This window comes from Mirounga angustirostris, unplaced genomic scaffold (genome assembly GCF_029215605.1).
Source record: "Mirounga angustirostris isolate CCGP_5_RB_7025 unplaced genomic scaffold, mMirAng1.0.hap1 SCAF_9, whole genome shotgun sequence".
NCBI classification, from domain to species: Eukaryota; Metazoa; Chordata; class Mammalia; order Carnivora; family Phocidae; genus Mirounga; species Mirounga angustirostris.
This window is the reverse complement of record NW_026991717.1, coordinates 292,436-534,050: the sequence shown is the minus strand read 5'-3', so window position 1 is coordinate 534,050 and position 241,615 is coordinate 292,436. Positions and strand designations below refer to the sequence as shown.

Here is a 241,615-nt window from a genome sequence, read left to right as displayed (position 1 = left end):
GAAAGCGCCAACGGCTCTGTTAACAGCCCTGTTTCTCAGTGCCAAAGCCACGGGGCCCTGACCTATCAGAGCAGGGCTGGATTATGGGTCAGAGTAGAAGAAAGCCTAACACTGGGCTATACATACTGCCCAGGACCCCAAGTGACCTCTGCTGGTCCCCAGAACTTCTCAAAGCCCTTCATGAAAACACCCCCAGTGCCACTAGTCACTGGGTATGGACACTGGGACATTCCTTCCGTTTTGTTCTTTGCTAGGAACTGCCAAGTGCGTGCACAGTACCCTACCCCGCAGCTTCATATGGCAGAGAGCAAGGGCTAGATGCCCCCCTGGAGGAGGGGGGTTGCATGGGCCTGTAAGTTTGGGGAGCACCTGGATTGGTATGCAGTGGAGAGGGGGCAATGTGGAGGCCCGGCCTGCACGCAAGTATGCCAGACCTGATGCAAGAGAAGGGACCAGGCTGGCCACGAAAGAGAAGGTGTGACAGGCAGGTCGTGGTACAGGGACACGGGCTGGCGTGCCTGGACTCCACCCATGGGTGCTGGGTGCTCCTCACTGCGGATGGACTGAGCGGGCCCAGCCATCTTGGCGGACACGCTGCCTGGCTCCCGCGGCTGCCCAGTCTCCTCCAGAGCCCCCACACTGGGCAGGGGCAGGCTCCCGGTGGAAGCGAGGATGCGAGAGGACCTTCCACTTGCCCGACTCCGGGAATTCAGCCACCTCCACCATGTTCGCTACCACGCGTCACATGGGGGCACATGTGTTGCCTTTTGGGTTTTTTCCGGGGGGAGGGGCAGGGGGAGAAGCTCCAGCCGACTCCGAGCTGAGCGCAGAGCCCGGGGCGGGGCTCGATCTCCCCACCTGGAGCATCAATCAGGGTCGGAGGCTTACTGAGGCACCCGGGCGCCCCTCCTTCCGACCAGCCTTTTTTGGAGACGTCCAACTCTCGCCCTCACATCAGGCCCAGGCCAGCGCGGGGAGGTTTGGATGACGAGGTGTGCCCACCGCAGGACCGGCGTTCGCTCAGCACATCGGCTGTGGCCTGTTTCTCTGAAGTCAAGGCCCCGTGTTTCCCACTTGTCCTGAACACCGTGCAGGGACAGGAGCGCTCCGTGGAACCCAGTCTGGGGACGGCGGCTGCGATCCGCGTTACACACATTGCGTGGCGCGTGTAACTGACACACGCATGTAGGCGGTCACGGGCACCGGAATCGTCTTGCCGGGGCACCCTCGGCAGTCCTCGCGGTGAAGCGCGCGGAGGTCGCACTCCGCCCGGCATTCAAGGCCTCCCCGCCGGGCCTCGCGCTGCCCCGGGGGCCAACCTCCAAGACGAAGACGCCGCAGGTCGCAGGTCGGCCCGCCGGGAAGCCCGCCCCCCCGCCTGTCGGGCCGTTTCGCCTTCCCGCCGGGCGGTGCCGCTCACGTGCCCGCCCGGACCGGTGCCCCCGGGGGCGCGCGCCAGCGTGCGTCACGCGGCCCCGCAGGGCGGCCGAGCCTGTTGGCGGAGCCGGGAAGGCGGCGGCCAGGGGTCTCCCCCGGGCGGCCAGACCTTGGGCAGGTTCCCGCCTGGCTGGGCTGAGGGTTCGGTGCGCAGGGGCTCAGCGACGCCAGTGAGTCCGGCGCCCCGCCGCCTGGCCCGAGCCCGCGCCCCGCGCCCGGGCCTCGGATGGTTCTGCCCGCTCGGGCCCGCCTCCCTCCGGGCCGGACCCGCGCGCCCGGGCTCCCGCGGCCGGCGGGCGTCGTCGCTCGACGTGGCCCAGCCGCCGTCGTTGCCCGCCACCCCGCCCGCGTGGCCCCTGAGGCCGGGACGTCTCTGCGCCCCCGGGGCGCACGGCGAGTGGCTGGCGCGCTCCGTGACACGTGCTGCCCGTCTGACCGCGGGACGGCCGGCTGAGCCCCCCGCACCGGTCCTGCAGGCCCGTGGACGCGGGAGCGCGCCCCCACGCCCCCGGCGCCCCCGGCCCCTCGGGCACGGAGCGTGCGCGCGGTACTTCGTCGGTCTCGGGGCAGGTGGCCGGACCTTCCCAGCCCGCTCCTCGGCCGCCTCCCACCCCAGAGGCCCCAGACGGCAGTGCTGCGCGTAGCTAGAGCCGCCGGTGCCGCTGCGTCTGGCAGGGAGACTTAAGGGAACGTCGGCTAAGGGGCTCCTGGGAAACACGTTCTGTTCCGGATGAGAGAGGAGAGCCCGAGAAGCTAACTTGCGCTTCCTGTCTCAGAGTGTGGCGTGAGGTCGCAATGCCTGGAGCTGGGGCAGCCATGTTATACCCCTGAGGAAAGGGCCGAGGGAATCTGGGAGATGCCAGCCTGAGGCCACTGAGGTAATACAGTCCCCACCCCTCTTTGGGGGTGTTGCTGTGTGGTTAAAGAAAAAGCCCTGCTTTGTTTAAGCCAGTTATGCAGTGGCTTCCATACTTGCAAGTAAAAGCATTCCTAACTAATACACCAAGGCAACAGATTGCAGATTTCTAGGAAGTCTTGGCTTCATGATGACTACGAGCACAATGAAACTAGACAATGTGCCATCTTGCTCGAAGGAAAAAGTAATGTTGAAATATTTTATGCAAGACCTGGGTTCATATTGTAACATCCTTCTCAGTCCCCTTACTTCAACCCCCTCTCGTCACCATGGCAGCCGGCATGTAGGAGTAAACAGCAAGGATGTGATCAGAGACAACGTGGGGCAACAAGCTTGCAAAGGCAGCCTGCAAACCACCAACCTGACCCCACCCGCGCCTTTCAGAGACAGCCCACGAGGAGGGCACTCCAGGGATCTTCCCTTCCTGGCACTTTTACGGCAACAGCCCTTTAGTGCCGGCAGAGTCCTCAGTCCTGTCGAGAACGTCCCTCGTACCTAAAGTCTAAGAACACTGTGCCCTAAGATGAAAGAAATGCAGTATGTCATTGGGTGAAAAGTAGTCTTCATGAAGTCTCCAAAGAGTTCATTACATGCAGTCCAGAGTGCATCTGAAATCCCCTCTGACGGCACACTCTTAAACTGGACAGACCGCTGTGCTTATCCCAACCCATCAGAGCCCCTCCGCCTTTTTTTTTTTTAAGATTTTATTTATTTATTTGTCAGAGAGAGAGAGAGAGCACGCACAAGCAGGAGGAGGGGAAGGCAGAGGGAGAAGCAGGCTCCCCGCTGAGCAAGGAGCCCGATGTGGGACTCAATCCCAGGACCCGGGGATCATGACCTGAGCCAAAGGCAGACGCTTAACCAACTGAGCCACCCAGGCATCCCGAGCCCCTCCGCTTTTAAGCATCCCAGGTGTGGAGAGCTAGCACCCAGGGAATGAGTCCTTCAGGGTCATCGTTTCAGGTGCTTGTCGAGATCCGGGGTTCCTTCTCTACAGTGCCCCCCTTTTTAAACTCTTACAGAAAATTTCAAGCATACACCACGGTAGAGAGAATAGTATAATCATTCCTCATGCACCCACCACCCCACGTCAACAGCCTTTGACGCCAACCTTGTTTCATGTACTCTCTCCTCTCTTAGATTTCTATGAGGCAAATCCTAGACATTTTATGATTCCACCTATAAATATTTCAGTGTATGTCTCTAAAAGTTGACAATTGGGGCACCTGGGTGGCTCAGTCGTTAAGCGTCTGCCTTCGGCTCGGGTCATGGTCCCGGAGTCCTGGGATCGAGCCCCGCATCGGGCTCTCTGCTCCGTGGGAAGCCTGCTTCTCTCTCTCCCCCTCCCCCTGCTTGTGTTCCCTCTCTCGCTGTGTCTCTGTCTGTCAAACAAATAAATAAAATCTTTAAAAAAAATAAAAATAAAACAAATGAAAGTTGACAATTACCTTAAAAATAACTACAATTATCATACCTTAAAGATTAAAAGTAATTCCTAATATCATTAAATATCCTGTCAATATTCAAATTTTCCTGATTGTCTCATAACTTCCTTTGCCAATCAGGTTTGAAAATGACCATACGTCGTGATTGGTTGATCTTTCTTTTAAGTCTCTTTGGATCTGTAAATTCCCTTCTACCTCATTTTATTTTTTAGGTATATTTGTTGGAGAGACTGGTTGTTTGTCCTGTAAAGTTTCTCACTGTCTGGATTTTGGTGATTACATTTCCACAGTGTTGTTTGCTGTATTTCTTGTAAATTGGTAGTTACATCTAGAAGTTCGGTCAGATTCAGGTTTGATTTTTCTGGCAAGAACACAGCAGAGGTGGTGTACTGCATTTCCCTAGAGGACGCGTAACGTCCGCTTCCTCTCTTTCTATGACGCTATCAGCCACTGGTGATCACTGCCTAGATCCATGGTTTCACTAGAGGTTAAAACATGGGGATATTCTAATTCCCTCATTTCTTCATTTCTGGGCTGGAATTCTTCCAAAAGAAGTTACTCCCCCTCAGCTACTATGCGGTAATCCTGAGGTGCAGTTTATTTTTTTATTTTATTTTATTTTTTAAAGATTTTTAATTTATTTATCTCAGAGAGAATGGGAGACAGAGAGCATGAGAGGGAGGAGGGTCAGAGGGAGAAGCAGACTCCCTGCTGAGCAGGGAGCCGGATGCGGGATTCGATCCCAGGACTCCAGGATCATGACCTGAGCTGAAGGCAGTCGCTTAACCAACTGAGCCACCCAGGCGCCCCTGAGGTGCAGTTTAAATAGGAAAAGCAGAATATATGTTTGATTTTTTCCTGTACTTACTAGTTTTCAAAGTAATAAGTTGGTTCTCCTGGCATTCTTCAAAGGTAACCAATGCATTTTGGGTTTTTTTTTTTTTTAACCTTTATCTTTTTAGAGTGTCACTATGAGTTTGTCGATTGAAATATATTTTCATTTCACTTCATTGCTGCTGTCCTTACAGGAGCTAGAGGTCGTCCATCTTTGGCCAGTGGGGGCCTCTTGGAATTCACTCTGAAGCCTTTTAGTAGGACCCTAGTTGTTTTTGAGAACTTCCTTGCCATTTGTGTGACAAGATGCCCCAAGTTCGGTTGGTACATTTCCTGCTTCGGCCCTGGAACCAGCCATTTGTCCAAGGAGCCCTGCTTTCAGGAGGCACAATCCAGGGGCCGGGAGAGGGGTCTACTTTTGATTCGAGGATAGAAGCCAGAGTTTTAGGACCCAAGAGGCAGGTCACACAGAAAAGAGCTACTCTGGGGATGCCTGGGTGGCTCGGGTCATGATCCCGGAGTCCTGGGATCGAGCCCTGCATCGGGCTCCCTGCTCAGCGGGGAGCCTGCTTCTCCCTCAGCCTGATGCTCCCCCTGCTCGTTGTCTCTCTCACTGTCTCTGTTGCTATCTCTGTCTGTCTCAAATAAATACATAAAATCTTTAAAAAACGCACACACACAAAAGAGCTACTCTGTCCTTTGTTCCCTTTGTCTTTTGCCCAAGACAACGCTAACAACATTCAGATGTTACGAACACTGTGGGCGGCTGGTTCTCTTCCTTTTTACTCAGAAATCTGAGAGTTTCCGACCAGCCCCTCGGTGACAGGGGACGGGGTGGAGGCAGCAGACTTGGAAACCCTTGCGGGCAGCTCAGCACCAAGCTCTGAGGGCAACCGCTTCAAAAAGGATGTGACTGGATGGACAGGGGTCACTTCCAACCAAGCTCCCTTTCCTCATGGGAGGCAGGCTTAATGGTCCATTGCTTGGTAGGAATAGTGAGCACAATTTCTGGGCAAAGAGCAAACTCTCACAAGGATTCTGCAAACATGACGTGTCCTGTGTCTGACAGCTGGGTAATTTATCTTTCTGGGAAAGCTACCTACAGGACTTGGGGAAATTTACTTAGTAAAAAAAATAGATGACAGCCACAAGTTTATAATTCCACTGGTTCCACAAGAGAGGGAGGCTCATCAATTATGGTGAATGAAAGGGAGGGGCTTGGGGTGCTCCTAAAGGGGGATTTGACCACGTCCTCCGAGCAGTTGTACTCCGGGGAAGTAGGATTTTGGGATGCCAGCATAAAACAACATTCGCTTCAGAAACAATGTATAGGAAATATTTATGGAGTCATGAACTCTTGCAAAGAATATAATGAAAAGTGAAAACTCTGAGAAAGTTTGAGAAAAAATCCAATTCTCAGAAACGTGTGGAATAGTTAACATTGGGTTTTCTTCTCTCCTGTCAGGAAGAGGTTCAGAAGAATATTAAGTTCCCTTTGACCATGTTTTTAAAAAAATAAACGTGTAGCATGTTTCGATGCCAAGAGCACATTGGGGAACAGAGTTGTAGACCCTGGCTCTGCCCCTAACCTGCCCTGAGATCCTGACCTGTCTGCGCCCCTCCCACTGCCCCTCTGCACAAAGCAGGGGACAGAGACTGGACTGGGAGCATGGGCCTCGCCGAGGAGAGCCCACGGCGTCCACCCACGGCGGGGCGGTCCCGTTGAGCACGATAATCTTAGAATTCTCTTTAGCCGTGTAACAGAACGAGGTGGTCATACGTGTACTAGTGTGGAAAGATGCTCAAGCGATGTGAAGTTTAACAAAAAATGAGTGATGATGATCTTGTTTTGTGGGAAAAAATAAACACTATATGGTCCGCTCTTTCCAGGAAAAGCACAAAACCCCAGATGACACACAGCAAACTGTTAACGGCAGTTACCTCTGAGGATTGGCTGTGTTGACTCATTGTTTCTATATTGCTGGAAGTCATTTAGAATGGACGTGTATTACTTTCAAAATTTAAAACACATTTTCTTTTTTATTTTTTTTTTAAAGATTTTATTTATTTATTTGACAGAGAGAGAGACAGCGAGAGCAGGAACACAAGCAGGGGGAGCGGGAGAGGGAGAAGCAGGCTTCCTGCCGAGCAGGGAGCCCGACGCGGGGCTCGATCCCAGGACCCCGAGATCATGACCTGAGCCGAAGGCAGACGCTTAACGACTGAGCCACCCAGGCGCCCCTAAAACACATTTTCATTTAAAGAATGAGAGAGTCTGATCCTCTACGTTTGGGTTGGAGCCCATGAATCTGAATTTTGGTGAATTTTTTTGTTCCCCACGTGATTTCAGACCGACCACCTGAGCCAACAGTACGAAATTGTGCGTGAGGTTCAGAGCGGTTAAGTCCTTGGAGCGAGTCACCCGGCTGGTGAACGACAGAGCCAGGATTACAGGCCCAGGCGTCTCAGCCCTGAGCCAGTGCATTTTCCGCTGCATCAGCCGTCAAGGACATGAAGTCGTTTCCTCACTAGGATCATCAAGGACTGCGTTTGTGGTTTAACGTTATCAAGGAGCTTCTCATGGAAAAGGAGGCCGGGAGAAGGCATACTAGTAAGTTAACGGGCTCACTGCGCTCCAGGTCCCATGCGAAGCTCTGTTCACAGCATTACTTTTGATCCTACAGGAAGCCAGCCAGGAAGGTACTGTTTTCACCCCCATTCTACAGATGTTCAAACTGAGGCTCAGAGAGATGAAATAATGTTGCCCCAAATGAATCAAAGTTGGTGGTGGGATGGAACTCAGGTCTTCCTTCTGAAGAGAATCAGACAAAGAGCAGGGAAGTGGGGAGAAAGGGACAGAGAAGTGGGTGTGTTCCCTGAGTCTCCGTGGGGCTCCTGTTTCTCAGGGCTGTCATCAACCCGCTTCGCAGGTCCTGGGGCCCTTCCCGCCCAGCCCAGCACTGCTGGGCCGCCAGCCAGCCTCCCTCCCTCCCATAGTGCATTTCCTTAGCCTACATTGATAGGTATCCAGTTTCACCAAAGGCCCCCAGCTCCTGGGTCTGGTTTTAATCAGGAGCTCCAGCTGAGCCCTGGAGCAATTGCCTGGCAGTCCTCCGCGAGGCCCAGTTGGAGCCCAGCCGCTTTCTCTCCCCAGAGGTCTCCTGGAGAAGGGCGCTTGCTTTCTAGCACTCTGGCCTTGGGTGGTGGCCCTCTGGACGCACCATTCAAGGCCCCTTCCTTTGGTCAGTGTCTCCAGAGGCTGGGCGAGGCGAGACAGAAGATACTCAGGATCAGGCCAACCGCCTCTCTTTACCAAAGTGGAGGGCTCACATTCCTCTGTGACTGTCTCACCTGCTTCTCCTCCTCCCTGCCCCTGGAAGGGCAGCGTGGCCACACCTGCTGTTCTCGTGGAGCCTGTCTTAGGCCAGACAAGAGAGACAAGGAATCACAACTGGAAAACTCTGTGACCATATCTGAGGCAGAAGCTATAATTCTGTGGGCGCATGAGGAATTTATGATTTATCCCAGCCAGTTCTTGGAGGAGTAGGCATTTGAACTAGGATATGAAGGGTGAGGAGGGGTTCTCCAGGCAGGACTGAAGCACTGGGGGAAGAAAAGTGTGGTAGACTTTGCAAAGGCCACCACTACTCCACATAGCCACCTCTGTGTGAATTAGATAAAGGGACCCCTTCAGGGCAGACACAGAAGGTATCCCATCCTGTTTGTGCAGTGCACAAACTGGGCAACTGTGCTAGTGGCCCTGGGAACATGGCAGCTAGATTTTGTCTGCCTTTCACCTTTTCCTTTCCCCTTCTGGTTATGGAATCCCTCCCACCCTTTTTTAAATGAACGGATTCTATGTGGTTACAGCGAGGCTAACTCCTAACCCCAACCTGGGGTCAGCATTTGATTCAGTCATAGCCAGTCAGAATACCCCATCTTCATGGCCATGGAGATTGGTTCTGGGAAGGGCATGTGATCCACGCTGGGCCAATCAGACCCCTCTTTGGGACTACAGTCCCTGTCTTCAGGGATGAGATGCCCTCTTTTGGCTGCATTTTCTGGGTCTGAGTGTTAGTTACGCCCAGAGCTTTCGAGCCATGGGTGTTACTTTTGGGGAGATGCAGCCTGAAATTGAAGCCAACATGGAGAATACACAGCTGAGAAATCAAGAGAGAGAATTCTGGTATTGTTTGATATTCTTCAAACTCACTCCTAGAGCATTCCAGTTACAAGAAGCCGTAATTTCCCTTTTTGTTTAATCTAGTTTGAGTTTTTATGCCTACAATCAAAAGAACTAACCATTATGGAAAGAATTGCTGGGATTCAAGCCAGTGGACACAGAGCCTTCCGTGCTTTGAAAAACCAAACCGAGAGAGATCTGGGTGGGGCCTCGACGGTTTCTAAATCAAGAGCCGGGGGTGAGAACACGGGCGTGGGGACCAGATGGACTCCACGCAAAGCCTTTCCCAGGGGGCGTCTCCCCGTGGGCTCAGTGCCGCCCCGGCAGCCACGTGGGGCCAGGCAGCTGGGGCGTGGGCTTGCTCTCCACCCACACTGGGGCCGAGCCTCCGCGGAGGGCTGGTGTCTGAGCTCGGGGCGGCAGCCGGGCCCCGGCAGTCAGGGGAGGACCCGCCGGGCACAGCTGCCAAGTGAGTTGGCAGGGAGAATGCCTTCGGTGAGCTCCTGGGAGATCTGACGGGGCTCATTTCATGTAATGCAATCCACTCTCACGCCCCCGGGCCTTTGTGTGTGCTGATCCCTCAGCCTGGGGCACCCTCCCGGCTTTGTCCATCCGGCAAACTCCTCGTCTTGCCTTTGAAATTCGGCTCAAGGGCTACCCCTTTGGTCAACCTTCTGGGGCGGCAGACTTCCTGCCTCTCCTCCCGGCGGAAGGCGTGTCGATGCCCCCACGCCGTGAATCTGGTTGGCCTTAGGACTCTGACTCTGACCAGTGTGTCTTCTGAGGCTCAGTCATAAAAGGCCATGCGGCATCCATCTCGGTCACTTGGGGCACTCATTCTCGAGTCCCTGTGACCGTCACGCCGGAGAGCCGCATGCAGGCCCTCGGGTCGGCAGCTGAGCCCAGTCCTCGGCACGGAGGGCCAGCGCGTCCCCAGGCGTCACCGAGCAGGGGCCTGCAGCCCCGCAGTGCCCAGTCCAGGCGGCCGACCCCCAGCATCTGCGAGCACACACTGCTTGTTCTGGAGCGAGAGGTAACTGGAACTCCCTCCTTGACTCTGCTGGCTGACGTCCCTACGTCTTCCTCTGGTCTTCTGTTTTCCCCAGAGCTCCTCACCCGTGGCTGCGGCAGAGCCTCGGCCACGTGGGCTGGAATTGTCTTATGGGCGACACGAGGAGGTCCTGGGGAGAGAGGGGTCCCGGGGAGAGGGAGACGTGTCTCCATCTCCATACGTCATGCCCAGGAACGGCCCATACGAGGCATTAGCAGAGGGGGAGGGAGAGGCATTGGCCGGGGGAAGCCCTCTGCAGGCCCAGCTGTGATGGTAACCAGGTGAGCAGGGGACGTTGATCGGTCACCATGAGGTCCACGGCAAGGATGATGGGAAAGGAAGCCACGGAGGTAAACGCCAGCCTCTGGCTCCTTCCGTCTGCATCAGCCATGGGCAGCATCAGCCCCCGGGGCTGGAGAGGGGCTGAGCCCCAGCGTGGGCAGAGCGGCCTCTGCGCTAGGGTGAGGAGAGACCTGGGCCAGGAGCCCTGCCTGCGACATTTCCTGGGAGACGCCCCTTAGAAACGGAGGCATGAGGAGCGCCATTCAGCCGTGGATCTGGTCCCCGAGATCCTGGGGGCAGTTCCTGGGGTGACGGAGCAGAGCCCCGGCTCGGGGGAGCCTGTCGGCTTCTTCTCTCGGGAAACCCACTTGGAATTCAGCTGGGAAGGCAGTCCCTGCGTGTGAATAGCCGGGACAATTGTCCCAATTGTACGGCCTGCCCTGCATTAGACAGGGCACATCTGCCCCTTGGATCTTAGGACGAGGGGCCACCCAGGCTTTCCCGGAGAGGTGGGTGCTCTTGCTTGAGCCTCAAGCAGCCTGTGGGGTTTCAGGACAGGAACACTTGAAGACAAGGAAGAGGGGGTCACACTGGAGGCCCGCCCCCACCAGAAGCTTTACGACTGTGGACGCTTACACTGATCAGGTAGCTACGCACACCCCGCCTCGTAGTCCAGGAAGCCCCGGTGTAGACGGTTTCAGCAAACGATGTGGCAGTCCGATGTGGGGTCCCCTAAGGGGCAGCAGGGCAGTGAGGATGGGCAGACGCCCTGGACCGAGGCCCCTGTGGCCCTCGGTGGCCCCACGGCTCCCGTGCACACAGCCAGAGACCTGGCTGAACCCCGCTTCTGCCGCTCACCAGCCGCGGGCCCTGGACGCTCCCGCCCCCTGAGCCTGCGCTTTCCCTGGAACGAACGTCCTGGCATCCCACAAGCAACAAGGTTCGTTTTCAGGGACAAGGTGGCCCCTCGACCTCCACCGCCCACTGTGTGCAGCGTTGAGGACAGAGCGCATCTGCGGGGCTGTGGGCACCTAGGGCTCTGGCCCTGTGCTCCCCTCCTGCAGGGCAGCGGGCGGCGGGCGCTCCGGCGGATGCTGTGGGGTGAGCTGAGCCCTCCCCCCCGCAGTCTCCTAAGTGGCTGCAGATGTGGTGCGAGATCATCCAGCAGGCCAGCCGCTGATGGCAGGAAATGTCCCCCCTCCAGCCCGTGCTCCACCCCTCCGCCCCTCCGCAGGACAGGCAGGGGAAGGGGCGGTTTGAAGAGGACACTCGTGAAAAATGCCTACAGAAGAAATGCTGTGCTGTCCCTCGGGGGCATCACAGCAGAACTGGGGGGAGATTTTGCCGGCAGGATGTTTTCCAGTGGAAAAATAGAACAGCCGTGCCCTTTCCAACGTACCGAGTGTGAATGCCAGGCAAGCATCTTGCTTCAAAGAGGTGGTGTGTGCTCATGGTGCAAACTAGAAAAACCCCAAGGGGCACCTAACATTAACCCGGTCTCCCTCTGAGTCCCCAGCTCCTAGAGGCAAATGTTGTAGCACGTCCCCTGTGGTCCCCAGGGATTCTCGGCACTCAGCGAAGACACACCATGCACAGCATTATCATGCTGGCCCTCAGAGCCGCTCCTTGCCCCCCCGCTCTTCTTTGCACCCCAAGAGGCCGACCCCTCCAGGCTCCGGGTTCCCCAGGTCCTGGGTCAGCGGCTTTGGGCTTTGGGCTGGGTTCAGCGGAGGGGAGGTCCGGGAGCTTCCTGGGGTCGCTGGCCCCCGGCTGCCTCACCCTCCCTGCGTCTGGCTGCTCGACTCTGCTATCACTTTGTCCAACCCGTGTCCCGAATTAAATTCTCTCGATCCAAAAACCTTGAATGGAATCTGCTTTTTTTTTTTTTTTTAAGATTTTATTTATTTATTCACGAGAGAGACAGAGAGGCAGAGCGAGAAGCAGGCTCCCAAGGAGCAGGGAGCCTGATGTGGGACCCGATCCCAGGACCCTGAGATCATGACCTGAGCCGAAGGCAGACGCTTAACCATCTGAGCCACCCAGGCGCCCGAAATCTGCTTTTCTAATCAGACTGATTCCCTCTTTCTTAAAGCTCCCGGGAAGCTGAAAACTTTCATGGATTTGCACAAGTATTTCTGTTTTATTCACCCAAATTATGACATGTTGAACACGGTTCTTCATCTCCCTCCTTTGTTCACTGATATGCTCTGTAGGGTTGTTGTTATTTTTTTATGTCAGCGTATATAGATCCCCCTCTTTATAAATAGCTTTTTTTGGACCAGTGTCCATCAACAAACATGGAGGCTTTTTCTAGGTTTCTTCTGTCAAAGATAACTTCTGGGTGGATACCCTTGCACACACCGTCATCCGTGTGGAGGTCCGTCCGCAGGGTGAACATCTAGAAGTGGAGGTGCTGAAACCACAGACTGCATCCAGTAACGGGTCCACACGGGGTGATTGATTACATCCAGTAACTGGTCCACACGAGGGTATAAAGGCCTGGCCCCCGACCCCAGCTCAGGACAACTGGGAAGGGTCATCCAGGTTCAGGACGGCCATGGGGTCAGTGGGGGCCTCTGCTGAGCTGCATCTTCTCCCTCTGCCCAATCCTGCAGGTATTGGTCCCAAAGGCACTTCCCTCTGAACCCCATCTCAGAGCTGGCTTCCCAGAGAGCCAGCCGGCGACAGGGCCCCGGTCTGTATTTCAGCCGCCCCCCCGGTGACGTGACTGTAGCTTCTGCCCGCGGGGAAGGCTACTTTGGATGCATGCCATCTTCATGTTTTTTATTTTCTTAGAGCCATGGACCCTTCTCAGAATACTGTTCGTAAATATGCACAATAAAATACATAGGATGATAAAAGAAATCAATTTTACTGAAATATGGTTATCAACATATTTTTCAAATTGTAATGTTTCTTTATTAGCCCATCAGTGGAGATCCCACAGCGCATCTCACAATGACCATAATTCTGAAGCAGCGAGGAGCATAAACCACATCGCAAGACGCCTGCACGGCTGCGCTATGATGGGGAGACCCTAGTGATTTCTGGTGGGACAGGATCCCACTGGGGTTCGGTGCTTGCATCCATAGCGGAAGGAAATGCTCATCTAGAGGTTCGGGGAAATAAATACGTCCTTGTTTGTTGTGATCCAAGGGCACACACCCCCTGAATTCTGTCTGCAAATCCCTGCTCCAGAGGGTGACCTGCCTTAGTAATCTAGTGGGTCCCCTGTCCTCGTGGGTCCCCTGGCCTCATGGGTCCCCTGTCCTCACAGGTCCCCTGTCCTCGAGGGTCCCCTGGCCTCGTGGGTCTCCTATCCTCGAGGGTCCCCTGGCCTCATGGGTGTTCTTGCTGTGAATTTCCAGGTGGGCTCTCCTGCCAGCTGAGGGCAGATTTTATTATTTTTTTTTATTTTTAAAGATTTTATTTATTTATTCGACAGAGCGAGAGAGCACAAGCAGGGGGAGTGGGAGAGGGAGAAGCAGGCTTCCCGAGGAGCAGGGAGCCCGACACGGGGCTCGATTCCAGGACCCTGGGATCATGACCTGAGCCGAAGGCAGATGCCCAACCACCCGAGCCCCCCAGGCACTCCTGAGGGCAGATTTTTAAACCAAGAGTAGGGGGGCCATCCAGCGGCCTCTCTGATCTCTGCACTTGGGTGGGAGCGGGCAGAGTGGGCAGAGTCTCGGGCAACGCTGAGCAGCACAACAGACCCCACGCTTCCCACCTTGAGCAGGTTTCCAGTTACACCAAAGCAAGGCACCAGATTGTTTTCCAGATCGTTCGATGGGACTGCCTATTCCTCCTGCCTCCTCTGTTTTTGGCTCTGAGGCTTCCTGAATGGCCGCCGTTTCCCGCCCTGGTGGGACGTCCTCAGTCTGGGCCCACAGCTAAGCGGCTTGTTCAGTAAAGGAGAATCCATCCGGGGCATGTGACCTCCTCACTCCTCGGAGCGAGTGGTGGTGGCTCATCTGCCCCGAGCCTGTAGCTGGGAAGCGGGTGTAATCTTGCGGGGAGGAGGGGTATGTGCTGAGTGCCTCAGATGTGGGACAAGAAGAGGCAGAACCCTGATGGCAGGGAGAGGTGGGGAGAGGGGTGTGGGCCCCTGGCTCCAGGTGACAATGGAAACGTCCTCCCTGAAATGCATGCCCCTTCTGCCCAGGGTCACCTTGTGCCGAGCATGGTCATGAACAGGACACTCCTCCCTCCAGCCCTGTCACCTACCAGCCGGCAACACCAGCCAATCGTTCGTGTCTTCCAGCTTCCGTCGTCTCGCTTCTAAAACAGGACGATAATACCAACGTGGTCGGTCTCACTGGGTTCTTGTGAGGACTGAATGAGACCGGAACACACTGAGCTCTGGGGAAATGAATTCGCTGATGGCGGGGAGAAGACGCGGGAGAGCAGGGCTGCTCTGTACAGATGTCCATGTTGCTCACTGTTCAAAGGAGTCCGGCCCCCCGTCCTGCTGGCCCGGCATCCAGCATCTACTCTACTTGCCGAGCCAGTCGACCTGGCACAGGACTGGGGAAGACGTGCCTATTTATAGCACACACCGTGTCCCTGTGCGCCCTGGCAAACAGGCCACATTCAGCTGGAGGGAGGGAAACGGCCTCCCGCCTGCTCTCTAATGGGCTTTCGTGGAGCTCTGAGACCACAATTATTTAATGGAGACAACTGCAGCCATCTTAACTTGTTCCTGTTGTTATCTGTAGAGACAATTTTTTAAAAACAGTCGATGGGTTTTTTTCCTTTTTAACAGCTTCCTCCTCAGTAAATGCAGCCGCGGCCCTGGGGGCAGAGTGTGGGCCACTGGACAGCCGTGGCCATGGCCTGGCTGTGGGATGCCCACAAGCCTTAAGTCTTTCTTCTGAGTCCTTGAGTCGCAAATATAGTGCTGTTTTCAGTATGGACCCTGGTGTTGGAGGTTGGCAGAAGTAGCGTGGGCTTTCTCTGACCCCGGACACGGAGAACAGTCAGTCCTCCGTGGTTGTGGGGAGCCCCGAGCTCTCAGCTAGGGGTGATGCCTTGGAGTCTATGCTTTCTGCACCCAGATGGAGCCCCTTCAGACTCGGACCCCTGGAAATGGACCCCAGTTTTGAGAGGAGCGGACGCAGGGGTGGACAAGGGCCTGCAGTACAGTGCGGCCAGGCCTTCTCCCAGCTCACTGCTCAGCCAACCCCTGCCTCGGGTCCTCCTTTCCAAGTGGTCCTGGTGCAGGGCATGGCATGTGAGGGTACCAGTCTCAGGGCCAAGATAGGCCAGGGTTCGCTGTCTTCCACGTCACGTCGGCAGCCCGCGTCCCAACCGCTCAGCTGGAAAACGGGGTACCAGCTCTGCCCCCGTCCCACGGGGGGTGTGGGACTGCTCGGGTTGATGCATGAAAACACACAGCCCCAAGCTGGGACGCAGCACGTGCTCAGGCCTGGGGCAGGCGCGAGTAATAAGCTTCACCTGCTCCTGCGTTTGGAGACCTCAGAAGGACACCTGGTCACCTCTCTTTGTCGGGGAAGAGGCCCCTGTTTCTCCGCGGGCAAGTGCCTGTCCCGTGGGGGACTCGGCCTCCTCCTCTGTGAGATGCTGGGGCCTGTGTGGGCGGCGTGGGTTGGGCTAAGCTATCCCTGAGCCTCTCCCACCACTGGGTTCGTTTTGTTCGAGGCTGCACATCTCTGTCCCCTCGGTGAGTGTCTGTTGACCCCCCACTACAGCCGGGCCCTGTGCTGGGCCAGGGGACGCAGCAGAGAGGGAGGAGGATATGGTCTGTGCCCACAAGGACCCACCGTCCTTTTTTTCTCATAGCCACTGGGCAGGCCTCGCTGTGGACAAGTAGTAATTTCACTCCGTGCCAGGCCCAGACCCGGGGGCCAAGGCTGCCCGCACCCCCCGGAGAGGGCACATCGCCGGGGTGGGGTGGTGGACGCCAGGATAAGGGCCCCCGGAGGACGGAATCACACCCCACCGGATGGGGGAGGACACCACAGAGCTGATCCCTGACGGCGGGGGTTTTCCCGTGGAGGCCGTTGCAGGCGGAAGACCAGCAAGCACGCGGGGCTGCAGGCCGTCCCTGCGGGAGGGTGGGGGGCGGCGGACGGAGGCAGGTAGAGAGCCTGCGAGGCCTGCGCCGAGGAGCTGGGACGTCGTCCTGCAGACTGGGAGGAGCAGAGAGACTGAAGACAGGGTGTCCGGTGACCATGCCTACACTCCGGACGGTCACGCTGCTGACCTGTGGAGGAGGGGTCTGCGGAGGCGGACCCAGGGGAAGGGCTGGGGCGGCGGGGGCGCAGACCAGGGGCGGCAGGCGGGCAGGAGGAGCAGGAGGGCGCAGGGAGTCCGGCAGGCCGGCTGGACCGCGGGAGGGGCCGCGGGGCAGATGACGCGTGTGTCTGGGGCAGGGATCTCGGGCAGCGCCCCCCCCCCCGGCCTGGCGGGCAGCAGGGGCGCCAGCTGCGTAGTGCCAACAGCGGACAGGCAGGCGGGCTCCCTCAGGTGTGGGCAGATGGTTTGCGCGACGGGGACAGAGGACTGAGGCATCACAAAATTTCAAGAATACAGCTCAGTAACTTTCCGGTAAATTTGTTGAGTTATGTCACCGTCACCATATGCCCGTTTCAGAACACTTTCCCGACCCCAGGAAGACGGCCCAGGTAGAGCCGATCCCCCTTCCCACCTGCTGCCCTTGGCACCTCCATTGCTGGGCTTCGCTGGCACCGGCTGCGCAGCCAGATTCGATTGTTGCTCTTGCCGTCCGTCTGGGCTACGCCGCGCGTCCTTCAGCCGCCTGACGCCAACCCCGAAGCCCACGTGTGATCACCTCCAAACCCAGTGCCCACGTCCGAGCGAGCACTCCGAATACACAGCCCAGCCCGCTGCCCCGTCACCCATGGCTCTTCCAGGAACACGCCAGGGCTTCGCCGCCAGGGGCTCCTCCTCGTGCCAGTCCTTCCCGCTCTGTCCCACTCCGGCGTCTCCGTGACACCCGACGGCCACTCGCCACCACAAGCCCCCGCGGGGTCCCCAGAGCAGGGCTCCAGCGTGCTCTCTGCCGGAGGACGGTCCAGGCCGGCCTCCAAATGCAGGGGGGCCGACTGAGGGAGAAGCAACCTCCTTTCTCCCAGAGCCACCCTCTCCCCCCAACAATCACGCTTTGGTTTTTTGTTTTTTTTTTTTGTTTTTTTTTTTTTAAAGATTTTATTTATTTATTCATGAGAGACAGAGAGAGAGACAGAGGCAGAGGGAGAAGCAGGCTCCCTGCAGAGCAGGAAGCCTGATGCGGGACTCCATCCCAGGACCCTGGGATCATGACCTGAGCCGAAGGCAGACGCTTAACCGACTGAGCCACTCAGGCGTCCCAATCACGCTTTGGTTTTGTGAGTCCAGACGTCAAGCAGGCACTCGATACCTCCAAACAAACGTCTCCCTGCTGCCCTAGAATATCTGCCTCGCAGGTCCCTGGACGGCCAGGTCATACATTCCTTCTCCCCGACTCCCCAAATCCCTGACACCTTCTCCCACACACAGCTGCCAAAATGGTGACCTTGTCGTCCCACCACACATCCCGCCATCCCGTGTGTTCACATGCACAGCCCCACCCTCCCACCTGCTCCCTGACGTGAGCCACCGGTCCTCGCTCCAGCCCAAGGCCAGGCCACCTTCCCATCCCCTCCCTCCAGCGACAGTCCCCCTCATCCCGCGACCGTCCCCCTCATCCCGGGACCGTTCTCCTCATCCTGCGACCGTCCCCCCTCATCCCGCGACCGTCCCCCCACATCCCGTGACCGTCCCCCTCATCCAGCGACCGTCCCCCTCATCCCGGGACTGTCCTCCTCATCCCGCGACCGTCCCCCCTCATCCCGCGACCATCCCCCTCATCCAGAGACCGTCCCCCTCATCCCGGGACCGTCCTCCTCATCCCGTGACCGTCCCCCCACATCCCACGACCATCCCCCTCATCCAGAGACCGTCCCCCTCATCCCGGGACCGTCCCCTCTCATCCCGTATTACCCATTTCCCATCTCTGCTGGGCCGCTCTCACCGATGGGTCAGCACCCTCCTCTGACCCCTCATCAACCCGTTTCTCTCGTCCCTCTCCCAGCAAAACACCCCTACAGCTTGTCTACACTGATGTCCCGCTCTTCCCTGGATCCCACGGCAGCATGTTGAACAGGTGCTGTAACAAGGACCAGCACCTGGAAGTTTCGGTGAGAAGGGCTGTCACACCCTGGCCCTGCCCCAGCCAAGCTGCTTCCCTCCCCAGAGGCAACTGAAAGTGCCCCAGTCCCTCCCGCCGCCGCCAGCCGTGCTGTAATCCCTGCCCGGACTCAGAAGGGCCCTATAACCGGCCTGAGGCAAAGAGCACACGTCCGCTGTGTGGCCATCTCGCCAGCGCCTGGGGCCGGCTCGTCCTCCTGCCCGCTCGCCCATCCGCCCCACGCCAGGGCTGTTTTCAGTCTTGTCTCTGCCGTTCCAGCGTGTTCTGTATGCTGACCACCACGGTTTCTGAACTCCAGCCAGCGTTGCTCCCCGTGGATACGGAAGCGGCATCTCGAACTCGCAGAAATACCAATCACGGAAATCCCGCTAAATATTCCCTCCAGCCTTCGCAGCGGCAGGGGACAATACCACGAGCCACGCGTTGGCTCGGACGGCGGAGCTCCACATCTGCGTGAGCATCTGACCGTGGAGAGGCTTGTCCGCTGCCCGGGGGCCGCATCAGGCCCTGACCTCTTGCGTACCTCCACACGCACCCCCGGGCCATCCTCTGTCACCTGGGAGCCCACAGCCTGTCGCCACAGCGGCAGTCCTCCCTCCATATGGCAGCCAATGTGCTTCGGAAACACCGCTCGTCTGCACGAGCCCGAGTCTTCCAGGGGTTTCCTGCTTTGCTCAGAACAAAGTCCCACCACCTCACCACGCCCCTGCCCCTGCTTCTCCTTGGAATTCCCCTCCCTCGGGTCTTCAGGACCTGCCTCCCGTAGGGGCTCAGCTCACTTCCTCCAGGAAGCCCTCTGGGACCGCCACAGCTCTCTGCTTGCTTCCAAAACCCCTCGTGTGCATGTTTATGCCCCACTGGGACGCAGCTCCTTGAGGACAAGCCCCCCGAGTTCACGTCATACTTTTTAAACCCCCTGCACCTGGAACAGTGCCTGGCACACAGAGGGAGCTCAACCGATGTTCGCGGATCGACCCCTGAAAAGAACGAGCTAGTGTATCTGTGAAGGATAGGGTTTGCAAGGGCCGGGAACCCTTCCCAGCATGGTCAGGACCGGCTGTGGTCTCTAAGCTACAAGAAAGTTCTCGAATGCAGCCCTCCCCATCAATCGGCCTCCTGACAGGCGATCTGACCGGTCAGCGAGCTGGTCCTTTATAAGTCCCTTGCCTGCTGTCCTGCCCCAGGCGATCAATACTCCTCCCCCCCCGCCCCGTGCCCCCCTCTGTCCCTGTATGTCCCCCGTGATGTCAGGGGGACAAGCTACATCACATCAGACCCAGCGAGGGTGGGAAGGGCTTGCGTGCTAACTTATCTCCCTTCAGGGAGACGTAAAATTCGCCCATAAATAAAACATTTTATTGTTTAGCTTGAACGTTAAATTTCATCGGTCGGCAGCATGTTTCATTATACCAGACGCCGATGTGTACTTAACAATGAAATTCTGGAGCACGGCCCTGGCTTGCGGAGTCCTAGAGTCTCTGGTGCGGCCCTGGAGGGATGCTCTGGCTCTCACCTCCAAGATGGGGCCAGCAACCGCAGTTTTCCTTCACGGGGCACTTTGTGCTGATGGGACAGGTGGCGTCAGAGGCTCTGATCTGCCTCTAATCTGCCTCAGCGGCTTCCAACCCACCACAGGCCAGAAAACCAAGTCCTGCAGAGTTAAGTACCACCACGCCCGGGTGCGCGGGAGAGCCCTGCGTGAGGTCCGCAGACAGGGAGAGCGGCGCTCTGCCCACAAGCAGCGGGCCTGCTCTTTTCCTCCCTCCCTGGCTCCTGACTCTACTCCAGAGCAACGCTCCTCAAAGGTAAAAATCTGCATAGGAATCACCTGGGACCTTGTTAAAAAGCAAGTCTAATTCAGTAAGTCTGGGGTGGGGCTTTGTTCTTTTTCTTCAAAAGATTTTACTTATTATTTTCACAGAAAGAGGGAGAGGGCATGAGCAGAGGGAGAGGGACAAGCAGACTCGATCCCAGGACCCTGAGATCATGACCTGAGCTGAAGGCAGACTGAGCCCCCCACGCACCCCCGGGGGACTTTGTTCTGATAAAATCTCAGGGGATGTTGAGTTGCTGGTCCTGGGCTCACGCTTTGCATTGCTCTAGAACTGCACCATCCAGCAGGAGAGCCACCAGCATCTTGTGGCTATTTAAACGAAAATTAATTAAAATGAAGTGAAAAATTCAGCTCCTCAGTCACACCAGCCACGTTTCCAGAGCTCCACAGCCACGTGTGGCCAGGGTCTAGCGCCCCCCGGGAACGGACACAGAACATCTCCGCCAGACGCTGAAGGTATTGGAAATCCAAGCCCCAACGTGCGATGTTACGCCCCCCGCTCCCCGCAGGGGCCAAGGGCAGCAATGCAGAATTGCGCTGTGTGTTCTGGTGGGACGGAGCCCTTCCGGGAGGACTGGCGCCCTGCTGGGGGTACGTCTCCCTCAGTTAGGACAGTGGGAAACGTGGGAGACCAGGGGTGGTGATGCAGGGTCGGGGGTGATCTGGCCCCAGGCCCTTCTTCTCACCCTTCTCTTTGGCTAGGGAGGGGGTCTGGAGAGTGGAGGGGAGCTGACAGGCCCTTTGTCGGCTGCTTCCTGTTCTCTCTTGATTCCCCAAGGAGGAGGCGGGGAGAAGGGAAGTTTCCAGAGAACAGAGTTGATTCCGCACACATTGGAGCAATAAAGCGGCGAGACCCGGCTCCCTCCCCTCCGAGGTTCCTGGGCAGCACAAAGTGCTCCAGCAGGGGAAGGAGGGACGGTGGAGAGATTTTCCAAGAATGCCTTTCATGTGGACCCAGAGCTGTCATTTCCCCGGCAATTCTGTAAACCAGGCCCCAGGAGCAATTTCCCAAAGTGCAGCTGGGGGACAAGTGACCAGCTGTCCCCGTCACGGGGAGAGGCCCAGAACCCAGGGCCCAGGATGTGCCTACTTCACCCCCTCAGAGCTCAGGGCCCCACAGGCTGGAAGGTGCTGGAGAGCCAGGGCCCCTCACAGTCTGGCAGGGGCACCGATGCCCCCAGCCGAGCTGTGAGGGGCTGACTGGACCTCCTTCCTTGGACGAGGACTCTGCTGATGCTGGAACAACAGCCCAACGCCTGTAAATTCACAGGCAAGGTCCAAACAGGAGGGCCAGCCCTTCCGCTGACCAGAAGGTATGCGGCTGGCGACTCGGGCGGAGAGGGTGCTGGCCAGAAGAGCCAGATTCAGAGCCTGCTTCTGGGCCTCAGTCAACTCCTCGGTCAAAGGAGGACGATACCTGACTTTCAGGGTTGCTCAGCTGCTGGTGCCCAGGGAACGCCAGTCCAGACCCGTAGGGCGTTGACAGTGTGAGAGGGAGACAGACGCTGGTCAGAGATGCGTGACGATGTCTGACACGACCACGGTGACAGAACAAGGTGTGCTTTGGAGCACGAGAGTTGTACTCCGGGCCGACTTCCCCGAGGACGTGCGGACCGAGCTGAGGGGCTGACCAGGCAAACTCAGGAGGAGGGAAGACCAGCGAGGCTGCGGGAACGGCGTGTGCAAGGGCCCTGTGGCAGGAGAGTACGTGTGTCCGCAGGCACGGGGGCGGGGCTGGCGGGGCCGAATGGCAGAGTCAGGGGCACAGGGAAGGAGGCGAGGTGCCGCAGGCCACACCGACCGGAAACGCCTCGCATCCACGGAGACCGGATGGTGGCTGCCGAGGTTCCCCTCCCATACTCTTGGTCACATGTGTTGTCCCCTCCGGGGCCGTGCCCTTTAAGAAATGAAGATGGCGTCTGACTCATCCAGTTGGAATTTCTAAAGCCACCGACCCCACACACGCAGAGCCCGTTTGTGGGGGACGGGGGATGGATCAGACCCAGCTCCCGGGGAGGTCCGGGGATGGTGATGGGGGAATGGGTCCAGCCTGACCGGAAATGCCCCTTCTCTGCAAGTGTCCATTAACATCCCGCCCATTTTCCTCCACAAACGGTTCGCATCAGGTGACCATGGTGCCTTGCTGCCTTCACTCCTTCCAGAAGCGGGTGGCCTGCAGGCAGGACTGGGCGGGTGAGGGGGTATCGATGACCCCGCCGCTCTGAGGGTGCCCCGACCTCACCCATGTGGAATGGCTCAGCCCAGGAAGGGAACCCCTTGACCATGTTCCCAGCTGCAGGTCTTCGTCCGCCCCCCGGGTGTGGTGACTGGCTCCCCCGGCGTAGCCCGGGGCAGGGCCTGGCTGGCCGTGGTGCCCATGGAAGTGCAGGAGGACGTAAGCCCGCAGTCCTGGGTGCCTGTTGTAACAGGAATGGCCCTTAGCATACAGACTCCTCATTCGTCCATAGCTGAACCACGTTTCGCTGAGGAGCCCCTGACAGCAGGTGAGAGAAGCATGATCTCGGTCAATGTGGGATTTCCCCTGCATGTTTCTTCTGTGCCTAAGCTCTGTGGAAGCGGAGGGAGAGTCAGGAGTCGGGGTGCGAGCGCCCTCTGGCCCTCCGTGTGCTCAAGGGTCCGCGTGGGCCTCACCCACCTTGGCGGCTGGGTCTAGCCACATCGTGGAGAGCAGGTGCTGAAGCCAGGCTGCCAGGGTTCCAACCCTGGTCGTCCTGTTCCTGGCCCTGGGACCTCGAGAGACGTCACTTCGCCTCTCACAGCCCCAGATGCCTGGGGGATAATAGCCCTGCTTGCCTCACTGGGCTGTCGAGAGGACTCGATGAGTTAATGCCCGTGAGGTGCTTTATGTGACACACATTCACTCCTCTGTGTAAGGGCTGAACAGTGTGCCCCCACCCCCTAGACACCCGGTCCTGTGCAGGTCATCGGCAAGCAGGACTTCAACTCGGTGGACCCAGAGAGCGTGGGAAGGCCGTCTCAGACCCCGCTCAGCCTGGACACACCCCACAGTGACTCCTTTGGCACCCATGCTGCCCTGACGTGGGAGGGGCAGAGCTCAGACCCCTTTCAATGGGCCCCCAGTTTCCAGAGTCTTTATTCCCCTCTGCCTCCCCACCCGCCCCCAGCCATCATCTATTTCTCCTTTGGGAAGCTGAGCGCATCCCCAGGGACTTGGCAGTTGTGACTCAAAAGCAAAAAAAAAAAAAAAAAAACCCTTTGTTCTCAGGGCTCTGCTGTGTCATCTCTCCCATCAAGTGGCCAGGACAGATCCCTTCCCTGGTGGAATGGAGGGAGGGTCAAGGGGCAGAAGGAAATGTCCAGGGTGGGCAAACAGTTGAGACGTCAAATGTTTTCTCCGCACACTGAGTTGTCAGCTTGGGGAGGATCCAGCCCAGGGCTGGTGCCTGCTCCTGGGAAGAGCGGTATTAGGGCTGCACCCCGCCCGCCCCGAAGAGAGCGGCAGAGCCCACTGGGTCAAAGGTGGGAGCGCCCAAGAACCCCCGCAGTCCATGTGTCCGCAAGTGTGTTCTTGATTTCGCCAGTGGGTCCAGCCAACCGCTGCCCCCAGGTGCACCTGGCAGCCCGGGCACTCTGCCAGATGCTGACGCTGACGTTGAACGTGCTTCCTGCCAACCAGCCCAATCAAGCTGCTTCTGATCACACAATGGACTTGCCCCTGGCAGAAAGACCAGCTTCACACGTCCTTCTGGAGCCAGTTTCCATGGAGACCTCCTGCTCCCCTTTGCATTCCAGCCATGCTGTTCTCCTTACTGGGCCTTGGACAGGCCATGCCTGCAACCACCCCAGGGCCTTTGCACTCACTATTCCTTCTGTTCAGACAGCCCTTCCCCCGGATATCCTATCCGCAGGGCTGGCCCCTCCACCTCCTGCAGGTCTTCGATCATCTTTGTCATCCTAACAGTGAGACCTTACCTGATCCTGCAGTTTTGAACTGCTATCCCAGCCCTCCTCATTCTCCTCGCCCTTCCCTGGCTCATTTTTCTCCAAGACACTTAGCATCGCATGTCCTATTTCTTCTCTTTCCCACTCCACATGAGCAAGGACTTTCTTGGTCACTGCTTTAAAAGGAAGGATAGGATGAAAAGGCCCTCACAGGTGTCCCTGCCTTCTGCGCATTGTATACCCAAAGCAATAAAGCCCAGAGAATGTAAGTGACTTGCCCAAGACCACACAGCTATGAAGAGAAGGGGAATCTGTCCTGGTTAATTTGTAGTGAACCTGGTCCCTGGGCACGTCCTGCTGTTCCCACCTTCCCACCGCCTTCCTCACCTGCTGTCTGTATCTATACTCCCCTCCTTTCTAGCTCGGGTTGCAGAATGCTCCATCCTTCCAGCCACAGCCCTGGACTTTCTCCAGGAGGACCCCCGTCCCAGGCACCCTCACTGGGCGTGATGACCCCCCACCCCCCGCCGGCCTGGCTGTCTCTGCTCATGGGGGCACGTGGCAAAGTCAGCCTAGCACTGTGGCCCTTGTGTGTGAGGCCCCGTGCACCCCAGGGCGGGGGCAGCACCTCCCATGAGTGCTCCAGCCCTTGGGAAGGGAGTGGAAGTGTGACCGCTTTCAGGCCTCCCGTGCGCCCCCCGAATACCCATTTCTATCTGAGAGCTCGAGGGAAGGAGGAGGGGCTTGCTGGCCGAGAGCTGGCCCAGGACACAAAGGACTAAAGGACGGGTTGGAGGCATGACAAGCGCCCAGCTCTCAGAATTATCTTTCTTTAGGGGCAGGATTCGCAGGTGGTAAATCTTTGCAGCCCCCCACAGACCTGCCTCTGCGTCTGCAAGAGGTATTCACACCTCTCTAGGGATGGAATAACGTCTACACCCATTTCAAGTTCATTTCTGTTTTGTGAACAAGCTGTGAACTCGTCCTTCCTGGAGGGACCCCCCCTTTGGCCCCTCAGCCCCCCAGTGGGGGGTCAGGCCCAAGTCGAATGCTGCACCCAGAGCCAGGAGGCTGGCAGGTGCCGCAGAAGGCAGACCCCAGCGGGCTCAGCCCTCCCATCCCAGAACAATCCGAGCCAAGCCAAGCGCCTGCTGGGGGTGCAGACAGGAGAGGAGAACCCGCTGGGCCTTCCAGCTTGGATTTCACATAATGAGCCTTTGGAATCCGGGAAGTGATTACAAGCCCACTAGGGAGGGACTACCTGCAGGTTCTGGAAGCTTTCGCAGCTCTGACTGTGGGCTCACCGGCTCACTGGGAAGCTGCACTTAGAGGAGAAAACAGCCCAGTTCCCAAGTGTAGGGCTTGGGAATCTTGTGATGAAGGGCGGGGGGCGCTGAAGGCAGCCCTGGGGTGAGGGGGTCAGGGACTGAGGAGCCCCAGAATGGCCCTAGCGCCCCCACACCCTCTGCCAGCCCCAAGGTGTGTACTGAGCTGATTCGGGGGAAATCAGAGAGCTGCGGAGATGGAGTTTCACAGTCAAGCTGCCTCTCGTGGGCAAGACCACCGAGGCAGAGGGAGGGGGATGGGCGGCCCGGAGAGTTCAGCCAGGCCCCAGTCTCAGGCCCTGTTCTGCTGCTGTCTTTTAGCCCGCCCAGATTAGAGCTGAGAGGGAACTGAGCCAGCCTAGAATCCCACCCACTCTTTCCTTGTCTGCAGAGCCATTGGAAGCCCCGCCCCTTGATGGGTGCTGGGGGGTCGGGTTGGGGAGACCAGCAAGAGCCTGGGGACTTTACCGCATCTTCTCACTCCCTGGACTACCCCTGGGAGGAGGTAGGACCTGCGTTCACTGTTTTTCAGGTGGGACAACTCGTCTCAGAGAGGTTAAGTCACATGCCCAAGGTAACACAGCTAGAAAGCTGTGGAGCTGTGATTTGTACGGAGGCCAATTTGGCTCCAAGCCTTCGCTCTTCCAGCGTGCTGGGCTCAGATGAAGCCGCAGCTGTCGTAGAAGCTTAGGAACAACTCTGGGAACTGTAGCAAGGAAGAGAGAAGAGTGCGTCTTTGAGGCCAAAGGTTCTTTGTCACAGACATATGGCTACGTGGCCCTGAGGCGGTCACCCACTCTCGCTGGGCAGCACCTGAAAAGCCTGCTCATTTCTGCTCAGACTATAAGCACAAGATTCCCTGGGCAGGAAGGCCCAGCTTATAAAACAGAAAGCTGTTCTGAGATGGGGCTCCAGGGAGCGTCCCCCGGTTTGTCAGGGGGGCAAAGCAGTTCGGGGCAGCTGGTAATGAGATGCCAGCCCCGGGCATGTAGCGTGAGGCTCAAGGGAGCGGGCAGGGATGGGGCCGGAAGCCTGCCAGGGTCCAGCTGAGCCCTGGGCCAGGGCCAGAAGCCGGGCCTGCTAAAGAAAGCACAACCAGCTCATTAACTGCATCAGTCGAGAGGGTTGGACTAACTCATTCCAGCTCTGCGTAGCTCTGGTTGCAGGGGGTGGGAGAGGGCAGGCCCTGAGTTCTGGGACCCTGTGTCCATGTTGGTTTAATTAGCTCCATGGTTCCTGCCCCGCTCTGGGACAGCCTTGCATGCCAGGCCCCCGGCAGATGCTCGGTGCCCTTAGCAGAACCAGGAAAAGAGGAGGGCACCCAGGGCAGGGGGCCAGGGTGCAGGACGGTGTGGACCGCTTGCCCAGGGCCGCCAGGGCCGGAAGTCCAGGGTGGGGCGGCGAGCAGGGACACGGATACAAAGACCGACACTGGAGGTTCCGTGGTAGGCTCGGGTCAAAGCCCCGGGAGTGTCTGTCCGGGTGCGGAGTGTGAGGCGCGTCAAGGAACCCGTTCAACACAGAGCGTAGAGTGCGAGGGTCAGCCGAGCGGGGGGCAGACTGGAGGCGCCCGCGGGGCTGGGTTGTGGCAAGCGTCGGACTGGAGGCCTCCAGGAGGAGTCACGGAGCTCTGAGAACCGCAGTCCCGGCCACGAGAGAACACTGGTCAGCAGCATGAGTACCCGCAGAGAACTTCTTAGAAATGCAGATTACCAGGCCCCGCCCTGGGCCGACAGAAGGAGAAACTCTGGGGGTGGGAGCCAGCAGTCGGTGGCTGTGATTCGTGATAGGGTCTGAGAGCCGCCGGGCTATCCAAGTGTGGTCCGGAAACCAGCGTCCTCAGAGCACCTTGCTGGAAATGCAGGGTCCCATGCTCCAGCTTAACGAGACCTCGGGGGGCCGCCGGTGCCTTAGTGTTTGACAAGGGCCACACCTGAGCTCCAGCCCTGCAATTCTTCGGTCTGGGTGTGAACGGGTCTGAGGGACAGAGAGAGACGGATGGCGATGGGGACGTGGCCCGTATAGTTCCCCACACAGGCCAGAGCTGTCCTCCGGTCTTCATGAACCCAGTCTACTCCCAGAAAATGTCACCAAAAAAAAAAAAGGAATAATGGCTTCTGAGCCTGCAAAGATGCACATCGCTGACATTGTGCAGAAGGCAGGTTGCAGAGGCAACAAGACAAACGGCCCGACGGGCACCATTCATATTCTGCGGGAGACAGCTGGGGCCCCGGCGGTGCAGGCAGGCTCCAGGCCTCCGCGAGGCGGGCATGATTTAAGTGAAGCCGCCGAGGGCCGCTGCAAGCAAGCGCACAACCCGCAGAGAGGGTCCCGAGGACAAAGCTGCAGAGGCGGGAGGCTGCACCCGTGACCTGTGGTCGCTGCTGCCCAGGGTGACCCGGGCTCTCGTTCCCTACGGGGAAACGAGCAGAGCCTCGCTGATGAGTTACAGGGGAGGAGTGGCCTCGGACGGCTCTGGATGGTTCCTGCCATGAGACCAGAGGGAATCCCTCCCTTCCCCGTCTCCCTGCTGGCTTCTCCGTGCTCGGGATTCGGGATTCGACCAGACGGGCCTCTCCACTCCCTTTAAGAAGAGCTGCTCATTAATATGTACAAGCGAGGGTTGGTATGTGCTGGGCTCGGGGCTCCGCACTGTGGATGCACCTTCTCATTTGATTCTCTCAACAATCCCAGTAGGTAGATCGCACTACGTTACATCTCTGCCAATATTCCCGTATTTACTGAATACGAATAGATATTTACTATTCTACAGAAGGAGAAACCAAGACTAGAAGTTAGGTGGCTTTCCAAGAGTAGAGGTGGTGGGAAGAAGAGCCGGGCGTCCCAGCCCCCGGTTCTCCAGCCCAGCTCTCTGCCCTTGGGCCTCGGCGTGCAGTCCTCGGGGACCAGCAGCTTCAGCAGCACTGACAGCACCCCAATGTACCAACTCAGACTCTGCAAGTGAGCAAGACCCCCAGGATTGGCTGAAAGTCCCCCTCGCACGAGCGATGCCACCGACCTCAGTCCAGGACCCTTCAACGGGCAGGAGGACCAGGTCCTCTCCGGGGAGCCCCCAGCTTCTGGAGGGACACGAGGGCGGGGTGTGCCTTTGTGACTGCCATCGGCGCAACCAGGCGGGCCCGGAACGCAGCCTTCCCTGGGCGAAGCCCTGTCTGTGTTTTCTCTGCAGACTCTGGAGAACGGGGGTCCCGCGGATGCCCAAGGACAGCAGCAACAAGAGGGTACTTCTGCGTTTCTTTCTCCCTGGGCCTCAGCAGCCCCTCCTGGTGAGGGTGATCACGGTGCCCACCTCCCTCATAGGTGTGCTCTTGGGACCTTCGGTGGGAAACGGTCTGCAGGCTCAGAGCAGGACACGAGCCTTACGTTCGGTAGCCAGGCGCCTGATCCCGCTGCCCCGCCTTGAGAGGCCCGGTCCGAGTCCCGCCCTGTGCCCCCCCCCCCGTGCTCTCTGCTCCTCACACTCGCTGGGGGCACCGTAGGCCCACTGTCCCGCCTGCTGATATTGCTGCTATCCCCCCGGATGGTTCTGCTTTTTCTAATGGGCTCTCCCCCCGGATGGTTCTGCTCTTTCTAACAGGACGTGGCATCCCCAGGCCTCTGATGACCGTGGCTACGTCACTCATCACTGAACCACGGCCTGGGACCCGAGGGTCATCAGGGCTTAGGCCGGGCTCCACGCTTTGTGAGCCACGAGGTCCTGGGTGAGTCTTAGTCCCTCTGTGACTCAGTTTCCCCATTTGCAGAGTGGGAATAATAGCCGTCCCTAACTTACAGAATCACTGCGATTATTAAATACAATACTCAGTGCCGCATCTGGCCAACACCCGACATACGTTAGCTGTTATCAAAACATGTCTCAAAGACTCTAAGATGTTTCCATTGTGAGACAAAGCCCCGATTTCAGGGATGTTACAGCGGTATTACTCATTCAACAGAAAAAGGGTTCCAAAGCCAAAGATGTTTGGGAAACACCAGCGCCTTCCCCGCGAGACGGCTCACAACCTTTGAATGCCACCTTCCGAAGCAGCCTCCAGGCTGGTTACGGCACTCAGCGTTTCCCGGGCTCGGGCCATGGAGCGCCCTGATGGTGCAGCATATGGACGCAGTCTGGCGAATGCCAGAGTCCAGCTCCTTCGTGCACAGGCGGGGAAACCGAGGCCCAGAGAGAGGAGGAGACTTCCTGGAGTTACCTGCTAGTTAAGGGGCGGAGCCTCCCCCATGAGACCACACCTGTGGTGCCTGATGCGCTGCCCAACACCAGCTTCAGGAGGAACCCCAGGAACGCGTCGCCCCCCCAGTTGCAGTCAGCCCCCGGCCAGATCCTGGGCCAGGAGGTGAGCGAGGAAGGTCTAAAAGGCCCAGTGCAGGAGGCCGTCCGGAAACAGGCGGATGTCACCTCCTGAGGCAGCCGTGCAGGGCCGACCCTGGCTTCTCCCCGGTGGGCTGGGGTGCAGACCATCCCCCACCTGCCCCTGCAGCTGGCCAAGCAGTGGGGGTGGGGTGTGGGGGGAGGCCAGAGCTGCCGTTCAGGGCCCCCGTGTCCCACCTGCCCTCAGGCAGAGCCTCGTGGAGTGAAGGAGCACGGACCTAGGTTCACGGTTACTCCGACGCCAAGGCACCCCACGGGGACCCGCGGGCCAGACTTCAGACCACATTGATGGCGTCCGCGAGGAAGTTCTGTCATCGCTGCAGTTAATGTGATGACCGCCTTGCTCTAAGAGCTGTTTGTGTTTCACAGGCTAAGGTGAATTACTATGGGGGGTCGTTAAGCAATTCATCAAATTTTAAACCTCAGTGTGACCTTTGCGGTCACACATGGCTGCTCTCAGGGACCCAGGGACTCTCAGCCTTTCCCCCGTGAAACACGCATGGTGCACGATGCTTGTCCACGTGCTGGGTCCACCCCCAGTGGGAACAGACTCCCTTGGGTCGGCAAACACCGTGAAGACTGGAGGCATCGAGTGTTGGTGCAGATGGGGAAGACGTTCCCGTGGACACAGTGCTAGTGAGGGGTGAGTGGATACGGACCGGGCGGAGAACAACCTGGCAGCGTCCGGTGAACGGGGACATGTCAGTGCATTGCTTGCCTGTAGGTGTGCAATTCCATCTTTCAAAATATGCCCAAGAGGCGTTCGGCTTGCACGCAGGAAACCCCTCCGGGGATGGTCACCCCCGGATGTCGGTCATCATGCACAGCTGGAAACAAGCCAAGCTAAGAAGGGTAAAGCCAGGGCGCCTGGGTGGCTCAGTCGTTAAGCGTCTGCCTTCGGCTCAGGTCATGATCCTGGAGTCCCTGGATCGAGTCCCGCATTGGGCTCCCTGCTCGGCAGGGAGTCTGCTCCTCCCTCTGACCCTCCTCCCTCTCATGCTCTCTCTCTCTCATTCTCTCTCTCAAATAAGTAGATAAAATCTTAAAAAAAAAAAAAAAAGAAGGGTAAAGCCATATAATGGGATGTGTCGTAGCACTTAAAAGGGATGAATGAAAGCTGCGTGTGTCATGGGCATAGACCTCAAAATTGCTGGAGGACACAAGATTAAAATCCTGTTTCCGTAAACTTTCAAATAGAGAAGCCAGTAGTATATACTTACCACAGATGTCTATAAATGTAAGAGTGTAAAAGGCAGATGGGCAGGATTACAGTTGTCCCTGGGAAGGCGGACTAGGGGTGCGGATGGGTCTACAAGGACAAAGGACAAAAGGAACTCGCTTTCTCTGGAGGGCTTCGGTGTTAGCTGCATCTCTCTCTTTTTTTTTTTTTTAAGATTTTTTATTTATTTATCTGAGAGAGAGAATGGGAGACAGAGAGCATGAGAGGGGGAGGATCAGAGGGAGAAGCAGACTCCCCGCCGAGCAGGGAGCCCGATGCGGGACTCGATCCCGGGACTCCAGGATCATGACCTGAGCCGAAGGCAGTTGCTTAACCAACTGAGCCACCCAAGCGCCCAGAAAAAAATTATTTTTTATCCTTTGGTTTTTTATTTCTTTATCTTATTTTTTAAGATTTTATTTGAGAGCGAGAACGAGCGGTGGGGTGGGGGGAGCAGACTCCCCGCCGAGCAGGGAGCCCGATGCAGGACTCGATCCCGGGACTCCAGGATCATGACCTGAGCCGAAGGCAGTCGCTCAACCGAGCCACCCAGGCACCCAGTATATTTTATTTTATTTTATTCTTCTGAGAGAGAGAGAGAGGAAGGAGTGGGGAAGGGCAGAAGGAGAGGGAGAAGCAGACTCCCTGCCGAGCAGGGAGCCAGATGCGGGACTCGATCCAGGGACTCCGGGATCATGACCTGAGCCGAAGGCAGGCAGTCGCTCAACCAACTGAGCCAGCCAGGCGCCCCCAGCTGCATCTCTCTTGACCTCGGCTTCTCCTGAGCCCTGGCCACCTGCTCTGCCTTGGGCACCTGCCGCGGCCACTGACCTCTGCAGGCCGACGTGGTTCCACCTGAGACTGACCAGACACATGCCCAGAATCTTGTGGGTCCTCCCATTCTTTCCGGACTCAAGGGAAACACTCTATTGCAGGGCCTGGGGCCTGGCACCAGGCTTCCTCGGCGGCCAGGTGTCATGCAGGGGTTCTCCCAACGGGGGTGATTTTGCAACGTCTAAGACATTGTTGGTTGTACACCTGCTGTATGTGGGGTGCCACTGGCGTCGAGAGGCTAGAGACCGGGGGTCCTGCTCAGCAGCCTGCGGTGCACGGGGCAGTCCCCCTACAATAAAGATTCGTCTGGCCCAATGTCAATAGGGTCCAAGTGGAGAAAACCTGGTGTAGCTGTGTGACCTCAGGCAAACTCCTTTCCTCTCTGTGCTTCAGGTTCCTCATCTGTGAAATGAGCGTAGTAATCGTATCGACTTCATTTGGTTATGAGGATTAAACGTGTTGGTGATTTAGGCCAGTGAATGGCTCGTAGAGAATGTTACGTGTCACGGTAAGAACAGTATCTCTGAAGAAGAGGAACATCAAACACCCCAGTGTTTAGGGAAGCCATTCACAGACTCCAAAACTCTAATCATTGCTAGTTACAAATGCCTCACAATGCACTTCACAATTGATTGTGACACTGGAATTCTAAAATGCACACTTTTCCCACACTTCGACACCTCTGGGGATGGGCGGCTTGGCAGGGAATCCTGGATGCTGTAGAGAAGGCCCCTCTTAAGGAGGGGCATGTCGGGCACCCGGCGGGCTCATTCAGTGGAGCCTGCGACTCTTGATCTGGGGATTGTGAGTGCGAGCCCCACGTTGGGGGTAGAGGTTACTTAAAAGTCAACTCGTAAGGCTGTCGGTTGAGCATCCGACTCGGTTTCAGCTCTGTTCGTGATCTCAGGGTCGTGGGATCAAGCCCGGTGTTGGTTCCGGGCTGGGTGCTCGGTGCAGAGTCCGCTTGGGTTTCTCTCTCCCTCTGCCCCCTGCGCAATCATGCCGAATGAAAAAGTGACTCGGCCGAGCTGTGCCCTGCTGAAGTGAATCCATTACGCTTACATTCTCTTTTTCATGTGTGTATAGAATAATACATCCTCCGACACTGATGTCTACCTAACCCTGACAGCTTTCACAAGAACGCGATGAACACTCTACGTGACAGGAAAGCCCCGTGCCGTGCTTAAGTCGCAGCGCTTCTTCCTCTCGCAATGGTCGCGTCACAGATGTGGTGAACGTGTGCAGGACTCACTGTGACTTGCTGAGTCCGTGACCTGCTGGTAGACACCACGCTGTCTCATGTAATCTCAGTGGCTCTGTAAGGCGTGCCTCTTACGGTCCTTGCTTTGCTGATGCACAAACCAACCGAGACGCAGAAGTGAAGTGATTTGCGCACGGACGACAGCTGATAAGCGGAGCTGGAACCTAACCCCAGCTTGCTCTACGTGGACTCGAAAGCCGTGGGACTCAGCCTCTGTGTCCTGGTTCGGCCGAAGCCTGTATCCTCGTCCCCAGGTCAGCAACGGCACAACGTGGCTGAGCCAGGGCGTGGCAGTGGCACGCGGGCCGGTCTTCCCCACCGCCACTCCCCGCGCCGCTGGATGCTCCCGGCCCCGCTCGCCGGCCCGCGGCGGCGTGAGCTTGGCCAGATCTGCGAGCAGCAGGGAGCACCACAGCGGAGAGCCTCTTCCTGAGGAGGCAGAGGGCATGACTGTCACAGCCGAGAGGGGCTCGGAAGGTTGGAGAGGTCTGCAAGCTTTGGGTAAAAATCACGTGTTCCTGAGCTGACCATTTATCCCCTTTATAGCAAAGCTCTGTGTCTGCAGATTCCAGCAAACTGCGGAGCGAAACAGTCATCTTAGCCGAGCATCCAGAGGTCATGTTCGCAACGGCATCTTCAATGTGCAAGTAATAAAAGCCCAGAGGAAGCCTGGCGGAGGCGTTAGCAAGACTCAAGTCCAACGGTCTCCTCTCGGGCGGTTGGGGTGTTCCCAAGTGTCCCTGCCCTGTGGGCTGCTGGGAAATCGGGCTGGCTGGCTGCAGAGGCCTGGGGGGACAGGGAGCCGTGACACAGAATGGACAGACCTGTGTTCACGTCGTAAAGCTGTGTGACCTTGACCTAGACTGTCGAGGCCTCCTTCTCCCAGCTGCACGCCTCCCCCACTTGGCCACAGCAGCCCACAGCCCTGCGCAGTCTGGTTTTCATTCTCGTCCTCTTGCAGGGCCTCTGAGCGAGTTCCTGTGCCCTGTTTCTCTCAGCAAGGATAACCACTTCCACCTGCTTGTGTGACTTGTTGCTGGGATGAGGAAAGCCTCCTGACAGGGCTGGGCTGCCTTGCATGTGTTGGATGAATGTTTGAAATATGGGCCTCCTCCCCTCCCCCAGCCTCCCGGGGGCTCAGAGCCGCCGGGGGTGGGGAGGGTCGGGTGGAGCTGCTGCCCTGCCCTGCAGGGGTCGGGGGTGGGGGTCTTGCTTTGCCCATGCGTTGCTTCTCATTCACTCTGATGGGCGGTGAAAAGACTGGGGCCTGGGCCGGCTCAGTTGTTTCCTGCCCCATCCTCCCACCCAGGCCGAGGAAGGCAGGACTCCAACTGCCCAGCGCACAGAGGCCCAGAGCGGCTGAGGGATTTTCCCAAAGTCTCGTAGCGACGGAGGGCAGCTGGGGTGCGAATCGCGGTGGCCTGGCTCCAAGTCTGCAAAGCTGGGGCGGGAGTCAGGAGATGAGGGGCCACGGATGGGCCCCAACGACCAGGATTTAAACCCAGCATGCCCCCGGCTCGCTGTGTCTTCTGCTTCCTTACGCACGGAACGGGGGTCATTACAACCACCGCAGGGGCTGTGGGCGCCGAACAGGATGACGTGCGTGAAGCTCGTGCAGTCTCGGGCTTAAAACCAATACAGACCCGAGTGACAAGAGCTGGGGCCCCCCACAAACGCAGACTCCGACTCCTTCTCTCTGAGGGACCTTAAGGCCATCCCGCCACTTCAACGTCTTAAGTAGAGGCCCACTGGTTAAAGGGGAAAGTGCGGATCAAACCACCCTGAGTATCCTGTGTAAATCATACCTCAAAAAAGCTGGTTTTCTAAAAACTACCCTGAGATTGGTAAAGCTCAAAACTCCTGATAACAGATGGGAATCCCCCGTGCGGGGAAGCAGAGCGCGCAGCATGCTCTGCAGAGGGCAGTCTGGGCAAGATGCACCACAGTTGGTAACGCGACCGCCCCGGGGCCCGGCCGTCGCCGCAGGGGCGCTGAGCAGCTGTGGACTGCGGCCTCCAGTGTGGCGGCCACCCTGGGCCCGGTCAGCCGGCCAGGAGGGGGTACTGTGCAGCAAAACGTGCCATGTCCACCCGAGGGTGGGTGTGGGGGAGGTGACCTGATGAGCATCTTCTGTACACTGAGGCCTAACTCCTCTAGGCTTGCGGGGGGCGGGGCCTGGCGGCCAAGGGTGCTCCAGGCTCGGGCTCCGGGGCCAGCAGACCCGCACATCCGTCCCAGCTCTGCCACCGACTAGCTGCGGGGACACAAGTCGTGTCGCTTCTTTGAGCTTCCTTCCTCCGGAATTCGCTGAGGAGGACGTCACCTGCCGCGAAGCGTTGGCGTGAAGGTGAAGTGAGACCCACAGGAGGCTCCCGGCTCAGCGACTAGTGCTCAGCCAGCAAGCTCGGCCAGCGAGCCGCAAAGGTTTCCTCTTCTCCCATTTCTCTGTGTATCACTCTTCCTGTCTTTGTCCCTTCAGCTCTCCCCTGGCTTGTCTTAGCTGATGCCCGCACACCCGACGTCACGCCCTAGCAGCTGCAAAGAGCAAACTTCAGCGCGGGGGGGACCAGGAGGCCGTGCTCACGTCTTCCCCTGAGGCTCCCACCTGCTCTGCCCCCAGCCCTGTCTCCTCCCTCCCTGCCTCCGAACGCCCGCTAGTCTGCACCTTGGGTCCTGGATTTCCCCCACTTTCCCACACGGCCCCCAGCCAGCCCCCCAGCGTGGTTTGGGTTTAACTCCCACCCCTGGTGTTGGGTCCTTCTTTCCCCGGGCTGTGGAAGCGCCCCCGTCACGCACATCCGGAGAGGAGATGGGAAGTCAGACACTGCCTCCTCTGGTAATATCAATGACAATGAGCTTTTAAAAAACAGAAACAACAAAAACCTTTGCTTTAAAAGAATTACAGATGCACAGAAGGTCGGGGAAATAATACAGGAGGCGCTGTGTCTACGTCACCCAGCTTCCTCCTAGGGGGACGCTTGGCGCCAGAGCGGGATGCTTTTTCAGAGTGTGGCCCTCAGGGCGAGGACCTGGTAGGAAAGGAACGACACTTTTCGTTGCAAATCTGCTCCGTCCCCCGCGAAAGGCCTGGTCTTCCCTTCCTCCAGGACCTTGCTCAGTCGTGGTCCGTAAAGTGCTCCTCATCAGCCACGACTCAGGCAAGCTTCAGCCAAGATGGACTTTACCCGGAAGATTCTGAGCTGCGCTAGAGTGTGAGGGAAGGCTGGAGAGAAGAGCCGGGACGAGGACCAGGGCGCCCAGAACTCCCGGCCAGCTCCTCGGCAGCCTCCCATGGTAAGGAATGGATGCTCACCGCTTTATTTTCCTGTCCTTTGCCTTGTCTTGCAAGCGTTTGCCCAGCGCCCCCGCTGGGGCGGCTCCCTCGCCCTCTGGCCAGCACACACGGCCCTGCCCAGCTGGGCGGTTTGTTTCTTGGGGTCAGGCTCTCAGTGTCTCCATAGTTCATAATATTTACTCAACGTAGGACACCAAGAAGAATTATGAATAAATAAATTCTGGTGCCAAAGGCAGTTAATTTATTTCACCGAGCCCTCTGACGGTCACACAAAACCAAAATGAGGGGGACCTGCCTCTTCCTTTCTTGTCTGGCTCCTCTTCTTTTTTTTTTTTTTAAAGATTTTATTTATTTATTTGAGAGAGAGACTGAGATAGAGAGAGCATGAGAGGGGGGAGGGTCAGAGGGAGAAGCAGACTCCCTGCCGAGCAGGGAGCCCGACGCGGGACTCGATCCCGGGACTCCAGGATCATGACCTGAGCCGAAGGCAGTCGCTTAACCAACTGAGCCACCCAGGCGCCCAACACGTTTCTTTTCTTTTTTTAAAGATTTTATTTATTTATTTGAGAGAGAGAGCACATGAGAGGGGGAGGGTCAGAGGGAGAAGCAGACTCCCCGCCGAGCAGGGAGCCCGATGCGGGACTCGATCCCGGGACTCCAGGATCACGACCTGAGCTGAAGGCAGTCGCTCAACCAACTGAGCCCCCCAGGCGCCCTCTTCTTAATGGTAGTATCAAAGCAGTCAGGGAGGGAATTGGGCTTTTAAAATCACCGACATCGCTGTGAAGGAGCCCATGAACTTGCGAATAACAGCTACAGAAGGTTTTAACTAGCGTGATGTGAAAAAAAGTCACTTGACCCCTGGGTGCCCTTCTTTGAAAGGTCGGGTAATGAGCCGGCCACCTGCTAGCTCACGGAGGCACCTCCTTAATGAGGCGGTGGTGGGTGGTGGCCAGGGCCTGGAGAAAGGGAGGAAAAAGCTCCCCAAAGGCAGCGGGCGGGCCGTGCTGACAGTTCTCGCCGAGACCCGCTGGCCTCGAGACGCCCTCTGGCGACCAGATTCCTGTACTGTGTATGGTACATTCCGAAGGGCTTGCGCCTTTGCTAACATAGTGTGACTACACTCTCGTCCCGTGGGAGGTGATGGGTGGCCCCCGTCGCCCCTCAGCCCCGGCTTCTGTGGCTGGACTTTGGGGCCTGGCGTCCTCGGTGGCTTCCGCCTGAAAGCCGAGCCCAGCTCTGGGGACGTCAGTCGCCATCGTAAGATCTCTGAAGGGCACATACGTGGACACAGGCGCTGGCTCGTTCTGTTTGTTTGTAGAAAGCAGGAGTGGCAAGAGCCAGACGAGCACAAGTGTCAGCTCAACGACAAGCGAACGTGCCCGTGGTCGGACGGCCACGTGCAGGACAGGTGTCTTCTGAAGGCAGAGGGCCTACCACCAGAGACAGAAGGTGTCGGTCGGGGTTCTTGGCTTGCAGACCCTTCAGTCTGTCCCAGCGAGTCTTCACTGGCGGACGGTGCGTAACCTCGGTCCCCCTCCTTCCTCGCCTGACGAGCCAGCCTAGCGGGGCTCAGACGGGCTTGCGCCCGAGGCAGAGGTGAGGCGGAGCCACGGCTGTGTTGCATCTGCCGATCTTCTTGCAGACATGCCGGGGTCCAACCACTAGCTTCCTGTGTGGCAGGAAGCGGAGCACGTGGTGTTCGCTGGCATGGACGGCAGCAGGCCCAGCATGGCTCTGGACATGGTTGTGGCTGCACCTTCTGACTGCTGTGGCCTCCTGACGGTGAGACTTGGATCATCACAGAAGCTTCCGGAAAGAAGCAGCCTTGGTGTGGTACTGGAGCCGTGGCAGCTCGCTGGGCCTTGGGGAGTTGCTCCTGCTTCAGCGTCCCCTGCGGCCCCTCCCTGGCTGGCCCAGAGCGGCGCGGAGAACCTCACGAATCACTGGGGCTCAGGGGACAGCTCACAGAACTAGGCCACTGGGGGAGCTGAAGGTACGTGACCACCAGGAGGCTGTCCTCGCCGGCTTAGCCCTCTGCCCCGTTCTGTCCCAGCAGAACACATGCCCGTTGCTCCACATAGTTCAGTTCTGAGTCAGGGCTTCAGAATACAAATCACAGCCAGATTCCGACCTGCCAGGGCGTCTTGCAAATGTGGTCAGCGTGGCGCAGCCTGTGTGGTTCAGGAAGGTACCACGGGAGCCAGGCCACGGGGTTGACTACAGAGTCACTGACTTTCAGGCCGGGGGAGATTTGAGAGCGTAGACTAGTTCAGCCTTCAAAGACGGATGAACTTGGTTTGTTCAAGTCAGAGCCCAGATCACAGCTGGTTAAGAGGCAAAACCCACACGTCTTGCTGGTGCCCCGTGTGCCCGACAGACCCCACGGAAGGAATTCCTACATTTGCCGGGAGCTCAGACCACACAGGCCTGATGTCCAAGGGTCCAAGGGTCCCCGCAAGGAAGGTGTCTTGGGATTTGGAAAACCTCCTTCCTTTGAGTTAGGCTAACCAGGGTTCAAGTCCTAACTCTGCCTCCCACCATCTGTGAAGCCTGGCAGGTCATTCACCCTCTCTGAGCTGCCATTTCCTCGAGCAAATTGATTAATCGTAATGCCTGTCAAATGGGTTTTCATAAAGAATGAAGAGTCAGAAGCATCTAGCACAGAGTAAGCGCTCAACAGATGTTAGTCCTCTTTTCCCTGACGCTTTGGCTATATTTCTGTGCCACATAAAGGTAGTGTTTCCTAAATGAGTAAGAGAACGTAAGGCTCGTCCACGTCCGCTCGGGAACGTCACCCGTGAGCTGCCGCAGAAGCCTGCAAACACCTTCAGGCCCATTCTCACCAGGGAAAGTTTTCAGGCAGATGCCCCCGGATCAGCCAAGTCTGAGGTGAGTCCCTCCCAGCACGTGGTGCGTATTCGTTAAGAAGCAGAAGGGAGGCCCATTAGGAACGGTTGCAGGAGCACATGTGGGCTGAAACCGTCCCTAAGGTGTGCGATCTGGGGCTGACCTGAAGCAGCCCTTTGGTCTGATGCTTCCCGGGAAACAGGAGCTCTGTGTTCCCCCTCACTCTCTCAAGGGTGACAGGTGGGGCTCCGAGGAAAGAGTTCTGCCCCAGGAGTCCCTGGGAAGATGGGGCTCACCTACGCTCTTCCCTCTCTCTGGGCCTCAGTTGCTTTATCCAACAGGAAGGATAGAAGACTGCCAGCCCGCCCCCCCCCCCTCCGCCCAGGGCTCAGATCTGTGATCCTGAGGCTTAGGGTGGGCTCACCCTCTACTGGGGAAGACATCCTGTTCTCAGGAGGTAGTCTGCAAAGTTCTCTCAGCAGCCGCTCTTGTCCAAACGAGTCCTAATCCCTGGAGATCTCAGGAACCACATGCAGCAAAGTCTCTGCCCACACGGGGCTGGTTCTAAAGTCAGCACTTCAAGTAAAAACCCTGGTTGGTCAAATACCCTTGGACATCTCCAAGACTGCTCATCCATTGCAGGACGACATCATCTTTCCATAAGATCAGTTCTTCCTGCAGCTTGGGACAGGGAAGCACCAGATACAGCAGGGGCCTGTGTCTGGGGGCTACGGGGTAGAAGGTGTTCAACGTATGGACGCAGCGGGTGCTGGGAGAGAGGTCAGCTCCACGGGGGGATGAAGGGCTGGGCAGGCAAAGCCAGAGCCAGAGGAAGGACAGACAGGGTCCTGGACACCAGGAGCGGGGGATGGGGGGGCGTAGGCTGGGGCTCTGAAAGGTCAAAGGCCAGCAGGGTGGGTGGGCGGAGCAGTGTGCTGAAGGGGTCCCCAGCAGCCCTGCTGAACCCTCCCAGCCCCCTGCCCTTCCGCTCAGCACAGCCTTGTCTTAAAGGCCCTTCCTGGGTCTGCAGGGGATGGTCAGGAACGGCTCAGATAATGGTGTCGTACACAATGAGAGAGAAGCGTTCACACCAAGGCATGGAAGATGGGGAGGCCTTCAGGGAGAGCGAGCGAGGGTGCTGGGCCCTGGGGGGTTGTGGAAGAGGGTGTGGCACTCTGGCATTGGAGACCCGGGGGAGGCCGGGAAGCTCAGTCCCTGTCAGGTGACAGGACAGCTCGAGGAAGGTGAGGCGCTGACAAGGAGGGAAACAGACGACAAAGAGCTGGGACTTTGGTCTTTGTGCAGGGACTGGGGGTTTGAGCAGGGAAACGACTGTAATCCTCGCGGATGCCTCCAGAAGCCCAGCCAGGCAGTGGGGGCGGGGCTGGGGGGCGAGTGAGGAGTCCAGGCTAGAGGTAATTCAGGTCCGATGAGAGCACGGGAGTGGGGTGGGGGGGACGCAGGAGGATGGGGACCAGGGCGCGTCCCTTCTATGGACGCTGCGTCGTCCCAGGGAGTGCTTTCTGAATGGCAGGACCGAGTCACCACATTCTCAGACACAACACACAAAGATGTGCAGGGTCCTAAGACAGAGAGACTGGGATTTTGTGACCTGTGGCCTTCCCTAGGGCTGCGGGGAGCCTCTCCACCCTCACTGCTGCCAACATGGTAGGCCCAACCGCAGCCAGGAATGACCTTTCCAATTTGAAATTCTAAATGCTCCACTCCCTAAAGTCACAGGCGTAGATCGGGCCCGAGATCCGCAGAGGTCCTGCCTCCGATGTTCTCCACTCCAGGTGCAGAGACACTTGGAGCCTGTCTGTGGGGTGAGGTGATTCGCACGTCCACTCGACACACATTTATTGAACACATGCCGTGGGCCACTTCTGGGCACTGGGGATTCAGCAGGGAACACACCCGTGCGTCCCTGTCCTCGCGGAGCCCAGGTTCCAGCAGGAGACGGACAACAGGCCATGGGTGGACAGTACAGCGTGTGAGATCATGGGAAGTCCTGCGAGGAGGAATAAAGCAGAAAGATGCGTGTGAGCGGGGCTGGCCTCTGTCTATGTTGGGGGTCAGGGAACGCCTCACCCAGCAGGTCACATTGGAGCAGAGATCCCGAGAAAGTGAAGGAGCCAGCCGTGTGGACGTGTGGGAAGGGTGTTTCAGGCAGAGGAACCTGCAAAGGCCAGAGAATGGCTGATGCTTAGTGTTCGAGGAGCATCAAAGAGGCCGGTGAGGCTCATGCAGAGTAGCAGGGGTGGGGGGGCGGGGCTGGGAGGCCGAGGTCAGGACTCAGGGGTCTGAGGGGAGGACGGCCGGAGCCAGAGCTGGCCTCCACTGTAACAGAGGCCCTCTGGTCAGGAGGCCGCTGCAGTAACTCAGTGGTCATTGGGATCAGGGCGAGGTATCACATCTGTGGGGGGAGAGCAGAAGTTTGTGGGAGCGAGGCCCCCAGGGGCTACACACCCTATCGCACCCGAGATGTACCTCCAAACCGCAGCGGGGATTTCTGGGCACAAACTGCGGGTGGGCCGGCAGAGCCGCCAGCAGGAGCCCGCAGGGACCTGAGGACGAGGGCTGGTCGGTCTGCACGGACCCCGCGGCCGGCCTGTGCTCGCAGAAGCGGCGTGGACCAGGCCAGCGCTCTGCCTCGGGCTGGAAACGTGCCACGGAACTTGACCCAGCCTGCAGAGAAAGCCCTGAAATGGGCCAGCTTCTCATGCCTCTGACTCTTGAGAGCCTATGAACTCCCCCAACCAACGGAGTATGGTTTCTGCAGACCCCCTTCTGGCAGCCTCCCCTGTGGGGCCCGCCTGTCCTGACACCCCAGTTTTCCCACCTTTGTTTCTTCCTTCGCTGGTGGAAACCTCTCTAGTCCTACCAGCGCACGAGGGGCCATAGTTCCCACATTCCTGGACCTCTGTTTTTTAACCTATAAAACAGCTAATGTTACTTATCTTCAATTATTTATCTGCGATTCAATTTGAATAGAATGAAGATTGCAGATGGGTGCTGCGAAGTGCCTGGCAGTGTCTGGGGTATTGGGTCAACGTCAGACATTAACGTGGACTCAGCTTAGGCAACATTTTCCTCAAGAGACTCTCTTTGCCCCACCAGGTGGGGTTGAATGTTCCTCGGTGCTTCAGAATCTATGTCATTGAGCACAGGATGTATGTCCGCACCAGGAGAGACCCCTGTGATGCAGAATAATCCCGGCCGACTTCCCTGCAAAGATGTCCACGTCCTAATACCTGGACCCCGTGCATACCTTATGGCAAGGGGGGATTAAGGCTGCAGATGGAATGAAGGTTGCTAGTCATCCAGCCTGGGGAAGGGGAGATTATCCCGGATTATCCCGCTGGCCCCGGATAATCACAAATCTCCTGTAAGTGAAAGAGGGAGGCGGGAGAAGCAGATGCCAGAAGCAGAGGTCCCAGGATGCCGCCGTAGGCGTTGAGGATGCTTGGGGCCGAGCCAAGGAGTAAGAGTGGCCTCTGCAGGCTGGAAAAGTCCAGGAAATGATTCTCCCCTTGAGCCCCCAGAAAGGAACGCAGCCCTGCAGCGCCTGGATTCTCGCCGCTGTGAGCCTCATGTCAGAATTCTGGCCGCCCAGCGACGAGATAATACAGTTGTGTTGTCTTACTAAGTTTGTCGCAGCCACAATCGAAAACCAGTACAAGCCTCATGTACACTCGACAGGCACAATTATCTGTCATTGTCGTCATTGTTACTGTCCCAGCTGTACGACCGAGGAAACCGCAGGTCAGAGGAGTTAGGTAATTCGCCCTGAATTGCACAGCTAGCAAGTGCTATCAGATCTTTTTTTTTATTTTTTATTTATTTATTATTATTTTTATTTATTTTTTTTAAAGATTTTTTATTTATTTATTTGAGAGAGAGAGAAAGCATGAGTTGGGAGGGGGTCAGAGGGAGAAGCAGACTCGCTGCCGAGCAGGGAGCCCGATGCGGGACTTGATCCCGGGACTCCAGGATCATGACCTGAGCCGAAGGCAGTCGCTCAACTGACTGAGCCACCCAGGCGCCCGACATCATACTATTTTTTTTCCTTTTTTTAAAGATTTTATTTATTTATTTATTTGACAGAGAGAGAGAGAACACAAGCAGGGGGAGCGGCAGGTAGAGGGAGAAGCAGGCTCCCCGCCGAGCAGGTAGCCCGATGCGGGACTCGATCCCGGGACTCCAGGATCATGACCTGAGCCGAATGCAGTCGCGGAACCGACTGAGCCACCCAGACGCCCCTCACCCAGGCATTTTATTTTATTTTATTTTATTTATTTTTTTAAAGATTTTATTTATTTATGTGACAGAGAGAGACACAGCGAGAGAGGGAACACAAGCAGGGGGAGCGGGAGAGGGAGAAGCAGGCTTCCCGCCAAGCAGGGAGCCTGATGCGGGGCTCGATCCCAGGACCCTGGGATCATAACCTGAGCCGAAGGCAGTCGCTTAACGATTGAGCCACCCAGGCACCCCTATCAGATCTTCTGATACAAGTTACCAAAAACGAACAAAAGCACAAATTGGCTTAAGCTACAAAGGGGTTTATTGACTCACATAACTGAAAAATATTTTTAGAAGTTCTTGCGGAGAACAGAAAAGGCTTGACACGCAAGCTAAAAGGATGACGCCAAGGACCCAGTTTTCCTCTGTCTCTTCTCTCTGTTTGCCACACTCTTGGTTCTCTTCTCAGTTTCCCCACAGCGGCCCCCACAGCTCCAGGCCCACCACGGTGGTGGTGGAAAGGCTACGGTAGCCCCAGACGTCACCGCCTCACTCCCCACAACTTCTGGAGGAGAAAGGGAAGCTTCCTTTTCTCAGCAAGAGTGTTGTTGTGACTTGTTGCTTCTAATGATGTTCATTTCCAATTCCTGAGCCGAATTCTGAGTCCAGTGGTGGACCTGTGCATGGGGAGTGGGGAAGGGTCGAATTACCCAAAGGAAAATCTTAGTCGTTTGGGCAGAAGAAAAGAAAATGGATATCAAATGTCCGCAGCGCTGGCTGAGAAAGATCCTGACCACAAAGTTTCTGAGTTCAAACGCTACTGCCTCCCGGTAACATTGTTTTCTGGCTCTTTGGATCAGAGCGCCTGTGTCCTGCCTGGACTGAGAGATAAGCCTGGAGCGGTCCGGCAAGCCCAAACTAAAGCGCATGCTGCAAACAATAGGCCGGTATTCTTCAAGAATGTCAGTGCCGTAAAGGAAAATGAAAAGCAGAGGAATAGTTCCAGATTATGGGAGACAAAAGAGGGGTGATATCTAAATGCAATGCTTGATCCTGGATTGGATTCTGGATTATTGAAAGAAGTTTCTAGAAAGGACAATATTGGAGTGCAACCTAGAAGGAAAGCGGGTCTGATTATAAAAGGGCAACAAGAGGGATCCTTGGGAATGGTTTGTATCTTCACTGTGGCCATGGTCACATGAGCGATAAAATCACATAGAATTACACACACACACGCCTGGCAAAGGAGCGGAAATCTGAATGAGGTCAAAGGACTGTATCAGTGTCTATATCCTTATTTTGCTATTGTGCTATGTTACATTGGGGAAGACTGGGTGAAGAGTATGCAGCATTTCTATTACTTCTTACAACTGCATTTAAATCTACAATGATCACAAAATAAAAAGGTTTTAAAATGGGTGAGTTAGATCTCAATGAACTTGTTTATTTAGTTTTTTAAAGATGTACTTATTTATTTGTCAGAGAGAGAGAGCACAAGCGGGGGAGTGGCAGGCAGAGGGAGAAGCAGGCTTCTGGCTGAGCAGGGAGCCCGATGCGGGGCTCCATCCCAGGACCCTGGGATCATGACCTGAGCTGAAGGCAGATGCTTCACCGGCTGAGCCACCCAGCCATCCCCAAAATTGGAGTTTTTATTAGCAAGGAAGAAGAGGATTATCGGTGGGGTGTCTGCCACATGTCACTAGACTATACCCTCTGGGAGGGCCCATGCTGTCCCCAGAATCTACAACAGTGCCTGCCACAGAGTAAGTACCAAATAAATGTCTGCTTAATGAATGAGATGACCTGTTCAAGGTCATACAGCTGGTAACACCAGATTAAAAAGAAAGGCTAATCATTTGGTTCTCCTTTCAACATTCAGAAAATATGTATTTCATTTTTATTTAGAAGAGAGATGAAGAAGTTCACAGGGGAAGAGCAGAGGAGGACCTTCCCGAAGAGGCCACACCCTGACAGTGACCGTCTGTTGGCCCTGCAGGTTGCCCTTGGGAACCTCACCTCTCTACCTAAGTCCCAGCCTTTTTTTCCAATCGCATCAGCATTCTTCAAAGAGAAGTTTTAATAATACATTTTTTTCAAGTTACCTTTCCGCTATGATTTTTAGCACTCTGGTGATAGCTTAGTGGCTCTTAGATCAGCGTCCTTCCTGTGCAGGTCCATCTCTTTTCCTTTAATTAAACTTTTTATTTTGGAAAAAAAGTTCAAGGATACAGAAATTGTGAGAAGATTATGATGAACTTTCTCACACACGTCACACACGTTATTTAGTGTTAACATTTTGCCACATTTGCTTTATCTCTCTCTCTATACTTATATATTGCATAAGATCCTCAATATTTGCCGGCATTTATTTACTTGTTTATATTCCAGCTTGAGATGTAATTGACATATAACACTGTAGAAGTTTAAGGTGTACAATGTGATGATTTGAGAAACATAAATATTTGGGAATGGTAACTACAATGAAGTTCGTTAATACGTCCATCACTTCACATAGTTATGTTTTTGTGTGAGAACTTTTAAAATCTACTCACTTAGCAATTTTCAAGTAACAATATAATATTGCTAAGTGTAGTCACCCATCTTCGTTATTTCTTAGTCTAGTTCTTCCTGAACCATTTGAGAGTAAATTACAGAGATCACACCACCTCAACCCCAAATACTACACCACGTATCTCCTGAGAACAAGGAAAGTCTCATACACAACCACAGTGACGTGATCAAGTTCAGGAAAGTTAACATTGCTACAATACTATTATCTAATTTATAATGTATATTCAAATTTTGCAAATAGCACAATAGCAAAATAAGGATATAGACACTAATACAGTCCTTTGACCTCATTCAGATTTCCGCTCCTTTGCCAGGCGTGTGTGTGTGTAATTCTATGTGATTTTATCGCTCATGTGACCATGGCCACAGTGAAGATACAAACCATTCCCAAGGATCCCTCTTGTTGCCCTTTTATAATCAGACCCGCTTTCCTTCTAGGTTGCACTCCGTCATCCCCGAGCCCCTGGCCAAACACTAACCTGTTCTCCGTTTCTATAATTCCCACATTTTCAAGAATGTTATGCTAATAGAACCTTACTGTGTAGAACCTTTTCGGATTTTTCTGGGCTTTAGGCTTTTTCATTCAACCTCGTTCCCTAGAGGTCCACCAGGTTGTGGTATCATTACTTTCTTCCTTTTTATTGCTGAGTAGTACTCCTTCCCGTGGATGTACTACAATTTGCTTAACCATATGCTTGTACCATATTTGCCGCTTACCCGACTGAGCCACCCAGGCGCCTAAACTTGTTTGTTTTTAAAGGCAATAATGAGTCCAGCCACAGGACACACGGTGATTGATCTAAGTTAGTGCTTCTCATTGGAATCAAGACATTCAGAAAATGGGAGGGTGTTTTTGGTTGTTACCGTGGTGGGGGAGCACTTTTGGCAGTTAATGAATGTTAGGCTGCCTACACTCCACAAGACACAGCTGCACAAGAAAGAATCAGACAACCGCCCCCACCGAACACGCTGCCAAATGCTTCGGTGGGTGACATACCCACACAAACAGAAAAACAGTAACAACAGATTTGTTTACAATTATCTGAGCCTAAAACTTAACGCCATTTACAAATAAAAGTAATTTGTCTATGGTTTTAATGTACACTGAATTTTCCAGGTATGCAAATGTTGTGTAAAAAGAGAAGAGGGTGTAATTTACTTTGTTTGGCACTTTGCCAAGAATTGTTCACTATTTCAGAAAATCGACAGCGACAATGCTTCCAATATTTGAGTCACTGATATATTTTTATTAGTCTCCACCCGCGGCATATATATTACGTATGTGCATTTATCATTTATGCCTTCATGATATATGTTTATGCACAATATATTCAGTCCTTATTTTGAAATGTCAAATGCAAATTTAAAAAGTTTAATATTATATTCTGTAAAACCATCATAAGTAGATGCAAGCTTCTGAAGACATCATTATGTCATGTAGTATAGACGTGCCTGCCTCCCATATATTGTAATAATATTTTCTAATAAGTTACTTCCTTTATATTACAGTTAGGGCATCATGTAGTTTATTTTATTGTTTTGCGTAAGTCATATTACCCGTGAATTTCATGCCAGGATAGTAAAGGAGGCGTTACCAAATCATATGCCTTGAAAGGGAGTGTTGGGTTTGATGGGGTGGAGAAGAACTGATCTAATTTCTGGTCAAAGAGAGGTCTGCAGAGGATCTTCAGGAAGATATGTTCTTTGGTAAAAAGAGAGAGATGCTCTGGGGCGCCTGGCTGGCTCAGTCAGGAGAGCATGTGACTCTTCATCTTGAGGTTGTGAGTTCAAGCCCCATGTTGGGCGTGGAGACTACATTAAAAAATAGTGATAAAAAGAGAGAGATGATCTGCACCAGTTCCCGTTCTGCTCCGGGAAGTTGTAGGACACCATGTTTCTGTATGATGTGGTCATCTTATAACCATGAGGTGATGGGCTCTCTGATGATGATTTGCTGCAGCGGCCCAGGAACAGTCTACTGTGGATTTTGCCGTGGGAGATAATTACAGGTCTGTATTGTTTAAGCCACTGTCCGTTGGGTATTCTTGCACGCAGCTAAAAGCACCTAACTGGAATGTGGGGAATACAGTAAATCAGCAATTAAAATCAAGTGTAATAAAGTGCATTATCTACAATATAGGACAGGGAAGCATTTCTTTTTTTTAAGATTTTATTTATTTATTTGAGAGAGAGCATGAGCGGGGTAAGAGACAGAGGGAGGAGCTGGGGACTTTGTGGAACTCAATCCCAGGGCCCTGGGATCATGACCTGAGCAGAAGTCAGATGCTTAAGCGACCGAGCCATCCAGGAGCCCCGAAAGGGAAGCGTTTCATCAGGCTCCCAAACCAGACTCAGGGTTAGGGAAGGTCAGCAAGTATTTCCTGTAGGAAACAATACCTGGACTAAGCACTGAGGACGAGCAGGGGCTGGCCAGACAGGTCATGACGTTGTCACGGCTAGAGAGCTGACTCTGCCTCAAGAGGTTCCCTGGAAAAGGCGAGGAAGCACAGGTGTGAGGTACCAGACCGTGCAGGACTACGTCGAACCGTGAGCTTGCTCATCCATCAAGTCTGAGCCGCTTGGCGGCCGTGCACCGCCGGGTAAGCTCTGCACTGAGTTTGTCCATCACCGTGAAGGTGACGGTCACAGTAGCACGCACGTCCCGGGCTCCTTCTGAGAAGGCTGTCGCTCAGACGGGAGGGTTCAGATCCAGAGCGGGGTGGCACCCGGCGGCCCGGCCGAGAGGCGAACAAAGGGGAAGCCGACCGGGTGTGCACGGACAGGTCTCGGGCCCACGGTCCGAGGCACACGAGTCAGGGCCTGGAAGCCGCCGGGGCAGCCGCGGCGAAAGGACTCGTGGGTCTGGGGGCCGGACGCCGAGGCTGGGGTGTCTGTCCTGGAGGACACACGTGTCCGGGCTCGGGAGCTGGAGCCGGGAGGCCGCCGGAGGGCCAGGCGGGGCGTGCCGGGCTCGGGGAGCAGGGGCGCAGGGCAGCGCCCGGGGTCCGCGACACCCCGACGCCAGCGCAGCCTGCGGGACAGGAAGGCCCGGGCCACGTCGGGGCGCGGAAGCCGGTGGCGGCGGAGGCCTGAGCCCCCGCTCGGCCCGCGCAGCCACGCGCCCGGGCCCCGGGCGGCTCGGCGCCGGCGGCCGGGGGGCCGGGCGCTGCGGGCAGCGACGCGCGGAGCCCCCGCCGCGCGGCCGGCCGAGCCGAGCGACCGGGAGCCGCCGCGCGCCCGCCCGCCTCGCCCCGCCAGCCGCGCCGCGCGCCCACGGGCACCGCCCCCGGCAGCGCCGCCCCGCCCCGCGCCTCTCTTTGTCTCCACGTCCGCAGATCTCGCGACAGTCGGGCGGCAAGTCCCGCGAGCGCAGACGGCCCGGCGCCGCGGCTCTCGCGGTGTTTGCGCGAGACTGCCCCCGGCCTGCGCCCCCGCCGCCCGCCCGCCTTCCGCCTTTCTCCCCGCCCGGCCTCCCCCGCCTTCCCCCGCGGGCCCCGCCGCGCGGGGGTACTATGGTCTCCGGCGATGGACGCCCCCGGTGCAGGTCAGTGCCCGCCCCGCGCCGCGCCGCGCCGCTCGCTCCCCTCGCCGGGGGCAGCTCGGCCGGGGCCCGCGGGCTCGGGCCGCGGTCCCTGGGGCCCCCCGCCGCCCTCGCCCCGGCCCGGGCCCGCGCGGGGCCCGGCGCTGCCCGCGGCCGCTGCTCGGCAGCCTGGGCCGGGGTCGGGCAGGGTCTCCTTGCTGGGCCCCGCCGCCCGGCCCCGGCCCCTCCCTCCGCTGCGGGCCCCGGGCCGGGGTCGGGGGCGGAGGCGGTCAAGGCCGGGCTCGAGCCAGCCCGCTCCGGGCGGTGCGCCGCGGCGCTGGCTCCCCCGCCCCCGCCCCCGGCCCCCTGCCCCTCCTGCCCCTCCTGCCCCCCTGCCCCCCTGCCCCCTGCCTCTTCTGCTCTCCTGCTCCCCTGCTCCCCTGCTCCCCTGCTCCCCGTCCCCTGCCCTTCCTCTGCCCCCCCTGCCCCCCTGCCCCCTGCCCCTCCTGGCCCCCTGCCCCCCTGCCCCCTGCCTCTTCTGCTCCCCGTCCCCTGCCCTTCCTCTGCCCCCCTGTCCCCTGCCCCTCCTGCTCCCCTGCCCCCCGCCCCTTCTGCTCCCCGTCCCCTGCCCTTTCTCTGCCCCCCTGCCCCCTGCCCCTCCTGCTCTCCTGCTCCCCTGCTCCCCTGCTCCCCGTCCCCTGCCCTTTCTCTGCCCCCCTGCCCCCTGCCCCTCCTGCCCCCCTGCCCCCCTGCCCCTTCTGCTCCCCTGCCCCCCGCCCCCTGCCCCTCCTGCTCTCCTGCTCCCCTGCTCCCCGTCCCCTGCCCTTTCTCTGCCCCCCTGCCCCCTGCCTCTCCTGCTCTCCTGCTCGCCGTCCCCTGCCCTTCCTCTGCCCCCCTGCCCCCTGCCCCTCCTGCTCTCCTGCTCCCCTGCTCCCCTGCTCCCCGTCCCCTGCCCTTTCTCTGCCCCCCTGCCCCCTGCCTCTCCTGCTCTCCTGCTCGCCGTCCCCTGCCCTTCCTCTGCCCCCCTGCCCCCTGCCCCTCCTGCTCTCCTGCTCCCCTGCTCCCCTGCTCCCCGTCCCCTGCCCTTTCTCTGCCCCCCTGCCCCCTGCCTCTTCTGCTCTCCTGCTCCCCTTCCTCTGCCCCCCTGCCCCCCTGCCCCCTGCCTCTCCTGCTCCCCGTCCCCTGCCCTTCCTCTGTCCCCCTGCCCCCTGCCCCTCCTGCTCTCCTGCTCCCCGTCCCCTGCCCTTCCTCTGCCCCCTTGCCCCCTGCCCCTCCTGCTCTCTTGCTCCCCTGCCCCCTGCCTCTTCTGCTCCCCGTCCCCTGCCCTTCCTCTGCCCCCCTGCCCCTCCTGCTCTCCTGCTCCCCTGCCCCCTGCCTCTTCTGCTCCCCGTCCCCTGCCCTTCCTCTGCCCCCCTGCCCCCTGCCCCTCCTGCTCTCCTGCCCCCTGCCTCTTCTGCTCCCCGTCCCCTGCCCTTCCTCTGCCCCCCTGCCCCCTGCCCCTCCTGCTCTCTTGCTCCCCTGCCCCCTGCCTCTTCTGCTCCCCGTCCCCTGCCCTTCCTCTGGCCCCTGCCCTTCCTGCTCTCCTGCTCCCCTGCTCCCCGTCCCCTGCCCTTTCTCTGCCCCCTCTGCCCCCCTGCCCCCTGCCTCTCCTGCTCCCCGTCCCCTGCCCTTCCTCTGTCCCCCTGCCCCCTGCCCCTCCTGCTCTCTTGCTCCCCTGCCCCCTGCCTCTTCTGCTCCCCGTCCCCTGCCCTTCCTCTGCCCCCTTGCCCCCTGCCCCTCCTGCTCTCTTGCTCCCCTGCCCCCTGCCTCTTCTGCTCCCCGTCCCCTGCCCTTCCTCTGCCCCCCTGCCCCCTGCCCCTCCTGCTCTCCTGCTCCCCTGCCCCCTGCCTCTTCTGCTCCCCGTCCCCTGCCCTTCCTCTGCCCCCCTGCCCCCTGCCCCTCCTGCTCTCCTGCTCCCCTGCCCCCTGCCTCTTCTGCTCCCCGTCCCCTGCCCTTCCTCTGCCCCCCTGCCCCCTGCCCCTCCTGCTCTCCTGCTCCCCTGCCCCCTGCCTCTTCTGCTCCCCGTCCCCTGCCCTTCCTCTGCCCCCCTGCCCCCTGCCCCTCCTGCTCTCCTGCTCCCCTGCTCCCCGCCCCCTGCCCTTCCTCTGCCCCCCTGCCCCCTGCCCCTCCTGCACTCCTGCTCCCCTGCTCCCCGTCCCCTGCCCTTCCTCTGCCCCCCTGCCCCCTGCCCCTCCTGCTCTCCTGCCCCCTGCCTCTTCTGCTCCCCGTCCCCTGCCCTTCCTCTGCCCCCCTGCCCCCCTGCCCCCTGCCCTTCCTCTGCTCCCTCTGCCCCCCTGCCCCCTGCCCCTCCTGCTCTCCTGCTCCCCTGCTCCCCGTCCCCTGCCCTTTCTCTGCCCCCTCTGCCCCCTGCCTCTTCTGCTCCCCGCCCCCTGCCCTTCCTCTGCCCCCCTGCCCCCCTGCCCCCTGCCTCTCCTGCTCCCCGTCCCCTGCCCTTCCTCTGCCCCCCTGCCCCCCTGCCCCCTGCCCCTCTTGCTCTCCTGCTCCCCTGCTCCCTTGCTCCCCGTCCCCTGCCCTTCCTCTGGCCCCTGCCCCCTGCCCCTCCTGCTCTCCTGCTCCCCTGCTCCCCGTCCCCTGCCCTTTCTCTGCCCCCTCTGCCCCCCTGCCCCCTGCCTCTCCTGCTCCCCGTCCCCTGCCCTTCCTCTGTCCCCCTGCCCCCTGCCCCTCCTGCTCTCCTGCTCCCCGTCCCCTGCCCTTCCTCTGCCCCCTTGCCCCCTGCCCCTCCTGCTCTCTTGCTCCCCTGCCCCCTGCCTCTTCTGCTCCCCGTCCCCTGCCCTTCCTCTGCCCCCCTGCCCCCTGCCCCTCCTGCTCTCCTGCTCCCCTGCCCCCTGCCTCTTCTGCTCCCCGTCCCCTGCCCTTCCTCTGCCCCCCTGCCCCCTGCCCCTCCTGCTCTCCTGCTCCCCTGCCCCCTGCCTCTTCTGCTCCCCGTCCCCTGCCCTTCCTCTGCCCCCCTGCCCCCTGCCCCTCCTGCTCTCCTGCTCCCCTGCTCCCCGCCCCCTGCCCTTCCTCTGCCCCCCTGCCCCCTGCCCCTCCTGCACTCCTGCTCCCCTGCTCCCCTGCTCCCCGTCCCCTGCCCTTCCTCTGCCCCCCTGCCCCCTGCCCCTCCTGCTCTCCTGCCCCCTGCCTCTTCTGCTCCCCGTCCCCTGCCCTTCCTCTGCCCCCCTGCCCCCCTGCCCCCTGCCTCTCCTGCTCCCCGTCCCCTGCCCTTCCTCTGCTCCCTCTGCCCCCCTGCCCCCTGCCCCTCCTGCTCTCCTGCTCCCCTGCTCCCCGTCCCCTGCCCTTTCTCTGCCCCCTCTGCCCCCTGCCTCTTCTGCTCCCCGCCCCCTGCCCTTCCTCTGCCCCCCTGCCCCCCTGCCCCCTGCCTCTCCTGCTCCCCGTCCCCTGCCCTTCCTCTGCCCCCCTGCCCCCCTGCCCCCTGCCCCTCTTGCTCTCCTGCTCCCCTGCTCCCTTGCTCGCCGTCCCCTGCCCTTCCTCTGCCCCCCTGTCCCCCTGCCCCCTGCCTCTCCTGCTCCCCGTCCCCTGCCCTTCCTCTGCCCCCCTGCCCCCTGCCCCTCCTGCTCTCCTGCTCCCCGTCCCCTGCCCTTCCTCTGCCCCCTTGCCCCCTGCCCCTCCTGCTCTCTTGCTCCCCTGCCCCCTGCCTCTTCTGCTCCCCGTCCCCTGCCCTTCCTCTGCCCCCCTGCCCCCTGCCCCTCCTGCTCTCCTGCTCCCCGTCCCCTGCCCTTCCTCTGCCCCCTCTGCCCCCCTGCCCCCTGCCTCTCCTGCCCCTGCTGCCCTCCCCCTTGCCCTTCCCGCTCCCTGCCCCCTGCCTCTCCTGCTCTCCTCCTCGCCGTCCCCTGCCCTTCCTCTGCCCCCCTGCCCCCTGCCTCTCCTGCTCCCCATCCCCTGCCCTTCCTCTGCCCCCCTGCCCCCTGCCTCTCCTGCTCTCCTGCTCCCCGTCCCCTGCCCTTCCTCTGCCCCCCTGCCCCCCTGCCCCCTGCCTCTCCTGCTCCCCGTCCCCTGCCCTTCCTCTGCCCCCTCTGCCCCCCTGCCTCTCCTGCTCTCCTGCTCCCCGTCCCCTGCCCTTTCTCTGCCCCCTCTGCCCCCCTGCCCCCTGCCTCTCCTGCCCCTGCTGCCCTCCCCCTTGCCCTTCCCGCCCCCTGCCCCCCTGCCCCCTGCCTCTCCTGCTCCCCGTCCCCTGCCCTTTCTCTGGCCCCCTGCCTCTCCTGCCCCTGCTGCCCTCCCCCATGCCCTTCCCACCCCCTGCCCCCCTGCCCCCTGCCTCTCCTGCTCTCCTGCTCCCCGTCCCCTGCCCTTCCTCTGCCCCCCTGCCCCTCCTGCCCTCCCCCATGCCCTTCCCGCCCCTTGCTCCTCTGTCCCCCTGTCCCCCCACCCCCAACACGAGAAGGAACACTCGTGCTCTCTGAGGCGGCTGTGCTCCTTCCTTCTCCCCTGGGCTCAGGGGGCTCCCCTCACGGAGGGTCCTGCCCACCCACAGCGATGAGTCTGCACAAAAGACCTGACCTGGAGGCTCTTCCCCCTCCCCCCCACCCCGGACATTGGGAGCTGGGGAGCGCTCCAGTGAGACCCCCAGGTTCATGTCGTGCAAGACCAGAAAGACGTGTTCCCTTGGCAAGAATCTGCTGATTTACCCAGATAATTTTGTTCATTTCTACCTTCAGTCTAAGACCTAGTAGTCTTCTCTGCTAAGTTTTGTGTTTTGGTGTGGTTTTGCTTTTGTCCATGTTGTTGAATGCTCTGTAAAAATCTGTCTTTGGATTATTTTTTAAAAAATCAATCCTTCTGACAGTTGTCAGGTTCTCAGATAGTTCTGTCTGTACTTAGCATTTTTCAGTACTTCAGTACTTCCCAAAAGGCCTGTACATCGTTTAAATCATTCTTTGTTACCACATTTCAGGGGTTAGTTATCTTACCTGTTTTTATTTGACAAGAGTCATGGTTTGAGCTGTGTTGTCCAGTACAGTGGACCTTGGCCATATGTGATTATTTAAATCTAAATTAATAAAAATTAAATTTTAAAATTCAGTTCCTCCAAGGCTGTAGCCACATTTCAAGTGCTCAGTAGCCACATGTGGCCAGTGGCTGTCTTACTGGACAGCGCAAATAGAGAACATTTGCACCATCGCAGAAAATTCTCTTGGACAAAGTGGATTTCCAGTTATTTTCGTTTTATTAAATTAAGGTACTTTGTAGCTGTGTTTAATGAAAGTATAATTTTTTTTTTCAGGATATGCCTTTGAGTACCTTATTGAAACATTGAATGACAGTTCGCATAAGAAGTTCTTCAATGTACCTAGACTTGGAGGCACCAAGTATGGTAATGTTGCTTAAATTGGGGGGGGGTTGTTTAGTTTGTAATAATAAGAATGCATTTATTAATTTGAGCTGAAGAAATCATTTACTCCCACCATGTTGTAACAGGCAAACCTACACATAATTTCTAACATTTTAAAAACTCCTCTTGGGACAGCTTTTGTTTGAGGAGGATGCAAGTCCATACCTTAACTTCTCATTTACAAATGTGAGTTAATTTAAGAATAATTTTTTTCCTGTGGAGAAACTACTGCAATTTAAAAACAACAAAAAAGCCTGACTGGTGATATTCTACACCTATTATATGCATGCTTTAATTTTTCGAGTGAACAGCGCCCACGATTCTTTACCTGTCATACCTGAATAGGAATCGTCAGCGGGCCCCCTGATTTGAGTGGTGCTCCAGGACTGGGCATGGTTTAGCCGGGCCTGTGTGCCAACACTTTCAGCAGACCTTTGCAGGTGCCTGATTGGGGCCAGACCTTTCACTGAGATCTCAGAAGCGAGAACTTGGCTCAACCCTAGGGAACTGATGGAAGTTTTGACTTTGACAGTGGAGCACCTGAACCAGCCAATGAAGGAAAGACCTGTTTGGAAGAGTGGTTTTTGTTTGTGTGGATTTTCTGGGAAGACTAGTGGGAAAGATAAATGCCAAAGCTCTTGCAGTGCATTTTAGAGAGAGCTTTTAATCTTTTCTTGTACTGTTTAATTTAATTAAGAAGATTGCTTTTGTTATTTTTCTGCAGATTTTGATGTATTTAAATATTGTAGGCTGCCACTAGCAGTTTTTCTTATATATCGTGAGAAAATTTCAGTGTTTTGGAGAAGAAACCTGTCTTAGAATTAGGTTGTCTTTAAAAATAAGAGGTTCACCAAAACGAGAGCAGTTTTCTTTACCTTCCATGTTTAGGTGCCATTATTTGTATTGAGAGAGGCTGGTGGTTTTCTTAAGTGCCATGTGTCTTTATTCACATTTATTTTATCCTTTCACCAATGATGAGTTCGCATTAGTTTTGAAAAGGGAACATCTAAATTGCTTATACATAAAGATTTTTTATTTCACTTTACTTCTAATATCTAGTGATTCTGGCCTGGAAGATTCTTAACCCATATTTTATAGCTTAATAAATAATAACACATGTGAGGATATTTTAAAAATTGAGCCTAAGTTCTTTCCGTGATGATTTGTGGAAATATGCCCACTTGAAGATGGCCTATATTTCCGAAATGGGGAAAATTAGTAGAAGACTTTCAAAAATAATTAAAATGCATTGAAAGAGAATGGTTCATGATGTAAAAGCTAAATTTTCTCTGGAAAATAAGTTTTCATGGGCATCTAGAGGTAACTGAGTTCCAGAGTATCCAGGTTTTTATAACCATGATAAATACAGTAATAACATACCTGTAAATATAAATGCTTTCAAAACAAATTTGGTTTTTATTTCCATGGGATTAAAGCCCTGTTTTATTCATGGAGTGGTTATTATGAAAGGCTTATTAATAATTACTAGAGCAATTTCTTAGTAATTACTTGAGGGAATAAAATTTGAAGGAAGAAATGACTTAGGAGTAACTTGAGTAGCAGGTTGTTTTGCTTGTTTATCATCAGAACAGAACGTGTGTGTGCCCTTTTGCAGAGCCCAGACTGAGTGGCCCTGTGGATCTGTGCTCAGGGGCGTTGCTTAGGCAGTCGCTGGGGTTCGGGCCAGTGCCGGCCGGCCTGAGAGCCAGCTGTGGTGAGCTCCCTGCTAGTGGAGGGGAGTGTGCTCCGTCCTCTCCTGTCCTGGGGAGGAAAGGCGGGGTGGACTCCCGTCAGCCCCCTGCTCGCCTGTCAGGAATGCCTGCAGCGCGGGGACCTGAAACCCTTCTGTACAAGGACTTCAACGAACGGAGGTTCATCTTTCTCACGAGCAGGAATCCAGACTTGGCAGCCTGGGGCTGTAGCGCACCAGCGTCGGCAAGGACCCCGGAGCCAGGCTTCTCGTTTTCAGTTTTGCTTTCATTCTTTTGGTGGCAAGTGCTGCTTCACCTCCAGGCACTGCCCGTGTTCTAGGCCGGCTGGAAGGGCGACGGGGAGAAGAGCCGCCGCATGGGCCTGCATCTCCTTGGCCAGAATGTCCCTGGCCGCTCTCCCCCTCCAGGAGGCCGGAGGACAGAGGGAGTAGCCTTCCGGCGTTTATGGGGGACAGCGCAGGGAGAGCCAGCCTGGATTCCTCCTTCCCTGCATACCTCCCCTTCCTCAGTCTGTGTTTCCATGGGGCACAGCACAAATCATTTGATTTCTGCTCTTTTACTGCCATTTTATCTTTTTGCTTCCCAGGCTTACACTCACAGGAAATTTATAGAAGTGGACACATTGTGCACATCGATTCCATTTTGGTCTTGTATAACTTCACTTACAGCAAATCGCCTTTTTAGGGATCCGGAGCTGCCCGTGTGGCCCTCGAGCACACTGACGGCGATGATGGAGATAGATGTCGAGTAACTGTTACCGTGAAAATAGACCCGTTTCCGAGGGGGAGAAATCACTGCTCCCAGAGAGTCAGAGGCTGCTTTCTGAAGGAGCAAGGACTTGAGCTGCTGGTGAGCAGAGGGCTCACAGAGGACAGTCCGTGCTCAGGGAGTTAGGGGCAGGGCAGGCCTCGTACGGGCGGAAGGGAAGGTGTGGAGGGCAGGACGTGGGAGGGCTGGCTGTCATGAAGCCTGTTGTGGGGACTAGCTGTCCCTGAGCAGCGGGGCCGCTGCTGTCCTTCAGCTCAGCCCAGCCATCCGTCTTCCTCCCTGACCTGCAGTGAAGCCAAGGCTGGGTTTTCCAAATCCTAACTTGCAGCCTCTGAAAAAGTCTGTTTTTAGGAGTGTTTTTATCGTTCATAAGAAGTCAGATTGGGGTTGAGAATCACGCAGTGCAGAAACAGTCTCATTGTTGATGTGTAGGTACAACTCTAAGTAAATGTGCTACTTTGAACAGAAACGCGGTGCGTGTTGATTTATAACCTTTACTTGCTTGCTTGCTATCTCGCGAACATCTTTCCGGGTCCTGGAAGACTCGTATCCGTGCTATCTGATTCTGCTTGGTTTCTGAGTCAGGGAGCGTGAGTTCAGGTAGCAGGGGATGCTCGACTTCTCGGCTGACGGCTGCGCGGTATGGCCCGCGTGGGTGCTTAGTGAGCAGCTCTGTGAGTGTGGAGGTTGTCACCAGCTCGTCCCTGTTGACACACAGCTGCTCTGATTGTGTCACATTTCAATTTTGATGCGAGCTTGTCGTTCTATAGCATTCCCTCCACCCTTGTCAACGTTCTTCTTTTCTACTTTTACTGTATACCGTGTGCTCAGTCTTCACCCTTGACATAAGGAACAGAAACTCAAGGAAAGATGTGGCAGTTTGCAGACATCCGAAGATGCAGGCAGAAAGCACAGTGCTCATGGGGACCAGGATTTCTAAGCCAGGGGCTGTTTCTTTTGTCACTTGAAGGCTGCCTGGTCTCTTCATCCCTGTTTCCGTTTGACATCTACCCTCCACTCAGCTGTCCCTGCAGCCCCCTCGTTTGTGGAACGCCCAGGGTGGCCACTGCTGGCCATGAGGTTGTGATTGTCTTACCAGCCAGTTAAGACTGGTTGTCCTCATAGCCGACTTTTTTGCCTCTTGCTTTAGCCTAGTTTGGCTGGGCTTGTCACGTGTCTGTTGCTGGGGCAGTTACCTTGCTAGAAGGAACCCAAGTCCCTGTTTTCAAATCGTGTCTCTGCGTTGGACTCCGGAATGGACTGTGTCGGGTTAGCAATGAAGTAGTTCGCTTGCAGAGTCGACACACAGTGCACACCTTTCCAAGGATTACTTTTACGTCATACGATTCTACTGTTCCAGGTACAACCATGGACTCACCAACCCTCCACACTTGTCCAAGGTTCTGTTGATTTTATCTCTCTTTTGTTGACGTTTTCTGTTCTAGATTTGGCCCTTTGGGTGGCCAACAAGAGACACCTGCTACCTAAAGTGAAGAAAGGTTTATTGTCATGATACCGAGCTCCCAGGCCAATGAAATGTGGCTGTATCTCCAAAAAATGGGCCAGAGTTGAGGAAGCTCTGTATTTTCTCTCTCAAGGCTTCAGATTTTCTGTGCCCCCTACTGCACTGCAGCCCAGCCTCCTGCCTGCCGACTTCACGTGGGGCCCCAATGGCAGCCTCAGCCCCACGCTTAGCTCTGAACACCTTTCTGGTTCAGTCTATGTCCTGACTGCAAATTCCTGGGAGAGGAATGTAATTGTCCTTGTGTATTTTCCCTCGTGAGGCTGTTGGCCACTGACCCCTGCCCAGGATTGGCTCTGGCTTCCGTGTGGTAGCCGGGGAGGTAACGGGACACAGAGGACTGCCTGTTCCATGGGTGGCTGTTTGCACAGGCCCCACAGGGTGCATCTGCTGGGTTAGCAGCCGCTGCTGGATTACATGCTCACCAGGAGTGAATGGGAAGAGTGGGTGTTTCTGCACTTTCATCAGTGATAGGTACGATTTTTCTTATTTTCTCCATGTTTGTCAGTGAGTGGGGGAAAAAATCTGAAAGAAGTTTTCTCTTTTTCTGCCTTCTTAGACTCTACTCATGGCAGTATGTATATATGTATATTAAAAAAAAACAAAATAGGTCAGTTCTTTATTGGAAATCTATCCTATCCGGCTTGGTACTAGTTAGAGACAGAAATGAAACCTGGCCTCTGATCAGACGTGGGTGAGAGTTAATCCTGTTGCCAGATCTGAGGGGGTTATGAGACCTTCTGGAACAGTTTCTTAATCTTTTCTCCAGGCCCCTGGCCTCGACCAGGGTTTCTGGGTTCACTCTGTAGCTACTCCAGCGGGTTCTTGCCCACTGCCCTGGCCCTGTCTCTCAGTCTGGACTCCAGAGCTACCCTCCTTGGGGCTTTAGGCAAGCCCAGAGTGTTTGTGACTGTCTCCCCTTTCCTTCCCCTGGTGTATTTTTCCATCCTACTTAGTTTCTCTGGGCCCGCTTGTTAACCAGTTCATATTGCTATGTCCTGTGGCTGATTTCTGCACCTGTCTAAACCTGGAATTTTCACGTGTGAGAAATGAACAAAACCCTTTTACGTGGTCTGTACGTCTTCACTACATCACTTTGTGGTGGGCAGAAAAGATCATTTTATCTGCACTTTATTCACGTGGGAAAAATGAGGCTGAAAATCTAAGTAATTTGCCTGACGTCACATTATCTTGTAAATGAGGAGATTTGGTCTTAGACTCCTGTCTTCTGATTTCAGACCAGTGCTTTTCCTCACTTCATACCATTCTCTTACCCGTCTTAATAACGGTAGTAATAAAGGTGCTAGTGTGGAGTATTTCCCACATCCGTTCTGTAACAAGTTCTGTTGTTGTCCACTTGAACAAGGTCCACCATCTTTGTGGTGGGGGAGAATCTTGAACGTAACGCTGTGATTCTGAAGCTGGTGCTTGTGACTGTTGGTGGAGGTTGTGTGCTCGTGCTTACAGAGACCACAGACGGCGGCCACCTCAACAAGCGGGCCATCCTGGTGGGGATGGTGGCCAGTATGCAGGCGCAGGTGCTCCTCGTTTACAGCGGAAATGGGAGGCTGGTACTGTAAAATTTTCTCATACTTCAAGAAGCCAAAAATTTGGATTTTCATATGAAAAAATTGTGGTTTTTCCATGTTGGCGATTAAATTTAGAATGTTACAGCTCTTCAGAACAAGCACAGTCTGTCTGTAGGCTGGCAGTCTGACCCCCACACTAGGAGATCCGCTGGACCGCTAATCAGAGTAGCAGCCGCTGAGCCTTGAATGGGAGGCTCTCTGGTCCTGGAGGCCTGGGTGTGCCGTGTCACCTAGTAGACCTCAGCATCCTTTTTCAGAGCCTGAGCCACCTGTGGGATCTTCCACTGAGTAATTGATCAAAAGGGTATCAGTTGTTAATCAGTTCATTTCAGAAGTGTGATAACACAAATTATCATACTTCCCCAGTTAAGTTAGCCGTTTGTCCTGGTTCCCACTTGTCTTTTTGATTACCTGTCCTTAGAGAATTAGCTTTCTGGATTCATGGAATTCTAGAAACTTTTGGTTAGAGGAAGCAGAATTACCCAGTTTACTTCTGTGCTTGGTGCACAGATCTCTCAACAACACTGTTTAATTCGTTCAGCTAACATTTTTTGGGTACTCACATGTTTCTGGCAAATGCGGGATGGCTGGGATAGCATCTTTGTGCTCAAGAAAGCACATGGTTTAGTAATGAGCATGCAAGTGGAAACTGTGTTAAGTACAGTGCTTTGTTATGTTACAGCAGTCTCAGTCCAATCAGGAGACAGAATGGGGGAGTTTAATACAAATCATTATTAACTGAGATAAAATAGTAGTTGTAAGATAGAAGGAAACCATATGGTACTGTAGGGCTGATGGAGAGAGAACACGGTGTTCCAAGGAGGGACCAGCTTGAAAGGGGTGCAGACCGCATTGGAGAAGGTGTGGTTCACCCCACTAGATAGCAAGAGGTTTGCTGTGTGGCTGTGCTGGAGCTGGCCTGGGGTTGCTGGGCAGGCGGGAGGTACCCCCTGGAGTTGAGGAAGCTGGTGTGGCCCCAACTGAGAGAACAGGTGCCTTGAGATTGAGGTGCCGGGCAGTTGCCCTTCCGAGTGCCCGGGCCGTGCGGGGGTTTGCAGAGGAAGTCCAGAAGGTGGCAGGACAGAGGGCCTTCTGCGCAGGAGTGTCTTGGTCCACGTTCCAGCACCGGCGGAAGTCCGTCTGAGTGTGCAGCTAGCTACGTGCAGGGTGGTTCCCATGTTGGGTGGGCTGTCGTGGTAGTTTTTATGTGTCGTGTCATGAAGGGTGTCCACATTGGAAGATCTGAATAACTTCATGAACCTTTATTTCTCAAAGGCCTTCAGCGAATGTAGCGAGCAGACGATAATGGGACTAGGTCATGAACAGACGGGCTTACTTCGTTTTTGAGCAAACATCTGCCAAATACCTACGTTTGAGCAACTGTAGTCTGTCAGTTCTTTCCAGTGGAAATGGTGTTCTCTGGAAGAAGTGGCTAATTGAGCTTGCAGTTCAAACCACCACCCAAGTGTTTTCCCCAAGCAATCATACTTGTTTTGAGCAGAAATGCTGTATACGTACTGTCCATGTTGTCACATGGAATATTAAGATTTGATCTCAGCAGTTGAGATGGAATAAAACGAACGATTTTTCTGCTTCATCAAGGACATTCTCAAGTGAAGCTGGTATCGGTTGTGAAGATGAACAGTGCGATGAGAACGAGGACCGTTCGGTACCGCTGCCTTGAGCTCTGCTGCGACACCAGTGGGTCGCCCACCATTGTGTCCCAGTGGTGACAAAACAGATCATGTCTGAGTGGACCTTGCAGGTTCCTGAAAGAATTTTAGGGGCCTCCGGAGTCCAGGGACCACTGGAGGTGGAAGGCAAGCCAGAAGATCTGCGTGAGAAAGGACTTGGTTTGGGCGAGATCTGGGGGTGGCGACAGAAGTAGACAAGTTCAGAAGATGTGTGCGAGGTGTCAAGGATGCTGCCTCGTTGTGAGGGTGTACACCTCTGGGTGGGCGCCGGTGCTGTTTACTGAGCTGGGGGACACCGGGGGACGCAGTGACCTGGAGTGGGCGAGGGGATGTCGCAGGGATCGGCTTAGGTACTGGCGAGTTTGGAAACACCAGTTTTCAGGTGGAGGTGTTCATGAGGTGATCAGGCCCATGTTCTGGAGCTCAGAAGAAGACCCAGACTGCAGAGGAGGGTTTTGAGATCCTTGGTGTTGAGGCCACAGGAATGATGAAGACTTCTGAGGGGGCACAGCATGGTGAGAAGAGAAGTGAGCTGGATGTGAACTCTCAGGAACTCTGACGTTTAAGGATCAGGCAGAGTACTGTGGGGAGGAGGCCTGGCTGGCTCAGTCGGTAGAGCGTGTGACTCTTGATCTCAGGGTTGTGAGTTCAAGCCCCACATTGGACATAGAGCTTACTTAAAAAACAATAAAAAATAAAGATTAGGCGAAGGAGTAGAGGCTGGCCAGGAAACCAAAACAGGGCTGCCAGAAAGTATTAAGGACTGTAAAGGATCTAGAATTTTCCTCTCCTTGCAAGTTAACAAGTTAGTCTGACATAGTTTCATAGATACGGGCAGAAGACACGAGACTCTTAAATCAGAGACAGTGGATGGTTTATTATCCACAGCAAAGCAGTACGAGCATTTCTTTCTTTTTTTTTTTTAAAGATTTTATTTATTTATGTATTTGAGAGAGAGAATGAGATAGAGAGAGAGAGCATGAGAGGGGGGAAGGTCAGAGGGAGAAGCAGACTCCCTGCCGAGCAGGGAGCCCGATGCGGGACTCGATCCCGGGACTCCAGGATCATGACCTGAGCCGAAGGCAGTCGCTTAACCAACTGAGCCACGGCGCCCCTGTCTTCTCACTTTTTTTTTTTTTTAAGATTTTATTTATTTATTTGAGAGAGAGACAGAGAGAGAGAGAGCACGAGAGGGGGGAAGGTCAGAGGGAGAAGCAGACTCCCTGCCGAGCAGGGAGCCCGATGCAGGACTCGATCCCGGGACTCCAGGATCCATGACCTGAGCCAAAGGCAGTCGCTTAACCAACTGAGCCACCCAGGCACCCCATGATTTTATTTATTTGAGAGAGAGAGAATGAGAGAGAGCACATGAGAGGGGGGAGGGTCAGAGGGAGAAGCAGACTCCCTGCCGAGCAGGGAGCCCGACGCGGGACTCGATCCCGGGACTCCAGGATCATGACCTGAGCCGAAGGCAGCTGCTCAACCGACTGAGCCACCCAGGCGCCCCAAAGATTTTATTTATTTAAGAGAGAGAGAGCATGAGAAGGGGGAGGGTCAGAGGACTAAGCAGACTCACTGCCGAGCAGGGAGCCCGATGCGGGACTCGATCCAGGGACTCCGGGATCATGACCTGAGCGGAAGGCAGTCGCCCAACCGACTGAGCCACCCAGGCGCCCAGTACGAGCATTTCTATTGGTTTCCCAGGCCCCCGTTCCTGCCGGTGATTTTGAAGAGGGCCAGGTAACACGTGTAGCACGCACAGTGGTTGTGTTACAGGAAAGGAGCTCGGACTTAGGGGACCCAGATCTTTCCTAATGGACAGTAGGCATGCCTGCCTCTTGCTCCAGAAGGAGACGCTGTCTGTATCTTCAAGGCCATTCACTGTATTAACTTCGTTTGAAGAATGCCCTGGAACAAAGGCAGTTACTGCCCGTGCTTGCAAGTCATGCTGAACTGGGAGGGGGGAGATGGGGACACGGTCTTCCTGCAGCCCGTTAGAAGTGGGGGGGTGAGCTGGGAGGAAAGAGTTTGGCGAGGGACGGAATGATCAGCTGTCCTGAATATTGCTGAGGGGCGTTGTTTCTTTGGTGTTCGAGGATAGAAGTCAGATTAGTGTGGAAACAGTGAATGGAAGTATAGAAAAACGGACGTCGGGAATATAGTGATTCTCAAAAAACCTTGTTGAGAGTTTGAAGAAAGAAGCCCGCGGCGGCCGCGTGCGCTACCCTGGGGCTAGAGGCTGTTGAATGGGAAGAGTCCGGTGCGGGCTGCATTGCAGACGTGGGAGAGGGGATGATGGATGACTCAGGGTTCTGCAGTGTGCCAGCAGGAGTGGGATGCAGAGCCCCTCCCGAGAGGCGGGCACTTAGTAGGTCCACGGCTGCCTTCTCAGATGGGGAAGGAGTAGCTCCAGGGTGTCTGGGCGCGTGGGTGCAGCCGGAGGAGGTGGAGGGAGGAGGTAGGGCTGGGTCTCGCAGGAGGAAAGCGGACATGGGGTGTGAAGGAGAGCAGGTGCAGGTATGGTGAGGCTCCAGGGGACGCCGCGGTCATGGGTTCGTACTGGCCCCAGGGTCTCTGGTTGTTGTGGGTTTCTTTTTCTTCCTCCTCCACACGTCACCACCATTAAAACCCCAGTGAACTCTTTCACACCCACGAGAATGGGTAGTACATAGAAAATAGACTAAGAACCTTCATTCTTTGCTGAGGGGGATGTAGAATTGTGCAGCCACTTTGGAAAACTGGCAGTTTATTAAAACTTTAAATACAAATTTACCATATGACCCAGCAATTCCATTCTGAGAAATCTACCCAAGAGAAATAAAAACACTTATCCACACAAAGATCTGCAGATGAGTGATCTGAACAGCATTACTCCTTCAGTGGGTGAGTGGATGGGCAGAATATGGTAGGTCTGCACCGTGGAATATTCTTCAGCAGGAGCGGGGCTTGAGTCCGGATACAGACCGCAGCATGAAAGCAGCCAGACGCAGTGAGGGAGGGACCTTACTGTGTGACTGCATTTGCACAAAATAAGCCAGAGGCGACAGTGCTGTCGAGACCCGGTAGCCGAGTGGTTTCCCGGGTGGGAGAGGGCAGGGAGGGGCTGATTGCAGGTGAGCGGGAGGGACCCGGCGGATTCGTGGTGTGGATAGTACAGCCTGGGGAGGGAGACTTTCATGAGGAGCAAAATACACGTGATAGCGTTATTTTTAAAACAAAGTTTTTAAGCAGGAAAGTGACGGGTTCACCGCCTGACGCAGGTGGGTGTTCTGATGGACTGAGAATGAAAGAACGGGGGGAGTGCAGGCTTGGGGAACCTAAATGGTGGAAGTGAGGGAGCAGGCGGACGGGCGGTGCTGGGGGAGAGGAGAAGGTGGCGTCCGGGGCTGTGGGGGTCAGACAGGTGTGCGGACTTGTATGGTGGTTTGGTTGGAGCAGGAGAGTGTGCGTGGAGGTGGGGTAGCCAAACAGGGAAGAAGGAGCAAGGAGGGCTCATTCTGTGCTGGGGATAGGGAACACTAGAGCGTCTGCTAGCCTGCCCTCTCTGCTTATGGCTCTGGGATGTCTGCCTCTGGAGTCACCTCAGGGGTTAAATACCGTTGTAGGGGGAGCACCTTGACATGACTCGCCAGCAGGTCCTAAATAAGTAACTGCAGGTGTTATCATTAGAATAGTTGAGGAAGACGGGCGCCTTGGCTCCGAGGTTGTGATCCCAGCGTCCTGGGATCGAGCCCCGCAGGGAGAGAGAGCGGGCGAGTGCGTGCTCACAAGCAGGGGGGAGAGGCAGAGGGAGAGGCAGCCCCCCCCCCCCCCCCCACTGAGCAGGGAGCCCCACGCTCCGTTGGCACACAGGCCCTGGTGGTGTCCCACCTGAGTGTCCCCGTGACGTGCTGTTGGCTTGCCCCAGAGTGAGTGGTCCAAGAGAGGGAGGCTGGTGCTGGGAGACTTCACACCATGGCCTTTGAGGCCCTGTGCTGTCGCCTCTGCCATGTGCTCTGTTGGCCACACAACAACCGTGTGGAAGGTGGCGTGATGAATGCCAGGAGGGGAAGGTGATAGTGATGTCTGGAGGCCAGCGAGCACAGAACGTTTGAGGGACGGCTGGTGTGCGTCTGCATCGCTCCCTGTAGCGGGCCGCTGGGAGTTACGCTGGGAGTGCCTAGGCACATTTGCAAGTTAGTGCTTCTTTTTTTTTTTTTAAAGATTTTATTTATTTATTTGAGAGAGAGAGAGAATGAGAGAAAGCACATGAGAGGGGAGAGGGGGGAGGGTCAGAGGGAGAAGCAGACCCCCTGCCGAGCAGGGAGCCCGATGCGGGACTCGATCCCGGGACTCCAGGATCATGACCTGAGCCGAAGGCAGTCGCCCAACCGACTGAGCCACCCAGGCGCCCAACAAGTTAGTGCTTCTTAACGACAAACTGTCCAGTTAACAGTGACATTTTGTTCTTAGAGCGTGCTTATTTGATAGTTGCTTTTAAATTTAATACTGAATTTTCAAGTCTTAGAATTAAAAACCCAGTAAGACCACTAAGGTAATAACCAAAACAGTAGCCCCTTGCCCTACCCTGATTTCTACTCTGCAGAGAATACCATTTCTAATACTCTTGGCTGTTCCTTACGGTACTTTCCTCTGTGTTACTAAATAGCCTTGCTTATACACCTGTTTTTTGATTTTCAGTTATAGACTTCTAACTTTCTACTCTAGAAAATAAGAGGTTGGCAATTTTCTGCATATATCCCAGGTACCTCTTCTTAGTTATCAAGCCAGCATTCCGTGTTCATATTTTGATGGCTGTAAATGTTCCCAGCCAGTCCGTGTAGTAAATGATTGCATCTTGTTTCTCTTACAGCTTTGTGTTTTTTCCTGGAAGTAATGATTGTTTTTTTCTGTTTGCTAAGTTTGCTGTGTCTTTATCAGTAATTCCTCTCCAAATTCTCTAGAAGAATTAACTCCTCCCGGTAGAATCAGGTAGTCTGGCAGTTCATTTTTCCCTCTTCTGTTGGCAGCGTCCCACCTGGACTTCCTCCCCTGCCACACGGGGCACCCCACTGGGTCCCAGCCTGCATGCTGTTCTGCTCTCCACTTCCCTCCCGTAGCGTCCGTCCCGGGAAGTGCAGTGTTGGAGGCCTTGCATGATTGACGCGCGGCTGCCCGTGGACAGAGCTCTCAGGGCTGGAAATGATTTTCCCTTGGAGTTTCGAAGCCCTTGTTCCGTGGCCTCTTAGCCCCTCACCCAGCCCTCGAGAAGCCCAGGCTGTCCTGCGTCCCAGTCGTCGCCTTTGGTTGCCTCTCTTCCGTGTGGGCACGGTCATCCATGCACTGTTGGCCAGAATCTTTTGAGTTGTGCTTCTCTTTGTTCCTGTGGGTTTATGACTTTATTTCTTTACTATCCTCTTAGTGGGTCTCAAAAGCGAATGGGCATAATTGCTGGAGTTTGCCATATTTTTTTAGAAATCTGAGTAAATGCTTTCTGTGAAGATCTTTAAACAAAAAGTATTCCTGACATTGTTTTTCCAGGACAGTTAACCACATAGAAAACTGGTCTGTGTATTTGCTTCTGTGATGTTTTCCTCCTCAATATTTCCAAGTGTTCCATCAGAAAATCTCTCTCCTGCAGTTCCCCTTGCTTTGGAGGACTTCGTTGTGTTTCTCATTGAGGTAGGATGAAAACTCATACGTGTTTGTGGGTTTTATGAGTATTGGCTACTCACTCCCGTTAGGTGGCTGGTGCACCTGTTTTAGGCAAGAACAAGAATCAGCTTGAGTCCATCTCTCAAGGTCAGACCTGTAGTAAATGGCAAATACAGGCCTTCAGTCCAGCGTTTCTGGTTATGTAGTCCTTTGTCTCCACACTTACGACTTCATTCATCTTTAACTTGGGTGAGTTAAAATTTCAATCCTAAAAGTAGGGACAAAATCATCACCCACTTTGTATTTGTCAGCCAGTTATCAACATTTGCTGACCTTTTGTTTAAAATACTTCACCATTGCCAGGGGTACTGTCCGTGGGCGTCTGCCTTCAGCTCAGGTCATGGTCCCAGGGACCTGGGATCGAGTCCCGCATCGGGCTCCCTGCTCCGCGGGAAGCCTGCTTCTCCCTCTCTCGCTGCCTCCGCCTGCCCATCTGCCTGCTTGTGATCTCTTTCTCTCTCTGTCAGATAAATAAATAAAATCTTTAAAATAAAATAAAATATTTCACCATCTCTGTAACCTATAAATACACTTTCGCATACATCACTGACGTGTGAAAGGACTTTCCAAAATAACACTCTCAGTGCCTTTATTATACCTAATGAAATTACAGTAATTCCTTCCTACGGTCTAGAACCCGGTCCATATTCAGATTTCCCGTGTCTCAAGCAGGTTCGCACAGAGAGCACTTGGTTGCTGCACCTTGTAAGTCACTGGCGGTCTGTCAGGCTCGCCCTGTCTCCATGTTCCGTGCCATTTGGGTGTGGGGGCAGCCATGTGTGTTGGTCCGTGCTCCTTCGCGGGGTCCCCTTCCTCCCACGCTGCCCCTGTTTGCTGTCGGTGGGAGGTGGGGTTGGCTGTCTGGATGTGCGGACGTTTGCGAGAACCCTGGTGGTGGGGCTTGGATCTTTCTTTCCTCAGAGCAGACAGCGTCTCTCCTGTCTCGCATTTGGAGATGCTGATGGTTGTCATTGGTGCCCGCGGGCTCCATCCGTTCTGAGTTCTGTGACCACGTCTCACCGAATATTCCAGCGCTGTCCAGGGGCTGCACGTGGGAGATGCTGCGAATGACACCCTCCCTTTCTGTGTTACTAGCTTCCACTCCTCTGTGAGGAGCTTGCTCTTGGCTATTTGGTTTCTTGAATGAGGAAGGACGAGATCGATGATTGATCGTTTCCCCCCGGTGTGAGTTTTCAGGGTCATGAGTTGCTCTAGGAACTTGCATGGCTGTCGATGAAGGGTTTTTTAAAGAGTCCTTATGAACTAAAGGCTGTTTCTGTGTTTGATGCATGTCAGTGAATTGGATGCTCACACTGACCCACCAGCGTTCCCTGCAGCTTCTGACACAGGATGTTCTGGGCCTATTTCCACCCTTTCCCAGACGTGGGAGGAACTCTGGGGGGAACGCGGGTGCTCACCTCCTAGTGGGAAAATAGTAGTTAGCTAAGAGTGGGCCGAGAGGCCAGGGGGCCTTACTGGTGGGTTGTCATTGGGGCATTTTCACTCAACAGAGCTGGAAACACTTACTGTTTAGAAAGAGAGAAATAAACTATGAGTTTGTACTTACGATTCCAATTGAAATGGAAGTTTTTGTTTTTGTTTTTTAAGTTAGCTACTCTGATTTTATACTTCTGTTTCATTACTCTTAAAAATCCTGGTTTCCAGCCACAGTAACACAAGTGCTTTTGGCCTCCTCTCGTCACATAGGGGACAACTTCACGCTGCGCTCTCTGTACCAAAACCTGAACGTACTTTGTTTTCTTTGTGGATCTTCTTGTCCTTTATACACATCCTGCCAGGGAGATACAGCCAAAATGTGTGGTAATAGATACTAACTCTTCAGTTTGTCCTTTCATTGTTCTTTCTTGGGGTGGGGGGAAGTATATGTTATTTTTATTTAATATATTTTTATATTTTAAAAATATTTAGTAATATTTTAAAGTACATATTTAATCTATACTTTAAAATTTTATATTTGTTATGCAGTAATTTGTATTCTTACACCCTTTTTAATGTCTTTTCTTACTGAAATGGTAGGGTGCTGTAAGCATTGTTTTGCACTGCGTTTTCTTGGAATGGTATGTTCTGGAGATCACTCCTTATCGACATGCAGACGTCTTCATCCCTTTAGACAGCTGCATAGTGGTCCGCTGTGTGGGCTGCCGGGAGTCACACTGACTCAGTCTTAAATCTGGTGTGAGACTTGAGTATGATTGAAAATTTTACGGTGTTGGAGTCTGTGTCTCTGTGATACACTTAAACGAGGACTCTAGGGTGAGTGACAAGTTAGCATGAAGTGAATTTGACTCATGTAAGCACCCTGTTTTAAAGATTTTTTTTTTTTTTTTTTTTTTTTTTTTTTTTTTTTTTTATTTATTCATGAGAGACAGAGAGAGAGAGGCAGAGGGAGAAGCAGGCTCCCAAGGAGCAGAGAGCCCGATGCGGGACTCGATCCCAGGACCCTGGGATCATGACCTGAGCCGAAGGCAGACGCCCAACCATCTGAGCCACCCAGGCGCCCAAGCACCCTGTTTTAAACTAACCACTTTTGATGGAAATCTTTAAAATTTATTACAGACTTCTGTACAGTTTAGGGATGTTTTCATTATTATATTTTATTCTCATTTTCTGTGTCTTCCCTGAATGTTAAGTATTGGTCAGTCTCGTGCCCATTTCAGAAATGTGCAGCTCTTTCAAGAGTGTTTAATCTCTGCTTTTTCAGCACCTTGGCTGACATATGGGAAAGTCAGATTTATAGTAAGCCTGATATTAACGTAAACGGTGTTTCCTCCATGTTTACGGAGACTGAGAAAACAGTGCATCCTTGTCTTTATCTAACTTTTTGCTCTTGTGATTTCTATAGTATGTAGTTAAGACTGTGGCCTTATTAATAGTAATATTGTCTCTGACTCAGATGTTCTGCCTTACTCAATACGGGTCCTGTTGGAAGCTGCTGTGCGGAACTGTGATGGCTTTTTAATGAAAAAGGAAGATGTCATGAACATTTTAGACTGGAAAACCAAACAAAGCAATGTTGAAGTGCCCTTTTTCCCTGCCCGTGTTCTTCTTCAAGATTTTACGTGAGTGATCGAGCATTTCCTTCTTAACATTCAGACTCCCTGATGGTTGGCTCTGTTTTTAATTCTGAAGATTAGTTTATAAATTTAAAGAATTGTCCTTTCTAAAGTAAAGCAGTTCATTAAAAATGAGGTGCTTGTTTCTTGCACTGTTTATTGAAAACCTGCTTTTGCGGAACTCTGCCTGCTTGTCGTCCCCAGTTGGTGAGTGGGCTTCTCAGACTTAGACATGCAAAGCCTTATTGCCCAGCTGCCATACCTGTCCCTCTCCATGTCTCCCCGTCATAGGAAATGCCCGACTCCTCTCTTTCCCTCCTGCCTAATCCAGTCTGCCAGCAAGTTCTGTGGACTCTACCTTTGAGACGTGTCCTGAGCCCACGTACCTCTTAACCGTCTCCACCCCCATCCTGGTCCTGCCCTCGGCGCTCTCACCAGGACTACAGCTGTTAGTGTCTCTAGCCAGGACCCCTGCTTGCACACTTACAGTCTGTGCTGTCTTTTCACAGTGGATCATGTGACTTGATTAAAAGGGTTAACCAGGTCCTGTCATTCCCCTGTACACCTGTGAGCGTTCATCACACTTGGAATAAAATCCAGAGTCTGATCTGAGTCCCCAGGAATTGCTTATTGGAAGAGTTTGGAAGGAGCTGTAGGAGTTAGCTAGATAAATAATAGTGCCCCCTCACTCACCCCCCACATCTGGTTTGCATGCCCCTGTTCTTTATACCCTGTGTGGGCTGCTATTAGAGTATTTTCGATCCTGTTCTGTGGTCACGACCCCATCTTCCCTGCAGGCTCCTGTCTCTGACGAGCCATGCCTCCGGCGTCTGGAGGCACGTACATCTAGTTGAGAGCCCTCTGGGAGGGAGGGGAGTCTCCTGAAATTTAAGACAGGGAAAGAATCCATAGACAGTTTTCTGGAAGGTTCCTTTTGCCTCTAAAAGTTCTCTCTTGTGTTATTTGTGACACTCAAGTTCTCAGTAACATTAATGCTAATTCTCATGAAACCAGGATATGTCGAACTTTGGATAACAAGTGTGTAATCTAACGAGTACAAACTAGAAAGGGATACGTTTAGATGTAAAACTGAACGAATGTATCTTATTTGAGCATATGAACGTACAATTCAGACCATAATTTCATCTTTCTTTATTTTTTAGTGGAATACCAGCAATGGTGGATTTTGCTGCTATGAGGGAGGCAGTGAAAATTCTTGGAGGTGACCCGAAGAAGGTCCACCCTGCCTGCCCGACAGATCTCACAGTTGACCATTCTTTACAGATCGACTTCAGTAAATGGTACGTGAGCACAGATATTGGTGAAGACAGCTGTGCGAGGTGGCTGGCAGCCAGCCCCCTGGTTAGAGGAAAGGAGCAGAGACTGTGGGTGCCTGAGTGAAGCCTGCCACATTTGGTGTGCCCTGATCTAGAAACAGAGCTGGTGAAGTTCATGTACTGATGAATTTTTTTAACGGAGTCTGAATTTAAAATGGTGTTCATGTTTGTAGATTTCTGCTGCCATTTTTGATAAAAATGTATGAGCCTAGAACCTGCTTTGTGGAGTGAATTTTTCTTCATTATCTTTTGTTCTTTAACCTACTTGCCTTCGAGAGAGAATCTAAAGACGGGAGCCATGAATGTCTTTAATTAATTGGTGATTAAAATCACAGTGCGTACTAAAACTATGTTTTCCTCCCACTGAAATACACGTCTATTTAGAAGGTCCCTGTGACCAAGGTCAGACTAGAGAAAACCTAATTCTCTTGCGATCTTTCACACGGACCAAGACGATTGTTGAGCCCACGAGCGCTTTTGCCCTCTAGATTAGCACTGTGGCTATTTGCTGCTGTTCAGTTGTTACGTGGGAAAAACCCACTTAGGTGCTTGCTAAAAGTCGTGTAAATTGTCGTAGAAGTAGATGAAATGATTTTCTTGGGCACATAGAATTGTGTTTTCATCTCCATAAATTTAAGCGACCTATTTCTGGGTTTTTAAACCTAAGTTAAATACTGTATTAACATTTGAACAACATATACTTAGTTCCTGATAATTTTGCCAAGTGTGTGCTTTTTGAAAAGCTAAATTTCTGTCACTTTTAAATGGTCTTTTTCTGTTTCCTTTTTTGGAATGCTAGTGCAATACAGAATGCTCCAAATCCTGGAGGTGGCGACCTGCAGAAAGCAGGAAAGCTCTCTCCACTCCGAGCACAGCCCAAGAAGCTCCCCTGCAGGGGCCAGACCACCTGCCGAGGATCGTGCGATTCTGGAGAGCTGGGCCGAAACTCAGGAAAACTGTCTTCGCAGATTGAGAACACACCCATTCTCTGTCCTTTTCATTTGCAACCAGTGCCTGAGTATGGGATTTTTTTTTTTTTAAATATTGATCAGTGCTGGGTTATGTTTCAGTTACCGAAATCTCATTTGTCCCCTTCCCCTCCTGGTTCCTATGACCTCACCGCCGCCTCCTGCCCCAAATTAAGCCAATTAAGATGGTATTCCTGTTACTGATTTCTGTTCCGAAGGAAGAAAGCCTTTCTTAAGATTTTTCTATAAATATATTTAATTTTTGTGACTAATGTAAGCAGAACAATGGGATCCGTCTTAAACTCTGCATTTATTTTAGTGAATCTGTACCATTCACATGTTCTTTATTCGTTCACATTGCATTTGTGAATTCCCTATTTATAGTTTTAGCTTTTCTCTCCTATTAGATTTCTTGTTTTTTTCCAATTGCATGAAGAGTTTGATGTTATGAATATTACAATGATAAGAACCTCTTTTAGGTAAGCAGTTGCCTGTCTGGTGCTATGGGAAGTGGTGAACCTGCCCAGAAAAGAATTCTCTTCTTAGGAGTTGGTAAAATCTCCTAATAGGTAGTTTAAAAAAAAAAAAATTCTATACTTGAATTTTTGTATGCTATAAAGATTCCAAAGTCTATTATATTTAAGAGTTATGTTGTTTACCCCATTGTCAATAGACTGTCAGAAATTTTTTTAATTTAGTAAGAAAATGACATACTTTTTCAAATTAGAAAAATGTAACACATTTAAGATTTAGAATAGCCAAAAATGATATCCACACATATCTTATCCTAAGAGCCACACGATACATTAATTCGTGTGTCCGTAAACTGGTTCTTTCAGATTCTCTCTGGTTGTACAATTGGGGGCTCAGTATTTCTATGAGGCCTCCGGTCATAGTGATCTCACGTGCTCTTCCTTTCTGGGAATTCAGTATAATCTGTAGGTTCCTTGCCATCAGATTATGACAGTTTTATATAAGCAGTCCTTGTTCCTGCTACCTAGTTGTCCTGGTTGTTAGGTGAGTGTTGATGTTTGAGATGAGCATCCCTTCTTTTTTTTTTTTTTTTTTTAAGATTTTTATTTACTTAGAGCACAAGCAGGGGGAGCAGCAGGCCGAGGGAGAGGGAGAAGGAGCAAGGAGCCCGATGTAGGGCTCGATCCCATGACCTGAGCCGCAGGCAGCCGCTTCACCAACCGAGCCACCTGGGCCCTGAGCTTCCCTTCTTAACACAGAAATTAATCTCCTGAAAAGGGCGACTTACTGATTACAATACAATCTGGTGTAACATTTCCCCCCAGCTTTGACTCCAAATCACAAAGCATTTGGATGGGTTGGACTGTAGTCTCTGGGTGTAGGAATATAGGAAACCAGTGGCTCCCTTCGGTGCCGCGGGGCCTCGGTGCAGCGTCCGTGACAGACCCAGACAGGGAACGGACGGGTAGGAAATGGGCCTGGAAATCACTGCCTAATGTGAAGTCGGGTTCTGAGCTCGTGAACGAGGGGCACTTTGTAGCCGTACGTGCTGTGGGATGTACAGTAATCGGACCGGCTCCCTGAGTCCTGAGGAAGATCTCATCGAGATGTGCATGGCCTCAAGGGGTCACTCAGCAATGAATTAGTCAAGGAATCTTTGTTTTTTAAAAAAGTTGACAAGTGAACATCTGTAATCGTCTAGACCCTGGAGGTCCCATATAATTTAAGTTGTATTGATATCCTAGTCAGCACTTGATCACCAGCTGGCAGGAAACAGCTTAAAACTGTTAGAAATCATTTTTTATTTTCATTTTTATTTATTTTTTAAAGATTTTATTTATTTATTAGAGAGCACGAGTGGGATGAGGGTCAGAGGGAGAAGCAGGCTTCCCGCGGAGCAGGGTGCCCAATGCGGGACTTAATCCCAGGACCCTGGGACCATGACCTGAGCTGAAGGCAGACGCTTAGTGACTGAGCCACCCAGGTGCCCCTAGAAATCATCTTTTAAATGTCCGTTAGATAAAAATAGCTTCCTGAAAGTGACAGTGTTTACTACTTGGAGGTGGATTGTGTTTACCTCTTAGTTTACATAATGCACATAAAATACGTTTATAATCCATACAGAGTAAGCTGCCACTTATGCAAAAAATAAAGCTTTCCATTTTGGGTGAGGTGAATGCAAGCGTTTCTGCTCGAAGCTTTCTGCACGTGCCCAGTGGAGGTGCGGCAGGCCCAGGTGGGAGGAAGTGCACGAGGTCGCTGCGTTGCTGATTGCTGCAGCCGACTCACATAGCGATATGTCAGTACAGTTGGGGGCCGGGGGTGGACGAGCCCTGGACGTAGCTGCCATGAGTGCTGTTGAAAGCAGAGCTTCCTTGTTGGAGGAAAACAGCTACTTCTGAGAAGTCTGGTAAATTGCTGTTCCAGGAATTTTTTTAAACGTATTTGTGTGTGCATAAGAACGAATACTTAGAAACAAGGTCAGTCTTTTCTGTGATACGTGCATTTAATGCAGGCTCTTCTTCCTTTTAGACCTGAAACAGTGTTAAAAAACCAAGAAGTAGAATTTGGCAGAAATCGAGAGAGGCTTCAATTTTTTAAGGTACACATGATTTGGGGAGAATTTTTTATATTGAAATTCACAAAATACTGATGTCTGATATTTATGTTCTTCATATTATTAGGGGGTTTTTTTTGTTTTTTGTTTTTTGTTTAATTTTTTTTCACATGTGACATTTTTTAAAATTTTTTATTGTTATGTTAATCCCCATACATTACATCATTAGTTTTAGGTGTAGTGTTCCATGATTCATTGTTTGTGCACAACACCCAGTGCTCCATGCAGAACGTGCCCTCCTCAATACCCATCACCAGGCTAACCCATCCTCCCACCCCCCTCCCCTCTAGAACCCGCAGTTTGTTTTTCAGAGTCCATCGTCTCTCATGGTTCGTCTACCCCTCCGATTTTCCCCGCTTCATTCTTCCCCTCCCGCTACCTTCTTCTTCTTCTTTTTTTTTTTCCCTTAACATATATTGCATTATTTGTTTCAGAGGTACAGATCTGAGATTCAGCAGTCTTGCACAACTCACTTTTTTGTTGTTTTTTAAAGATTTTATTTTATTTATTAGAGAAAGAGCATGAGCAGGGGGAGGGGCAGAGAGAGAAGCAGGCTCCCCACCGAGCAAGGAGCCTGATGCGGGGCTCGATCCCAGAACCCTGGGATCAAGACCTGAGCCGAAGGCAGACGTTTAACCAACTGAGCCACCCAGGCACCCCTAAATTAGTAGTTTTTAAATGCTTTGTCGCAATAGAACCTTTTCTCCCTTCAGATAAAATCTTGTTGGAAACCCCAGTATATAAAATAGGATGAAACCAAGTGGCTATCATTTGAGGTTGTGGGAAGGCCTTGTGCTTGCCGCCTCTCTTCCTGTCCAGCAGTCCTTGGGGCGGGCACAGTTGAAAACTACCATTTATCTGGACTAGTAGAACATTTCTCTTTGACTTAATTTTGCTTTAATAATCTGCAAAATCTGTGTATTTATCTTCACATGTCTGTTGTAAACTTTGACCATATTGAACATCGGTAAAATGTTTTTAGTGTCAGTATTGACTTGTATTTTGATTGTGAGCACAAATTGATATACCAACACTTGGATTTTTTAATTATACATGATATAGTGGAGTTCAAGAGTTTTTAAGAACGTGGCCGTAATCCCTCCTGGAACTGGAATGGCTCATCAAGTAAACTTAGAGTATTTGTCGAGAGTGGTTTTTGAAGAAGACGACCTCCTCTTCCCAGACAGTGTGGTTGGCACCGATTCTCACATAACCATGGTGAATGGCTTGGGCATTCTGGGGTGGGGTAAGTAAACCACTAACTGAATTTGATTTGGGGGGAGAGAGTGTCAGGAACGTTGTGAAGGAGCGTAGGTAGCTGGTCTTTGTAGGCTCTTTGAGGCGGTTTCCTCCCCGTAACAGCGGCGACGGGACGACTCTGGACCCGGATGTGTGTGGACAGTGCCCCCGACACAGCACTTCTGTCGCGGGGTGATCTTGGGGACGACATGGTTACTCCTTGGTCCAAGTCCTGCGGGGCTCTTTTGGCCTTCCTTAGGGCTCCACATTCCTTTGCATTTTATACAAGGCCCTTTGCGACCTTCTTCCCCTGGCCGTCTGCGCACGCGCCTTAAAGACAAGTCACGGACCCCCGGCTGTTCCGTCTGGCAGAGTCCTCTCAGTCTCTTACAGGGAGTTAGAATTGTTGACTCTTTTGTCTTTATCCTCAGACTGAGCTTTCTGAGGGTCACAGGCCCTGGCTTCTGTTCTTTCTGTATCTTGACAAGCACAGTACAGTATTCAGCGTAATAAATACAGAACGTTTACTGAATTTAATGGGAAGGTAAACACCAGTTTGTTTCATCCGTGTGAGTGGAGTCATTCTTTGAGGAGGTTGGGTTCGTGTCCACAGTAATAGGGGCAATGGCGCGGCTCTGAGATGCTTCGTGAGTAAGATGAGCTCATGGGGCACTCAGAGACCAGATGCTCCACGGAGACCTCACGTAGACCGTACATGATCTTCAGATGTGCTCACCGCCTGTCTTTTTCGCTTCAGGGGTTGGAGGCATTGAAACCGAAGCAGTCATGCTGGGCCTGCCGGTCTCTCTTACTCTGCCGGAGGTGGTTGGGTGTGAGTTGACGGGCTCATCCAACCCTTTTGTCACATCCATAGATGTCGTGCTTGGCATTACAAAGGTAATTGTGCCGACTGTGAAACGTAGTAGACGTTGCGTACAGGGGCCCTGTGAGGGCGGCGTTGGGTTCTGCGCCGCCTCCTCGTGTGGCTTTCTTGGCCGCGGCCTCGTAGTGACCATCCCGGGAGCAGCCGCAGATACAGAAGCTTCCTTGGGCTAGGAAGTACAAAAGTGCGTGCCGTGCCGTTGTTCCCTGGACCTGATGCCTCATTCATTCCTCGGCACAAGCCTGGAAGAGCTACTATGACCAGCGCCATATCAGTTCTGAGAAAACGAGACGGTCAGGTTTAATGACTTGGCAGAGGGTCACCGGGCTGAGCAGTGCGTGCTCAACAGGACGCACCCGGGCTCCTAGCCGTTAACACTTGCTGACCGCGTGGATTAGAGAGTCCTGTTTAGGAAAAGTAATTGCATCTCTTTAATACCTAACTGAATCATTTGCCCTTTAGAAACTATTTCTCTTCTGGGGAATGTGGACTGTAGGAGTATGCCAATGTCAAGATCGTCTATTGGCTGTTTTTAATTCTTCCAGAGGATTATGGAAAAACTTAACCTGTCTTTTTAAAATACTGGCTGCATGCTTTTTAATACATGTACTCTAGAGTTTCCTAGTGAACAGTAATTTGTAATTCTCTATCCTAAATTTCTGGTTTTCAATAACTTTATTTTAATGGTTAAGTCCATTTTGTTAAATACATGAGTGTGGGAACTCTCCCACATACAATGCCAGTTTGGATCCTAGAGTCTCCACTTTTCTGGTTAGATTATTGGTCTGAAGGCTTTCGAGATTCTCCGCAGGGAAGGAAAAGATCCAGCTGCCCTGTCGGCATTTAGCATGGAGCCTTCTTCCCTAATTGAAAACATGTTGACAGTCATTGATTCGGTGTATGGGACTGAAAGATAAGAAGTTAAATTGAGAATTGCAGGATTATTCCTAAAGGAAAGGAGTATCTTAATATGCTTTTAGAGAAATCCATATTTTCCCTTGGGTAACCTGAGAAGTAAGGCCACTTTTTAGACCCTTCTGGCTATATCTTTTTGTAACAAGATTACATGTCTATTTTTAAATTTTGGCGTATTGATACAGAACTTAAATCTATCAGTATGTTCACATTATTAAATATTTTCTCTCCGGAGGTTCTGTTCTATTCATTATCTTTATGGGATTAATCCGTATTATTTTTCACGATGTGTATCGTGGTACCTCAGTCTTTAGCTCAGTGCACCTTACGTGTGCTGCTCTGATCCTCAGAAGCACAACCATGAGTGTAAAGAAACAGCTCAGCCTTTCATCCAGGAGTGGATTAAACGACCCCTCGCTCCGCTGCAGTGTTCGAGCCGAATGTTACTCCTGGGGTGAAGGTGGTTCATTCGCGGTACCTCCCTAGGCGTCTCCTGCCCCAGCCTGAGGCGTGTTGTAGTTAGGCAAGCCACTGTGGTGGTCACTTGGTGATAACTCAGAAACGTGACTTCACAAGGACGTGTGAAATCCTGTCAAAATGAAACGTACCAATAATGAATGATGCTGTAAAAATGTGGACCAGGGTTGGAATTCGAAGAATTTTTGTAGCCACTACGTATTTTTTTTATCTAAATACAGTTTGATCAGCATGTCTGTATTTCATTACATCTAAGACGGCATCAGTGGTTAGCACTGTTCTGTGTCCTCTAAGAAAGAAGAGAGGCTGCCAGCTGCCACGGGCACTGTCCCGTCTGACACTCGTGTGCGGATCTAGCCGTTTTCAGCCCTTCAGCCCTTTCTGTCCTGCCTGGCGGTGACATTGGGCTGGTCTTCTGTGTTTGTCCTAAAATACCTGCAAACCCAGAGTGAGTTGACGTTTGATCAGAACAGCAGAGAACCTCTTTGATCCAGTGTCACTGGTAGGAGTTAAAAATTAGATTTTGTGCTTTTGGAGAATCCATGCCAATCTTACTAATTTTGTGTGCGTTTCTGTGTATCTCTTTACATAGCACCTCCGGCAAGTAGGAGTGGCTGGAAAGTTTGTTGAGTTTTTTGGAAGTGGAGTTTCACAGTTATCTATAGTGGATCGGACCACAATAGCAAACATGTGTCCAGAATATGGTGCTGTCCTCAGCTTTTTCCCTGTTGACAATGTGACGTTAAAACATTTAGAACATACAGGTAAGAAGATGAAAGATCATTAGGATAAATGTGTTGCACATCCAGTGTGTCTGTCTGAAATATTTCCTAATAAAGAACCACTGTGTGCATGGTATTTAATGTTCAGGAAGTTATCTTATTCTGAAATAGTGGCTTTAAAATAAACTGCCTCAGATGTCTTTTAAAGAGTGTTGTGCCCTCCAAACCTAGTCCCTCCCGTGTGACCCATTTACAGTGACTTCGAGGGAGGAGTCCGCTACCGATCTCGGTCCACTGCTTCCAGGAAGCATGGCCTTCGTAGCAGCCAGAGCTGCGATTTGATGGGGGCAGGCGTGTGTGGACTCGCGACTCACAGTGTCCCCATAACAGGAGGAGAGGAGCCACCAGACACAAGGGTCTGGGGACCCGTGCTCCGTCTATAGAGTAACACCATTTTGTGAGAAGCAGCATAGGGTTATAGGTTCTAGATCTTTTTTGTAGCCTGATAAACAGGAGGTTGGACCCTCTTGTATTGAGGACTTAGTGTAGAAAGATCTCTAAAACCAGAAGGTGCTCCTGTACTCCCCTCACACCCCCCACGTCCCTTTTGTGAGAGACCTTGCCGAACTACTGGTCTCTGATCATAAGTACATTTGGGGGATAGAGTCTAGTATTCTTCCCTTGGGGGGCAGATTTAGAAGTTAATAGGTCAGATGGCAAAATGGATAGTTGGTCATTTGGAACGTTGGGACGGTTCTCATCGAGTGCAGAGCTTTCTCTAAAGGGGATTTGGTGGGTAGAACATTTAGAGAGAAATGGTGGAGGTGCCTCCTCCCTTGCATGTTAATATGACTTATGTATTAATGATCCATTGCTATAACAAATTTTCCTAAAACTTAACGGCTCAGAACAGCAATAATCACCTAGGGCTGCACAGCGTCCATGGGCAGTGACGTAGGTGGCGTGGCTGGCACAGCCCGTCTTTGCTCCATGATGTCCGCAGCCTCAACCGCGAGACTCAGAAGCTCGGGCCTGGGGTCCTGAAGGTCGTCACCTGTTGACAGGTGCTTCGTAGTGGCCAGAGCTGAGATTTGAGAAAGGCTACATCTCCCACGTGGCCCTTCTCACGCGGTGGCCTTTCTAGGGCAGGGTGACCTGCGAGAGCGAGCGCCAGCCAGCCAGGGGTCCCGTAGCTCAGGTCCACGGGGTCGATTCTGCCCCTTGACGGAGGGATGTCATTGTCACATTGCAGGAAGAACATACAACTCGGGGTGTGTACTGTTAGGTCAGTCGCTGGAAAATACGATCCGCCCCACTGTGTACTTCCCACGAGGCTTGCAGAGAACTGCCTGTGGTTAACATCTAGATTCTTTTACCTTCTGGAAGATCTTGTTAGACCTCTGTCTTTCTGCTCATGAGACGTCCTTAAGCTTCATTTATGTTTTCATTTTGATTTTTATATTCATACTGGAAAGTAATGAGGGTCCCTTGTGTTAGGTGTTATATTCAATGTTACTGATTTATTTTCTGCCAACTGTAGGTTTTGTGAGTTTTATAGAACTGGCTCAGTGTTTCTCATCTTGTCTCTGAGTAACTTTTAAAGGGGGGCTCCCAGTTTTCATGAAGGGTAGAATTTTTACTACTCTTGAGAGTAGTATCAGTTAGCAATTTGTAAAGAACTGTATTTTGAGTACTTAGTAATGTGTAGTGTCTGTTTCTTGCTCATTGGAATTCAGCACCTCACCCCGAAAGAGTTCAAAATTTCTTACTGTACTTTTGTCCTTGTTAACTCTTTCTAGGTTTTGACAAAGCCAAACTCAAGTCAATGGAAACATACCTTAAAGCTGTGAAATTGTTTCGACATGACCAGGATAATTCAGGAGAGCCCGCATACTCCCAGGTGTGTGTGGAGGAGCCCCTCGTCGCCCGGCCGCCTGCGTCTGGACGCCAGCTCCAGGCCTGCAGCTGTGCGGCCTCTCTGCTTCTGTGTGCTCAGCTCGGAAATAGGAAGCTGTTCTGAAGGGATCAAGTACATTAGATTAAAGGCATTAGAGTGGTTTCGGGCACCCAGGAAGTACTCAGCAAACATCGACTGTCGTTACCATTTGACCTGTTAACGTTACTTGTGACTCTGCTTAGATTTCATTCATTAAGTTTACATAGATTTCTGTTAGCGAATTTTACATTTTATTAAGTCTAAATTTTTAATATTTAAAACACAAAATGGACTCTTCATCTCTCACTCTGATTTTTTTCTACTTTATGATAAGAGCACCGTGATGTGCTCTGAACCTGTCTGTTCCGGGGATGCTTGCATCTGGTTAGCGTCTGCATTCCGTAGAAATTGCTGTGAAAGGAGTTTACAGTGATGTGGTCTTGAATGTTAAAGATACTCTGTAATCTAGGCTTGCATTTCTTACCTATTGGGAATTTGTATTGAAGTAAGTAAAGTTCACATTCAGGGCAGTTTGAATTTTCATGACCTTCCTTTTCTAGGAGTGTATCAACCTCTCAAATTACTTGGTGTTGTCGAAGTTAACTCTGGTTAACTGTTAAGCTGTTTTCTTAGCTGACTAACAGGAGCTGAAAACTCCTGTTTTCAGGAGTCATTCTCTGATTCAGCTTTATTTTTCCTCATACCATGTATCCCTGCTTGAAATCTATTCATTTTTATACTTGTTTGCCTCTCGCCCCGTCCAGAAGGCAAATAAGTTCCCAGGAGAGGAGCTTTGTCGGGTGTGTGTGGTCTGCAGCTCCAGCCCCTAACCAGTGCCCGGCGCACGGCAGACGTGATGGGTGGACCAGCGAGGCCACACAGGTGTAGTGCAGGCCAGTGTAGTGCCCGTAGGACCTGAATCCGTGTGAACTTCGGGGAGATCTTTAACTTGACTCATCATTTTCTGGTCCCTTTGAGCTCTGTTTATTTGGTGCTTTTAAAGACAAAGGGAAAGAAGAAGAAAAGTGGAAACTCTCGCATTGTATAGTAAAAAGGAATAAATTTGCTTATTAAAGACCAGACCAGATTAAAGAAATAAAACTAAAGCCCATCAGGACTTTGATTTCAAGACAAACTCATTAAGATGTAAAGACAGGGATCATCTGGATCCGTGAAGTGAAACTACAGTACAGTGGGTGTTGCAGTTAGGATCAGTCAGAGTCGGCAGGACTGTGAAATATTGGTGAAGCCCATAGTGAAGAGAAACTTCATTTGGACTGATTATGCCCAAATAAAACGGACAGAGGAAAACGGTAGAAATGCCAGAAGAAATGCACAGAAACCTAGTTTGGGAGATTGGGTTTTAAGAAAATACAGGGTTTTTTTGACAAAGGAATAAAAGCGTGGCCTTGCTGGAGCCTGGCCAGCTAGACACGTTGGAACTAGGAAGAGAAGAGTCCTGCTGTGTCCCTCCAGCACCCTGTGCTGACCAGACTCAGCGCCCTGCACACCGAGGAAGGAGCAGTGTTTCCTGAACCCACCTCAGTTGTCACAGGGCAGGGAAGGGTGAATTTGGAGCTCGGGCAGAAGACCGATAGCCGTCACAGGCATCTGCTTTATCATCAGGCATCTGTGACGATAGGGGAAAGAAATCGGGGGAACAAGATACTCTAGACTACACGGCTGGTGTTGGGGCGGTTTGCATACTGATCGGTGCTCGCTTTTAGCCAATGTTTGTATGTTCTATTTCACAAATTAATTGGGATTGTTTTAAAATCTTTATTTCTGGGGATGTAGATCACCATTACAACAAATGTGGATGTATTTATTCTGCTTCAGGGAGTAGTGCTAAATTGCAGTCTACCTAACAAATTCTCATTCCTTGTCTTCCTCTCCCCTCTTGTCTCTTAGGTGATCCGGATTCAACTGAATTCAATAGTTGCATCTGTCAGCGGTCCAAAGAGACCTCAGGATAGAGTTGCTGTGACGGACATGAAACGTGATTTCCAAGCTTGCTTGAATGAAAAGGTAGGTTCCTGCACCACCACCTTTGTCAGTACTTGTGCAGAGTGATAGAGGACCAAGTACTTCTTATGCTGAGTGATAGGATCAAGTACTCGTGCTGGGTGATAGAGGACCAAGTACTTCTCGTGCTGGGTGATAGGACCAAGTACTTCTTGTGCTGGGTGATAGAGGACCAAGTACTTCTCGTGCTGGGTGATAGAGGACCAAGTACTTCTTATGCTGAGGGATAGGACCAAGTACTTCCCGTGCTGGGTGTCAGAGGACCAAGTACTTCTCGTGCTGGGTGGTAGAGGACCAAGTATTTCTCGTGCTGAGTGATAGGACCAAGTACTTCCCATGCTGGATGTCAGAGGACCAAGTACTTCTCGTGCTGGGTGGTAGAGGACCAAGTATTTCTTGTGCTGAGTGATAGGACCAAGTACTTCCCATGCTGGATGTCAGAGGACCAAGTACTTCTCGTGCTGGGTGTCAGAGGACCAAGTACTTCTCGTGCTGGGTGGTAGAGGACCAAGTATTTCTCGTGCTGAGTGATAGGACCAAGTACTTCTCGTGCTGGGTGTCAGAGGACCAAGTACTTCTCGTGCTGGGTGTCAGAGGACCAAGTACTTATCGTGCTGAGTGATAGGACCAAGTACTTCTCGTGCTGGGTGATAGAGGACCAAGTACTTCTTATGCTGAGTGATAGGACCAAGTACTTCTCATACTGGGTGATAGAGGACCAAGTATTTCTCGTGCTGAGTGATAGGACCAAGTACTTCTCGTGCTGGGTGATAGGACCAAGTACCTCTTGTGCTGGGTGGCGGAGGGCCAAGTACTTCTCGTGCTGGGTGGCGGAGGGCCAGCGTGGGCCTCAGACTCAGGCCGCTGCTGTGTCCTTGCGCGTGAGGCACACGCCAGAGGCCCAGTCGGCCCCGTCCTGTCCGAAGCTAGTCATCTGGTGCTGTCCCCAGGCCGCTCTGAGGGTCAGACGTCAGTGTGTGCAGTCACAGCCGCCTAGTCTCAGGCGCTCGGGCGCTGCCCGTGGTCGCGGCCTTCGCGTCGTGGCGGAGAGCACTGCTGTCGAACTGGGCACGGTGTGCTCAGGCCCGTAACGTCTGGTGGATGTAACTGAACATCCGGGTCTGCACTTGCTGAGAATCACAGCTAAAACCTGCACCCTTTCTGTTGGGAGCACCGGGTGCTCTTTCCAGAGCTTGCTTTCTGCCGTGTCGTCGTGTTGTGCAGGAGTAACGTAGCGTGGTGAGCACAGAGCTGTCGGCTCGCAGCCAGCCCCGCCCGTGTGCTCTGCACACACCCCCGAGCAGGGCCGTGACTGTACCGTCTGTTGAGAACTGCGGTTGGTAGGATCCACATCCCGGGGAGTTAGGAACACCACCAGACTTGCGTCGGGACCGTTGGGGCTCCTACTCCGGCCGACGTCGAACGACTGAGTGTCGCGGCCTTCAGCGCCTCTCACGCGTGGTCAGAACCGCAAGTGTGTCTGTCTAGACGTACCCAGAATATTTGTATTTGTGTGCACGTTTGTGTAGGTGGGATTTAAAGGCTTCCAGATTGCGGCCGAGAAGCAGAAGGAGAACGTCTCTATTCATTACGGAGGAAGTGAGTACCAGCTGTCCCACGGGTCTGTGGTCATGGCCGCGGTCACCAGCTGCACCAACAACTGCAATCCGTCCGTCATGCTGGCCGCAGGTAGGCTGTCCCTTACGGCCGTCCCTTCCCTTTCCTGAGTGCCTGTGTGGTCTTGTGTCCCACTCACCTTGTGTCTTAGGTTATGCGTGGATCCTGGTGTCTGTGTTTAATACTGAGACATTTCTCGAGATTTTAATTGGGTCTTAAGGAGCCTCAGTTTGCGTTACTGATTTTGTTTTCGTTACACAGGAGGTAAATTTTTTTTTACTACAGTTACGTGTCTGTTAGTCTTCGGTTGTCAGCTGCTCCTGTTAATCTGGAAGTGTAGTCAGTCAGCGAATCTCCTGCGGGTTGAGCACAGCAGTGCGCTCGCATCCGCTGGGAGTGTAAGGAAGTAAGCGGTTATTGGCAGGGGTTGTAAGTGAACGCCTGCAATTGCGTATGGTAGCATGAAGTCAGGTGTGGTCAGCGTGGAATCGCTGTCGTGGTGGCTCTGACAGGGGGGTGGTCCGTACTGTGCGTGTACATGGTGTTGTTGCGTGTCCTTGTTTCCGCGTGTGTGTGCGATGCCATGACATCAGGCTGTACCTGAATTTACAAGGTAAAGGCTAGTACATCAGTATAATCTCGTGTGTGTTTTAAATGAAACACATCAGTAGCGTAGAATGCACAAAATAATGACTGTAAATTTATGCATTTGGACTTCGACCCTTGCACGAATTGGAGATTGACCTGGCCTGCGTCACTGTTCACCGTGCAGGTCTTCTGGCCAAGAAGGCCGTGGACGCCGGTCTGCAGGTTAAGCCATACATAAGAACAAGCTTATCTCCAGGCAGTGGGATGGTGACCCATTACCTCAGTTCCAGTGGCGTGTTACCGTATCTCAGTCAGCTCGGGTAAGTGCGGGTCACTGCTGTTGACGTGGATGTTGGGATTCCGCAGGGAGGGAAGCCCCTGTCAGAGCCTTTCACGTGCAGGGACAAGATGGGAAACGTGGGCTTTGTTGTACTTGTTACCTCTCCCCTCCGTCGCGGTGTGAGGCCCAGCCCTCCACGGTCGTGGACTGGGCGGATTGGAGGAGCAGGGCCGGCGCGGCCTCTAGCGGGCGGATGTAAAGACAGATGCAGCTCAGCAACGGCTCCAGGGGGTGGTGGTTTCTGATCAGGGAGGTCGGTTTTCAGAAAGAGCCAAATGTGACAGGCTGCATCATCAGCGGACCAAGTTGTCTTAATTGACCTTTTGTGAGGTTACTGGGTGTGTCAAGCATGGGTTAAGTTGTCCCCGAACTTCGGAGAAACCAACTTCCCCGTTTCTCATGGACTCCGAAGAAATCGTTGGTGCCGGCTGTGTGTTTCGGAGCCTGTTATCTTAGAGAAATCAATTCCTTTGCAAGACTGGTAAATTAAGAAAACCTTGTTTGCTCTTAGAAGACCGGGTGCAAGTAACTTTGAGAGTTATGCCTGTAATTTCTTAGTTATACCGTCGTGGGATTTCTGCCAGGGGCTTTCTCTGGGTTTTTGGCGGGTCGAGTATTAAGAGATGTGCGGGCACTGGCGTTCCCAGCTACCGGGCCCCGTCGTCCGAGGCCTTGGCTTCACCGTCCCCGCCGGCTTAACCCTGGACGGAAGCTCCGTATCCGTGTCTTGAACGGTCGTCCTCCAGCCCCAGCAAGCTGTATGTGGGAGCTGTCGTGTGCAGCATAGAGGTTTTGTGTCGGGTTTAGGCAACCACATCTCACTCGGGGATGCTCCGTCAGAGTCCCTGCACTCAGTGCAGACAGCACGCCTGGCGGTCAGACGGGCAGACTGAGGAGGGTTCGTCCGCGCTTCGGGTGTGTGCGCTCAGGCAGCCCGTCACAGGGGTGGCGGTGAGGGCCCCGGCCGGCCCTAATGCTTTACCGTCGTTACAGCCTTCCGCTCAGTCACGTGTATTTATCCCAATGCAGATTCGAAATAGTTGGCTATGGCTGTTCAACCTGCGTGGGAAACACAGCACCCTTGTCCGAAGCAGTTCTGAATGCAGTCAAACAGGTGAGCGGTTTTCCTAACCACGTATCGTGGTGTTAAATGGTAGAGGATGTATGTTGATGTGTTTGTATTTCTGCGGTCCTCACCTCTTAGGAAGAGCGAATCTTGAAACGAGTAAAAGAATCATTTTTAGATCCTTGAGATAATCCCTTAATGGTGTAGTGAATTAGTTTATGCATAGGATTTGATAGTTCTCTGTCTAATAATTGGTCGTATGCTCTTTGGTTATCTTGCCCTCAGACACAGAATATTTGAGATTGTGTATGTATGATTATCCGAATTTGTGCCATCTCTTGAATTGAGTATATATTTATGTGTCTGTTTTTTTTCAGGGTGATTTGGTTACTTGTGGAGTCTTATCTGGAAACAAAAATTTTGAAGGTCGTCTTTGTGACTGTGTTCGTGCCAATTACCTTGCCTCCCCCCCGTTGGTGGTAGCTTACGCCATAGCGGGCACCGTGAACATAGACTTCCAGACGGAGCCTTTAGGTATCGTTCCTCTATTATACAGACATACTGCGCACACTTTTTGCTCCAGAAGTTGTTGTGTTTCTGAAATGCTTCTTAGACCGTCCACTCTTTAAATTACTTCAGGAAATCTTGTCATGCAGTCATTCATGTCTGTATTCACATGAAGAATATAAAATGTACAAGTGCTTTGTTTTTTAGCTGCTTATGCCTGAGGCAGTCTGGTCTTGAGTGGTTTACTTGGTTTCTGGGCTAGGTCTTTGAAAAGATGTGAACACCTTCAGGGAATTACTTTTTTTTAAGATTTTATTTATCTGGATGGGGGCAGAGAGCGAGCACAAGCAGGGGGAGAGGCAGAGGGAGAAGCGGGCTGAGCAGGGAGCCCGATGCAGGGCTCGATCCCAGGAGCCCAGGATCACCACCTGAGCCAAAGGCAGACACTTCACCGACTGAGCCCCCTGGGTGCGCCTGGAGGAAGTTACTTTTATGCTGACTTGGGTGTTACCATGCTCTCTCCAGGCACCGACGCTGCTGGCAAGAACATTTACCTGCAGGACATCTGGCCCAGCCGCGAGGAGGTCCATCAGATGGAGGAAGAGCGTGTCGTACTGTCCATGTTTAAAGCACTGAAAGAGAAAATGGAGGTAAGAGTCTCACTTGTTTAAGTAGTTGAATAAACGGCAGTGTTTATTTCGTGGGTCTTTCTGGATTTAAAAAAAAATAATCAAATTATTTTGAACATGGAGGTTATAATAAGTGATAATCGTTTTGTATTGGGAGTCTCTAATATCTAGGAGAATAGCTTAGAGTATTAAAACCTATCTTAGGGCGCCTGGGTGGCTCAGTCAGTTAAGCGTCTGCCTTCGGCTCAGGTCATGATCCCGGGGTCCTGGGATCGAGCCCCACATCGGGCTCCCTGCTCGGCGGGGAGTCTGCTTCTCCCTCTCCCTCTGCCCCTCCTCCAGCTGTGCTCTCTCACTCACTCGCTCCCTCGAATAAATAAAATCTTTAGGGGAAAAACATGGTCTTATTTACTTATTAGAAATGGGTAGCAAGCATCCTGAATATGGGCAGAATTCATAGAAACGGCCCTTGTTTATTATTCCCATTAGATGATGGCTCAGTGTTCAGAAGAAGTAAGAGCAAGCATGGAGTCTCCCTCCTGCCCCCTGGCTGCCTGCATTACCTCCTCAGGGGCCGTCAGGCACGTCACTTGCTCACGCATCTTTCCAGAGAGGTTTTGTGCACCTACAAGCAATACACATATTCACACTTTTTAAAAACAGAACTGAGAACGTAGATAATGAGGTTGCAGAGGTATTCACTGAACAAATATTTATTGAGCCCCTACTACGTGCCAGGCACTCTTCTAGATGTTTTGGAATAGATCCATGAACAAAACACGAAATTCTCATGGGGAGAGGCAGGCAGGGAACTGTAAACAGAACTGTGAGGTAAATCACACAATACGCTAAAAAGCGGTAGGTGGTGTGGGGAGCCGCAGAGCAGGGTCAAGAGAGCCAGCTGACCACAGGCTGAGGAGTAGAGTTACGTGAGTGGTCGAAAACAGGACGTGTCTTGAGCACAGTTCTGCAGGAGGTGACCAAGTTTCCGTACATCTGGACCAGGAGCAGGGCTTTCTGGGCAGAGCGAATGCGTGAAGGCCTCGCAGAGGGACCCTTGATGAGGGCGCCGGGGTGTCTGGCGCACAGGAAGTGAGGGCCGTGGCGGGAACTGGCGTTGGGGAGACGCGGGGACTGAGATTACAGAGGAGGTTTTAGGCCGTGCTTAACGTGGACGGAGTCGTGAAGGAAGTGACGGGAGCCTTCGCGAGGTTGTGTGCAGAGGCTTGCTAACTCGGGAGGACCGCTCTGTGTCCATGTGGAGAACATGGTGGGGGGGGGCTGGACGGGAAGGACAGAAGCAGGGGCGCCCGGCCCACGCAGTCGGTGGCATGTGGGAGTCTTCATCTCGGTCGTGAGTTCAAGCCCCACGTTGAGTGTGGAGTCTATTTAAAATAAAATTTGAAAAATTAAATTTAAAAAGAAGGACGCACGGAGTGGGGCCGGCGGGTTGGAGCAGTCCCGCGTGCGAGGTGGCCGTGCAGAACCACGGCGAGACGTCGTGTGGGGCTTGAGGGGGGACCGTGTGGGGAACACGCACCCTGACAGCAGCAGAGGGTTTTCTCTCAGCCGTGCTCTTGGAGGTGAGCAGCGCATCCCACAGCACGGTTTCTTTAACTACATGGATCGCTCTTTCTAAACCCTTAACCCTTTTATTGGATTCTTTAAAGTTTTTTATGTTCAACTTATATTAAAACTTAATCTCCGAATATTCGTGAAAATCCAGTGTGCTGGAGTTTGATGGGCAAATGTCCAAAAATGTCATGTTCTGGAATGGCACTGTCTTAGCTTCCTTTCCCAATGAAGAAGGCCTTTTTTTAGGTCCTTCTAATGTAAGGACTTTTTAATTCCCTTGAACACATTCATAAGCCTCTTTCTTCTGACTCCATTTTATCTTTTCTTTGTGTTCATCAACCGAACTCACATCCACAGGTGGGAAATAAGCGTTGGAATTCCCTAGAAGCACCGGATTCTGTGTTGTTTCCGTGGGACTTAAAGTCCACGTACATCAGATGTCCTTCATTTTTTGATAAGCTTGTAAGTATGGTTTCAGTCCTTGATATTTTCAAGGTTGTTATTGAACTAAAAAACCTCATGAAGAGTAAATGCCTTTCACTGTTTCTACCTTTTAGACCAAAGAGCCAGTTGCCCTGCAGCCCATTGAAAATGCGCATGTCCTCCTGTATCTGGGGGACTCGGTCACCACAGACCACATATCGCCCGCGGGGAGCATCGCCAGGAGCAGCGCCGCGGCCAAGTACTTGACAAACAGAGGGTAGGTGCGCGTGTCCCCGTCCTCCCGGCTTCAGTCCTACCGCGCTCCCTGCGCGGTGAATAGATTTGACCCCTGGAACAGCACGAGTTTGAACCGCCTGGACCCACTTACACTGATTTATTTTGATAAACCCAGTCCAGGACCGTAAGTACAGTTTTTCTTCCTGTGATGCTCTCAGCACTTGGTCTTCTCTGGCTGACTCGGAGGAGTAGAGGAAGTAGTACGTGTGATACAGAATGGGGGTTAAGTTGACTTATGTTCTCGGTGAGGTTTCTGGCCAACAGAAGGGTATTCAGTGTGGGGAGTGAGACGTCCTATCCAGGCTCTCGATGGTGTGCGGGGTTGGCACCCATACCCCGTGTCGTTTGGGGTTCGGCTGTGCAGGCCGCCGGCACAGGGGACCTGATCTCCGCTGAACCTGACGTCGAGTAGCCAGGTACCTGGTGAACCTGCTTGTGCCTGTGACTTCAGAAGTGGACGTTGCTATTTCAGGTCGAGCCCTTGGTAGTCTAAATAAACAACTGATTGGAAACAGGATTTTTCTTTTCCTTTTTTTTTTCCAATAGGACTTTATTGAAAAGTCAGCTTTGACCTTCCAAGTGAACCCTGATGGCTCCTCCTGTCTTTGGAGTGCAGAGTTTAAATGTGTGTTTTGTGGACAGTAAAGCGAGTGTGCGTGAGGCTAGGCTTGATCTGTGCCAATCAAAAGACGAATTTCTGCCCATTGAGCCTGAACTTTTACAAGAATAATAGAAGAGAATTTGTAAACATCATTGATGTGGGAGATAGAACTCTAAGCCTAGAAAGATTTTATCTCATTTCTACGTGATTGATGATGTGGAGTTGCTCTGTTACCAAGACCTGCGTGGACACCAGAGACGGAGTTAGGACGGCATTTAGATGCCAGGGGTGTTCGGGCGATGACTTCTCATCGCGGTCGCTTCGGTGCCCTGTGGCGTGGTCGCACGCGTAATGATGTGCCTGGCTCCGCTCACAGTCTCATCGGTGCTGTTGTGGAATTTGTGTTTGAACTTTTTTTCTGGTTAACTAGTCTGGTATGAATTTAAAACACCTTTTGGTAGAAGTTGCTAATAGCAGTTCCGTTTGCTAGAACTTGAAAATGAATCTGTCACACACACGGCTTTTATTTGTGGTGGTGAGAAACAGTCTTTTTGGTCGTGATTTTTATCTTGGTCATAATTGTGACCTAGCATCCACCACAAAAAGTCCCCACTTTTCTCAAATATGTAACCGCTATGTGCATTCTAACATATAAATACAGGTTTCTTAGTTCTCATCAGTCAGGATTTTTTTGGGTCCTTTAAACTCCTCGTCACGTCTGTCCTGAAGTAAGAAGCTTAGACATACAAGTTTAGAAAACTTACTGCCTTTACGTAAAAGACCGAATTAGAGACTGATCTGCGTTGCTCGTTGTTGCTTATGCTCCGTTGTTTCTTGTCCCTAAAAGGTCACGCGTGTTGTGACCAGGCAGCCGCGAGCACCCTCCCCCCCCCCCCCCCCCCCCAGGTTACGGTGCTGCCGCCGTAACTCCCACTGGCGAGGTCGCCTCGCGCTGCACCTTCGTGTTCGCACTAACAAAGAAATCTAAGGAGGATCCTCGTGTCGCGTGGGGTTTCGGTGAAAGCCAGACGGCACAATGTGAATTTCTGGAAAGGGCTGGATACTCTTCCCTTAATGCTGTTCTGACGTGGGGGAGGTTTCCTGGGGGCTCTGTCCTCAGCGGAGACCCGTACAGACCACTGGTGCTTCCAGATTTGGCTGGTGCTTTAGAGAAGCATAGACGTATGCACTGGAAATAGGTTACCTGCGTTTGCTTCAAAATCACCTACTGGGGGTGATTCTAGAAGAAACGGGCAGTCGGGCATTCACTGTTCTGTGTTCTCCATGTTTGTACGTGCTCAGAATTTTCCATTATAGAAGGTGTTTCTGAGTAAGTTTTATGGCCCAGTAACGTGTGATGGTTTTCCGCCTGAAATGAAACCGGCTTCACGATTTCTCGCAGCCTTACTCCTCGTGAGTTCAACTCCTACGGGGCCCGCAGAGGCAATGACGCTGTGATGACGAGAGGCACGTTCGCGAATATCAAGCTGTTTAATAAGTTCCTTGGAAAACCAGCTCCCAAAACAATCCATTTCCCGTCAGGCCAGACGGTAAGGATGCACACAGAGCAGTTGGGCGGTCGTGGCCTGGGTCCGGGTTCGTGCTGGAGATGCCCTTGTTTGTCTTCTCCCCACAGCTGGATGTGTCTGAGGCCGCAGAGCTGTACCAGAAGGAAGGGGTCCCGCTGATCATCTTAGCAGGGAAAAAGTACGGTTCTGGGAATTCCAGAGACTGGGCTGCCAAAGGACCGTATCTGCTGGTATCGAGAACTTCAATTTTATCTCCTTAAAATTGAGTTTTAAATGCTCCCTTTTGTCGGTAACATCCTGTCAGAGTTTAGTTTGCTCATTTGGATTTTTTTGCTTATTTGGAACTCCTATTGGTAAGATCACATATAATATTTTGTACTGATCTAGTTGCGTTTTAATACTCTGGATTAGATTAGATCTCTGTCGGTCTTACTTGCAGAAGTCAGTACGGTGGACGGAAAGGAGGCCCCTGTCTTAAACTGACCCTCTGGAATGCTGATTCTCTGTGCCCACTGAGAGTTTTACTTGCCCCCCCTCCCCCGCCTTTAGCTTTCTCTTTTGGGGTTAACAGACTCAGAGGTGGGCCAAGGGGTAGGAGGTGATGGGGCCTGGCCGCCTGTCGGGAAGGCACGTCTGGCCCCGCATCCTTGCTGAAGTGTGGTCAGGGGCGGGGGCTGCTGGAGAGGGTCGTCAGGCATGTGCTCTCCTGCTCTCTGCCCGGTGCTCGCTCACAAATGCTCAGAGTGGCCGGTCAGCCGCCCTCCTAGCTGTCGTGATCGTGCACACTCCATTCTCCTCGAGTCCTTCATCTCCCCACCCCCCCCAGAATGTAAATACTCAGAGGAGCTGTAGGAATAAGCCAGATTCTCCCGTCTTCCTGAGATAATAATTATCCCTGTTGTGAATATTAATTACAGGTACACGTTCCCTTTTTTCTCACATTTTTGTCTTTGTTTTTTATGTTGGAGGCTTTGCTCATACTTGATCCTAAATCAGTTAGACGTTGAAACACTGCTTCCAAGCTGGGGGTGTCGGCTGGGTTTTGTCCGTTGATGGGCCTTATGTAGATGTGTGGACAGTAACCCGCCTGTTGGACTGGGAGAGCCCCATGTGCGGTGTCTGCAAGTACTTCCAGGGACGCAGACCTGCACTTAATGTGCGTTTCCGATGGCGTGCTCCCCCCACCTCCCCGTGCCCAGTGCCCCCTCGGTCCAGGGCATCCATTCCATTCTTGTCAGGCGATGGCACTCACAGGGCTGAGAATTGATTCCTGGGTGGTAACAGCATGTCACTCTCTTTGTAAATGGAGTACAGATTAATACATAGTACTTAAACAGATGCATGGTCTGTGTGTGTGGCATTAAAATTTTAGGGCAAGCAGCAGGGGGAAGATACGGTTGGAGGAGAAGGTCCGGGAAAGGTTCTGTAGGAGGACAGTAGGGAAAGTTGAGAATCATGGGTCTGGAGCCTCTCTGGCTTGTTTTCTCCAGAGAACAGGGTTTTGTTGTTGGAAATGGACTCAAACTTTAACTGGTGTCACTCTCTACATCCACTTGGTGGTTTCTGTCATTGGGCGTCTGCTCAGGGTCACTTAGTTTCTAAATATTTGTAGAATCCACATCTCCTGTTTCCTCTGTCACTGTGGGACACCCTTCTGTGTTTCTGTGTTCATGTGGCAGGCCGAGGGAGAGTGCTGCCGAGCACATATGTGGGTCAGCCGGGATCACAGACCCTCCTGAGCCCCATCGGAGCCAGGCCGCCGCCCCCCCAGGGTGCTCTTACCTGACCGGTGCTGCCCACTCAGCCCTGCAGGGCACAGGGGCGGCTAGAAGAAGTTAGGGAGCTGCCTGAAAACACAAAAAAATCATCTGTACAGCACGGACCTTTAGCGTGTGGTATTAGGTTAACAAGTTTTACAGAAGGAGCCCAAAGTAGAATTTTTTCCCTTGAAAATGGTCCAATAAAGCAACTTTGAAGAGCTGATTGGAAGAAATAAAATGCACATTTGTTACAGGGTGTGAAAGCTGTTTTGGCTGAAAGTTACGAAAAGATTCACAAAGATCATTTGATTGGAATTGGCATAGCTCCACTTCAGTTCCTTCCGGGAGAAAATGCAGATTCCCTGGGCCTCTCCGGCAGAGAAACGTTTTCTTTAGCGTTTCCTGAAGAACTGTCTCCTGGAGTTACATTAACTATAAAGGTACCTCCCCGATTCTCAAGTATGCGATTGCACGCTGTTTACCCAGCTAGGTGGAAGCTGGAGAGAAATGATCGTCAGTGCACAGTAGCATGACTTAGTGAACGTACGTTGTGGTTTAAGGTGGCTGTTTCCTGTGACGCCTGACTTAATGCAGCGGAGACTCAGGAAACACAGAGCGCTAGCTAGTCCAGAGAACAAGACGACACACGGCCGCCCGCTAGCATGTGCCCGCGGCCTTTGCCTGGCTGCCCGTTGCTGCCGTGCCCGTGGGATTGGAATCCAGCCGGGCACACGGCCGCGGCGGGGGGCAGAGTGGAGCAGGCGCTGGGCGGAGCGCAGGGACGGGGGGCAGACGTTAACGCATGCTGAATGGTTAATACACAGTGGATGTGAGCAGTGGGTGTAACGTCCCTAACTAGTCAGTGTCTGCAGCACTTGGTTTAGCGTTTTAGCTGATACGGGACTTGTCATTCAGAAACGGGGACAAAGGGGCGTTTGGGCGGCTCGGTCGGTGAAGCGTCCGACCCTTGATCTCAGCGCAGGTTCCGTGAGCTCGAGCCCCACATTGGGCTCTGCCCTGGGTGTGGAGCCTGTAAGAAGTAGGGATGAAAATACCCATTTTTCTACTTGGCTCTGAAGCCCGTGGTTAGATATGGCAGGTCTTTTTTCCGGCAGGAGAAGGGTTTCGTGGAGTCTGGCGGGTGGTGTCGTGGGGTATGAAGACAGATGGTCTGAACACTGGGGACACTTGGACGATTTTACCACTCACATGACGTGTTTCTGTTTGTTTAAAGACAAACACTGGGAAAGTATTCAGCGCAATTGCTTCGTTTGAAAATGACGTGGAAGTAACGTTGTACAAACATGGAGGATTATTAAACTTTGTGGCACGAAAATTCTCATAGTATCTACTCCACACGGATACCCTTTGAGAACTGGTAACTGCGAGTAACGCCTTTTGTGCTGGATCCAGGGAACCTCGCCCTGGAGCTGCAGACGGTCCCGTGCGCTCACCGATCTCACCATGGGTGTAAATGATTATGAATCAACATAGTGACTGAAATGAAATCTTTCTGATTTTAAATAATCTACGAATGGTGCTATTAACATTGCTCGAATCAACGTGTGAGGTGTGCTGTGGGAGAGGCCTATAAGTACGGGGTATTTTAACAGACCATTTTGTAAATAAAGGCAGAATTTGAACTTGTGTTGAAGATTCTTACATGAATAATCTTCCTGAAGTTGTTTGTTTGGTTTCGCACCCATAAAACTGTATACTACTGTTTGTTGGTTTAAGACTAGCAGGTTGGAATGTAAGAAGCCAGATTAGGCTCTAAAATTGTGGAAGTTGGAATCTCATTTACAAATGGACTTTCAGACCTGAGCTGGACTTGGTTGGCATTCACAGTTTGTAGTATAAGCCGGGGTCATCCTAGTGTCCGTCTGACTGCGGGGGCTCGATGCTGCCCCAGACACAGTCCTCGTGTCCCGTCTGGCCCAGGCCCCTCCACACACGACCTGGGGCTTGGGTCGCACGACGTCTGAACAGTGAACATACACAGCCCACCGTGTCCGGTAATTTGCTCCTGTGCCCACTGGCCAGCCTCAGATGGTATTCTAGCAATTGGATTCGAGCATTTTGCTCACTTGATGTGATACCATTACTTCCTGTAACCTGTTATTTTAGGTATTGTTAACCCAAATTCCACACTTTCGTAGTTGCTAAAGAGAACTTAATCTTAAATGCTAAAATGATTTCCACTAGACTTTTAAATTATCCACCCTAGATTATATGGTTGCTGCTCAATTCTAAGCATTTTTTTAAATGTTAGTTATTTCTTAAGTATTTAAAAATTGTTTTTCCGTCATTTTGAGTCCTTATTTTACCTGGGATGCATGATTCTATTAATTATGTTTCTGTTTTAACCAAAGCTATCAGGATAAAACACTTAAATTGTTGCTGTCTGGATATCCTACTTTCTCCACACACACGTCTATTCTGTCAACAAGACGTTTGGCGACTTTTAAGAAAAAGGTTGGATAATTAATTCCAGAAAGTTCTATGCCTTTTTTTAAATTAAGAAATTAAACTTAGCAAAAGGTTAATTGTAGAGATTTTCTTTCACGTGGAGGTCTTCCTCTGACCCAGTTGGTTTGCTGTGGCTCGGTCATCCCACGTCCCGCACAGAAGGAAGGACTGTGTTCTGCTGAATTTTAGCCAAAACTACTAGAGTGGGAGGTGCAGACCGCTGAGAACTTGGCACAGAAGCACTCACACAATCTCAGTCTTCTGAAAATAGTCTGCAAATCTGTGTTCAGACAATCACGTGGACTGGAGTCTGAGAAAATGATTTCCCTTCTTTATTTAAATTTTTCAAAACTGTTTTCTGTGGTACTTTCATGCTGTGTTCTTGATACGTTGTTTCGCCCATGTATCTGTCCATGCGTGTGTTTAATTTACATGAAAACATGAATTAGGGGGAGTGACGAGTCGAATGTTAACGTCCCTGTTGCATGCTTGGAGGCGGTGTCTTCAGACCGTCTGCGTGGGGACATGTCTGTGTCATCCGTGGCCGTGGGCGGAGGCGTGGCCGTGGGCAGGGGTCCAACGGCCGGGCCAGGAGGCCGGGCTGGTGCCGGCTGGCGCTCTGAGCGGAGCCTTTGCGTTTCCCCTCTGCCTGGTCGGGCACCAGGACAGGCAGACCTCAGACCACACAGCGGAGCAGGGAGCCTGGCGAGCGTGGCCGGCGTCGGAGAGGAGGGTCTGGGTGTGCACCCCGCTGTGCGCCGTACGCCCCTGGCCCTGGCCAGGCGCTCTGTGTGCAGAGGTGACAGCTCATGCTTTCGTTGGTTTACCGCCTTTGTTGACTGTGTCTGGGTCATTTGGTGTTTAAAAAGATGCACAATATTGTGGAAGGGAAGAACAGTAGGCACGAGAGAGAAGTAAACGAGTGCTGTGATTCGAGTACGGCTCCAGAAGCATTCGCAAGAGCAGCACTTTTTTCATCTTGAAAAACGCGGCCGCCTGCCGTTGCCATGTTTCCGGCCTTCTGGTGTTGCTGCTCCTGGACAACCAGACTAGAGGGCCTTCTGCCCGGCCGCCGCGTTGCGTTACCACAGCTGAACGTGTCCGAGGCGACGGTGGTCGTCGGTTTCTGAACGAGAGGGCGTCACAGTCGCCGTGGCCGGACTGCTCAGCGCGTGGCAGGGCATCGCCTTACCGGTTCCGCGGGAAGAGTGTCCAGCGCCGACGTCGCCGGCATACGGGGGCCGTGGCGAGCGCGTTCGCCTTCTCGAAGGGGGGTGACAGGAGGAGGGGACACGATTGCACTGATGTTTTTCTGTCGTGTTAGAAGACATCTGTCTTTGCCTTTAGGTTTAGGAGAAGGTGCTCCGATCCTGGATGTTGATTGACTTGGAGGAATAAAGCGGGGAGCAGACAGACTTAGGCTTTTCCCCTGAGGTGTGACAGTGCTGATGTTTCTATCAATTTTACACATAATATATGACTATGAACCCATGTATCTCAAGTAACTAGAAATCATTGTCCATTATTTAATAAGCCAACAAAACAGTGTAACAGTTTTAAGTTCAATAATGTTAAGTATTGTATAAAAATATATTGGAGGCAAAGTTCAGTTGATGACAATTGTGTATATGTTACTGATGCTGTAAATTATTTTTAATAAAGAAAATTGTATTATCACATACCTCTTGTTATAAAATATTTTGTGGTGATTGAAAATAAAACACCGTAACTTAAATAGGACGGCATCCAGAAATTCCTCTTCAAGGATGTTTACGTAAATGTTGAGAGATTAGTCATTCCCGCTATGACTGCCAGAAAGAGCCGTGGTCATCCCCGTCCCTCTTGCCAGTCTGGGGCCAATGGGAGTGGAAACCAGGGTGATCGTGGGCCCTTCATCCTGGGGAGGGGTAGCCTCGTGGGAACCGTGAGGGAAGTCAAACTCCATGCAAGGCTTGTCCCAACAGGTTCTCAGGTCCGTAGAATCACATTTTACAGTGACAAGACTGTTCCCTTACCCAAAGCAGGATCCCTGGTACAGATAATAGCCAGCCGGGCAACCTTTCCCTGAACATTCATGAGATGGGGAAGGTCTACTGTGCCGGGTCCCCCTAGGCTGCCTTTGGATGGTTAAATAGACTTATATCACGCTGAAAATGTAATTTCTACAATCACCTCCTGGTCCTGGTTCCCCCTAATTTGTGTGTCCTAAAGCACTCTGCTGCACCTACACGTTACATACAGATGTAATGAAGGAGCTGGTCCTTCCACAGTTGAACTGCACATAATCTCCGTTCCACGATCTCTGCATGCAGGTAGTTCATGTTCACGTCAGCGTCTGGGACTGAATTGGTGGTGTGCTATTAGCTGTGAATTACAGGAGGAAACGGCTTTTTCTTGAGGAGGCAGGATGGAGATGCTGTGTTTTCATGAGCCTCTTAATGTTGGGATCAGCTGCCTCCTCCCTCCACTGGCCGCTCGTTAGTCTGCCGGAGCTGGGAGCAGGGCGTGCGCCTCCATCCTGGAACGATGGTGTGTAACCTAAGAATATCTGCCCTTTACCACTCTTACTAGCAACCTAAGTGAGGAATTAAAGTTTATTAAAATTTGGTATTCATAGGAGCGCCTGGCTGGCTCGGTCGGAAGAGCACGCGACTCGATCGCAGGGTCGTGAGTTCACGTCCCACATTCGGGGTAGAGATTTTGGTATTTATAAACCAAGATTGGTACGTGATTAAGAATTTTCTGAAGATTGCCGTTCCATGTTCTGCGAAGCGTGCGTTACAAAGGCTCGTGCCGACACGGGCTGTTAGAATACCGGAGTCCAGGGAAGTGTCATCAGTGTCCACGGCTCTCCCTTGATGCCATTTTGGGATTTTAGTTATAAATTAGGTGAGCTGCAGCCTGTTTGTTCTGATGTGATGTGAGTTGTCTGATACATTTTCCAAAATACCAGTCTGTAAAAAAGCTTGTGTTTAGTATAACGTCAAAACTGCAACATCTCTTACACCAGTAAGTCCCCACAGAATGTGCTTGTATGGTGACGATGTCACTTTAAGCAACCTGCAACATACAGTTAAAGGAGCTTTGATGGACCGGGCTGTTAACGTGTTACGGGACATTTTATAAAGTCACGTCTGCAGTCTCACTCTGCAAATGGTTCATTTCGTTTCCCTCCAGGTGTTGAACACTGATCTCTGAGAGCCCCTACTTACCTGTCCCAGGTGGCCAGGTGGGGATTAACAATTGTTAATCCAACAGTGGCAGGATCTTTTTACCAGATTGGTGCTTTTTTCACTAGGATATCCAGTATTGTCATTTTGAGGAAAAACATGATTTGGCAGCATGTATTACAAGCCTTAGAAATGTTCATTCTCTTGGATTCAGGAATATGACCGAGCAGTGTATCTTTAGGATGTCAGAAATGCACGAAAGATTTATGCATGAGGATATTATTAAAGACAAAGAGTTGCGCATTTAAAATGAAAGGCGGGGGCACCTGGCTGGCTCAGTGCTTGAAGCATGGTGTTCCCCTGGCGGAGGGTGGCCGTGGATGCAGATGGGGTTGGGGGCTGCAGCCTCCTCACCTGTGCACCCCGCCTCCTTGTTTTCCTGACCCTCGGGTTGCAGCCCCTCCTGAGTTCGAGCTCCACGCTGGGGGTAGAGATTACTTAAAAAAGAAAAATGAAAGGGCAGGTTATAAAACAGCCTATCTAAAGAAGGCACTGGATGGAAAGGGGCCGGTGTGGACCTGGTAGCCCTGCCTCTTCATCTCTCACACTTTCCAGGTTCAGTCTACACCCCCATCCCCTCCTCCCAAGAAGAGCAGAGAGTAGACAGACCCATGGAGGGAAGTCAGGAGCTGTCTGGGGAGCAGCAGGCTGAGGGCCTTGAGAGGCCAGGAGGAGTCACATTCCGGTTGTGGGAAATGGGAATCAAAGTTGGTCTGACACCCTGAAGGGATTTCCAGACAGGAAAGCCCCCGGGCCCCCATCATCCTTGGAGAGGAGAGCCGAGCAGAGAAGAACCTCACTGACCTGGGAAGGAAGCCAGGTTGACAGGGGCTTGGGGAACCTCTAGGTGACCAGGCCGGAGGACCCCACGTGGACCCCCCGGGGGGAGGGGGGTGCTCCACCCGCAGGGGGGTGCGGAACTCGCACCGGAGGAGGGGCACCGACTGAACCACGGAGACCGCACCGCAGGCCACAGCTCCGGCCCGCCGAGAAGTCCTGCCTGGCGCCGCGACCCCCGGGCTCCGCGCCCGGCGGGCGCCCGGCGGTTTCCTGCAGGGGAGGGCTCGGCCGCCGGGCAGGAACGCCGGCCTGACTGCCAGCCCCGCTCTTGGCCCCGTCGCCCCGCCCCCACTTGCGGCTCGGCCCGCGGGCCTGGGGCGAGCGGCCGGTCCGAGCCGGAGTTTGGGTGGCCGGGCGCGGCGAAGGGGCGTGCGGGCCGCGGCAGGACTCCCGGCGGGGCCGGCCCGGCCTCCTCGGGTCGCGCTGGCGAAGGCGGCCCCGGGGAACGGGCTCCAGCGGCAGCCGGACGCAAGGCGAGGGGAGAGAGCACGACGCCCCGAACGAATCCCGGGGGAGACCGCCCGCAGAGCCGCGGGGGGCGCCGGACCCCGCTGCAGGTGCCATTCGGGCGCAGAGAGCCGGCCGAGTGGCCGTCCGCCAGGGGGCGGGGCAGGATCTCGAGGAGCCAATCAGAAACACGAGTCCCAATTTCGCGAGAGGTAGCCGGGTTCTGAGTGGGTGACCACCGGGAGAAGGCGGGGCAGGGGTGCGGAAAGCCAATCAGATGCCCGATCCCGCCGGGCGGGGCGGGGCGGGGCGGCCCGCGGCCCAGCCTCGCCCCCCAGTAGTGTGCGCTGATTGGCGGCGGGGGATCGCGAGGGGCCAATCAGAAGTCGGGGCTCGTGGGCTCCGGCTGGGTCCAGGGCAGGATCCAGGGCTGCTGGAGAGCAGTGTCGCCCTCGGGATCGCGGGTCGCTGCGGGTGAGCCGGCAGGGGAGAGCGGGGACCGCCCCGCCGGCATTGGGGGTGCACCGGGGGGCCCTGTGGTGCGACTCTCCCGCACTGGCGTGGGGACCCTGGCGGAGGGCCGGCCGTGGGTGGGGACGGGGTCGGGGGCTGCAGCCCCTCACCTGTGCGCCCCGCTTCTGACTCTCCCGTGGGGACGGGGTCGGGGGCTGCAGCCCCTCACCTGTGCGCCCCCGCCTCCGACTCTCCCGTGGGGACGGGGTCCGGGGCTGCAGCCCCTCACCCGTCGCCCCCGCCTCCGACTCTCCCGTGGGGACCCTGGCGGAGGGGCGGCTGTGGGTGGGGACGGGGTCGGGGGCTGCAGCCCCTCACCTGTGCGCCCCCGCCTCCGACTCTCCCGTGGGGACCCTGACGGAGGGCCGGCCGTGGGTGGGGACGGGGTCCCGGGCTGCAGCCCCTCACCTGTGCGCCCCGCTTCTGACTCTCCCGTGGGGACGGGGTCGGGGGCTGCAGCCCCTCACCCGTCGCCCCCGCCTCCGACTCTCCCGTGGGGACCCTGGCGGAGGGGCGGCTGTGGGTGGGGACGGGGTCCCGGGCTGCAGCCCCTCAGTCGTGCGCCCCCGCCTCCGACTCTCCCGTGGGGACGGGGTCGGGGGCTGCAGCCCCTCACCTGTGCGCCCCGCTTCTGACTCTCCCGTGGGGACGGGGTCGGGGGCTGCAGCCCCTCACCCGTCGCCCCCGCCTCCGACTCTCCCGTGGGGACCCTGACGGAGGGGCGGCTGTGGGTGGGGACGGGGTCCCGGGCTGCAGCCCCTCACCTGTGCGCCCCCGCCTCCGACTCTCCCGTGGGGACCCTGACGGAGGGCCGGCCGTGGGTGGGGACGGGGTCCCGGGCTGCAGCCCCTCACCTGTGCGCCCCGCTTCTGACTCTCCCGTGGGGACGGGGTCGGGGGCTGCAGCCCCTCACCCGTCGCCCCCGCCTCCGACTCTCCCGTGGGGACCCTGGCGGAGGGGCGGCTGTGGGTGGGACGGGGTCCCGGGCTGCAGCCCCTCAGTCGTGCGCCCCCGCCTCCGACTCTCCCGTGGGGACGGGGTCGGGGGCTGCAGCCCCTCACCTGTGCGCCCCGCTTCTGACTCTCCCGTGGGGACGGGGTCGGGGGCTGCAGCCCCTCACCCGTCGCCCCCCGCCTCCGACTCTCCCGTGGGGACCCTGACGGAGGGGCGGCTGTGGGTGGGGACGGGGTCCCGGGCTGCAGCCCCTCACCTGTGCGCCCCCGCCTCCGACTCTCCCGTGGGGACCCTGACGGAGGGCCGGCCGTGGGTGGGGACGGGGTCCCGGGCTGCAGCCCCTCACCTGTGCGCCCCGCTTCTGACTCTCCCGTGGGGACGGGGTCGGGGGCTGCAGCCCCTCACCCGTCGCCCCCGCCTCCGACTCTCCCGTGGGGACCCTGGCGGAGGGGCGGCTGTGGGTGGGACGGGGTCCCGGGCTGCAGCCCCTCAGTCGTGCGCCCCCCGCCTCCGACTCTCCCGTGGGGACGGGGTCGGGGGCTGCAGCCCCTCACCTGTGCGCCCCGCTTCTGACTCTCCCGTGGGGACGGGGTCGGGGGCTGCAGCCCCTCACCCGTCGCCCCCGCCTCCGACTCTCCCGTGGGGACCCTGACGGAGGGGCGGCTGTGGGTGGGGACGGGGTCCCGGGCTGCAGCCCCTCACCTGTGCGCCCCCGCCTCCGACTCTCCCGTGGGGACCCTGGCGGAGGGGCGGCTGTGGGTGGGGACGGGGTCCCGGGCTGCAGCCCCTCACTCGTGCGCCCCCGCCTCCGACTCTCCCGTGGGGACGGGGTCCGGGGCTGCAGCCCCCTCACCTGTGGGCCCCCGCCTCCTTGTTTTCCTGCCTCTCAGGTCGCCAGCCCCTCCGTGGCCCTCCTGCCCCAGCGGGAGGACCCCCGGAGCCTCCGGCGGCCCAGGATGGGGCCCTGGGCTGGGCACAAGGGACATGAACGTTCCCTGGGTACGACCCCGGTCTGCGTCCTGTGAGGACGGAGCAGAAGCATCGTGGGAGAAGGGCATGTGTGCAGGGCGTCCTGAGTAGAAGCTAACCAGACTTTGTAACATCTGGCCAGGAGGGCAGAGAGCCCAGAATAACTCGTGTTTCCTCCTGGATACCTTACACACAGGGCAGAGTTGAAGGTCCAGACCCTCTGGGTGTGGGACAAAGGTTATGGGAATCAAGCACGGGCCAGGTGTGGGCTTGGAAAACATCTGCTTCCTGGATGCTTTCTCAGAAGCTCCGTAAAGCCCTCTGGCAGCAAGTGTAGACCAGCACTTCCAGGATTTGGATTCTCTTCATTGTCCCCTCCATACACCCCAGACATTCGGGGAACACAGACTGCTCTGACAAACACATCCCTTTTTTTGTGTTCATTTACTTTCAGGAGCTGACTTGATCTGTGCCATTAGTTTGATAATTTGAGTCCTTATATACAAAGAAAAAAGGCAATTTTAAGCTTAAAAAAGAAAGAACTGTAGAAGCCTAGAAAGTCAGAGTTTCAAGGGACTTCCAGGGTGGATCTGTCCAACTCCTATTTAGTGGAGATGTGACTAGTCCACAGTTTCGGAGTCTTGGCTGCACAGCTGGGACCAAAATACGCTTTGTTTCTCCCAGCACAACAACTTTTTTCCCCTCCATCTCATTTTTTTATTGTGGTAATATACATTTGACCACCACAGCTACTTTTTACGTACCAGACTGTCTTTTGATGGCGAGAGCTGCCAACATTGCTTTCCACTCCTTCAGAGGCTTCGTGAGCCCCATTCGAGGAAGGTCTGGGAACATTTTCTAGGCTGGAAGGGAGACTGGCCACCTCCACTTGCCTCCTAGGTTCCTTCTATCTTTACGGATTTGTAATTCATATCAAATTCTGAATTATTTTGACATCCTTAACACTTTAGGAGTTGAAAAACTATGAATCCAATTCATCTTGGATTTAAAGCCTTCAGGTATTTTGAATTTAAAGTATTGTGAATACTGGCCTTTTATCAGTTTGTAAATCTCCAGAAGGAATGTTAACATTTCATGTCAAGTCTTAAAGCCCAGTGTGACAGGATATGTTGGTTCTCAGAAGTTTCCGGTCTAAGGATTACGTTTTGAAACCCCATTCAGGCTTAGTCACAACATCATTTGTGAACAAAACCAGAAACAAATATTCTGGTCAGAAAGTGAACATGAGAAGTGATTGGCAAGAATGCAGTAACTATGACAGGTGGTGGAAACTGGCCCGTGGCGGGAGGGGCTGGTCGCAGGCTTCGAGGGGGTAGAAATCACTTTGGGAAAGAGGATCTAGGAAGGCAGGGAGGGGGAGGGGAATGGCATTTTAGGCTAATATTCTTTTTTTTTTTAAGATTTTATTTATGGGCGCCTGGGTGGCTCAGTCGTTAAGCGTCTGCCTTCAGCTCAGGTCATTGTCCCAGGGTCCTGGGATCGAGCCCCACATCGGGCTCCCTGCTCCGCCCTCTCCCACTCCCCCTGCTTATGTTCCCTCTCTCGCTGTCCCTCTCTCTTAAATAAATTTTAAAAAGTTTTTATTTATTTATTTGACAGAGAGAGAGGGTACAAGCAGGGGGAGGGGCAGAGGCAGAGGGAGAAGCAGGCTCCCTGCTGAGCAAGGAGCCCGACTCAGGACTCAATCCCAGGACCCCAGGATCATGACCTGACCTGAAGGCAGATGCTTAACTGACTGAGCCACCCAGGTGCCCCTTGGCTAATATTCTTATCATCACTTGAGTCATCAGGCAATAGACTCAGGGCTGAGGCAGGGAGGGGGTCATATGGGAGAGCCCCAGGGCTCCTCCCTGAATTTTATCCCCCTCTTGTCACTGGAGTAAGGTGAGCTTTGGCTTTCATAGATCTGAAGTGATTAGACATTCACGGGGAACAGTGTGATTTTGGGAGCTCTGAGAAAGTCCTAAGACCTCGCCCACCCTCAGCCCCTTGTCCTTGCCAATCTCTCACAGGGACTTTTTTTTTTTTAAGGTAAAATTTACAAGCAGTGAGATTCACAGATCTTATGCTTACTTAAGTTTTAAGTTTTGACAAATGTATACTTCCACGTAACCAAAGCATAGTCGAGATATAGAAATGTTCCCCTGGAAAGTTTCCTCATCCACCTTCCAGCCAGAAGCAATAGCTATTCTGATTTCTATGGATAAGAGCTAACTCTTCTTGAGATTCTTCTTGTATAACACTACATCCCTTGAACAGCAATCAGAATCATGCCCTGAAATGCAACCCATCCCCAAGATGTTATTAGTTATTTACCATTTAGTATGAAGGGAGGATTGGAATAAAGCTATTTTGGAAAAAGAGGGAAGTGAGCATGCAAGGAACTTCAATATTTGGTTCTTGAAGTATGTTCAGAAGCCCTGCTCTGCTGTATCTAGATCATGTAGATGCTTTTGAGGGATGCCGAGTGTGTGCAATTTTTTTTTTTTTTTTTTTTTTTAGTTTTTTTTGAGTAGGCTCCACACCCAATGTGGAGCCCAACACAGGGCTCGAACTCACAACTGTGAGATCAAGACGTGAGCTGAAATCAAGAGTCAGGCACTTAACTGACTGAGCCACCCAGGCACCCCTAGATTTTATTTTTAAGTAATCTCTGTACCCAGCGTGGGGCTCAAACTTAAAACCCCGACATCAAGAGTCATGCACTCTACCCACTGAGCCAGCCAGGCAGCCCCATATAACTGCCCATAATTTTTATTTCCAGCCCTTATTCTACTTGGCTGTAGAAAACTTATTCTTTACAATTTAAGGTAAACTGAATCAGTTCAGTATTAATTCATGCACTTCAGGCTTATACTGAGGTCAGGGTTCTTTGGCATTCTCAGTTTATAACCGCCTCATGATGGTTGTTTTGAACAGCTTTTGAGTGTTTCACTGTTAGGATATTTGTGACCATGAGCTGACTTGCCTCGTGTTCCAGAGGCCCCCTAAGTGCATCTTGGCATCTCCTCCAGTGCTTCTCATGGTGCTCTGAGCACCAGCCCACACTCCTATACTGGAAGTGTGCGCGATGAGCTAGATGGTGAGGTTATAACTCAGCAAAACTTGTGGATAGTAGAGTAAGATCACTGTATTTGAATTTATGTTTTAGCCCCAAGCTGACGGTAACGTGGTCAAAGGGACAGAACCACGGGTTAGGAGTCTCGAGAACAGAGTCCTTACTGTAACTTGGTGTGTCTCGGCAAGGTGCTTCACCCGTCGCGACCTCAATTTTCCTGTGAATACTGTTGCTGGGGGGAGCAGAGTAGGAATTGGACTAGGGGATACCAGGTGCTTTCCTACCTTCTCTTTGCAAGGTGACTTTAAAAATAATCTATGATACAAAAATATTTATTCATGGGCCGTCTGGGTGGCTCAGTTGTTAAGCCTCTGCCTTCGGCTCAGGTCATGATCCCAGGGTCCTGGGATTGAGCCCCACATTGGGCTCCCTGCTCGGTGGGAAGCCTGCTTCTCCCTCTCCCACCCCCCCCTTATGTTCTCTCTCGTGCTGTGTCTCTCTCTGTCAAATAAATAAATAAAATCTTTAAAAAAAATTTATTCACCTGCCCAAACACCTACTTCTTTATGCCATTTACTAATTTGATTTTTTTTAACTTTATGAGTGAAAATTAATAAGTAGTATAGAATCAATATTGAGCAACATGATGGGCCTGTCTTAAGAAAAATCATTTAAGTAAACGTATTCATTGTGTGTCCTCTTCCTAGATTGTTTGTTTTCCCTAGACATAATGTCACATGGAGATGATCAGCAATCGCACGCTCTTGCCAAACCTACTTTCAGTGACGTACAAGCCTCTGCATTAGTGGAATCGGTATTTGGGTTAAAAGTTTCCAAGATCCAGCCGCTTCCTAGCTATGATGACCAGAACTTTCACGTGTGCATTTCAAGTACCAAAGACACTACAGATGGGCCAACTGAGTACGTTCTCAAAATAAGCAACACCGAGTCCAGCAAAACTCCAGAGCTGATTGAAGTGCAGAATCACGTCACCATGTTTCTGAGAGCTGCTGGGTTCCCAACGGCCTCTGTGCGTCACACTGTGGCCGGCAACCTCACTGGTCTCATGGCCGTAGGTAAGAGCCCAGCACCTCGCTGGTCATCCCCGTCCACATACATTACTGCATTTTGGCTACAAGTAGAAATACCGAGAATGGGTTCGTAGCTCCAAGTGTAGACGTGGCTATTTCTTTTTAAAGATTTTACTTATTTATCTGAGAGAATGGGAGACAGAGAGCATGAGAGGGGAAGGGTCAGAGGGAGAAGCAGACCCCCCACTGAGCAGGGAGCCCGATGCGGGACTCGATCCCGGGACTCCAGAATCATGACCTGAGCTGAAGGCAGTTGCTTAACCAACTGAGCCACCCAGGCGCCCAGACGTGGCTATTTCTTCAGTGGCCCGGGGGAAGCACAGCATCCCCAAAGTGCAGATCGGGGGCTCTGATTCAGAAGTAGTTGGGGCGCGGATCTGTTGTGACTCTTCCCCTTAGAAAGGACTTGACTGGGGAGCCTGGGTGGCTCAGGTCGTGATCTCAGGATCTTGATCTCGGGGTCATGGGATCTAGCCCCATGTCAGGCTCCATGCTCGGCGCTCAGCCGGGAGTCCACTTGATTCTCTCTCTCCCTCTCCCTCTGCCCCTCCTGCACGCGTTCTCGCTTGCTCTCTCAGATAAATTAAAAAGAAAGAAAGGACTTGATGAATGACTCACTAAGGGCACATGGAGTTAGGGAAAGTTTTTTTTTTAATAGAAAAATAATTAAACTTTTTTTTTTTTTTTAAGGTTTTATTTATTTATTTGACAGCGAGAGACACAGCGAGAGAGGGAACACAAGCAGGGGGAGTGGGAGAAGGAGAAGCAGGCTTCCCCCTGAGCAGGGAGCCCGATGTGGGACTCAATCCCAGGACCCTGGGATCATGACCTGAGCCGAAGGCAGACGCTTAACGACTGAGCCACCCAGGCGCCCCAATAATTAAACATTTTTACTCATCAGACCAGCTGTATATTTTGGTGCTGTGGAAGAGCGGAAGGAACAGAGAACTAGAAATCAGGGGTTTCTGATCCCAGCTCTGTCATTTTTGTGTGGGTGACCTGGGGCACACCGCTTCACATTCCTGAGGCTGCACGTCCTCATCTGTGGGACTCAGGCCCTTTCCGCTGTAAATGCTGACATTCTAAGATGAGCCTGCAGTCAATGCAGAGCAGTCCTGGAGTATTTTAAAGGCTGGAGATTCCACTGAGCTGGTCACCCATTCTGTCTTGTTCTGCATCACTCCAAACAGCGGGGGCCCACGCCCGTCCCCGAGGGGGAGCTCTGCCCTGTGCCGACCCTCGGGCTTTTCCCAGCTGGCCCCTGCAGGAGCCTCGGAAGCTGTCATTCCTCCTATCACACTGTCCTCAGTGGAAACACATGAAAAGGCGTCTTAGCCCGTTCTGCTGCAGGCGGTTGATGTTTAGGGCTGGGGCTGTGGTGCTCGGGGTCGGTGCCCGGGGTCCGTCCGTCTGTCCGGCCCAGCTTCGTGGAGTCCTGTGGACCCACTGCAGCGAAGCACGTGTATTGCTCTTGCTCGGTGACTTCTGTGATTCTCCAGGGTCATAATGACCAAGGCAGGACAGCCCCCGGCCGTTTTCCTGAGAACACTTGACAGGATGTGCTTGCCTCCATCCAGATGGCGGCGCCGGAGTCCCAAGCCACCTGGTGAGGCTGCTGTCATACCTCCCGGGAAGACCCGTTGCCGAGACCCCCAGGAGCCCCCAGCTGCTGTACGAGATTGGGAGGCTTGCTGGCAAACTGGATGAGACCTTGCAGGTAGGACGTGGGGGGCTTAGCTTGTTTATAAGAATTGTTTATTTGTTTAATTTTGATTTATTTTACTTAATGAATAAACCCAGGGTCAGACTCCCCTCTTACGTCTGGTGCCTCCTGAAGGGTGTAGGGAGGGGAATAGGGCCGCTGATGCGAGAATTTCACGACCGCGAGGCCTCTTTCTGCCCAGGTCTGCGCTTCACTGGTGTCTCGGCAAGATTGCCCACATTTCTAGACAGTCCTGGTATTCTCTATGCTGCTCCCTGAAAGCAGTCTGTACTCAAAAAGTCACCCCTGCGGTGCTCATCCAGCGAGGTGTGGTCAGCCGGAGCTGGAGGTGAAGCTGAAGCTCCGTCACACGTGGGGCGGAATGATGCATGCTCAGGCGATCTGTTCTGTAGAAGCGACACCGTGGGAGACAGGTGTTTCCCCAGAGCCGCCCACAACCCACCTCCGACGTGCCAGGCTCTGGGGGAAGAGCAATGGTCCCCCGTCCTAGCTGACACACATGCCAAGAAGTAGTTTGTATGAGTAAAACACTTCCAGTCCCTCGTGAATCCCGCTCATTCCACACTTCACGCCACTCTGTGGCCCATCGGCCCTCCGTTCTTGCCTTGACTGTCCTCACTCACCACCATAGCCTCCCTGCATTCATGCTTTTCCTCCAGTTTATTCTTTATGCCAGTCCAGAGTTACTTTTTAAAATGACAGATCCGACCACGGGAACCCATCAGTGGCTTCTCGCTGCTTCGACGTGGAGGCCAAGGTCCCCGTGTGAGGCCCCGCGAGCCCCGTCCTGCCTGTACCCCCTCAAGGCCTCCGTCCATCCGTCCATCTGTGCCCCCCTCCGCCGCTTCTCCCCGTCCCTCCTTGTGGATCCCCGATGGGGCCATTCTGTCTTACGCATCTGCACGCGTGCCATTTTCCAAGCCACCGGGACCTTTCCCTGCTCAGCCAAACTCCGCGTGTCCTTCAGCACATGGCTCGGGCATCACCCCCTCTGTGAAATGTCCCCTGGCCCCCTCTCTCCCCATGCTCCTCCTCTTGTGACTTCTGAACTTGGACCTCCTTCTGTCGCTGGCCTTACTGAGCTGTGTGCGAGTTATCTGCCGCTGTGTAACAAGCCATCCCAAAGCTTAAGGCTTCAAACGCAGATTTATTTCTCACGTCTCTGTGGGTTGAGTGGACCTTCTGCTCTGTGGGGTGTGGGTTGGGGTCACGCATGCAGCCACACTCAGCAGGGAGCTCAGCCCCAGGGGTGGGGGGTTGCGGTTCTTCTCCGCGTGGCCTCTCATCCTCCGGGATGGCCCAACATCCTCACTTCGTGGCTGCTGGTTTCCAAGAGAGCAAGACAGGGAGCAAAATTGGAGATGTACAGTGGTCAGATTATAAGATACATTATCATGTATGATACTAAGGAGTTTAGGGAGCTTGGAGGGTTTTTATTTTTATTTTCCTTTTTTTTAGTTTAAATTCAATTAATTAACATATAATGTATTATTAGTTTCAGAGGTAGAGATCAGTGATTCACCAGTCTTATATAACATCCAGTGCTCATCACATCACGTGCCCTAGCCTGGAGAGGTTTTTTTTTTGTTTTTTGTTTTTTGTTTTTAAGATTTTATTTATTTATTTGACAGAGAGAGACACAGCGAGAGAGGGAACACAAGCAGGGGGGGTGGGAGAGGGAGAAGCAGGCTTCCCATGGAGCAGGGAGCCCGATGCGGGACTCGATCCCAAGACCCTGGGATCATGACCTGAGCTGAAGGCAGACGATTAACGACTGAGCCACCCAGGAGCCCCCTGGAGAGTTTTTTAAACAGGCAAAGATTTCGACTTTATAGCACTCTGTGGACTGATATGGTGAACAGATTGGCAGAGAGCCAGACTGGATGGAATGCATCTAGGAAGCGAATGAATAATCAAATAAAAGCTGATTGAGGGCTTGAACCAAGGAAAGGTTCAAGATATATTTCGGAGACAGAGCCAACCAAATTTGGTGATTGATTTAATGTTCAGCAATGAGAGAAGGAGGGGCTGAGCAGGGCATGGATTCTAACCTGTGTCTCCTGGGACACAGCCCAGCGCACAGGGAGGCAGCCCTCTCCCCCGACATCAATCACGAGGTAGCCTCCATAGCCTAGAACAAAGGGCAGAGGGATGAAGACGGGGAGTATCAGAGATGGGGGCTGGCAGGGGCTGAGACCTGTGGAGGCGAGGGCTTCATGCCCTGGAGGAAAGCTCACCAGCCTCCCCTGACTTCACGCTGTGCCCCCCTCGTGGCTACGGGGTCAGCCTGCCCACAGTGTCTTCCCCTCTGGCTGGGGTTTTAGAAGAGTAAGGTGGAGCCTTAGCAGGAGCTAAGTGAGAGAAGGGGTGGGGCTGGGAAAACCCCAGCAGTAAGATTTAGGGGATCGTGGGCACCTGGGTGGCTCAGTTGGTTGGGCGACTGCCTTTGGCTCAGGTCATGATCCTGGAGTCCCAGGATCGAGTCCTGCATCGGGCTCCCTGCTCGGCAGGGAGTCTGCTTCTCCCTCCGACCCTCCCCCCTCTCCTGCTCTCTCTCTCTCATTCTCTCTCTCAAATAAATAAATAAAATCTTAAAAAAAAAAAAAAAGATTTAGGGGATCGTTACGCTATCTGTCCCAGAGACTTGATGTTTACAATCTCCTGGGAACGAGTGGAGGAAATTCTTGGCTGCTCTCTGTCACAGTCTTGTATTGGAAGTGTTTCTCGTAGGCTGGGTATGTGAGGTCTTGCTGGTTCATCCAGTCTGACCGTCAGTGCCCTTCCTCTGGGATGTTTACATTTAACGTAGTAGTGAGGACACCCTCCGACGTTCGGATTGGTGCACCGAGGGCCAGAAGCTGCAACGTCCACATTCAACAAGCATGTGCTGGGCGCCCATTATGTCTGAGGTCTTTATTTATTGCATGTCTTCGTTTAGCAAAGATGACTGTGAGGCTGGTGTTGATGCTCAGATTTTACTGTTCAGGAAACAGATCCGAGAGAGTAAGCAGTAGAGCCTGCCGAAACCCGGAGTGTCGGATCCCCGGGCTGGATCCGGGTCCTCTCCCACTTCTCCTTCCGGAGCCCAGACCCTCTCCTGCGGGCTGCATGGCTAACAGCGCCACCATTTTAGGAGCGGACCCAGAACCTTCCCTGGGTGGACCGGTGCTCCCTCGGAAGCCTGACAAGAGCGTTCTATTGTACTTTCTTTAAAAATGAGAGTAAGAAATACGCATGGTAAAGCTTTCCAACAGTGCGAACGGGGTGAACACTTTTCTCTTCCCTGTCATGTCCACTCTTACCCCCCCAAGAGCACAGCTTCTACAGCATTTTTGTGCTTACTGTGCAGAATGTTCCTGTGACCTGCACTGGCCCTCAACGCGCCGTGTGGTCAGGAGGGTCAAGCCATGTCACATGAGGATGACCTGACACTGGGAAGGTTGGCTCTGCAGAGGAGGGGACTCTGGGGGGCAGGAGGGCCATCTGGGACTATGTGGTGGCAGTCAGTGGGAGACGGCCCGAGGTCACCGCTGGAACCCGGGGCACGGACGCTGGTGGAGAGAGAGCTCAGCTCAGCCAAAGGGAGCGCGCAGAGCTGTTCAGGCGTAAAAAGCACCCCCTGCACGAGGTGCTCCGACCAAGGCTACTTAGCGAGCACGTGGTGGTGATAGTGGGAGCATGGGGGGTAGGGGAGTCCAAACTCCGGGTCTCGAGAACGGATGTCAAAGTCAATTGAGAGGAACGTTTTTAAAGAAGTAGAATAAAATACAGAACACCAGAATATGTCACATGTCATAGTGCACGTACCGTTTTTGGAGACTTGTTTTTTCTTTGTATGTGTTGCCTGTCTCCTGGGTTGTCCTGGAACGTGTCTTTCTTGCATGAGAAGTCCTGTCCAATGAACTGAAAGGTGCTCCACTGGGTGGCCGCCCAGGCACCTTCAGGCGCTCCCTCAGCCCGCGGCGAATACTGACTCACCCAATCATCCAGAACTCAGTTTCCCCTTCTGTGCAGTGATGGTCAGAGCCATTTCGAACTCCAGATAGAGTGGCCCAAGTCTAAAGGCCCTGGCCATTCTAGAATTTTCTATCCAGAGAACATTCATTTATTCAGCAACTATGGCTTGAGCAGTGAGTTTTGTGAACCAGGCACCGTGGTAGGCGCAGGGGGCGAGCAGACAGACCAAACGCGGAGCGCCGGCTCTTCACGGGGCTTATGTTCCAGTGAGGACAGACGGTAAGGCCAGAGGGTGAACTCTGGAGAGTGTTAGCAACACGTGCTAAGAGCTTGGAAAGAAATCCTCAGCGGAGGAGAGGGATACGAAGGACTGGAGAGAGGGCTGAAGCTTCAGACGGAGGGGCCGTGGGGTGGAGGTGTGCAGGCGTGGAGGCGTGGTCCTGAAGAGCAGGGAGGCCATTGTGGTTGCAGGAGAGTCTGCGAATGTGGTGGAAGGTGAGGGCAGACAGGTAACGAGGGGCAGGCCGTCTGGGGAGAACAGAGTTCTTTCTGTCTCCATCTCCTGCCGGGGCTCCGGGGAGTCCCCGTCACACAGCTACGAGGACCGAGCGAGATGGGGACGTGCCCTCAGAGCGACGAGCGCCTGCTCAGATGTGTGGTCAGCACCATCCCGTGGGGGGTTAACGGAGCACGTCGGACCAGGCCTGGGAGGGCGGTCTCTCGCCCACCCAGCTGTGCCTCGGGGTCACTCTAACTGTCCAGACTCTGAGAGTTTCTTGTCTTTGATTTAGAAATTCCATCACCCACAGTTAAGTAGTCTTCGTCGGGAGAACTTCATTTGGAATCTGAAAAACGTTCCTCTTCTGGAGAAATATCTGGATGCCTTGGGCCAGAACCGAAACCGGGAGATTGTCGTGCAGGTCATTCAGCTGTTCAAGGATGAAATCCTGACCAAACTAAGTCATTTTCGAGAGTGTGAGTATCCCCCGATCAAGTAAATGTTTTTCTTGCTATTTAAATTGTCAAGTTTCAGAGCATCAGAAAAGTGTGAAGATACAACTTAGTTTTACCAAGTCTTACAATTTTGCCGTGTTTGCTCCTGCTGGTTTTTAAAGAATAGTACTTTTACTTCCCGTAAAATTTCCACATCTGAAATTCTCTCTAAACTTTACATGATCACACCTCTTTCCTCCCTACGGAATTTGCACATGTTCTAATAACGTTACTACATACATGTTCATAAATTATGTGCAGTAATGTTTTGCATGTTTTCCATCGTCAGATGGTATCAGACGGTGTTACTGTCCTGCAACCTGCTTTTCTTGGTCAACATTATGTTTTCTGGATTGATCCATTTCGTATATGTAGTTCCAGCTCATTTATTTAGTTCATTATTTTAACTGCTGAATAGTATTCCACAGCATGTATGTACCATAGTTTATTTGAACGTACTGTGCTATTTTTGGTCTTTTCTCTTGTTGATAGAATTTTAGGTTGGTTCCCATTTTTTTTGCTACATCACGGGGCTCCGGTGAGCATGCTAGTGCATATCTCCTTACGGACGTGGATGACAGTTTCTCCGGGGTGGAAGCAGCCTTTGACAGGGCATGAAGCACAGGTCAAAGGACAAGGAAGGAAGGGGCACTTGCAGCAAGTCTGACATAGGCAGCAAGCTCCCTCTTGCTTCTGCTTTCAGTCGTGCTCAGCTCCGGCTGCCATCACAAAGTATGGATACGGAGGGGTGCTTAAACAGCAGGCCCAGATTTCCCTCGGTTCTGGAGGCTGGGAATCTGAGGTCAAGGTGCCAGCACAGTCAGGTTCTTTCCCAGGCTCCAGCCACCTTCTCTCTGCGTCCTCATGTGGTGGACAGAGAGCACTGTGCTCTCTGGTGTCTCTTCTTAGAAGGGCACTAATCCCGTCATGAGGGCCCCACCCCCCCAAAGACCCCATCTCCAAATACCACCACACAGCGGGGGGTGGGGTGGCCTTCAACATATGAATTGTTGGGGGGGGGCAGTCACAATTCCATCCATAGCATTTACTTTGTGTAAACATAACGCAAGGTGGTCGCATAAAAACAGAGTTGATTTCCCCCCTCAAATTTGCACCCCCAACTCATCTTCGTCTCATTAAAATGGTTTCCACCATTCACCTTGTTGATCTAGCCAAAAACCTGGGAGTTGGCAGCCTTAACTTGGTTCTTTCTTGCACACCTCACATGCAATCAAATTCTACCAGTTCTAATTTTACTTTCTCCCACCTTTACTACTACCGCTTGGCCCAAGCTACCCTCATTTCTCATCTGGTTATTGGGTGTATGACATCATGCATGCTAGGTCATAGGACACGTCTACATGCAGCATTACGATATGACGTCAGTTTCCCAAAGGGGTTGCACGACCATATGCTACCGCTAGCAGAGGGTGAAAGTTTTCATTGCTCAACACCCTTGCCATCATCAGACGTTTTAACTCTCACCAATCTGATGTGAATGTAATGATTTCTCACTGTGGTTTTACTCTACATTTCCCTATTGACTGGCCATTTGGATAAACTCATTTGTGAGGTGCCTAGTCAAGTCTTTTGTCAGTTTTTCTACTGGGATTTTTCTCATTGATTTTAGAAGTTCAGAATATTTTCCGGATACAAATCCTTCATTGGTTATATGTGTTGCAAATATTTTGTCCCCTTCTGTGGCTTGCCTTTTCACTCTCTTTATGATGTGTTTTGATGAACAGTCTTTAATTTCTTGGTTTCAAACATATCCATCTTCTGTTCCATGGTTAGTGTTTTGTGCCTTGTGTAGACATTTTTCCCTACCTTGTGGTCAGGAAGATATTCTCCTATGTTATCTTACTAAAGTGTTATAGTTTTTGCTTTTCATTATAGGTCTATAAGCCATCTGAAATATACATATGGTGTAAATTTTTCTTATGGCTGGTAACTTTTTCACCAACATTTATTAAAAAGCCATCTTTTCTCCCTTTGTTTTGCAGTACCACCTCTGCTATAAATCAAATGTTTTGGGGGCTCTCTATTTTATTCCCCTGTTCTATTTACCCGTCTCTGCTCCCAAACCACACTGTGTATCAGCTAGGCAAGGTTCTGCTGCAGTAACAAATAGCCCCCAAATTATTGTGGACTGCAATAGCAAAGATTTAGTTCCAAGTCCAGCTGTATGTCCGGCATGGATTGGTCGGGGTTCTGTTCTGTGTATTCGCACTTTGGGATCCAGATACATGGAACTTTCACCAACTGGAGTGTTGCTGTAGTTGGGGAAAGAGAATGTAGGAGACCGTACACCTTCTCTTACGTCTCCGCCCTGAAGTGATGTCACTTCTGTTCATATGTCAAGGCCAAAAAAAGTGACATGGCCATACATTATTATTTTTGTTTCATAGCCAAGTTTGCTTAGACTTACTCATATATTGGTTTCATATCTTTCAGCACCTCAAGCTTTCTGCCTGGTGTCATTTGTTTCCTGCCTGGAATACATCCCTTAGAATGTCCTCTAATGCAGTTCTCTAATGGTTAATTCTCTCTGATTTTATGTGTCTGAAAATGTTTTTATTTTCTCTTCATTTTTGAAGAATATTTCACAGCCTATAGGACTTCAGGTTTCAGGGTTTTGGGGTTTTAGGGTTCCAGGGTCTCCTAGCTTCTCCATTCCTGCTGAGAGGTCAGCTGTCGGTCTGTAGCTCCTTTGAAGACTACCTGCCTTTTCCCCTTTGGGGTTCTTGTAGGATGTTCTCTTTTTCTTAAATGATTTTTTTTCTTAATATGCTTGGGTTTCTCAAATCTGTGTGTGGATATTGTCTTTCATCAGTTACAGGAAATTCTTGCCAGCCCTATTCTCTTTCCTCCTTTTGAGCTCCAGTTAAGTTCATGTTCGGTCTTCTCACTAAATCTTCTGTCTCTTCTCATCTGTGTGTGTGTGTGTATGTGTGTGTTTCATTTTTTCTGTGCCCATGCTGTATTTTGGATAATTCTCTAACATGTCCTCTAGTTTATTGATTCTTTCTTAAGTTATGTCTAGTCTGTTATACCCACCCACTGCATTCTTAATTTCTTTCATTATGTTTTCCAGTTTTAGAAGTTATTTTTTAATTAAAAATTTTTTTAATTATTATTTGTTTTAATTCCAGTATAGTTAACATGCAGTGTCATATTAGTTTCAGGTGTACAAGATAGTGATTCACCATTTCCGTGTATTACTCAGCGCTCATCACCATAAGTGCACTCATTAATCCCCATCGCCTGCTTCATAGTAGTTCTTCTGGTTATTTTTCTAGAATCATTGCCTTGGGTCCAGAGAACATACTATATATCAGCACACAAGGAAATAAGGCACCATGAGCAAGAGCCAAAAGAAACTAACTTGAGGGGCCCCTGGCTGGCTCAGTCTGTAGAACATGCGACTCTTGATTTGGGGTTGTAAGTTCAAGCCCCATGTTGGGTGTTGTGTTTCTTAAAAAAGAATTTAAAAATCTTAAAAAAAAGAAACTAACTCAAAACTGAATTAAGACTTTGGTAACTAGAATGACTTGACAAAGAATGTATTCACACAGCAGCCTGGTTTTGCATTTGGTTTCAAGGTTCTGCTTTTGTCCTTCTGCCTCTGTGGACCCACAGCAGTCTGAGCAGTGGACTGGGAGCAGATTTGTCATCCTTTTATGAGTTTGGTAGGCCTTCCACTGCCTTTCGCATCATGTAGTGAGCCTTCTCCTACACCCAGCAGGTAGCAGTTCCGGTTCCAGTTCTCCCAAAGGGGTAATGCACATTGCTGACCTGGAGCACAGGAGACAGACTGTGGCTGCATTCCTTTTCTGTGTTTTAGTATATAGATCGATCTTGTTTTTGAGGCTGGCTGTATCTTTATTTTCTCTTTTTATTTTCATCATTACTATGTATCAAAGAATGAATTCACTCTGCCACCTTGATCAGAACACCTTCTGTTTCTTTAATTCTCAAATTCAACAACTTTTGTCATTTTTTTCCCCAGGCATTAACTAGCTCTAGCATTTCTTGATAGGCCATTGGACATGTGGATAGAAGCAATAAAATACTTGCATAAATACAGATTGCATTCATGAAGTAACATATTTCATCGATTCTAAAATCCCACTTGATTGCATAAGATGCATCATTACTTTGCCGCTAAGGAAGAAAAAACGTTGCCAGTGAAACCATGATATGGCGTCAATTCTATAATGCCTCCCAATTTCACAAATGTGTTGTCTAGAATCTGTGGTTTACAATAATGTTCATTGTTTCTGCATGTTACCCACTGTGCTAAATTACTTAGGCATGATTTACACAATCCCAAGTCACATAGAAGAAATCGGCATTATACTCAGAAGTGAATGTTATGGACTTTCTATCACACACTTATCGTAAAGGACATGACTAAATGCTTCATGCTTACGGACGCCCTCATCTCTTCCTAATCCTTAGCCAGGGTTTTATTTTATTTTATTTATTTATTTATTTTTTCAATACATGAATTTTTTTTATTGTGTTATGTTAATCCCCATACATTACATCATTAGTTTTTGATGTAGTGTTCCACAATTCATTGTTTGCATATAACACCCAGTGCTCCATGCAGAACATGCCCTCCTTAATACCCATCACCAGGCTAACCAATCCCCCCTTCCCCCTCCCCTCTAAAACCCTGTTTGTTTCTCAGGTCCATAGTCTCTCATGGTTCATCTCTCCCTCCAATTCCCCCTGCCCATTTTCCCCTTCCTTCTCCTAATGTCCTCCATGCTATTCCTTATGTTCCACAAATAAGTGAAACCATATAATTGACTTTCTCTGCTTGACTTCTTTCACTTAGCATAATCTCCTCCAGTCCCACCCATGATGATGCAAAAGTTGGGTATTCATCTTTTCTGATGGCTGAGTAATATTCCATTGTATATATGGACCACATCTTCTTTATCCATTCATCTGTTGAAGGACATCTCGGCTCTTTCCACAGTTTGGCTGTTGCGGACATTGCTGCTATGAACATTGGGGTGCATATGGCCCTTCTTCTCACTGCATCTGTGTCTTTGGGGTAAATACCCAGTAGTGCAATTGCTGGGTCATAGCATAGCTCTATTTTTAAATTTTTGAGGAACCTCCACACTGTTTTCCAAAGTGGCTGTACCAACTTGCATTCCCACCAACAGTGTAAGAAGGTTCCCCTTTCTCCACAAAGTCTCCAACACTTATTGTTTCTTTCCCTGTCCATTTTTGCCATTCTAACTGGTGTAAGGTGGTATCTCAGTGTGGTTTTGATTTGGATTTCCCTGATCTTAGCCAGGGTTTTAAATCAGAATTTCTCAGACTGTTCCTGATAGAAGACAGGTATGTTTTTTTTCCCCAACCCACTGCAGCCTGCTGCATGATCCTACTGTTCATGACCAGTTCATAGCTTGCACCACATACGACTTATCATGTGAATCCGATAACACCGAACTGGTCTATACACTGTTAATGGGATACGTCCACTGATCATGCTCTTAGCTGACAAATTGCTATAAACACTCTAAATTTTTTCTAAACACTCTCAATTTCTGTTTTTATCTCATACACACTAGTAAGAGTTTGTGGACCAGCACTGACCACAGACCCCCACTTTGAGTGGTACTAACTTGGATATCAGCATCTAATCTAGTAATCAAAAGACTGGGAAAATTCAGAATTATTTGTCATCAGAAATTTGGGGGGGGAAATCCTAGGTTAAAATAAAGACACATCTGGCCCATTCTAGGACTTTTGCTTTTCTTTGTTTTCTTTTTTTAAGATTTTTTTATTTTAAGCAATCTCTACATCCAACATGGGGCTCAAACTCACAACCCCAAGATCAAGAGTTGTATGCTCCACTGAGTGAGCCAGCCAGGTGCCCTTAGGACTCTTTGTTTCATATAATAATATGAACATATGTATATTCTTTTTAAATATTTCTGGTTGGGGCAGTTCTGCCTCTCCCTTCACTCTGCTAGCAGTCAGAACCAGGGGTTTGCAACGACCACAACCTGCATCATCTGGCCTTGTACTGATTAGAAGCGAAAGCAAATACAACCACTGAAATTAACTGCTTTTTCCTCCTTTCAGAGGAAATTCTTTCATTTCAGGAAAAATAGGGTTTGACTCTACCTCTGACTGCTCATCCCGTTTGAGTGGCCATGCCCGAGAAACAGGAAATGGGCAGAGAAAGAGCTGGGGAATTAACCGTTTGTCCATGGCTTGATTTTTCTCCTTGTAGGTATCAATCATGGAGATCTTAATGACCATAATATTTTAGTGGAGTCCAGCAAGTCAGCCTTTGGAGATGCTGTATATCAAGTGTCTGGGATTTTGGACTTCGGCGACATGAGCTACGGCTACTATGTGTTTGAAGTGGCCATCACCATCATGTACATGATGATTGAGAGCAAGAGTCCCGTACACGTGGGAGGTCACGTCCTTGCAGGGTTTGAGAGCGTCATCCCGCTGACGCCCGTAGAGAGGAGTGCCTTGTTTCTCCTCGTGTGCGGTCGCTTTTGCCAGTCCCTCGTCATCGCTGCATATTCTTGCCAGCTACACCCAGAGAACAAAGACTATCTCATGATTACCGCAAAAACCGGGTGGAAGCACTTGCAGCAGATGTTCGACATGGGCCAGAAGGCTGTGGAAGAAATCTGGTTTGAAACTGCTAGGTCCTACGACTCTGGGGTCTCCATGTGACCCGGGAGCCTTCACATGAGCTCCGATCATGAAAAACCCAAGGGGACCAAATCTCATTCTACCCAGGATTTCCCTGCACAGTGAGAAATGAACTGATGGAACAGACCAGTGCCCGTGAAACCACAAAGGCCTTCAAGCAATCTCACGACCACTCTTTAAATTTACGCAAGTGCCCCCTGAGCAGGCACGTCTCTCTGGGGGTCCAGCTAGCCTCATGTATAAAACATGCAGGAGGATGTTTGGAGTCAGATAATCTCTCAAGGACTGTTCCAGCCCTGAGCTCAGTGACTGTGCTAAACTTTGAAAGGAACACATGTGTATGGACAGATTCACATATTTTAAAAATTGGGCGTCACACAGGCACCTGGATAACACAGCACCAATTCTGTGAAGCCTCCTCCTGTTGCTCCATTTCTCTAGAACCCCACTGTTCTTGTCTTCATTATGGCACGTCACCTGGTATCCTGGAGTATGTCCGTAGCCTAAGAGGGCAGAGACTACATCAAACTATTTTTTCGTCTCTCATCCCTTTTTTTATACCTGATACAGCGCTTCCCCCTGGTTTCAAAGGATGTTTGCAAAATTAATGTACGCTAAGAGAAAGGTGTGAGAAGATACGGCACAGACTAAGATACAGACAGTGTTCATAAGAAAAAGTGTTAATGTGCTTGAGAGGGTAGTTGAAACTGGACCTCTAGAGATGGATGCTGGAAGGCACTGGGCCTGCGAGGAAGCCAAGAAAGACCTCTGGGCAAGGCCACCAACTCCTGAGTGAGCTACCTAAACATCACAGTTACTTATCAGGTTGACACTAAGAAAGTCTCTAAGCAGATATTTTAAAATCGCTCTCATTTATGGTTCTTTTCATATGAATATGTAATGTTGGTGAACCGTAGCTCACCGTGTACTTGACGTTCATTATACTTCTGTTTCCTTCGCTGATTTCTCTTCATGTCTCTCTTCGTATGATTTATTAAATGGCTCTTTACTTATTCTTGTGGGTTTGTCCGTTCTCTAAGACGTCTCAAGTCTACAAGCCTGGTCATTCAAACACCCTTTCAGTGTTGTCTCTTTCAATATATATGAACAACCACTGCTCTGTCTGTGGAGTCGCCTCGTTAGAGGAAATTCAGGTGTAGTTGATAGGGGTTTATGATGAGTAACAAAGACACTCCTCTCTCCCCTACCATTCAGGAGATTACAAGGGTTTTAGAGGCTTTGTCCCAGAACCAGGACGAAAACCAAACTGTATTTCTTATTATATCACAGTATTTTACATGCATTATCTCATTTCATCTCCACAACAAACCCCCGAGAGAAGCAATGCAATGATTAATTCCCATTTTCAAATGAGGAGTTTACTTACAGAGCCAGGGTCCTAGTCTTCTCCTTCTCCCACCCACCATGCACGCACGCGTGAGCACATCTGTATCAGGATCAAATGAGATCACTCACATGAAAGCACTTACACTTCTGAAATTTAAGGCATTGTGTATATATATATATATATATATATATATTTTTTTTTTTTTTTTTTTTTTTTTTTTTTTTTAAGATTTTGTCATTAACTGGGGCTCCTGGGTGGCTCAGTCGTTAAGCATCTGCCTTCGGCTCAGGTCATAGTTCCAGGGTCCTGGGATTGAGCCCCCGCATCAGGCTCCCTGCTTGGCGGGAAGCCTGCTTCTCCCTCTCCCACTCCCCTGCTTGTGTTCCCTCTCTTGCTGTGTCTCTCTCTGTCAAATAAATAAAATCTTAAAAAAAAAAATTTTGTCATTATTTTTTTAAAGTAATCTCTACCCCGAACGTGAGGCTTGAACTCTCGACCCCAAGATCAAACCCACCGAGCCAGCCAGGCGCCCCATTGTTTTTTTTTTAATCTAGCTTGACTCTTCAGGAAATTGGGGACCAGAAAAATGAATGGAATCTTGGATTTCACCCCCAGACCATTGTTCATTCTCTTACACCATGAAACTCTACAGATCTCCTTCTTACTTGGGTTCTCCTTCACTGAATTCCTAATGCAAATGTTGCTGGCCACTATCTCAATATTTAAACATGCGCTGCCTGGCACTGGTAGTTTACCAGTTGGTGTTTGTCCTAGCTTATCTCCAGTCAGTCAGTTCTGCGTAGTTTTAAACTCTGGAGGCATAGGGCCGCCTGGCTGGCTCAGTTGGTAGAGCCTGTGACTCTTGATCTTGGGGTCATGAGTTTGAGCCCCACACTGGGTGAAGAGGTTACTAAAAATAAACAAACTTAAAAAAAAAACCCACCCACGTCTTTGGTGGCATAAATTAAATAGTATTTATCTCCTGTTCTTAGCTCCATGCCAGGCCCCTAGCACACCCTTAATAAACTGCTGGAAGGAATGCATTTCTACAAGAGTCAGTCTCTCGTCCTTGCAACCACTGAGGAGAAAACCCATTTCTAGATTTGGGGATCAGTGCCCTGTGCACAGCAAAACTCTGCTCTTGCAAGTGGTTTTTTCTGTCTGGGCTCTTATCCCCTCCAGGCTGCAGAAGAACCTTACTTTCTGGCATTCTTATCCTTAATCTCTCCAACCTACGTCCATCCTTTTAAAGGCAGATAAAAACTCTAGGTGTGTATATTGCTGTGTGACAATTTAACCAAAACTTAGTGGCTTAAATCTCAATCACTAGTGTCTCATGGATTCTGCAGGTATAAATTCAGACAGTGGGACAGCTGGTCTCTGCTCCACAAATGCTTGGGCCCCCGTTGGGAGCTGATTTGGGGGTTGGGGTAAATTCAGTGACTGAAGACTAAAACTATCGGCAGCAGTCTTCACTCACGGATCAGGCAGGGGATGCTGGGACCTCGTCTGAGCTGGTGGCAGAACACCTCTCCATGTTCTAAGAACGACCATCCCAAGAGTCCAAGACATCTATCATCTATCATCTTTTATGACCAACTGCTGGAAGTCATACAGTGTTAACTTCTATTGTTGTCACAGGCCCACCCAGATTCAAGGCAAGGGGACACAGGGCCTCTGAATGGGAAGCAGCCACACCACGTTGTGAAAGGAACACGTGGGATGGGACACCGTGAGGCCTCATCCTCCTAAAACATCACTTTAGTGCTCCCCGTGACCTACAGAAAAAAAAATTCTGGCATCGAAGGCATCTTACAAATTGGCCTCAAATGCCTTTCCTCCTTTACTTCCTTTATTGTCTCCTTCATTCTGATCAGGCTCAACTGCTCGGTCACCCAAACTAGTCGAACTCATTCTTCCTTCTGCCCTTTTTCTCACCGAATCGCTCTTCTGTCGACCTGAGATTCTGCCTCTCACATAACTCTTAGTTATCGCTTGTCTAATTCTGAAGAATGAACTGAGGCGGCAGGGATCCTCGGAGATTCCGAGGTACCCTTGGGCCTGAGGATGCACAGCGGCCCATCGGGGCGGGGCCCTCTGCCATTTTGCCTGGCTCACCTCCTTGTATGCCCAGGAAGCAGGAACGACTGGGGAGGTCTCAAAATACAGCTCATTCCCAGACTACCTCTTCTTCAGAGTCCAGATCCCCCAGGAGTAATTTTTCACCCAACAGGAAGAGGACAGAGTCCCTGCCCTGTAGGCCTCTCCGTGGAGGAGAGACCCCATAGTAACCCCGATCTCGTCAACCTTGCAACCCAAGGCAACTTAAACCATGAACAGCAGGATGACAGAGGGACCGGAGCCGCAGGGAAAAGGGTGGAGGGACGGAGAGCGAACAGACACCGAACAGTGTCAGCCAAGCTAAATGCTGTGCGCCTTGCTAGTAGGCATGGCCCTAACTCGGGCGGGCCGATGAGGAAGGAGGCTGAGACCAGGCAAGAGCTCTGTCCCCGTCGAGCCCGGTCCAGGCCTGAGCGGCAGGGGGGGGGGGGGGGGGGGGGGCTCTGAGCCCCGTCCTGGCCTGAGCGGGGGTGGGGGGGCTCTGAGCCCCGTCTTTGCCTGAGCGGCGGAGGGGGGTGGCTCTGAGCCCCGTCGTGGCCTGAGCGGGGGTGGGGGGGCTCGTGAGCCCCGTTTTGGTCTGAGCGAGGGTGGGGGGCTCGTGAGCCCCGTCGTGGCCTGAGCTGCGGGGCGGGGGCTCTGAGCCCCGTCGTGGCCTGAGCGGCGGGGGGGGTGGGGTGGCTCGTGAGCCCCGTCGTGGCCTGAACGGGGGGGGGGGTGGGGGGGCTCGTGAGCCCCGTCTTGGTCTGAGCGAGGGTGGGGGGCTCGTGAGCCCCGTCGTGGCCTGAGCGGCGGGGGGGGGGGGGGGGGGGGGGGGCTCTGAGCCCCGTCCTGGCCTGAACGGGGGTTGGGGGCTCTGAGCCGCGTCCTGGCCTGAGCGAGGGTGGGGGGCTCGTGAGCCCCGTCGTGGCCTGAGCTGCGGGGCGGGGGCTCTGAGCCCCGTCGTGGCCTGAACGGGGGTTGGGGGCTCTGAGCCGCGTCCTGGCCTGAGCGAGGGTGTGGGGCTCTGAGCCCCGTCTTGGCCTGAGCGGCGGAGGGGGGGGGCTCTGAGCCCCGTCCTGGTCTGAGCGAGGGTGGGGGGCTCGTGAGCCCCGTCGTGGCCTGAGCGGGGGTGGGGGGGCTCTGAGCCCCGTCTTGGCCTGAGCGGCGGAGGGGGGGGGGGCTCTGAGCCCCGTCGTGGCCTGAACGGGGGTTGGGGGCTCTGAGCCGCGTCCTGGCCTGAGCGAGGGTGGGGGGCTCTGAGCCCCGTCTTGGCCTGAGCGGCGGAGGGGGGGGGGCTCTGAGCCCCGTCCTGGTCTGAGCGAGGGTGGGGGGCTCGTGAGCCCCGTCGTGGCCTGAGCGGGGGTGGGGGGGCTCTGAGCCCCGTCTTGGCCTGAGCGGGGGTGGGGGGGCTCTGAGCCCCGTCTTGGCCTGAGCGGCGGGGGGGGGGGTGGCTCGTGAGCCCCATCGTGGCCTGAACGGCGGAGGGGGGGGGGCTCTGAGCCCCGTCCTGGCCTGAGCGGGGGTGGGGGGGCTCTGAGCCCCGTCTTGGCCTGAGCGGCGGAGGGGGGGGGCTCTGAGCCCCGTCCTGGTCTGAGCGAGGGTGGGGGGCTCGTGAGCCCCGTCGTGGCCTGAGCGGGGGTGGGGGGGCTCTGAGCCCCGTCTTGGCCTGAGCGGCGGAGGGGGGGGGCTCTGAGCCCCGTCCTGGTCTGAACGGGGGTGGGGGGGCTCTGAGCCCCGTCGTGGCCTGAACGGGGGGGGTGGGGGGGCTCTGAGCCCCGTCTTTGCCTGAGCGGCGGGGGGGGGGGGGGTGGCTCGTGAGCCCCGTCGTGGCCTGAACGGCGGAGGGGGGGGGCTCTGAGCCCCGTCCTGGTCTGAACGGGGGTGGGGGGGCTCTGAGCCCCGTCTTGGCCTGAGCGGCGGAGGGGGGGGGGCTCTGAGCCCCGTCCTGGTCTGAGCGAGGGTGGGGGGCTCGTGAGCCCCGTCGTGGCCTGAGCGGGGGTGGGGGGGCTCTGAGCCCCGTCTTGGCCTGAGCGGCGGAGGGGGGGGGGCTCTGAGCCCCGTCGTGGCCTGAACGGGGGGGGTGGGGGGGCTCTGAGCCCCGTCTTTGCCTGAGCGGCGGGGGGGGGGTGGTGGCTCGTGAGCCCCGTCGTGGCCTGAACGGCGGAGGGGGGGGGGCTCTGAGCCCCGTCCTGGTCTGAGCGAGGGTGGGGGGCTCGTGAGCCCCGTCGTGGCCTGAGCGGGGGTGGGGGGGCTCTGAGCCCCGTCTTGGCCTGAGCGGCGGAGGGGGGGGGCTCTGAGCCCCGTCCTGGTCTGAACGGGGGTGGGGGGGCTCTGAGCCCCGTCGTGGCCTGAACGGGGGGGGGTGGGGGGGCTCTGAGCCCCGTCTTTGCCTGAGCGGCGGGGGGGGGGGGGGTGGCTCGTGAGCCCCGTCGTGGCCTGAACGGCAGAGGGGGGGGGCTCTGAGCCCCGTCCTGGTCTGAACGGGGGTGGGGGGGCTCTGAGCCCCGTCGTGGCCTGAACGGGGGGGGTGGGGGGGCTCTGAGCCCCGTCTTTGCCTGAGCGGCGGGGGGGGGGGGTGGCTCGTGAGCCCCGTCGTGGCCTGAACGGCGGAGGGGGGGGGCTCTGAGCCCCGTCCTGGTCTGAACGGGGGTGGGGGGGCTCTGAGCCCCGTCGTGGCCTGAACGGGGGGGGGTGGGGGGGCTCTGAGCCCCGTCTTTGCCTGAGCGGCGGGGGGGGGGGGGTGGCTCGTGAGCCCCGTCGTGGCCTGAACGGCGGAGGGGGGGGGCTCTGAGCCCCGTCCTGGTCTGAACGGGGGTGGGGGGGCTCTGAGCCCCGTCGTGGCCTGAACGGGGGGGGGGGTGGGGGGGCTCTGAGCCCCGTCTTTGCCTGAGCGGCGGGGGGGGGGGGTGGCTCGTGAGCCCCGTCGTGGCCTGAACGGCGGAGGGGGGGAGCTCTGAGCCCCGTCCTGGTCTGAACGGGGGTGGGGGGGCTCTGAGCCCCGTCTTGGCCTGAGCGGCGGAGGGGGGGGGCTCTGAGCCCCGTCCTGGTCTGAGCGAGGGTGGGGGGCTCGTGAGCCCCGTCGTGGCCTGAGCGGGGGTGGGGGGGCTCTGAGCCCCGTCTTGGCCTGAGCGGCGGAGGGGGGGGGCTCTGAGCCCCGTCCTGGTCTGAACGGGGGTGGGGGGGCTCTGAGCCCCGTCGTGGCCTGAACGGGGGGGGTGGGGGGGCTCTGAGCCCCGTCTTTGCCTGAGCGGCGGGGGGGGGGGGGTGGCTCGTGAGCCCCGTCGTGGCCTGAACGGCAGAGGGGGGGGGCTCTGAGCCCCGTCCTGGTCTGAACGGGGGTGGGGGGGCTCTGAGCCCCGTCGTGGCCTGAACGGGGGGGGTGGGGGGGCTCTGAGCCCCGTCTTTGCCTGAGCGGCGGGGGGGGGTGGCTCGTGAGCCCCGTCGTGGCCTGAACGGCGGAGGGGGGGGGGCTCTGAGCCCCGTCCTGGTCTGAACGGGGGTGGGGGGGCTCTGAGCCCCGTCGTGGCCTGAACGGGGGGTGTGGGGGGGCTCTGAGCCCCGTCTTTGCCTGAGCGGCGGGGGGGGGGGGTGGCTCGTGAGCCCCGTCGTGGCCTGAACGGCGGAGGGGGGGGGCTCTGAGCCCCGTCCTGGTCTGAACGGGGGTGGGGGGGCTCTGAGCCCCGTCGTGGCCTGAACGGGGGGTGTGGGGGGGCTCTGAGCCCCGTCTTTGCCTGAGCGGCGGGGGGGGGGGGTGGCTCGTGAGCCCCGTCGTGGCCTGAACGGCGGAGGGGGGGGGGCTCTGAGCCCCGTCCTGGTCTGAACGGGGGTGGGGGGGCTCTGAGCCCCGTCGTGGCCTGAACGGGGGGGGGTGGGGGGGCTCTGAGCCCCGTCTTTGCCTGAGCGGCGGGGGGGGGGGGTGGCTCGTGAGCCCCGTCGTGGCCTGAACGGCGGAGGGGGGGGGCTCTGAGCCCCGTCCTGGTCTGAACGGGGGTGGGGGGGCTCTGAGCCCCGTCTTGGCCTGAGCGGCGGAGGGGGGGGGCTCTGAGCCCCGTCCTGGTCTGAGCGAGGGTGGGGGGCTCGTGAGCCCCGTCGTGGCCTGAGCGGGGGTGGGGGGGCTCTGAGCCCCGTCTTGGCCTGAACGGCGGAGGGGGGGGGCTCTGAGCCCCGTCCTAGCTTGCTCTGTGTGTCCGCAGTAAGAGCGGAGGGCGGGTTCAAGAAGGGAGACCCGGAGGCGGGACGCCGGCTCGTCGGACGCGCCGTTAAGAGGCCCGCACGACTGCTCGTGTGACCCTCCACACGCAGCACACGCAGTGTGCTGGGAAGCAGCAGAGGAGGCGTCCGGGGGCCAGCACGGGTCCCAGGGTCCGCGGGGGGGACGGCGCGCCGGGCGGTGCCGGCCCCTCCCGGCCCGAGGGCGCGCGGCCGCCAGGGGCGGGGGGCTCCGGGCGCCGACGCCGCGCACACCCCAGGCCGGCGGCGGACCGCACGCGCGCACGAGGCGGTAAGGCCGCCCCCGCTCGGGTCGCCAGCTCCGGTCCCGCCCCCGGACTTCCGGGCCCGCGACGGCCCCGCCCCCGTGCTTTGCGCACGCGCGAGCGCCATATTGACAGCGGGTGCTCGGCAGCGGCCGTGGCGGCTAGTTTTCCTCCTCGAGAAAGTCTCGGCTTAGGTCTCCGCTCTTCCCTGTGTCCCGCAGGTAAGCCTTTGCCCCTGGGCGCCCGCGGAAGCTTGGCCGCCCTCCCCGCGGGCGGGGGTCGTGAGCGTCGCGGAGAGTGGTCTCGGCCTGCAGCCGCCGCCAAGGCACCGTAGGTGCCATGACTCTGCACCCGCTGCCTCGGCGACAGGCCGGCCGTCGTGGGGCTCGCCTGCCGGGGCGCGCGTCCGGGTGGGCTCGGGGGTCCGGCGCGCTCGTCGGGGCCGGGGGCCGGGGCCGGGCTGGGATCTAGCGCGCACGTCGGGGCCGGGGCTGAGGTCCGAGCTTGGGTCTCGTGCTCTCATCGGAGCCAGGGCTGGGGTCCGAGCTGGGATCTAGCGCGCACGTCGGGGTTGGGGACCGGGCACGGGATTGGGCGCGCACGTCTGGGCGGGGCCCGGGTCCGAGCTTGGACCTAGCGCACAGGTCAGGTGCCGGGCCTGGGATGGGGCTCAATCACGTCCGGGTCTGGGCGGGGGTCGGGGCATCGGGCTCGTGCGTCCAGGTCGGGGCTTTGGTTGCTTTGGTGCGCACGTCGGGGCTGGGGCCAGGGTCCGGTCGCACCGGCGGGATGGAGGCGTCTCTTGGGAGGGTCGGTATCGGAGAGTTGCCCCGCTGGAGCTGCACCCGAGGTGCGCAGCGGGGCTTGTGCTCAGGGCCATCCTTACCTTTTCCCTGCCTGTTGTAAGGGCCTCCTAACTGGTTACTTTTTCTTCGTTCTCTCTCTCTTTTTTTTTTTTTAATTTGTTTTTTAAGACTTTATTTGCGAGAGAGACAATGAGAGACAGAGAGCATGAGAGGGGGGAGGGTCAGAGGGAGAAGCAGGCTCCCCGCCGAGCAGGGAGCCCGATGCGGGACTCGATCCCGGGACTCCAGGATCATGACCTGAGCCGAAGGCAGTCGCTTAACCGACTGAGCCACCCAGGCGCCCTCTTCATTCTCTCTTCAGCCAGTGATCTTACTAAAGGTCATTCAGCTCCTGTGGCTCTTTGGCCCACAGTCTTTCCGTGGAGCCCATTGCTTGAGAGAGAAAATTCGCAGTTCTTGGGGCGGGAGGCCCTTCAGGGTTGGGGTCTGAGCTTGGATCCCCAGCTTACCTCTCCAGGCTTAATTCCCGGTATTCTGGGATTTAGGAAAATGGGCTTTGCAGTCTGAAGTTTGGCATTTACACTAAATCATGCTGAGCCCCAATGTTGACTTTTGTAGGAATAGAAGTGATGAACTAAGATTACCCCCCGTACCTCCTCTAGGTTGGGACTTCGTATCACTCTGGAGAAAGCCTCAGTCTCTTAACTTGGCATTCAAGGCTTTGCGTGGGTCTGTATACTTACTAAGCTCTCTAGCTTCTTCAGATTTTTTTAACTTTAGCAATTTGTCTCTCGCATTTTAGCTGTCCTGTCCCAGTGCCTTTGAGCAGGCTCTTCTTCCTGCCTGGCTGCTCTCCCATTCTCCCTTCCTCTGCCGTTCCCCTTAGGCCTAATGGCTCCCAGCCTTATTTCTGCCTCTCGCATCTCTAATTTGAATTTTTTTTTTTTGTATTTGTTTCTTAAAAATACTTTCTTGATTTTTTTTAAAGTTTATTTGTGAGAGAGTGAGAGCACCCACATGTGAGTGGGGAGGAGGGGCAGAGGGAGGGAGAGAGAATCCCAAGTGGACTCCATGCCAAGCATGGAGCCTGACATGGGGCTGGATCCCAGGACCCTGAGATCATGATGTGAAACCAAGAGTCAGACGCCCAGTGGACTGTGCCACCCAGGCACCCCTGCTTTCTTGATTTTTCCCCATCCTTCTTCCCACTCCACCCCTGGCATCTCTGTTTCCCTGTTGCTTTATAACTGTGTGTGTCTGCCTCCCTCACCTGAATACCAGACTGTAAGCTCTGCAGGGAAGGGATTGCTGTTCCCTGTTGTGGAATTCCAGCATCTGGCCTAGTGCCTGCTCTATCATAAATGTTAGATGAGTGAAGGGAGTGAACCAAACAGATTTTTTTTTAAGTCAGGAAATGCTCCTTAAATTGTAGATCATCGTTTTAATAATGATCTTACTTTCTTTTTACAGGAATTTTATAAAGTTCAGAAAACATGGTGAGTTGATACGCATGCCAGTAAGCTGTTGCCTGATAAATCCTATTGCTTGTACCTAGGGACTAGCATGAGAAAATTGGAATGGAAGGAAGAAGAGCTGGCACGGTGTCCTCTTCCTTACCAGTTTCCTCCCGCACACTGAGCTTTGCGTGCCAGGATGTTTTATAAGATGAATAGTGGACTTACTTCTGGTGGGTAGGAATCACTTGCCTGTTTTTCCTTTGCAGTCTCGAAGATATGACTCCAGGACAACCATATTTTCTCCAGAAGGTAAAATGGAAATTGTTTAAGCCATCTCAAATTAAAAAATGTCTTTAAATTAGAGTTTGACCTAAAGGGGGGGAAAAATCTACAGACTTTTTTTTCTTTTTTTAAGTTTTATTATTTAAGTAATCTCTACGCCCCACACGGGGCTCAAACCCACAACCCTGAGATCAGGAGTCCCATGCTCTACTGACTGAGCCAGCCAGGCGGCCCTACACACAAACTTTTTTTTCTAATCCTTGCTGAGTTGTTTATGCTTTTTGTACTTTGGACTGATTCTGGTCACCGGGTTGGTTAGGAGCCTCCTCGAGGGTAAAAGTGGGGCTCTTGTGTGTGTCCTGCCAGGGGTGTTGCTGACTGCCGTGGGGGCCCTGGTGCTGCTTACTCACTGCTTGTGTCCTGTAGGTCGCCTGTATCAGGTTGAATACGCCATGGAAGCTATTGGACACGCAGGCACCTGCTTGGGAATTTTAGCAAATGACGGTGTTTTGCTTGCAGCAGAGAGACGCAACATCCACAAGCTTCTTGATGAAGTCTTTTTTTCTGAAAAAATTTATAAACTGAATGAGTAAGTGAGATCTTCGGGAGGGGAGTGTAAAAATGTCTCACTTTCTCACGTAGTGACATCGCACATATTTCGGGAGGGCTATTCCATGTGACGTGGTACTTGAAGTGAACAGTTTTTACCTCTGAGAATTTTTGCTTCTAATTTATCTTGTTTGAAACCTTGAGGCCCAGGGCCATGTGTTACCCTTTTTAAGCACAGAGCCAAGCACTCAGTGGAGAACCTGCGTTGTGTAGTGATAGGAGCCCAGGCTTGGTAGTCACTCAGATTTGGGTGGATTTAGAAGCCGTGTGACCCTGCACTGGTTATTTAGTGCCTCTGGGTCTCAGCCTACTGGAGTAGTTATGGCAGTTTAGTGAAATAAAATAAATAGAAATAAGCTAGCACAGTGTCTGGCTTGTAGCAGGCCCTCAAAGCATTGTTCAGAATGGCTACTCAGGAATTCTGTGGAATTATACTGACTTTTACCAAACCACAGCCTCCCAGAGGTGTGGGGGCAGTTCAGCCGAGCCCTGTGCCCTTGGTGAGGTTTCTGTGACAGTGGGGTGTGTGGGACTTTGTAGCTAGCAGAGGGCAGGGCTTCCTGATTGGACCGTCCCCTAAGCGATGGGCCAGGTACCAGGCTTTTCTGATGGGCTTGTCCGAAGGAGTGCTGTCTCCTCCACGGCGTCACTGTCTCAGGCTTGCCAGGCAGGACAGAGGCTGTTGAGTCTGTGGGAGAGCCAGGGCAGACCAGGGGACGAGGGCAAAGAAAGAAGTGCACCCCTCGTGTGAGCCTAGCCCTGGGCTTCTAGGCAGGCTTAGAAAAGACCCTTCCCGTGGGTGCCCTCCCCTTCACCTCCATCAAGCCAGGCCCCAGGAGGGAGGAGGGCACAGAGGAACCTGTCTTCCTGTCTGGTAAGACCTCTGTTGCCTTTGTTGATGAATCTTGGGATTTCCTTTAGCTTCTTTGTGTTATTCTCTTGCCCCGTTCACAGGGTGGTGATGGTAAGCACATCTGTTGAGGAACTTACGGGTGCATTTGTTTATTTTTCATGTGGAATGACATCAAGTTGAAAGTCTACAAAGATGAAACTTCTGTCATTTCTATAGTAGCTTTGGAGCAAAGGTGGTGCATTTCTAACTGAACTCACAAACCCCTCCCTGCTTACCAATCAATGTCTTTCTTTTCCTCAAGGGACATGGCCTGCAGCGTGGCAGGTATCACTTCTGATGCTAACGTTCTCACTAATGAGCTGAGGCTCATTGCTCAAAGGTATGGTCATAAACAGCATCACTGAAGATACATACGTTAGTTTCGATGTTTCTAAGAAGTCATTTTTGCAAAGATCAGAGTCATTAAAAAATGTATTAATTGAAAATTAAAGTTTTCTTAAACCAAAGTTTAACGTGTTACTTCCTTTAAGGATATTAGGGTGTGGCCGTGCTCTCCTCCCCTCTTCAAATCACAGGTGGCTGTTAGATTGTCCCTGTGGCACAGATTTATTTTCAGAGGGTATTTTGCTTAGGGTGTATCTGTGTTTTAGAGAAAACTACTAATATGCCAATTTCTTTATCGTAGGTATTTATTGCAGTATCAGGAACCAATTCCTTGTGAGCAGTTGGTCACAGCACTGTGTGATATCAAACAAGCTTATACACAGTTCGGAGGTACTGAATTTTTTGGACATTGTATTCCAAAAAGTTAAACCATTTTATGGATAATAACCTTTTTGAGATGGTAAAAAGAAGTTGAAAATGAAATAAAACACTTTTCATAAATCTCTGCTTCCTGAATTAACTGGCTTCCGCTGTGTAGATTGTCATATGTTTTATTAATAGACTGCAGGAAGGCCATAATGCCATTTTCAAATCTGGAAACAAATTGCTTTTTACATAATAATGAAATTCAGCGCTGGTCCTCTGTGTCTTTATTCCCTTTCCTGGCTCTGTCCAAATCCTAGAGACGAAAGTGAGATTTTGGCTGGAGCTTATCTGTGGTGTTCAGAAAACAAAGCAGTTTATGAATGCTTCACTTCAAAGAAGCCTGTAGTCTCCCTCATGGGCTCAGGGAAGCGTGGTGATACTGAATTCAGACTGCTGACATGTTTGGCTGTTTGTTGTTGCTGTTAAAGGAAAACGTCCCTTTGGTGTTTCGTTGCTGTACATCGGCTGGGATAAGCACTATGGCTTTCAGCTCTACCAGAGTGACCCAAGTGGGAATTACGGAGGATGGAAAGCCACATGCATTGGAAACAACAGTGCTGTGAGTATTTTTATGCTGCTGTGAAATTGAGCAAAAGAGAACCACCATGATTTTCAAGTGGCCACGAGTATAAACAATTCTAAAATAGCTGGCGCAACCTTAATGCGATAGGAAGACATCTTGGGTTTCTGCTGGTAGCGAAGTTGCAAGCACTGCTCAGACTCCTGGGGCTCGCTGTCTACGTTTATAGTGAAAGGAAATGCTAATTTTCAGTGGGAAGGGTGGAAATAGATGTAGTTATTTTTCACATCCTAGTTCTCAGACCCCTTGACTTCTGTCACGGACCCCTTGCAGGTCTGAAGAGGTCCAGGTTGCAGACCCCATTCATAGAGCATCAACAGCCCCCTTGTCACCCCATCCCGTGTCTCCCCTCCCTGCCATCAGCATTGTGTGCGTTGGTTATAATGCCCACAGTGATTTCAGCCGTTATTCTTCTGACCAATCCATATTCCGAAAAAGTGCAGGAATTTTTTTTTTTAAAGATTTTATTTATTTCTTTGAGAGAGAGAATGAGAGAGAGAGAGAGAGCATGAGAAGGGGGAGGGTCAGAAGGAGAAGCAGACTCCCCGCCGAGCAGGGGGCCCGATGCGGGACTCGACCCCGGGACTCCAGGACCATGACCTGAGCCGAAGGCAGTCGCCCAACCGACTGAGCCACTCCGGCGCTCAAAGTGCAGGAATTTAACGGAAATTCTTAGTTGATTCTCCTTCATGTCTTACAGGCAGCTGTGTCAATGTTAAAACAGGACTACAAAGAAGGAGAAATGACTCTGAAGTCCGCACTGGCTTTAGCTATCAAAGTCCTAAATAAGACCATGGATGTGAGTAAACTGTCTGCTGAAAAAGGTAATTGGGGCTCACTCCTAACTGGCTCACTTGAGTGAGAGAAGCTGTTGTCCCCCTTCCGTTTGGCTCCTGTGTTCGGCCCTAACATCTTGTCCGAGTGCATTGAAACAGCAGCCTTATGAATTGAGCAGCCTTATACCTGTTTCCCAAGTGCGGGTGCTAGGCCTTAGTGAGGTTCAGTGCCTTGACCGTAATCCCACCCTGCGTTCTGAGCGTCAGGACTTGGGCCTGAATGTTCTTACTGTTCATAGTTAGAGATCTGAGCCATGCTACCTTTAGTTAATAATTGTCTGGTCGGCTTCTCGACAGCCTTGTCTGTGTTTGTGTATACGCACGGTAATATGCGTGTGGTTATGCATTTATCCGTGTGCTGTAGTGTATCTGAGGGATGACATACGCATGAGTTGTTAGAGCCTCTGTTCTTTTGAATCCACCGATCTCTTATGTTATCCCATGTTTGCAATTTTAAATACTTTAAGTTATATGATCATATAAAACACATTTCTAAATAAGGTTTTCAAAAATTGTGGTCAGTTAATGGATTGATTTAGTTTAGGATAATTTAGCTCCTGGTGTTCCTTAGAAAACACAGTCGACCTGCAGACTGTCCTGTCTTGTACTTCTCCCTAATTTCAAGGAGGCAATACTCTGTTTCCCCTGCTCAAAAAATTCCTTTTCCTTTGGTATTAGTTTACCACTTGTCTGTGGTCATGGAAGCTGCTTTCATGCCTTTGTTTTGAAGAGCTTTCAAAGTCCGTGAAAAAGGCGTGTGATCTGACTGTGCCTTCAGGGGCGCCCACGAGGACATGGAGGTTCCTTCTGGTCCTCGCAGCCAATGGCAGGCCAGCTAGAGCCAGGGGTTGGTGTGCTTTTTGCAGGAAAGTGACAGACTGGCGAGTCGGAGGTTGGGATGGGTGGGAGAGACACGTAAGTAGGAGTGTCGCTAGGAGGTGACAGGATGGAAGGTCATCTTCACTGTCGGAGTAGCTGTGAGCTGCACGCAGCACCAAGCCCGGGAGCGTGGGGAGCCTGGGCTCCAGGGGGAGCTGGGACTGTTGTTTGCCCGGTGTGTCCGCCCCATAACGTGCGTGTGCTCCCTTGCAGTGGAGATTGCCACCCTAACAAGAGAGAACGGGAAGACGGCCATCAGAGTCCTCAAACAGAAAGAAGTGGAGCAGCTGATCAAAAACCACGAGGAGGAAGAAGCGAAAGCCGAGCGGGAGAAGAAGGAAAAAGAGCAGAAAGAGAAGGATAAATAGAAGGAGAACCCAGGGCTTTTGTAGCTCACACGGGGCCATTTCAGAGTCCTCGCCATCCTTCTTTCCACCCTGAGAAAGCCCTCACTTGTTCTCGCTTGTGTGGGGAGACGTGGGTGGCACCAGCTGCATCGAGTCCTTGCCGTCTCTGTCCGCTTGAATCCTGTAGCGGCGATGATTGGTCGTGGGCGCCCTCGTCCCTCCTTGTTTTGGGTAATAAAACTTGGAAAGAATGGAGGTGGTGAAGGAAGAGCGTGCCTGTGGCAGGAATCGCCGATGGCCCCGGGATCAGTAAGGGCCACGGTCTCCCCGTGAGTTAGGTGCCCCATGGCGGCCCTCGTGCTTCCTGTCTGAGCTGTGGCGGTTGGCGTGGTGCTCGCTCCGTAAAAAGAAGGGTGGGGATTGCACGCTCAGGCTTTCCCTTGCTGGTGTCCCCCTTCTGTTTGGGGCAGACTAGAGCCGTCCTCTTGGTGTCTGGCAGGGTAGACTCCAGGGACGCAGGGGCCCCTGTCCTGTCCTCGGTCTTGATGGGTTCACACTGGACTGGAAGGGTGTGTGCACGCCTGCATGTACGTGCACGTCTGTGAGCGGTTAACGACACGTGGGAGGCCTGGCTAAGTGGAGCCCTACATACCCACCACCCCGCTTCGGAAACAGCACTTTCGAAGCCCCCTGGGTGTCCCTTGCCCACGTCTTCCCGTCTACGGTGCTCGCGCTCTGGTTTCCTGTCCCCCGTTCCTCTCACTAAGGCGGGTGGGCGACCCGGCTCCGTCCACAGGGATCTGTCTGAGGATGAAGGTGAGGGCCTGGCCAGGCCAGAGCTGGGGCGGGGGTGTGAGCAAGGCAGGCTGAGGATCCTGCTGCTGAGACAGGCCGCCCACAGCCCAGGCTGAGACGTTATGGTCAAGCGGAAAAGAGGAACCAAAGAGAACAGATTTGACTAGAGGGAGCTCCTCTGCTGAGTCTGGCTGTCATTATGTTTGAGTCAGTCCCCTCTGCCAGAAGATGTAGGGCTGCGCTCTGTAGAGTGGGAGCCTGGCCTGCTGCAGGACCATGTGGGAGTCGGCCCTCCTGTGCCCCACAGCCTGGGTGCAGGAGACGCCAGAGCTCCCCAGGTGATTCTCAAACTTGGAGACGCATTAGAAACACGCGGAGCCTGTTAGCACGTCTGGGTTGCAGGGGTGGTGTGTGCGTGCCCGCCCCACTGCTCGTGTTCCTGCCCAGGTTGGTTTTCAAGCCCCTTTGACAGAGTGCTTTTTTAATCCAAATGTCCTTTTCCCTGTACAGCTGGTTGCCGTTACTGCTAATAGCTGTGTTCTGTAGAATGGTCACGAACACTGAGCGAATACTGATCCGTGGCTCAGGGGGAATGAATACCAGGCCAGGTTCCTAAGAGCCTCTGGCCACATTTTGCTCAACCGATCAATGTGTGACCTTGTTTGCTGTGTGTTTCTGTTTAAAGACATCTTATTTAACGTGCGCTGGTAACTCATTAATCTTGAGCTCACGGCCAACAACGGTGACCCGCCGAAACAGAGTTAGTCTGACACACACATCTCAGTCTGGAGGGGCACTAGCCAGCACTTCTGCCCTGAGCTTAGGCGGAATCACAAAGATGTGAAAAATAGGCACAAAACAGACCGAAAGAAGAACGCTGTTGACAGTGTGGGCCGAAACGTGGAGGCAGGGTTCTGCTCTGATCCTGGCTGGGAGCGTGCGCACCTGCACCCGTCCACAGGGACCACGAAGGCCCCGTCCGTGTTGGCGTGGGGCTGGCTACAAGCAAATTTGCAAACACAGAATCTGAACGGTGAGGATCGGCTGCACGTGGTCACGTGACCTTTCGGGTCTCGCTCTGCACGGAAGTGGAGGTAGACGGAGAAGTGAGCTGCCTGTCTCCAGAATAGAGTCTGAGCCTTGGCCCCCACAGTCTCTCACCAGGACTGAGCCAGCCTGGTGCAGGGTCCTCCCTTCAGGCCGTCCTCAACACAGCAGCCAGAGGGCGCTCTCCCAGCGTAGGCTGGCCGGCCACCCTTCCTGCCCAGGGAAAGCCAAGTCCTTTACTCTGGTTTACCGGGGCCCCCACTGCTACCTTCTCTTCCACCAGGTGCTCATCCGAATGAGCCTTCTTGTTCCTTGAAATACCAGGTTTCTTCCACCCCAGGGCCTTTGTACGTGCCAGTCCCCCTACCTTGAGAATGCTCATCCCTGGGAGTGTCTGCACTGCCCACTCCACCATGTTCCAGTGTCACCTTGTTTGGGCCACTGCCCCAGGCACGCACCCTCCCTAACCCTGTGGGGTGTTTCTCCAAGCCCCCCCTCACCACCTGGTACATCTGCCTACTGTCCCAGCATCAGAAATGGGCACGTATTAGGCTTCTGATACTGAGGAATGAGTGAGTGGTTGTCCTTGATATGCTGGAGTGAAATCCTGAAATACACCCCCTTCCCATCCAGGGAGTAGAACTGGTGGGTTTGCTGTATTCTGACCACCCCTTGAGCACTTGCCTAAAGTCACGACAACTGTAGAAGCTGGGGGATGAGAGCCTAGTGCATTTTCCCACCACATCTGGAGCAAGTATTCAGGACTTCATCCTAATGATGGAAAAATCTCAACATATTCACCTTTTTAAAAAAAGATTTTATTTGACAGCGAGCACAAGCGGGGGAGAGGGGCAGAAAGAGAAGCAAACTCCCTGCTGAGCAGGGAGCCTGATGCGGGACTGGGACCCTGGGATCATGACCTGAGCTGAAGGCAGACCCTCAACCGACTGAGCCACCCAAGTGCCCCTAAGATTTTTTTACTATTTTAGGTCCTCTCTACAGCCAACGTGGGGTTTGAACTCACAACTCAGAAGAGTCACATGCCCCACTGACTCAGGCAGCCAGGTGCCGCTGACCCTTTTGTTGAAATAATGTCATGCTGGGAGAAAAGTAAAAACTGGGGGTGAGGGGCTGCCCTAACTGGTTTCTTCCTTGCTCCAAGGCTGTGTCTAGCCTAGATTCTCCCCAGCCCCTTTGCTCCCTCTGCCCTGTGGTGTATTTGTAGCTCTGGGTTGCAGGGTGTTGCCTGGTGCGGCCTGAAGGGAGCTTAGCAATCCTCATCTGAACGTGGGCTCTTTCCAGCGGGGGCACGGCTGGGGCAGGAGCACCTTGATGGGCAGAAGTAGGAAAGCAAAGAGCTAAAAGGTTGAAATCTTGCATCGATTTCATTTGGGCGAGTTACAAATCATGTTTTAAAAATGACTCGTGGGGAAAAAAAAATCAGGTGTTCCTGTGTATGATTTTACTTCTGGAGTTTCTCTTAATCAGAAAATAAGCAAGACTTGAATTTCTAGTCTAGCGCTTTGAAAGTTCCATGAAAGTATTTGTTAGCAATGCAAAAATATTCCATGTTCTGGGGAAAAAAAGCCAGAAAGTAGATTCATTTCTGTTCCTATTTATTATGTTCCCTGGTAATTTTAGGTGATGGCAATTTGTGGCTGAGCAAGACATGTTCTCAGTTATTACTGTGCAGGAAGGGCAGGGCTGTAATCAACTACTTGCTACTGTGGACACGTGCTGGACCCCTGGTGGCCGCGAGCTGCGGCTCGGGAGCGAAGGCCTGGCAGTGGGACAGCCTCACATATATATGGAAAGCCCGTAGCTGAGCCCAGCTGGAGCATAGCTTGTCAGGGGAAGACGGTTAAGGACAGGAGATGGGGTTGGAAATGAACGCTGAAGAGACCAGACAGCTTTGCAGACCGTGTGCCCTGTGCTCTGTGCCATGCAGGAGCTGCTGAGATTTTTGATTTTTTATTTCTTTTAATTATTTATTTGAGAGGGAGCATGGGGGGCGCAGAGGGAGAAGCAGACTCCCACTGAGCGTGGATCCCCACACGGGGCTTGATCCCAGGACCCTGAGATCATGACCGGAGCCAAAATCAAAAGTCGGACGCTCCACCAACTGAGTCCCCCAGGCGCCCCAGATTTTGAGTGAATGAGGGAAAGGAGTACGCCCTAACTCGAGTCCGGGAGCTGGATTGCTGGGAGGAGGCAAGGTGGGGAGACCAGCTGGGAGGCTCCAGAAATGGAAGGTTGAGGGTCTTGGTGGTAAAGGGAACGGAGGAAGGCAGCTCCCCTGGAGTGAGGGGTGAGAGGAGCAGGAAAGCTGGACCAGGGCCTCTCACTCAGAGGGGAGTTAAAAAGGCATTACGAACATGATGAGCAGGGCCTGGGCGGCTCAGTCAGTGAAGCGTCTGACTCTTGGTTTCGGCTCAGGTCATGATCTCACGGTTGTGGGATTGAGCCCCACGTCGGGCTCTGCGCTCAGGGCAGAGTCTGCTTCAGATTCTGTCTGCCTCCCCGCTCGTGCATGCACTCTCTCAAATAAATAACACTCTTGAAAAAAACATGATGAGCTCCTCCTAAAATTTTCTAACATCTTTTTTGTTGTTTTGGCCTGGTAGGGAAGAACTTGATAACAGTGCACATCACCCAGTGAAGTAATCCATGTCACATGCTTTTTTCCCCCTTTCTCTTCCAGATATTCTTCTTTCGTATTATTTTTGTGCTCTGTCTGCCCATGTCCTTGCCCAGAGTCCTGTCACGGCACTTAGAAAAGTCACTTATGAGCTCCTGGTCATCTGTGTCCCAGTGTCTTCTCCTTTTAGCATTTGCATTTTTGTTTTTCATGCTGATAATTGAAGGTTTTTTTGTGTTTTTGTAGGCAAAGTTATGAGTCATTTACATTTTTTGTTGTTAGTATAATATAAAGATATCCCTCATGCCAAAGTATATAAACATTCTATACAAAAACACTAATTTGAAAAGATATATGCACCCCAGTGTTTATTGCAACATTTTCAACAATAGCCAAACTAAGGAAGGAGCCCAATAAAGAAGATGTGATACACACACACACACACACACACACAATGGAATATGATTCAGCCATCAAAAAGAATGAATACTTACCGTTTGCAATGACGTGGATGGAACTAGAGAGTATGATGCTAAGTGAAATAAGTCAGTCAGAGAAAGACAAATACCATATGACTTCACTCATATGTGGAATTGAAGAAGCAAAATAAACAAAAAAGAGAAACCAAGAAACAGACTCTTACCTACAGAGGACACATTGCTGGTCGCCAGAGGGGAGGGGGGGGCGGGGGAGACAGGTGATGGGGTTGAAGGGGGACACCTGTCGTGATGAGCAGTGGGTGATGTGTGGAAATGTCAAGTCGCTAGATTGTGCGCCTGAAGCTAATACCACACTATATGTTAACTATACTGGAATTACAATGTTTAAAAAGTGTATAGACATTCTTCTAGTAAATTTGTGGTTTTTTCATGCATAATTTAAAAAATATAGTTGGTGGGGCGCCTGGGTGGCTCAGTTGGTTAAGCGACTGCCTTCGGCTCAGGTCATGATCCCGAGGGCCTGGGATCGAGCCCCGCATCGGGCTCCCGGCCCCGCGGGAAGCCAGCTTCTCCCTCTCCCTCTCCCCCTGCTTGTGTTCCTGCTCTCGCTGTCTCTGTCTCTGTCAAATAAATAAATAAAATCTTTAAAAATATATATATATAGTTGGTAAACATATAAAAAATATAATTGGTATCTATTTTTAAAAGTCAGGATTGCAATTAATCATGCAACCTTAATTCGGTCGTTCAGACTAATGTTCTTGAATGAATCCGGAATTAGATAAAATGACATAGTTACTTACCTTTCTTTCGTCACGGCTTTATTGAGACATAATTATTATATACCTCACAGGTGAACCCGTCAAAAGCACGCACTCGGTGGCTTTAGTGAGTTTTCACGGCTGTGCAGCCGACACCACGGTTTAGAACGCTCCCACTTTCCCAAACAGAAGCCGCGTCCCACTTGGCCGTCACCCAGCGCCCCCGGCCCCGGGCACCCGGCCCGCTTGGTTTGCCTGTCATGGGTGTGTCATGGCGTACGGTCCACAAGCCACCACGCGGTCACCCGCAGCGGCGTCTCCCCGAGCATCATGTTGTCAAGGTGGCTCGCAGCCCAGCGCGTGCAGGCAGGTCACAGCTACGGGGTAAGAGAAGCAACGGCCGGAATCTATTGTTTTTATTGCTGAAGAATACCCCGTTGTGTGCTCGCCCTGCGTGGTGGACGTGAGGGTGGTTGCGTTTGGGGGCTCTTGCGAGTGGCACCGTCACGAATCCTCATGCACAGACGTCGTTCCTCTGGGGCGAGTCCCCAGGTGGGGTTGCTGGGTCATATCTTGGTTTATTTTTAATCCGTCTTCGTGCTAGACATTCCTATTAGCGATTCAGATTTTAAAAGGCGTCTACTTTCCCCTATTTTCTCCTAAAAGAGCCCCGTATAAGTGGAAACCGGATTGAGTCCTGAGTGAGTGTATATGAATTTGTTAGTTACCATTGAAGTAGGCCTCACGGTTGGAGAGGACCTTTGATTCCTTTCATGTTGGCAGGAAGAATCTCTTCTCTAAGGGCCTTTATCCTGAACACTAGGACAGGACGAGTCTTTGATTCTATACCTAAGGGCCTTATATAATAACATTCTCTGAAAAATTCCAAATCGTACAGGACGGGAGAATCCAGGATAAATTTTCTCCTGGGTCCCGAACAATCCAGTAACTTACTTTTTTCTGATGATAAGGCAGTGTGTGCTCACTTTGGGAAATACACAAGAGATGAAATCAAAATCTCCCATACAAGCTTGCCCGGCCACGGTGCCCTTCTGTCAGTGGCCCGGATGCTGAATAAGTCTACTGGTAGACTTTGGCAAATTACAGGCCATTTGTTTAAACATAGTTTCAAAGGAGAAATTACAATATGTATTTTTCCTTCTCATTGCTTCCCGAAAGTATTTTGAAGCCCTGAAGCCTTAGAAAACCCTTTCTCAAATAGCAGAGCAGAAAGTGTCGTTTGTGGGGCAAACTGTGTGTGTCACTGACCTCATGTTTGCTAACCCTCACAGTCACCTTCTAAAACGTTTGTTATAATGACAGCACTCACTTGCCGAGGGCCTAGGATGTGCTTGGTGATTCAGAGGCATCTTTCCGTTACGTGGTTGAGCAAACCAAAGCTCAGAGAAGGTGAGTGATGCGTGCCAGTCCCCCGGGTGCCTCTGCTCCCGTGTGGGCTGTCCTGCCTTCCACAAGGCCTCCTGCACCTGTCCCCCGGCACGCATGGCTTCCCATCGGGGAATTTCACACATTTATAGGGACAATAATGAAGCTTGAGCTTGAGCACCCCTCACCGGCGTGGCCCCATCCAAGGGCCCCGGAAGGACTCTAACGACGTGTTCTTATGTTCCTGTGCTTAGGGTTTGCGAGAGGGAGATGTTTTAGCTGCAGCTGGTAAGTCCTGCTGTCTGTTCCCACACCCACTTCCCCTCAATTTGGAGGGCTTTGGAGGGGTCGCGGCTGTGATGTGGGCCGTGGGCCGTGAGGTGATTGTTGATCATCCCAGTGTAGGAATGGCTTCCTGGGCATTTCCTTCCAAACACTATTCCAGCTAACCCGGCGTCAGGCCGGGGAGGTGTGGGAACGGAAGCTGCGTGGTGCCCGTTGTTGGAAGACAAACAAGGCTCGACATGGATGGAGTCAGAATCCAGTCTTCAGACGTGCAGAATTATAAGCTGAAGATTCAGCTCTCAAGGCCAAAAAGGCGGGAGAAAAAGTACTACACACATGTGTCAGTTTATCAAACCATGGTTTTCTAGATACTGCAATATTTGTCCACTTCTAAAAAATGAGTAGTTTGTTGAGTCTTATTAAGTTATGAGGACCCCCACCCAAATAATATAAGAATCTTCACTACAAACCTGTCGCTGATGTCCACTGTCCTGAGAAGGAAGTCCATGCTCTCCAACCAGGCCTCACCCCACTCCCTGCATCTTGACGACTCTTCTCCGTCCTTCCTCACAAAGCTCTCTTCTACCTTAGAGCTGCACCCGAGCTGCCTCCCTTTATCTGGAATGCCCCCCCCCCCCCCGCTGTGACTGGTGCTTTCTCTGTCTCCTAGCTCAGGCCACCACCCCAGGAAGGCATTTTCTGACCCCCTCCCCATCACTTTCTATTTATTTCTTCAAGAATTCTTAGCAAATTCTGGAACTATCTTGTTTATTCTCTGCTTTCCTCCCCTAGGCATTAAGTTCTGTCTTGTTTGCTGCATCATCCCAGGAACTGGGCATATGGTTGATTCTCAAATAGCTGTTGAATGAATAGCTGGGAAGTGACAACAAGATTCCAAACTCATGTTTATTTGACATCAAAGACCAAAGGCTGTGTACTTCCCAATAGGCTGCCATTGTTTCCCAGTCTGTTATCCCACAGAGCACTGGGGAGATCAGACGTGCATCAGAAGCACAACAGGCAAGTTCAACTCTGGTTCCCTGATGACAAGAAGATCATATGCAATCAAGGATCAAAATGTCCTTTGGCATGCAGATGGCCTCAAGTATTCCTTAGTGTGCAAGAAATTGAAAACACCTGAAATTAATCAGGCACGTTCTAGACGAGCAAGGGAAGATTGCAACTCAGGTGAGACAGCTGTGGAACTGGACGTTACCAAACGATTTCCAATTGTCAGAGACTTGGCTCAGGTGGCGTGGAATTAGGTTAAAGATAATCAATTCTCTGGGACAATCAATGTCGTATATTACTCTAACCCTCAGAGGGAGCTCTTTGTGTTGCTGAAAGATGCTCATCTGGTCTTGCTTCTTAGCCATAAAAAAACTTGACATCAATTAGTATTGCACAGGAACTGAAGCTGGATGAGAACCCTTGCTAAATAAATTAGAGTGGATAATTAGAGCAGATTCCCAAACGTACAAGAGAAACAGCTCCAGTTTTGTCTCATCTTATCCTCCCTTCCATAAAAGCATTATGTGGCAGTGTCCAGATTACAAATGGAAATCTATTTAATTTTGAATTTTTTGTGTGCTTTTTTTTGAGTTTCAGAATTTCATAATATCCCTTGATTGGAGTGGGAGTAATCTGGGAACAATTAAATTGGCAATCATTAAATTAAATTCTAAAATGGCAGTCCTCCTGCTGGGTGTGCATCCACAAATTTCTGGAGCATCTGTGGTCCATACCCACGGTGTAATTTATCCTTTGAACTTACTTTTGATGTATGTAGCAGTGTCTGAATATCTCTCAGTTCCAGAATAGAAAGTGAGTGACGTCCGTTTGTGTGTTTGGTAAGAACACTTAAATTCTACCTTTTGCACAGAATCGAACACTTACAATTGTGTCTTGCAGACATTAAAACAGGGGCATAAATGTCTTTTATAAATTATACTAGTGGGCCATCTGTGAACAACAGGTAACTTAATGCAATAAATATTTACGCATCATAGGTTGTGTTTACTTAGTGCAAATGTTGAGCTTTTGCATATTAAGTAATTGCAAATCTGGGGAAGAAATTTACAGAAATCCCTATTTTTTTTTTACTGTAGAAATTTCTATGCGTTAGCAGCTTTATTGAGAGCATCAACACATACGTCTAATAAATGTGCACATTGTGACATGATCACCACAATCAAGCTAATTAACATATCTAGGACCTCCACATAACTACCTGTGTGTGTGTGTTGAGATTTAATTAAGATCTATCCTTTTGTATTGTTTCTGTTTGTTTTAAAGGAAAAATTCTTTCATGATGTGATGTCCCAGGACATTTCGGGGGGCATGGGTAACTGCACTGCACTTTTAGGTGGGAAACTGTATCTTTATTTGTAACAAGTGCTGATATTTGTCACATTATAATTTACTCTGTTTTGTAGTGAATTGCCATTTCCTTGTTCACTTGTGTTTTTCTCTTGGTCATTGGGCCTATGACGTTGTGATATAGATACGCTATTACTGAGCTCAGTTATATATATGGTTTATATTTTCGTGATATGTGGTTTTTATGCACTACTACTTAACTATTACAATCCAATAAAAATATGGCCAATTAATTTTCTTTCTTGAAGCTCTGTACATTAAAATGTCTGCCCTTTTACATTTTGATTAGGCATTGAAACAGCCCCTGAAAAAGACCTTTTCTTCTTATATCATTTCTTTTGAAGGACTGAATTTTAATACCCTATCAATACTTGCTTTTTTTGCTTTGATCTGTGAAAACGCATTTAATTTCAGCAGTAAAATTGACAGCATCCATTTTTATCTTTAATTAACTTTTCAGTTTGGCTTTCATCTTAAAGGCTCACAGCAGAATTTATCACCAAACTACAATGGAAATGCTGAATGGGAGATTCGAGAATCTGCCTGGCTCTGCATTTAGCCCAGTTGACCCCATTATAAGAAAGGAAGTGAACGAGGTGGGTATGCGAGACCACGCATTTGGTCACTCCACTCCCAGACGACCATGGTTATCTGACTCCAGACGCCCCCCCCCGCCCCCCACTGTGCTCGCTTTTCGCTGCAAAGCACCAGCTGCCCTTTGCTTAAGGGTTCTGTAAGTGAGCACATCAGAGAGCAATTGCCCCATCCAGGATGATGCCTGCCACCGCCCGACGCAACGGGCCTGTGGCAGAGCCTCTACGGGCTTCCTCTTCTGCCTCCAGGTTTTAAGGCACCACTTAAAAAGTAAAATAGGACGAAATCAGAGAGGGAGACAAACCACAAGAGAGGGTTGCTGGGGGGGAAGGGGGTGGGGGGATGGGGTAATGGGGGATGGGCATGAAGGAGGGCACGTGATGTGATGAGCACTGGGTGTAACACGCAACTGATGAATCACTGACCTCTACCTCTGAAACCAATAATACACTATACGTTAATTAATTGAATTTAAATTAAAAAAGATTAAGGGTGGGGCCCAAAGAGAGCTTTTGCTCAGAATGGTTGTCTCTGAAGCCAGGCCGCCTGGGTTTGAGTCCCTGCTCACCATTTTCCCCTCACTGGCTCTGAGATCTGGGGCAAACTACCCAACATTCATTTATTCATGCAGTAAACATTCTGAGCATCAACTGGTGCTCCATATGCTGGGCGCACCCCCGTGAATAACGCAGACACAGCTTCTGCCCTTCGGGAGCGAGTGTTCCACAGGAGGAATCACATACGGAAGGGTGTGTAATAACAAACCGCGACATGTGCTAAGAGGAGGGGACAGTGCAGAGCGTCACGGGCAGAGGGAGAGGAGGACCCAACGTATATGGCCGGTTTGTGTCTGAGGAGGTGACGGGAATCAGGCAGAGCAAGGGAAGGTGGGGTAGGGAGAGAAAGGGCAGGCAGGGGAGCAGTTTTGGGAAGGCCCGTGGACAGGACTGCAGCTGGGACAGCTGGAAGGCAGGTCACGGGAGGGGTGGCGTGGTGCCCGTGAGGGCAGCAGGGCTACTCTGAGGACCCTGGCACGGACTTGGGCTTTGGCTCCTGTGTTCGCACACTCAGGCTGCCTTCTGCAGAATGTGCTGGGGCGTGCAGGGCAGCAGCCTACGTTGGAGATGAGCAGGGCCGTGCCTACAGCAGTAGGAGGGAGGGGTAGGTACAGGTTCAAGGTGTCGTCAAGGTGACTACCCTGGGAGGGGCGTTGGATGTGGCGAGCGAGGCAGGGTGGGGAACCGGGCATGTGGTGTTTAGCTTGAGGAGGTAGTTGGATGGTGGTGCCACTGACTGAGATAGGAAGAGCAGAGGACACGATGGTTTGGGACTTACTAAGTGCCAGGTCCAAGTGACAATGTCGTCACTTACCCAGGGGGACACACTGGGGGCTCCGAGGTGAGATCAGCACCCGCGTGTGCATCTGCTCATTGCCAGTATGTGGGAGACAACTCACTGCATACAATCAGAGTGTGGAGTCTGAGCAGGTGGAATTCCCAGCATCAGTCTGGGCAGAAGAGAGCGGAGGACGGGGCAGCTCGAGGGGAACACAAACCCTGCCCCTGTCGAGAGCGAATGGGCTTGAGATTGAATGGGCTTGTGTATTTAAAGAGTGCATAGATCATGACAGCCCCCCACTCCTCAGCAAGGTTAATATGGCAATTATTAAATGCCACTTTCCACGGCAAGGCACTGACTGGCTGGTGGGTATTGTAAAGATGAATCGACCTAGATTCTAGGCCTAGGAGCTCATTATCTAGTAGGGGACATAAGATTTAGAGAGAAAAAGATGGAAGTAGGAAGTGCAAGATACAAGTGTTCTGGGTCTTGAGAAAGGGAGGTGGCTAAGGCTGGGGGTGGGGTGGGGGGGGGACCAGGCTGCGCTTCATGGTGTGAGCAGCATTTGAGGGGGGGGTCTTCAAGAAAGGGTGGATGTGGACATTCACAGAAGGGGAGGAGGAGGATGACCAAAGGCAGGGACGTGGGATGAGAACCCCACACAGATCAGAGGGCGATGTGTCTGGGATGCAGGTGCATGATGCAGCCTGTAGGGCAGCCGCTTGGGTCAAAGCTCAGAACGTTGGAAGTCTGATGCTGCGATAGGGGACTTGGTCGGTGAGGGTGCAGTATTCATGCCCTGTGTCAGCTGTGTCTCCTAGCACTGTGACAATGCCTGTTATTAGAGTCAGGTGCAGCTACCGCATCAGGCAACGGAGGGTAACGGGCGTATCCTTCCAGAACAACCAATCCAAGATGCTCACTTTATGTTCCATAATGATTTGCTTGGATTTTAATGTGCCCAACAAATTTCTCACTTCGCCTTTCACTTACAGTCACAGCAACGAGTCGCCTTTTCCGCAGACTATGTAAATCACCATTGTTCTTGTGGTTATTGACAGGACACCCTGGGGAGATCCAGGAGTTGCAATTATGCTTGCAGGCAGAGCTAACAACCGCTGAATCCTGGTTTTCCCACCGAAGGTCCTGTGCCCTCCAGCCGTTTTTCAGCCGCTGTTTCAAGTCCCCTAGCTGTAAAAGTGGAATAGCACTTGACTTTCTCAGATACTGCGCGGGTGAGTTGCAGTAAGTGTCTATATGCCCCATATACCGTGCAGAGCAAACCGAAGTCTGCAGCGAAGGGCCCACAAGCACTTTCCGGCCAAAGGGTCATTGATGACTCACCTGACCCTTTCTGTGGCCCCGCTAAGTTCAGCTCAAGCAGAGCAGCATCATTGGATTTTGTCTCCATGTTCCCCGTTGTACTTAGACCTAGGGGAAAAGTCTTACCTAAATTTTACCATTTACATTCTTTACAACCAGGTTTCTTAAGACTTAACTGAGTCTGGAGCTTGGTGTGAAATTCCTGCTCACAAGGAGCCTTAGAGGCGTCAACTCCATAAGGCTTTCTGTGAAGAATCAGCGAAACGCTCTGCCACTTAAGTTTAAAGTTAATTCGCCTGAATCTCTTCAGCCAGATGAAGCTTTCTAATCAATTATGAACAGAGAGGACGAACCGTAGGGTCAGGAGGGATTGGAGATGGCACTCTAGCAGTCTGCTCCCAAAACCGGCGGGAGGAGTGGCTGTGTTTCTGTGTTTCTCACAGGTGCTCACGGCTGGGCACACGGGGGGGACATTGGTTACAGGTGCTCACGATTGTGCACGCGGGGGGGCAGACATTGCTTACAGATGCTCACAGCTGGGCACACGGGGGGGGACATTGGTTACAGATGCTCACGGCTGGGCACACGGGGTATGGAGGGCACTGCTACAGTCGCTCAGGGATGGACACATGGGGGGGACCACTGCTTACAGATGCTTACTGCTGGACAGCGGGGGTGGGGTGGGGCACTGCTTATGGACGCTCACGGCTGGGCACACGGCGGGGGGGGACATTGGTTACAGATGCTCACGATTGTGCACGCGGGGGGGCGGACATTGCTTACAGATGCTCACGGCTGGGCACACGGGGGGGACACATTGCTTACAGATGCTCACGGCTGGGCACACGGGGGGTATGGAGGGCACTGCTTACAGTCGCTCAAGGATGGACACACGGTGGGGGGGACCACTGCTTACAGACGCTTACTGCTGGACAGCGGGGGTGGGGTGGGGCACTGCTTATGGACGCTCACGGCTGGGCACACGGCGGGGGGGGGGACATTGGTTACAGATGCTCACGATTGTGCACGCGGGGGGGCAGACATTGCTTACAGATGCTCACGGCTGGGCACACGGGGGGGACACATTGCTTACAGATGCTCACGGCTGGGCACACGGGGGGTATGGAGGGCACTGCTACAGTCGCTCAAGGATGGACACACGGTGGGGGGGACCACTGCTTACAGACGCTTACTGCTGGACAGCGGGGGTGGGGTGGGGCACTGCTTATGGACGCTCACGGCTGGGCACACGGCGGGGGGGGGGACATTGGTTACAGATGCTCACGATTGTGCACGCGGGGGGGCAGACATTGCTTACAGATGCTCACGGCTGGGCACACGGGGGGGACACATTGCTTACAGATGCTCACGGCTGGGCACACGGGGGGTATGGAGGGCACTGCTACAGTCGCTCAAGGATGGACACACGGTGGGGGGGACCACTGCTTACAGACGCTTACTGCTGGACAGCGGGGGTGGGTGGGGCACTGCTTATGGACGCTCACGGCTGGGCACACGGCGGGGGGGGGACATTGGTTACAGATGCTCACGATTGTGCACGCGGGGGGGCGGACATTGCTTACAGATGCTCACGGCTGGGCACACGGGGGGTATGGAGGGCACTGCTTACAGTCGCTCAACGATGGACACACGGTGGGGGGACCGCTGCTTACAGATGCTTACTGCTGGGCACATGGGGTGGGGGGACCCTGCTTACAAACGCTTACTGCTGGACAGCCCGGGGGTGGTGGCACTGCTTACGGACGCTCACGGCTGGACACACGGGGCGGGGGGTGCACGGCCTGTGCTGAGACAGCTGCGCGTCATTTCCACGGGCGCCTGAAGGAGGGTCCGGACTGGGCCCCCGGGCCCCCCGCCTGGTTCAGGGACTAGGGCGCTTCAGCTCCGCGCCCCAGTTCCGCGGGCAGTTCTGGTGAGGACGCGGAGCAACTTCCTCCTGTCCGCTGGGCGCAGTCTGTCCGTCTGCTTCCCCCAGTGCCGCCCACAGTGCAGACGTTAATTAGCAATGGCGATCACAGGTAGCTGGGGGCCTGCGCAGGTCGCCGGAGGCCAGAGGGACTGGCCAGGGGCGTCAGCCCGGGCCTCCCGCTTCCCGGGATTGAGCGCCCGGCTGCAGTCGCGGGAGCTGGGGCCCTGGGCCCGGCCAGCTCGGGGGCGGGGCCGTCTGGGGGCGGGGCCATGCGCGGAAAAGGCGGAGCTCTGGCTCTAAGCTAGCTTCTAGGCGGGGGGGGGGGGCCAAAGGCGGGCCGGGGAAAACGGAGGCGGGGCAACGGGCAGGTGGGCGGGGCCAAGGGCGGGGCGGGCGGGGCGGGGCCAGGCGCGGAAAAGGCGGAGCTCTGGCTCTAAGCTAGCTTCTAGGCGGGGGGGGCAAAGGCGGGGCCAAAGGCGGGCCGGGGAAAACGGAGGCGGGGCAACGGGCAGGTGGGCGGGGCCAATGGCGGGCGGGGCGGGGCCAGGCGCGCGAGCCGCCTCAGGCACCACGAGTCCGCGGGAATCCTGCAGGCGGAGGGGGCCGCGCCGGCCCGGGACTGAGGAGCGCGATCCGAGCAGCCACTCCGCAGCAGCGCCGTTCCCCCTTGGCTCCGACCCGCCTCCCGGTGTCATCCCTCTGGAGCCCGAGTTCCCTTCCCGCGCGGCCGTCGCGAGGCGGCCGCCTGCGTTCCCGCGCGGGGCCGGGCGATGTCTGCGTGGGGGTCCCGGCCCGTGGTCCTCCGCCTCCTCCTCCTCTTTCAGCTGGTCGCGGGGCGCTGGGGCCCGGCCGGCGCGGGGGCCGGCGCGCCTGGAGGTGAGGCTGGGCGGCCGGAGGGCAGCCCCTGCGTTCGCCCTCAGAGCACCGGGCAGGGGTCGCGGGGCGGCCGGAGTCCGGGGTCGCAGGACGCGGGGCGGGGGTCGCGGGGCGGCCGGAGTCCGGGGGTCGCAGGACGCGGGGCGGGGGTCGCGGGGCGGCCGGAGTCCGGGGTCGCAGGACGCGGGGCGGGGGGCACGGGGCGGCCGGAGTCCGGGGGGCGCAGGACTCCGGGCAGGGATCGCGGGGCGGCCTAGGGGCACGGGGCGGCGGGGGGCCGGGGATTACGGGGGGGCCGGGGGGCGCAGAAGGGTCAGGGGGCGCGGGGCGGGGATCGCGGGGCGGCCGGGGGGTGCGCAGATCGGTCAGGGGACACGGGGAAGCATGGGTCCAGGGGGCGCAGGGAGGCCGGGAGGTGGGGCGCAGACCGGTAAGGGGGCGCAGGGCGCGGGGTGGGGATCGCCGGGCGGCCGAGGGGCACGGGGCGGCGGGGGTCCGGGGATTACGGGGGGCCGGGGGGCGCAGAAGGGTCAAGGGGCGCGGGGAGCGGGGCAGGGGTCGCGGGAAGGCAAGGGGCACGGGGCGATCGGGGGGTGGGGCTCACGGCGCGGGACGGGGATTGCGGGGCGGCAGGGCTCCGGGGTCCTGGAGGCACCGGGCAGCCGGGGTCGCGGGGCAGCTTCGCGCGGGTGCCCCAGCTACGGCTTGCGCGGAAAACCTTGGTGCAGAGGTTAGCTATTACTAATTTTGTCTCCTGGGGGCTTGGGCGAGGTGTCAGTTTGAATGCCCAGATGTGTTCGTTCAAATTCCGAGAGGCCACTTGGGGTTTGTCCCATGACCCGCATCCCTGCTGGGTGACACAGCGTACTCGCCGATACAACTTTCTCGGTAACAGAGGCCGTTGTCACCTAGCAGGGCTCTCCTTTCGTGCCTTCGGCTGGGCTTCCCACGTTGTTCCTTTATCCACAGGCAAGTGTGGGGCTTCCTTAGGGTTAATGCGAGGCATCCAGACCTGACCTTCTGCCCCTGGCCCCTGGCCCCTGTCTTCCTCCGCCACCCGCCCCTCGTCCTGGCAGCGTTTGCAAGTCTGCGCCGGCAGGTGTTTGCAGATTGCCAGGCAGCTGACTCCCCGGCTGCTGGGAGCCTCGTTTGCATCCTCAGTGCTTCCCTGGCTCCTGAGAGCGGGGCTTTTTTCAGCCTTCGGGGTGATAAGATGTTCTGGACAGGAATAGAAACAAGGAGATGTACTTCTTCAAATTCCAAGTGTTTAGAAGATTTCAGAGTTCGTCCTCTCGATATCTTGAAGAAAAATACCATTTATGGAACACCTATGATGTGATCTAAGCATAGAAAAGGGAAGAGCTGAAAGCCGAAATTCACATCAGTATTTCCATTTTTATGAGTAAGTTTCTTAAAGAGAGGAGGACACGTTATTCAGGTATAGGAAGAATCTTTCCTTGTCTTTCCTTCAGCTTTTTAAACAATGATTTCTGATTCTGGGAATTAATAATCTTGAAGACTAGGATTATTTATTGCAGGATGTAGTGCTTACGGAGACTGAAGAGAATGTGGAGGTGATTTAAACACTTAACATCCTGTGCTGAGAGTGTTGTAACAGAAAGAAAGGGATGTGCTGTTTGGAGTCAGACAAGCCTGGGTTCAGATTATGGCTCTGGCGTATCATACTCACGCGAACAAGTTTGTTTTGGTTGGCTCCCTTTGAGATAGCGGGGATAATATCAATTACTTCTGAGTCATCTTCAGAATTAAGCAATATGCGTGAAATGCCAGGTGCTGTGCCTGACAGTCCAGCAAGCGCTAGTTTCCTGCACCTTTTGGTGAAAGTGGAACTTTTTTCATCTGTTTTCCTATAAGACATTATCGTCAAGCATTAAATGATGTCAGTAGCTTTGTGTTCCTGCTCGGTGTCCAGTGTCCTATTCAGACAATCAGGGCTGATTCATTCCTCCTTTCTGGCCCAGTCTACTAGCCAAGCCCTCCCTTAAAATAGCACCATGTTCTTTTTTTTTTTTTTAAGATTTTATTTATTTATTTGAGAGAGAGAGACTGAGAGACAGAGAGCACGAGAGGGAAGAGGGCAGAGGGAGAAGCAGACCCCCCTGCTGAGCAGGGAGCCCGATGCGGGACTCGATCCCGGGACTCCAGGATCATGACCTGAGCCGAAGGCAGTCGCTTAACCAACTGAACCACCCAGGCGCCCCAATAGCACCATGTTCTATTACAGTTATGCTTTCTCTTTGTCCCACGTGAGCTCCTTAACTGGAATTTTTTTTTCAGTTTTAATTTCAGTATAGTTCCCATATTCTGTTAGTTTCAGGTGTACAATATTGTGATTTAGGAATTCTGTACATGACTCTGTGCTCACCACGGTAAGTGTGCTCTTCATCCCCATCCCCTGTTCCCCCCCCCATTGCCACCCCCACCTACCCTCTGGTGACCATCAGTGTGTTCTCTGTAGTGAAGAGTAAGAACTGGGATCTTATCCTGTGTATCTCTGCATCTCTAAGACCTGGCTTATTGTGGGGGTCCAGTAAATGTTTGTAGAGGAATGAACGGAGTGGTAATGTCTCTCTGGACATTAGTTTACTCATCTGGAAAGTGAGGAGTCATTAATGGCTCCCCACTCCAGCTCTGAAATTCCCAAGATTCTGTGTGCTCTTAGTAAGTGATCATTTGAAGAACAAAGTGATACTAAATGGATGATGGAATTGCACACTTGCTCCTAAATGTTGATGGCATTTGTGTATAACTGCCTTTGAATGTAGGGTGGCTTACAGTACTATTTGGAGACCTGCCACTAACTTGCTGTTTCCTTGGGCATATAGCTTGACCTTGCTTTATTTCTCCCTTCAAAATGAGAGGGTGGTAGTAGATGTTTAGGTCCCTTCAGCCATAATTGCTTTTATATTTACATTTTGTTGGTTTTGTGTTTATCTTAGAATTTTATTTTTTTAAAAAAGATCTTATTTAGGGCTCCTGGGTGGCTCAGTCGTTAAGCATCTGCCTTCGGCTCAGGTCATGATCCCAGAGTCCTGGGATCGAGTCCCGCATCGAGCCCCGAATCGAGCCGCGCATCGGGCTCCCTGCTCCACAGGAAGCCTGCTTCTCCCTCTCCCACTTCCCCTGCTTGTGTTCCTGCTCTCGCTATGAATCTCTCTGTCAAATAAATAAATAAAATCTTAAAAAAAAAAAAAGATCTTATTTATTTATTGGAGAGAGAGAGCCCGAGCAGGAGGAGTGGCAGAGGGAGAGAGAGAAGCAGACGGCCCGCTGAGCAGGGAGCCTGATTTGGGACCTGATCTCAGGATTCTCCTTCCCTGACTGAGCCATCCAGTCGCCCCAATATTTATCTTATAATTTTTTTAAGATTTATTTATTTATTTATTTGAAAGAGAGAGAATGAGAGAGAGAGAGAGAGAGAGCACGAGATGGGGGAGGGTCAGAGGGAGAAGCAGACTCCCCACTCAGCAGGGAGCCGGATGCGGGATTCGATCCCACGACTCCAGGATCATGACCTGAGCCGAAGGCAGTCGCTTAACCAATTGAGCCACCCAGGCACTCCTATCTTAGAATTTTTTTTTTAAAGATTTTATTTATTTGAGAGAGAGAATGAGAGACAGCACAAGAGGGAAGAGGGTCAGAGGGAGAAGCAGACCCCCCTGCTTAGCAGGGAGCCCGATGTGGGACTCGATCCCGGGACTCCAGGATCATGACCTGAGCCAAAGGCAGTCTCTTAACCAACTGAGCCACCCAGGCACCCCCTATCTTAGAATTTTAATAATTACTATTTCTTACGGTTTTCTGTGAGCCAATCCTCAGGGGGAAAAAAAGTCTAGTCTGCCAGCACCCACACTTATATGGGTGATGGAAAATTGCAGAATCTGAAAAGTGGTTCAAGAGGCAGTTTTGTCTGTATTAAAGAATAGTGGGGCACCTGGCTGGCTCAGCCGGAAGAGCGTGTGATTCTTGATCTCAGGGTCATGAGTTCGACCCCACAGTTGGGGTGTAGAGATTACGAAAAATAAATTAAGAACTTAAAAAAGAATAATTAGTACATTAAGATAATACCAGCCTTTTAAACTGACCTGACCATGATTGGGGCAGTGATTAGTCAGTTATATTTCTTCGCTGTGTGACATTTTAAGCAACTGAAACTTTATTTTTAGTATATATGGTAATAAGTTCTGTCATTAAAAGGGAACTAAAATAGGGGCACCTGGGTGGCTCAGTCGGTTAGGCGTCTGCCTTCGGCTCAGGTCATGATCCCAGGGTCCTGGGATCGAGCCCCGCATTAGGCTCCCTGCTCAGAGGAGAGCCTGCTTCTCCCTCTCTCTCTGCCTGCCGCTCTGCCTACTTGTGTTCTCTCTCTCTGTCAAATAAATAAATAAAATCTTAAAAAAAAAAAAAAGGGAACTAAAATAATTATTTCATGGAAAATGAGAGCTATGAAAGATTTTTTTTTCTTGTCACCTTTAGTTATTTTCAGAGGCTAATAGGAATACACACATAGTGGCTGTCATCTCTCCTTTGTGATGACATCCCAAAGAGTCTCTAGGTGCCTCAGGTCCTCAGGCAAACCTTTCACATTATTTGAAATTAAACATTAAACATGGTCTATGAGCTAGATTGTGAGCAGGTAGGGTTCTGTCTGTATATTTCCTGATGCACCTGACTTACTAATGTAGCCTAGCAATGGAACTTTGAAAGGTTTTCAGTCATTTGTCAGAATAGGGTTTTTTTTTTTTTCAACCTATAATCTACAAATTAGATCTAGCAAGTAATTTCTTATAATTAGGATATGAGTTTTTAGCACAGTAATTTCAGTACAGAACATTTTTCTTTTAATAGTATTATTCTTCTCCCTTAAGAATTGGAATTATTTTTTTCAGATGTAATTTTAAGTTAATATTAAATAAGTATGTCTTGACAATGTGAGTTGGCAAATATTGGACTAGTTGTTGAAAAAAGTTTATAACTTGTTTGTTTACAAGTCTGCTCTCCAGAACAGCATAGGTATAGTTTTAAAATGACAGTAGGATAGAAGAGATTATTTTAGTGATCCTTTTCTGCTCTTTAACTAAAATTTTAATTTAAATGGTCTGTTTCCATTTTGAGAAAGCATGATATTGTTTCTCCTAACTGTATTTAATTCAGAAAACTTAAGCTTTTTCTTCTTAAGTGGAATTATAAAATAAAGCCTTTAACCAGTAAAAAGAGCAATTAAATATGAATATTTGAATTCTGACAAAAAGGATAGCATGAACTCTTTTTTTGAAGCATGTAATCTAATGTTTTGACAGTCACACAAACAAATACTTGCACCAAAGTGTGTTAGGGGCTTTAATAGAAACATGCCAGGAATAACAGACTCACTGAGGAAAGTGTTGTCAATTCTCTACAAAACATTCCCTCCACCTCTGGGCCTTAGAGGCCTGGTTCTCGCTCAAGGAAACGGGTTCCTCTGTGGTCCTGTCCAGTGCTGCTTACTTGTCCATTGGCAGAGCCTGGAATATGGCCACGCGGGCTCTCCATTGCCACGTCCATACCATTACCTTTTTTTCTTCCCCTTTGAAAAGAACTTTTTTTTTTTCCCTAGCAGGAGTTTACAGGTTTAATGCAAAAAAAAAAAAAAAGAAAGAAAGAAAGAAAGAAAGAAAAGAAATTGGGAAGTACACACTCATATGCCATTATCTGTAAGTGCCAGCAAGTTGCTGCTAACAATGTGATGTTAGTCCATCCAGATTTTTCTCTGTGCATGTGTGGTTGCCTCTGCTGTGTGCAAGCTTTCTAGGATAATGTAGTCCAACTTATTTATTTTTGCTTTTGTTGCTTTTGCTTTGGTGTCAGATTCGGAAAATTATCGCCAAGACCTGTGTCAAGGAGCTTACCACCGAAGTTTTCTTCCAGGAGTTTCATGGTTTCAGATTTTACGTTCAAGTCTTTAAACCATTTTGAGTTAATTTTTGTGCGTGGTGTAAGAAAGTGGTCCAGTTTCATTCTTTTGCATGTGGCTGTCCAGTTCTCCCAACACCATTTATTGAAGAGACTGTCCTTTCCTCCTTGTATATTCTTGGCTCCTTTGTCCTAAGTTAATTGACCATAGAGGCATGGGTTTATTTCTGAGCTCTTTATTCTGTTTCATTGATCCATGTGTCTGGTTTCACGCTGATATCATACTGTTTTAATTACTACAGATTTGTAATATAGTTTGAAACCAGGGAGCATGATGCCTCCAGCTTTGTTCTTTATCAAGGTTGCGTTGGCTATTCTGGGTTTTTATGGTTCTGTACAAATTTTAGGATTATTTGTTCTATTTCTTTGAAAAATGCCATTGGAATTTTAAGAGGTTGTGTTGAATCTGCAGATTATTTGGGGTAGTATGGACATTTTAACAATATTCTTTCAATCCATGAGCATGGAATATCTTTTCATTTATTTCTGTTGTCTTCAATTTCTTTAATGTCTTGTAGTTTTCAATATATGGGTGTTTCATCTCCTTGGTTAAATACATTCCTAGGTATTTCTTTTCTTTTGATGCAATTGTAAATGGGACTTTTTTTTTTAATTGCTCTTTCTGATAGTTTGCTATTAGTATATAGAAATGAAGCAGATTTTTTTGTGTGTTGATTTTGTATCCTGCAGCTTTACTAAATTTGTTTGTTCTAACAGCTTTTTGGTGGAGTCTTTAGGATTTTCTATATATAACATCATGTCATCTGGAAGTAGTTACAATCTTCCTTCTTCTCTACCAATGTGGATACCCTTTATTTCTTATTCTTGCTTCATTTTTCTGGCTAAGACTTCCAGTACTATGTTGAATAAAAGTGTTGAGAGTGGCCATCCTTGTCTTGTTCCTAATGTTAGGAACAAGTTGAGTATGGTGTTAGCTGTGGGCTTTTCATATATGGCCTTTGTGATCTGGAGGTAGATTTCCTCAGTGTCCACTTTGTTGTAAGTCCTTATCATGAATGGATATTGAAGTTTGCCAAGTGCTTTTCTGCATCTATTGAGATGATCATAAGATTTTTTTTAAGATTTTATTTATTTATTTGAGAAAGAGAGCACGGGCTGGGGCAGGGGAGAGGCAAAAGGAGAGGGGAAGGATCATATGATTTCTATCCTTCATTTTGTTAATGTGGTGTATCACATTGACTGGTTTGTGGATTTTATTTGGGTCCTTTCTCTTTTTCTTTTTGATAAGTCTGGCCAGGGGTTTATCAATCTTATTAATTCTTTCAGAGAACCAGCTCCTACTTTCATTGATCTGTTCTACTGTTCTTTTGGTTTCTATTTCATCGATTTCTGCTCTGATCTTTATTATTTCTCTTCTCCTGCTGGGTTTAGGCTTTATTTGCCGTTCTTTCTCCAGCTCCTTTAGGTGTAGGGTTAGGTTGTGCATTTGAGACCTTTCTTGTTTCTTGAGAAAGGCCTGTATTGCTATATACTTTCCTCTTAGGACTGCCTTTGCTGCATCCCAGAGATTTTGAATAGTTGTGTTTTCATTTTCATTGGTTTCCATGTATTTTTTTAATTCTTCTTTAATTTCCTGGTTGACCCATTCATTCTTTAGTAGGATGCTCTTTAGCCTCCATGTATTTGAGTTCTTTCCGACTTTCCTCTTGTGATTGAGTTCTAGTTTCAAAGCATTGTGGTCCGAAAATATGCAGGGAATGATCCCAATCTTCTGGTACCGGTTGAGACCTGATTTATGACCTAGGATGTGATCTATTCTGGAGAATGTTCCATGGGCACTAGAGAAGAATGTGTATTCCGTTGCTTTGGGATGGAATGTTCTGAATATATCTGTAAAGTCCATCTGGTCCAGTGTGTCATTTAAATCCTTTATTTCCTTGTTGATCTTTTGCTTAGATGATCTATCCATTTCAGTGAGGGGGGTGTTAAAGTTCCCTACTATTATTGTATTATTGTCAATGTGTTTCTTTGATTTTGTTATTAATTGGCTTATATAATTGGCTGCTCCCATGTTAGGGGCATAGATATTTACAATTGTTAGATCTTCTTGTTGGATAGGTCCTTTAAGTATGATAGATAGAGTGTCCTTCCTCATCTCTTATTACAGTCTTTGGTTTAAAATCTAATTTGTCTGATATAAGAATTGCCACCCCAGCTTTCTTTTGATGTCCATTAGCATGGTAAATGGTTTTCCACCCCTTCATTTTCAATCTGGAGTTGTCTTTGGGTCTAAAATGAGTCTCTTGCAGATAGCATTATCTATGGGTCTTGTTTTTTTTTATCCAGTCTGATAGCCTGTGTCTTTTGATTGGGGCATTGAGCCCATTTACATTCAGGGTAACTATTGAAAGATATGAATTTAGTGCCATGGTATTGCCTGTAAGGTGACTGTTACCGACCATATATTGTCTGTGTTCCTTTCTGGTCTATGTTGCTTTTAGGCTCTCTCTTTGCTTAGAGGATCTCTTCCAATATTTCTTGTAGGGCTAGTTTGGTGTTCGTAAATTCTTTTAGTTTTTGTTTGTCCTGGAAGCTTTTTATCTCTCCTTCTAGTTTCAATGACAACCTAGCTGGATACAGTATTCTTGGCTGCATATTTTTCTCATTTAGTGCTCTGAATATATCATGCCAGTCCTTTCTGGCCTGCCAGGTCTCTGTTGGTAGGTCTGTTGCCAATCTAATGTTTCTACCATTGTAGGTTAGAGACCTCTTGTCCTGAGCTGCTTTCAGGAGTTTCTCTTTGTGTCTGAGACTTGTAAGTTTGACCATTAGATGTTGGGGTGTTGACCTATTTTTATTGATTTTGAGGGGGGTGCTCTGTGCCTCCTGGATTTTGATGCCTGTTTCCTTCCCCAAATTAGGGAAGTTTTCTGCTATAATTTGCTCCAATATACCTTCTGCCCCCCTCTCTCTTTCTTCTTCTTCTGGGATCCCAATTATTCTAATATTGTTTTGTGTTATGTTATCACTTATCTCTCGAATTCTCCCCTCGTGATCCAGTAGTTTGTCTCTTTTTCTCACCTTCTTTATTCTCCATCATTTGCTCTTCTATATCACTAATTCTTTTTTCTGCCTCATTTATTCTAGCAGTTAGAGCCTCCATTTTTTTATTGCACTTCATTAATAGCCTTTTTTATTTTGACTTGGTTAGATTTTAGTTCTTTTATTTCTCCAGAAAGGGGTTCTCTAGTATCTTCTATGCTTTTTTTTCAAGCCCAGCTAGTATCTTTATAATCGTCATTATGAACTCTAGTTCCAACATCTTACTAATGTCCATTTTGATTAGGTCCCTGGCAGTCAGTACTGCCTCTTGTTCTTTTTTTTGAGGTGAGTTTTTCCATCTTGTCATTTTGTCCAGAGGAGAATAGATGAATGAGAGAACAAAATGCTAAAAGGGTAACAAAAACCCCAGAAAAATATACACTAAACAAATCAGAAGAGACCCGAAACTGGGGGGGAAAGAAAGGGGAAAAAAAAAAAAGAAGAAGAATATGATCAGGCTGGTGAATAGAACAGAGCCACACACTAGAAACTGCATCCCAAAACTTTCAAGAAAGAAAAACATATATATACAAAAATGAGGGCAAATACGATAAAGGGATAGAATATGACTGTAAAGATGAAATTAAAAAAGAATTTTAAAAAGGAATTGATAAGAAGGTTCAAAAAAGAAAGAAAAAAAATTTTTTTTATAAAAGGGAGAGAATGTGATGGGGCAGGAGACTAGAACAAAGCCATATACTAGATTTAGGGTATATTTTGGTCTGTTAGAAGAAACTGTATGCCAAAATTTTAAAGAAAGAAAAACATATATATACCAAAAATAAGGTTAATACAATGAAGGGCTAGAATATGACTGTAAAAACAAAAATTAAAAAAGATTTTAAAAAAGGAATTAGTAAGATGTTGGTTAAAAAAGGAAGAAAAATTTTTAAAAAATAGAAAAAGAAAATTAAAAGATAATTAAAAAAAATTAACTTTGAAAGACTAAAGAATCATGGGGAAAAAGCCATGGATTCTATGTGCATTATTCCCCTAGCGCTGGAGTTCTGCCGTTCTCATTGATCGGTAAACTTGGTCTTGGCTGGCGGTTTCGCTGATCTTCTGGGGGAGGGACCTGTTGCCGTGGTTCCCAAATGTCTTTGCGGGAGGTGGAATTGCCCGGCCCTTGCCGGTCTGGGCTAAGTAATCTGCTCAGGTTTGCTCTCGGGAGCTTTTTTTCCCTGCAAGCTTTCTGTACAGCTTCGGAGGATGAGAGCGAAAATGGTGGCCTCCCAATCTCTGGCCCGGAGGAGCTGAGAACTCAGGGGCCCCACTCCTCAGTGCGCCCCCAGAGAAAAGCAGTCAATCACTCCCGTCTCCCCGGTCTCTGGCCGCACTTGGTGCTTACCCCCTGTGACTGAGTGTTTCTATCTCCGGCCCACGACCCCGTTTGGAGTCTCCAAACCCAGCAGATTCCTGGGGTGCGCTCCTGCACCACTCCTCCCAGGGGAGTATCCCCGGATCTGCTGCTTGTTGGGCCCCTGTTTCAAGAGCAGTGGCCCGACTGTGCAGCAGATCACGGTTTATGGGAACCCTGAGCTGAGCGCCCACTCCTCGGCTCTGTCTTTGCAGCTGGCTTCTTCGCTCTGATACCTGGGAGCTCTGCCATGGTTTGTTGGATTTTAAACTATGCTTGCATCCCTGGAATAAATCCCACTAGATCATGTTGAGTCATCCTTTTAGTGTGTTGGTGATTTGGTTTGCTAATCTATAGTTGAGGATTATTGCATCTGTGTTTATCAGGGATATTGGCCCGTAATTCTCTTTTCTGTAGCATCCTTGTCTGGTTTTTGGTTTCAGGCTAATGTTGGCTTCATAGAATGAGTTCAAAAGTGTTTCTTTCTCGGGCGCCTGGGTGGCTCAGTTGGTTAAGCGACTGCCTTTGGCTCAGGTCATGATCCTGGAGTCCCTGGATCAAGTCCCGCATCAGGCTCCCTGCTGGGCGGGGAGCCTGCTTCTCCCTCTGACCCTCCTCCCTCTCATGTGCTCTCTCTCTCTCATTCTCAAAAAAAAAAAAAAAAAAAGGTGTTTCTTTCTCTTCTATTTTTTGGAAGAATTTGAAAGTTTGAGAAGGATTGATAACAATTCTTTGAATGTTTGGTAGGATTCACCAGTGAAGCCCTCTGGGCCTGTATTTTTCTTTTCTGGGAAGTTTTAAATTACTGATTCAATCTTCTTACTAGTTATCAGTCTGTTCAGATTTTCTGTTTCACCATGATTCAGTCTCCATAGGTTGTATGTTCCTAGGAATTTATCTATTCAGGTTGCCCAGTTTGTTGGCATATAACTGTTTGCAGTAGTCTTTTATGAGCCTTTATGAGTATTTCTGTGGTATCATTTGTAACATTTCCTGTTTCATTTCTGATTTTATTTATTTGGGTCCTCTTTTTTTCTTGGTGAGTCTGGCTAAACGTTTGTCAGTTTTGCTTATCTTTCAGGGAATCAGTCTTAGTTTCATTGATCTTTATTTTATTTTTTAGTCTCTTTTCATTTATTTCTTCTCTGATCTTCATTATTTCCTTCCTTCTAATTTTAGGCTTTGTTCATCTTCTGGCTCCTTGAAGTATAAAGTTAATGTTGTTTGAGACTTTTCTTCTTTCTTGAGGTAGACATTTATAGCTATGAACTTCCCTCTTAAAACTGTTTTTGCTGCGTCCCATAAATTTTAGTATTTATATTTCCATTTTCATTTGTCTCAGCATTTTTTGATTTCTCTTTTGATTGCTTCTTCAACCCATTAGCTGTTTGATAGCATGCTGTTTAATCTCCACATATTTGTGAATTTTCCAGTTTTACTCATGTAATTAATTTCTAGTTTCACGCTGTTGTGGTCAGAAAATATTCTTGACATGATTTTAATCCTCTTAAATTTATTAAGACTTGATTTGTGGCCTACCATATGATCTATCCTGGAAGAATATATATTCAATTGCTTTGGGCAGAATGTTCTGTACATATCTAGGTCCGTCTGGTCTAATGTGTCCTTTAATGCTGACATTTCCCTGTTTTTCTGTCTAGATGATCTATCCATTTATGTAAGTGAGGTATTCAAATCCCTTACTATCATTGTATTGTTATCTATTTCTCCTTTTAGATCTGTTAATATTTGCTTTATATATTTAGGTCCTCCCAAGTTGGGTGAATAAATATTAACAAATATTACATCCTTTTTGGGGAGATTGTCCTCTTTATCATTATCTAACAACTGTATTTGTCTTTTTAAAAAATTTTGTTTACTTATTTATTTAAAGTACATTCTATGTCCTACATGGGGCTCGAACTCCCAACCCCAAGATCAAGAGTCACGGGCCCCCCCGCCTGAGCCAGCCAAGCACCCCCATATTTGTCTTTTATTAGTCTTTGTTTAAAGGCTGATAGAAGTATAACTGCTGCAAGTGTTTTTGGTTTCTGTTTTCATGGCATCTTTTCCATCCCTCACTCTCAGTCTGTGTGTGTCCTTACATCTAAAGTGAGTCTCTTGCAGACAGCACATAGATGGGTCTTTTGTTTTTAAATCCATTCAGCCACTCTGTCTTTTGATTAGAGAATTTAATCCATTTACATTTAAAGTAGTTATTGATAGGTATGTACTAATTGCCATTTTGTTAATTGCTTACTGATTGTTTTTGTAGTTTCTGTCTTTTCTTGTTCTCTTCCTTTGTGGTTTGATGATTTTCTTTAAGTGGTATATTTATATTCCTTTCTCTTTATCTTTTTTGTATTTATAATCTGTTTTTGCTTTGTGACTACCATGAGGCTTACATGTAACAACTTATGTCTTTAACAATCTATTTTAAATTGATAACAACTTAAGTTTGATCCCATTCAAAAACTCAACATTTTTACTCTTTGACCCATTTTATGCTTTGATGTCATATTTTGCATTTTTTTAATCTTCAGTATCTCTTAACTAATTATTGTAAACAGTTATTTTTACTACTTTTGTCTCTTAGCTTTCATACTAGCTTTGTAAGTGATCGACTACTTTTACTATATATTTACCTTTCCAATGAGATTTATTCTTTCATATATTTTCCGTTATTAATTAGTGCTGTTTCTTTTCAGCTTAAAGAAGTCCCTTTAGCATTTCTTATAAGGCCAGTATTGTGGTCATGAACTCTTTTAGCTTTTGCTTGTCAGAAAAACCATTTTTCTCTCCTTCAGTTTCGAATGATAACTCTCCTGGATGGAGTATTCGTGGTTGGAAAATGTTCCCTTTCTGCACTTTGAATATCTCATGCCACTCTCTTTGGCCTGCCAAAGTTTCTGCTGAAAAATCTGCTGATAGCCTATGGGGGTTCACTTGTATATAAGTTGTTTTCTCTTGCTGCTTTTAATATTTTCTCCTTATTTTTAACTACTGACATTTTAATTATAATGTATCTTGGTGTGGATCTCTTTGGGTCCTGTTTGGGACTCTCTGGGCTTTCTGAATCAGGATGTCTGTTTCCTTCCCCAGGTTAGGGACGTTTTCCACCACATTTATTTGTTTGTTGGTTTGTTTGTTTAAGGATTTTATTATTTATTTATTTGAGAGCGAGATCCCAGGATCCCGAGACCATGACCTGAGCTTAACTGACTGAGCCACCCAGGCACCCCTATTTGTTTATTTTTAAAGATTTATTTACTTATTTTAGAGAGGGGTGGAAGGACAGAGAGAGTCTTAAGCAGACTCCATGCTGAGCACAGAGCACAAGGCAGAGCTCAATCCCACAACCCAGAGATCATGACCTGATCCAAAACCAAGAGCCAGAGGTTTAACTGACTGCACCACCCAGGTACCCCTCTGCCATTATGTTTTAAATAGGTTTCCACCTCTCTCTCTTTCTCCGCTCTTTCTGGGACCCCTGTGATGTGTTAGTCCATTTGATGTTGTCCCATAGGTCTCTTAACTTATCTTCACTTTTAAACATTCTTTTTTCTTTTTGCTGCTCTGTTTGGGTCAGTTCCATTGCCTTGTCTTCAAGTTGATGGATCTGCTCTTCTCCTTCATCTCGTCAGCTGTTGAACTCCTGTCTCTTTCAGTCGAGTTACTGTATTCTTCGCTCTGTGACTTCTGTTTGGTACCTTCATGTATTTTCTAAATCTTTGTGGAAGTTCTTGCTGTGTTCATTCATTCTTCTCCCCAGTCTGGTGAGCATATTTATGACCATTACTTTGAATTCTTTTTCAGGTAAATTACTTATCTTCATTTCATAAAGGTTTTTTCCTGAGGTTTTTATCTTGTTCTTTCCTTTGAAACATATTCCCCTCTTTCTTCATTTAGCTTGAATCTTTGTTGGTTTCTGTAGTTGAAACAAACACCTCTCCTGGCCTTTAAGGAGTGGCCTGTGTAGAAGGCAAAACTTGTCATTCAACCCTGCCCCAGTTCTTTTTTTTTTTTTCCCCTTTTTTTTATTGTGTTAATCACCATACATTACATCATTAGTTTTTGATGTAGTGTTCCATGATTCATTGTTTGCATATAACACCCAGTGCTCCATGCAGAACGTGCCCTCTTTAATACCCAACACCAGCCTAACCCATCCTCCCACCGCCCTCCCCTCTAGAACCCTCAGTTTGTTTTTCAGAGTCCTCGTCTCTCATGGTTCGTCTCCCCCTCCCATTTCCCCCCTTCATTCTTCCCCTCCTGCTATTATCTTCTTCTTCTTCTTCTTCTTTTCTTCTTCTTCTTCTTCTTTTTAACATATAATGTATTATTTGTTTCAGAGGTTCAGGTCTGTGATTCAACAGTCTTACACAATTCGAAGCGCTCACCATAGCACATACCCTCCCCAATGTCTATCACCCAGCCACCCCATCCCTCCCACCCCCCAACCACTCCAGCAACCCTCAGTTTGTTTCCTGAGATTAAGAATTCCTCATATCAGTGAGGTCATATGATACATGTCTTTCTCTGATTGACTTATTTCACTCAGCATAATATCCTCAAGTTCCATCCACGTCGTTGCAAATAGCAAGATTTCATTCCTTTTGATGGCTGCATAATATTCCATTGTATATATATACCACCTCTTCTTTATCCATTCGTCTGTCAATGGACATCTTGGCTTTTTCCACAGTTTGGCTATTGTGTACATTGCTGCTATAAACATCAGGGTGCATGTACCCCTTAGGATCCCTACATTTGTATCTTTGCCTGCCCCAGTTCTTTATTGTCTCTCAAGCCTCTGTGCACGTCCAAGCAGCCTGTTATATTTTTAATAGCTTCTGGTAGGTGAGAATATGCCAAGACCTGTCAGAATACCTAAGATAGGATCTTAGTACCTGGATTCAGGGTGTTTGTAGCCAGACCCTCAGGTAGCTGCTTTTATTATTCATTCATTCATTCATTCATTCATTCATTCATTCATTCATTCATTCAAAGTAGGCTCTATGCTCAGCATGGGGCTGGAACTCACGATCCCAAGATCAAGAGTCCCATGCTCTACTGACTGAGCCAGCCATGTGCCGCCAGGTGGCAGCTTTTAAAAGCATGCTAACCTAGGGGCACCTGGGTGGCTCAGCCGATTGAGCATCTGACTCTTGGTTTCAACTCAGGTCATGATCTTGGGGTCATGAGATTGGGCCCTGCATCGGGCTCCACGCTTGGCAGGAAGTCTGCTTGAGATTCTCTCTCCCTCTCCCTCTGCCCCTCCTCTGCTCCCGTTCTCTCTCTAAAATAAATAAATAAATCTTAATAAAAGCACGCTAATATATACAGTCCTGTGGGACCACAAGAGAATGCCCTGCTGGCCAGGTGATCTGGCTGTATCCCCTGGGTGTCAGTTGCAAAAACCGGGGCTCCAGACCAGTGTATAAGCCCTTTCCTGGGAGATACTGGACAGTTGGAGCAAGGCAGAGGGAGAGCACCAAGATGGTGTCTGCAGCCTGTGTTCGTTGAGAGCATCCATGGTCCCCTACGGTGTATGCCAAACCTGAAGCCTGCCCTTTAGGGCAAAGCTCCAGGAGAAGCAGAGAGGCTGCCTTCACAGAAAGACTAGGCCGGGGGTGTGTGTGTGTCTGTCTGTCTGTCTCAGTCTGCTGTCTGGGCAGTGCCCTGGGGGTGGCAGCCTGCCAAGAACTGTCTCTTCAATTGCCACAGTCCCTTGGGACCCAGGGATGCAACACCCTCCACCACACCCCCAGCCACCCCCAGAGCCCTGTCATCAAGGGGCATCCTCTGGGCACAGCTGCAAAAACTGGGGCACCAGATGTAAAAACCAGGGCACCAGTCACGTGTAAAGCCTCCTTTCAGGAGACCCTGGTCCTCTGGAGTGTGACAGAGGGAGAGAGCAAAGATAGTGCCTCCCCTCTAGGTCTCTGGAAAAGTTCACAGTCAGTCCCTAGATGAGAGTTTAATCAGAAATCTGCCCTTGAGGCCAGACCCATGATGATTGGCTAGTAGGCCTCCACAGAAAGACTGAGCTCCTGGGTCAGGTGCCTCTTGCTGTGCCCTGGGGGTGGGGGTGAGAACTCTTTCTCTGGGGGATAGAGTCCTGTGCGACCCGCCAGCACAAGCTCCCCTGGCTGCCAGTGCTAGGTGATGAAGAGATGTCCCTTGTCAGCAGCTGCAAAAGTCAGGGTGGCAGACGGTGTGAGCCCCTTTTTGGGTGGCACCAGTTGTTACTGTCGCATGGAAGCAGGAACGCAGGCTCCACTGGCCTTTAGAGCCGGGCAATCTAGAAGCATCCCCTGGGTGGCAGGCACAAAAGTCAGGAGACCAGATGTATGTTCCAGTGGGAGTACCGGTGCTCTGGACCACACCACCAGGGGAGCTTGAAGATGGCACCCAGCAGTCTCCCTCCCTGGAGAGAGTTCCCGTAGATGCCCGGGGTGTGTTACGTCAAATGCCTACCCCTCAGGCCAACGCTTTCAGCTGGCAAGGCTCCCTCACTTTAAGTCTGGGTGATGGACTACCTCTGAGCTGGGCTAGGTAAGTCTGCGTGTGTAAGCCCTGTTAAGAGTCATCTTCCAGATTGTTACAATCTCTTGGGTCTCAGGACGGGAGCCCTCTTGGTTTTCAAAGTTAGATGTTTTAGGGGCTCATTTCTCAGCTGCAGGTTCTAAATGTTAAGGTGCTTGATGTGGGGTTTGAACCTTTGCTCTTTGGGGGGCAGCCCTGGGTTTTGTTTTCTCCCGGTTCTGGGTCACTCTGCGGGGCTGGGGTTTCTGGCCCGTCCTACCTGCTTTGATGTGGTGTGGTGTTCTTCTCATTTGCCTGATGTGTAGTCATACCTCAGCCAGCCTTTAGGCTTCTTTAGGAGGAAATTGTCCCATATGTAGTTGTAGACTCAGTGTCTGTGCGGGAGGAGGTGAGTTCTGGGTCTTCCTCCATCATTATCTTGAGCTGCCCAGACACCGGTATATCACTGTCTCAAACTGGAACCCACAGCATGAACTTTTGATACGATTTTATTTCTTTCTATTTTATGATCAACAGTGTCTATATGGAATTTGGCAAAACTTTCTCTGAGTCAGGATCTCTCAACCCCTGACTTTGGGGCTGGATAATTCTTTGTTATGGGAGACTGTCCTGTGTATTATAAATTGTTTGGCAGCAATCTATCCACAATGGCTGTAGCACCTCCCAAAAACTGTCTCCAGATAGTCAGATGTGCCTTAAGGGACAACATTGTTCTCCTCACCCCTGCCCCTGGAGAGTCACTGCCGGAAGTCTTGCAGACTGCGGCTTCCCGAACCGTGCGCACTGGAATCTGCAGGGGTGTTGTGAGGGTGCAGATGCTGGTCCAGCGGTGGGAGGCAGGCCCGAGATTCCGCGTTTCTGACAGGTGCTCAGGGGACGTGGATGCCGCCGGTCAGAGCTCCTCATTGAACTGCAGGCTTGTAGATGTCTGCCCATTCATATCAATTGGGTGAATTTTCAAGAGGATCCAATGGCAATAATTACGGAAATAATAGTGAACTTTGAGTGAACTGTAGCCGAAACGTCGTAAGACTGATGGAAACTAAAACAAGCTCTGTCCCTCCATCCTCACAAATTGCAGCTTCCTTTACTTTTCTGCGTGTCCTTTCAGCCCTCCGCGTTCATTCACAATCAGACAACTCTGAGGACGAAGTCTGCAAGAATCTTACCAAGTTCATCCAGACTGTCGAAACTGAGGCAACTTTGTGTCCCAGCAGGTGTTTTGAGTGAGGATGCGCTGCGTGTATTAGCTCAGAAGAGCCGTTCTTTGCCCGCTGAGAGCTTTATGGTATCAAATTCAGACCGCGAGCTCTCTGCATTTCCTTGATCTGCTGATGCTCAACTGTCTTGTGTGTGAGTGTCTCCTCTCCTTGAGAACTATTGACGGGACTGCCGAAGGTCAATTTCTTACTGCAAGTGTTCTGAGAGTCAGGGAAATATGTTAAGTTAGGGTTATCAAAGCTTATCACTTACAGAGAAACTTTATCCTATACTTCTGTTCTAAGAATCAATAGAACATGTAATGAAAATCCTGGAGTGAAAAAATTCCTCTACATTTCATCTGTAATCTTTAAAATAATGATTGATAAGCGGACTCATTTGTCACATTGAGAATGTTGGACACAGAACACATTTCTTCTCATGTGCAAAATAATTGATTACGTTCACTGCTTGATCTTGCTATTGCTTAAAATAACCCTCTGAGAACTGCTGCAAAGAAGATTCTTTTAAAAAAAGGAATACAAGTCACTTTCTGTTAAATTAAACAATATAAGGAGACTTGGAAAAGTGGATTAACTGCCCCAGTAATGCCTTAGTCATGAACTGGGGATGCATAATACATTGTATGTCACTTCTACAAGCCTCTTTAGGGGCATTATCTTATTTCATCCTTGTGGCAGCCCATGAAGAACAAAAGGGGGGCTCTTGGCAGTTCCCAGCAATATTTAAAACATGTATATCCTTGACTCAGCAGTTCTAAGAAGTCAGTGCTGTAGAAATCCTTGTATAAGTGTGGAAAAATAGATGTACAAGGATGCAGACACTGCATTTTCCCCATTGTAGCATGGTTAGAAATAACCCAGAATTGAGGACTGTATGAACGCCCATCAATGGTAAAAGCTTAAATTTCAATAGACTCATAACACAGAGCACTTTGCAGTTTGTGAAAGAAGAGCGGGGAAGGATAGGTTTATACTGACGTATAGTATTGAATGAAAACAGCAGGTCACAGAACTTAAAAAGAGGAAAACATTTGCTCTTTGTGTGTGTGCGTGTGTATTTAAAAATGTCTACACATCAAACTTCACAGCGGTTACCTTTGGAGGAAGGGAGACGGGGAGGAGGAGAATTCCTACTCATTATGTGCTTCTGGTCTGAATCTTGGCAATGATCATATATTACTTTTGTAATTAAAGTATTATTTTGAGAAAAAACAAAAATGAACCTGGGTCCCAGTTCTACCTCTGCTACTTAGGTTAGACCAGTGGTTCTCAACCCGGGTAGTTTTGCAACACCCTTCCCCACCCCCCGGGACGTTTGGCAATGACTGGGGACATTTCTGGTTGTCACGTTGTGGGGAGGGTGTGTGCAGTGGGTAGAAGCCAGGGATGATGCCAGACCTATAGCGCACAGGACAGCCCCCCGTAAGAAGGACTGAGCCCCAAATGTCAGTGGCGCTGAGTCAGGACTCCTGGGTCAGACTCCAGGGTAGCCGCCGTGTTCAAATAGCAGGTTATGCATCTTAGTATCCGGAGCTGCCATTCACAGTGTGAGGTGGTCTCTGCACACCATAGGACTTTATAATTATGACATGATGGAAAGTAACTATGCAAATGTGTACCCCAGGAAGCAGGCACCGGTGTTTTTCCCTGTACCATTAGCCCCTAGCACAGAGGCTGGCGCATTAAGCAGCCACTCAGTGTTTGTTGAGCGACTGAAGGAATTTAACTAGATAGCCCACGTTAGGTTCTAATATACCCAGGTTGGAGCAGATGCTGAAGATTTAAGAATTTATGGAAGAAACCTAAAATTATAGCAGGTGTTGTCTGTTAATCTATCTTAAGCTGAGGATTGACACAAGACTGCTAATACTCATGTTTAGCTTTAGGACACCTTGTTCACTTTTTGATAAGAAAATCATGTTTCTTCTCGGAAGAATGCTAATAAAGGACACTGTTGCATCTTATCTTCCTAAAATTGGTTTTTAAAATCCTTAGCTAGGGACGCCTGGGTGGCTCAGTCGGTTAAGCGTCTGCCTTCGGCTCAGGTCATGATCCCAGGGTCCTGGGATCGAGTGCCGCATCAGGCTCCCTGCTCCGCGGGGAGCCTGCTTCTCCCTCTGCCTCTGTCTCTCTCTCTGTCTCTCATGAATAAATAAAAAAATAAAATAAAATCTTTAAAATCCTTAGCTATATTTTTGGCTGTGGAGAAGACTTTTAAAAACAACATCTTATTTTTATCTATTTTTAAAATTTTTTATTTATTTTTAATTAATCCCCACACCCATTGTGGGGCTTGAACTCACAATCCCGAGATCAAGAGTTGCATGCTCTATGGACTGAGCCAGCCAGGCGCCCCTTAAAAAAACAGTTGAAGCTACTGTTGGCCTGACCTAGGAAAATAATGTACATTATATTTCACTTTATCGGCGTAGCAGCGAGGCGGCAAAGCAGAAGGTATTCCTACTAATGTTTTATAATGGAAAAACTCAAATATGCACAAAAATATTTAAGAATAATGGATTGATGAGTTTTTTTGTCATACACTTAACAATTACTGATATTTTGCCAATAATACCCTTATTTGTGTAGATGAGAAATTGTGGCATTTGAAGTTAACATTAACACCTAATTAGTGTCAGGTGCTCAGATTAAGGTTCTCAGCTTTGTAGTTCTGTGTCCTATTCATCATCCTAAAAAATAAGGAGCAAGTTTACATTTTTTTGAAAATATGTGGTTTCACTAAGTAACTTGAAAGTGAAATTTTTTTGGTAAGAGCTTCTCCTAATTCCTCCCAACTTGAGACAATCCTGGAGTGATGATATTCAGAGTTAATTGAATTTGTAAAACCCCAATTTAAATCCTTCAAAATCTTCTTGGCATTGTCCGTATTTGTATCTTTGAGGTATTCAATTTCATTTTCTCCTTGCTAGTTGTAATCTTTACTTCTGAAGGATTGTCCCATTTGTATTTTGTTGCTGTTCCTACCCTATTTTATTTTATTTAATTTATTTATTTATTTTAAAAGATTTTATTTATTTATTTGAGACAGAGAGAATGAGAGAGAGAGAGCACATGAGAGGGGGGAGGGTCAGAGGGAGAAGCAGACTCCCCGCTGAGCAGGGAGCCCGATGCGGGACTCGATCCCGGGACTCCAGGATCATGACCTGAGCCGAAGGCAGTCGCTTAACCAACTGAGCCACCCAGGCGCCCCTGTTCCTACCCTATTTTAAAAATACAGTAAGAACAAGCTCCACTGCTTGGCTCCTTTTGTCTTTCTGACTCATGAGCTTCTCGTACGTTGATTTTGTAATTATTATTATTAGCGTTAGAGGGTACGGACTTGAGGAAAGCTTCTAATTGAACTGTCACTGCACTGCCGAGAGTCCCCCATGCGACAGACCCCTTCCTCCTGCTTTTGCAAGGTTCCACTGCCTAGAGTCGTCTGCAGGGAGATGGTCTCTGTTGGGCTATTGGTGAAGTTTTAGGTAGAAATCGGTAGCTCTGCAGGCAGCGACTGTGGGGTTTCTAGCTTCAAGAAGCTGTATCTAGTGACTTTACTCCTTAAGAGCAAATTTGTGTAGCCCTGTGACAGTTGCTTCACAACCAATGTAAAATTCTGAATCGTTAGAGATAAATGGGCATTGTCAGATGGTGCTGACCCATTTATTCATTCATATACTCAGCACACTGAGCACCTCTTACGTGCCAGTATGTCGTGAGGTGCTGGGGTTATGATGAATAAGACACCCACTGCCATTAGTCTACACCATGTGGGGAAGACAGACATTGATCAGATGCACCCAAGATTGTATCATTGCACTGCAGGTAAGGAACACAGTTTATGCAGAGGAACCCAGTGGAGACTTCGGGGGTGGGGAAGAGCCCTGAGGAAGTGATGCCTGACCTGGGATCTGAGGCTGAGCTGGGGGCGGGGGAGGTGAGGGGGAGGGAGACCACCTGCGGCAGGGGAGAGGAGCGCTCCTTGCTGGAGGGAACTGTGCAGTGGGTTTGAGAAGCTGAACTATCAGTATGGCTGGGGCAGAGAGCAAAGGGGACAGCCACACCAGAAGAGGCTGGGCAGCATTTGGCCTTAAGGATTTGGTCTGTCTTCAACAAGGAAAGCTGTAGAAGAGTTTTAGGCAAGGGGGTGCCATCGGATCTGTGTTTGGAGAGATTGCTTGGGTATCTGCCCACAGAACCGACTGGAGGGGACTGAAAAGCCATGAGGAGCCTGCTTAGGGCAGTAGGCTTGCTCTCGCCCTGACGAGAGAAGCAGTCAGCCTGTGCTAGGACGGTGGCGGTGGGGTGGGGGTAGGAAATGCATGGATTTGAGAAATATTTAGAGGTAAAACCAGCAGTTTCCTGATGGATCGGATACGCGGGTGAGGGAGAAGGTGATGTGAAAGACGATTCCTAGGTTTCAAATTGTAACGAGGCGCGTGGTGGACCCACTCACTGCAGTGGGCGGTACTGTCGGGACCATTATGCGGGTCAGGAATTTGGTTTTGTCTGTGTTGAGTTTGTGGTCCCTTTGCAACATCCGTATTTCACAGAGATCAGAGAATTGTGGCAAATGGAGGTTATCAGGTGATTGAATGGTGCTGAGCACTCAGATAAAGGACGCAGCTTTGCAGCGTCCTTCCCTTGTCCCCATACTAAAATTAAGGAGCAAGGTTACATTTCTTTGAAACTACATGTGGTCGCACTATACGACTTGAATGTGAAATGTTTCTCGTCACTGAGAGATGGACCTTCGGGTGGGGAGCGAGAGGAGGGGTCTGTTGGAGGTTCAGATTCCATACGAGCTGTCTTTCCTTAGGCCCACTTTAGTTCCAGTACCCTTGGAAATGACCTTTTGGGGATTCTCTGTGATAAATACATGGAGAACCAGAGTAGAATTCCTAGGATCTCCATTGCTGAGTGCAATTTTACAAGCCTCCCAAAAAATTTCTGAAAGTAATTGTTGGGTACCTTCAAATGGAAAATCTCTGCAAAAGCAGGGTTAGGAAATGCTGGCGGTTTCTGAAAGACCATCTGTGGGACTGGCGTTTCTGAAAGTGTGTCCTGAAAACTAGTGTGTCTGAGGTCTGTCAGGTGGCCAGCTCTGGAATTACGTTGTTTGCAACGTTACGTACTGTTTGCAAACTAGAAATGTCATCTTAGTTATGTTTTTTTTACCCCTTGGGAAGTCCCATTGTGTTCTTAATATTTGCCTTCGTAAGGAATGTGCGTGGAATGAATTGAATGTCTTAGCTGACATGTTAATGGTGCAGAGTTCAGCTAGACTTCCCATGATTTAAGGGCTATTATTGACATTGGCTTATTTTACTTTTTAATTACGTCGTGTTGCTTATAGCCCATTTTATAAAAAAGATCTGTGGCTAAAATAGTGAAAATAACTAGTAATGTACAATTCAGAACTTTGCCATAAACGTAGTGTGCATATGGAGTCTAAGTCTGTATGTGGCCTGATAAATCAGTGGTGATGTCACATATGCTCCCCAAAAAGGAAAGCAAAACTGTGATTATCTGGAAATCGGGTTTCACCCTCTCAGCAATCCGTTTCCCAGTGCCCCGGGGTTATTTTATTGTGAAACTTCATCAAATAATGACAGCCCAGAATGCACTGGTGACATTTTCAAAGGACAGTGGCCTCTCTGGTGAACCAGTTATTTTCTTGGATAAATATAACACTTCACAGTATAAAATTGATGAATTTTGTTACCAAAGTCAGAGACCAAGATCCCAGAGACATCAGTCAAAGTCAAATTAATTCTATGTGACAAGATTGGGTTTAAAGTCTGCTGCAGGTAAAAAGTTTGCAAATCCAGGCACAAAATTATTCTGCGTGAAGAGAAAGCAGAAGTGACTAATAGCAAAATTCTTTCATCAAATGACATGTTGGATGTCATTTAATAGCAGGCCACATCAGGGCTGTTACTGTCACATGTGTGTGTTCGGGTATTTTGCTTTTTGGTCAGACAAATCCACGAATGGACAGCCTGAATCATCTTCTGGCTTCTTCGTGGTACCTTTTGTTGTTATCAGGAAGAAGAGATGTTCATTTTAGTTAGGATTGTTTTGTGAGCTCTGGTGTGGACTGGAAGAGTGCATGGAGTGCAGCGCTGCTGGGCGAGTGAGTGGGGTCGCCCTGGGACACCCCTCCACACGCCGTCACTCGCGGGTGGCAGCTGGTGGGGACCGTGTGCTTCCTGACCTGACTCAGTTCTGGACAGAGTAAGGAGCTGAGAATAAGAGCACATCACGGGCAGCAGGTGTCTCTCAGCCGCTGCGGGGAGAAATGGGCACTGGGGGTAAGCCTGTGGTTCTCCACACTGAGACACCCTGACGCTCCAGGGGGAAGGTGCACACCCCAGCTCTTCAACTCCTGGGATTTGAGAGAAGCATTTCCTCAGGACACTGACAATGCCATTTTTCTGATTTAGAATGTTTGCAGGTAGCATAGCTCACTGATACAGTCGTATCTTGGATAGGCAGAGCTGGGCATTTGAGGGGCAGAATGTGCATCTTTCCCCCTTGAGGAAAAGGAGTCCAGGTCGGAAAAGGAGGGAGACAGAAGAGGTGGGGAGGGGAAATACACTGAATTAAAACAATAATTCTCAAGCAGCCACACTCTCCAGACAAGCTACAAGTTTTTTAAACTTTCCCACGACTTAATATGTGCTTTGCACACAGGCAAAGTGCTGATTTTTGGTAGATTTTAGAAATTAGTTATTAGGATAAAAGTGAAATAGTGTTTTTACTGAAGAATTGGACCTTTTTTTTTTTTTTAAAGATTTTATTTATTTATTTATTTGAGAGAGAGAGAATGAGATAGAGAGAGCATGAGAGGGGGGAGGGTCAGAGGGAGAAGCAGACTCCCCGCCGAGCAGGGAGCCCGACGCGGGACTCGATCCAGGGACTCCAGGATCATGACCTGAGCCGAAGGCAGTCGCTTAACCAACTGAGCCACCCAGGCGCCCTGAAGAATTGGACCTTTGCAATGAGCTGGATGGCATGATCATCTCTCACATCCAGCTTTTTTCTTCACCATGTATATTCACACAGCTAGATAGATAGAGTCAATCACTGATTGTTTCACAAAAATACGATTCTATCGTAATCTCTTTTGTCCCTTACCAGTACCTTCATGGAAATCCCTATAAGCCTTTTGTTGTGTTTTGTCAGGTTTTTATTTGATAGGACTTACTACAAACTTCCTTTTTTGTTGTTTGATGAGATATCTTTAGTGTGGGTGATAGTTTCAACTGGAGTTTAAAAAACTAATTTAAAAAAGTATTTAATGGTTAAAAAACCCAGATAGAATAAAATTTACTATCATAACCATTTTTTAAAAAGATTTTATTTGTTTGAGGGAGAGAGAGCGAGAGCACAAGCAAGGGGAGGGGCAGAGGGAGAGGTTCCCCACTGAGCAGGGAGCCCGACGCGGGGCTCGATCCCAGGACCCCGGGATCATGACCTGAGCCGAAGGCAGACGCTTAACTGACTGAGCCCCCCAGGCGCCCCCATCATAACCATTTTTAGGTGTGTGGTTCAATAGTGAGTGTTAAGTGTACTCACATTGTTGCACCGACATCCTCTGGAACCTTTCATCTCGCACTGAAGCTCTCTACCCACTGAACAGAAATTCTCCCATTTCCCCCCTCCTTGCCCCTGGATCACCACATTCTACTTTATGTCTCTGTGAGTTTGACTACTTTAGATACGTCGTGTAAGTAGAATCAGGCAGTATTTGTCTTTTCGTGACTGGCCTACTTCACTGAGCATAATGTCCTCCAGGCTCGTCCATGTTGTGGCAGGTGTCAGGATGGCCTTCCTCTCTAAGGCCGAATGGCATCCCGTTGTGCGTGTGTCCCACATTGTGTCCACGTGTTCATCTGCAGACGGACATTTGGGTTGCTTCCATATCTTGACTGTTGTGTGTAACGCTGCACATATATCTCTTCAGATCCTGCTTTCAGTTCTTTGGGAGATACGCCCAGAAGTGGGGTTTGTGGATGATACCATAATTCTGTTTTAATTTTTTGAGAAACCTCTGTGCTGTTTTCCACATTGCTGCATTATTTCACCTTCCCACTAACAAGGTACAGGGGTTCCAACTTCTCCACATTCTCCCCAACACATTTTCAGGTCTTTGTTTTGTTTTGTTTTGTTTTTTGGGGGGATAATAGCCATCCTAATGGGTGTGGAGTGATACCTGGTGATTTTGATTTGCATTTGTCTAATGATCGATGATGTTGAACATCTTCTCACATGCTTGTTTGCCATTTTAATGTCAACTTTGGAGAAATGTCTATTCAAATGTCTATTTGCCTATTTTTTAAATTGGATTATTTTTTGTTGTTGTTGCTGTTGAATTGTAGGAGTTTTCTCTCTATTCTAGATATTAACCCCTTACGGGACACATGATTTGTACATATTTCCTCCCATTCCATAGGTTGCCTTTTCACTCGGTTGATTGTATCCTCTGATGTAGTCTTATTTCTAAATTTTAAAAAGGTACTTATTTTAATTGAATGAATTTGACCTGTAACATTGTATAAACTGAAGGTGTACGCGCGTTACTTTGACAGATTTCTGTGTTGTCCTGGGGCTGCCAGTGTGGCAACATTTTTCACGTCCCGTAATTGCTGTGCAGTTCTGTTTGGCATCATCCTGTGCTTTCCGTCTCTGTGGTTGTTTACGGCTTGTTACAAGTGTGTGCCCTTGAGCACTCTCAATCTTACCCCCGACTGATGCAGACGAGTCTTTGAGTTAGGTATTCCCATCTGTCTGGTTTTTATTTTCTTGCTTGTGCTTTTGTTGTCATAACCAAGAAGTCATCACAAAGCCCAGTGTCACGAAGCTCTTGCCCTGTGTTTTCTTCCCGGGGCTCTCTAGTTTGCGTTCTTACGTTTAAGTCTTTAATCCGTTTTTGAGTTGATTTTTGTATACGATGTGGGGTAAGTGTTCAACTTTTGCGTCTGGATATCCTGTTTTCCCAACACTGTTTGTTGAGGAAACTGGCCTTCCCCCGTCGAGTGGTCTTGCCACCGTTGTAAGCCTTGCAATGACTGCAGCATGTATGTCATGGATATGACCCGCCCTCTTTGGCTGTGTTGTTTCCAGATGTTTGCTACAATGTTTACTGAGGTGACCATTCTTGTAAGGATGTCCTAACGTATTGGCACTTTTATTGCTATGGGAGTCAGGCGTGGCGTTGCCGGATGAAGGGAATATATACTTTTTGGTAAATTTTGCAAGGTTAAAATATTACAAGATTATTTTTCAAAAAGTCAGTAACACTTTACGTTTCTACTACCCGTGTTTGAGAACAACAGCATTCTTCTCTATCTGATCCCGGGACCACTGGCATCAGGAAGGGGTCTCCCAGGGGAGGGATCATATCTGTGACAAAGAAAAAAGATGTTTCTCTCTATCATTCCATATGTTAGTGCTTAACATTTAAACACATAAAGAGTCCCCGATCTCCCTCTCCATAACCTCCAGAAACCTACTGAGTAAGAGGAAAGAGGACTGACCTGAGTAACAGAGTTCTACTAATGAGCTTAACTTAAAAAGGTAGGATCAGTTGATGTGGAAAAACACGGGCTTTGGTGATTAATCTGGCTTCAAAGCCCTGTGACAAGTCAGCCTCCCAACCTTTTGCTGTGTGATCCTGGGCCGATGACAACCTCTCACAGTTTAGCCTCTTTACTCATGAAAGATGTCCGTGCATTTTACATCTGCAACTGCAAAAATGTGCGGTTGACTCTTCAGTACTCCCGTGCTGTCTCTGTTCGCTTGGGCTGTGATAACAACATGCGACAGACAGGATGGCTTAGAAACAACAGAAACTTATTTCTCACACTTGGGAGGCTGGAAGTCTGAGATGAGGGTCCACCGCAATTGGGGAAGGGCCCTCTTCCCGGCCTGAGACTCCTTGTCTCCTCACAGGGCAGGAGCTCTGTCTGCAGACTTTTTAATAAGGCACTAATTCTGTTCATGGGAGCTCCATGCTCATGACTCAGGCCACTCTCAAAGGCCTACCTACTAATTCCGTCACCTTGGGGGTTAGGATTTCAACATGAATTTTAGGGGGACACAAACATTCAGACCATAGCCAATGTCATTTTCTATTTATTAAAATAGTTCTCGAAAATAGACTGTTAATAAAGACAAAACTGTGGAGACAGTTAAAAGATCAGTGATTGCCAGGGCTTGTGGTGGGCGGGGGGAGCGATGAATGGGCAGTGAAAGCATTCAGGATGATACCGTGCTGATGGATACACATCCGTACACATTTGTCCATACATTGAATATATAACGCCAAGGGTGAACCATAATGTAAATTATGAACTTCAGGTGATAATGATGTGTTAGTGTAGGTTCATCTGCTGTCACAAATGTACCACTCTGATCAGGGATGTTGATAATGGGGAACAGGGAGTATATAGAAAACCTCTATACCTTCCCCTCAAGTTTGCTATGAACCTTAAACTGCTCTACAAAATAGTCTCTTAAAAGCAGTTTCTAAATGATTTTTTATGATCATCACAAAAGGTCTGGTTAACATCCTTTACCGTACATACTTACAGTTTTTCTTCTTCTAATTTAAAAAAAAATTTTTTCTTCTGATGAGAACTTTCAGGGTCTACTCTTAGCAACTTTCAAATATGCAACACAGTATTATTACTTACAGTCAAGCATCCTGTGTATTACGTCACCATGACATTTATTTTATAACTGGAACTTTGTGCCTTTTGACCCCCTTTACCCATTTTGTCCACCCGTCCCCCTTGCCTCTGTCAACCGCCAATCTGTTCTCTGCATTTGTGAGCTTTTGAAAATAAATATTCCGTAGATAAGTGAGATCACACATGATCTGTCTTTGACTTATTTCAGTTAGTGTAACTCCCTCAAGGTCCATTCATGTTGTCACAAATGGCAAGATTTCCTTCTTTTGAGTTGAGTTGGGTTAGTGTTGAGTTAGTGTTTTCATTTTCTTTGGATAAAAACCCAGAAGGTGAATAGCTGGATTGTAAGGTAGTTCTATTTTTAATTTTTTGAGGAGCCTCCGTACTGTTTTCCACAGTGGCTGCACTAATTTACCTCCACCCCAACAGTGCACGAGGGTTGACTTTTTTTTATAATAGCCATTCTAACAGGTGTGAGGTAATGTCTCAGTGTGGTTTTGATTTGCATTTCCTTGATGATGAGCTGATGTTTCCATGATGATGTTGAGCTTCCTTTCATGTACTTTTTGGCCATCTGTATATCTTCTTTGGAAAAATGTCTGTTCCCATTCTCTGTCCATTTAAAAATTGGATTGTTTGTTTTGCTAGTGAGTTGTAGGAGTTCCTTATATATTTTGGATATTAACCCCTTATCAGATACATGAACTGCAAATATTTTCTCCCATTCAGTAGTTGTCTTTGCATTTTTTAAAAAGATGTATTTATTTTAGAAAGGGGGGAGGGGCAGAGGGAGAGAGAGAATTCCACGCAGATTCTGCACTGAGTGCAGACCCCAATGGGAGGCTCGATCTCATGACCCTGAGATCATGACCTGAGCCGAAACCTGACGTGAGTCAGACGCGTAACTGGCTGAGCCACCCAGGCGCCCCTGTCCTTTCATTTTGTTGATGGCTTCCTTTGCTGTGCAGAAGCTTTTTAGTTTAATATAGTCCCACATGTTTATTTTTGCTTTTGTTGCCTTTGCTTTTGGTGTTGAATCCATAAAATCATCACCAAGGTCAATGACAAGGAGCTTACTATGTTTTCTTTTAGGATTTTATGGTTTCAGGTCTTCCATTCTTATCTTTAACCCATTTTGAGTTAATTTTGTGTATGGTGTAAGATAGTGGTCCAGCATCATTCTTTTGCATGTGGCTGTTCAGTTCTCCAAATGTGATTTATGATAGATTGTCCTTTTCCTGTTGCATCTTCTTGGCTCCTTTGTCATAAATTAATTGATCATATATGCATGTATTTATTTCTGTGCTTTATATTCTGTTCCACTGACCTCTGTCTGTTTTTATACCAGTACCACTCTGTTTTGATTATATTTTACTATAGTTTTGTGACATAGTTTGAAATCAAGGAGCTTACCGTTTACAATTGCATTACATTATAAAGTTATGAATTTAACCAAGGAAGAATGGTGCTGTGAACATTCGTGTGCAAGTTTTGTGTGGACAGCTGTTTGCATTTCTCTTGGGTGTATACCGAGAATGGAATTGCCAGGTCTATCACAACCCTATAGTTAACTTTCTAAGAAACTGTCAAATGTTTTCCAAAGCAACCACACCATTTTACATTCCTGCCAGGAGTGTACAAGAGTCCCAGTTTCTCCACATCCTTTCCAATACTTGTTACTTCTGATTTTGGTTATAGCTATCTTAGTGGGTGCAAAATGGTAACTCATTGTAGTTTTTTTAAAACATATTTTATGTAAGTATGTTGTATGTATATATTTGTAAGTAATCTCTACATCCAGCGTGGGGCTTGAATTCATGACCCCGAGATCAAGAGTCCCATGCTCCACCGACTGAGCCAGCCAGGCGTCCCTCACTGTAATTTTAATTGGCACTTTTCTGATGGGTAAAGGTGTTGAATATTTTTTCAGACATTTATTGGCTGTTCTTCTTTGGAGAAATGTCTGTTCAGATCCCTTACCCATTTTAAAATTGGGTTATTTGGTCTTTTTATTATTGATTTGTAATGGTCCTTTATGTATTCTAGATATATGTCCCTTGTCAGATAAATGATCTGCAAATGTTTTCTCCTGGTTCCCTATTTTTTTCAGTCAGGAAGGGAAGGAAAACTAAAATGTATTAAGGTAACTATTGTGATTAGCATTATACTTCGGCTGTAGAAGGGCCAAAAATGATTTCTACCTTTTAGAAAGGTTTCTTTGGAGATCCCAGACTTATGTGGCATAACTGGAAAACAACACAGAACAGTGTATGTTAAATAGTACACAATCTCGGTCAAAATGGAATGGAAAAAAGTATGAAAAATAAATGCCCTGGGATTCCAAGGAACTGAGGTTGAAAGTAATTGATTTAAATTATTTATTTTGAGCAGAAATACATGAGCAAATGTTAACTATTCAGAACAACTTCGAAACAAGAATATTCCGGTTCGATTCAGCTTCCATAGAGTTTCGTGGTATCCTATATACTGTGTCGGTCTTCCTGCCAGACTGTGTCTGTTTCTCCCTGTGCTCCCAGGACGGGCACAGGGCCAGTAACCGTTTGTTGAAGGAATGAGCAAACGCGAGTATGGGCTAGAGCTCTCAGGGAGCGTGGCACTGATTAAGCACTTCCCTAAAGTTGTCACAGGTGGAAAGAGCAAAGGGTGGAGGGGCCCTGGGTGTCCTTCAGAACTCCGCCCGGATCCAGCTCTGCGGCAGCGGCATTTCCGGTCCGATAGCCTCATTTTGTAGTGAGGGAATGCACTGGATCTTCTCCTTTAAACATTCTGAGGTTTATGAGCAGCATAAACTTAAAACATTTAGAACCAGCTAAAAATTCTCTAAGTAGAATCTGAGTGCATGATTAAGGTTTTGTGCTAAAATCACACTGACATTAGCAGCTGCCATTTCTATAAAATTGTGTCAAGGAAATGGTATTTCTAATATTGGATGTACTAAGAAGATATTTACAAGGCAGTATCTTTTTTTTAAAAAAAAGATTTTTAAAATTTATTTTTGCGCTTGCACAAGAGAGAGCGCAAGCAGGGGGAGCCGCAGAGGAAGAGGGAGAAGCAGGTTCCCCACTGAGCAGGGAGTCCGACTGGGCTCGATCCCAGGACCCCGGGATCATGACCAGACGCCTAACCAACTGAGCCACCCGGGCGGCCTACAAGGCAGTGTCTTAAGAATTATCATTAGGTAGAATGTTAGAATTCATCTATCAACTTATTTATACCCTACCTACTTGCTTTCAAACAAGATTTGAGGTGGCAATTCAAGCTAGTATCTTTTCCCCTAAGGCAAAAGGTTCTTAGATGCTATTAAAGGACATTTTATTTGTTATTTTTATCTTTTAAACAACCTCAAACTTTTGGTATTTCAGAGGCTAAAAATTTTTAAGCAGGATTAGGAGAGGATAGTTCAGTAATGCTATTTTAACATGAAGCTCTAAAATTAACAGCTTTTAGACACGAAAGCTCTCATTTTCTGTCAGACCGTTTCATTTAGGTTGCAGAAGGACCATCACTAGCTACTATTCCCTCCCTGCATGTGTACTTTATGATGAATAAGCCAGTGGTATTTTGGTTCAAGTAAATGGTTTTTCTTTGTAAAATTGTGAGTCCTCGTAAATGACATGCTTGAATTTCACACATTTCACATATCCTTGACGGAGACTCTGACCCATACAACACCAAAAACTCTCATTTCTTTAGAGGCTTAATTAAACTCAGTAGAAGTAGAAACATAACTGTGACCCGTAAATCTAACCAGTCCATGGCTATGGCATCTGGAATTTTTAAAATTTTGTTTCACTCTCTCTCTCTCTCTTTTTTTTTGTTTCTCTCTCTTTTTTTTAAGTGTTACACCCTGAGGTAATTTTATACAAATATATAGCAAACAAAGGTATGACAAATCTGAATAATTCATTGAATATTTCTATGTTCGTATATTAAAATCATGTAAGTTAAAGCTTGTTTATTTTACATTTACAGTTGATATGAATGAACTTCAAAGTATCTGTTTTCTAGGTTTGGAATTTTATGACAAGCAACCCCTCTAGCTCTGGTAACTTATTTAAAAGCTTAAAAGCTCTTGTTAAAATACTCTGTATTAAGTACTGAGTGTTTCCTAGAGAACTCAGCATATTTCCATGTGAGTGATCTGATTTAACTAAGAAATGTATCCAAACCACAGTGTCTCTTATTGATCATAAACATTTGTATTAATATTTTACTGTAAAAGCTCTATCAATAGTCTAAATAATAGGTTGGTTCTTTGATAAAGCCGAACGTTTTTTAAAGTAGGGGTATTTGGTGGGAGACAAGCTAATACACTAACTCTTAAACATTTTTATACAGGATTAGCTGAACCATCCTTTGTTGCAAAACATGAAGATAGTTTGTTTAAGGATTTGTTTCAAGACTACGAAAGATGGGTTCGTCCTGTGGAACATCTGAATGACAAAATAAAAATAAAGTTTGGCCTTGCAATATCTCAATTAGTGGATGTGGTAGGTGTGCATATCATTACGTACTTCATTTCGTACAGGCTTCCTGGGAGCATCCTGGGTGCCCTGTGTTAGGCAGTGAGCATGACAAAGGTGGGTGAGACAGTCATTTTCCTAAAGGAGCTCAGCAGGGAAAAATTACTATACCGTAGGTGTAGGAATACACTGCTTATATGATACTGTATAGTTTAGAAGTCATTTATTTGGTAATTATAATAGGCCTATTTTTAATAAGTTCAAAGATAGTAAACATTTTTTATGGAAGTTTCTCATTACATCTGTTTAAAAATATGATATAAAAAAGTCAACATTTTAAAGCGAGGGAAGTAACAAGGAGCAGTATGATCACAGGCTTAGGAGTGACATGGAGCCTTTTTTTCAGCTGTTTAGATCAAAGGGTTAATGTTGGAAGCCACTCCCTGGGAGGGCCCGGTGGGTCACAGAAGAGCCTACACACCACAGCGCTTTGCCCCCCAGCGTTTTTCTGTTGGAGAACTTTGCCTCCTGGAACAAGTCACTTATCCGTCAAGGCCAAATTTAGTTGTCTGACCTGTGGTGGAATCTTTCCAGAGTTCCTAAGACAGCCTCCCCCGTTCGCATGGCCCTTTGCACTTTGACGAGGTGCCCGTTACAGCGGCTGGTGCTCGTGCACTCTGGTGTGGCATCCTCAAAGCTGGCTGAGCTTCATTCCTCAGCTCCGTCCCGGAGCCTAGCAGTGCCTGGTGCACGGTAAGTGCTGAGTGAATGACAGATCTGATGGCAGCAGATAGGGTCAAGGCGGTGCTTTGGGAAGAGCCGAAGGACGGACAAATACACGGTCTTGAGCGAAGGAGGTGAGAAGCTTGAGAGGCAAGGTGGAGGCCAGGTAGAAGGAGTGGCACTGAGTAGAGTGGGACGTGTCAGGTTGTGAAGCCTGAGCGGTTACAAGAGAAGAGGAACGGGTCTGAAAGGTTAAATCCGTCGATATGGGGAAGGCCAGAGGAGATGATGCGTTCCACTGTGATAGCAGGTGATTGTGGTACCTGGAAAAGAAAATGTTCCCGAGGGCCTTGGGAAATCAAGCCCGGCTCTGTGAGGAGAGAGGAGGCTAAGGATGTCAGCGTGGACAGCCTGGCCCAGGGCTGAGTGTTGAAAACGCGGGACCGAGGAGTTTCCAAGCAAGCAGGGGAAGCAGGAAGGTCCATCCTCGAGGAACATCTGTAGGAGGTGGTAGAAGGAAGGGTGGGCCAAGCAGGGAAGTTGGCGAAGGGTTGTTTCCTGAGAGAAGAGCCCAGAACACAAGGTCAGTGATGGCGATGAGAGGGAAGGAGGACAGGAGCCGGGGGAGGTGAGGCGAGCGCATGGAGAACAGAGGTCCCTGTCATCGTTAAGCTCTGTCCCCCTCGGTCAGCGGTCATGTTTGGGCGCTCCTCCTGGAAGTTCCCTCAGATTCCTGCCTTCTTTCCCGTGTGTTCTCGTTCGCTCACTCTTTCTTAAACCTCCACATTGGCTTGCTTGTCGGTTGCTAATTTTACGGTCAGGTTAAAGAAACTATTGTCTGCTCCACTTACGTGTAGTTGTTTCTCTGCTAACGGGCTCTTGCCTCCTGGTGCAGTCCTGCATTTGTCCTTGCTCAGGTTTGCGTCTGTCGCATCCTGAGTTGCGCTGAACACATGAGACATGCTTGGGAGACACCCAAGGGGTGACCTTAAGCTGGGCTGTACCCCCATATTTGGGGCCGGTTGTGAACTTAGGTATTATTCCTCTATCTGCGTAGAAGATACGAAGTATTGATTGGGCCCTAGCCCATAGTGCAAACTTTATGTGTGTTCACATTTTTCTGGGGAAAATGTCAGTAATTTTCATTATATTCTCAAAGATGACCTACTGCCTTATGGCATTGTAGGCAATGGGTTTACCAGACCTTTCTTCATTGTTAATGCTTCTGTTTAGAGCATTTGGTGCAGAGACCAGCACTTCCTGTGGATGCTGCATGACTTTGGGGCAGACAGTGGAGCCAGCAGGGTAGGGTTTAAACTCAGGAGCTTTGAATTCTAACGTCGGCTCTTGCACCAGCTGGTGGTGTTCAGGCAAGTGGCGTCATTGGGCTAGTTTCTATATTTGCAGAATCAGTGGATTTCAGTAGAAAAAATCTCTAGGTCCTTTCCAGCTCGAGTGCTTTAATCAAGGACAAATGCCGTTTGGAACCGGAGTGTAGGGGGGATGGCCTTGCTGTATTTCCCAGTGATTTTTCCCAGGGAGGGACTTGACCGCTGTCTTTGTCCCAGGGGAGGTGCCTCCTCTGTCCTCCTCCTCTCTCCCGGGCCACTCACCTGCTGTTGGAAAGAGTCCCCTCCAGGCACCTAAGCCATTTAAAACTACGTCCTCTCTCCGCAGCGTAGGGATGGCCTCCTACTTCTGTGGGTCTCTGCGCTTAGCGTTATATCCCGCACACTGTGGTTGGTGATCACGATGGTCTTGTACAGGTCCAGTCGGCTCCATGATATTTCAGCAAAATGTAGTGGAAGAAATGTCACTTTAATTGGGCCTTGAGAATTCAGTGAAAAGCTGGTCTCAGCAAAGAAATAACATCAAGGAGGTGTGAGTACCAAGTATCAAAGACCCCAGTTCTCTAGAAAAGCAGGCTGTGAAAGCTTCTGAGGTTGCACTCAGGGCAGTGACCTCAGTAATTTTTCTTCATAGCAGCTCGTCAGAGATTCAGATCTGTGCTCAGCGGAGGCATAACTACCCTTCCCCACATCGCAGCACTTTCAAAACCACCACGTGTTTTATCATTAATGGTGACTTACAATTCATTGTCAGCTTTTTCCGTTCTTAGTGCTAAGTACGTAAAATCATGCTGTGCCTGTTTCTTAGACCGTGTCTCAGGTTTGAGGACATAGAGTAGTTGAGACTGTGAGTGTTAAATTTAAAATGCCAATGGTGTACTCCACGGCAGTTTATCTGAAATACAGAGCATATTGAAGGGAATAACGTGAAATTAGGCTGGAAAAATGATCCTGCCCTTCTAGAGAATAGCATCGATGAGCAGGGTATAGGGACTGTACGGACAGGAGTGTTTGTAAAAAACTGTGAAAATTCTTATTATTTCAAGAATTATTGTTTCTGTACTTGAAATAATGAGCCTTATTTACATTTTTGTTTTATAGGATGAGAAAAATCAGTTAATGACAACGAATGTCTGGTTGAAACAGGTGTGTATGAAATGCAAACGGTCACCCGAGTGGTCCCAAGTGCTGCGACTGGAGGGTTTGCAGTACAGAGAAACACGAGCAGGGGGTGTCGGGGGGTGGGCAGGATGCGGGAGGGTGGGGGTCGATGGGGTTCCCGTGGAGCAGCTGCTGGGCACTGGGGAAGCAGCAGTGAGCAAAATGGGCAGAAGTCCTGGCCATCAGGGAGCTTCTTTCTAGTCAGGGGAAAGAAACAAGGAAGCCGTATTGTGCCTCGAACACTGACAAGCTTCACTGGGGGCAAGGATACGGGAGTGTTGGGGATGTACTTTTAAATAGGATGGGTGGGGAAAGCATCGCGAGAAGGTAATGTTTGAGCAAGGCTTGGAGGAGAAGAAACAAGCCATGTGAATATCTGGGGAGATGTGATCCAGGCAAAGAGGGACCAGCACATACAAAGGCCCTGCGGCTGGAGTGTGCCTGGTCTGTTTAAGGAGGAGCAAGCGGGCCAGTGTGGGTAGGGGTGAGTGAACCATGAGGAGGGAGGGGTGTGTAGAGGGGGTCAGAGAAGCAGTGGGAGGCCAGGGGTTTAGCAAACACCTGGGCCGCTGCCAGGATTGTGGTGTTTACTTGGAGTGAGATGGGAACGGGGGATGAATTATTCTTATGTACGTAGCCCCTTTTGTACAAAGGACTTCTTTGTCTTCTGGGTCACCAGACCTATGTCCTCAGCTGCTGTTGTGTGCTTCCCTTTGCTCTTTCTTTATTATACCGAATTTTAATACCTACTACCACTTCCCTGACCCTAACTCCTAAAAGGCATGCATCCTTTTTTGGGGGTTCAAGTCTTAACATGATCTCAGAATGTCACTGCATGGAGGTTGGACAGGTGTTTACACCGTGGAGTGTGTAATAAATCCGGTTCCCCTGCAGGGACCAGTCCAGCCATTGACAATACAGCTGGAAAAGAGAATGTCTGCCTAAACCCGGTCCTTACATGCCCATGGCCGCAGCCCCAGGCCGCGGTCGTTGGTGGGGGAAGAGGTGCTGAGCAGAGCATGGTCCTCACCTGTGTTGCATGAGGACCAGGGCTGGAGCCAGGGGCCAGGGCTGCACTCTCATGCTCTTAAGAAAGACGTGGAGCTGAGTTTTCTCTATGGCGAGCAGAGATGCTCTCATATCTAGAACTTCTGGATGTGGTAAAAAGTATAGCTTTTACCACTCTTGACTATCGATGTCACTGCAATTGGCAATTGAGGCTGTTGTCTTTGTTCTGAAGGAGTGGACAGATGTGAAGTTAAGATGGCATCCTGAGGACTACGGAGGAATCAAAGTGATACGCGTCCCTTCAGACTCTCTCTGGACTCCAGACATCGTTTTGTTTGATAAGTAAGTTATCTTCTAAATGCCACTTTGTGTTTTCAAAAGAAAATGCTTGCATTTTTATTAGGCAGTAGTACTTTTTTCTTCCTTTGGAACATTGTTTAGCTCTAAGATCACATGACTTGATCATGTGTGTTTTGTGAACCTACACATAGGTTCTATGGATCCTCTCTTTTCTTGGTGCATTGTTTCCTGATCATAAACGTGTTCTTTGATTTTTAAGACTTGTAGAACATTTGGGAAGTGCAGAAAGCTGTGAGGAAGTTGGGGGGGGGGTCACCTATAATCAATCCCATTGTCCCCACACTTGGAGGCAACGTGCACGGTAGCGGACATGCACAGAGGACTCACTCTGTGTCTGGCTGTGTGCTCCGTGCCTCTCTGCTTTATTCAATGCCCACTGTTATTCAGGTGGCATTGTTGACAGATGAACAGGTGATGGTGTTATAACCTTGTCCACAATCACACAGCTTCCTTGTGGCAAGGTGGGCTTTGCACAAGGCAGCCTGATGTCCTACTTACCCTCCGACTTAATAGACTACACATTTGGCAGATTGCCTCCTAGATTTGGGGGCTATTTTTATTTTTTATTTTTATTATTTTATTTTTTTTAAAGATTTTATTTATTTATTTGACAGAGAGAGAGGCAGCGAGAGAGAGAGAGAGAGCACAAGCAGGGGGAGCAGCAGAGGGAGAGGGAGAAGCAGGTTTACCAAGAGGGAGCCCGATGTGGGGCTTGATCCCAGGACCCTGGGATCATGACCCGAGCCGAAGGCAGACACTTAATGACTGAGCCACCCAGGTGCACCTGGGGGCTATTTTTTAAAAAAAATAGTTGAAATCCTACTTTATGTTCAAATAAGTTTTGCTTCTAATTTTGCTTAAATACTGTATTGGAATTATCCCATGATGAGGAATGTAGAGTCAACTCATCTTCATAGGCATCCTACCTAGATGTGTTTTGAGGATGGTTTTTCACTTGGGGAAAGGATAATTCTGGGATCGAGTTTCAGGTTTTCTAGCACCACCCGATGGCAAATCTGGGAATCTGTGCTTCTCCTAAAGCACTCTGTAGTATTTGCAGGAAATTTGGCATGAAGACAGAGCAAACGCTATGCAAAAACATTAGTGTTTAAACACCTTTTCCCTGCACGCTTCTCCATAGGTGAAGAGGGAACAAGATGTAAGTTTGCAGGACACAGCTCCCCAGAGTGTCATGTTACTCCAGGCTGCTGAAAACATGCTTCCATAAGCATGAGTCTAGCAAAAAACTCACATGAGTTTTAAGATAAAAGAAACCAGTATTTCGAAGAAAGCTTATGTTGGTCGACTAATACAGGGTGTGTGCTCATGGAGCCGCGGAGCTTGAGAAGCACACGTAGCAGGCGTCCAGTGTTTGTGATGGAGGGGAAGAGCACTGTGCGGGGAGTCTAGGAACGTGGATTCAGGCTCTGGCTACTCTCTGATTGTTTAAATAGTCTAGTTATATTTCATAAGTAAGGTGAACTCTTTCAACCTCTAAAACGTCAGGGAGGGGCGCCTGGGTGGCTCAGATGGTTAAGCGTCTGCCTTCGGCTCAGGTCATGATCTCAGGGTCCTGGGATCGGGTCCCGCATCGGGCTCCCTGCTCCTTGGGAGCCTGTTTCTCCCTCTGCCTTTCTCTCTCGCTCTGTCTCTCATGAATAAAAAAATAAAAAAATAAATAAAATGTCAGGGAGCTGTGAAATAGAGTTGGATCGTCAGTCTTGGAGAGGATGTGGAAGGAGTTCGGTTCTAGGAGGGTTCTGTATTTAAGGAAGATGGCCTTCGAACATAATCACCTGCAAAGTGTCTCATGCTTTGGCGTGGGCTTGCTTTCACAGCAGGCTCGTGAAGTGCCGGCTTGGGCTGTCTCGTCTCTCATTGTCACGTGCGTGTGTCTGTTTCAGCGCAGACGGGCGTTTCGAGGGGGCCAGCACTAAAGCGGTCGTCAGGCACGACGGCACGGTGACCTGGACGCCGCCGGCAAACTACAAGAGTTCCTGTACCATCGACGTCACATTTTTCCCATTCGATCTCCAGAACTGCTCCATGAAGTTTGGTTCTTGGACTTACGACGGGTCCCAGGTTGATATTATTTTAGAGGACCAAGATGTAGACAAGAGAGACTTCTTTGACAATGGAGAATGGGAAATCGTCAGCGCCACAGGGAGCAAAGGGAACAGAACGGATAGCTCCTGCTGGTACCCACACATCACATACTCCTTCGTAATCAAGCGCCTGCCTCTCTTCTACACCCTGTTCCTTATCATTCCCTGTATCGGCCTCTCGTTTCTAACCGTGCTCGTCTTCTATCTCCCCTCCCACGAAGGGGAGAAGATCTGTCTCTGCACGTCAGTACTGGTCTCTTTGACTGTCTTCCTGCTGGTTATCGAGGAGATCATCCCCTCGTCTTCCAAAGTCATCCCTCTGATCGGAGAGTACCTGGTGTTCACCATGATTTTTGTGACGCTGTCCATCATGGTCACTGTCTTCGCCATCAACATCCACCACCGTTCTTCCTCAACACATGATGCCATGGCGCCTTGGGTCCGCAAGATATTTCTCCACAAGCTTCCCAAACTGCTCTGCATGAGAAGTCACGTAGACAGGTACTTCGCTCAGGAAGAGGGGGCTGAGAGCCCTGGGAGACCAGAGTCCTCTCGAAACCCACTGGAAGCTGCACTTGATTCTATCCACTACATCACCAGGCACGTCATGAAGGAGAACGATGTCCGTGAGGTCTGTGACATGTTGTTGACAGATGCGCATCTGCTTCTAAGTCTGGTAGAGTAAATGGCAGGACCCTCGAGACGACGCAGAGGTCCAGGGCCAGGAATGTTGACATGCTGCTCCGTAGACGGTCTCTAACCAAAGCTGGTTTCAGTTAAAACATCTGCACCAGGGCATCTCTGCTCGCCTCGCTTCTCCATTCCCCCCGGCAACTTCTGTCATTCTCAAGAGTGATAATCCTGCCGTGGTTGTTTTATCTTCCATAACTTTGTGTCTGAACTCTGTGGTGATCTGTAGGCACAGCTTGGCATGATCATTTATCAGAAGTTCTTTTATTTTTTAACAAATGAGCCTAATGTAGGCTTTGTAAGTATAGCCAAGAGATCTCTTCCAGAATATGTCTTTTTGTTGTTCATTTACAAGAGGATATCAGTGAAATTAAAAGCAGTAAGCTATTCTCTGGTGTCATATATTCTATGTCCAAGTGTTCATGTGAAGTTTAGTAATAGTGCTTAATAATATGCTTAATTTGCTTAAAAATAAAAATTCATGTAAAACTTTATTAGAGAAAAATAACTCTCATTGGCTTCTTATTTGAGGTTAATATTTAAAATAAGAATTGAACATAGATACGTTCTCCTAATGTAATATTAGGTTGAATTTTCTTTTAAAACGTCAAATTTCAGTGTCACTATTCTTTCTCTTGTGTAGTATTTGTAAAGCTATGAATATAGCATTTTCCTAATTGAATTTACTTTGAATAGTCCCATTAAAATTATATGAATTCTCATCTAAAGCTTTTTTAAATGGAAAAATTTCTAGCAGGTGTGGGAAGCATCAAAGCAAATCTGGTAAAATTACAGCCCTCCCCCCAGAAGGAACATATGACATGTACTTCTGAAAAACTTCTAATGCTTGTCGATTTGTAAGGTTTCTATTTCATGATTAGTATGATTAGTTTATGAGGTCTGAAGCTATCGATGGAGTCTTAAAACATATAAATATTAAATAATGACTTGGATTGAGATGAAATTTAATAAATGTCTGCAAAGTATTGTGCAAAACGGCCAGCGCTCACCCCCCCTGGAGCCAGTAAATGGGTTTTATTTTCAGGGGGACTGAGACCATCAGTAGGGTGTTTACAGCCACCTAAAGTCCACATTATCCCACAGTGGGAGCAGAGCTCCTGTAGGGGACCTCATGCCTCACAAAGGCAGGGGCAGCCTCTGGTGCTCAGGGGCTGGTCTCCACCTGCCCTTCCTTTGAGGTCACTCAGGGCTGCTGAGCTCGCTCCCTGCTTAGGCTGCAAAACGGGATGAAATGAGGTCCACGCCAGCAGATCTGAATTCATGAACTTAGATTAAAATGGCCCCTAGGGAATCCAAAACCAAATAATGCAGGTTGTGGGGAGGGGAAGAAGATTAAGGGCTAATAAGTATTATTCTGAACCAACTTTTAATTTGACTTGAAATTAACCTTAGGCTGGGCTCTCTTTAAAAATTAAAATAAGTAAACACTACTGGGCAAGAATAAGTAACAGAAATAACTGTATATAATAAGAGATTTTTTTTTAGTTTATTAAAAAATATCCAAGTAGTATATCCTGACTATTAAAAAGCTATCAAAATATGCCACGTGTGATATGCTACAAATCAACGTGTAAATTAACAGAGCACGTAGCATCTCTGAGAGCCTGTGGAAGCTGTGTGTGTCCCAGAGCTCCCTCGCTGTTGTGAGCAGTGGCAGGAGGCAGAACCTGATCTGGCCCCTAACTCAGTGTGTAGTATCTTACAGTAATTACACAATTTTAAATTATGTGTTTAATGTGTGTTTTTTTCTTTCTCTTTTTTGCAACAGGTTGTTGAAGACTGGAAATTCATAGCCCAGGTGCTGGATCGGATGTTTCTGTGGACTTTTCTTCTGGTCTCAGTTGTTGGATCTCTTGGGCTTTTCGTTCCTGTTATTTACAAGTGGGCCAATATCATAGTCCCGGTTCATATTGGAGATGCAAATAAGTGATACCTGCCCAGGGGACACAGTAGGAGTTTGGTTGCCAAACGCACGTGTAACTCTGCTACCTATAAACTTAGAAAATGTACATTGTGCTTGAAATTTGACGCCAGCTCTAACCAACAGACTGACAGTTGCTAACACTGGTTTATCTTAATAGATCGCCCATTCGAACATTTTACCTGCATGAGAGAAGCACTAACTGACTCAACATTTGGTCTAGAAATAGCAGTGGAATAGTACCCGAACTGTGCTAGTGAAAACCTACTGTTTGTATCCTGGCAAGTAACACTGGTTTGTAATCAACGTGAAGCTCATCTTTTGATTGTGTTGGAAAATTCCCGTTGTACCTGAAGATTGATGTCAGGACTTTTTCTGCATTTGGTAAAGGCACACATTTTAAATCTCTCTCTGTCCTGTATCTGCAGCGGAAGAGCTGACCTTGGGCACGGTGTCCTACTGCCGTATTAAATAAGCCAGCTACCTGGTACAGCAACCATTTAATGTGATGCTGATTTTTCTATAACCAACATTTTAAAAAGTGAAAGGTGGGAATTCCTCGAAGGCTTACTTTATTCCTTAGATGCTTTAACTGAACAATTGTTGTATTAACTATTTTTGTAGCTTACCGTCCATTGTAAAATCATACAATAGACAACCCCTGTGGACATGCACAAGTATCTCAATAATTAACAGTAATTTCAACCCCCTTGTCCATATTTTCCATAATAACCACCTTCTATATAAATTGTAGCACTTCTGTATCCTTCACTCAGCATAGTCCTCTACAATGAAGTGAATCCCAGTTTTAAAACTCAAAACCTCCATGGATACTACCAAATCCTACTGTGAGGAAACCATCTTCCGAGATTAAAGGTGGTTTCTAATTAGGTAGAAGCACATCGTTACATATCTGTAATGTTTTGGTTTCTCTCTTTCGTCCCAACAGTTACAGTGCTAGAGCCTTCGAGTTGTGAGGGCTGGTAGATGTCATGCAGCGGTAGCCTTTCACTGCTCACTCAGGACCGATGGACTGTCGAGGGTGCACGAGTTAGAGTCCCTCTCTCGTGCCCCTGTTCAGCTGCGACCCAGGACAGCACACCAACAGGAGCCCGGGTTTGATGAGCAGCTCCTAGCTCTTGCGAGAACAAATGCCTTATTTATAGTAAGTAATCATCTAAGGGCAAGTCAGCGCTCTCTGGAAGACGGAGGGGATCCGTCTCATCTCTGTCCTACTGTAGGCACATGTTCAGTGTCATTTAACAGGTGAACGTTGGGTTTGCTGAGTTTAAACTGCCTGTTAGCTAGCTTCGCACGTCATCTCCCCGATTCCTCATCTGTCTGCGTTGCTGTTACTTAAAATTTCTGTAAGTAAATAAATTTTACAGAAATCTTCCTTTGACTTACTGAAACGTGAGTCACCGCGGGCTGCAATTTTGTCAGTTTTATTTCTGTGTAGCCAAAACATCAAAATGCCCAGTGAGAAGATCAGAATGGTCTCTGGGAATCCTCGTCTCCTACCAGTGGCCAGTCAGACTCAGACCTGCAGTGCAGGCGAGTTGCTTCTTAATAATCCGTCTAAAGCAGTGGGCCTCAATCAGGGGCAGTTTTGCACTCGAGGGGACACTTAATTTTTGGAGACATTTTTGGTTGTCCTAACCGGCAAGGGACCGGGGTATGTCACTGGCATCTAGTGGGCAGAGGCCGGGGGGCCACTAAAGATCCTACGATGTACAGGACAGTCCTCCAGTGCAGAATTATCTGACCAGAAACGTCACTGCTGCCAGGGCTGAGGAATGCCGTTGCAGAGGTTCGTCTGCAATGACCGTGGGGCCAGGCACAACCTCTCCCAGCAGTCACTCGGGATGCTGCAGGATACACGTGGAGATGCCCCGCGGTGCAGGCGCGGCCCCCAGACCCTCGGGAGACGGGAGAACCAGGGGTGCGCGGTCAGAGCGGCAGTGGGAGCGGAGCTGCTGAAACAGTACAAAACGTGGAGGAGGTTGCGGGCTAGGTCAGAGGGCCCTCAGGAAATCTCTTGTGATACCCAAACAGACGTTCCCATTTCTGAGCAGCCAGTTCCCCTGTCTCATTATGCCTCACCTACCGCAAAAAGGGCAACAGTTTTCGTATTTAGGCCATTTTTACATATTCTGTGGTAGAGCATACCACCTAACGTTGCAGGAAAACTGTATTTTGACGTTTCTTTACCAAAAAGGCTGGTTAAATGTTCATTTATCTATAATAAACACTCTTGACGTTTTTCTTGCACGGATCTCTTTTGATAAAATCAAGACAACTGGATAAATAAATAAGCCTTGAAATGCCAAAAACAATGCTGGTAGCTTGATGACAGAAAGTGTGAGAAAAGCCTAAGTGTAAGACTTAAAACAATAAACGCCTTGGAAGAAAACAGGACAGATTCTTTACAACACCGGATTTAGCGGGGATTTCTTGGCTATCACACAAAAGAGCACAGATGACAAAAGACTGACAAACTGGAATTAGTGAAAATTTAAAACTTCTGTGCATCAAAAGACACTATCAACAGAGTGAAAAGGCAACCCAGAGAGTGGGAGAAAATATTTGCACATCACATACCTGATAGGAGGTTAATATCTGCAATATATAGAGAACTCCTAAAACTTAACAACCCAAACACCCAAACAACCCAATGCAGAAGCGGGAAAGGACTTGAGCAGACATGTCTCCGAAGAAGACGTACAGATGGCTGAGAGGCTCAGGAGAAGCAGCTCAACATGACTCAACATCACATAAATGCGAAATCAAAGCCACAGTGAGACACCGCGTCCATGCATTAGGATGGCCGTTACCAAAAGCCCAGGAAGCAAGTGTTGACGAGGACGAGGCCGGCTGGAGCCCTCGTGGGTGCGCGGGACGGTGCAGCCATGGTGGAAAGCAGTTCGGTGCTTCCTCAAAAACTTAAAAGTAGAATTACTGCAGGATCCGACAGTTCCAGCTCCGGGCATACACCCCAAAGAATTGAGAGCAGGGTCTCAAACAGATTCTTGTGCACCCATGTTCACAGCAGCCAAAATGTGGGAGCCACCCCGGTGTCCAGCGGCGGATGAATGGATTAGCAGAATGCACACACGGGCACCAGAGTATCACGCAGCCTCGAACAGGAAGCACATTCTGACACCCATGACGCGGACGAGCCTTGAAGACAACATGCTCGGTCAAAGAAGCCAGTCACGAAAAGACGAGCCTGCATGATTCCACTTGTGTGGGGTACTCAGAATCCCACAAACCGTGGAATGGGGGTGCGGGGGGAGGGGCTGGGGAGTTCGGGTTTCCCGGGACGAAGGGGGTCTGGAGGTGGGGGTGGGGGCTGCACAAGAGTGTGGGTGTGTGTCCTATGCTGAACCGTGCGCCCAACAGTGATGAAGGCGGTGCCTGTCCTGGGTGGGTGTATTTTACCACCAGAAGAAACAAATGCGCCCCTGCCCACGTGGGTCACCCTCTGGCAAACGCGGCGCAGCGCTCACGCCTCGTCCTTCGCCAGCAGAGGCTGCAGAAACAACCCCGCCGTCCCCAGAATGCACACCAGGATGAAAACCCACAGGAAAATGCGATCGATGACCATGGCGACGTACTTCCAATCATCCTGAATCTGAAAAACAAAAAAAACATCAGGAAAGAGGAAAAAATAAAGCACGAAGGGCAGGCGGAGGAAACCCATTTTCAGCAGGAACATCGAATAAACATGTTGCAGCAGCAGAAGCCATTCTGCCACCAAATGCAAGAAATCTCATGTTCCTAACGCCACCTGAGGACATCCACTATTGCCAAGTTTCTTTTTATGCCCTGCAAGAAACAAGTATAAAATATTCACGTTAAGTCGGTTTTAAATCAGAAATTTCTTGGGGCGCCCGGCTGGCTCAGTCAGTAGAACGTGCAACTCTTGATCTCAGGGTTATGAGTTCAAGCCCCACGTTGGATGTAGAGATTACTTAAAAAAAAAAAAAAAAAGAGATAAAGGGCGCCTGGGTGGCTCAGTTGGTTAAGCGACTGCCTTTGGCTCAGGTCATGATCCTGGAGTCCCGGGATCGAGTCCCACATCGGGCTCCCTGCTCGGCGGGGAGTCTGCTTCTCCCTCTGACCCTCCCCCTCTCATGCTCTCTCTCTCTCATTCTCTCTCTCAAATAAATAAAATCTTTAAAAAAAAAAAAAGACTTGGGCGCCTGGGGGGCTCAGTTGGTTAAGCGACTGCCTTCGGCCCAGGTCATGATCCTGGAGTCCCTGGATCGAGTCCCGCATCAGGCTCCCTGCTCGGCGGGGAGTCTGCTTCTCCCTCTGACCCTCTTCCCTCTCATGCTCTCTGTCTCTCATTCTCTTTCTCTCAAATAAATAAATAAAATCTTAAAACAAACATTTCTTAATGTATACATAATCTATTTTTTTTTAAAGATTTTATTTATTTATTTGAGCAAGCACAAGCAGTGGGCAGAGGCAGAAGGAGAAGGAGACACAGGCTCTCTGCTGAGCAGGGAGCCCAACGAGGGACTCGATCCCAGGACCCTGGGATCATGACCTGAGCTGAAGGCAGACGCTTCACCGACTGAGCCACCAGGGGCCCCATAATCTATTTTTTCCTCAACTGATTTCTAATTCATAACGTTAGTAAAACTTTGACTTGTGCCTGAGGGAGGACTCCTGGGCCTTGTTAGAAAAGCTAATACAATCCAACTGTCATTTACCGTTGCTTCTAAGTACTATTCTTATCCCGTTTTAGAGACTAATTTCCTGTTAGCATCTGTTCCACACATGAAATCAGCACATCAGGGCCAGGCCATCATCATCATCCCCACGGCCCTCCCCAGGCCCAGCTAACCAAAGATCCTCTTCGACCATAAGGCCAAAGTGTCGTGGACAGGCTGGAAATCAGATGTAATTGCTGACAACAAAGTAAGAGATGGAAGAAAGAACAAGACTAATTGCATATAATACAGCTTCAGTTCAGGCTTGAAATAGGAAGGAGAATTGTGTGTTAATTATACTCCTAGACAACTCAGAAAGCAAGGAAACCATAATTGAATTGAGAAAGAGAACCCATAAATCAATGGGTTTTGAAGAAATAATCACATAATAAAGAGGCAGCATGTGATTTAGTAATTGGATTAAGTGCACTGAAATGGGGCTGGGACGCAAGAATTTTCTTTCCCATCATGAGCTGGAGTGGATGTGTGCTCTTGAAGGCACTAAGGAGTCTCAGCTAAAATTAGAATTGTAATGCCCTGTTTGCCAGGTACTTCATTTGAATTCCCGAGACTGTGGTTTGTAAGTGCCTCAAATACACAATAGACCCCGTGGTTCCCTCCTGCCCCTGGCCGGCTGAGCCCCTCCAAGGCTGTCACAGGCAGAGGGTGGAAACGCAGACTTGGAGACACACTGATTTCAATCCCTGAGTCTGGGAATCTGGGTAAATTATGTGACCTCTCTTCACCTCGATTTCTCCGTCTGTGAAATGCAGGTAGAACAGTACTCACCCTCCTTAATCCTTCCACCCCTCTCCCCTCCTGCAACCCTCAGTTTATTTCCTGTGATTAAGAGTCTCCTATGGTTTGTCTCCCTCTCTGATTTCATCTTGTTCTATTTTTCCCTCCCTTCCCCTATGATCCTGTTTTGTTTTTTATATTCCACATGAGTGAAATCGTATGGTATTTGTCTTTCTCTATTTCGCTCAGCATAAGCCCCTCCAGTTCCATCCATGTCGATGTAAATGGTAAGTATTCATCCTTTCTGATGGCTGAGTAATATTCCATCATGTATATAAACCACATCTTCTTTATCCATTCATCTGTCAATGGACATCTCAGCTCCTTCCACAGTTTGGCTATTGTGGACATTGCTGCTATAAACATTGGGGTGCGTGTGCCCCTTCGGATCCCTACTTTTGTATCTTTGGGGTAAATACCTAGTAGTGCAATTGTTGGGTCGTAGGGTAGCTCTATTTTCTTTCTTTCTTTTTTTTTTTTAAAGATTTTATTTATTTGAGAGAGAGAATGAGAGAGAGAGAGCAGGAGAGGGGGGAGGGTCAGAGGGAGAAGCAGACTCCCTGCCGAGCAGGGAGCCCGATGCGGGACTTGATCCTGGGACTCCAGGATCATGACCTGAGCCGAAGGCAGTCGCTTAACCAACTGAGCCACCCAGGCGCCCAGGTAGCTCTATTTTCAAAGAGCACTGGGTGTTATATGAGACTGATGAATCACTGAACTCTGAAACTAGTAATACACTATATGTTAACTAATTTAATTTAAATAATAAAAAAGAACAGTACTTACCTCTGCGGGTGAGTGAGATAACTTGCTGGCACACAGTCCCTCATGGACAACACCTACTGATATCCACGCTGATAAAAAACATGACCCTTCCCCAACTACAGACGTTCCTCTGAGGTCTTTGTGGGCTTAGCCCGGTGCAGGAGGAGGGGACCTGGGTCTCACACATGAACACACATATGCCGCACAAAGAGCGGGGTGAGAACTAACTTTAGGTCTGTTAAAGTCTCGAAGGCAAGATGACATGGGGTGTTTTCTGGAAGCTTTGGAACTAATGGTAACAGAGAAGCGTCAGACAAAACAGTGAACTAGCACAAGCTCTTGGCTCGTTCTCCCAGCCCAGCCCTGGAACGTCCCAGAAGCCAGAGAAGCCTGTATGTTAGGGGCTGGGGTCCCCTGGCCCGGGGTGCTGTGGGGCGGGCAGAGGAGGGCCTTGGGAGGGAGGGCGGGCGGGGCACAGCTTTGGGCTGTGATCTTTTCACCCCTAAAGCTCTGCCTCTTTGCAGCCTGTCCTCTCCCTGCCCAGAGATGCGGGTTCCTTGTGAGCGGACAAGAGCCTGGTGGAGGTGAAAAGCCAGAGGTCGAGATGTCCCTCATGGGGCAAGGTCACCCGGAGGGAAGGAGGCACATTTGAAGGGTGGTCTAGTCCAGTCTGTGGCCACGTAGGCGCCTCCCCAAACACAATCCACAAGGATGGCTGACGCCCCCAGAAAAAGTGAGTTTTCAGACCTCAGTACACAGACTTAGCCATAGGAAAGGAAATTCACGCAGGAGACAGGTTAAGGATTTAAACTAAACATGAGATCTGCAGAGATCACAGAGTATCAGAAACACGAAGTAGAAGGAGCAGGATCACAGAAGAACCAAGTCAGACGGACAAGTCAAGGAAAAGACTCAAGAGACGAGACAGCCAGCAGCAGGGGACTGCGAGGAGGGGCAGGGGGCAGGGAGCGGGACTGGACCCACGAGGAGGGGTAGGGGGCAGGGGGCAGGAGGGGACCTGCAAGGGGGGGTGAGGGGCAGAGGGCAAGAGAGGACCCGTGAGGAGGGGCAGGGGGCAGCAAGGGACCCGTGAGGAGGGGTGAGGGGCAGGGGTCAGGAGGGGACCCGCAAGGATGGGTAGGGGGCAGGGGGCAGGAAGGGACCTATAAGGAGGGGTGAGGGGTGTCGAGCAGGATGGGACCTGCAAGGAGGGGTGAGGGGCAGGGGGCAAGAGAGGACCCGTGAGGAGGGGCAGGGCAGGAAGGGACCTTCGAGGAGGGGTGAGGGCGGCGGGCAGGAGGGGACCTGTGAGGAGGGATGAGGGGCAGGGGGGAGGAGGGGACCCACGAGGAGGGGTGGGGGCAGGGGCAGGAAGGTACCAAGAGGAGGGGTGGGTGGCGGAGGGCAGGAGGGGAGAGGTGGGGGGCTGGAAGCACATGTGTGCGGTTCAGGGGAAGAGGAACAGGGAGAAATCTTCACAGAAAACCTGGACCCCCTGAGAACTGAAGGTGGGAAAGTTTGGGGGCAGCGGCTGGTGAGAATGTCCGTCTAGGAGAGACCTGCACACCCAGGTCCTGGGTTTACAGATTCCAGAGGCTTCTACACACAATCCATCAGTCAGACAAACAGCATCAGGTTAACTGAGAACTTCTCATCAGTTACACCAAACCAGTAGTATTTTTTAAGTATTTAAGGAAAGGAACTTCAACTCTAGAATTTTGGATCCAGCTAAACTCCCTGGAAAATGAGAGTTTTTCCATTTTGTAGCCCACAGGCCTCCGAAGTTTCAGCTGTAAGCCCTGGAAAAGACACGGCGGTGCGGGGAGAAAGGGGCAGGAGGACGGCCCAGGATGCATGCGGCGAGGCTGACAGCAGAGCAAGGAGCGACACGTCTGCCCCCAGCCCCCTGATCCAGAACACAGCTCCCGGAACATCCAGGGCAGCCGGCAGCCAGGAAGAGCCAAGGGGAGCACAGTGGGGTCGGATGCCGGGCGATGCGGTGGGCCCGGCGTGTGGGTCTGAGTCACGGAGGCACAGCCCCCACCTCCCCCCCCCCAACCCCGCCATGAACAGAAACAGAAGATGGGGCTTTCCAAGCAGCGGCCACGATTCAGACTTCACAGTGCACGACACGAACTCTGGGAGGAAAGAAAGGTAAATGGAAAACCCACAATAAGATGGCAGAAACGGAGCCTTGACGGGAGAGTACCCACAAGACTCGGACTGCATAAGTCACCGATCAGAAGTGACTCTGGAAGGAGTGAGCACACATCCACGCAGTGCACACAACATCCGCGTGGGCGGATCCCTCTGTGGGGGTCTGTCTCCACCCAGCACAGGACAGGCTGTCTCAGGACCCGCAGCTCGGAACATGCTGGCCAGGGCCTGGGCTGAGGCCAGACTGAGAACAGGGTGCCGTGGCTGGAACCGCCCCAGGATGACCGGCTGTGAAAGGCGCCATCAGCAAAGAGCGCTTTCAAGGGGCCCCAGGCTCCAGGATTAATACAACTAAACCTTTTACTGTAAGAACAAGCGGGAGCACGTGGTGACCCACGGGAGCGGCCACGCCAGGAACACCAGGCATTCCCGTGCCGTGGGGGCCAGGGTGGTTGTGGTCGGGAGCCCAGCCCTGCAGTGAGGTTCTGGGGGGCCGAGCGCACCGAAAACCAGCCAGGCCAGGCCATGGACCCAGGGAGGGAAAGCCTCCCTGGAAAACCGTGGACCGAGATCCAGGGGAAGGAGGGCCCCTCCAGGCAGCTCGTGTGTCCTCGGCACAGGGTGGCGTCTGTCCTGGCTCTCACTGCCCGCTTACCAACAGGCTGCTGTCCGCCAGCCTGCGGGCCAGATTTCTGCTATTTCTGGAAAAATGGGAGCGCTAATAGCAGGCCCCCAGCCCCCATGGCATGGATGACCAGAGCTGAGCCGTGGCTGCCCCTTGATATGAACCTTGGGCCACTAGTTTGCCACTAATTTATCTTCTGGGCATTTCAGTGGTGACTTCCCTTTTAAAAAGTAACAATTTTTAAGTGTCCTTTTGTAGAAAAGATGCTTGTGAAACTTATACTTTGTATGGTGCCTGGTAACTTTGGAATAGTTCATTTTTTTTTTTGAAGATTTTATTTATTTATTTGAGAGAGAGAGTGAGAGCACAAGCAGGGGGAGTGGCAGGCAGAGAGGGAGCAGGGAGCCCGATGCGGGGCTCGATCCCAGGACCCTGAGATCATGACCCGAGCCAAAGGCAGAGGCTTCACCGACAGAGCCCCCGGGCGCCCCTAGAGTTAGTTTCTGATAGCTTGACAGAGGCTGGAGTCCTATGAATACTTAGATCTCAATCTACGAAATGTCTGCTAACTGAAATGATTACGTTTAAGGTGGATGAAGAAAGGGTAGGAGTGCCTGCAAATGTTACCCGTGTTAGAGACATGAGATGTTCACAGATCAGGTTCTCGTGCTCCAGCAGCTGCTTCTGCTGGAGTTAAAGGTGAGCCTGACTTCTTGGCTCAAGGACGGGATCAGCAGGAGGCCCCGCGGTGGGGGTGGTGGTGGCAAGCTCACAGCTGCGCAGGCCGGCGGGGTGCGGGCCAGGCGGCGGCTGCGGGCTCCCTCCTGTCTCCGCCACGTCCCGTGCATTCGGAGCGGAGTGGAAGAGGCTCCAGTTGCTCCCTATCCGAGCTAACCACCCACCGCACAGCAGGAGCTGAAACGATCCGTTCATTAGCTCTTTGCTAATCAGCAACCTAAGGCACAGCCAATTCATGTGAAAGCAGAGCTTCTTATAAAATCATCGCATGGGGCGCCTGGGTGGCTCAGCTGGTTAAGCGACTGCCTTCGGCTCAGGTCGTGATCCTGGAGTCCCGGGATCGAGTCCCTGGATCGAGTCCCTGGATCGAGTCCCGCATCGGGCTCCCTGCTCGGCAGGGAGTCTGCTTCTCCCTCTGACCCTCCCCCCTCTCATGTACTCTCTCTCTCTCTCATTCTCGCTCTCTCAAATAAATAAATAAAATCTTTAAAAAATAATAATAATAAATAAAAATAAATAAATAAAATAAAATCACCGCATGTGATTCGGACAACTTTGGGGGTAAACAGAGGGTCAGGGAGCAGCATATACGTGATATTATTAAGTGTAAAACGTCTCCTAATACTTCACATTCGTGCTAGTGTGAGATCTGTGGAGGAAACAAGTTCACCCAATTACAAACAGCGAGCAAGAGTTTGCCTGGATCCTTCACGAGAGAAGATGTACGAACGGCCAATAAGCATATGAAGAAGACTCCGAGTTGCTATGGAGCAGGGAAAAGCTCACCAAGACGGCCACAGGCACTGGTTCGCATGTCGGGGTGAGTGCGGGCAGCTGCGGAAACTCTCACCGGCCCAACGCCTCGGGAGCCTCACAGTATCTGCCGCCAAAGTTGAAAATGCCTCCCTGGGCGCCTGGGTGGCTCAGTCGTTAAGCGTCTGCCTTCGGCTCGGGTCATGATCCCAGGGTCCTGGGATCGAGCCCCGCATCGGGCTCCCTGCTCGGTGGGAGGCCCGCTTCTCCCTCTCCCACTCCTCCTGCTTGTGTTCCCTCTCTTGCTGTGTCTCTCTGTCAAATAAATAAAATCTTAAAAAAAAAAAAAAAAAGCCTCCCTGCAGTGATCAGCAAGGGACACGGGTGTGTGTGTCCACCAGAAGACGTGTATAAGAATACTGATGGTCCCTTTCCTCAAAATAGCCCCAAACTAGAAATGACCACACGTGCAGGAGCTGTGGCATTCAGCAGCAGGTGTCTCCGAAGGACACCTTGTTGGATGTAAGAGGTCAGACGTGGAAGGGAGTGCGCCACGGAATTCCATTTGGATGGGGGTCAAGGGAAGGTAAAGGAGGTCGGGATCAGTGGTTCCAGAGGGTGGGGGACCACCGGGAGGGGGCACTGGAAACGTCCCATGTCCCTACTCGGCTCAGGGTTACACATGTGCACTTTATACCTAAATGGGGCAAACAAACAGTTGGAAAGTAAAGTGACGACTGTAAGCTCAGCTGGTCAGGCTACGTGGAGGTGATCTGCTCTCGCGCCCTCTCCCGGCTCATCTCCGGACCGACTCCGGCTCGGGGGCCAACTCCAGGGCACACTAACTCCAGGCACCAACTCCGTGCGCGTGAGGACACAGGCTGGGAGCGGTGATGCCGCACATCCGGGGACACCTGCCCGGTCCGTGGAGGAGCCGGGCCGAGCACAGCCACGGACTCCCGGTCGAACCTCTCAGCCCCACCCTGCATGTCTGCCCCAGGGAACAACATCTCCTTACCTCTTTGGCTTCGTTTTGCGCTTTCATATTTTCGGCGATATACCTGACGCTCTGGATGGCTTCTCTGATTTCCGGTGACATCGTAGAGAGGGCCAGCACGGCCTGGATGGACTCCGAGCTGGAGCTTCTCGGGAGGTTGGCGCTGAAATTTGAGATTTTCATCCTGCGGTGGTGGCACTGGCCACATGTCCCATCCTGGCAGGGACAGCCTTCCTTGCAGCCTCTTGGCTCCGTGCGGCTGAAGCAGTTGAGATTGGAGAGCTCCGCGTTGTACGAGGGCCTCGGCTTCTGGGTGGGGCCCTCGCTGCCTGCCGGCCTGGTCATGAACATGACCCTGGGAAGCAGGTGCAGGAAGATGGTCTTCACCCACGTAGGCATGGTGTGCGTGGTCGGTGTTCTGTAGTGCACGTTGAGCACGAAGACCGTGATGACAATGGACAGCGTGACGAAGATCATGGTGAACAGCAGGTACTCGCCGATGAGCGGAATCACCAGCGAGGTGGAGGGGATGGTCTCAGTGATGACCAGGAGAAACACGGTCAGGGAGAGGAGCACCGAGATGCAGAGCGTCACCTTCTCGCCGCAGTCTGAGGGCAGGTAGAAGACCAGCACGGTGAGGAAGGAGATGAGCAGGCAGGGGATGATGAGGTTGATGGTGTAGAAGAGGGGCAGGCGCCGGATGTAGAGCGAGTACGTGATGTCGGGGTAGATCTCCTCGCAGCAGTTGTACTTGATGTCGTGCTTGTAGCCGGGGGCTTTGATGATGGCCCACTCGCCGCTCTCCCAGTAGTCCTTGAGGTTCATGGAGGAGCCGATGAGGACCAGGTCGATTTTCGCCTTGTCGTAGGACCAGGACCCAAACTTCATGGTGCAGTTCTGGTAATCGAACGGAAAGTAGGTCACGTCGATTTTGCACGAGCTCTTGAAGATGGCCGGCGGGATCCAAGTCACTTCCCCTGTGTACTTGAGTAAAGCCTTGGTCTTGTCGTCCACCTGGAAGTCCCCGACAGCACTGCAGAGACAGGTGGGCGGCACACGGTCAAGACCACGCGCTCACCAGGGCCTGCGTCTCACACCGCCGGCAGCGAGCACAAGTAACCGCTTACGGGACCACACGGCAGGAGGGCGAGCCGGAGAAAGTTGCCCAGGCCGTCACCCCGCTGACCAACGGGGACACCGCGGCCCAAGCCTGCATCCCCCCACCCCGGGCGCATCCCTGGTTCACTCCACAGCCATGACTCTGCCTTGACATTTACTAGAAAGGGATTGTTTCCCCTCTAAAGAAATGGGATGAATGTTGTCCTTGAGGCAGGAAACCTGTGGGGATATTTGCCCCTCGTTCTGCTGTGGTTTAGACCTGTCAGCACCTCATTCAGTCTCCGGCATGCACCGTGTGCCCACGGGCGCGTGAGGCCAGGCTGTGGAGCCGTGAGACCGCCGGGGGCCCACTCCCCCACCCGGAGCCCCGTCAGTCGGGCTCACACCAGACGCGGCCCGCGACCCTGCTCTCCCCACGCGCACGCGCCCACCCCCAGCCCCGCTCTGCTTGAACGTTCATGGGTTCTGATTCCTTGTCTTCCAAAGCCTGCACACTTTATCTTCCGGTTCCCCCTCTGCCCCCATTTTCTCCCTGCCTTTCACCTCCGCGTGCCCGGACCGTGCCCGGACCGTCTACACAGAGCCCCGTGGGCCCCCGTCCTGCATCCGAGAGTCACGGTTGTGGCCTCGCCCTGGGGGGAGGCCCTACTGGTCTCCTCGAGTTCTGCCCTGGAGGCATGCACACCCTGCAGAAGGAGTGGCCACCTCGCCCGTCTGCCTCGGGGGCGGGAGAACAGGACACACCTGCACGTTAGGGGACAGCTGGGTGTTCCCTGTTATTTAGTGAGAACGTGTGGACACAGAAGGGCTGTGTCTTGCTGGTCTCTGCCCCCATCCATGCCTCCGTGGAGCAGGCCCTCGTTGGCGCGAAAACCCCAGGCCACTGCCTCCCTGTCCTCCGGTCGGCAGGTCTGTCCCACAGGGGCCCTGCGGGCTTCGTTCATGCTCAGCGCCCTTCGTTCTCACTCCGGCTCCACGCGGATGGGAGGCACAAGGAGTGGGCAGGGCCCATGTGGCCCTGACTGTGATTCTCCTGAAGAACCCGCAGGGCCTGTTCGGGGGGCTGAGAAGACCCCAGAACAACGTCCTCACGGCGTCCCGGGCCCACAAAACGTGGGAATGTTAAGAGACCTCCAGACCACGGCGCACAGGCCCGTCGCCTTCTCTGTGAATACGTGTCCACTGGGACACAGCCACCCTGTCTGTGTCTGTTTCGGGTGACAAGGGCAGTGGGGCCACGGCTGGGACTGGCCCACAAAGTCTAAAATGGTTACTGCCCAGCCCTTGCCATCCACCGTTCTAGTCCAGCGGCCTCCCTGAGGACGACACCGATGGTCAGACCGCGGGCTCCACGGAGTGTTTGTGGCAGGGCCTTGACCCACCGGAACTTGGGGCACAAGTGAAGGGTCACTAAACCACCCCTGTGCACCCCAAGGCCAAACACCGGAGTGAAGTTTGCCCGGCTGGGTGATGCTCATTCCTGCTTGTTCCCGGGGATCCTGGTCCCGGGGCGGCGCCTGCACTGGAGGCCTTCTGCTGACCGGGCCGTGTCTGCAACCGTGGAAGACCACGACCCAGCTGGGCCCTGGGGGGCGGCACGGCACCCACCACAGACAGGGCCCTTGTACGCATTACGTACGTAATAAACGGTCGCCTCGGGGGTCCAGGAGATGCGGGCAGCAAGACCCAGCTGGAATGGGAGGGCTCTGGGCCGCCTGTGAGGCCGTTGGAGGAGAGAAGGTGGGTGGGGGCTTGCTCTCAGGGAGACGGAGCCTCAGGGGGCCGAGGGTGATGAGCGGTGTGAATGTTCTCTCCAAATTCCCAGCAGCAGACAGACAGGCAACCCGGGGAGCAAAGGAAAACCTACTGAGCACATCATCCAAGTCAGGTTACAGGCAAACGAGCTTCAGAATACGAGCGTGTGGGGACCAAGCCAAGCCCAGGGAGGCCTGCGTGGACGGTGATCAACCGGGAGCAGTGATGGCCGGGGTAAGAGGAAGTTCTCGTGTCCCAAGAGCCCCAGACACAGAAACCATGAGGAGACATCTGTCCCTCAAGAAAGAGGCCCCCGCTCTGTGTTGAACCCTCAGCAAGGGGAGCAGTGAAACGGGGGGCCCATGGATTTGCTTGTGGGGAAGAACCAAGAAGATGGTGCGGTCCATGGACGGTCTGCAGGGACGGCATGGGGGCTGGTGTGGGCTCGAGGGTCTCAGACATTCCTCCCCCAAACTCCCTCCTGGGAAGCCACAGACCCACCCAGAAAAATGCTGCTTAGGGTAGGATCCAAGTTAAACAGGGCCGGAAACGGGTTAAGAGAAGGAAGAGGGTTTACAGACCGGAGAAGCAGGTGCCTAGCGGCGGCTGCACTCCGACCCTGGGGCCCGCTGACCCAGATGCTCTCAAGCTGGCAAAGGGAGACCCCCGCCTGCCCGGTCCCCTCTGGGAGCCTGTCCTCAAAGTTCAGCAAAGGCCACTATCTGCACAAGAGCAACAGGAAGGACTGTAGCGTGAGAAATGCAGGAACATGACTGCCTAAATCACAAGCAGGTAAGTGTACACCCCGAAGGACGGCCCCAGAGCCGGGGAAAGGCACGGCCCAATGTACAGATCAAGATACGCTAAGTGACCTCTGGAAGCGGAAGGAGCAGTGTAACTGGACGCTAAATAACCTGGCTGGAGCAGCAGGTGCATCAAGAGTTGGCAAAACTGGGCGCCTGGGTGGCTCAGTTGGTTAAGCAACTGCCTTCGGCTCAGGTCATGATCCTGGAGTCCCGGGATCGAGTCCCGCATCGGGCTCCCTGCTCGGCGAGGAGCCTGCTTCTCCCTCTGACCCTGCCCCCTCTCTCATGTACTCTCTCTCATTCTCACTCTCTCAAATGAATAAATAAATTAAAAAAGAAAAAAAAAAGTTGGCAAAACTGAGGGAAGAATCAGGAAAAGAAACAAAAACCACCTTAGAAGCAAAGCCTAAAAGCAACAAGACGGTGTCGAAAGCGCGGTTGCAGGAATGAACCCAGACAGGACCGATGTCCACATCAGACAGAAACGAGAACCCCAGAGAAGAATCCAGAATGTGGGTGAAGCTCCGACGTACATGCAAACAGAGTTCCCGGAGACAAAAACCAAAGCAGTGGGACAAGTCTCATGTCCTGGGACTCAGAAAAAAGCTTTCCTGGTGTCGAGTCTTATCCTGTGCACGCGGCACAAACAACGGGACTTGAGAGACGAGGGGAGGGAGGCTCCGGGCACCCGAGCTGGAGGAAGAGCCCCTGCAAGGACTCTACTCCCTGGCTGCCCAGACCGTCCTGGTTCAGGTCGTGGTCCTGGCGTGCGTGCCCCAGCGGCTCCCTTTCTCTTTCCGAAGCCACCCGTTTTCACCTGCTTAGACGGGCATCAGATTTACGACACTTCACCCCGGGACAGAGAGGCAGCATTAAGTCTTTCACGTGAGGAAGATCTCAGCCAAGGATTTTATATCCAGCTAAGCACTATCTAAAAAGGCTACAGTGGGTTATGAACGTGCAAGAACGTGGGGAATTTTGTGCCCATGGGCGCTTTCTGAGGGTCCTGTTAGAGCGTGAACTTCAGAAAACCGAAACCCACAGGGGAAATTCTGGCCCAAGATCGTCAGACGTTTCTCATGTGTCCAAATGAAAGAAACTCTCCAGAGTGAGGGACCAGTCCTGAGAAACTCCAGCCCTAACTCGGAGACAGGAGCTGCGCGGTTTCCTCTAAAACTTATTTTCAGTTCCAGATTCTGCGAGAATTCCTTATGCTATTTGCTCCTCACCATGTCCAACATGAAGCATTTCACTGTGACTCAGTCTTGTTAAACTCACACCCTCAGTCCTCCAGCTGTTCACCCAAGATTGCCAGCAAGGAAACAGCCTTGAAATTCACATCATGAGATTAATATTTCTGCACATTTTCTTAATTCTAGCTTCGTGAAAATTCTCAGTGTTCTGCCCAGGTCCCTAAAAGCCTCTGGATGCTCATGCTTTGTAAACCAGCTGAGTTTATCTTGTGTCCCAGTTCTGTGCGGACTAAATTTACAAATACAAGTTGCATGAAAGAAACATTTATGAATGATGTATTTCCTTGGGAAAACAATAAAAAAACAAACAAAAACCTTGGCCCATCTTTGGAGTGGCTAAAGACCCTTCTTTTAGCCAGTGACCAGGAAGTGGGACTCAGCCAAAAATATAGCTGAAATAGCTGACCAGGAAGTGGAACTCAGCCAAAAATATTACTTTGTACTAATCCGGCATAAGAAACCTAAACACAGAATACTTTTAATCGTTAAGATTTGATTAATTCTATATGAAGTGCTTTGCTGAAAAGTGCATGGTTAAAACACGTTAACTTTAGACAGAAAGCACAGCTATAAAAATGCTGTTTTTCCATACCCAGAGAAAAACTAGTACATGTTGTAAGATATCACTTAAGCTTTGCCCAATAACAGAGCTTCACTGTGGAAAGCGTCAGGTTTTGGGAAAGAGGCCGGTTTCGGAGGCGCCACGATGGGCGGTGGAGAACCTGTGAGACAGGAGAGGCTGCATGCAACTGTGGGCCCACCGTCATCAGGGGCGGAGAGTGAAGCTTCCCTGGGTCCTGACCTTCGAGGAAGGTCGCGTTCCCTCCCTGGCCGCCCCTCTGGTCCCTAGCTGCACACTCGGAGGTTATGGTGCCTGCCTGCGTCCCCTGGGGTCAGGGTGGGGATCTCTGGCACGTGGCACACAGTAGGTGCTCAATATATCCCCGTGGAAGTCACGGATCCGCGAAGCCCCCTTGGATGCGGTCGGGGCAGGGCCCACCCCGCACTTACTTGTTGTACAGCACGATGTCCGGCTTCCAGATCTTCTGTGCGGGGACGCGCATGAACTCCGCCCCATCGTAGTCAGAGGGGTCCCACTTCAGCTTGTAGTCATTCCAGATCTGGGGAGAGGCCAGGGAGAGAGCGGGAGGCAGCAGAAGGACCCGCATGGTCTCCTTCCTTGACCTCACCGGTCCTGCGGAAGCCCACACCTCTGAGCCCGTGGGGGAGACCGCGCCGGGCTGCCTCTGTGGCTGGGGCCAGCCCGCCCTGCGCCGACCAATGGCGATCCCCGCTGGTGCAGGGCCGGCTGCACGCCTTATGTGCTTGCTGTTTACGTCCTGAGACGGCTCTCCAGGAGTTTCCCCACACCTGTCCCGCCCCCCAACCCCAAGAATGTGGTGCTAATGACACACAACCCTCCTCCACCTCCAGGTTAAGCGGGGCTGGTGTCTGAAGGTTCTGGGGAAGGAGCCAGGACCCCACTGGGGCCCGAGAATCATGTAGGAGCAGACACTGGGGGATGGGAGCAGGTGCACAATGGGCCCCGTACCCTCCTGCCTCCCCAGCCCCCGCAGCATGGGAAGGCTGCGTGAGCTGGCAGACGGTCACATTACTCCAGGGAGTTATCTGTCCAGGGCTGGACAAAGCCTCCCGGGGGGATGGGGGCCCATGGAAGCCGGTGTCTTTGACCTCAATCTGAACAGGAAAGTCCGGAGCCCCTGCTCCCACTCGGCCAAAGAAAACAGCATCTGATTTTCCTGAAGGACGGATTTTTGGTCAGAAGGGAAGGAGGTGGCCTCAGCACCAGCCCAGAGTCGGGGGCGGGCTCCAGGCCCAGGTCTGTCCCCTGCGACGCGTGACTGTGGAGGTCTGGCGGCAACCTGTCACGTGTGACTTGAGGGTCCGACTTCTGGGGGGGCTGCGCAGCAGTGCGTGTGACCCCAAGCCCAGGAAGAGCCGGCCGGCGGTGGTGACCCCATCTTTGGGAGTAGAGACAGCAGCCACCACCAGGGGGCAGCAGTGCCCAGGGTCCGCTCACTCACTTGCTTGAGCCACAGGTTGGTCTCCATGATCTGGTTGACTTCGTCCTAGATGGAGAGAGGAGAGTGGTCACGTAAATACGAACACCAGGCTGGTTCCGGGAAAGGCTCTTCCAGAAGCCCCGCTCCCCACGCCCCGGCTCGAGGCTCCCGCACTCACCACCTTCACCAGCTGAGACATGGACACTTCAAACTGGATGATGACTGGGTCCGACACGTTGGCCACAGGCCGGATGATCTCGTTGTAATCCTCGAACAGCCGCTCAAACAGACGGTGCTCGGCCTCGGAGGCCACGGCCACTGAGGGGAGGAAGTGTCACTTTTCCCCTGGCCAGGGACACCGCCCCACCCACAGCCCCCTCACGGCCTGCTGTGGGGACTCCGCAGCGCTTCGAGTTACAGACTGGGAAACTGAGGCCCGCCAGACACACGAGGTCACACACATCCAGGGAGAAACTGGTTACAAGCCTGGGCTGGAGTTGGGAGAGATCTGGTGCAAATCCTGCCAAACTGCTTGTCAGCTGTGTGAGCTTGGGCCAGGGGTTTAACCTCTCTGAACCTGACTTTCTTTACCCGTAAAAGCATCCATTACATCTGCATCCACCCGCAGGGTTGCAGTAAGCGAGCTGCTTCAGGCTGGCATAGGGAAGAGCTCACCAACTACCCTCACCTCCAATGTTAACACAGGGCGGGGGGTCGGTGCAAACGCAGTCGGCCTGCTACCTCCATGATGGAGAGATGGCCAGGGGCTCCCGGGGCAGGGCCACCCGGGGGGCCAGGGGTTCTGCCTCCCAGCCTGTAGGAGACTGCAGCCCACCCAGGACCCCTTGGGGTTTGGCCACCAACCCTCTGAGAAGCTGGGTGTGTACTTGGCTCCCATGATCTTGGAGTGAGACCCATGCATGGTTCCGGCTAAGCCTCTTTTTCCAGCCTGGTCAAAGACCTTACCTCCCTGAAGCGGGGGAGAACCCCCTTTGTTTCTAAGCCACACCCAGGCGACCCGAGTCAGCCCTCTGCCCTTCCCACTTACGGGCCTGAGGACAGCGCGGGCGGGGATGACGGGAATCCTCCGGGAAGTCCAACCCAACTTGCCGGCGCCCTGAAATGGGGTCTTGCCTGCTACCCCCTCCCAAACACAGCAGGGGCCACAGTCCGGGGCTGCTGAGGAGCTCAGGGACTCTGAGCGCTGGGGTCTCAGCATCGAGGGGACAGAAGACTCCCCTTGCAGCCCTGACAAGCCCCCGGCCCCCGGGCATCTGCCCGCCCTCCCGGCCGCCCGCAGGCCTGCTGCCCAGCGGCTCCTCCCCAGACCCGGCACGAGGCGCGGCCTGCGGCGCGGAGAGGCGGGCGCGCTGGCCCCCGGCCTCCCAGCGATGCCCCCCCCGTAGGCGCCAGCGGCCCCAGTTCCCCATCTATTCCCAGGACGAGCAGGGGAGGGTGCGGGACGCACACAGCGGAACCGACGACCAGGGGCGCCCACCCCGCGACCCCGGGCTCCCTCGGCGCGCGCCCAGACGACTCGGGCTGGAGGGCTGGCCGGAGGGGCAACGGGGCCCCCCCGGCCCGGCGCGCGCCCCTCCTCTGCGCCCCCCCGCCCGCCCCTCCCTGCGGCCCCGCGCCCGAACCTGGCGGCGGCAGCAGCAGCAGCGGCAGCAGCAGCGGGAGCCCCGCGACCCCGGCTCGGCGCGGGTGGGCGCCCATGGTCGCGGGGGCGCGCGGCCGAGGCGCAGGCGGGCTGGGCGGCGACTGCCGCGCGCCGGGGCGCGGGGGCGCGGGGCGCGGAGCCGGGACGCCGGCCCCTCCCGCCGGCGGGGGCGCCCGAGGCTCGGCGGGGGCGGGGGCGGGGCGGGGCGGGGCGGGGGCGGGGCGGGGTGCAGCCTCCCTCCCGCGGGGGTCGCGCGCCCCGGACCGCGCGGGGATGGGGAGGCGCGGCGGCCTCTCCGGGCGCGCGGGGATGGGGAGGCGCGGCGGCCTCTCCGGACCGCGCGGGGATGGGGAGGCGCGGCGGCCTCTCCGGACCGCGCGGGGATGGGGAGGCGCGGCGGCCTCTCCGTCCCGCGTGCCCCGCGCTCGGGGACCCCGGGGCCGCCGAGCCACGCGAGAGGCTCCGACACGCCCTCCGAAGGCCCGGGATGCTGAAGCCGCTGAGTAAGTGCCCGGTGTCCCAGGTGTGAGGATGTGCTTGCGGGATCGTGTTTTCCTCGTAGTTCGCGGGGGGGGGGGGGGGGGGGGGGGGGCGGCTGGAGTCGGTGGAAGCGGGTCCGCCCCAGTGGGTGCTTGAGGCTGGAGGAGGACCTGCTGGTTTGCCAGACCGCGCTACTTAGGATGGATTTGAAATGCTCCCCGGTAACAAGTAAAAAGAAACTCAAAGAAATGAGGCTCCTGCGCTCCGGCCGTGGCTCCCGGCCCACCCTCCTCTGTCAGCCCGCATCTGCGCCTGCGCCGACCGCCCTGCCCCCGCCCCTCGGACTACCTACCGGGGGGCGGGGGGGGCGCCGGCAAGTGAGTCGTCTTTGGCATTTACAGAATGGATCACCTTAAACCCAAACAAAAGGAGAGATTGCGCAGCACCCAGGAAATGTAAGAATTGGGCCAATCTCTCAGGCCCCATTTAGAGCATTCTCATTCTCGAGGCAAAAAGCCCCACATTTGAAAAGTGTTGCAAATCAGACATACAACCAAGGACTTGTATCCAGAGGTTATAAAGAACCCTCAAAACTCAGAAGTCAGAATAGATACGTGGTCTTGGGGGGCGGGGTGAGGCAAGTGTTCTAAAACCGGATTATGGTGATAAACTTACTAAAACTCGTTGAATTGTACACGTAAAATGGACGAATTTTGTACTATGTATGTTATTCCTTGGTAAAGTTGTTTTTAAAATCTCAACAGTAAGAAAACTAAAACCCTATTTAAAGAATGAGCCAAAGAGTTAAACAGGCACTTCACCAAATAGGGTGTACGTAGGCAAAAAAAGAAAAAAAAAAAAATCACATGAAAAGATGTTCAATATCGTTAGCGGTTAGGGAGAAGCAGATTAAGAGCTGGCGGACACAGCACTTCGCACCCACTGGGATGGTTAAAATACATCCCTACCGAGTGCAGATGGGGACCCAGAGCAGCGGTCTCTCTCCTACCTTGCGTGGGGGGATGCAGGGTGGTGTGGGGGCCCCAGAGCCCCATCTGACCGTGTCCTGGAAGTTAAACAGCCATTCCCCACGTAACCCAGCGATCACACTCCTGGGCGTTTATCGAGGGGGTGAAAACCCTCGTTCACACAGAATCCCACAGACTTGAATGTTTTATAGCAGCTCTGTTCGTAGCTGACTGGTCGCTACCTCAGGGTGCGCCCGCGTCCACAGGACAGACTACTTACTGGTCAGCGAGAGGCGGGATTGGTGCCTGCAGCAGCATGGGTGAGCTCAAGGGCATTATGTTGAGGGACAAGAGTTGCCCCCTCTCCGGAGGTTGCACACTGTGTGATTCATGGGCATGGCACCTGGAGAAGACCAGATCCTGGTGATGGGGAGGCCCGCAGGGGTTGCCAGGGACTGGCCGGGAGGGAGGTGTTTGGGTGATCAGGCTCTCCCATGTCCTGCTGACACGAATCTGCACGTGTGTGAACATTCAGAGAACAATACACGAAAAGTCAATTTTATTGTATAATTAAAAAAACGGAATTTAAAAGAAGTCCTCTATTGCCCAAGTATTTTAAGAGCCTATCACGTGCCCTGTGCTGGGCGAAACCAGCGGGAGGACCAATCAGAGCATCGGTGAGGGGACAGCTCAGCCTGGCCTGGGTCTGAAGCAGGTGTCCAGGGCTGTGGAGCGCGGCGGAGAGGGTCCTTCTGTCAGAAGGGGAGCCAGGGACGGCTGCTCGGGGCGGCGGGGGGGGGGGGGGCATCTGAGCTTGAAGAAGGAACAGGAGTCAGTCATTCATTCATTCAACATTTATTAAGCACCTGCTGTGTGCCGAGCGCTGTCCTAGGCCCTGGGGTTGTGCAGCAAACATGAAGGACCAGGTTCCTGCCGTCCCAGAGCTCACACTGGAGTGGCTGAGCTAGGGGCAACAGACACACTACCAAGTGAGAATTCCGGTCCCGAGGAGGGCTGGAGGAAGGCGGGGTGACTGGGGAAGGCCTGACGGGGACATGACATGGGGACAGAGGATGCACTGGATGCTGCAGCCACTGCGGGAGCGTGGGGGGCACGGGGGGGGGGGTGAAGGTGCAGCCAATGCAGAGGCTTCGAGCTGGAAAGGATCCTGAAGCGTGTGCGGGTCTGAGAGAAGACCGGGGAGCGGAGGGCAGTGGGGTGACAGTGGGGCCAGGATGTGGGCAGGATTCCGGGCATGTCCTTCTCCCCAGTGCAGGGAAAGAGACTGGCCGGAGTCACACTGTCCGAAGCCCCTGCTGCTGGGCTTCCCTTCAGCGAGGGCAGCCCCCTGCTTCCGTCCTGCCCTCCCCCAGCTGTGGCTGTTTGTTTGACAGGGTTGATGGCCAAGGGACTCGGGTCCTCTCACCCTGCAGCCCCGGGGCCCTTGGGCACGCAGGACAGACTAGGACCCCTCGGAGGGCGTGTGGGTCTGGAAGAGGGGAGGCAGGAAGAGCCCCACGGTGCCGAGCACACACACAACCACAAACACCCACAGGAACAGCCGGTCAACCACCATGGCCACGTACTTCCAGTCCTCGACGACCTGCAGGCAGACAGAGCGGCCGTTACGGGCGCCCAGACCTCCCTGCTCTCCTTCCCCCACGCAGGGCCCTCGCTGTGGACCAGGGAGCCCCTAGGCTGCTGTGGCCACCCCCCCAGCTGCAGCATTGCAGGACCCCTCCAGCACCCCCCACCCGCAGCATTGCTGCCCCCCCCGCAGCATTGCAGGACCCCCCTGGCGCCCCCCACCCGCAGCATTGCAGGACTCTCCCCCACTCGCACCCGCAGCATTGCAGGACCCCCCCAGCACCCCCCTGCAGCATTGCAGGACCCCCCGATGCCCCCTTGCAGCATTGCAGGACTCTCCCCCACTTGCACCTGCAGCATTGCAGGACCCCCCCCAACACCCCCCCCGCAGCATTGCAGGACCCCCCGATGCCCCCTTGCAGCATTGCAGGACTCTCCCCCACTCGCACCCACAGCATTGCAGGACACCTCCAGCACCCCCCATCCGTAGCATTGCAGGACCCCCACAGTACCCCCCTGCAGCATTGCAGGACCCCCCACAGCATTGCAGGACCCCCCTGGTGCCCCCCACCTGCAGCATTGCAGGACTCTCCCCCACTCGCACCCACAGCATTGCAGGACACCTCCAGCACCCCCCATCCGTAGCATTGCAGGACCCCCCCAGTATCCCCCTGCAGCATTGCAGGACCCCCCACAGCATTGCAGGACCCCCCTGGTGCCCCCCATCTGCAGCATTGCAGGACTCTCCCCCACTCGCACCCACAGCATTGCAGGACACCTCCAGCACCCCCCATCCGTAGCATTGCAGGACCCCCCCAGTATCCCCCTGCAGCATTGCAGGACCCCCCCACAGCATTGCAGGACCCCCCTGGTGCCCCCCACCTGCAGCATTGCAGGACTCTCCCCCACTCGCACCCACAGCATTGCAGGACACCTCCAGCACCCCCCATCCGTAGCATTGCAGGACCCCCCCAGTATCCCCCTGCAGCATTGCAGGACCCCCCCACAGCATTGCAGGACCCCCCTGGTGCCCCCCACCTGCAGCATTGCAGGACTCTCCCCCACTCGCACCCGCAGCATTGCAGGACCCCCGCCGGCGCCCCCCACCCGCAGCATTGCAGGACTCCCCCCCCCCCCAAGCCGACAGGCACCAGGGAGGACAGGAAGCTACAGATGAAAGCGTTAGTAATAGTAATACCGCTAACACTGAGCAGTGTGACTGGAGAACCACATCATGGCGAGTCCCCTTCTCTTACTTTGAGCCCCAGCCTCCTGCCTGAGCTCTGCCCAAAGGAAGATTTGGGGCCCGCCTCGCTGTGTGGGGGGCAGGACACCTGGAGACCTGGCTGTGGAATCCGCTCAGTTCCCTAACACTGTGGATGGAGACCAGCCTCCCTCGGCTTCGTCACCTCCCCCGGCCCCCGTTTCCTAGAGCCACCGTGGGCACCCTGGTCTGTCACCCCCCCACCCCACCCCCAACCCCAGGCCCGTCTGACCCCTCTGCCCGTGTTCCCCGCTGGAGAGTGGCCTGACCTGAACTCAGCAGAGGCTCTGGACTTGGAGATTTGGGCAGCAGCGGACGAGGTGACGTCAGTGACCCAGTTTGTCGGGGTCCCTCCAGGGCGATCCCATGTCAGGCGTCCCCCCTCACCCCCCAGGACCAGCGGGCCCCGTGCAGCCTGCGCCCCATGTGGCCTCTGCTCGGCTCTCTGGGGTTTCATTTTGATAGCCCTCATTTAAGACGACTGTATTTTTGGCGTGTGTGACTTTTCCCCTCTTTTTATATTTGTGTGCTATTTACAACGACCAGTTAATGGGGGGTGCTGAAGATGAGCTGCGGCCTGGGCCGGCTGAGGGGTAGCCGTGCTCGGAAGGGGGCAAACCGGGCTGGAGGAAGGCGGCCAGCGTGCACTCAGGGCAGGCAGGGAAGTGTGAGGACGGCGTAGAGATCTGCTTGTGTCATGGCTCTGGTCTGCACCAGCTGTGTGGCCCCGGGCCAGGCAGCGTGCGTCTCTGAGCCTCGTGCTCCCCGACGTGGAGTGGGGTTTGCGTACATGCCTCTTGCCACAGTTCCTGGGGGGGGTTGGCACTGATGTAGGTCCAGTCCTGCAAGGGCACCCCGTGTGTGCTCGGAGCTCAGGGAAACGGTGATTGTAATAATGGGGGACCCCGCCTGGTTGCTCCCCGCAAGAGGCTTTTGCTTGATTGAATTAGAAATGGCGGGAGGCATGTGAGTGTCACGGGGCGGGGGGACCTTGAGAAGAGGGCGCTCGGGGTGGGTGGCGGCTCAGCCAGGAGCACAGACACCAGCTTCTCAGCCTGAATGTGTGCATGGAGCCCCGGGGGAGGGTTACAGGTGCAGGCTCAGGGGGCCTCCCAGAGGGGCCTGGGCTCACTCGGAACGCGGCCCTGGCGGCCCCAGAGCCGGACCGTGAACAGTTACCCCGAGGTTCCCTGTAGCCAGCAGGGCCCTGCACTGTGTATCAGCACCCGGGACCCAGGGGATTAGCTGATGCTGAGCTGCTGGATGGTTTTAAAAGAAAGCACAACCAAAAGTGAAATCTGATGGTCTTCTAGAGCTGTGCTTCTCGAGCTGGACTGTAACGTGGGGTCTGCTGAAAACGCAGACTCTGAGTCCGGTGCGGGCCAAGCCGGGCTGCGTTTCTAACCGGCGGTGCTGCTGGCCCCGGCCGCGCTCCGAGGAGCTCCCATCCCACGTCCCGTTGGTTACGTGCTCTTCCTCTTTCACGGGGTGGTGCTGGAGCCTCTGCGGCCTGCTCGTGTCCCTCCAACTAACAGAAACCCGTGCTTTCCCCTGAGAAGGCGGTTGGCGCAAGGTGAGCACGAGGCTGTGCCCTCCTCCTGCCCGCTGCGGACACGTGCGGGGAAGTCTCTAGGCCGGGCTGTCCTGCTCTGCGTTCAGTTACCACCAGCCCGGCCTGCGAGGCCTGGGACCCTCTCCATTAGCACCCCTGGCTTTGTCCTGTGACAGTAAACGTAACCTCCCTTTGCAAATCTGTCATCACATTATCACCGTAAGAGCAGTGATGTTCTAACTGCTTTTCTGTACTCCCCAAAGCTGTCCTGTTTATGTGGCTTGTTGGCAAGCTGGGGGGCAAGGGGAGCAGGTGCCCTCGGTGCCCGGCCCACCCTCATCCCCAAGACTGAGGTCCCCTTCCAGCCCAGTGACAGCCGCCAGCTCGGGGTGCCCGTGGCTCCCCCCTCCTCTGCCCCAGCGTGAGGCCGGATGAGCTGGGGAGGGACTGCCCAGGGCCACCCTCCGCCTCGGGGGTGAGAGCGAGGGGTGTGTGCTCCCCTGTGTCCTCAGAGCTCCCAGAGCCCATGGCAGTCATGGGCAGCCTGCTCCTCCTTCCCCAGTCTCCCCGGGGCCCTCCCTGAGCTTCCTGAGCTCACTCCGCAGGTGAACTACCTTTGCCTGGGCCCTCAACTCAGGGCTGCTTTTGGGGACCCCCAAACAAACAAAAAACGGGTTCTTGGCACTTCCTTCCTCTTCCCTGATGCCTGGAGCTACAATAAAACAGTTCAGGTCTGGGTTCCACACTCCAGCCAAGGGTCTGGGCGCTCTGTCCCGTGAGTGAGCTGTGGGCAGTGGGGCGGGGGACAGGGCTGGGGACTTACACTCTGGTCTTGGTCGTCACTCCTCATGTGCTGGGCAATGAAGCTGATGCCCTCTAATGCGTCCTGCACATCCTGCTGGAACCTCCCGGAAGACCTCAGCCGGAAACCCCGGGCCGTGCCCGCCACGTCGGAGCCGGACCCGGAGCCGGCCGGGGACTTGGGGGCGGCAGAGGCGGGATTCACAAAGTACATGGAGCTCCCACAGAGGTTGGGGGCGCTGGCTGGGCCTGCAGCCGAGGCGGAGGCAGCCTCGGACCGGGTCAGGCGGGGCTGGCTGGGCTGGGGGGTTCTCGAGGGGCTGCTGTCCGGGCGCTTCATGAAGAGGAAGGTGGGCAGCTTGTGTAGGAAGCAGCGCCGGACCCAGGGCGCCATGGTGTGCGTGCTGGGCGAGCGGTGGTGCACGTTGAGCACGCACACGCTGGTGACGATGGAGAAGGTGACGAGCACCATGGTGAACATGAGGTACTTGCCGATGAGCGGCACGTCCAGGGAGGTGGGCGGCACGATCTTGGAGATGAGCAGCAGAAAGACGGTGAGCGCCAGTAGCACGGAGATGCACAGAGTCATCTTCTCGCCGCAGTCGGACGGCAGGTAGAAGACGAGGATGGCCAGCGAGGTGATGAGCACGCAGGGGATGATGAGGTTGATGGTGTAGAAGAGCGGCTTGCGGCGGATGATGAAGTCATAGGTCACATCCACGTAGCTGGGGTCCTGCGGGTTCACAGTCCGCCGGCCCGGCAGCGCCACGATGTCCCACTCGCCGCTAGGGGTGAAGTCGTCCATGCTGGCCATGGGGGTCTTGAGCACCATGTCGATCTCCGTGTGGTCATAGGTCCAGGAGCGGAACTTGAGGGTGCAGTTCTGCTGGTCAAACGGGAAGTGCTTCACCTCGATCTTGCAGGCGCTCTTGTAGATGGCGGGTGGCAGCCAGAAGATGCTGCCATTGGAGCGGACCACCACGTTGGTGTAGAGAGACACCTCGTAGGTTCCATCGGCGCTAGGGGCACGGAGAGGAGAACATGGGGAGCTTGCCAGCGAGCCCTCGGGACCGTTTCTCAGTGGCCATCCTTCCAGCCCCTGGCGCCCTCCCCGAAAAGGCCAACTTTCCATGGCCCCTGCGTGGCACAGAGTGCCCTTCGTGTGGATGAGCTCCCATGTGCCTCACAGTTATCGGAGGTGGGTTTTACTAGGATCCCCATTTTATAGACGGGGAAACCGAGGCTCAGAGAAGTTCAGTGAATTTTAAAGGTCAGAAAACTAGGAAGCAGTCCAGCGAGGACCTAAACTTGGTTCATGCTTCTGCTGGGAACACTGTGACCCCACGAGACCCTCTCGCTCCCTCCACCCACCCAAGATATTGATGCTGCCAAACCCAGCACTGACAGAGCATCTGAGGGCCAACAAGAGAGGATGGAGACCAGAAAGAGCACTGGATCGGGGTCCAGATGCTGGCCCTGGGCCCAACTGTGCCCAAATGAGCGAGTGAGTCTCTCCCCCCTTCTCCGGGCCTCCAGTGCCCCACCTGCCATGGAGGGTGCCGGGTCTGCCCATTTCCTTTTCCAGCCTGACCGCCTGGAGGTCTGAGTGAAGCACAGATGAGGCCGGCCCCCAGAGTCCAGGCCTGCTGCCCTGGCCTGGCTCTCACCTCCTCGGCCAACCCTGCCACTCACTTGTTGTAAAGCACGATGTCTGGCAGCCAGATGCGCTTTGCAGGGATCCTCAGGATGTTCACGCCTTCATAGCGGGAGCTGTTCCAGGCCAGGCGGTAGTCGGTCCACTCCTGAGCAGACAGGTACGGCCCTGTAAGTTGGAGGCTCGTAGCCACCAAGGGGGTGGCCCTGGAGGAAATGCCTCCTGGGCTGGGGACACTGCAGGACACTTACCTGTTTCAGCCAGACATTGGTGGTCATGATCTGTTCTCGCTCATTCTGGGGAGGGAAACAGGGATATCCATTCACCAGGTGGGAGGAGCCTTCACACACAGACCCCACGTTATCACACAGAAGGCTTGGGGCTCCAGGACCACATGCCCAGTCGCTGACCCACCATCTCTGGAATGGCTCAGAGGTATTTCACACCCACGTGTCTGGGACAAAGCTTGTGATCGTCACCCAGATCGGGTCCTCTGCTGATATTGCTTCCCCTGGCCATGCAGCTCCATAGGCCAGAAACCTGGGGGCAGTCTCTGCACCCCATTCTCTGGCCCCCCAGGGTGTCCTGTAGATGGAACCCTCTGCGTGCATCTCAGACTTGTCTGCTTCTGTCATGGCTGCCAGCAGTATCCACCAGCTGGACAACTGCAGTCGCCTCCCTACTGGTCCTCCTCCTCACCCAGGCCTCCTCCCCGCTGGTCCTCCTCCCCCGGGCCTCCTCTTCACCCCACGCCTCCTCGTCCCCCAGGCCTCCTCCCTGCTCATCCTCCTCCTCACCCTGCACCTCTTCGTCCCACTGTCTCTACTCAGCAGCCAGGGGATCCTTTTAAAAGGCTCCTCTCAAGCTGAAAACCCCCACTCTTTCCCCACGTCCCCCAGTGTCCCTCCTCCGTCCTCCCCCCCAGCTCCCGAAGTTTCTTTATAATTTATTTATTTTTCATAGTGGTAAAATGCACATAACATAAAATTTGCCACGTTAACGGCAGTTGGTGTAAAGTTTTTGTCTGATCATTCCAATATCCGAATCATCTGTGTGTCTGTTTCCTTTGTCTTTTTTTCTCTCAGTCTTTTTTCATTTTGTCTTGTCTTACTGTGTGCCTAGTGCATTTTTATCTGCTTTCATAGGCCTCCGAGGAGAACTGACTTTGGCATAATGGCAGATAGATGAGGGGCAGATCCCCTTCATCTAGTCTGTGTCTGAGCTTGTTCACAGCAGGTTTAGTTGTTTTGAGAGCTAGCCTATTTTTTATTCATTTTTACTCCGACGGGTGGTCTTTTCAGGGTCTCCCCATCTTGTGGGGCCCGAATGCTGGCATGTGCCCCCAGCCCTGCGAGAGCACCAGACACTCAGCTGGGCTCCAGCCTCACAGCCACCATGCTGCCCTCCTCTCCTTAGCCCCTTGGCCTTTTACCATGTACCTGTCATCATGGGCAGGGAAAAACGCCATAGACCGAGGGTCACCTCCCGGAATCTGGTCCCTCAAGTCCTGGCTGAGCTCTCCAACACTGTCACACAGATTAATGGAGTGGGAGGCATTTTTATACAGCTTTTCTAGTTGTTCTTGTGGAAAAGCTAGTCTGCAACACTGAACGCCTTCATCTGTCTTTAAAAACATTTTTTTTTAAGTTGTGGTAAAACTTACATACAGTGAAGTGCATGGGTTTTAAGCAAACAGTTTGATCAATTTGAGCAAATATATTACCCACATGGCCCACCTCCATTCAGGCTCTATCACTCAGGAATTCTCTTGTGTCTCAGTCCTGTCCGTCCCTCTCCAGCGGCTGCAGAACACGCCCGAGGAGGATGGCTCAAGGCCTGGCCACCCCAGGGAGCTTCTTGGGAGGGCCTGCACACACTCCTTGCTTCCTCCCTGGAAACTTCATCTTTAAACTGGTCATGCCCATAACCCTCCCTCCTGGAAAACCAGATCCTGGAATACAGAAGAAATAAACCCTCGGACTGAATACCTATTCTCCGTACAGCGTTCGGGGTGATCACCGCTCACAGGAGCGCACTCACGGCATAGGGTGGGAGCCCTCCTCCGCCTGGTAACTTCTATGACCTCCCACGGCCCACAGGGTAGATCTGTCAGGGGCAGCCTTAGCCTGGAAGTGCGACCACAGCCGCCTGCCTGCTTCCCCTGAGCAGGGCAGCAGCCGTGCAGTGGCAGCTGGGCTCACCCCGTTAAGCAAAACGCCTTTGGCTGCACCGTGAACTCCCAACACTAGCCTGGCCTGGCTTCTTGTTCTTCCCAGGCGGCCTGCAGAGCGGAGAGGGACAGAAAGCTCAGGCTGTCCGTCCCCTCCCCCATTGTCTGGCTGTGCTTCCTCCCAGGGGACCCTCCTCCCAGCCTTCTGGGGGGCGTTGCTTGGAGGGGGTGGGTTTGTGGGGGCCACCTGTCCTCAGGAGGTTCAGCTCCCCCCGTTACCTCCTTCCTCATGACCAGACGCGGTACCCTAGAGTGCTCCCCTCACAGCTCCTTCCCGGGCAGGTTCCAACCCCGTGGATGGGGCTGTGGGAAGGCCACACGGGGAAGGTTAACCACAGGCCGTGGTTCCTGCAGACACTCTCAGCTCAGAGACAAGAGGGGCGAGGGGGAGCTCCCCGGCACCTCAGCACCCCTACCCCTGCCCCACATCCACACACCAGGAGGTGACAGCCCTACTTGTGGAGTCTGCAGGCTGTTCCTCCTTCTCGTGCCCATGGTGGCTGCCCTCACCTGTCCAGACTCTCACCCCCCCCGGCAGCGGCTGCCTCTGGTCCTGTCCCCACACCGGGGCCTCGGTACCCGTCAGGTCCCACAGCCTCGTTCCTCTGTCCCCCGATGAGAGGGGGGACATGAGGGCCTCTGTTGGGCAGGCTAAGGGAGGGCGATGACAGGGTAGAGCTGCCAAGACAAGGAGAAGTTTATGGCCATGGTGGACGCCCACCTGTTCGGGAAAGGCCTGTTGGCTGCCCACCCCGCAGTCATTGCCCCTTCACATCTTTGTTAACTGTCAGGTATCGGACACTCATGATCTTCCGGGCCTCCTGGCCAGCTGTGGCTGAGGCTCAGGGATCCAGGGCTCGTCCACAGGGCAGGTCTCTGGGACAGAGAGGATCTGAGAGCTCCTGCCACAGACATTGTCACGTGACGTTTTATGTTTGGACCTGTGGCCGCCATCTGATGATCGGAATCCTGCCATCACGGACAGCGACCCAGAGCTCCGACACCGCCGGGTCACCGACTGACTGACCAGCACTGACATACTGGCCTGCTCTCGCCGGGGTGTTCTCAGTGTTTTGGCCACTGGGACTTGGATGTTCTGTGGCTTGAAGTTCAAGCATTTTCATCGATGTTGAGATCTGGGATTAGCAGTGGCCCTGAACGGTGGGACTGGTGTGCATGCAGCAGGCAGGGCTCGCCCAGCAAGGACGGGAGCGCAAGGCCAGCCTGCAGTTCCGGGACCAAGGATTCACAGCGCAGAGGCGGTCGGGCCTCCAGTTTAGGCGGACTCCTGAACATATGCATATGGAAAAGGAGCAGACGAGCGATCTGACCTGGTCTAGAGGTGTGGGCCAAGCCAAAGGTGCCCCCAGCCCCGCACTCTGGCCCCCAGCCTGGACGGGGGCGGTCAGCACCTACCACGCTGATGAGCTGGGCCAGGGACAGCTGCAGCTGGATGGAGATGAGCTGGGCCGAGCTGGTGGCCGGGCGGATCAGGTTGTTGTAGCGGGTTCTGTTCAGAAGGTCATCTACAAGTCTCTCCTCTGCATTGGCCACACGGCAGTCCCCTGGGGAGACACACGGTCAGACCTGCTGGGCCCTCCCTGCTGGCCGCTAAGGGGAGAGTGGGGCTGGTGCGCAGGAGCCGGGGGCGGGCTGCCCCTCCTTCCTCCCCTTCCCACTAGGATGAAGGGCAGCCCACACCCAGACGCTGCGTCCAGAAACGGGGTGCTGCCCGCAAGTCTCTCTGCACCCCAAGTCTATCCGTCCATCCTCCCGCTTCCCGCCCCCAGCCCCGGTCGTGGAGCACGGCCCGGGCTCTTCCCGTAGCCCGTTGCGGGTGTCCCTGCCCGACTCTGCCCCTGCGGCCACGCACCATGTGGCACGACAGTCAGTGGCTGTGGCCTCACCAGGGCCTTCCCCGCCTGAGCCTCTCAGGCCTCCCAGACTGAGCCCTTTGGCCCTGGTACCAGCCTGCCCTCCTCAACCTGATCTTTTCTCACGGGCCCACCCAGACGCTCGGCGCTCCACCATCCCTCTTGCTTTCCTCTCCCCACCCTGTCTTCACGGTCGTACTTCTGAGCCCTTGGGCGCACTCTCTCTGCCAGAGTTGCCCCCAGGCCAACCATCAAACGTCTGCCTTGTGCCAGACACCGTGCCATGTGCTGGGGATGACAGCAAGCAAACACCAGAAGTGACTCCTGCCTTGGTTTCCTGTGTAGTGGAGGAGGGATCCTACCATGGGTTTTGTGTGCAGAGCGGGGAGGAGGGTGGTACGTTCTCGGGGAGAGAACAGACTGACCACGGGGAATTTCCCGAGTTAAGACCCTCAGACTGCAAAGTGTTGGGGTCCAGCTGACAGTTGGCTCCTGGTCCGGAGCTTAAAGGAGAGGGGTGGGCTCAGGGCCGTAACCAGTGCAGCTCCCACAAGAAGCCTGGCCTGCCCCTGGGTCCCCTGAGCTCCCACAGGCCTGGATCTCTTGCCCAGTGGGGTGTGGGTCTTGGTCCCAGCTCCTTCACACGTCTGGAAGTGAAGATGAGGTTCAGGGACCTGGTCTTGTTTACCCTGGTGTCTTCTGGGAGGATGTGTCAGCTAAGGGCAGAGGTGGGGGTGGTGCCGTGGGAAGAGACTCTAGGGAAGGTCAAGGACACTTGAGCAGGAGAGCCCAGCAGCAGGGAGGGGAGATGGGCAGAGCAGGTGGTGTTGGGCAGGAAAGCAGGTAGGAGAAGATCAGGGAACGGGGGCTGAGGAGGTGGGGGTGGGGCTGCCGGAGAGGGGCTGGGTCTCACTGGGCGTGGGGTTCAGATGGCATCCTTCCCTGAAGGGCCTGTGCCGGCTTTTTGCCAAATCCCTCCCTCTGGGTGGGGCCCGAGGGCCCAGAGCCTGAACAGCCTGTGAAGTGGGTCCAAGGTGGCCTCCTGTGTGGGTGCTGGGCTGCACGCAGGGCCACGGGAGCTGGCGCCACGCCAGCCTGCTCCGTGCACTTTCCGACTCGCTGCCTGTGTGGAGCAGATGCAATATTTAGTGCCTTGTGAATGATGCTCCTGGGTGCACCTGCTGCCCGCTGCCCCTCCCCCAGACTGCCTGGGGCTGTCCGGAGGGGGTCCTCTGGATGCGTGGCCTAGATTCTGAGCTCTGCCTCCTACACCCTGGACCCCTCCCAGAGGCAAGCTGTTTGAATACCCTAGAAGCCAGCCTGTAGCCCCAGGCTAAAGCTGGGTCCCTCCCACGGTGCCTCTCTAGTGCGCATATTTGGGCTGACCCGTCATTTCAGAAAGTGGGCTGTATCACTTGCCCAAGCCCCTCTGGCATTTCTGAGGCCGGTCTGGGGTCAGAATCTGCAGCTCCTGGTCCTACAGGATAGGGAGAGACTGGAGCCCACATCTCTGCAGCCCCAGAGGTTGGTCCACCAGGTTCCTGAGAGGTCAAGGCTGCTCTGCAGGCTGGGGCGCTTGGGCTGCTCACCTTTGGGGCTGTCCTGCCTCCTGGACCTTCACCTGGCCTGAGGGACCCTCCCCATCCTGAGGACAGGCTGTGGGCTCCAGAGTTGGGGGTTCTGAAAACCTCAGGCCATTTTGTGCGTTCCCTGTTTCTCATCCGGGGAAACTAAGACCCAAGAGGGAAGGAACTTACTTGAGGAGCCCCAGCAGGTCAGAGCAGAGCCAGGTCTCAGAGCCTCCCTCAGAGAGGGGCCCTCCCGGGCCCCAGTACCTTCTGCCCTGCCCTTGCTAACGTCCCCAAAAGGAGACTGCTCTGCAGAGGCCATCATGGTAACCATAGCTGAGTGTGTGTTCCCGCTGTCACCTGTGTTTGCGTTCGTATGTGTGTGCGTGTAAGGGGGTGGGGCTGGGAAAGACCAGCAGGGCTGCTGTGGGCTGGAATGGTCTCCCACCACCACCAAAGGCAGCGGGAACCCAGAACAACGCATATTTGTTGCTTCCTGCCTGTGAGGCCTGCTGGGTTCAAAAGACAAGGGCCCGTCCCCGCTCCATGACCAGGCTGGCCCAGAATGGGGGGAGCCTCCTGGGCGCCTCTGGGGGTCACGTCCCAGCCCCGGGGTCAACACAGTTCAACAGGGAGGCCACCACTAGGGGTCAGTCATGACGCAGTGACCCTGAGGAGTCCTGGGCCAGCGCTGACTGTGTCTAGGGCCTGGCCTTGCTAGGCCTTCTCTGGAAAACCAGCTCGGCAGCAGGAAGGGGTTAACATCTGGGGGAAGCCGCAGCTCAAACCCTCTACTGTGCTGACTGTGTGTACAGTTGGACAAAGCATAATCTTAAAATCTAATATTGGGAAAACCAAGAGATAATAGCTATCGTTTTGGAACACAAACCATAGAAGGTAAAGACCGACAGAATCTCCTGGCAAGGCAGCATCCAGAAGGCAAAGTGATTTTCAGTTTGGGGTGAGTGTCCTCCACTGAGGAAAGGAACAGGAGATTTGTATTTATTAAAAGGCAGCTCTGGATTTTTTTTTTTTAAAGGTCGAGATTTTTACCTTTTACGAAAAGCTCACCACATATTATCTGTCATGTGTAAGAATCACCTGGGTGCTTGTATAAACCCAGGTTCCCAGGCTCTATTTCCAGAGATTTAGATCTCTGAGGCTAGGGTGGGGCCCAGGAATTTGTATGGGGTAATCCTGATGCGGGTGGCCCCAGGACCGCGCTTTAGAAACACGGCAACTGACTCATATCTGAGTCCCCAAGGATGTAGGCAGGGCATATCATTCCTATAGAACAGATGGGGAAACTGAGGCCTGGAGAGAGGAAAGGAATGGCATGGGGTCACCCCGCAAGTGGTGACAGAGCCAGGACACACGCAGAGTGGGGACACCATCTTTGGTGAGAGCTGCACTTCCCTATAGGAACTCGTATGTCCTGGCAGTCCTGCCTCCAACACCCCCAGTGCTGTGCCCTGTCCAAGGAAGATGTCCCGCCTGGTCTGGGCTAAGCAGGACTCCGAGGACAAGCCTGGGCCAGACAGTAGGAGCTGAGGGTCCTTGGAACTCGGGGGGCGGGGGGGGCGGGTGACCGAGGCCCAGGGAAGGCAGTGCTCATCACATCTGGACTCCGCCTGGGAAGGGCGCACGGGGCCTCCCTTTCGGGGGTCGGAGACCGCGGCTCTCCACTTCGGCCGCCTGACGCTGCGCCACGCTGTCTGTCCAAGCCGGCCCAGCCCCCAGGGTGGGTGACCAGAGACAGTGCTGTCCTAAAGTGTGTTTCTTAGGAGACACGCCCCACACTGCAAACCATTCCGGGTCCGGCGGTTTGGGCAAGCCCTTCCCGGCCCGGGCGGAGTTTCCCCATCTCTACCCTAGCGGCGCGGAGCCACCCCCCCAGGCCGAGCCGCGGGGGTGCTCCCTGCGTCTACACGGGCCGGTGAGGAGCCTGCTGGCGCCCGACGCCGCCGTCCCGCAGGCTCCCTTCGCGCCGGGGCACAGCAGCCCCGGCTCAGCCCGGAGGTTGTCGCCGCGGAGGCGGCCCGGCAGGTGCCCAGGGAGGAGAGGCAGTCCCCACCCCAAACCGCGGGGACCCATCGCCCCGGCCCGTCCCAGAGGCCTCGGCCAGTGGGCCCCGCCCGCCCCCGCCCCCGCCCCCGCCCGGCCGGGACGACCTCGGGCCGCTCCCCCAGGCTCCCCACCTGTGGCCCGTGCGGCCGGGCGGCGACCGGCGCCCCCCCCTTCCCCGAAGAGGACTCACCGCGCGGGCAAAGGGCAACCAGGGAGAGAAGGACCAGGGGCTGCGCACTCCTCATGGCGGGCGGGCGCCGGGGAGGCAGCCGTCGGAGCACCCCGGCGCCGGCGAGCCGCGAGCGGGCGGGGAGCGCGGGGCCGGCCTCGGAGTCGGGGGCGCCGCCGGCGGGCACTAGGACCCGGCAGGGGGCCCGGCGGGGCCCCGCCCACCCGGGGAAGGGCGGGGCCGGCTGGGGCTCGGCGCCTGCGGCCGCGGTTTCCCGCCCCCGCCTGGCCCCCGCCCGCTCCGGCTGCGCCCGCCCCGCGCGTCCGTGGGGAGCCCCGGGGGCGCCGGCGCAGGGTCCCCGCACTGTTCGGGCGCGTGGTTGTGCCCCAGGGAGGGTCCGTACCCGGGGCTTTGCCGAAGGAAAGGGGCGTCGCAGGGAGCCGGAGTGGGGCTCGGCTCTCTGCAGACAAGGCGGGCGCTTAGGAAAAGTGGGTGCACTGGGGAGGGTGACTAGCTCAGGGTCCCCTGGCCTAGCTTGGGGAACTGGGGAAGCGAGCAGAGTTGAAGGGACTGGATGGGGCCCGGAGTGAGCCGCCTGCGTCCCTCGTCCGCCCTTCTCCCCTTGGCCTTCTGCCTGGGCTGACCCGAGGCAGCTCAGGTGACTCAAGGGAGCACGCAGCCCCTCCTCCAGCCCGGTGGTCCTCACCGGCTGTTGGGATCAGTACTATTCCCCTCGGGCGGGGCCGGGGGCTTCACGGGACAGGCATCAGCACCTGGGGAGCCCTACTTCGGGACTTGGCCAGAGCCTCAGTCCGGGACCTAAAAGGGCCTCCGGTGATTTCCGTAGCGCGCGGCCCCACACCTCCTCCCCTGTCTGGGTCCCAGCAGGCAAACGGAACAACTGGACGAACCAAGCGGGAGGGCAGGATCTGGGAGAGTGCCACCTTCTTCCCCCAGGATTCGCAGTCTTACTTTGATATCGCTTCCCCCGTCGTCCTCTTGCTACAATCGGAGACGACCACATACGATCTTTTAAAAAGAACGCTCTTGAAATGTAGATGACTTTCCCTTTGGGATGGTTTGGAGAATCTAGGTTCAAGTGCGCCCTCTCTTCAAACTGCAACAATAAATAGGTGAAATATATACAGTAAATTAAAAAGTCACAGCCAGGCTGAAAAACAAGATCGCCATCAATCAAAATCAGAAAAGAAATGCAGAGTGGTAGGGGGTGGCTGAAGCCTGGAGCCTGCTGGGCTCTGGAAGCCAAAGGCAGTGGCAGGTCCTTTGGGATTAAGGGGGACTAAAAGACTGGACTAGAAGCTGGAGGTTTGCATGTACCTCAAAGGAAGGAAGCTGGGAGGGGAAGCCGGCTGCTGATCTGTTGTCTGAAGTCCTAGCTTTGTGGGATGCACGTTTTCCCTGATATACCATAGGATGGGAGCTTAAAAATGCCCACCTAGAAGCAGCTGCCAAACTGTAAGTTAGGTGAGGAGAGGTGCGAGGGTAGGAAGACAGAGAGGGAGAGAATATAACATCCATTGGAAAAAGCCTACAACTGTGCCAGAAAGTAAGAGAAGGGCTGGGAGAATGATGGGGACATGTTAGAGGGGCACGTGAGCCATCCTGGAGGGGCTCCACCAACCAAGTCTGAGACAATTTGAGCATTAAAATAAGTAATAATGCTGATGAATACTCATTGAATAAAATAAGAAACTATAAGCATATATCAAAGTAAATAAATGATTGAAAGTTTGATAAGAAGAGGGATACCTACATAGTTTCAAAGTAGCTCCTCATAAAAGTTATTAATTATAGGGGGGAAAAGAGTTAACTCTCCAGGGGAGAAGCCTGGCAGATACCACCCGTGGTAGGCTGAAGAATGACTCCCAAAGACGTCCACGTCCTAATCTCAGAACCTCTGAATGTTAGTTACCCTATATAGTGAAAGGGACTTTGCAGCAGTGATTAATGAAGGATGTTGGTTGGGATGGGTAGATTCTCCTGGTGGGCATGATGGAGTCACAGGGACCCTTACAAAAGGGAGACAGGGGTCCGGGTGGGGCAGTGTGATATGAAGAGGGAAGCAGGAGCTGGAAGAGGCAGGGAATGGATTCTCTTTCGGAGCCTTCAGAAGGAACCAGCCCTGCCGATACCTTGATTTCATCCCTGTCAGACTGATGTTAGACTTCTGATCCCTAGACCTGTAAGAGAAAAAAAACTGATGTTCCAAGCCACTCCGTTTGTAGTTATTTGTTACAGGATCAGTAGGAAGCTAGTAGACCGCCTGAACCACGGGATCAACATTAACACCATTGGTAAGGGGGCAAATCCAAATGGTGTAGCACCTGGTGGGACGTGGCAGGAGGAACGCAGAATCCTTCTGTGATATTCCTGCCAAAGATGTATGACTCGAATCTAGCCGTGATGATACATCAGAGAAACTGAAATTAAGGGACATTCCAGAAAATAACTGGTCTGTTGTCTTCAAAAATGTCAAGGTTATGAAAGTCAAGAAAAGACTGAAGAGACATCCCAACTAAATGCAAGACGTGGTTCTAAAATGGGTCCTTTTGCTGTCTGGGACATCGTCAGGACAACTGGCCAAACTTGAATGGGGTCTGAGGGATGGATGGTAGTAATACATCGATGTTAATTTCTTGCTTTGAAGGCTGTATTTTGGCTGTATCGGAGACTATCTTGTAGGTAACGCACAAGGAAGTATTCAGAGATGATGGGGTGCCATGTGTTGTAAACATAATCCAAATGATGCAGCGATAAAGAGTGCTTTGTATGGTACTTGCAACTTTTCTGTAAATTTGAGCTTTAAAAAAAAAGCAAAATGAGCATATAAACCAAGATTTGATGTATGATTAAGAAACAATAGCCAACAAAATGAAGAAATGAGCAAATTCACTGCAGGCGAAAACAATTTTTATGGAAGTCTGATAAAATATTTTTTAAAAAGAAAAGAAAAAAACGGCATGGAACCTATTTGTTGAGGAAACTGTAATTGGGAAGTAGGACACACAGGAAAAGAGAAGACTCTGAATTACGGGTCTTTGCCCCAGGGAGGGGGCGTGGAGTGGTGGTTAGTGCAGGGCTTCTGAGTCAGTTGGTCTGGCCAGTGTCACTACTGACATTCTCTGTGACCTTGGGAAGTGACTTCACTTTTCTGTGCCCCAGTTCTTTCATATTTCAAAGGAGGAAATACCCTTCATGCTAAACTTTCTAGATTGAAATGAAATAATTAATGGAAAATGCCTTAATGATGCCTAGAACATAAAAAGCACCTAATAAATGTGAGCTGCTATTAGCTATTATGAATTCAGAAATTCTAATAAAATAATACCAAGTCGAATACAGCAGTGTACACAAAAAAATATTGCATCATGTTAAAGTAGGGTTTATTCCAAGAATACAAGAGTGAGTCAACATCAGATACTCACTAATGTGATATGCTACCCTAACAGATTACTCATTTAGTGCAAACTATTAGCAAGCTAGCTTCCTTAACCTAATAAACATGTAGCAATGATCATACTTAATGGTAAAACTTTAGAAGCAATTTTCATCGAAGTCAGGACTTAGGCAAAGGTGCTTTCTATCATGGTTTTTATTTAGCATTGCACCGGAGGTCCTAGGGAATGTGGTAGGTTAAATTATATGAAATTGATGTTGTTTTAGGTCACAGACTGCCCCACATCAGCAATTTATAGATTCAATCTGTAATAGAAAGAAATAAAATAAGTAAAATTTAAGAATTAGGAAGGAATATTACCCCTATTTGCAGATGATATGATTGTCTGTGTAGAAAATCCAAGAGAATATACAGATAAATTGTTAGGATTAGTAGGAGAGTAGGGTTGCTGAATTCAGGGTCAACTGTAAAAAAAATTACTAGCATTCATATACATGAGTAATACCAAATTAAAAAATGTAATAGAAAGAAAGATAGATTCTGTTCAAAATAGCAAAAAAACCTGAGAGTACATCTAAGAAAAGATAAACAAGAGTGTTCATGAAGAATATGATAAAAAAAAAAAATTCACTCAAGGACTCACAGGAAGAACTAACTGGAAATATACATATTTATGAATGGGAGGACTCAAATTACAAATAAATCACTCCTCACCAAATTTATACATTTGATGCAATTCCCATACAAATCCCAATAGAATTCTTCATGGAACTTAGTTAGGCTCATTGCAAAATCTGTGCAGAAATCGAGGGACCAGGAATAATGTAGCAGACATCGTTGATGACCTGTCCATACCCGTCAGCATCAGCAGCCCCACACATGCCTGGGTGGTGGGGCTCAGTGTGTTATCTTCTGCATTTTCTAATGTTGGGACATCTGGGGCCTTGCTGATCCTGGAGATCCTGCCCCTCCCGCAGTGGGCCAGTTCCTAGAGATAGTACAGGACTCATCCACAAGGGCAGCTTTCGTGTGCAAACCAACCAGTCCAAAGTCCAAACCCCTCAACCACCTCCTTATCAGGCTCTTATATTCCAGGCGACCCTTCTTCTGCCCTAATCGCCCCATGGCCAGATGCTAGACAACTGTGCCCACTGAAATGATGCAAACCAGCCAATCCCAAGCTTGCTTGCCTTGCCTTGTCTTTCCTTTCCTGCAGAAACCACAATAAGGGCTCCTAACACTGTCTTGCCCTCACTCCATCTGCCTCCTGACTGATCCTGGTTCTTCCCTGTGTGACGCTGCATGGCATGCCACACCCTCTGTTTCAGGGATCCATGAGTATAAAAGCTCCTTCCTCCACGACAGTCATTTTGTGTCTTTGTGTCCTACTGTATCTGATGAAAACAGGACCTTGCTACAGTTTTGAATAGCCAATAAGGGATGGGAGTTAGTAGATGGATACTCCTACTTCTCTGCCACTCGGTTGTAATAACTTCGAATTGCCCAATGAGACTGAGCTCTGGTCAGCTCCGTTTTGCTCATCAATGCACCCTCTGTTGGCTTTATTCCCTGCCCTCGCTTCCCCACCTTCTTATGTGGCCTTCCTGGGATCATTTTCCACGGATAATCCTTGCACCCAAATCCTTGTCTCAGGCTCTGCATCTAGGGGAACCCAAATGAGTCCATTTTTAAAGAATAAGAGTGACATAGGGGGTGGTGGGTAATGGAACTCATTAAAACGTATTTATTATTTAGACACAATGCCATAGAAGTTAAGACAGTGGAGTGTTGTCAAGGGGATGAACAAATACACCCACGACACACAGAAACTTGAAACGAGACAGAAGTAGACTTGTAGATCAGTGGGGAAAGGGTGGACTGTTCTGTGTGGGGCATTGGGACGGGGGATTCTCCATATGGAAATTAAATACACTTAGATCCCCAGCTCACATTGTATCAGAGATGAACTCCAGATTGAAGATCTAGTTGTAAAATGGAAAACTTGAAAACCTTTCAGAAGGAAATGGAGGAGGGCATCAGTGTGACTGAGGTGGGGTCTCAGTCTTGGCACTGTAAAAGGACTGAATGGCTTCAGTAAACATTGTTTACTCGAGGTCACAGAGGCTGCACGTCTGAGATCAGGGCGCCATCCTGGTGGGTTCTTGGCAGGAGCCCTTTCTACAGAAGTCCCTGTCTTTTTGTGTCCTCACGTGTTGGAGAGCAGAGAATGAGAAGGAGCGAGCACTCGCCTGTCCCTTCTCATAAGGACACTGGTCCCAGTCATGACGGCCCAGCCCTCATCACCTCGTCACCTCCCAGAGACCCCTCCTAACACCATCACATTGGTGGTTAGAGCTTCACAGAGGAGGACACAAACATTCAGTCCATAACAGACAGAAAACAATATCTTAAACAAAATACTAAAAACCGAAGCCCCAGAGAAAAATGAGATTTGACTTCACTAAACTACTTAAACTTCTGTCCAACCAACATCCTACAAGTTCAGTTTAGAGAAAAGCCACAGACTGGGAGAATATCTTCGCAAATCATATAATCAGCAGAAGATACGCTGCAGAATATTTAAGGAATTCCTATATGCATTAATATTTTAAAAATTTTATTTATTTATTTGAGAGAGAGCAAGCACCAGCAAGTCACCGGGGTGAGGGGGGGAGCAGAGGGAGAGAAGCAGACTCCCCACAGAGCAAGGAGCCCAATGCAAGATCATGACCTGAGCCAAAATCAAGAGTCAGATGCCCAACTGACTGAGCCACCCAGGCGCCCCTGCACATTAATATTTTAAAAAATCAACCAACCAAAAAGAAAAATGGGCAAGTGCCATGCACAGGTAATTCACAGAAAAGGAGATTTGTATGGCCTGCAGGCATAAGAAGAGATGTTTAACTCAATAGGAACAGGGGAATGGAATAGAAACAATAATGAGACATTGTGGCGTATTATTTTGAAAGCCTGTCACAGCAAGTACCCACGAGGATGTGGGAATGCCCGTAACCTGCTGTTGGCGGTGTCAATGGGTGCTGCCCGTCTGTGGGGAAATTGGTGCCATCTCGTGACTTCGAAGATGCTTGTGTTCAGTGCCAGTCCTTCCATCTCTGGATGTGTGTTCACGCACTTACACAATGATGTGCGTAGTCCTGTGTGTGATGCCATTCGGACCAGCTGGAATGTCCATCAGTAGGAGCCTGGAGGAAAGAACTCTGAGAGATTCATGCAGCAGAATAGGACCTGGAGCCCAGTCTGGCCACGCCTGCGTTCGTGCAGGCTGGAGCTAGGAAGATGGTTTTTGCATTAGGAAGTGACTGTAAAATCAAAACAGCAACAAGAAAAGGAACAAAGGACACGCGACAGAGACCGAATGTGGCCTGCAAAGCCTGAAATATTTACTAGCTGCCTTTTTACAAAGGTTTGCTGATCCCTGATGTAGAGTTATGTTAATAACACAAGTAATTCTTTCTACCAAATAGTGTTAAACAAAAGAGTGAGTTTTGAATAATCTGTACAAGTCACATACATGATATGTGGGCATATTCTCAGGAACTAGTATTTAAAACCATGTTTCAAGAGGCGCCTTGTCGTTGAGCATCTGCCTTCAGCTCAGGTCATGGTCCCGGGGTCCTGGAATTGAGCCCCACGTCGGGCTCTCTGCTTGGCAGGAAGCCTGCTTCTCCCTCTCCCTCTGCCCCTTCCCCCTCACCCGCTTGTACTTTCTCCCTCTCTCTCAAATAAATAAATAAAATCTTTTAAAAATAACATGTTTCAAGATATCCACTCAAGTTGCAGAGGAGTAAAGATTGCAGAGGAGCGATAAAGTCTAAATTCACAGTAGTTACCTCTGGCGGTGGGAAGAGGAATGAGTTTGGGGAGAGGTTCTGGGGACTTTTCTTTTATCTAAAGTATTTGGGGGAGGTGGGGGTGGGGGAAACCGGTGATAGGGATGAAGAACGCACGTGTCGTGATGAGAATACCATCACTATTGTGAGCGTGAAACTCATAGAACAGTGTATGCTATCGCAACTAAATTTTTAAAAAATATAAAAAAGGGGAAAAAAGAAAATGCTTTATCTTTTTAAACAAGAAAAGAAGATCTAAGGCAAATACAGCTAAATGTGACCAAGTTCTGATGAAGCTGAATAGTGGTACGCAGGTGTTTATACAATTTCCTGCAGATTTCTGTCGGTTTGAGAAGATCTTTATGAAAGGCGTGCCGTTTGGTGAGTGGGCCCAGGAGAGCAAGGGCTGTGGAGATGGGCTGAGCCCTCCCTGCTGTGTGCCGGGTCCCTCGGATGGCCTGGCCCAGCTGCAAGCTGAGTGCTTGTCCACGGGCCAGACAGACAGGCCACATGCTCATGCAGTTGCCTTGGCCGGGGGTGAGGTTGGGTGGCTCGCAGCTGAGGCCCACCGCAAAACTTCTGGCCCCGCAGACAGTGGAGCAGTCTGGGATCGGCCCCAGATCTACAGCAAGACTCAGGACTGGTTTCTCCATCTGTGGTGAGATGGTGGATTTTGTGGTCTGCATGGATTCCTCTCGCTGAGTCTTCCTGGGTCTGGGGATTGGTCCTGAGGCCTGTGGTTGCTACCGTGGGCTCCAGCCTGTCTACCCCGGGTAATAGTGGTGAGCTGGTTGGGCTCCCAATTCCTGGCTTTTAACACCTGTCCTGCACTGCCTTTCCCATCAGTGCTGGCCCCCGTGTGGAGCACACATACTACACCTGCACACGCCTGCCCCCACACGCACATGCACACACATGCACATGAACACGTGCACACAGACACATGCATGCTCACATTGGCACACACGGATGCACACGCATGCGCATGTGCATGTACGCACACGGACACATGCACACACATGTACATGCACATTGACGCAGACACGCACACATGGATGCACACGCATGCATTGCTCATGTGCACACATGTACACACATGGACACCTGCACACATGTGTACATGCACGCGCACATGCATATGCACACGGATGCGCACACGTGCACATGAACACGTGCACACAGACACATGCATGCTCACATTGGCACACAGAGATGCACACGCATGCGTATGTGCATGTACGCACACGGACACATGCACACACATGTACATGCACATACACGCACATTGACGCACACATGGATGCACACGCATGCATGTGCACATGGACACGTACACACATGTACATGCACATACATGCACATGGACGCACACGCATGCATGTGCACATGTGCACATGGACACACACATGCACACACACATGTGCACACACATCTTTGGGCATCATCCAGCCACAAGAGCCCTGACTCGCCTGTCCCCACTCCAAGGAGAGCTCATCTGTGGAGCCTGGGGCTCAGGCTGGGACAGAGGCGTGCAGACAGCTAGATGGACAGATTGATGGGCAAGGAAATAAGTTCAGTGAGGGGCTCACTGTGGAATCTAGGTGATGGGTGGTTTGAAGTGGTTCTGACTTTTTCTTTGTTTCCCTCATGGTTGAACCATTTGTTGGCACATGTTTGTGGGGCTTTGGATCCTGGTGCAAGAGATGCAGAGTCCCTGTGGGCATGGCGCCCTTCTCTCTTTCACGTCGAATTCTTCCTGGTTCTTGGTATGACGAGGGCCTTTAGATCTGTTCTGGACATGTGCATGTGTGGTTCTGAGAGTCTGGATTTTATTTCAGTGTGTGTTTTGGTGCTAAGTGGGGCGGACGCCCAGGTGCCTGCTTATGTGGTTGACCCCAGTCTGGCTGGGAAGGTGGGAGGAGGGGGATGGCTTGATCCTCCTCCTCGGTGACCCTGGCTGACACCCTGGTTGAGGGGGGTGTGCGCAAGGATGGAGGCCTTTGCTGAGGGTGGGGCTGAGCCATGGCATTTTGGTGGAGAAC

At 51.8% G+C, this 241,615-nt stretch overlaps 6 protein-coding genes and 1 long non-coding RNA gene across 25 annotated transcripts; 4 read left to right on the top strand and 3 right to left on the bottom strand.

Annotated features, from left to right (window-relative positions):
* Window positions 1–49,493: 49,493 nt before the first annotated feature.
* On the top strand, window positions 49,494–99,241 carry IREB2 (iron responsive element binding protein 2). 4 transcript variants are annotated; one of them, XM_064569735.1, is made up of 22 exons: window positions 49,494–49,649; window positions 54,907–54,996; window positions 70,908–71,073; window positions 72,231–72,368; window positions 73,204–73,422; window positions 75,878–75,947; window positions 77,025–77,208; window positions 77,959–78,098; window positions 80,069–80,240; window positions 81,998–82,098; window positions 84,046–84,162; window positions 85,689–85,848; window positions 86,549–86,684; window positions 87,734–87,818; window positions 88,148–88,304; window positions 88,803–88,927; window positions 90,839–90,943; window positions 91,039–91,181; window positions 93,205–93,352; window positions 93,439–93,561; window positions 95,346–95,531; window positions 96,326–99,241. In XM_064569735.1, exons 1-22 carry the CDS (start codon window positions 49,631–49,633, stop codon window positions 96,434–96,436), a joined length of 2,895 nt encoding a protein of 964 aa, XP_064425805.1. In that variant the 5' UTR covers window positions 49,494–49,630; the 3' UTR covers window positions 96,437–99,241. The 4 variants fall into 4 exon arrangements, with proteins under 4 accessions (XP_064425805.1, XP_064425808.1, XP_064425806.1 ...); XM_064569737.1 differs by lacking the exon at window positions 49,494–49,649 and adding an exon at window positions 70,031–70,267 and having other exon boundaries at window positions 54,908–54,996; XM_064569736.1 differs by lacking the exon at window positions 49,494–49,649 and having other exon boundaries at window positions 54,907–54,991.
* A 101-nt stretch (window positions 99,242–99,342) lies between these two features.
* Window positions 99,343–101,840, bottom strand: LOC135361512 (uncharacterized). The gene is made up of 3 exons (XR_010404779.1): window positions 101,595–101,840; window positions 101,145–101,227; window positions 99,343–100,514 (listed from the first exon to the last, which is right to left on the bottom strand). It is a non-coding gene; the product is annotated as an uncharacterized LOC135361512 (long non-coding RNA).
* A 213-nt stretch (window positions 101,841–102,053) lies between these two features.
* HYKK (hydroxylysine kinase) lies at window positions 102,054–123,844 on the top strand. Of its 3 annotated transcripts, none has more exons than XM_064569742.1 (5): window positions 102,054–102,187; window positions 108,300–108,668; window positions 110,261–110,400; window positions 115,155–115,338; window positions 121,619–123,844. In XM_064569742.1, the coding sequence occupies exons 2-5, from the start codon at window positions 108,323–108,325 to the stop codon at window positions 122,077–122,079; spliced, it is 1,131 nt and encodes a 376-aa protein (XP_064425812.1). In that variant the 5' UTR covers window positions 102,054–102,187; window positions 108,300–108,322; the 3' UTR covers window positions 122,080–123,844. The 3 variants fall into 3 exon arrangements, with proteins under 3 accessions (XP_064425812.1, XP_064425811.1, XP_064425810.1); XM_064569741.1 differs by having other exon boundaries at window positions 102,156–102,289; XM_064569740.1 differs by lacking the exon at window positions 102,054–102,187 and adding an exon at window positions 102,426–102,551.
* Window positions 123,845–130,052: 6,208 nt separating this feature from the next.
* PSMA4 (proteasome 20S subunit alpha 4) lies at window positions 130,053–137,691 on the top strand. Of its 2 annotated transcripts, XM_045899241.3 has the most exons (10): window positions 130,060–130,202; window positions 131,450–131,516; window positions 132,258–132,283; window positions 132,511–132,553; window positions 132,953–133,115; window positions 134,290–134,367; window positions 134,674–134,762; window positions 135,227–135,357; window positions 136,079–136,202; window positions 137,307–137,691. In XM_045899241.3, exons 3-10 carry the CDS (start codon window positions 132,281–132,283, stop codon window positions 137,459–137,461), a joined length of 786 nt encoding a protein of 261 aa, XP_045755197.1. In that variant the 5' UTR covers window positions 130,060–130,202; window positions 131,450–131,516; window positions 132,258–132,280; the 3' UTR covers window positions 137,462–137,691. The 2 variants fall into 2 exon arrangements, with proteins under 2 accessions (XP_045755196.1, XP_045755197.1); XM_045899240.3 differs by lacking the exon at window positions 131,450–131,516 and having other exon boundaries at window positions 130,053–130,202.
* Window positions 137,692–137,829: 138 nt separating this feature from the next.
* CHRNA5 (cholinergic receptor nicotinic alpha 5 subunit) lies at window positions 137,830–206,785 on the top strand. 13 transcript variants are annotated; one of them, XM_064569731.1, is made up of 11 exons: window positions 137,830–145,980; window positions 147,651–147,767; window positions 150,165–150,348; window positions 186,454–186,605; window positions 189,752–189,796; window positions 191,052–191,161; window positions 193,084–193,915; window positions 195,764–197,081; window positions 202,725–202,933; window positions 203,968–204,354; window positions 206,362–206,785. In XM_064569731.1, exons 5-8 carry the CDS (start codon window positions 189,770–189,772, stop codon window positions 195,923–195,925), a joined length of 1,131 nt encoding a protein of 376 aa, XP_064425801.1. In that variant the 5' UTR covers window positions 137,830–145,980; window positions 147,651–147,767; window positions 150,165–150,348; window positions 186,454–186,605; window positions 189,752–189,769; the 3' UTR covers window positions 195,926–197,081; window positions 202,725–202,933; window positions 203,968–204,354; window positions 206,362–206,785. The 13 variants fall into 13 exon arrangements, with proteins under 13 accessions (XP_064425801.1, XP_064425804.1, XP_064425800.1 ...); XM_064569730.1 differs by lacking the exons at window positions 137,830–145,980; window positions 147,651–147,767; window positions 150,165–150,348 and adding an exon at window positions 152,901–153,232 and having other exon boundaries at window positions 195,764–195,793; window positions 196,345–196,464; window positions 196,866–197,081; XM_064569728.1 differs by lacking the exons at window positions 137,830–145,980; window positions 147,651–147,767; window positions 150,165–150,348 and adding an exon at window positions 152,901–153,232 and having other exon boundaries at window positions 195,764–195,793; window positions 196,077–196,210; window positions 196,345–197,081.
* CHRNA3 (cholinergic receptor nicotinic alpha 3 subunit) lies at window positions 199,286–216,146 on the bottom strand. The gene is made up of 6 exons (XM_045901831.2): window positions 216,071–216,146; window positions 214,606–214,745; window positions 214,449–214,493; window positions 213,415–213,524; window positions 207,492–208,503; window positions 199,286–199,550 (listed from the first exon to the last, which is right to left on the bottom strand). Exons 1-6 carry the CDS (start codon window positions 216,144–216,146, stop codon window positions 199,422–199,424), a joined length of 1,512 nt encoding a protein of 503 aa, XP_045757787.1. The 3' UTR covers window positions 199,286–199,421.
* A 2,262-nt stretch (window positions 216,147–218,408) lies between these two features.
* CHRNB4 (cholinergic receptor nicotinic beta 4 subunit) lies at window positions 218,409–232,467 on the bottom strand. The gene is made up of 6 exons (XM_064598507.1): window positions 232,326–232,467; window positions 228,043–228,191; window positions 224,648–224,692; window positions 224,435–224,544; window positions 222,765–223,761; window positions 218,409–219,141 (listed from the first exon to the last, which is right to left on the bottom strand). The coding sequence occupies exons 1-6, from the start codon at window positions 232,378–232,380 to the stop codon at window positions 219,001–219,003; spliced, it is 1,497 nt and encodes a 498-aa protein (XP_064454577.1). The 5' UTR covers window positions 232,381–232,467; the 3' UTR covers window positions 218,409–219,000.
* Window positions 232,468–241,615: the final 9,148 nt, after the last annotated feature.

What these genes read in the sequence shown, in the direction of transcription:
- CHRNA5 (XM_064569726.1), top strand. Translation starts at nt 153,127, where the DNA reads ATGTCTGCGTGGGGGTCCCGGCCCGTGGTCCTCCGCCTCCTCCTCCTC. An exon ending in TATCTCAATTAGTGGATGTG is followed by an intron (nt 186,606 to 189,751) that starts GTAGGTGTGCAT and finishes TTTGTTTTATAG; the next exon opens with GATGAGAAAAATCAGTTAAT. An exon ending in CGAATGTCTGGTTGAAACAG is followed by an intron (nt 189,797 to 191,051) that starts GTGTGTATGAAA and finishes TTTGTTCTGAAG; the next exon opens with GAGTGGACAGATGTGAAGTT.
- HYKK (XM_064569742.1), top strand. Translation starts at nt 108,323, where the DNA reads ATGTCACATGGAGATGATCAGCAATCGCACGCTCTTGCCAAACCTACT. An exon ending in CACTGGTCTCATGGCCGTAG is followed by an intron (nt 108,669 to 110,260) that starts GTAAGAGCCCAG and finishes GCCTCCATCCAG; the next exon opens with ATGGCGGCGCCGGAGTCCCA. An exon ending in AACTGGATGAGACCTTGCAG is followed by an intron (nt 110,401 to 115,154) that starts GTAGGACGTGGG and finishes TCTTTGATTTAG; the next exon opens with AAATTCCATCACCCACAGTT.
- CHRNB4 (XM_064598507.1), bottom strand. Translation starts at nt 232,380, where the DNA reads ATGAGGAGTGCGCAGCCCCTGGTCCTTCTCTCCCTGGTTGCCCTTTGC. An exon ending in CCAATGTCTGGCTGAAACAG is followed by an intron (nt 224,545 to 224,647) that starts GTAAGTGTCCTG and finishes CTGTCTGCTCAG; the next exon opens with GAGTGGACCGACTACCGCCT. An exon ending in GTGACGACCAAGACCAGAGT is followed by an intron (nt 219,142 to 222,764) that starts GTAAGTCCCCAG and finishes GTCTGCCTGCAG; the next exon opens with GTCGTCGAGGACTGGAAGTA.
- CHRNA3 (XM_045901831.2), bottom strand. Translation starts at nt 216,146, where the DNA reads ATGGGCGCCCACCCGCGCCGAGCCGGGGTCGCGGGGCTCCCGCTGCTG. An exon ending in CCAACCTGTGGCTCAAGCAA is followed by an intron (nt 213,525 to 214,448) that starts GTGAGTGAGCGG and finishes GCCTCTCCCCAG; the next exon opens with ATCTGGAATGACTACAAGCT. An exon ending in GACATCGTGCTGTACAACAA is followed by an intron (nt 208,504 to 213,414) that starts GTAAGTGCGGGG and finishes CTGTCTCTGCAG; the next exon opens with TGCTGTCGGGGACTTCCAGG.
- PSMA4 (XM_045899240.3), top strand. An exon ending in AACCATATTTTCTCCAGAAG is followed by an intron (nt 132,554 to 132,952) that starts GTAAAATGGAAA and finishes TGTGTCCTGTAG; the next exon opens with GTCGCCTGTATCAGGTTGAA. An exon ending in CTGAGGCTCATTGCTCAAAG is followed by an intron (nt 134,368 to 134,673) that starts GTATGGTCATAA and finishes TCTTTATCGTAG; the next exon opens with GTATTTATTGCAGTATCAGG.
- IREB2 (XM_064569735.1), top strand. An exon ending in CAGATCGACTTCAGTAAATG is followed by an intron (nt 72,369 to 73,203) that starts GTACGTGAGCAC and finishes TTGGAATGCTAG; the next exon opens with TGCAATACAGAATGCTCCAA. An exon ending in GTCCGTCATGCTGGCCGCAG is followed by an intron (nt 85,849 to 86,548) that starts GTAGGCTGTCCC and finishes TTCACCGTGCAG; the next exon opens with GTCTTCTGGCCAAGAAGGCC.